The 245,844-nt window shown below is 47.1% G+C and overlaps 3 protein-coding genes, 2 non-coding genes and 2 pseudogenes across 5 annotated transcripts; 4 read left to right on the top strand and 3 right to left on the bottom strand.

The window, feature by feature from the left end:
* Nucleotides 1–16,380: 16,380 nt before the first annotated feature.
* On the bottom strand, nucleotides 16,381–16,454 carry TRNAG-CCC (transfer RNA glycine (anticodon CCC)). The gene has a single exon. It is a non-coding gene; the product is annotated as a tRNA-Gly (tRNA).
* A 13,232-nt stretch (nucleotides 16,455–29,686) lies between these two features.
* Nucleotides 29,687–103,116, top strand: LIMD1 (LIM domain containing 1). The gene is made up of 8 exons (XM_065933879.1): nucleotides 29,687–31,808; nucleotides 62,346–62,447; nucleotides 87,332–87,399; nucleotides 90,155–90,217; nucleotides 95,404–95,534; nucleotides 96,096–96,147; nucleotides 97,116–97,184; nucleotides 98,791–103,116. The coding sequence occupies exons 1-8, from the start codon at nucleotides 30,407–30,409 to the stop codon at nucleotides 98,926–98,928; spliced, it is 2,025 nt and encodes a 674-aa protein (XP_065789951.1). The 5' UTR covers nucleotides 29,687–30,406; the 3' UTR covers nucleotides 98,929–103,116.
* LOC136168094 (small nucleolar RNA SNORA70) lies at nucleotides 59,116–59,237 on the top strand (annotated as a pseudogene).
* A 3,021-nt stretch (nucleotides 103,117–106,137) lies between the features above and the next one.
* On the bottom strand, nucleotides 106,138–106,210 carry TRNAR-ACG (transfer RNA arginine (anticodon ACG)). The gene has a single exon. It is a non-coding gene; the product is annotated as a tRNA-Arg (tRNA).
* A 295-nt stretch (nucleotides 106,211–106,505) lies between these two features.
* Nucleotides 106,506–174,709, top strand: SACM1L (SAC1 like phosphatidylinositide phosphatase). Its single transcript, XM_065933878.1, has 19 exons — nucleotides 106,506–106,663; nucleotides 136,875–136,972; nucleotides 139,702–139,776; nucleotides 146,123–146,272; nucleotides 147,341–147,400; nucleotides 148,197–148,230; nucleotides 152,823–152,924; nucleotides 154,979–155,064; nucleotides 155,852–155,938; nucleotides 156,432–156,500; nucleotides 159,199–159,278; nucleotides 162,144–162,242; nucleotides 165,405–165,543; nucleotides 167,515–167,584; nucleotides 167,696–167,768; nucleotides 168,495–168,588; nucleotides 168,694–168,786; nucleotides 170,180–170,237; nucleotides 172,863–174,709. The coding sequence occupies exons 2-19, from the start codon at nucleotides 136,898–136,900 to the stop codon at nucleotides 172,997–172,999; spliced, it is 1,581 nt and encodes a 526-aa protein (XP_065789950.1). The 5' UTR covers nucleotides 106,506–106,663; nucleotides 136,875–136,897; the 3' UTR covers nucleotides 173,000–174,709.
* Nucleotides 174,710–178,922: 4,213 nt separating this feature from the next.
* On the bottom strand, nucleotides 178,923–229,091 carry SLC6A20 (solute carrier family 6 member 20). Its single transcript, XM_065933877.1, has 11 exons — nucleotides 228,869–229,091; nucleotides 217,071–217,211; nucleotides 215,388–215,479; nucleotides 211,454–211,681; nucleotides 207,024–207,134; nucleotides 205,890–206,131; nucleotides 204,528–204,690; nucleotides 187,488–187,692; nucleotides 185,479–185,638; nucleotides 184,768–184,933; nucleotides 178,923–182,444 (listed from the first exon to the last, which is right to left on the bottom strand). The coding sequence occupies exons 1-11, from the start codon at nucleotides 228,987–228,989 to the stop codon at nucleotides 182,295–182,297; spliced, it is 1,779 nt and encodes a 592-aa protein (XP_065789949.1). The 5' UTR covers nucleotides 228,990–229,091; the 3' UTR covers nucleotides 178,923–182,294.
* Nucleotides 229,092–239,272: 10,181 nt separating this feature from the next.
* Nucleotides 239,273–242,194, top strand: LOC136167491 (signal peptide peptidase-like 2A pseudogene; annotated as a pseudogene).
* Nucleotides 242,195–245,844: the final 3,650 nt, after the last annotated feature.

Here is a 245,844-nt window from a genome sequence, read left to right as displayed (position 1 = left end):
TTGCTTTCTCCAACCTGCCTTCCGGGAGGGAAGAAATGGGGTGTCTTGGGAGTAAATACAGCTTGTTCTTTTTGTCCCAGGAATTCTAAACTGGAGCTCTGGCGTGTGTATGTGGCCCCGAGGAATGCAGCCCAACACTCCTGACTCAACCTCACCGCAGATGCTCCTTGAGGAAGCGGGCTGGGCTTTTGTACCCCAGATCCATCCATCACTGGCTGTGGGCCAGCCCAGGGTGGAGGGAGGTAGTTAATAATTTTCTGGGCATCTTGGGATGGAGGGACTCCCATTGGCTCAGGGTAGGTTTCTGGAGAGGAGCACAGCCGAGCCGTCAGCAACCAGCATGTGTGGGAACTGGGGCCAGGCGCCCCTGCCTGTGAGGGGGACCTAGGGGAGCCCCCAAGGTGACCACCACTAGGAGAGAGGGTGCGAATCCAAGCTTGGGAAGCAGCCAACCTGGAGGGCAAGGAAAGAAGCAGCCAGCCTGGGGGGCAAGGAAAGGCTCCAGACGGACGCCGAGTCACAGGAGACGCGGAGAACACAGGATGGGGCGAGGATGAGCTGAGCTACCTCGGGGCTGCCCTGATACCCTGGGCTGGGGTGGGGGGTGGGGAGTGTCTCCAGGCAGTGCCACTGCCTTAGAGACAGTGATGAGGCCAAACCGGAAGCCGTCATCCCCCTTCTGCAGATGACAAGACCATGACTCACCCAGGCTGAGACTTGCTCGGGGCCCTACAGTGAGTTACGGGAGTATTTCCAATCCCATTCTGTGCTCATTCACTCAGGGGTACCCCTAGAAAAGCCCAGTGGTACCACCAGACAGAATTTAGCTCTGGAAGTAAATGCTTTTAACTGTGGATAACATCGGGGTAGACCAAATGAGAAGAGTCTGCACCCCCCGCCCCCCTGCCATTTCTTCCTCTGCGACGAACAAGCAGAAAACATCTGTTTCGTGGGCTGATCCCTGTCTGACTTTCAGAGGGTGGGTGGCCAAAGACTCTCATCCAAGCTGATGAGTCTGGAGATCGGAATCCGGGGTGGCCAACCACGAGCAAGAGGGAATCCCCAGAGTGGGTGGGTGAGTGGTGCTGGCAGGGAGGGGGTGGCCGGGAACAGCTGGGGAAAGACCCGTCCTGTGGGCAGAGGCCTTGGATCCAAGGGTGGGGCCAGCAATCGTCCAGAATGGGTGACCTCACTCCAGGTCTCCATCATGTCTGCCCACGTGACAGAGGGGAGGCAGGGGTAATAAGGCCCTGGGGGGGAGGCGGCAGCCAGGCCTGCCTGAGTCAGGCGCCTGGAATCTGACACTCATGATTCACCTCCGTGTGCCTCCAGCTCTGCACTTGAATTCCAGGTCTTGTCTGACCTCTGAAAGAGCCGGCCTGTGTGGAACACTGGGTGTGCCTGAGATGCCCTCGTATCAGCAGCAGTAAGAAGCATTTGCCACTTTCTGAGGGCTAGCTGTGTGCTCGGCCCTGTTCTGGGAGCCTTACCACAGAAGGGGCTGAGCTCAGAACCACATGAGAGGCTGGCAGAGCCTCAATTCCGACCCTGCTCCACCGCACCACTTCCCACAGGCCTTGCAGACCAGCCCTGAACCTCCTGGGTTTGCCAGTACAGCCTTGATTTCTGACTCTCTCTCCAGTTGTCAAGAACCTGCCAAGCCCACACTCGCTGGTCCGAGGACAGCTGGGTGAGCACCTCCCTGGTGCCCGGGGACAGATCTGGGCTTTCTCTGAGCCCGGGCCTGAGCTCTCCCAGGGACCCATCACCTTTAATAGTTATGGATTTATTTGGCCGTGCCAGGTCTTAGCTGTGGTACGCAGGATCTTCATTGTGATGCTCGGGCTCAGTTGCCCTGCAGCATGTGGGGTCTTAGTTCCCTGACCAGGGATCAAACCCACATCCCCTGCATTGAAAGGCAGATTCTTAACCACTGGACCACCAGGGAAGTCCTAAGCCATCACCTTTGAACCTCATCATTGGAACCTCGAAGTCAGGGGGTCAGCTTGACTCCACTCTGAATACCAGGAGGAAAATCCCATGGACAAGAGTGGGGGAGACCTGGCCTGGGCCCGTGGGCACGGTGAGAGCTGCCTGGCCTCACAGCATCCCAGAACATCCTTCCCCAGACCATCCCTCCCACCACAGAAAGCCTCCTCTGGGATCACTTAGGACTGGTTGGCCCTGGCCCCACCCAGAGGTGGACCTGCCTGCCACACCTGCTGCAGCTGCACTCTCACGGGCTCCCCTCAGGACCAGGAGGAGAACTGGGCCTGGGCAGGAATCCTCTTTGTGAGACCCGGTGAGGTGAGGGGTCAGTGTTGAGTGGATAGAGTGGATGCTCTGGGGTCAACCAGGGAGGCAGGGCCACCCCAAAGGTGACACCATTCCCTGAGCCTGGAATGTCATTTATCAGGGAAAAGGCATGTCATTCCCTTCTTGAGAAACAGGGCCAGGCTGGGCCGGTGGGGCTTTGCGAGAGGAACCCCCCCTGGGGGTTCCCCAGGGGGCTCTCTGCCTTAGGGCAGGACACAGAGCAGCCACCACGTGGAAGCAGGCTGAAAAGCCAGACGTCGTCGAGGGTCTCTATTCTTAGTTATCACTGTTAGTTGTCAGATAACACATAAGTTGTCAGATAACACATAAGCTTGCTAGTAATAGAAACTTAGTTTTGATTAATAATTAACTTCAATGGATTTTTATTATGGCCTGGATGTTTGTGTCCCCCTGAAATGCATATGTTGAGACCGTACTTCCAAAGATAACGGTACCTAGCAGGTGGGGCTTTGGAGGTGACTGGGTGAGGTCATGAGGGTACGGCCCTTGTGGGTGGGATTAGTGTCCTCATGAGAGTCACAGAAGAGCTTGCTTCCTCCCTGCATCCTGCCATGTGAAGATATAAGTCAGCAGTCTTCAACCCGAAGAGGGTTCTTGACAGAACTCCAGCAAGCTGGCACCCTGAATTCAGACTTCAGTCTCCAGAACCGTGAGGAATAAGTTTCTGCTGTTTATCAGTTTCTGCTGTCTATGGTACTTTGTTATAGCAGCAAGAATTGAAATAATTACTAACATCTTTTCATGTTTTTCATATGTTCTCAGTTGCGTCCAACACATTGCAACCCCGTGGACTGTAGTCTGCCAGGCTTTTCTGTCCATGGGATGTCCCAGGCAAGAATCCTGGAACGTGTTGCCATTTCCTCCTCCAGGGAATCTTCCCAACCCAGGGGGTGGAAACCCAGTCTCCTGCATTGGCGGGCAGATTCTTTACCACTGAGCCACCTGTTGCTTTAAAATTTTCCTAAAGCATACATGTCATATTATTTTCAGAACACCTTATCTAGTTTTTAACTAGGTCTGAGAGACTTTTGAAGTATAGCACTGTGATTTCACTGATGAGCACTTGAGACTGCCAAGATAAAACACAGGGATCCTGCCCTTAGAAACCGTATGGACCAGGAGAGCGATGGGTCTGCTGCTGCTGCTAAGTCGCTTCAGTCGTGTCCGACTCTGTGTGACCCCCTAGACGGCAGCCCACCAGGCTCCGCCATCCCTGGGATTCTCCAGGCAAGAACACTGGAGTGGGTTGCCATTTCCTTCTCCAATGCATGAAAGTGAAAAGTGAAAGTGAAGTTGCTCAGTCCACTAGTATCTTTTAAAAAATATATTTTATTTATTTGGCCGAGCCGGGTCTCAGCTGCAGCATTCAGGAACTAGTTCCCTGACCAGGGATGGAACCCAAGCCCCCTGCATTGGGAACTTGGAGCCCCAGCGACAGATTGGTGGAGTCCCAATCTGCTAGTATCTTGTCTACCAGTCATCTTTAGCAATAATTTTTTAAAAAGTATTAGCTAATTGTTGATGTAAGTATAACAGCAGCATTAGTCCCTCAGTTGTGTCCGACTCTTGCCATCCTGTGGACTGTAGCCCACCAGGCTCCTCTGCATGGGATTCTCCAGGCAAGAATACTGGAGTGGGTTGCCATTCCCTTCTCCAGGGGATCTCCCCAACCCAGGGATCGAACCCACATCTCCTGCATTGCAGACAGATTCTTTACCGTCTGAGCCACCAGGGAAACTATAGCAGATAAACCCCTAAACCATGGTGGGCTCACCCCGCAGACTTTATTTCTCATCCCTATAAGTCTAACCCTCTGGAGAAGGCAGCAGGGGAGGGACTCTGTTCCTTTCCAGCTTGATGGGGTTGCGGGGGGGAGGGGAGGGCAGGCTGAAGGAGACTCCTCTGTCTTCACTCTTGGCTCTCAGGGTCGTGCTGAACATTGATACCCAGCCCTCAGATACGGGCAGAGAGAGCTGGAGTTTTCATAAGGAGGTTTCTAGGGGCCGAATCTAAAGTGGCATGCTTCTCTTCTGCCCACTGGGAAACGTGGGCAGCCACCCCCCCAGCAACAGGTCTGCATGAGGGAAAGGAACCCACATCTTCGGTGGGCAGCCACCTGCCTGCACCACCTGAACCTTCCTTTTTGTTTTTAGACTCTTGGTTGTCAGCGTCTGTCTGTTATCTTCTAAATCTCTCAGTTGTCTGCTGACACAGGGATTTATAGGCAGGCCCCCCTCCCCCGCCCCTGCCCGGAGGAAGGACTGTGTACCTTCTGAAACTGTGAAAGCTGCAGACTGTGGCTCTGAAATAACTCATTCATCACCTCCCATCCTGGCGGTGCCGCCCTGCCCTCTGTCCTGGACTCCAGGCCTCGCTCCAGAAATGAATGAAATCACAGATCTGCTTTGTGCCACTTTATAAACGACCGATTTGTACTCCAGAGTTCTGCTCATTGGCCTCCAGTCCTCCCCAGTCTCCTGCCTCCGTGACATTCACACGTTGATTAATGGAGACAGTTTGGAGCATTTTGATCTTTTGGAGGAGGTGGGGCATTTTAATTAAAAGGTAGAAGAAAGCAGGTTTCCCCTTGCCCTGCCGGAAACCTGGGAAATTCTTCAGATTCCTGTTTCTGAAGGGTCAGGGCTGTTTATTCAGGGTAGAAATGTGACACAGCCCTAAACGCTTCACCTTGTGCTTTGGTCCTGGACACTTGTACCCCCACCCCACCTCACACACACCCCACATGCACACACACACCCCACCTCACACACACACCCCACGTGCACACACACACCACCTCACACACACACACCAGCTCACACACACACCCCACGTGCACACACACACCACCTTACACACACCCCACGTGCACACACACACACCACCTCACACACACCTCACGTGCACACACACCACCTCACACACACACACCCCACCTCACACACACACACCCCACCTCACACACACACACCCCACCTCACACACACCCCACGTGCACACACACACCACCTCACACACACACCACCTCACACACACCCCACGTGCACACACACACCACCTCACACACACACCACCTCACACACACCCCACGTGCACACACACACCACCTCACACACACACCACCTCACACACACCCCACGTACACACACACCACCTCACACACACCCCACGTGCACACACACCACCTCACACACACCCCACGTACACACACACCACCTCACACACACCCCACGTGCACACACACCACCTCACACACACACACCCCACCTCACACACACTACACGTGCACACACACACCACCTCACACACATACCACCTCACACACACCCCGCGTGCACACACACACCACCTCACACACACACACCCCACCTCACACACACCCCACCTCACACACACCCCACCTCACACACACACCCCACGTGCACACACACACCACCTCACACACACACACCCCACCTCACACACACCCCACCTCACACACACACACACACACCACCTCAAACACACCCCACCTCACACACACCCCACCTCACACACACACCCCACGTGCACACACACACCACCTCACACACACACACCCCACCTCACACACACCCCACCTCACACACACCCCACCTCACACACACACCCCACATGCACACACACACCACCTCACACACACACACACACCCCACCTCACACACACCCCACCTCACACACACACCCCACATGCACACACACACCACCTCACACACACACACACACACCCCCACCTCACACACACCCCACGTGCACACACACACCACCTCACACACACACCACGTGCACACACACCCCACCCCCCACACACACCCTACGTGCACACACACCACCTCACACACACACACCCCACCTCACACACACACACCCCACCTCACACACACCCCACATGCACACACACACCCCACATGCACACACACACCACCTCACATACACACACACACCCCACTTCACACACACCCCACGTGCACACACACACACCACCTCACACACACACACCACCTCACACACACACACCCCACCTCACACACACCCCACGTGCACACACACACCACACCTCACACACACACCACATACACACACCACCTCAACACACACACACCCCACCTCACACAAACCTCACGTACACACACACATACACCACCTCACACACACCCCACATGCACACACCCACCACCTCACACACACACACCCCACCTCACACACACACCACCTCACACACACACACCCCACCTCACACACACCCCACGTACACACACACCACCTCAACACACACACACACCCCACCTCACACACACCCCACATACACACACACACCACCTCACACACACCCCACGTACACACACATACCTCACGTACACACACACCCCACCTCACACACACCCCACCTCACACACACCCCACGTACACACACACCACCTCACACACACCACATGCACACACACCCCACCTCACACACACCCCACGTGCACACACACACCACCTCACACACACACCCCACACACATACTCTGCACACACATCACATACACCACCTCAATATGCACACACCACCTCACACACACCCCACCTCAACACACACACACCCCACCTCACACACACACCCCACACACATACTCTGCACACACACCACATACACACACCACCTCAATATACACACACCACCTCACACACACCCCACCTCAACACACACACACCCCACCTCACACACACACCCCACACACATACTCTGCACACACACCACATACACACACCACCTCAATATACACACACCACCTCACACACACCCCACCTCAACACACACACACCCCACCTCACACACACACCCCACACACATACTCTGCACACACACCACATACACACACTACCTCAATATACACACACCACCTCAACGTACACACACCACACACATACTCTGTACACACACCACATACACACATCACCTCAATATACACACACCACTTCACACACATACCCTGCACACATACTCTTCACACACACCACCTCAACATACACACACACACCCCACCTCACACACACCCCGCACAATACTCCTCACACACACCACATACACACACCACCTCAATATACACACACCACCTCAACGTACACACACCACACACATACTCTGTACACACACCACATACACACATCACCTCAATATACACACACCACTTCACACACATACCCTGCACACATACTCTTCACACACACCACCTCAACATACACACACACACCCCACCTCACACACACCCCGCACAATACTCCTCACACACACCACATACACACACCACCTCAATATACACACACACCCCACACACACACCCCACCCCCCACACACACACCACACAATGCTTGTCACACACACCACATACACACACCACCTCAACATACACACACACCCCACACAATACTCGTCACACACACCACATACACACCCCACACCCCACACACACACCACACAATGCTCGTCACACACACCACATACACACACCACCTCAACATACACACACACCCCACACAATACTCCTCACACCACCTCACACACACCCCACGTACACACACACACCTCAAGTACACACACACACCACCTCACACACACCACATGCACACACACCCCACCTCACACACACCCCACGTGCACACACACACCACCTCACACACACACCACCTCACACACACACACACCACCTCACACACACACACACCACCTCAATATACACACACCACCTCAACACACACACACCCCACCTCACACACACCCCACGTACACACACACACCATCTCACACACACACACCACCTCACACACACACCACACACATACTCTGCACACACACCACATACACCACCTCAATATACACACACCACCTCACACAACCCCACGTACACACACACACCACCTCAACACACACACACCCCACGTACACACACACACCACCTCAACGCACACACACCCCACCTCACACACACACCCCACACACATACTCTGCACACACACCACATACACACACACCTCAACACACAGACACACACACACATTGCAAATATACCACATATATATCACACACACATTATATCACATACTACACACACACACCCCACACCATACATACCAGGATGCAACACACACACATACCCAAGCCAAAAGCCTGTTTTGGGGAGTAGTAACTGGTAATTTATTTTTGCCAAACAGAGGACAAGCCCCTTAGGTGACTGGGGGCATTGTGGGGAGGTCAGTTTTGTCTTGAGGATTAATCTAAGTCATTGCTGCCAGGCATGGAAGGGCAGAGACTGGGGCCAGGGTGGACAGTTACACAGAGAGGCCCCCATCCTCACCTGCGCTCAGGTGACCCCATCACCAGAGGTGTCCAACTGCAGGGACCCCCTCCTCTGGCAGCATCCTCCTGTGGTGGGAATCATCTGTATTGTTGATGGAAGCACAGTAGTAAGTTGGGCTCTCCTGTGTATTGAGCACTGGCTTTGTGTAGAGATTGAACTTGACAGGTGGCGAGTGAGATGGAGGACCCTAGAACTCAGCATGGCTGGCGTCCCTGCTCTCAGAGCCTGGCCCTGAGCGCTCCGTGGTCACAGGTGGGGCAGGCAAGCTGAGGCACAGCCGTGGACCAGGGCAGGGGTCAGAGGTGTGGGCTGGAGCCTGTCTGGGATGTTGATAAATGTGAGCCTCCCAGAGGATGACCTTGGGGGTCAGGGAGAAGCAGAGGCAAGGGTGGGGGTTGGGGAGGTCTCCACTTCCAGATCCCATCTTGTTTTTATCTGCATGCTGGTCTTTCAGCGCAAGAGCCAGGAATGTGAGTCAGAGGCTGCTCCCCGCAGGAAGGAACTCAGGGACAGACTCCAGGTGGGGATGGAGAACCAGGTCCCCCGCACGGCCCAGCTCTCCCACATCCGCTACTGCAGCCCCACTGGCTGCCGTCAGCCTCTGGTGAGTTGAGCCGTGCCCCGCGCTGTGCTCAGCAAAGTGAACCTGGAGCGAACAGGACACGACCTCCGCAGGATGGGTCCACACACTCCACACTCCGACCCACACCTCTCCACACTGCCCCCAGCTCACTCAGCTCTAGAAACCCTGGCTTCTTTGTTGCTCCCCAGCCACACCGGGCACACGCCTGCCTCCCAAGCTCAGGTTTGGAGTCCCTCTGCCGAAAAGGCTCCTCTCCAGATCGCTGGTTCTGTCACCCACTTTGGTCCCCAGTCTGTGAGGTCTTCCCAGATCATTCTATACGAAACACCACTCCATCCCCCAGCATCCCCTGCTCCTTAGCTAATAACCACACAGTTTGCATATTTATCTTACCAAGTGTCTCTCCCTCCAGAAAGTCAGCTTTGTGAGGGCAGGTACTCTTGCAGCCTTATTTTGTTTACTTGCAGTTGTTTTCCTCTCTGTTGTATCTCAGGCACACAGTAGGTGCTCAGTAAATATTTGCATGAATGATTCTGGTCCTAAGTGGGCTCAGTGACCTTGAGCACCTTGTTAACCCAGCAGAGGTTTTAATTTCCTTAATCACAAAGTTGACACAGTGATGCCAGCTAGTGGGTGGGGTGGGCGTCCTGGAAGGGAAATCTGAAAATAGTCTGTGAATATTTTGTAAACTGGAAACTGCTGAGCAGCCCGAAATGACAGTCCTGGGATTTCTCTGCCAGGGGAACGAAATGACAGCAGTTGCATGGTTTCCTGCTCCGCCTTTCAGTTATGACTTGTTGCCTGGGCTGCCACGGAATCATTAAAGGTAAGTCACGCGGTTTTATTGGAGCACGTGAGCTTCTTGCAGATACAGTGTGTGTGTGTTTGAAAGCCTTGATTGTCAACAGCTGGGCTGACCCCAAGGACTGGAGGCCCTCAGGAGAGGGAGCTTCAAGCAAAGGCCACGAGGAGACAGTGAGAAGGCAGTGAGCTGCTGCAGGAGGGAGCACTGTGGCTTTATTTTAAGGTTGCCAAGCGTGAGGGAGCAAAAGGTGACGCAGTAAGCCTTTCATTGGCTCTTTCCCTGAGGCAGGAGTGAGAAGGAACTAAGGTTTCTGTTTGTCTTAAGGCGGGCTGGGGCCGTGGGAGCCAGGCAGGGGAGACGGGTGGACAGCCATAGATCAAAAAGACCCTGTTGCTATGCTGGTGGCCCTGGGCTCTGACTGTGGGTCACAGTGATCCTCTCTAGGCCAGAGCCAAAAAAAGAAAAAAGACAAAAACCGCTGGACAGTAACACAAGGCAAGACTGAGAAACAGTGACCCGTGGGCCTCCACCTGCTTTTATAAATAAAACACTGCCATTTATGAATTTTCTGTGGTTGTTTTTGCAGAGTTCAGTAGTTGTGACAGAGACTCTATGGCCCACAAAGCCTAAAATATTCATAGTCTGGTCCCGCACTGAGAAAGCTTGTTGAACCTCAGAATGATGAGGGGGGACATTGGGTTTGAAGGGTCTGAAAACTTGGGTTGAGTTCTGGTGCATCTGTTTTCAATCTGGTGCCTGCAGCCAAAGCCTTCGCCTCTCCACGCTTCAGTTTCTTCACCTGTGAAATTGTGTGGTAATGCCCATTCCGCCTAGTTGTCATGAGTATTTAATAGATAATGTATTTATTATATCTCCTTCTTTTATTTTTTGTGGATATCTTAAATTGCAACGTGCAAGCTTAACCAATAATCATCTTCCTTAAGTTTATGTTATATCATTTTACAGTGGACAGACTGAACCCTTACAGAACTATCCTCTCCTGTCCTTCTGTCAAATTATTGTCAAATTATTTTGTTATAAATCCCACACAAATTGGTTACTATTTTTGCTTTAAAAAGATAAAAAATTGTCTTTTTTATTTCCCCAAATACCTACCATTTTGTGTATTCTTGATTCTTCCTGCAGATCTGGCTTTCGATCTGAGATAATTTCCCTTTGGCCTAAAGAATTTTCTTTGGTGTTTCTTATAGTGCTTCTGCTGGCAATAAATTCTGTCAAGTTTGTCAGCCTTTGTTTGTGTGGGGGAAAAAAAAATGTCCTCCCTCTACTTTCACTGGATATAGATATCTTGGTGACAAATTTCTTTCAACATTTTAGATGTCATTCTGTTGATTTCTGGCTTTCATTGTTTCTGATGAACTTTAGCCATCATTCTTTTAGTTGTTCCCCTGAAGATCTGTTATTTCCTTTGGCTACTTGTGAGGTTTTCTCCTTTACTCTGTATTTCAGTGGTTTGACTAGGGTATTTCCCCTGAGGATATCCACTCCCTGGATATGGTTTTCTTTGTTTTTACCCTGCTTGGGTTCATGAGATTCATGCATCTGTGAAATAGCATTCAACAATTTTAGCAGACCCTCTACTGTTAAATCTTTAGTTCTGCTGCCCCATTTTTTTCTCCCCTCCCTTTCTGATATATCACCTACATTTATGTTAGATCATTGATGTTATCTCACAGTCTTCTGGTACTCTGTTCTGTTCTTTTTTCTTTTCTTTCTTAAAAAAAAAAAAATCAAATTGCATGCATTGGTAAGAAATAATACAAACAGATTTTGTACCATTCCCCCAGTGATAACATCTTGCAGAACGAGAGTACAATATCACAATCAGGATAATGATATTAATAGAATCCACAATCTTATTCAGATTTCCTCAGTTTTACTTGTGCTGATCTGGTGTATGTGTGTGCATGTGTTTAGCCGAGTGCAATTTGATCACAATGGTAGGTTCATGTGTCCCCCACTGTGGTCAAGATACAGAACAGTGAGTATAAGGATCCCTCAGTTGCCTTTTTATAACCACCCTACCCCCTACCACATCACCCTATCCCTAGCCCCTGACAATAACTAACCTGTTCTCTGTCTCTATAATTTTGTCATTTCAAGAATGTTACATAAATGGAATCATATGGTATTTAACTTCTAGGACTGGCTTTTTTTTTTTTTTTTATCTCAGCACAATTCCCTTGAAGTTCATCCAAGTTTTTGCATTTATCAGTAGTCTGTTCCTTTTTATTAGTGAGATGCATTCCATGGTATGTACATACTATCTTTAGGACATCTAAGTTGTTTCCAGTTTTTAGCTATTACCAATAAAGCTATGTATGTATAGGCTTTTGTGTGAACATAAGCATTTATTTCTCTGGGGTAAATGATCAAGACTGTAATTTCTGGGTCGTATGAATTATATATTTACTTGCATGTCTTTGAGTTCACCGATTCTTTCTTACCCTGTGCCTAGTCTGCTGTTAAACTTATATAAGGAATTCTTCATTTCTGATACCATATACTTTAATTCAAAGTTTTCCATTTGCTTTTTTAAAATAGGTTTTCATTTTTCTATTGCATTACTCATTTTTTCCTATATTTGTCTATCTTTTTACGTAACTTCTTAAACATATTTAAAGTTATTTTAAATGCCTCATCTTTAAAATGTTCCAACACCTGAGTGTCTGTGTGTGTTTCTGTCATGTTTCTTTTATCTTGATGGATCACATTTTCCTGCTTCTTCGTGTGTCATAACTTTTTTTCTTTTTTTACCGTATGCCAGGTTTAGTTATAAAAGCACACTAGAGGATGAGGTGGGTAGTAGTCCTCCCAGAAAGGACTTGCTAAACTCTTCAGGGACTCAGTCATAGCTTTGGTAGTTTCAGTTCACTTAGTTTCAAGTCTTGAGTGGGTATCAGGCCCCTGCCTCCAGCAGAGATGGTCTCTGAACAGGTGGCTAAGGAGATCTGGCAACCCTGAACTTTATCCCCAGGTACTCTGCCAGATTTATAAATGACTTTCTTCTTTCTCAGGCCAACCTCTCTTCACCTCTGAGGCTTCCCTCCAGGAAACCTTCCTGGAACCTTTTGGCTGCATTAGAGTTCTTCCCCTACCACCGCCACACACACCTTCCTCCATGCTTTTGCCCCATTGCTTTGGAATGACCTGGATTTCTACTCTCTCCTGCCCACACTCCATTCCCTCAACACATAGACTCCTTAAAAACAAGGATCGTGTCTCATCCTTCACTATTTCTGCTCAATAGATAGTGGTTGTGAATTGGGTCAAAAACGAACACTTCCTAAATTATTTTTGAATGAACAGACAGATGTCTGGATGAGTGTGTTACAGAGGGGTGTAGGGTCGACATGGCATTTAGAACAGGGTTTTGCACTGGGTCTTCAGTCAGGCCCAGAGCAAAGAGGTTCTTGATCGTACATCCAGCCCTTCTGAAAGACACAGCCCTGTCAGGTGGTTAGGAAGAGGAGCAACAAAGTGATCAAAGGCAGGGACGTCAGCACTGACCTTGCTGGGCAGGTTTTGTGGATGGCTGTCCTGGGAGGAGAAGTGTATTGGAGCATTCTGTGCCTGTCTAGATGGAACTAGGGAATTCCCTGGAGGAAGGAAAGATGTAGCCATTGACTTCCTATGGAGGAGGACTGGATGAGAGTGGGGGTGAGCAGCAGGTGACCCAGAGACGGCCTTCCTGACGTCCTCGCTGACCAAAGGCACTTTGGCACCTGCCCGGTTTCACTCTGTAAGCTTGTTTCCAAGAACGTTTCCATCAGTATACAAGCCAGAGTCACACGATGAAAATGAGGCTGGACGGGCCACCCATTCTGGTGGGAATCAGTGGTCCTCAGGTCTTAGTGGTGGGTTCCCAAGAGTGGTGGTGGATCCCCTGACACTCAAGACAGAAGCAGTAGCAGCCTGATGATGTCCAAGTGAGATGGCAATGTTCTGTGGGGGGGGGATGATGGGGACAGGGAGAGCTCTAGCTTCTGAGAGGGAGTGGGAGATGGTAAACCCTGGGAGGCAGGGTGGTCCCAGCAGAGGGGACAGCCTGTGCAAATGCTCGGTAACAAGAAAGTGCTCAGCATCATTGAGGAACTGCAAGGCATGCGTGACCAGAACAGAGTGAGTGAGGGCAGGGGACCCTGAAGAGGCGGGTGGGAGCCTGTTTTTGGCCATGTTAAAGATCCTGGTTTTGTTTGAGGGTGATGTTGCTTGCAGTTCAAGAATATTGACTGCAATGGATATTGCTTGAAAAAATGAGTGAGTGGGTAAATGAACACATACTGTCAAGTAAAGAGATGAGAGGCACACAGACACAAAACTGGAGACCTACGCGGGACAGTGAGACTTCCATTGAAGCCAGAGGTGCTGAGAATTTCTCTCCCCCAGGGTCCTGGCCTGCTGCTCCTGCCGAGCCACAGGAGAGGGGAGGGAAGCCCTGCTGAGTGCCACCGTCTGTGACCCTCCACGGGAGACCCACTTCTCGACCTTCCCAGCTTTTCCTGCCAGGTTCCTCCTTTCTGTGCAGGGAGAAGACTCCCACGTGCAGGAGCAGCAGGGCCTCTGAGCTCCAGGGCAGCACTGAGAGAGCTGAGACCCAGAGACGTTTCTTCTCTAAACACTGCCCCTGCATAAGACACCCACACTTGCAGAGGCACCACCCAGCCTCAGAGGACAGTCAGGGTGCTTTACTGTAAAAGGCAGAAGGGCGGTCCCTCCACCCTCCGCTTTCCTGCCTGCTCCTCTCAATTTGGAGGCCACGTGTAGGCCCGTTTCTCCATATAGACTCTGTCTGAGGTCTGCACACACTTGAAGAAGGAGTGTAGGGTGCGTTTTCCACCAAGGTGACCCACTGCTGCCCAGGAGATGACAACACTTTATCATGACTTTTCATCTGGGCCTCCACCCTCTTCTCCGTGTTTTAAAATTCATTCCTGAGCATCACCACCTGGGGTGAGGGTTTAGCTGGGAGTGTTCTCACTGATTTTTTTTTAATTAATTGACTAATTTTGGGTGTGCTGGGTCTTTGTTTCCAAGGGCAGGCTTTCTCTTTGCAGTGAGCAGGGGCTACTCTTCGATGTGGTGCCATTGTGATGGCTTCTCTTGTTGGGGGGCCCGGGCTGTAGGCACATGGGTTTCAGTAGTTGCAGCCTCTGGGTTCAATAGTTGTGGCACACGGACTTAGTTGGTCTGTGGCATGTGAATCTTCCCAGAGCAGGGATTGAACTCATGTCCACTGCATTGGTAAGTAGGTTCCTATCCACTGTACCACCAGGGAAATCCGTGTTCTCACTGATTTTGAATCCAGAAGCCCTAGGAAGTTGCCTCCCTCTCCCAGCCGCACCCCACCCAGCTCATGAGCTCAGCCACACCCTCTTTCAGTTCCTGAAGGGTGAGCGCTGCCCCGCCACCCGCTAGGTCCAGATGCCCAGCCACCCTTCTTCTGGTTCTTCCGCTTGGCCTCCAACACAGTCCTGGTTGAAGCGTCAGCTCCTGGCAGAGTCCTCCCTGACTACTCCACTCCTCAGCTCCCTCATGCCCGATCGCTTTCATAGGAACGTGTTCTTTGCCTTCCCCAGCACTTCTTACAACGTGTGATTCTCCATCCATTGTGTGACTGTCCCAGGCTCATCTGTCTCCTGTTAGCTGGGGGCTCCCCCGGGTCAGGGGCACATCTACTTCATTCCCGAAACTTCCTGGGTGCTGAGAACAGGGCGACACTGACTAGGTGCAAGTAAATAGTGAATGAATGAATGAGCTGTTATTACAACGCTTTCACCAGCGTGCCTCACCGTGGGCCTCTGCAGTATCATTTTCCAGGGCTGCCATAACAAAGGACCACAAACTCTGTGCTTTAAGCTGCAAATATCTTTTCTCTTATGGTTCTGGAGGCCTGAAGCCCAAAGTCAGGGTTGGCAGCCGGGCCATGCCCCTTCTGAAGGCGCTATGGGAGAATCTTTGCCTCGTCCTAGTTTCCGGTGGTTGCCAGCAATCTCCTCATTCCTCACTCGCCCTCGGATTGCTCCAGCCTCTGCCTCTGTCTTCACATGGCCTCTCCTCCTGGCTTCTGTGTCTCTCCTCTTCTTGTAGGGACACCAGTCAATGTTGGATTTACAGCCCACCCTACTCTGGTTTGATGTCGCCTTTTTAAAAATATGAATTTTCTTGGCTGGGCTGGGTCTCAGTTGCAGCTCGAGGGGTCTTTGATCTTCGTTGTGGCATGCACGCTCTTTAGTTGTGGCACTCGAACTCTTAGATGTGGCATGCGGGATCTTGTTCCCTGACCAGGTATCGAATCCTGGGCCCCCTGCATTGGGAGTGCAGAGTCTTAGCCACTGGACCACCAGGGAAATCCGCAGTTTGACATCCCTTTGACTGAAGACATCTGCAGCTCCTCTATTTCTAAATACTGTCGCATTCTGAGGTTCCAGGAAGGACGTGAATTCGGGGGGGCGGGGTTGATCAGCCCAGTGCAGGTCTTCAGCTACTCCTTCCTGTCTGGTTTCTCTAACCTCCTGCCCACGTTCCACACGCCGCCGCTCCCACACCTCCCCATAGTGGTAAAATAACCGGGTTACCCCACCCTCCCCCCCATCCCTCTTCTCTAATCTCCTGGCACCCACAATCCCCAGTTAAAGTCACGCTCCCCGACAAGCAGGAGGAGGGACTGCCGACTGTGCGCCAATGCCCTTTGCGTTCCTCAGTGTGAGGTCACACTGGAACGTGGGGATCACCAGCTTTCCCAGGTGCCCGTCGTGGGGACGCACAGCGACTTGGGTGGATGGATTAAGACAGGTTGGGGCTCAGCGTCAGCGTGCTGCAGCCAGCACCAAGAGTCATGGGGATGCCGCGTGCAACCCTTGTAAGGGAGTCTGTGTCTCCTCAGAAGGGGACAGAGGGATGACCCCCAGTTAGAGGCAGGCTTTGACATAAGACTGTGCGTAAGACTGACCTTGAGAAGGGAGGTTCAAGACGGAGGGCACATAGGTATACCTGAGGCTGATTCATGCTATATGTATGGGAGAAACCAACCCAGTATTGTAAAGCAATTATCCTCCAATAAAAAAGAGAGAGAGAGAGACACCCTGCCCTCTAGGAACAGTGTGCACGGCACTCCTATCCATTTCTGGGAGTTCCAGGTGTGTTAACTTGGGTCCACGTGTGTGTGCGTGCTCAGTCGTGTCTGACTCTTTGAGAACCCCTGAACTGTAGCCCACCAGGCTCTTCTGTCCATGAGATTCTCCAGGCAAGAACACTGGAGTGGGGTGCCCTTTCTTTCTCCAGGGCATCTTCCCACCTCAGGGATCGAACCTGCGTCTCCTGCATTGCCAGACAAACTCTTTACCACTGGGAAGCCCAGCTTGGGTCCTCTGAGGCACAAATACCAAGATGAAATTCCAAGTGTGAGAGAGTCTTGGAGAAAATGCCTGCATAGGAGGAGGGGGAGGGAGATGCAGGAGGCTGGGAGAACCTGCAGATAGAGATGCGGGTTAACTCCGGGGAAGGAGAGAAGGAAGGGCAAAGGAAGGTCTTCCCCAGGTTAGAGTTGCCTGCAGAGGAGCCCCGCATCTCCCAGGAAGAGGCCTGTCTTAGCATCTGTCCCTGCCAAGCTCAGCCAGGGGCTGGGTGCAGCCTGTGGGAGGTGTGGCCTCATGCCCACGCCCCTGGGCTCAGAGCCTGGCATCGGGGCGTCAGGCAGTCCTGCTCCCCCACAGTAGGAGACTGGAGGGCCTGCCCATGGTCACCAGGGCCAGCCGTTCTCTCCCAGCCCAGCAGTAAGCTTGGGCCCTATCAGGGGAAGAAGCCTGGGGTCTGGGGAATCCCAGTAGGTCAGCCATCCAGTGGGTGGGGGTTGCAGGACGGGGGCCCAGGCCTCCCTGCTCGCCTAGAATGAAGGTCACCTAGGAGAGCCAGACCGCTGCAGCAGGAGTTTCCATGAAACATGTTCATGTCGATGAGAGCTGGATGTCCTCGAAGGAAATGAAACCATGAAGATATTTTCAACCCCAAAGTCCCAGTTATTTTGACAGGAAAAAGAAACAGTGGCTCCAGCCAGCCCTCAGAGGTGCTGGGTGCCCGGCGGACGCCTGCTGCAGGTCGCCGTGCTCGGAGGGTGTGGGGTACATCTTTTCCATCTTCGGGGGTTTGTGTTTTTATAGGTCTAGAGGATCGTGAACCTTTTTACCTCTCAGTATTTCACATCTTCAGTTCCCCGGTAGGCTGCTTGTGCCAAACTGACCAAGCGTAACACACAGCTTTGGCCTCAGGGCTCCATTTTTAGCTCCTAAACCACTGAGGCTTCAAGAAGGGCAGGGGGGGTGGGTGTGAAGACGTCAGCAGATGTGAAATCAGGCCGACAGAAATAAACAGGGCGCTCCTCCTTCCTGTCTGTAGGGCTCAGGTTCTCCACGTGGCCGGGCCCTTCTCCTCCTGGGGGGGTGGGGCGGGGGCGGGGAGTGTGGCGACAGGGAGCGGCTTCACATTCCGGTCCCCAGTTCACAGTTTCTCAGGCTGCCCTCCCAGCTCACACCCCAACCATGCCAGCCGATGTAAATGTCACAGGCACTGTTTTCCTTTTTCACGTTGCTCTGCAAACTTAGCACAGAGGTCCCCAAACCCGCTGCCCTGGCGTCACCCACTTCCTTATTGCCCAAATGAGATAGAGCCAGCCCCTGTCCCCATGACACCAGGGGAAGCCATGGGCCTTCCCAGAAACTGCCCCGCCAGTGACCGCCATGGTGCAAACCCACGACAGGGATAGACCCTCCTGTTAATGTCACATACTCTTTCCCCTCTTCTCCTGGAGGCTCCCTGGCCTCTCTGCCTCAGTCTCCGCCTCTGGCCCTCACCTCGGTCTGAGCACTTCAAGACCTGGTCCTGGGCAGTGTTCCTCTGGCTACACGCCACCCTCTACCCTCGGTCGAGGTGAGCTCCCTCAGGCCCACGACTTCCGACACCAGTGACTCCAGACCTAACATCCAGCCAGACCTCCCTTCTGGCCGCTCAGCTGGCTTCTTCGCCTCTTCTCTTGATTTCTCCCTCCAACCAGTTCAATTGCTCGGCCGTGTCCAACTCTTTGCAAGTCTCTTCAAAACCATTAATTCCTCTGTGCTCAGCTTTCTTTATAGTCCAACTCTCACATCCATACATGACCACTGGAAAAACCATAGCCTTGACTAGACAGACCTTTGTTGGCAAAGTAATGTCTCTGCTTTTTAATATGCTGTCTAGGTTGGTCATAACTTTCCTTCCAAGAAGTAAGCATCTTTTAATTTCATGGCTGCAATCACCATCTGCAGTGATTTTGGAGCCCACAAAAATAAAGTCAGCCACTGTTTCCACTGTTTCCCCATCTATTTGCCATGAAGTGATGGGGACCAGATGCCATGATCTTAGTTTTCTGAATGTTGAACTTTAAGCCAACTTTTTTACTCTCCTCTTTCACTTTCATCTAGAGGCTCTTTAGTTCTTCTTCACTTTCTGCCATAAGGGTGGTGTCAACTGCATATCTGAGGTTCTTGATATTTCTCCCGGCAATCTTGATTCCAGCTTGTGTTTCCTCCAGCCCGGCGTTTCTCATGATGTACCCTGTTACCCTCCAGTAAATGAGCATCACCCATCACCCAACCATCCAATTGCTCAAATGGGAAACTTAGAAATTCCCCTTGGTTCTCTCCTTTTCCTTGCCTCCCGCACCTCCATCCACAATCTCCCGAGTTATCTCAAGCCGGTTCACTGTTTTTAGTTCAGGTGACTACTTGCTTTAACTACGTGCAGGCATGCTAAGTCATTTCAGTCATATCCAACTCTTCGTGACCCTATGGACGGTAGCCCGCCAGGCTCCTCTGTCCATGGGATTCTCCAGGGGGATCTTCCCGACCCAAGGATCGAATCCGCATCTCTTATGTCTCCTGCATTGGCAGGTGGCTTCTTTACCATTTCTGCCGCCCAGGAAGCCCTGCTTTAACAACACTCAACGCCAAATTCAGCTATGAAAGCACTCCTCTGCCCCAGCCCTGCCAGGCTCAGAACAGTGCTGAGCTCCCAGTGCTCCCAGGGCTCCAGCCACCCTGACTGGCCTTGCTGCCCCAGGGCTGGGCGCCGCCTTCCCTCTGCACGAATGTTCGCCTGGTGTCTGAGGGCTTGGCTTTTTCTCAGCCTTCAGATCGCCCCTTAAATATTACCTTACCTCCATAACACACTCCCTGAAAACGCCTGTGCCTCTGTTGTGCAGAGGACTCTAATGTCCCCCTTTACTCGACTGGGAGCCGCATGTGTGTGTTAGCAGTGGGGGTGTGGTGGGGAGGCGAATAACCGAAAACCTAGTGGATTGTTTCCATCGGCTCCAGGGCCTCACTGTTAGCACCACAGCGAATTGGCTGAGAAGTAAACGACGCCTGTTCCTGTTCGCTTGCAGCTTCAAGTATCTCCTACCACACTCGCATGTGGAGCCCAGGGTCAAGGACAGGTGCTCCTCACCCCCAAAGTCTCTCCATGAGCTGAAGAGGGGGCACGGAAAATTCTAGTCCCTCCCTTCCAGAGCAGACTGGAAGGGTCGTGACATTTCCCCTCCCTGTTTGCGGTGTCTACTTAGTTCACAGAGCCCTTGTTAATACAGGGCCACGGCCACCCCTTGACAACAGTGAGTGAGCTGGGGAATCAGCTGACCTAACCTCGGGCCAATCAGAGTTTCTTCCCGAGAATTAGAGTTTGAGACGGAGACAGTGGAGTAGTCTTCCCCTGGTGGCCTGGACTCCAGCAGGCGGGACCTGGGGTCAGTGGTGATCACCACGTGGCCTGAGGAGTCAATGGAACGTCTGTGATGAGCAGAGAGGAGAGGGTTGAGGAGGCCCCCTGACTGAGCACCATCCTTCACACCCCAGGCATCTTTTACACAAGAGACAAATACATATCTTATCTATATATTCAAATATGCTCTGCAAATGGAAAGCCCTTGATCACGAAATTCATTTGTTTAACAAAAATTGGGCGTCTCATTTACCTACAACTGGATCTCCAGTCTCACAAAGAAGCAATGGAAATTTCTGGAGCCCACAGAACAGTGGGCCAGCCCTGGGTGGGCTGGATGCACCCTCCCTCTCTGTTCCCACTGGAACCCCGTGCCATGTCCTAAATCCTTCATCAGCCTGTTCCAGATTCCGATCCTCTCTTTGGGGACGGAGCTGAACAACAGAGACACACGCTCTTTTTTTAACTTCTTTTTTCCCAGATCCCCAGCGGATGGCGCCTCGTAAGGTCAGGAGAGGTCCTGGCTGCTTTGATTTGCTGAGGCTACCAGTATGTTTGAAAACAAATAGCATCAGAATAGAGTTCAAAGTTTGTGGCATATTTTAAATATTTACATGTAATGAAATAGAATGTTAGTATGTTTAACATACTTAAACTCGCACAAAACTCCACACTCATAACATGGCCACAGGACTAATTTTTAAAATTTTTATTTGATATTGGAATGTAGTTGATTTACAATGTTGTGTTTTAGGTGTACAGCAGCCTGACTCAGTTAGACATAGACATAGATTTATTCTTTTTTGGATTCTTTTCCCATATAGGTTATTACAGAGTGTTGAGGAGAGTTCCCTGGGCTGTGCAGCAGGTTGCGTTGACTATCTGTTTTATATACAGAAGACCATATGTTTTAATCCCTGATGACTCAATGAGTAAAGGATCTGCCTGCCAATGCAGGAGACATAGGAGGCGAGGGTTTGATCCCTGGGTCAGGAAGATCTCCCAGAAGAGGAAATGGCAACTCACTCCAGTATTCTTGCTGAAGAACCCCATGGACAGAGGAGCCTGGTAGGTTACAGTCCTGGAGTCACAAAGAGTCAGACACAACTGAATGACTAAGCACACATCTTAATCCCAACCTCCTAATTTATCCCTCCCCCCAGGATTTTTTTTTTTTTAATTTTTTGGCCTTGCCACATGGCACATGGAATCTAGTTCTCTGACCAGGGATCGAACCCGCGTCCCCTGCATTGGAGGTGCCGAGCCTTCACCACTGGACTGCCAGAGAAGTCCCAGGTTTTGTTTATTTTTTAAATGAGTTCCTTGTACCCTGTACGGGCAACTTGGCTGGTAAAGGGACAAAGGCATGCAGCTGTGTGATACACATCTTGTTTCATTCTTGTTGGTGCTTCTCTGTTCGTCTTCACCTGAAGACCGTAATTAAAGTGTTAGCCTGGGGCCCTGTGCAGAGAGCTGGCAGCTCCTCGGGAGGCCCTGGGGTAGACATACCTCCTTCTGCTTTGGCTCGTCCCTGGTTTTTTTCAGGTGGACCACAGACTCAGTTGCTTCATTTTTAGCTGTCTTTTTTTTTTTTTGTCTTTAAACTTTATTAGCTTTTCCTCCCTGCTGGATACCAACTGTAACCTATTTACTCTAAAGCATGAAAAGACATGGGGGGAACTTCAATGAGACTTACTCAGTGAAAGAGCCAATCTGAAATGATTAAAACTATGACATTCTAGGAAATGCAGGACTACAGAGACAGAAAAAGATCAGTGGTTTTCAGGGCTTAGAGGAGAGAGAAATGAGCTGGCAGAGGACTTTTAGAGCAGTGAGACTGCTCCGTATGATACTATAATGGGGGATACACATCATTTTACATTTGTCCAAATCCATAGACTATATGACACCAAGAACAAACTCTCAGGTAAACTACGGACTTGGGGTGACAGTGATGTGTTAACATAAATCCATTGATTGTAATAGTTATACCACTCTGGTCAGGATGTTGATGGTGGAGGAGGCTATGTGTGTAGGGTCAGGAAGCATGTGGGAAATCTCTGTATTTTCCACTCAGTATTTCTATGAAACTGAAAATTTACTTGGAGTACACAAAAGTGTACTTTCTACTCTTAAAACTGCTCTAAAAATTAAGTTTATTTAATTTTTTTTTTTTTAAAAGGACATGTGACTCTTATCTTCAGGCTGCATTCAGTGGAGGTCAATTCCTAAGTGGGAAATTCGTGGACTCACAAACTTCGGTGCAGACAAGACCTCAGAAATCTCCGGTAGAGAGCAGACATCCAGGGATAAAATCCCAACTCATCTGTTAATACCAGCTGTGTGTCCTTGGGCAACTTACTCAACCTCTGTGAGCCTCTGTTTTTCCATCTGTAAAATGGAAGTAATGATGGACTTTATCTCAGAGAGCCATTGTGAGGGTTAAATGAGATAATTTATGGCAAACTCTTAGCTGGTACTCCATAAATATCAGCTATTACTAGCATTCAAAAAAAAAATTTTTTTGGCCACACCATATAGCATGCAGGATCTTAGTTCCCCAGGATCAAACCCACACCCCCTGCAGATGGAAACATGGAATCTTAACCGCTGGGCCACCAGGGCAGTCCCCCTTGTATGTGTGTGTGTGTGTGTGCTCAAGTGCTCACTTGTACCTGACTCTTGCTGATGCTGAAGCTGAAGCTCCAGTATTTTGGTCACCTGATGCAAACAGACAATTCATTGGAAAAGCCCCTGATGCTGGGAAAGATTGAGGGGAGAAGGAGAAGAGGGCACCAGAGGATGCAGTGGCTGGATGGCATGAACATGAACTTGGGCAAACTCTGGGAGATTGTGAGGAACGGGAAGCCTGGGGTGCTGTAGTCCACGGGGTCACAGAGAGTCAGACACGACTGGGTGACTGAACAACAGCAGCGACAACAACCTCACTCTCTGCGACCCCCTCGACTGTAGCCCGCCCGGCTCCTCTGTCCATGGGATTTTCCAGGAAGAATACTACAGTGGGCTGCCATGTCCTCCTCCAGTGCATCTCCCCCACCCAGGGATCGAGTCTGCGTCTCCTGAGTCTTCTGCATTGGCAGGAGGATTCCCTCCCATTGGGCCACCTGGGGAGCCCGGGGAAGTCCCCTAGCAGTATTATTATCCAGGATAATATTCATTCAGTCATTCAACAGTAACTAGGTGAGCAGCATGTAAGATACCAGGGTGAACAAGGCAGAGCTGGTCCCTGCCCTCTCAGAGTGCACAAGCTGGTCCATCCTTCTTCTGGGTACACAGTGATATTGAAAATAGAAGATACACTTCCCATTTGGGCTTTGCAGGCAAGCACCCACTGATACACACAGCCTGGAAGCAGCGTTAGTGGCCAAGTGATTACTTAGCAGATTTTGGCAGGAGAGGTGATGTGTCGCAGAGCTGGGCCGCCTGTGTTCCAATCCCAGAGGCCTCCTAGCTGTGGAATTTCAAGCACATTCCTTCCTTCCTCTGTGCCTCCGTTTCCTTGCTTGTATGAAGGAGGGCATAATATGAATGTTCTGTGGCAGCCTGGACAGGAGGGGAGTTTGGGGGAGAATGGACACATGTCTATGTATGGCTGAGTTGCTTTGCAGTCCTCCTGAAGGTATCACAACATTGCTAATCAGGCCTTGTGGTTGTTCAGTTGCTCAGCTGTGTCCAGCTCTTTGTGATCCCACGGATTGCAGCATGCCAGCCTTCCCTGTCCTTCACTGTCTCCTGGAGTTTGCTCAAACTCATGTCCATCGAGTCGGCAGTGCCATCCAACCATCTCATCCTCTGCCGCCCTCTTCTCTTTTTGCCTTCTATCTTTAATCAGTGATACTCCAATATAAAATAGTTTTTTTTTTTTTTTTTTTTTAAAAAGGAGGGCATGAATAGATTCTATCTCATGAGCTATTATGAGGAATCAACACTGTAACATGTACTGAGTGTAGAGAATGGTTCTGGGCAACGCGTAGGTGCTACGATGCTTTTCATAATCGTTGTTCCTGTTATGACTCATCAACGGTTCTAACTCTGACTCCATTGAGACAGTAACCAGCAGAGAGCAAGGCGGAGCTTCTTGGTGACGATGAAGAAATCCAGGCAGTATGGTGGAGTTCTCAAGAGTATGCCTGCCTCGTGGGTGTTTATCCCAGGGCCCTGCTTGCAGAGGTGTGATACGGTTTATAAGTCAGTCGTGGCCACAGAATATGTAATAGCTAAAGCTTGGAAGCGGCCTAAATGTCTGTGAACAGGAGACTGGTTAAGAAACCCGTGACTCACCCAAAGAAAGAAATGTTAGCCCTCTAAGAGAATGAGCCAGCTGCATGTGAAATGGTGTGAAAAGGTTTCCAAGAGTATTGTTAAATGCAAAAAGCAAAGGGCAGTGCACTTTTACTTTCTGTGTTAAAAAAAAAAAGAAAGAAAGAAAGGTACATGCCTGCCTACTTTGGTGATAGGGTGTGTCTGGAGGGGCACCAGAGAGTCCTTTCACCACGTGTGCTCATGTGCACCTTTTGGCCTTGAAGCCGTACACTTGTATTACTTATTTAACAACCACACAAAAAAAGGAGTAAGCAGAAAATTCGTGCTGATTCAAAAATCAGCACTCCAGTTCACTGTGTTCTGCTAAACATATTTCGCTGCACTCTGAGCAGATGGCCCGGGAGGGGCTGGGCCAGGGCCAAGGGGCAGCCTCCCTCCCCCGTGGGCGTGTGGGGATCCTTGCGGGGGCCCACGTGGGGCCCTGTGGCCAGGCACATGCCTGCAGCTGGGTCTTCCTGTGCAGCGGAAGGCCCGGGGTGTGGGGCTGAGACCGGTCAAGAGCGGGCGCCGGCAGCACACGCAGGGCAAGGTCGTGGTCCTCATAGCTGGGTCTGGCCTGGGCAGCTTTCCAGGGCAGACAGTCATGAGACACAGGCTCGTTAGAAGTGCCAGGAAAGGGCCTTCATCGAAGCTGCTTCTCTCCATTCATGGGACAGTTCCACAGTGAAACTTGGGGCCAGAGAGAAAGCCTAAGGTTTAGGAAACACTTTGGAAGGGCCAGGCTTTCCTGGCCTGCTTGAGGCATCCGTGGGATGGAAAGAGCCCAGAGGAACCTGGGTTCTTAGTTCTTCATCCATCCGCCTGGCTGAAATACAAAGATTCTTTTCAGCGCTCTCCCTGAAGTAGCCCTCCAGCTTTAGGACACTTACCGCTTTGTGTGCTGGGACATTCCCTGTAGCCCAGCAAAAGGGACAGAAAGGCCCTTTCAGTTAGCTGCAAAACAAGCAGGGCTTCGTCCAAGGATGGGGGCCCTTTGCCTCCTGGGCCCCCCGGTAATTCATTGGCTGTCTGAGCACCGTTTACTGCCTCCAGTCCATTGGACGAGGGTTTTTCAAATGCTGTTTAGTCAATGATCCTTTATACGCATTTATATAAAAAACATATATGTATGCATGCAAACAGCTATTCTTCAGTCCAATACATTCCTGAATATGTTCAGACACACACACGTACAATTCTATGTAGTCATACTCTTGCCTGGCAAGATGTACGATCTCCGAGGCAGATCAAATATTTGGTACAAGGTGATCAAACAAGATCTGCAGAAGGTTTATAGTGACACACAGAATTATAAGAGGAAGAATACAGTCTCCTCTGTATTCTTCTCTGAATTGCTCCTCTGAATCTGGGTCACTGTTAAGTCCAATGTATTATTTTGTTGTTGTTATTGACTTAATTAATATGGACATGTCTTTATAGCTTATTTATTAATTTATTTTAATAGTTTTATTGATTTATTTTTGGCTGTACTGGATCTCCGTTGCTGCACGCGGGCTTTACTCTAGTTGCGGTGAGCGGGGGCTACTCTCTAGTTGCGGGGCACGAGCTTCTCACTGCAGTCGCTTCCCTTGTTGTGGAGCAGAGGCTGCAGGCGTGCGGGCTTCAGTGGTTGTGGCGCACGGACTTAGTTGTCCCGTGGTATATGGGGTCTTCCTGGACCGGGGATCAAACCCACGTCCCCTGCATTGGCAGGCGGATTCTTAACCACTGGACCACCAGGGAGTTCCGAAGTCCAATTAATTCTTTTTCTCTGTGGATGGTAACACATGTACTTCCTCTTCTGATGCGACTCATGCATTCATTTATCAAGCATTTGGGGGCCCTACCACACACCAGGCACTGTCTTGGTTTCCTGGGCTATTGTGATGAACAAAATGGGCAGAGATCTGGGGCCTCATGATGTTTGCATTCTGGTGAGGAGACAGCTGGTCACTGTGGGGGCAGGTGGGGTTGGGGATGGAGAGGGGGCATGCAGACTTCCCAGGGAAGTGACCGTTGAGTGGAGACCTGAGGGCTATAAAGGAGGGAGACAGAGGCATATCTGTGGAGCAGTTCTGGGCAGAAGAGACAGTGACTCTCTTCTCCCTCTGGTTACATTGCACTCACTTGGCAAGAGGCAGCCCTGGTTAGACCCAACTCCACACCCACATCTGTGCAGTGGAACCTCAGCTGGAGGTCTCTAGTGCCCTGTGCTGGCTGGTCTCCTTGCAGTTCAGGGCCAGGATCTCGGGTGGGAGTGGAGGTGACAGTGGGGAGTGCAAGGGGAGGCTTCATGCTTCCATCATGAATTCTTCCTCAGCCCATTCACGCTTTCACTGCCCTACTCAGCCAGTTCCCGGCAGCTGCATCCCTGGGCCACTCTCAGCTAATTCTCTGTACCTCCAATCAGTTCAGTTCAGTCGCTCAGTCGTGTCCAACTCTTTGCGACCCCATGGACTGCAACACGCCAGGCTTCCCTGTCCACCACCATCTCCCGGAGTCTGCTCAAATTCATGTCCATTGAGTCAATGATGCCATCCAACCATCTCATCCTCTGTCGCCCCCTTCTCCTCCTGTCCGCAATCTTTCCCAGCATCTTGTCCAACGAGTTGGCGCTTTGCATCAGGTGGCCAAAACATTAGAGCTTCAGCTTCAGCATCAATCCTTCCAGTGAATATCCAGGGCTGATTTCCTTCAGGATTGACTGGTTTGATCTTCTTGCTGTCCAAGGGACTCTGAGGAGTCTTCTCCAACATCACAATTCAAAGGCATCAATTCTTTGGCGCTTAGCCTTCTTTGTGGTCCAACTCTCACACCTGTCCATGACTATTGGAAAATCCATCCCTTCGACTATATGAACCTTTGTCATCAAAGTGATGTCTCTGCTTTGTAATACCCTGTCTACGTTTGTCATAGCTTTTCTTCCAAGGAGCAGGCATCTTTTAATTTCAAGGTTGCTGTCACCATCTGCAGTGATTTTGGAGCCCAAGAAAATAAAATCTCCCACTGTTTCCATTGTTTTCCCATCTATTTGCCATGAAGTAATGGGACTGGATGCCATGATCTTCATTTTTTGAATGTTGAATTTTAAGCTAGCTTTTTCACTCTCCTCTTTCACCTTTATTAAGAGGCTCTTTAGTTCCTCTCCCATTTCTGCCCTTAGCATGGTGTCATCTGCATGTCTGAGGTTGTCTACCTGCCACAAAATGAACCACATTTTGGATTTACAGAGTACAAAGCACTCTCATGTGTATTGCATTATTTGCTTCCTTGTCACAACGCTGGCAAATAGATTCACTAATTCACTTATTCAACCATTAAGTACTGTGACATATAGATACTGGGCATACAGATATGGTCTAATGGGGTGGAAAACCAACCAACCACCAAAAAAACCACATGTAAACAGATAAATATAAATAGTGATCAGAACTGATGAGGAAATAAAGAGGGTGCTGAAAAAGAAGGGTTCTAGAGAGTGTTATTTTGGCAGAGATGGTAAGGATGAGCCACCCAGAAGTTCAGAGGCCAGCTCTGGCAGACACCAGGAAGCCCTTTGCAACTAGTGGCAGGGAAGACTCCCCAGTCAAACCTGCCCCGGGGAGGCAGACCGGGGCAGGAAGGCCGATGTGGGGTCGGTTTCAATCCAAGTCCCTGGTAAGCACTGAGGGTTTAACCAGGGAAGTGACCGGTCTGGTATCGGCTTTAGGATCACGACGTCTGCTCTCTGGGCAATGAAACCTCTCCAGGGTCACCTCGGAGGTGGTGCAGGGAGTGGTGGGCCTTGCTAGGGTGCCCCGGAGTCAGGCCTGGCTCCTTGCGCGGATCTTCTTTCGGGGGTCAGAAATCCTCCCTTGAATAATGAGTGAGCAGGGCACGAGATTTTATGGCCAAACTTGGGACGCTCGCTCTGGGCAACAACGTGCCTTTTAACCCCCTTTCAGAGGACCTGGGCACCCATCCACGCTTTGCTAGTCATGATGGCATCTTGGACACTTCTCCCTCGGTGCCTCAGTCTCCCTACCTGTCCAAGAGGACTTGGGCCAGCCCCCAGGTGACTCCGTGAGTCTCCAAACCCCCCCTCCGTGACTCCTTGTGTGGAGCGAGGGCACGGCCGGGGCCAAGCCAGCACGAGGGGCTGACTTTCCACTCGGCAAACTGAGGCACAGTGGGGTGAGGAGCGCGCGACCTTGGGACTCCCGCAAAGTTCAAGCTGCACGTCTCCGGTCCACGCAAGCCGTCCAGGTAGCCTGCCAGCGATGCCCGCGGAGTGTCTTCCGCCCCGCTCTGCCCAAGGGCCGGAGCCCGGTCGCACTTCTCCGGGGGCGGCCCGGCGCTCGAGAGCTGGACGAGGCGCGCGAGACACACCTCCAGGTTCCCCAGCCGCGTCGGGCTCGGGCCTGCCCCTGGGCGCCCGCAGCCGCGCGCGCCGACCCCGCCCTCTCCCGCGCCCCCGCCCCTCGGCCGCCGCCTCCGCCTCCGCCTCCTCGCAGGCCCGCGACGTGCCCGGCCGGCGACCGAGCGGCGGGGACGGCGTCCGGCGCGCTCACTTCCGCGTCCCGCCGCCCTCCGGCTCGCGCGCGCCCAGCCACCGCCGCCATCGGACAATAGACCGCCCGCCCGGCTGCCGTGAACTTCCCGCCGGGGCCCGGCCGGCCCGTGTGCCCCGGATCCCGATCCCCGATCCGTCCCCGCGCCGGCCACGATCGCAGCTCCGCGCCACCAGGGGAAGCCGCGGAGGACCGAGCGCCCGGTACGTGCTCGCGCCTCCCGCCGCCGCGCCTTCGCTCCGGCCCGGCCGGTCCGGGGCCCTCTGCGCTCGGCTCTCTGAGCAACTTTCCCTCCTGTCCGGCGGCTGCTGCCTTCTTGTGGGTGTCTTGAGTTTGGTTGCTTAAGGAGGATGTGATTTTTTTTTTTTTTTCTTCCGTATTTCTTTTCCGTTTTATGATTTGAAACGGAGAAAAGAACTCACAGCCAGCTCGGGCAGCCAAGAGCCGCCAGCCGCCCCCACGCGGACACCTCCGAGGGGAAGGGGAATTGGAAGCAGATTGGGCCCAAGTGACTTTGAGGCCTCAGCATCCTCTGGGCTCTAAGGCCCGGGGTCATGACTCTCATGGTGGGCAGGTGGAAGGCTGTACCTGTCCTGGGCTGGACTTGAGTGTCCGCCCTCCGCCAGGAACCCCGCCGCCCCACCTCCACGCACTCAACTAGGCAAGGCCGGGTCAGCAACATGGATAAGTACGACGACCTGGGCCTGGAGGCCAGTAAGTTCATTGAGGACCTGAACATGTACGAGGCCTCCAAAGATGGACTCTTCCGAGTGGACAAGGGTGCAGGCAACAACCCGGAGTTTGAGGAAACCCGCAGGGTGTTTGCTACCAAGATGGCCAAAATCCACCTCCAGCAGCAGCAGCAGCAGCAGCTCCTGCAGGAGGAGACCCTGTCCAGGGGGAGCCGGGGCCCCGTTAACGGCGGGGGACGCCTGGGCCCACCCGCTCACCGGGAAGCTGGTGGGGGCAGCAGGCTGGCCGCGGACGGTGCTGCCAAGCCCCCTCTCGCTGCCCCGACCGTGGCCCCTGGGACGGCCACCACCGCGGCGCCTGGGCAGCCCTCGTACCCACCCCAGGAGCAGAGGGCCAAGCTGTACGTCCGGGGTTCGAGGCAAGACAGCCAAGACTGTGGGTCCAAGGAGAGCATGACGAGTTCTGAGATGTCTGCTTTCCATCGGCCGGGCCCCTGTGAGGATCCCTCCTGCCTCACCCACGGAGACTATTACGACAACCTGTCCTTGGCAGGCCCCAAGTGGGCCGACGACCCGGGAGTGTCCCCTGGCATCAGGCTGGGTGTAGGAAGTGGGTGGTCTGGGACCCCAGGGAGCGACCCACTGCTGTCTAAGCCCTCCAGGGAGCCTCACCTGTACCACCAGCAGCTCTCCCCGGGCTCCGGCAGGTCTTTGAAGAGTGGCCAGGATGGTGGGCTTGGAGGAGGCAACAGCGAGAAGCCAGCGGGCGTCTGGACCACCGCCTCCTCCCAGCGAGTGAGCCCTGGCCTCACTTCCCCGGGCCCAGAGAATGGGGTCCTCCCGAGGTCTGCTCAGCCCAGGACCCCTTCTTTCTCAGCGCCCCTGGCCCTGAACCGGCCCAGTCAAGGGTCTCTTCCCAGAACAAACTCGGGGGTAGGGAGTGAGGTTTCAGGCACGATGCCCAAACCCACTGCGGACCCTCAACCCTGGTTCCAAGATGGGCCCAAATCTTACCTTTCTAGCTCTGCCCCTTCATCCTCGCCAGCCAGCATGGACCATATGCAGGCGGGTGCTGTCCCTGGGCTGGGTCCCAAGCCTGGCTGTACAGATTCTGGCGTTGGCCCCAAGCTCAGCCCCAACAGCCTTGTCCATCCAGTGATGTCCACCCTGCCTGACTTATCTTGTAAAGAAGGTGCCTCCGGCTGGGCCTCTGATGGCAGCCTGGGGCCTGTGCTCCCAGAGACGCCGAGTTCTCCCAGAGTGAGGCTACCCTGCCAGACGCTCATCCCGGGCCCTGAGCTTGGACCCACGGCCGCCGAATTAAAGTTAGAAGCCCTCACCCAGCGTCTGGAGCGGGAGATGGATGCTCACCCCAAGGCCGATTACTTTGGTGAGTGTTGAGAGGCTGGCATGGTGGCCCACAGTGGGTGATGGGGTCCCTGCATTTGGGCATTAGGGGGAAGCATCCCCCCTCCCCTGTCCCCCACCAGGGATGCTGTCACTCTCCTTGAGTGGGCTGTCTTTTTTTTTTTTTAATTTCCTCTTTCAGCTGCTGCTTCTGAAACTTGAAAAGAGACTTGAGATCATCACTAGGCAGAAAGCGGATCTTGCTGCCGGTGGTTACCCATGTGCAAAGGGCGGGATTGCTCGTGACTGCTCCCCCTAGAAAGGGAAATCTGTGACTTTGGATTTCAAGGGCTTCAGGAGTGACTTAGAACCTGTCGCAGTGACTGGCTCAGGCGGGACCTGAATGGGCTTCTTAGAAGTCCCTGGACCCCTGAGGGTTTGTTCCATCAGTTGTTGGCTGTGCCGGGGAGTCTGGCTATTAGAGGACTAGTGGTTGGACCCGGCTCTCTGCGGCTCCCTGTGTGCACGTGTGTCTGCCTGCACGTCCTGCGTTCAGCGGAGGGAGGTGAAATTCTGACCTGGAAGGCTTTGTTCTAGAGCAGTTGTTCTCAAAGTGTAGTCTGAACCTGCAGCATCCTTTTGCCTGGGAACTAGTTAAAAATGCAAATTATTAGGCCCCACCCCAGACCTACTGCATCAGAAACTCTGGCGTGGGGCCCAGCAATTGGCATTTTTCACAAAGCCAGCCCTGGACCTGACATTCTGGGAAACTGGAGACCCGTGCATTAGGTGCCTTCCAACTCAGCACCCCCACCCTGACTCCTAGCTGGCAGCTAGGTTACACCCACAGTCATGGCTCCTAAGAGAACAGAAGATGCTCCTTGATGGTTGTACTCCCTCTTGTAGGTTTTGTTTTATTCTCTTTTTAAAGCCACAAACTCTTGGAGATTGCTGGCTTCAGCTTTTTTTTTTTTCCTCCGCGCGGAGTTTGGAGGCAGCAGAAAAGCAGAGATACCACCCTGTTGAGTAATGATGTAGCCGTCTCACAGAAGAGCTAACTAGAAAGACAGCCTGTTGTTAGAAGAGCCTGAATTTTATTTATTTTTTTAAATTACTTTTGATTGGAGTATAGGTGCTTTACAATGTTCTGTTAGTTTCTGCCGTTCAGCAAAGAGAATCAGCTATAAATATACCTCTTGCTTGGATTGCCTTCCCATTTAGACTGCCACGCAGCATGGAGTAGAGTTCTCTGAGCTGTACAACAGTCTCATTTTATTTGATGCATGGTATCAATATTTTATTTTAGTTTTTCATTTTTGAACTGTGCGTAATTGAGGTCACTGTTTCCGCGTGCGAAGGCTGTTGGTGAGGGGCAGGGAAGGCCCTGCATAGGCAGGGTGACTGGCTTGCTGCTGTCCGTCTACCCCATCCTGCGTGAATGAGTGACTCTGTCCCGAGGTGCTTGGAGGGACGGGTCCGAGGCCGGGCACTGTGTTCTTGCTTCTCATGAGAGCCTCGCAGGAACAGCGCTCACACCACCCCAGGCAGTCAGAGGTCAGGGTGGCTGTTTACTCGATGTTTACGTTTTAGAGCATGTAGCACCATCTCACTGTGAACACCCTTTGACTGTGAACCATCTCTTCTCCTTTGCAAATCTCCCTCCTTGGGAATAATACTTTTCTCTGGAAATACTGTGGGTTTTGTTTTTGTTTTTTAGTTTAAACTGTTATATTTTTCTCCCAGTTTTATTGAGATAATTGGCACATGATATTGTATAAAATGCACAGCATAATAGTTTTTCTAAAAGATGTCTAGGTTTTTGTTTTTTAAAAGGTTTTTAATTTTTAAGCAAATTTGTTTATTTATTTTTAGCAGTGCTGGGTCTTCGTTGCTGCTTTTGGGCTTTCTCTCTAGTTGCCGGTGAGCTAGGGCGACCCTTGTTGAGGCGCACAGGCTCTAGAGCGTGGGCTCAGCAGTTGTGATGCACAGGCTCACTTGTCCCGTGGCATGTAGGATCTTCCCAGACCAGAGATCGAACCCTACTTCCATGTGTTGGAAGGAGGATTCTTTACCACTGAGCCCCCAGGAGAGCCTCAGCATAATGATTTGATTTATGTAATGATTTGATTTATAGGCAGCATAAAGTGATGATGACAGTAAAGTTTGTGAACATCCATCATCTCATCTCATTTCAAAAATTTACTTTTTCCTTGTGATGAGAACTCTGGATTTCCTCTGTTAACTTTCATATGCAACATATAGCAATGTTAATTTTATTTGTCATGTTGTACATTATATCCTTAGGAAGTTTATGCCTTTTACTGCTTTCGTGTCCCATTCCCCCTCTCCCATTCCACCTACCACTGAAGTGAAGTGAAAGTCGCTCAGTCATGTCTGACTGTTTGCGACCCCATGGACCGTAGCCTGCCAGGCTTCTCTTGTCCATGGAGTCCTCCAGGCCGGAATTCTGGAGTGGGTAGCTGTTCCCTCATCCAGGGGATCTTCCCAACCCAGGGATTGAACCCAGGGATCAAACCCAGGTCTTCTGCGTTGCAGGTAGATTCTTGCATTCATTCATTCATTCACCGTCTGAACCCCACCAGGGAAGCCCAAAGAAGCACACACCTTCCCTGATGGTAGCCACAAATCTGATCTCTTTTTCTATGAGTTTGTTTTTGAAGCATAATTGACCTAAACCAGTATGTTAGTTCCTATTATGCAATGTAATGATTCAGTATTTCTGTACATTTCTAACTGTCACAAGTTAGTCTAGTTATAGTATGCCACTATTTGAAGATATTACATTGTTATTGACTATATTCCCCACACTGTACATTTCATATCCATGACTGGTTTATTTTGCAACTGAAACTTTGTACCTGTTACCCTCCTTCAGCTATTTCTTTTCTCCCCTACCTCCCTTCCCCTCAGGCAACCACCTGTTTGTTCTCTGTGTCTATACCTCTGTTTATGTTTTTTGTGTCTGTTTGTGTGTGTTGGTTTTTTTTAGATTTCACATATATGTGAAATACAGTATTTGTTTTGAATTTTTAATTTCAAGCTCATTGAACAACAAACAGCAGTTTTATTTTTGGAGGGAGGCAAGTTTACACAGCAGATCATAGCAGATCTGTTAGCTAATGCTATCCATTCATTCATCCTGTATTTATTGAGCGCCTGCCTTGAGATACATAATGAACGTGGCAGATAGAAACCCCGACTTCTCCAGAGCAGGTGGTGCAGGAGAGGGAGGCAGGAGATGAACAAAATAAATACGCAGGTATGAGGGAGAGAAACAGGAAGTGAAGAGGATGGAGCCTCAGGGCAGGGCGTCGAGCCAGGAAGGTTTCTGGTTTTCAAGCCGGTGATCAGGGGAAATCCCATCGAGAAGGTGGCTTTGGAGCTAGGCTTGAAGGAGGCAAGGGGTGGCCCTCGCGTCTGCCCTGGGAAAGGGCATGCTCAGCAGGGCAGACAGCAGGAGTGGAGGCCCTTGGGGCCTATTTACTTGATTCATGTGACCTTAGGAAGCCCATTTCACCAGCCTGGAAACTGAGGCTCAGAGAGGTCAGATGACTGATCCTAGGTCTCACAGGGCCTGCTGGGTACAGCTGAGGTCTGAGCCCCACCGTTGGGCCTCCCTGCCTATTCCTCTTTATTATTATTATTATTTTTAATATGTGCTATTCTCACATACTTTTTAAAAAAGGAATTTGTTTTCTTTCTTCTTTTAAATATTTTTTATTTATTTATTTGGCTGCGTCAGGCCTCAGTTACAGCGTGAGGAATCTTTGTTGCGTCTTGCGGGGTCTTTTGTGGCCATGCGTGGACTCTCTAGTTGTGGCTTGCGGACCACAGAGTGCACAGGCTCTAGTAGTGCCAGGGCTTAGTTGTTCTGTGGCATATGGGATCTTAGTTCCCCCACCAGGGATCGAACCTGCATGCCCTGCGTTACAAGACGAATTCTTAACCACTGGACCGCTAGAGAAGCCCCCCTGCCCACTCTTCTAACCAGCATTGCCCAGCTGCCTCCCAAGCACAGATGGGTGAAAGCCTGTTTTATTTACTTACTATTATTTACTATTTATTTACTTTTTTCTTTAATCAAGAAGAACTTCCTATAACATAAAATTGAGCTCTTTAATTAATTTAAAAAGCAGTCAGTGGCATTTAGCACTTTCACCATGTTGCGCAAACACCACCCCTGTCTAGTTCCAAAACATTTATTCATCACCCGCAGAGGAAACCCACACCCACAGCTCAGTTGCTTCTGAACCCCTCGTCTCTCCCAGCTCCTGGCAGTGACCAACCTGTGTTCTATCCCTCTGACCTTACCTATTCTACCTTTATGTGAAATATAGAGGGAATCATATCTCATTTATTTCTTCACTAAGCATTACAGTCGCATGTAGAAAACTCCAAAGACGGAAGAACAGGTGGAGTGAAACGTCAGTCTGCTTCCCACCCCTCTTTGTAGCCGAGCATCCTGGTGTGTGAGCACGTGCGCGTCTCTGTCCGTGGGTCGCAGCCCGGCCCGCCGCCCGCCTGCCCTCTGCCTTTCCCTCCGAACGGCGCGTCTTGGCAGCTGCCCCGCACCAGCGCGTGTTGAGTGGACTCAGTGTCAGCCTCTGTGCATGTGCTCTGGTCACGTAAGCAGCCTCATTTGGACTTCAGGCCAACTGCAAGTTGCAAGCCTAGCCTGGGGTAAACTCCCAGGGGTGGTGGACTCCATTTGCGCCCTTAAAGTGTTGTCTCGTCGCCCTCCGCTGGGCTCATGGGGGGACCCCCCTGCCCATCATACAGGAGAGCTTCGGTAGCTGAGCTTCAGCTGCTCCCATGGAACCGGCCACGTGGCCGAGGAGGACATGTCCCCTGCCCGCACCTGACCGCCAGGGTGTGGCCCAGCCCCTCTGTGGGACCTTGAACACACCCTGGTCCCTTCCAGGCCTCTCCCCTTCTCCGCAGCACGAGGAGCTTGGCCTGTGGAGGGGCTCACATCAGCAGATGCCTTTCCCTTCTCTGCATCTGGTGTCATCTGAAAGATTTCTGTCTGTCCAACACACTAAATAACGATGAAATTTTACTTCTAAATAACGTGAGTTAGAGCAAACTCTGGGAGATAGTGAAGGACAGGGCACCTAGTGTGCCGCAGTCCGTGGGGTCGCTAGGAGTCAGACACAACCTAGCGACTGAACAACGGGAAGATTATCTGTTGATACAGGGCTCTTACCAGAGAGAATCAGGGAAATGCGGTGGTCCCCGTTAGAGTCAATGTAATTCTAGCCAGAAGCAAAGTGGAGCTGATGTTTGGGTTGGTTACCTGGACCCCTTCCTGGGCATGACGTTGTGGGAAGACTTGGTGAATCCCCAAGACCACCTTTGGGGACCCTTGGGTCTGAAGACACCTCAGTGTCCGGTTATTGATCAGCTCATCACTGCGGACCTTTCTGGCACTTTCCATGGCCTGGTCTTGTGGGTTTGGCACACTTTGGTCCCAGGAAGGCATTGCTTCCCCCGGTCCTTCTGCTGTGTTCCTCTGTGGCCACTTTGTGTGTTTCTTCCTCGGGGAAAGAGTTGATGCTGCTGAAAGGACGCCGTCGGGTTCCTCCTCCCGGGCCTCGCGCTTGGAAGGTGCCGCTGTGTGGCTGTTTCACACACGTGGGTTCACTGCAGAGAACGTGGAGAGGCCCTCGCGGTTTTTGTTTAACCTCGCTCACCGTTTCGTCCCCAGTGGCCATCTGTCCTTCGCACACCGGGCGTCTCCTCCCCTTCTAAGGAAAAAGACACAGATAAACCATCCGTCCCCGGCGGGGTGGCCGGGGAAGCTGACTCCGAGGCAGGGTCTAGTGTGCAGGGGGCGGCCTAGGGGACGCTGCTGGGACCGTGTGTGTGGAGGGCGGGGGGGACGCAGGAGTGGGCCAGAGAGAAGCCCCGGCTGCACTGAGGGCCTGACCAGCCTGGGCCGACCCCAGGGGCTCCGGGGCTGGAAAAACCCTTCAGAGCTGCCCTGAATTGGGGTGAGATGGCCTGGCCCCCACCTTGGTCCCCTCCGGCTGGGGATCACTGGCAAGACGCCTCCGTGTAGCTGGGGCCATGCCCGAGGGGGCTGACAGCTGAGGGCCGCCCCCCTGCACCCCCAGCCCTGGGCCAGGCTCCTTCAGTGAAGGGCGATCTGGGCACCCCACCACATCCCCTGTCCAGGGCAGATAAGGCCCCACTCTGGGTGACCTTGGCTGTGATTTTAATCATTGTGATGTCTGTTGAGCGCCTGTATTTAACCTTTACAGCCAGACTCCATTATCCTCTGTTTTCAGTTGAGGAACCCAGGCCGTGAAGTGTTCAGGACCACAGCGCGGTCGGTGGTGGTGCTACCACACCAGCTGGGGCCCCGACTCCCCGAATGGAGAACTGGGCGGCGTTTCCGGGCTGAGGGGGATGTTTCCTGTGGGTTCATCCAGATTCAGTCTCGGCTCAGCTGCTGCGGGGGCATCCGTGGGTTCCCCGCCCTTTCCAGGCTCAGGACTCTGGACCTGCGGCGCCCCCTGGGGTCCCCCCCCGGCCCCCTTCTGTGGGGCCCCAGGACTGCTGGGGCCACCCATGAGAGCCACACTCTGTTAGGAGCCGGCGAGCGGGGCGGTGGGGCGAGAGGAAGCTGGTTCCAGGGTCTCTGTCACCCCGCAGGCGGACGGATGGACACTTGCCCACCTGCACACCTGGCTGCGTCTTCAGTTTTGCTGTCTTGGGTGGACGTTCCTGCAGCAGTATGTGAGCTCGGAAAACTGTTAACAGCAGACCCGCCTTAGCCTGGGAGCCTGAGGAGAGGTGTGGCTCCTCCCGGGGATAGCCCAGCCCTGCCAGGGGCCAGGGAGCCTGTCACACCTGATTTTGTTTTACTAGCAGCACAGGAGGTGAAGCAAGCAGTCCAGACAAGGAACCCATACGTGTCCTCTCTGCTCCCTCCCATCTGACCGTCTCTTCAACGTTGAGCTGCAAGTTGTCTTAATGACCCTTTAAGTCTCATCTGACTTCCAGCTTCCCTGGTGGCTCAGTTGGTAAAGAACCTGCCTGCCAATGCAGGAGACGTGGGTTCTCTCTCTGGATTGGGAAGATCCCCTGGATAAGGAAACGGCAGCCCACTCTAGTGTTCTTGACTGGAGAATTCCATAGACAGAGGAGCCTGGTGGGCTATTCAGTCCATGGGGTCGAAAAGAGTCGGACATGACTTGAGCTTATTTATCTGACTTTATTAGCAACCGATGCTTGAAATAAGGAGTTTGAGTCCAGCCTTAAATGAACAATTGAGAGTGACTTTTCAGAGCTTTTGTCATAAAAAAGAAAACAACATGGGCCAGTCCTGTGGAAGGGGGGCCCCTCCAGGTTTCAGGACAGTGGCCTGTGTGCACCCCAAGAGGCCCCACTCACCTCCCCCTCCTCCAGACATCAGGCATTGCAGTAAACTCAAACCAAACGCTGAAGTAGCAGAAGGGGGCAGAAGATCATTAAACATCTGGGCCTGTCTGAGTAGCTGGCGTGACCAAGTGTGGAAACTTCTGCCCACATTCCTTTAGGAAATATGGTATGGTAATTTGAACCTACTAGATCCAGGCTTCCATAGCTATGGAAGTAAATTTTTGATCCTTTTGTAAATGACACTCAAGAGTCTAATTCTGCCTGTCGAGCCCAGCAGGTGCACACCCTAAGACGTGGGGACTCCTAGCCTTTTAAAAATTGCATAGCTTACATAGATTTTGTTTTTTTTTGTAGGCCAGGTAATCTTCCCCTCAAGACCAGGAATATATGTATTTTACACTTTTGAAAAAAAAAAATTGATGTATAGTATACACATATTGGCTTCCCAGGTGGCTCAGTGAGAATTCGCCTGCCAATGCAGGAGATGCAGGAGATGTGGGTTCAGTCCCTGGGTTAGAAAGATTCCCTGGAGGAGGGGGAGGGAATGGCAACCCACTCCAGTATTCTTACCTGAATAACCCCATGGACAGAGAGGAGCCTGGCAGACTACAATCCATGGGGTTGCAAAGAGTCAGACACGACTAAGGAACTAAACAACAGCAACAACAAGAATAAAACACACACATATATATATGCTCACTGGGTGAACACGCCTAGAACTCAGATCAAAGCACAAAACGGGACCAGGACCCAAGAAGCCCCCTGCCATGTGCCCCCCACCGTGGTCACCACTCTCCAAGCATAATTGTGGCTTCTGACTGCAAATATGAGGTTCTGAGCAATCGTGTGTTTTAAAGTAACTTCTAAAACCTGTGCATGCGTGCCAAGTCGCTTCACTCCTGTCCAACTCTTTGCAACCCTATGGACTGCAGCCCACCAGGCTCCTCCGTCCATGAGATTCTCCAGACAGGAATACTGGAGTGGGTTGCTGTGTCCTCCTCCAGGGGATCTTCCAAACCCAGGGATCGAACTTGAGTCTCTTACATCTCCTGCATTGGCAGGTGGGTTCTTTACCACTAGTGCCACCTAGGAAACTCGCTACAACCTTGAGATGATTTAAAAAACCTATCACGGCAGGTTTTGGATGGAAGGAGAGCTCAGGGCTGATCAGGGTGCAGCCAAGGCTCAGACAGCAAGGAATGAGTGCCGTCAGCAGGACTGTCCAGCTCGCTCCGTAACAGCGGCAGCTCCCTTGTGGTCAGCGGTCAGGGCTCCGATACTGTTTGGGTCCTCTGTGTTGTGGTCCAGATGGATAGACGGTTCATCATATGCTTTAGCCCTGTTCCTACCCCTACCTCTCTCTGTAGGATTTCTCTTCTGAGATTTTGGGGTGGAGGGATTCTGAACAAGCCCCAGAGTTCATGCAGAGTGAGTCATCTGTTCACTGGGTTCACTTGTCAGCAAGGTATACATGTCCGATCCCTGCTATGCTCTTAGCACTGGGCTTGGAAGGACGCTCAAGGGTCAGACTCAAGTCCTCGCACTTGGAGTGACAGCCACTGTCCTGTCACCCCAGCCTCAGGTCCAAACTCGGGGTGTCCCCCGCAGCCCCACCATGATGACCAGCTCCTGTCACACTGACTTCATGGCTGGTCCTGAACTTACAGCGTTCCTTCTCACCCCAGGACTTCTGCTCTTGCTGTTGCCCAGCCCACGTCCCCCGGCCAGCCTGGCGCTGCCCCCAGCGATCCCCCTCGGGGACGCGGGGGGGAGCGGGTCTCCAGCTGCAGCCCTGGTGGGTCCTGACAACGGTTTCCCACCGCAGCTGCCTCCTCCCATCAGGCTGTCTTTCTGAGGTCCTCCCCCACTCTGTGAAACGTTTCTGCTCTGTTCCTTTGTGACCAGGAATGCATGTCTTGTTTTTTCCATCTTATCCTCCTGCTCTTTTGATTCATAACCCAGAACATCGAATTGACCCGATGTGGCTATTCCTGCCAGAGGTTTTTTAATGTTCCTTTGCATCTCTTGATTTATGGCTCCCACTGGGGAGGAGGAACTGTGGAAGAAAGGCATGCATCTGGGAGTGAGGCAGCCAGGTGTTCTGGGCCCCAGGCTACCAGCAGCCCCAGGTGTGACGTGGGGCCACCTGTTCTTCTCGTACTGAGCCCCGGGTCACCTCTGAGGGCCCTTCCTGACCCAAAGTCCTGTAGCTGTGGGTCCAGTTAGACGCCTGGATCTTAGCTGGTCAAGTAGCAAGGGCCTGGGCCTCAGCATTATCCACAGTGACAAGAGCCTGGAAAGGCAGAGGGCTGACCCGCCAAGCCTCTCATCCCCCTCTCAGGCCTCTACAGAATTAAAATACAACTTGTTTAGTTAGAGTTGCATTTTCAGTTGTAAGCAGTAATCATTTTTTACTTCAGGCATGCCAGAAAATACATTCAACTAAAACAAGAACCACAGATCAGTGACTTGCCCTCTGTCCTTAGAATAACCAGTGTTCAGATTTTCTGCAGACAGTTTCTCATTCCCAGTAGTGGCCAGAGCTCATGGGACGCAGGATGGAGCATGGTTCTTGGCCCTTTAACCAGATGTGGAAGCCTTTACTGAGCTAGAAGCCAGTTTGCTCCGCAGGGCGTGTCCGATGAAAGGGAGTTTAGGAAGGACTTGAAGATGTCCTTTAGGAAACAGCCACACGTGGGGAGACAGTGGTGTTACAGGGGTCACCCACCCCAGAAGCCTTTTGAGGCTCTCAATCTAATTCTAATTTTATTTATTTTTGGCCCTGCTGGCTCTTCATTGCCGCGTGGGTTTTTCTCTAGTTGCAGCCAGCGGGGGCCACTCTCTAGTTTTGGAGCATGGCCTCCTCTTTGCCCTGGCTTCTCCTGTCACAGAGCATGGGCTGTAGGGCGCACGGTCTTCAGTTGTTGCAGCGAGTGGGTCCGGTAGTTGAGGCTCCCGGCCTCTAGAGCAGAGGCTCAGAAGTTGGGGTGCACGGGCTTGTGGGATCTTCCTGGATCAGGGGTTGAACCCATGTCTCCTGCATTGGCAGGAGGATTCTTTACCACTTAGACACCAGGGAAGCCCTCTCATTCTAATTAAACTTGGGGTCCCTAGTGTGGGTGACAGCAGGGGGACTCGCCATGGGGCTCACTGAACTTGCTTTTGCTGGCATATCCCAGGACGCCTCCAAGGGCTCTTGTTTCTAGGTCTCAGGCTTAGCACGGGACAGGGGATAGTGGCCTCAGGGCCTGGCCCTTCAGGGCCCTTCAGGCCCCTCGTCGGGGCTGGGGGGATGTCTGTTGAAGGAACAGAAGGGCTTCACTTAGAGTGTGGAGGGGAAAGAAGAAAGGATGTTCACCTGGGTTATGGCTCTGAGATAGTTTTGCTAAAATTTATTGAGCAAGTTCCTCTGTGTTAGGCACTTTGCTAATCATCTCACACACATTAAGGTGGTTAATCCTCCTAACAACCCTATCTTATGATCCACATTTTATGGACGGGGAGGCTGAGGTTCACAGAAGTGAATTAACCTGCCTGAGGTATTTATTAAGGAGCTTTGCTAAGCCCGGGGTCCTGACCTGCGTGCTGCACTGGCCCTCGGCTCCTGGGAGCACAGTGGCTTTCTGACGAAGGGACCTCAGGGGGCATCGTGGCCACGAGGAGGTCAGGCCTGAGCTCTCCCCCATTTCAGGTGGAGTGATGAGGAAGGCAGGCCATGGCGGGGGGAATGCCTGAGGTGGCTCGAGGGGCGTATCCCCCTCTTGCAGCCTGGTGTGGTTCGCCTTTAGGCCAGGGGCCAGGGACTCATGCCAGCCCCTCCCTGCTGGGTGGTGACGGAACCATGGAGGCTCAGGGGTGTTAATACACACGTGGGCTGCTCAGGAGTCTTGACTGCCCACAGCCCGTCAGGTCCTGGACTTCTCCTGTTCCCCTGGAGGGTGTGGGTTAGGGCGAGTGGGCCATGCCATGGGTAGTGCCCTGTGACACCCCCAAGTGTTGTGTGCAAGGACGGGGGTGTGCCAGCCCACAGTTTCCTTGGGGGCAGCCAGAGTGTCTTGGTCTCAAGGTCAGTATCAACCCCAGGCCGTGTGTCTAGATGTTTAAACCCAAATGTCGGACGAAGCTACGCTGAGTCCATCTGGCAAACCGAACAGAAACCTTACCCTAAATCAAAACAGGCCTCCAAAATTTCCAAGGCGTGTCAACTGCAGGGTTGTACTTGCCAGCAAATATTTATATCTGTGTCAGGTTTTGTTTTTCATCTGTCCCCTCCCAGGGAAACCAGCTGGACGCAGAACCTCAGGGTCATGTTGGAAGGCCGGAGACTCTCTGCCTGAGTGTTTCTGAGGGAATACTTTAGGGCCAGGTTATTTTTACATTTTGAGAGCCACGAGTTTAGACTTGGCCAAGCTCTCCCCTCATCTGTTTTGTTCTGTGATTCTTCTCCATGTGTCCCGGGGGAGCGTGGTCTGGTTACTCCCGGTCACTGGAAGTTAGGAGTCCTTCCACCCATACATGTCTTTGTAACATATAGAAGGTTCTGGAAGCCTTCCGCGATGCTGTCATTCAAGAGGAGGGGACTTGAGTTCTGTAGTCGGTCCTGGGAGGTCTAGTGACTCAGGTCTTTCAGGGCCTCGTAAACAGGGTCCCCATCTTATAATGCAGCCCTGAGTCAGGGGCACCCATCACGGCAGCCCTGGGCCTGACTGCATGTAACAGTCACCTCAGCTTCAGAAGACAGTAACAGATTGGCCTTTTGCTGCCTGGGAGCCTGACAGCGGCTTCCCTGTTCGGCCGAACCTTCCCGTGAGCCGAGTTTATGGTTTCCTTTCAGCAGAGTGGAGCCAAGTCGTGGCCGTGTTTGCTCACAGGACGGGCAGGGCTGGCCCCGGGGAGGAGGTCAGGTTTCCCATCTGCCGAAGCATCTCCTGTTCTGTCCCCCTCTCCCCCTCCTTGATTCGCGTTGCTTCCTGCTGGTGCAGTCAGGTAGTGAATTTAGAGAGGCGGATTTCAGGGCTGGGCCCCAGCACATTTGCTGATGGCTACGGTCACGTGGGGCATGCTGGCAGCGAGATGCCGGCCTTCCTAGCGGCGCTGGAGGGCTGTGCCGGCCCAGACACTCTGCTCCGCTTTGCTGCCCTGGTTTCCTCACCTGACGGGTCCTGGAGGGCCTGGGCTCCTTCTAATTCTGACTCCTCTCCTGTGCCCCGAGCCTCCGGAGCTGGTTTTGGGTTCGGGGCTGTTGGCTGGGAGGAAACCCCTGGCTCTAGGTGTGACGGTGTTTTGGAGGCAGGACCCAGACACTGGATGGGGGGGCGTATGGGCATCAGTTGGATGGAAGCGGGTCCCTCGCTGGCCTGCAGAGAGCCCAGCCCCAGAGCACAGAAGCTGGAGTGGGGAGGGTGTGATAAACAACAGACGCGCCCCGGGCAGCAGGCCAGTGGGTGGTGATGACAGGCGCTTCTCCTGGTTGACCCGCCACGTCCCTCCGTGAGATCACGTCCCAGCAGAGGTGACAGCGAAATGCCCTTGTTCCACTAACAGTGCTTGGTCATCATCAGCCTTGCTCATGATCTCAGAACTGCTTTCTTTCGGGAAACAAAATCGAAGTTCTACGATAAGCCAGCTCTTAAGAAATAAGGAAAAGACTTCCCAGGTGGTCCGGTGGTTAAGAGTCCGTCTCCCCTGGTCTGGAAGCTGAGATCCTACATGCCTCGAGGCAACAGAGCCCTCATTCCAGAAGGAAAGATCCGAAGTGCTGCAACTAAGACTCAAGGCAGCCAAATAAATAAATATATAATTTTAGAAAAGAAATAAGGACAGTGAGGAAATCAAACCAAACATCGATTTAGTGACAAGATTCAAAATACAAAATCCTGGGCCTGGTCTGTAGAAGTTACTCATAAAGTGTTTATTGAATGAATGAATCATGGTGTGTATTTATCATGTTATGCAATCAGATTAAAAGATGGAAATGTTTTGGTTACGATGCCAGCAGGCTGACACGCAGCGGATGCTGCAGACACAGTTTCTCTGTCACTTGTGCCCGATGGTAACTGTGACGCTGTCTGATGTCTGTCAGACCCTGGCCACCCATCTGAGCAGAAGGATGAGCTTGTTGAGCAAGGACTTGGGTGACGTGTGGTGGCGGGTGGGCTAGTCTGTAAGCCTGGAGAGTTCCTGTTCCCCAGGGCAAACCTGAGACATGACCACATCTTGCTGAGAAGGGAGTTTCAGTGTGACGGCATGGAACTTGCATGCGTCTCTGGATGGTTTCCTGTCTTGCTTGGCCAGAGCTCCAGAACTTGGGTAGAGCTCTGGAGTCCTGCAGCAGAGTAGTGGGTATGAACCCCGAATAGAACACTGACTTTCTTGTGCCCAGAGGCTCACAGGAACCTAACCTTGCGTTTCCTCTGAGAGCAGTGACCTGCTGTTCACAATATCAGCTTCTCTGGTGGCTCAGTGGCTCAGAGAATCTGCCTGCCAATGCAGGTGACGTGAGTTCAGTCCCTGGCTCGGGAAGATCTCCTGGAGAAGGACATGGCAACCCCAAAAAAAGAATACCCAAGTTTTCTTGCCTGGGAAATCCCATGGACAGAGGGGCCTGGTGGGCTATGGTCCGTGGAGTCTCAAAGAGTCAGACACAGCTTAGCAACTGCACAGCAACAGAACAATTTGGTGTTTGTGGTGACTTTATGGAGCATAACTGCCTCGAATCATGAGAATCTACTGTAGTATTCTTTTGTCTGCCTTACTTCACCTAGACAGTGTCTGAAATTAATTCCTGTGGTTGCCTGTATCAGTGGTTGGTCCTCTTATTCTGCCTAGTAATACCCCGTGGTATGAATACACGTTTTTGTATCTCCCTTTGAAGGAACTATGGGTTCTCTCGGTGTAGGGCCGTGATGAATGTCTGCTGTGATCAGTGGTGTGGACATACGTGCTCATTTCCCTGGGGTACATATCTAGGAGTGGAAATGCTGGATCATATGGTAGGAGTATGTTTAACTTTTCCAGCAACTGCCAGAAGGCTTCCCAGCGTGGCTGTGAACTGTAACATTCCTACCAGCAGTGTGAGAGCCCTCCTGTGGGGTGTGTGTATGTATGCAAATATCTTTAATTGAAGTATAGTCGATTTACAAGATTATGTTGGTTTTAGGAATACATCATAATGATTCAATTTTTGTAGATTATACTCTGTTATAAATTATTACCAGGTGATGGCTATAGTTCCCTCTTTTCTGCAATACACCCTCGTGGCTTATCTGGGTTTTTTTTTGCGTAGTGGTTGATATCTGTTAATCCCACACCCCTTATCTGTCCCTCTTCCTTCCTCTCTTCCCTTTGGTAACCATACATTTGTTTTCTCTATCTGTGAGACTGTTTCTGTTTTGCATATGCATTCATTTGTCTTGTACTATTGTATAAATGATATCACACAGTATTTGTCTTTCTCTGTTGGACTTATTTCACTAAGTAGCATATTCTCTAGGTCCATCCATCTTGCTGCAAATGGCAGAATTTCCTTCTTTTTTATGGCAGAGTAGTATTCCACTGTGTGTGTGTGGGGGGGTACACCTTCTTAAAATCCATTCATCTGTTGATGGCTGCTTAATTTGCTTCCATGTCTTGGCTGTTGTAAACAGTGCTGCTGTGAGAACTGGGATGTGCGTATCTTATTAAATTGTTTGTTGTTCAGTCGCTCAGTTGTGTCTGACTCTTTGTGACCCCATCGACTGCAGCATGCTGGGTTTCCCTGTCCTTCACTGTCTCCCAGACTTTGCTCAAACTCAGTGTCCGTTGAGTCCATGACACCACCCAGCCGTCTCTGTCGCTCCCTTCTCCTCCTGCCCTCTGTCTTTTCCAGCATCAGGGTCTTTTCCAGTGAGTCAATTTTTCATATCAGGTGGCCAGAGTGCTGGAACAATATTCAGGGCTGATTTCCTTTAGGATTGACTGGTTTGATCTCCTTGCAATCCAAGGGACTCCCAAGAGTCTTCTTGAACTAGTGTTTTCATTTTCTTCAGATATATACCCAGAATTGGAATTGTTGTTGGATGGTATGGTAGTTCTGTTTTTAGTTTTTGGTGGAACCTCTATGGTGTTTTCCGTAGTGGCTGCACCAGTTCTATGGTTGTTGACTTGACTTGTCTCCGGAATTTCTTTGGGCTCTGTTCTGCTTGTCGCTTTCTAAACCACCTGCTCTGCAAGCTGGTGTCACTTGGCTGATACCCTTCCAATTTCTTCTGTTGCAATATCTTTGCAAGAGATTTCCATCCCTTTTTTGGTAGTTACTATGCTGTCTTAAGGGTTTGATTTTTTTTTTTCCAGCAGCTTTCCTCTGGTTTTTGCCATTTTAAAACTGTTTAAACAAACACAACTAACTGTAGAAAAGTCAGAACATAAGAGACAAAAATAATAATATTGGAGTTGACCAAAAAGTTTATTTGGGTTTTTCTGTAACATCTTATGGAAAAACCTAAACGAACTTTTTGGTCAAGCCAATTAAAGGCATCCATCATTCTACATAGGGATAATCATGCTTAAAACAGACTATTTTATTACTATTATTATTTTAAACCTGTTATTTTAAGTATTTATTTATTAGTTTAGCTGCACTGGGATCTTCGTTACCACGTGCAGGATCTTTAGTTGTGGCACGTGGGATCCAGTTTCCTGACCGGGGATTGAACCTGGGTCCCCTGCATTTGAAGCAAAGAGTCTTAACCACTGGGTCATCCAGGGAAGTCCCAAGACAGACAGTTTTTTTTTTTTTTTCCAAGACAGACTGTTTTAAACACATAGATATTTAGATTTTGGCTAGAATCATAGTGGTTGGGGTCCTCTCAGGATGTCACAAAGCCAAAGTTCAGAGGCACTTTCTAGTTCTGTTGCTTGTTGAAAGTGGTACTTCTGTTTGGTTTCTGGGACTTCTGGGGAACTCTGTGTCATTCCAGCTTCTGGCTTGATAATCCTGCAGGGTCAGCAGCTAGTCTAATTTCATGCAAGTTATTAAAGAATCAGAATTGAGAGCCTGGAGCCTCTCCCCCTTTGCCCCCCCCCCCCCCGCCCCCGCCGGCTCCATGCAGCAGAAAACCGCTCTTCTCTCCTGTGTATCACCGGCAGTCCAGGGAGCTCAGCCTGAGTCGGCCAGTTCTGATTGTTAGGAAGTCTTCTGTTTGGGTTCCCGTCTTCCTAGATCTGACCCAACTGTCCTGTTAAAACGACCAGGTCCTGTCACTGCTGGGCTCAGAAAAAACTCCCCCTTCCTCTCTTCCCCATTGCTCACTCTCAGAATTGGAGCCGTCGTCCAACCAACCTTCTCTCCTCCACTTCCTCCCCTCTCCCGGCCCATGCATGCTGGACATCACCATTCCAGGCTCCTCTCTCTGACTGGCTGAGTTGTTCAGGCCCCTGCCTGAAAGATGTCTTGGTTCCCGGTTGCCCAGGAAACTCATGTCTGTGGCGTGCCTCACAGGTAGCTCATCCATTCTGCAGATTCTAAATGGGATAGTCTTTAAAAGCATTTATTTTGTCTTTTCTCAAAAAGGGGAACGTGTTACATGCTCAGTCGAGCCCAGAAGTGACGTTAAAACCTCCGTTTTGAAGCCACCGTTCCCACGCGCAGTTCAGGACTGTTCAGGAAGGAGTGACGTGCGGAGGTTTCAGCCGTGCTGCCTCTCAGGCTCCCCGCAGCCCTGCAGCGCGCCCAGGACCACGCCCCCGTTTTGAAGATGGCAAAACTGAGCCATGAAGTAACTGGTCCAAGATGGCTCATTGGCTCAGCCACAGAACCCATCAGAGCCAGCTTCCAGACTTCCTCTTTGTTCTAAGGGGAAATCTTTTGCTGGTGTTTCTCTCCCACCAGCCCTGAAGCTGGAGACTCAATCCAGCCCAGCTCTCTGCTCCTGACTTCCCAGGGGAGGGAGAGGGAGGATGGGGTTGGGAGGACTCTGGGAACTGCAGAGACAGACGTGTCCCCTCAGCGTCACAGTTCCACCGGCGTCTTTCATTTTGTCTTGTTCTTCTCCATCACACCCTTTTCTCATCTTGGGTGAATGTGGATCTTTACTGTCTCTAAAATCAGCTTTGTTATTTCTAAGGAAAGTTCAAGACTTGATTTCTTCCTTGGAAAAAAGGATTTTTATTCGTGTTCCTTTCTGGTTGCACATGGTTAGCCGTGCCTCTGGCATCAGACCTTCGTATGAGGCTTCTCATGGCTGTGTGTGTGTGTTGGTCGTTCAGTCGTGTCTGACTCTTTGTGACCCCGTAGACTGTAGCCCACCAGACTCCTCTGTCCATGGGATTCTCCAGACCAGAATACTGGAGTGGGTAGCCATTCCCTTCCCCAGGGGATCTTCCCAACCCAGGGATCGAACCCAGGTCTCCCTCATTGCTGGCAGATTCTTTCCTGTCTAAGTCTACCTGGGGTCATTCATCTCAGAGCCTCTCTGTGTCATGGTGGTCCCCTCAAATGCATGGAGCCCTGTGAGCAGGAGAGGAGCCAGGGGCGGGGAGTGTGACTTTGTCCGTTCATTCATTCATTTATTCATGCAACCAGCAAATGTCCATTGAGCATGTCCGGGGCAGAAGCAGTTGCCCCCCCAGTGTGGTTAGAACACAGTGGGGAAATGGAGGGAGCTCAGATCTGCCCCTCCTCCCCAGAAGGACTCAGGAGTTTTGTGAGGAGTTTGGAGTGTGGGTGACTGTCAGGAGAGTGGTTGATATGTTTTCATTCTCAGTTTCAGGCCTGATAGGAAACCAGGAAGGAAAAACAACTTTCCTGGAAAGGGAGGGAAGGAAATGAACTACTCCTGGCACCTCCCATGTGCCGGGAGCAGTTTTAGGCACTTACATGATCTCAGGTGATGCTCAGAGTTACCCCATGAAATGTGTATGCTATTAAAATTCATTTGGCACCTGAGGAAATCACGCCTGGGCCCAAGGTGAGATATGAACCCAGGGTTTATGCCTGAACTCATACTTTCCAGATCCACCACGGGGCAGGGGGTGGGGAGGGGTGCCGGACCATCCTCAGGCTCAGCAGCAGCGGATCCTGATTCTGAAGCTCTCCACTTCCTGATCTGAATGGTGTTTACACAGGAGTGCTTATTTTGTGAAAAATCAAGCTGTAAACTTAACGTTCTATGGGGTTTTCTTCACGCATGTTATACTTAAGTGCGTGCATGCTAAGTCACTTCAGTCGTGTCTGATTCTGCGACCCCATGGACTGTAGCCCACCAGGCTCCTCTCTCCGTGGGATTCTCCAGGCAAGAATCCTGAAGTGGGTTACCATGCCCTCTTGCAGGGGATCTTCCCGACCCAGGGATCGAACCCCCATCTCTTCTCCTGCATTGGCAGGCAGGTTCTTTACCACTAGCGCCACTTGCGAAGCCCGACCTACTTATACTACACAGTTATTCACTTACCTAAAAATCCAATTTGCATGTGATACGCTTACACTAACAAATTACTCACTGTTTATTTAAAATTCACAGTTAACTGGCCAACCAGTAGTTTATCTGATAAGCCTCATTTGAGCTGAGACATGAAGGAGGTGAAAGAAACTGAGCCTCATGTGAGAAATCAAAGGATTCTGAGGCCAAAGGCAAGAAAATGATCCAGGAGAAAAGCAGATGGGGGCAGGATGGGGATTCTGAGATGCTGGTTGGAAATTGAACCATGTCAAGGAGAGCTCTGTGTGAAATAATCAGATAGGAAGGGGGCAGTGATGTAAATACTGTACCACTCGGCCTTCAAAATGGGTTCTGCTGGAGGTTGACATTTGTTCTAGTAATTTATGTTTGTGCAAAGAACCTGGGAAACAGGCACAATTTTGAGCCTTCTCACAAAGAAGAACGATGTTAAAAGTGAACTACCTTGAGGATCTGTCTTCAGAACAAATAATAGAAATGGATTATCACCCAGTTGTTGCTGTTGTTTCGTCGCTAAGTGGTATCCGACTCTTTTGCGACCCCACAGACAGTAGCCCTTCAGGCTCCTCTGTCCATGGGATTTCCCAGGCAAGGATACTGGAATAGGGTGCAATTTCCTACCCAAGGGGATCTTCCCGACCCAGGGACCAAACCCATGTCTCTTGCATCTCCTGCAATGACAGGCGGATTCTTTACCTACTAGCACCACCTGGGAAGCCCATACTTGGTTAGGTGTACTGGCTGCATTTCAAGGGCTCAACAATCTCACGTGCTGTCATCATAGACAGTGTAGAATAGAACATTTTCTTATCACAGGAAAAGCCCTATTGGACGGCATTGCTGTAGAATATGATTTTTTTAAAGTTGTGTAGTATTTATTTAACTTTTCCCTTTTCATTTGGATACTTAAATTGTTTTCATTTATTCATACTGAAGTGTTTTAATAATAGTTTTGATGACCATTTTTGTTTTTTTTATGACAGCTTTACTGAGATATAATTCACATGCCATAAGTCTGATCCTTTGGTTGTGTACAATTCAGCAACCTTTAATATATTCACCAAGTTGTACAATCATCACCATATCTAATTTAGAACACCTTCTTCCCTCCCCAAAAGAAAGCCCGCTCCTTAGCAGATTCTCCCTGACCCCCGTCCCCAGGTTATCTACTTACTGTCTCTGCACATTCATTTTGGGCAGCATCTTTTTTTCTTTTATTAACTTTGTTAAATTCTTGGTCCGGTGGCATGAGGTTATTCAGGCTTTTATTTAATACATGGTGCCCCAAGGCCCTCCAGAAAGGCCATCCACATTTATGCTTCCGCTAACGGTGAACAAGGATACCCTTTTCTCTGCACCCTCCGTGACACTCTTATTATTGTTTTTACCATTGTTTTTCATCTCTGCTCCCGAGACAGTGAGGAGTGACATCCACCTTTGCATTTGGCTCCTGACAAGATGGATGGCATCACCAACTCAATGAACACGAACTTGGCAAACTCCAGGAGATACTGAAGGACAGGGAGGCTTGGTGTGCTGCAGGCCACGGGGTCACAGAGTCGGACACGACTTAGCGACTGAGCAGCAGTAACAGCAAGGTGGAACACTTTTTCCTACGCTGACTGGCTGTTTCTGTTTCCGATTAGAGTTGAGAAAGATACCCGGGCTCTGGAATGGGGAGGATGTTGGTGGGCAAGCCCAGAAGCCATGGCTCAGGGTGCCCTGGGGGCTCTGGGGGAGTCAGGTGCGGGGTTTGCTTGGGGATACCCTGAAGCTTTTTTCCTCCAGAGAGCGGAGGGCGGGGAACGATTCAGGCCAGGGGATGGGCGTGCCCCGGGGCAGAAGCACGCCTGCTGGTACTCTGGCCAAGCGAGCTCAAGCTTAGGGTGGTGGTTGGGAAACCGCGAGACACTCCCTTTCCCACTGCAGTGAGGTGAAGCCATCGTTGCTTCTGAGTCGCTTGGAGAGTGAAGAAAGTAGCTGGCGCAATGACCCCGTAGCCCCGAATGGCCTTAAATACTTCCTTTGCAGTGTGGTGAGAAGCCCCTTGACTTCTTGTTCCCCTTGGGAACTGCAGGGTGTGTGGGAGAGCGGGCAGGCAGGGGAGGCCCAGGGGCCAGGGAGGGTGGGGTTGGTTGTGTCCTCCGCATCCGGGCTTCTCCGCCTTGGCCACACCTTAGAGTCAGCTGAGGACCTGCGGTCCCGTCCCCAGACTGGAACCTGAGTCTCTGGAGGTGGAGGCGTGGCCATCCACTCTGATACCCGCAGGCAGACTCGAGAAGCGGCCGTCTGCCTGGGAGGCAGGAGCTCGGCTCCCACTGCCTTGGGGGATTTCTCGTGAGCTTATATGGTGACTGGTAGAAGTCTGTTGCTGGGGCCTTTGGTCTGGTTCTGCCCCAAATGCTTGGCACCTCTTCCAGAACCTATTGACCTCCAGGTCCATAGGCTGCAACCTTCTGCTGAGAAAAAGCCTTGCTCAACTTGTGTGCAGACTAATTTATTCAGATCTGCTCACCCAACCACCCCTAACTGGACTGCGTACCCTGCGCCTGGCTTCATCCCCCCTTTAGTGCAATATGTGGTCCGTGGCTGTGTGGTGTCGTCTGATGTCCAGCATCTGGGTGGAGCTAAAAAGGATGCCCCCGCCTCCCAGAGGCCTCCCGTCCTCACTGGGAGAGGAGCGGTCAGTCACCTGGACAAGGCCAGGAGTGAGCCGAAGGGAATGGTTGCCAGGTCAGTCCCATCGACTGGCCTGACGGCGTCTTTTTATTTCAGACCCCGTGCTGACAACAAAAGGGCCGACTCTGTCGTCACCCAGGTTGGCTGTGTGTCAGCTGAAGGATGGCTGCAGGGTCCTCAGCCCAGCTGTCCGGCAGTCTGCAGGAAGGAAGCAGGAATTCTTCTGGAGCCAAAACCTCACACTCAGGCTGCTTTGCCGGCCTCCTGGTTTGTAAATCCTGCCTTTGCAAGCCAGGGGGGAACGTGCCATGGCCCTAAACCCAATTTGTTTTTTGGCTTTGGGTGCGAAGGAGATCAATTTAACGTCAATTCAAGATCACTTACTTCACGTGGAACGCTGCCCAGGCTAGGCTGGGTGGTGTCTGCATTCGATCAGTTATGCTACATGACTGCTTCTCAAATAATCTTCCTGGAACTGTCTCAGGGGCCCGAGATGTTCCAGGAGGCTCTGTCCCACCTCAGCCATCATGGTTTCCCTTTTGTCTGTTATATATACTTGCGGTTCCACTGATACTTTTTTTGGGAAAAGTTTCTCCGCCTCTAAGCTGTTGGAAAGCTGCTATTGTATACCATGAGAGTTAGACCAGCTTGATTTAGTATATAAACCAATGGTTTTCAAGATATTGGATATCAGGCAAGGATGGACAACAATCCTTGAGGGACAAAAAGAAAATGGGGCAAGCCTGGAAGACTCCTTGAGTTAAAGCTGCGAGGATTTCCCTGGGGGTACAGCAGATGAGGGTCTGCCTGGCAATGCAGGGGACATGGGTTCAATCCCTGGTCTGGGAAGATCCCCTATGCCATAGAGCAGCTAAGCCTGTGCGCCATACCTACTGAGACTTCCCAGGGCAACTAGTGAAGCCCATGTGCCTAGAACCTGGGCTCTGCAACGAGAGGAGCCACCACCAAGAGAAGTCTTCATTGCTGGGCGGGCTTTTCTCCGGTTCTAGGGAGCGGGGACTGCTCTCCAGTTGTGGTGCTCCGGCCTCTCACGGCGGTGGCTTGCCTTGTTGAGGAGCACGGGCTCTCTCTAGGACACAGGCTCAATAGTTGTTGGGTACGGGCTTAGTTGCTCCATAGCCTTTGGGATCTTTCTGGATCAGGGATTGAACCCACGTCTCCTGCATTACCGGGAGGATTCTTGACCACTGCGCCAACAGTGGCTTGGTGACTCAACCCCTCATTGAGTCTTGTTTCAGGAGAAAAAAAAAACCTCACTTCTGTTTTCCCTCTATACTACTTGTGCTCACGCTTCTGACACCAGATATATGGTTTTTCCCACACAGTTCAGTTCCCTACAGTTCAGTTCAATCGGATGCCAGGCGGGGTTAGCACAGCCCCCACTGGGTAAGGACTCAGCCCTAACAAGCCGGCCGCCTCCCACTTTGTCATCTGTGCTTCTGTCTGGCCGGCTACAAATCAGGGTTCCCACCACCCCCTCCTTGGCTTTGATAATTTGCTTTAATGGCTCTCAGAACTCAGGGAAACACTTTTGCCAGTTTATTATAAAGGGTTTGATAAGAGATATAGTCGAACAGTTGGATGAAGAGATACATAGGGAAAGGGCCCGAGTACGGGAGCTTCTGCCCCGGGGAGTCGGGGTGTGTTACTCTCCTGGTATGTACATGTATTCCCCAACCTCAAAGCACTCTGAACCCTGCCCGTTGAGGAGGCTTCATCACATAGGCATGATCGATGAACTCATTTTCCAGCCCCTATCCCCTCCCTGGAAGGTGGAGGGTTAGAGTTGAAAATTCCAAACTTGAAAGCCTGGCTTGGTCTTTCTGGTGACCAGCGCCCAACCAGGTGCCCACCCAGAACCTCCTCAGTAGAACCAAGGATGCTCATTTTGCCCGGGACGTTCCAAGAGATTTAGGAGCTCTGTGTCTGGAACTGGGATCAAACTGGGGAGCTGGAGGCAGAAACCGTGCTGTATGTATTGTTATTTCACAAACGCGAGCCTCTGCTCAGCGCTGGCCCCTTCGTGAGCTCACAGCACAAGACTTCGGGTGACGTCGGTCAGCTCACCCATCAGCCTGGGCAGATTCTGGTTTCCCAGCTCCCTGGATGACTACCCCGCGAGGGCAGGGCCAGAGCGCGGTCAGCTTGCTCACCATCCTGCTGCCAGCATCTGCAGAGAGCCTGGCTCCAAATGAATGCTGGAGAAGCACTGGTGGGTGAATCCTTCAGCTGCAGTGTCCCCGGCAGGAGGGCAGGAGGGACAGAGGGGCTCTGCACCGGGGAGGTGGGGGGCCTTGGGATGGAGGTTCTGGGCAGAAAGATGGCCTTGGGTGTATAGGATGGGCCAGAACGGGAGTTGGGCCAGATGACCAGTAGGAGATCTGGGGCGGAGCTTCCATTGAGTCTGAATCCCTGAACAGGTTGTGTGTTGGGCAGTGGGGGGATGGTGATGAAGGAGCCCCCTTTGGGCAGGGGGACTCCACGTGTGTGGCAGGAATAGCCGCATGACTGCTAACCAGATGGGACTAACAGGACCTTTGAGTTAGAATTTGGGCTCAGATTCCATCTTTCAAACCTGCCAGCAGCATGACCTTTATCACAGCACCTTTATGGAACTGGGGTTTGAGAAAGGGGCACACACCCTAGGTTCACTGAACGAACAAGCCCAGCCTGGGCTCTGGTAGGAACATTATTTCCTAGAATATGAAATTTACTTCAGTATTTTTTTTCCCCTGCCAAAGGAAGACTGAGTCTATTTCCTGCCCCCGAAGTGCTTTGCTATCCATTCAACGCAGGCCACAGGGATGAAGTGTTTTCCTACCTCCTTGGCTTCTTGGGGACCGCCTCTGTCCGTGACTGAGCGTTTCGAACAGAAGTGGCTTCCTTCCTTGCTTTGTATCTGCATGCAGTACTCCGCGTGGGGAGAAAGGATGTCGGCAGCCCCATGGAGAGAGAGAGTGAGGGGGAGGCTGCAGTCAGCAGGTCCCAGCCCGCGGACCAAGAGGAAGCCGGAGAGTCTCCCCACTGGCTGCAGGGGCAGAGGAAGGCCTGATGTGGAGAGATAACGGAGCAGGAAGCCCAGGGGGGCCTGGGCAGTTGTCAGTGTCCACTGGAAGACGCTGCCATCCAGCCACTCGCTTTATGAGCAGGAGCGAGAGGTGGTCTGACTTTATTCCCCAGGCCCGGAGCAGCTGCATTCACGGCATCCGGAGTCAGCTCCATCCCTCTGACTCAGGAGGTGTACCCCACCTCTCCTCGTGGGCGAGGCGTCTTCCCGGGCCCTGCGCTCACCACGTGGCTGCTGGAAATCTGACATGCTGTTGAGTCTAGCGCTCCTCTGCGCTTTGCAGCTGGCATCTCTGTGGGGCTTAAGCACAGAGGCTGCGGTGATGAAGAGGGAAGAAGTGATGTGGAGCGTGGGGAGGTTCTGTGTCCGTGAACAGAACCACACTCACGTTGTTTTTATGTTCCTTCCAGGCTGCTTTGAGCCGGCTTTGGTTGCTGCCAGACAAACCAGCCTATGTTGCTCTTTGTGTAAAGATTTAGAGTCTAGTGCCAGGGCGCTTGGGACAGATGATCTGAAAATCTACCCCAGAATCACCAAACAATATTATTGATACCCCTCTGTGGTCCAATAACTGCCATTCAAGAGAAAGTTCACCCCCTCCATCACTGTGTTTGTATTATACTGTGGGTCTGGAAGTGATCAGCAGAGGTCCAGCCATCCATTTCTATTTTTATGTATGTTTGTTGAGGGCACACAAGTGCCACCTTGTCGGGGACTGCAGGTGTTCGGAGATGGTAAGACTCTGAATCTCTGTAAAAGGCACTCAAGGGGACGTGTGTATCCCAGGAACAACGGGTGAGGGCCAGGGCAGAGGGGAGGTGGCCCGGAAATTAATTCAACTCAGCGATTCTTCATTGAACACTTCTGGGCCCACAGCTGAGACATGGCCCCATCTTTTTTTTTGTTGTTGGAGGTTTTGTTTTATTTTACTTTTTAAACATTTTAATTTATTTTTTACTGAATTATCATTCATTTATAACACTGTGTTAGTTTCAGATGTGCAGCAAAGCAATTTGGATTTTATATGTATGTATCATATAGTGAAAGTCACTCAGTCGTGTCCGACTCTTTGCCACCCCAGGGACTATACACAGTCCATGGAATTCTCCAGGCTAGAGTACTGGAGTGGGTAAGTAAGATCTCCAGGGGATCTTCCCAACCCAGGATTGAACCCAGGTCTCCCGCATTGCAGGCGGCTTCTTTAGCAGCTGAATGACTGTATATGTTGTTTTTCAGATTATTTTCCACTGTAGGCTACTATAAGATACTGAATGTGCTTCCCTGTGCTGCGCAGTAAATCCTGGCTGCCTGTTTTATATACAGCAGTGTGTACCTGTTAATCTCATCCTCCGAATTTATCCCTCTGCCCTCTGTCTCCTTTGGTTATCATAAGTTTGTCTTCTATCTCTGTGAATCTGCTTCTTTTTTGTAAACAAGTTCTTTTGTATTACTCTGTAGATTCCACATATAAGTGATCGCGTATAAAATTTGTCTTTGACTTACTTCACTTGATTTGGTAATCTCTAGGTCCATCCATGTTGCTGCCAGTCTCATTATTTCATCCCTTTTTACGGCTGAGTAATATTCCACTATGTATGTGTATACACACACACCCCCCACTTCTTCTTTATCCATTCATCTGTTGATGGGCACTTGGATTGCTTCCATGTCCTGGCTACTGTAAATTGAACATTGGAGTGTATGTATCTTTTCAAATTAGAGTTTTTGTCTTTTCATGCCCAGGAGTGGGATTGTTGGATCATATGGTAATTCTATTTTTAGTTTTTTTAAAGAACCACCAGACTGTTTTCCATAGTGGCTGCACCAGCTCACAGTCGATGTGGACCCCATCTTGAAGGCGCTCCCAGTTCACTAGGATAGATGGGCCAGTGCCCAGGTAACCAGGAACCTGCCACAGCACAGGAGGTGTATCCAGTGCCAGGCACACCTGCCCCATTGCTTCCACGACTGCACACGCTCCTGGCCTACCTGCTTCAGTGGCCGGTCCTCTGGCTCCCAGTGGCAGCCACCAGCACTGCTGATTTCCAGAGGGATGAGCCCCAGAGAGGAGTGGTGCTGGCAGAATCCTGCCCTCGTCACTCTTCCTTGCTCGTTGGAGGTAGCTCTGAATGTGCCAGCAAAGGAATGCAGTTTGCCCAGGACAGATGTACTTCTTTTATTTACTTGGCTGTGTTGGGTCTTGGTTGCGCATGTGGGCTCTTTAATTGCAGCATGTGGGATCTAGTTCCCTGACCGAGGATTGAACCCAGGCCCCTTGCATTGGGAGTGTGGAGTCTTAGCCCCTGGGCCACCAAGGAAATTCCAGAATAGATGTATTTCTTGACTTAAGAACAGCCTATGGGCGGGGGGGGGGGGGGGGGGGAAGAACAGACTATGTTGTATATGAAATAATCAGACAAAAAGACATGCTGATGCTTCTGAATTCCTTGGAGTTTTCAATTTTATCATGCTGTTGGCTAGGTAAAGAAATACCAGCTATCCAATAGTTTCATCCTGCATGTGTGTGTGTATGCACACACACACACATATACAAGCAATTTCATAACCAGTAAGAGAAGATGGAAGGGAAGCGCCTTGGGGAACTTGCTGGGGTGTTGGAAATGTTGTATATATTACTTGGGGTTTACATTACATCGGTTACTTGTCAAAACTCATTGGGTGATAGACTTACAGATTGTGCATTTCACTATTTGAGTTTTATCTTGAAAAAGATAACTGTATTGCAGCCAATTAAGCCGACTGTGCTCTTTTCCCCATGGGGGCCCAGTGTGCAATGGCTGCAAACAGCAGCCTCCTTGGTAGTGTATGCAACCTGTTGCCCTAAGGGACATTGGAGACAACTCTTCCTAGTGGGCATTCATGACTGGCCTGCTGTTTCTCAATCTAGACTCCAGACAGGTATGCGCGGTGCCTTTGGAAAGCCTCAGGGCACAGTGGCCAGGGTCCACATTGGCCAGGTCATAATGTCCGTCCGCACCAAGCTGCAGAACAAGGAGCATGTGATTGAAGCCCTCCGCTGGGCCAAGTTCAAGTTCCCTGGCCGTCAGAAGACCCACATCTCCAAGAAGTGGGAATTTACCAAGTTTAATGCGGATGAATTTGAGAACATGGTGGCAGAAAAGCGACTCATCCCGGACGGCTGTGGGGTCAAATACATCCCTAATCGTGGTCCCCTGGACAAATGGCGGGCCCTGTACTCATGAGCATCAGCTCTGTTCCCTCCTTAATCACGCTCACCAATAAATGCTATTTCCTGTTAAAAAAAAAAAAGAAAAAGATAACTGTAAGCAAATAATGACCTCTTATTATATCTTATTAATGATATTCAGACTGAAGTGTTTGGGATGAAGCGGACTGCTGTCTTCATCTTACTGCGAAATGCATCACGAATCGGTTGGTTGGATTGATTGAGGGACAGGCAGCAAAGTCCTAGCAATTAATTGTAGAATTGGGGTTGTGCGCACATGGGATTCTTTTCCATTTTTCTTTTCATGCTTGAACGTTTTCATAATACAGCATTGAAACAGAAGAGCTACAAATAACCACCGCTTGTGATCCCTAGAGCTGTGCACAGCGAATTCTCTCGGGAGCCGGTTTTCTCAGCTGACCCAGGCCCGTTCTTACGGACGGCCGCACCTGCTTCCTAAGGGAGTGTTGGTGAAGCGGCGTGCGGGTCCTGGGCTTATGCATTCTCTGTGGACCTGGTGGGGTTGGAGCAGGTGCATTTCATTTCATGAAGGCTGTGTCAGCTTGGACTTCCTTTGAAGGTGATGTAGTTTATCAGCTCGGAATGATAAGAACTCTGAAACAAGGACTTTTGGCCCCGTAAGCAGAATGTGGCTGTGAATTTGCAATCTGAGAACAGCCTGAAAGATCGGACAGAACCAGAAAGGCTGGCTGAGCCCCTGGTTACCCTGCTGAGTGCTGGGGGAGCTTTTGTGTTTGTTTTTTGGCCATGCTAGGTCTGCGTCGCTGAGCAGTCTTCTGACTGTGGTAGGGCCTCTTGTTGAGGAGTGCAGGCTCTAGGGCACACAGGCTTCGTGAGCTGTGGCTACCCGGGCTCTACAGCACAGGCTCAGTAGTTGTGACTGATTTAGGTGCCCCCCTGGCAGGTGGGATCTCCTTGGACCACAGATCAAACCCATGTCTCCTGTTTTGGCAGGCAGATTCTTTACCGCTGAGCCACAAGGGAAGCCTAGAGGTCCTTTTTATATGTATTTAAATTTTGGAAAAATTACATGTGTTTATTTTGTTTGTATTTTATATACAAATTGTATATAAGTATATAATCCGTTTCTCAAAAATTTTAACACTTATCCAATACATTTAAACAGATCCAGGGGCGTTCCCTGGCAGTCCAGTGGTTAGGACTTGGTACTTTTAGTGCCATGGTCTGGGTTCAATCCCTGGTCAAGGAACTAAGGTCCCACAAGCCGCTCAGCATGACCACAAACAAAAACCAGACACAAAATACTTTTTGAGACTAGACATTTTTCAGCTATAAAGCACTGTAAGATTTTTTTTTTTCTAATACAGAAGATGCATGCAAAGCAGTGAACTCAGCCATAATTTTACTGCTTTGGTGTATTTCTTTTCCAAATCTTTTTTTTTTTTTTTTAATTCATGCATTATTTACATAATTGTATTTTTTTTTTCATTTGCCTATAATGAGGGAGTTCTTTGGGAGGGAGACCCCCACACCCCACTTTATGTGGCTTGGCTCCTGTAAGGGACCACATAAAGGGACCAGAGGGTGGGTGTGGGGCGCAGGCGGGGGAGCCCGGGGCGCAGGCGGAGGAGCCCGGAGCGCAGGCCGGGAGCTGAGATCCAGTGGCCAGGGTGGGGGCAGGAAGGTGCACTGGCCGTGCAGTCGGACGGACCTGGGGCTCGGGGGCCTGATCGCTCTTTGTGAAAAGTGAGGTTAGTAAGTTCCTGTTGGTGTTTCCCATTGAAACTTGAAGAAAATAATTTGAAGTTGCCCAGCTTGCATATTGGGCTTGCCTCATATTTCAGTTGGTAAAGGATCCGCCTGCAATGTAGGAGACCCCAGTTCAATTCCTGGGTCAGGAATATCAGCTGGATAAAGGATAGGCTACCCACTCCAGTATTCTTGGGCTTCCCTTGTGGCTCAGCTGGTAAAGAATCTGCCTGCAACACGGGAGACCTCTGTTCGATCCTGGGTTGGGAAGAGCCCCTGGAGAAGGGAAAGGCTACCCACTCCAGTATTCTTGGGCTTTCCTTGTGGCTCAGCTGGTAGAGAATCTGCCTGCAATGTGGGAGACCTGGGTTCGATCCTGGGTTGGGAAGATCCCCTGGAGAAGGGAAAGGCTACCCACTCCAGTATTCTTGCCTGGAGAATTCCATGGACAGAGGAGCCTGGCGGGCTACAGTCCATGGGGTCGCAAAGAGTTGGACACGACTGAGCGACTTTCACTTAGCCTGCATATTTGGCCTATTTTAATCACGGTACAGTGTTTGGACGTTATAATGGTTGGAGCCTTTTAAAATTTAATATTTACTTATTTATTTGGCTGCACTAGGTCTTAGTTGCTGCAGGTGGGATCTAGTTCCCTGACCAGGGACTGAACCCGGGTTCCCCTGCATTGGGAGTGAGAAATCTTAGCCACTGGGCCACCAGGGAAGTCACCAGAAAGCTTTGGGCAAGGAAGAAGATGCAAGAAGTGGAGGTTTTCTGACCTTTAACATGCTGGTGTGGAGGGAGCCTGAACATGAGCCCGGGGCTGTTTCCTGCAGCAGAAAGGACTGACAGTTGAGAGACGGATGGAGGGAAAGAGCGAGAGAGAGAGACATTCTAGAGGAGTGATCCTCGGGATTCGGGGATGGGCTGGTTATGGGGCGGGCTGGGTATCTTGCTGTTGGCCATTGACTTTTTATGACTCACATTACAGTACTTCTCTTCCCACTCACTGCTGTGTTCTTTCCCTTGCAGGAGCCTGTGTGAAATGCAGCAAGGGGGTGTTTGGGGCCGGCCAGGCCTGCCAGGCCATGGGGAACCTCTACCACGACGCGTGCTTCACCTGTGCGGCCTGCAGTAAGTGTGTGTGTGTGTGTGTGTGTGTGTGTGTATGTGTGTGTGTGGTAGGGGAGCCCAGGGTGAGGAACAGGAGGACCGAGGAAGGGAGGAGATGGAAGAGCATCCTTCCGGGAGACACTTGGCCCATGTCCCTACGTGGTCCTACGGGAAGGCAGGACAGTGTCCTCTAGAAGAGAGGTTTGTACTATTAGCTCAAGGCCCATCAGAGTACCAGGCAGTGCCTGGCACCCACTCTGGTGTAGTTGAGTGATCCCTAATAACATCAGAGGTCTTAGAAGAGTTGGGAGGAGAGCGCTGGGATTCACCATCCTCTGCCCTCTTGTCATTTATCTCCCCCACTGTGGGAGACCAGCCAACCAAAAGGTGACTCATCAGTTACCCCAGTGTGAAGCGGGGCCCCTTCCTAGCTCTTTGGCCCCGGTATTGCATTTGGAGGCTGCTTTCTGAGTGAAAGGTGTGAGCATGTGTGTGAATGCCTGTGTGAATGCACGCCATACACGTGTGGGTGCCTCTTACCAACACCTGTGGGTATCTTTGTACTGCTTTGCGGACGTTATGCCTAAAACATCTTAATCAGGAGACCAGGCCTGTGTTCAGCTCAGCAGACTGCTTGTTGAATGAATGGCAAACATGGTGGAAGATTCTAACACATTTGGGCTGTTTGTCAGGTCTGACCAAGTCATGAATTATGCTTGTTTCATGGTATCTACCAAAGATTAATTTTGAGGAGCATTTTTGTAAAATGTCCCACTGACATTCTCCAGTTTTGCACCGAGGCTGACAGCCGTCATTTAAAAGAAAACATTACAAGAAAGCCCAAAGAGTGTCTAGGACAAAGGGGTCTTATCGTCTGGCCTAGTGGTCCTTAGTCCTGACTTTTCATTAGACTCACTGGGGTGGTGTTGGGGAGGTGGAGAGATTTTAAAAGCCAGTGATGCTGTGGCCTCACCCTGACCAGCATGATCAGAAGCTCTAGGTCTGGGGTTTCCAGAGTGGGGCATGAGAGATTTATAAGCTCCTCAGGTGACTCCCAGGCATGGCCAGACTGAGCACCTGGGATTCATGCCAGGCTCCTCATTTTAGGAGCCTCCAGAAATGGGAGGGTCTTTGTCACCTGGTTTGTGGCACAGCCCTTGAGCGCCTCGGGGCTCCCAGTCTGACATTCCCTGGGTCGGCATGGGCCTGCCATGTCTTGACGACACAAGCGTATGCCTGGTTCCCAACCTCAGACTTCATCCTCACCTAGGTTTTCCATAAAACACATGCTAAGAGTTTCCACCTTGATCAGTATTCACCTTTGTAGGGAAAATTGTGAAAGACTTTGAGATGGATTGGGCTTCCCTGGCGGCTCAGCTGGTAAAGAATCTGGCTGCAGTGCAGGAGACCTGGGTGTGATCCCTGGGTCAGGAAGGTGCCCTGGAGAAGGGAAAGGCTATCCACTCCAGTGTTCTTGTCTGGAGAATTCCATGGACTGTATAGTCCGCGGGGTCAGAAAGAGTCAGACACGACTGAGCGACTTTCACTTCACTTCACTTGAGATGGATTACACAGTCTCCTAGCATCCGCATGGGAATGTAGGACTTTCTTGGTTATCAGATTCCCTGGGCCTCTGGGCCTTTCCTTGCCTTTGAGCCGTAAGTTGTAGAATCTTGACGGCAAAGTCTATGGTTCTTGTCCACAGCACTGCAAACTGTGTTTGGTGGGGACTGACCAGTTTGGGCATCTATTAAGAAATTTACTCCAGCATTTCTGATGGCCTGCATCTAGATGGTTCTTCGCTGTCTCCCAGGTGTAACATCTTATTGTGTGTGTGTGTGCTCAGAGTCACGTCCGACTCTTCGCGACCCCGTGGACTATAGCCCATATAGCCCACCAGGCTCCTCTGTCCGTGGAATTTTCCAGGCAAGAATGCTAGAGTGGGTTGCCATTTCCTTCCCCAGGGAATCTTCCCAACCCAGGGATTGTACCCACATCTCTTACATCTCCTGCATTGGCAGGCAAATTCTTTACCACTGAGCCACCTGGGAAGCCAATCACATCTTATTGGTCTCTCATTAATTGATGAACTAAATAAAATATTTGACCTGTGCTGTTGTCTTATTTGTAGAGAGTTGTGATCATGCCTTCTTTTAAAAATTATCTCAGACTCTTGGCTCCTGCAACTGTTTCTTGATATTTGCTCTATCTTCCAGGAAAAGAGAAAATAAATATTGAGCAGAGGCTGTTTTTATACCTCAAGCAATTACCATTTGGACTAGCAAGTCCTTGGGGGCAAAGGGCTATTGTGGAATCCATTGGTTCCGCCAGTGGCTGCTTGGCTAGCTGGCAGTTCCTTAATCGGTTGAGTTTATTTTGAAATTATGGCAGATACACACACTTAAGACGACAGCTGCTTTGGGATTGTGCTTGCTCTAGCATTTAAGGCCCTTGTGGTCTGGTCTCTGTTTTATTGCTTCCTACTTTCTTATTACAGTCTGACTGAATTTCTCTCTTCCACATTGGCTCCCTGGAAACCCCTCTCCCCACTCACTGCATGCATTTAAATTCAGTCCTGCCTTTAGCACCCGCTCCAGTGCCTCCTCCCCCAGGAAGCCTTCCTTGTTCCCTGAGCAGGAAGGAACCTTTTCTCCTGAGCTAGGCACACCCTGCCTTCTCACATAAACCGTGAACCACTCTCTCTGCAGTTCCAGTGCCAGCAAACCAGGCCTCAGGGCAGAGTGTGATGGCACTCCTGTTGCGGGTAAACACGTGGCTTCCTCCCCACTTGCAGGGGCGGTTGGAGACCCAGGCACGTGTCTGAGCAGCTTCTCGTGGACCCCAGCAGTGATCTGCCTTTGTTCAGTTAACTCACTGCTGCCTGTGAGTGCTTTCAGCAGAAGGTGGTGCCAGGGTGCCCCGCATCCTGGCTCTGCACGTCTTCGAGTGTGTTTCCATGAGCCTTGGTGTGTGGGCACGGCACAGCCGGGGCCAGGCTCATCCGCTCCGTCCCTGACTCTGTTGGTGGAAGAGAAAATGTGGTCAGAGAGGGGAAGGGCCTCTCTCGAGGCTGAGAACCGAGCGTTTGAGCTGAATCCACGGCTTCTAAATCTAGGTTAGGTTAGCCTCGAACATCTGTTTGCTTGGTTAAAGTGTATGTGATGAGTGTGTTTTTTTTCCCATATTGGTGTATGTGTTTTTCTGTTTCCTCATTTCATTTATGAAAATAACCTGGCTTGAAACACCATCGCGATGTGTTTCTGTAGGAGCACACACATGTGCACACACTCCTGCACTGTCACACACTCGCTTCTTGGATCCTGTTGATACTTTATCAAAACATAACGCTGGCATCTTGATGAGCTCTCATGCACTTACAAGGCAAGGCCAAGGCCTGATGGATTTGACCATTAAAGATGAAACGAGCTATTTCTAGTTCAGACAATTTATCCCCTTCGTGAGCAACAAAAAGGGCCTGGCGGAGGTGCCTTTGTCCCTCTTGCATGACAGTAGACAGAGGGGCCGCTGGCTGCCGTGTACGTCATGGGGTGCTCATCAGCCAGTCTGCACAAGCTGAGTGGGCGTGTGGTCCGTTGCCCCCTTCCTGTCGCAAGCTATCTACACGCCCAGACAGACCCCTGCCTCTGGATGGTGGAAGTTCCCCATCTGCCAATAGACAACAATGTCCGGTTCATTTTTAGTTGTGGGAGCCACATGACAGCCACAAAGAGTTTTAAAGACAGAAACCTGTCTTGTTATCATTCTAGAACAGGTATTTTCACTAATATTTTCCCTTCTAGATTTTGTCCGCATTTATACACATTTCTTAGAGTTGTCCTCTTGTACACCGATATTGTATCCTTTTTGATTTATTGTTGTGTCATACATTCACCCACCTCTCTGTCATCTTTGTAATAACAGTGATAATTTTGTCAGTTACATGGTTACATTTGGTTACATTAGTGGTCATTTTACCAGTTTTAAAATAGATAGTTTCATTTTTAATGCTTTTAATAGTTACATGGTTGTCAGCTGAGCCGTTGGACGGTTTGATGGCACACAGCGCGTCTGGGGTTTCTTGTTTTAATTTTTAATGGAGTATCGTTGCTTTACCGTATTATGCTAGTTTCTGCTGCATAGCAGAGTGAGTCAGCCACACATACACACATTACACATGGCTCCAGCAGACGTCTTTGTGCCTATCTGTTTTTCTCCCTCTGCTGAGTTGTTTGCTTGGAGTTGGTTCCCAGAAGCAAGCATTCAGGGCACGATGCGTGGGCGTTTATGTGGTTTGCTGAAGTTCTTTCTCAATGGGGCTCCTCCAGCGGTGGGTGTGTTTGGTTGCCATGGAGATGTGTGCAGTGGGTCTCCCTCTTCCGGAACGGGCTCTGCCCACCCAAGGCGGCCATGCCCCGAACTGGAGGCTCTCAGGAGCTGTGGGCACAGCCGGGTGGGGGGAGGGCACGGCCTTGGCCAGCAGCCACATGCCGCGTGTCTGCACACCTTGTGTCAAGTGGCCGGTCCAAGGAGAAGCTGGCGCCTGTCTGGGGCTCGAGAGAGGCTGAACAAGAAGGGAGAAAAAGTTTGCTGGGCTTGTGGAGTCAAGTGAAGTCTCCTTGGCACCTTCCAGAAGAAACTATGAGGCAGAGAGAAGGCTGGGCTCTGTGTCCTCACCCCAGGCCGTTTTAGGTCCAGAAAGTAAGCTTTTGTTCATCTTGTAAAGACTAAATAAATTCCACCCTGGAATCATGGGGTGAAACCAATTTCCTGATTCATAGCCCCTACTATTTTTCAGCTGCGTGGATTAGAAAATAATGGACTAGATAAGAGATGCTTCTTTCCAGAAGCTCATGGACCATGAGGGTGCCCTGGTCTTGGGGGCAGGCAGTGCCAAGGCCAATGAGGAATATGCCCAGCATGGGCCTGAGCTCAGAGAAGGGCCGGATGGGGTCCCCTCCTGGGACAGGGCTGAGGTGTGCAGGTCACGGCCGGAGCAGGTGACTCTGAGTGTTGTGACCTAGTGCTTGGGTTCCTTGGAGGTAGGCATGCACTGTGATCTGCCAACCATATCGTAGAGAAGATACACAGCAAAACTAAGAATATATGCCACTGCCCATCCCACCTTCCAAAACCCAAACATCCATGCCCGTTAAAGGTAGTGAAGGGGTTGTTTGGTGAGATCTCACACCTTTATTTAGGCCCTTCATGGGAAAGGTGCGTCCCAGGTGGCTCAGTGGTAAAGAACCCGCCTGCCAATGCAGGAGACCAGGGTTTGACCCTGGGTTGGGTAGATCCCCTGGAGAAGGGCATGGCAACCCACTCCAGTATGCTTGCCTGGAGAATCCCCATGGACAGAGGAGCCTGGCGGGCTACAGTCCGTAGGGTTGTAAAGAGTCAGACTTGACGTGTCGGCTAAACAACATCTGGGGACCTCTATCTATAGAGTTAATGAGAGTCTGCAGTGAGAATACTAGAAAGTGCCATTTCATTCCTTTGAGTAAATAAAACAACTAGAAATAAGCCCAGATTTGTGGGACAGAGGTTCTTAGTGAATAAATCAGTGACTGATGATTCATCCACCAGGAAGGTCACAGCTAAAGTACCAGAGGGTGGTTGGAGGGTGTTTCGTTTCTGTTACCAAATAAGTCTAAGCATCACCTCTAAAATCATGGTTGTTGTTCAGTTGTTCAGTCATGTCCGACTCTTTGCAACCCCATGGACTGTAGCATGCCAGGCTTCCCTGTCCTTCACCATCTCCCAGAGTTTGCTTAAACTCCTGTCTGTTGAGTCAGTGATGCTATCTAACCATCTCAGCCTCTGTAGTCCCCTTCTCCTACTGCCCTTAATGTTTCCCAGTATCAGGGTCTTTTCTAATGAGTCAGCTCTTTTAATCAGATGGCCAAAGTATTGGAGTTTCAGCTTCAGCGTCAGTCCTTCCAATGAATATTCAGGGTTGATTTCCTTTAGAATTGACTGGTTTGATCTCCTTGCTGTCCAAGGGACTCTCAAGAGTTTTCTTTGCACCACAGTTCAAAGGTATCAATTCTTTGGCTCTAAGCCTTCTTTATGGTCCAACTCTCACATCTGTACATGACTCCTGGAAAAACCATAGCTTTGACTATAGGGACCTTTGTTGGCAAAGTGATGTTTCGTATATGCTGCCTCAGCAACCCAGCTTTCAGAGATGTCCAGATTCTGAAATAGTCGAGCCTGAGTTAAGGAGGTCTCCCTTTAGTTCGTGGCAGGCCTGCTTCCTTAAGAGTCATCTCAGTATTTATAAGTAGTTCACAGGTAAGTTTTCTAGCTTATTGTCGGCCTGTCTCTGCCCCGAGCGCTCTACCCGCAGTGGCTCATTGAATCGGCGTATCAACCCGAGTGAGTTCAGCATTGTTATTATTCTCATTTCACAGATGAGCAGAGGCTTGGAAAGTTGAGTTTCCTTCTGGTTGCTTATATCTATGTTGAATAGCCTGGTTGACACTGGAAGCCAGGACCGTGTGGACCCACAGCCCTTGCTCGCAGCCACTGTATCTAACGAGCTTTGCTTAGAGGCACGGGATCTTCCCGTGGCATCTCAGGTTCAGTTCTGCCTGGGTGCTGTATGACAGCAAAGATTGGGTCCTGGGATATTTTTGCTGTGTGAATGCAGAAGAGTGGCCTGGTACTTGGAATAGGGGAGTCAGAATTCGGTAGTGGGTGTGATGCACCCATAGGAGAGAAATGGATTAAGGGCTTTCATTAGAGGTCTGTTCCTCCTTAAGCCCTTTGATCCCTGAGTTTTCTGAGCTGTTGAGTCATTCCCGATATTTCTCACCACATTCAGCATTGGCGTGTGAGCTGAATGAGTCAGCTGGATCTCGGGGAAAAGCTGAAGATCAAGAATGTGAGAAAGGGAGAGTGGGCAGATGACAAAGGGAACCAGTGGGCGAGGGCAGAATCAGGAAACCACCAAAATAGACGGAGCTGGGCAGAGGGCTGTGCGGCTCAGGGGAGAGGCTTTCACTTGGCGTGTCGTCATCACAGGGTCGCGTGTCCCTCTCCAGTGAATCCCCTTCTGCTGCACGCAGCAGGATTGGGAGCGGACTTGGTTTCCCAGAGCAGACTCTTGCTGCCATCCGAGGCCATGACGTCCCTGACAGCAGGAAAGCGTCAACTTCTTTGTGCGTGGGACACGAAAGGAGTCTTGGACTTTTAAGCCATGTTGTGAGGGTGACTCCATTGTGACCTGTGTCATTAATTGCCACATCCGCATTCCATCTGATACTTGCATACGCATGGTTAGGGTGGGAATCTGTACCCGTTCCCTCAGTAAAACCCGACCAAACGTGAGCCCTGGTGGAACCCAGGGTCTCCTTAACTCTAAAAGCAGAGTGGAGGGTGCTCTGACACGGAGGGGCTCACTGCACCCTGATTAACTCATGATGTTGCAGTGAGTGTCAGAGTCCTGGATTTAGGGAGTGAGAACTTTTACAGAAAACTGAGCTTTATGCTTCCATTACAGTCACTGCTTGGGTCTCCTTGGTGATCTCATCCTGCTAAGAGCATCTCCTCTCTCTCAAATATTCCATCTCTCAAATGTTCTTTTACATTTCTGTCCCCCACTCTGGCCCTGTGATGGTTAATTTTATGTGTCAACTTGACTGGGCCACTGGGCGCCCAAATTTTGGCTTAACGTTAGCCCCGTGATGACAAACCTGGCAAAAATGACACCCACGTGAGTATGCATGCGTGCTAAGTCGCTTCAGTCGTGTCTGACTCTCTGTGACCCTATGGACCATAGTCTGCCAGGCTGCTCTGTCTGTAGGATTCTCCAGAACTGACGTTATTTGTTTTGTTTTGGGGGTTATGGGTGATTTTCTTCTCCCACGGGACACGGGACACGGGATCTTGCCGTGGCATCTCAGGTTTTTTGGTTTTTTTTTTTTTACAATGTGGCTAAATACTGCCTTTGTGATGTATAAAGTGCTAAAAACAATAAACTTACTGATTGTTTCTTACTGATAAGTGAACTATGGTTTAGGAAGTAGAGACTTGCAGTGTCCAATATGGTAGGCAGTAGCTGCGTGTGGCTATTTAAGTTACTGCTGCTGCTGCTAAGTCGCTTCAGTCGTGTCCAACTCTGTGCGACCCCATAGACGGCAGCCCACCAGGCTCCCCCATCCCTGGGATTCTCCAGACAAGAACACTGGAGTGGGTTGCCCTTTCCTCCTCCAGTGCATGAAGTTGAAAAGTGAAAGTGAAGTCTCTCAGTCATGTCTGACTCCTAGCGACCCCATGGACTGCAGCCCACCAGTCTCCTCCGTCCATGGGGTTTTCCAGGCGAGAGTACTGGAGTGGGGTGCCAGTGCCTTCTCCATATTTAAATTGAAACTGCGTTAATTAAAATGAAATAAAAATTTAATTCATTGGTCACACTGTCCACATGCTCAGAAGTCATCACGGTGCTTGCTTATATGTTCTTCTGTTTCTCCCATTTAGAAACAGGTCTCATGCCCCTTCCTCGTCGCCCTGTGGTCTTCTGAAGCATCTGCCGCATACGATTCTGTTGACTTGATGTTTCAAAGCCAGTGTGACTTTCCTGCCAGTGAAGGTTTAAAGGGGAAGAGAACCCTCATCACAGGGGCCAGGCCCATAGGCACCGCTGGGGCACCAGCCAGCCTGGGAGTCTGGCAGACCCAACGCCTGGGCAGAGAGTTCCAGCCGCAGTGGCCACCACTGGGGGTCTGGTTGTCTGGGTGCCCCACGGGGGGAGACCCTCTCTGTTCCTCCAACCGCCTCAGGTCCTGTCGGCTGCCCTGCCCAGCTCCATCCATACAGCTGGCCTCTGAGCACAGCTGCGAGGGGACCACTCCCCAACTCCGAGACCTCAGCCACTTTTTCTCATAACCTCATAGTCTGATTCCTTTACTTGACGCTGAGCGCGTTCCTCCAGGTGGTTCCAGCCCCTCTCTCGTCCGCTCTCTTGCCGCCGTCTCCTCTACCCCGTGTCCCTGGGAGCCTGCGGCCACACTGAACGTCACCCACCCGCCTTTCCTACCCCTCTGCCTCCCGCTTCATCCCAGCAGGTGCTCATCGGTCTCTGAGTGGTGTCCTCCCCTGCAGCCTCTGTTGTGGCCCCTTGGGTACAGGTCTCGTTTCCATCTCAGGATCACCATACCTGTCTTGGGGTGTGTGGAATTATGATTAGATTGAAACAGTTGGCAGGGTCTGCGCCTCCCACTCTGAGGTTGGTTTTGGGAGAATGGGGACAGTGTTTAACTGATCTTGATTTTTCCCTTGATCTGCCACCTTTACTATAAGCAGAGCACACAGTTAGCACTGAGGAAATATCGGGGGGCATAAAGGTGGCACTGATCATCCCTCTTTTTCTAGCCCTAACCAACCTCTCCTCTATAGATTTGCCTATTCTGGATGTTCCATATCAATAGATTCATAGGCATGTGGTCTTTTGTAACTAGCATCTTTTATTAATACTTAGCATCATGTTAGCCAGAGTCAGCTATGCTGTGTGTATCAGAACTTCATCACTCTTTATGGCTGAATACTGATCCATTGTACAGATAGACTGCATTTTATTCATTCATCAGTCAGTGGACCCTTTCCACTTTTTGGCTGTTTGCTGCTCTGAGGACCCCTGTGCATGTTTTTTGTGTGGACATTTTTTTTTTTTTTTTCAGTTCTCTAGGATAGATACCTAGCAGTGGAGTTGGTGGGTCATATGGTAACTCCATGTTTAGCTTTTTTGAGGAACTGTTTTGCAAAGTGGCGAGACCATTTCACATTCCCACCAGCAGCGTATGAATGTTCCAATGTCTCCACATTTCCTGCCAGCACCTGTGATTTTCTGACTGATTCTGACCATCCTAGTGAGTGTGAAGTTGAATCTCAGTGTGGTTTTCATTTGCATTTCCCTGATGACCTGTAATGGGGAGCTTTTTTTTCATGGGCTTGTTTATATGTCTTATTTGGAAAAAGTCTATTCGGACCCTTTACCCTTTTTTAGTTGGGTTATTTGTCTTTTTATTGTAATAATAAATGTAATAAAAAATGTAATAACATTTTAATAGTTCTTTATATGTTCTCCATATAAATCTATCAGATATATAACTTGCCAATATTTTCTTTTATTCTGTGTACCGTTGTTTCATTTTCTTGATATTATTATTTGCAGCACAAAAGTTTTTAATTTTGATGTAGTCTAATTTATCTATTTTTTCTTTTGTTTCTTGTGGTTTTGGTGCTTTATCTAAATAAACATAGCCCTATCAAAGGTTCATGCCCATATTTTCTTAAGAATTTTGTAGTTTAGTTGTTAGGTTGAACTCTTTGATCCATTTTGAGTTCATTTTTGTATGTGGTGTGAGGCAGAAGTTCAAATCCATTCTTCAGCATGTGGACAGCCGGTTTTCCCAGCACCATCTCTTGAAAAGACCAGTCTTTATCAGTTGGATTGTCTTGGGGTATTCATCAACAATTAATTGATGATAAATGTTAGGGTTTACTTATGGTCTTTCAATTTTATTCCGTTGCGCTAATCAAGTGGCCACAGGAGTGGAAAAGGTCAGTTTTCATTCCAATCCCAAAGAAAGGCAATGCCAAAGAATGCTTGAACTACCGCACAATTGCACTCATCTCAAATGCTAGTAAAGTAATGCTTAAAATTCTCCAAGCAAGGCTTCAGCAATACATGAACTGTGAACTTGCAGATGTTCTAGCTTGTTTTAGAAAAGGCAGAGGAACCAGAGATCAAATTGCCAACATCTGCTGGATCATCGAAAAAGCAAGAGAGTTCCAGAAAAACATCTATTTCTGCTTTATTGACTATGCCAAAACCTTTGACTGTGTGGATCACAATAAACTGTGGAAAATTCTTCAAGAGATGGGAATACCAGACCAGCTGATCTGCCTCTTGAGAAACCTGTATGAAGGTCAGGAAGCAACAGTTAGAACTGGACATGGAACAACAGACTGGTTTCAAATAGGAAAAGGAGTACGTCAAGGCTGTATATTGTCACCCTGCTTATGTAACTTATATGCAGAGTACATCATGAGAAACGCTGGGCTGGGGGAAGCACAAGCTGGAATCAAGATTGCTGGGAGAAATATCAATAACCTCAGATATGCAGATGACACCACACTTATGGCAGAAAGTGAAGAAGAACTAAAGAGCCTCTTGATGAAAGTCAAATAGGAGAGTGAAAAAGTTGGCCTAAAGCTCAACATTCAGAAAACTAAGATCATGGCATCCGGTCCCATCACTTCATGGCAAATAGATGGGGAAATAGTGGAAACAGTGGCTGACCTTATTTTTTGAGGCTCCAAAATCACTGCAGATGGTGACTGCAGCCATGAAATTAAAAGACACTTACTCCTTGGAAGGAAAGTTATGACCAACCTAGATAGCATATTAAGAAGCAGAAACATTACTTTGCCAACAAAGGTCCTTCTAGTCAAAGCTATGGTTTTTCCAGTAGTCACGTATGGATGTGAGAGTTGGACTATAAAGAAAGCTGAGCACCGAAGAATCGATGCTTTTGAACTGTGGTGTTGGAGAAGACTCTTGAGAGTCCCTTGGACTGCAAGGAGATCCAACCAGTCCATCCTAAAGGAGATCAGTCCTGGGTGTTCATTGGAAGTCCTGATGTTGAAGTTGAAACTCCAATACTTTGGCCACCTGATGCGAAGAGCTGACTCACTGGAAAAGACCCTGATGCTGGGAAAGATTGAGGGCAAGAGAAGAGGGGTACAACAGAGGATGAGATGGTTGGATGGCATCACCGACTGAATGGACATGGGTTTGGGTGGACTCTGGGAGTTGGTGATGGACAGGGAAGCCTGGCGTGCTGCGGTTCATGGGGTTTGCAAAGAGTCAGAGACGACTGAGTGACTGAACTGAACTGAATTAATTATCTTTTAAAGAGATTTAACTAATAACAATAACAACAAAAATAGTTACTGTTTCTGGTCCTTTTCATTTCTTTGTTTACATCCAGGTTTTCATCTGGTTCCATTTTCTTTCTCCTTGAAAGACTTAAGTTTTTTTTTTTTGGTAGTGCAGATCTGCCTGTGAAGAATTCTTTCAGCTTTTGAATGTCTGAATTCATTCTTACTTCACTTTGGTTTTAAAATACACACACACACACACACACACACACACACACATATATAAATTATCCTAAAATATATATGTAGAAATATCTAGGTTGATAGCTTTTTATTTCATTTCTAAAGATGTTGTTTCACTGTCTTCTTGCTTGTCTTGTTTTCAACCAGAACTCCAATGCGATCTTTGTCTTTTTGTATGTAACGTCTTTTTCCTCTGATTAAGGTTTTCTCTTTGTCATTGATTTTGAGAAACTTGATCATGATGTACCTGGTATACTTTTCAGTATACCTGTATACTTCAGTATACCTTTTCAGTATGCCTGGTATACCTGTGCTTGAGATTTGCTGAACTTTTTGGATCTGTGACTTTATAGTCTTCATCAAATTTGGAGTATTTTTGGCCATCATTTCTTCAAATTTTCTGCCATTCTCCCCTCAAGCCTCCACTTCAGGGACCCAGTGGTCCCTTGGTTTGGCATATATGTGTGTGTGTGTATATAGTCCCCCCCCACACACTGTAACTTGCAGGATCTTAATCCCACACCAGGGGTTGAAACAACACCCTCGGCAGTGAAAGCACCCCGTCCTAATTGCTAGACTGCCAAGGAATTCCCATTTTGGCACCTTGAAGTCCCATGGCTCACTTCACGGCCTTTCCATTTCTCAAATTCTTTTCCTCTCTGTTGCATTTCAGACAATTTCTATTGCTGTGCTTTTAATGTCATAGATTTTATCTCTTGCAATGTGTAATCTGCATTTAATCCCATTCAGTGTCTCTTTCATCTCTGAAATACTTTTCATCTCTAGCAGTTCAGTCTGGGCCTCTTAATATCTTCTGGGTCGCTGTTTAACTTTAGGGGCAAAGTTGTTTACCGTTACATGGAATAGAACAACAGTAACTTGTCCTTCTTTACTAATTCTAATGTCTGTGTCAGACCTGGGTTGATTTCCACAGATGGACTATTTTCTTCATTATGGGATGTGTTTTCTTGCTTCTTTGCCTACCGGATCATCTTTGACTGAAAGCCATGCATTGTGAACCATACCTTATTGAGTCCTGGGTATTTTTACATTCTATTAAATCATCTTGAGCAGCTAAATCTTCTGGGGTGCAGATAAGTTACTTGGAAACAGTGATCCTTTCCAGGGTGTTTTTTTATGATTTGCTAAGTGAGTTTACAGCAGAGTTCAGTTCAGTCGCTCAGTCCTGTCCAACTCTTTGCAACCCCATGGACTGCAGCACGCCAGGCCTCCCTGTCCATCACCACCTCCCGGAGTCCACCTAAACCCATGTCCATTCAGTCGGTGATGCCATCCAACCATCTCATCCTCTGTCGTCCTGTTCTCCTCCTGCCCTCAATCTTTCCCAGCATCAGGGTCTTTTGCAGTGAGTCAGTTCTTCACATCAGGTGGCCAAAGTATTGGAGTTTCAGCTTCAGCATCAGTCCTTCCAATGAGTATTCAGGACTGATCTCCTTTAGGATGGGTGGTTGGATCTCCTTGCAGTCCAAGGGACTCTCAAGAGTCTTCTCCAACACCACAGTTCAAAAGCATCAATTCTTCGGCACTCAGCTTTCTTTATACAGCAGAATCAGTCTAGGGGTTAACTATTCCCTTCAACACAGGGCACAACTTTACTCAGCATCGCCTGGATTATCATGCGTCCTCCAGTCTGTCTGCTGGGAATAGACCGTTTCCGGCCCTTGTGAACATCAGGCACTGTTCTCTCTCATCCTTCTGGATGTCTTTCGGCCCCAGCTGTGGTTATTTTCTTCACATGCCTGTGCTGATCTGTGCTATGCTAAATCCTCCAAGGAGACCCTCTGCAAAGCTCTGGATTTTTTTTTTTTCTTTCTGTGCAGCGTTCTCTTTCCTGACCCAGATGACGGTGGTCTGGAAGAATGGACGTGGAAAACAAGAAGAGAATGGATTTGTAAAACTGTAAGGATAAAAAAAAAGGGGGGACTCTGGAGCGGCGATTTAGAAGAGGATTGGAGTGTGGAGTGGACTGCTCAAGAGTGTGGTCCTTGACCAGTGAGGACAGAAGCACAGACATGGAGGCTTTTCCCAACACTTTCAACAGACATTGAACACTTTCATAACAACTTGACAAAGCAAATTGAGGCTTGGATTTCATATGTTTTCATTTCCCCACGTTATTGTATTTTATGAGAAAATAAGTCTGGCAGATGGAAATTAAAAACAAAACCCCCAAGACTTGGCCCTTGACCACAGAAAAACTGAGAAAGCAGTAGTGATCTGGAGGTTTTGGACCAAGAGGGAAACGGAGGTGGAGGTGATGTTTTTGCTTCAGAAACTGAAGGTTTTCGATGGGATCCTGGCAGCAGTGACTTATGGCACATGCTTGGTGTGAGCTGGTGCTGCGCTGGGCACACTGTCATCCCTAATCTTGTCCTCTCCTCTGAAGGGACCCAGGGGTGTAGGTGACCAGCCAGCCTCTCACTGCTGGGAAGTCGAAGCCAAGGACCCCAGCCTGAGTGCTTTTCCGCTCTCCTCTTTCTGCTTTGTTCCTCGTCCCACTGTGCCGGCGTGAACCTATGTGGGCTCCGGCGTGAGTCCCGGTGGACTGTTCATTGGAACCCAACCAGTTTGCTTGGTTTCTTTCTGTTGCTTTGTTGCTGGCAATGCCTTCTAACAGTTAACCTGTTCTGGAAAAAGCTGTTTGCAGAAGTAGATCAGGTAGACCTCTGTGGTTGACACAGGTGTTCTAGAGCTTCCCTGGTCACTAGTGGCCTTCGGGGACTTGAAAGGTACTTGTTCAAATACTTGAACTGATTTTTTTTTTAACAAAAGTTTATTCTTAAATGTACAGGAGATTCCAAGACAACATTTAATTCTAGCTATAGGTGGCAACAGCTGTTATGGCAGCGAATCCAGATGTTTACACAGGAATGGAACTAAGGATCATCGTTGCCTTGGCACAAGGAATAGCTTCCCTTTTGCCGATTTCTTAATTCCACATGTGGCCAGGGGGCTTTTCCCCAAGGCCTTTGCCCTTTCCTTTTAGCTCCTCGAGTTTCTTCTGCTTCTCCTCCTGTTTGTGCTTGAATGTCTTATCTTCCTCGTCCACCCTCAAAGCCTGACGTGATGCCTGACGCTCCTTCCCCAGACCCTGCTTGAGGAAGCTTGAACTCATTTTTTTTTTTGAGCAGACATTTTAATTGTATTATACATTGAAATGCTGTTCTCGTTTGGGCGCCAAGTCGTGTCTGACTCTTTCACGACCCCATGGACTGTAGCCCACCAGGCTCCTCTGTCCGTGGAATTTCCCAGGCAAGAATACTAGAGTGGGTTGCCGTTTCCTTCTCCTGAACTGAATTTAAAAAAAAAAAAAATTCATTTATTTCACTGTGCTGGGTCTTCACTGTTGCACAGGCTTTTCTCTAGTTGCGTCAAGTGGGGGCTGCTCTCTCGTGTGCGTGGGTTTTTCATTGCAGCGGCATCTCTTATGGAGCATGGGCTCCAGGGTGCACAGGCGTCAGTCGTGGTGGCACACGGGCTTAGTTGCTCTGCGGCACGTGGATCTTCCCGCATCAGGGATCGAACCCACGTCCCCAGCATTGGCAGGAGGATTCTTTACTGTTGAGTCGCTAGGGAAGCCCTTGAACCGAATTTTTAATGTTATTTTGATTAATACAGAATTACATATCAATGGCCACGTATGGGCTGGTAGCCAGTGTGGATGGCACAGATAAAGTTACCAGTTGGAACAGTACAATAAAAACACATCTGAAGGGTTCCTGGTTTTTACTTCTCTCAGCAAGTATCCTCATTGTCGGGAAAACTGCATTGTTACTTTTCAGGGAGATATTTTGGAAACAAATTTGCGGTAAAGTCTTACCGCTAAGGGCCAATTACTTTTCCAGAATAGATGAGCTGTTTCTATTTCTAGAAATCAGCAAGAATGGGGAGTATTGCAAACTTAGTTTTATTTGTCACACTAAGTGGCCGACCTCTTATGTCGTCCTCAGCTGCTCTTTCCTTGACTAAACTACACTGACTTTATCCACATTTTTCATCTGAAGGTGCCCCTGTAGACGTATATAAAATATTCATTCACTGCATCTATGGGAAGTGGCTTTTTGGAGTGGATTCTTGATGAGTCTGTACATTTATTAGTCAATATTTTATGAGCTATTGTTGTGATCAGAAAATAAGAGCGACTTTGACTACTATATTCCATAGCTCTGGAAAAACTCTTCATCTGGAATATTTTTCGTGTGCATGTCACCAGCTGTTTCCCGTTTGAGGGACTTCCTCTGCTTGAAGCAGGATGATTCTGAAACTAGAGTTGCAAAGATGTAACCCGACACACCTTCTTCCTTCTCAACAGCTTTCTATTTGATGCTGATTGTTATAGGAATGGTCTGGGTGTTCACTTTTTGCTGCACTGGGCCTTACCTGCAGCTCACAGGCCCTTTGTTGCTGCTTGGACCTCCCCTAGTTGCGATACTAGGTGGCTACTCTCTAGTTGTAGCGTGTGGGCTTCTTGTTCCAGTGGCTTCTCTTGTTGCGGAGCACAGGCTGTAAGGAACGCGGGCTAAGTAGTTTTGGCACACGGGTTTAGTTGCACCATGACGTGTGAGATCTTAGTTCCCAGACCAGAGATGAAGCTCACATGCCCTGCATTGGCAGGTGGATTGTTAACCCCTGGACTACTACCAGGGAAGTCCTGGTCCAGGGCTTAGCACTTCTGTTTGACCAAGATGAATCTCTTCTAGTGGAGGTGCTGGTTCAGAGACAGACCTGAGGCACAGCCCAACTCAATGGTTCTCCAGGTGTGGTCCCTGGACCAACATGGTCAGCATCACCTGAGAAGTCATTCGACAGGCAGATCCTCAGGCCCTTCCCAGACCTAAGTCAGAATCTCTGAGGAGGGGCTGTAGAAATCTTGTGTGCTCTGAAGCGTGCCAAAGTCGGAGAACTGCTGGCCTGTTTTCTCGTGTTCACGCCTTGGCCATTCTGCTCTATCTTCTGGTCTGTATGAGCTCTGGCACGGCTCCGCTGGCTCCAAATAGGTGCCAGCGTAGGAAGTGTGAGGACTGTGACTTGTCACCACCACTCAGGGGAGTCGCATGGGGAAGAAGTATGATTGGGAAGGTCAAGAAATCCACCTTCTTCCCCTCCCACCATCTGTTCCAGGGCAAAGGGATGGTATGGTGTGATGGGGAGAGTGTTGACTTAGCACTAGTGAGTGTTTGTTGTTCAGTTGCTCAGTCGTGTCCGACTCTTTGCGACCCCATGGACTGTAGCCCACCAGGCTCCCCTGTCCATGGGATTTCTCAGGCAAGAATACTGGAGAGGGTTTCTTGTGAGGCCTGGGTTCAAACCCCAGCTCTTGTACTTGACTTTGGCCACACAGCCAAATTTGCTTGACCTCTTTAGCTTTTGTTTCCTCATCTGCAACGTGACGACTTAGTGAAACTGCATATAATGCAGTCAGTGGAGGTAAACTGCTTACAGTCTGGGGTCACATTATTGCCGGGTTTAATGAGATGACCCCAGCCAGCCTCAGCACCCACCAGCCAGCCTGGAGGTCTCAGCCCTGCTGTGTGGGGCCTGCCTGTCCCGCCTTGGCTGTGGTCTGGCGCCACCTGGCGGTGCTTATTTGTCAGTGAGGACGGTTCGGGGTCCCCCGCTTGCCTGGAACTTTCAGGACAGCGGCTGTGATTCCAGGAATTTCCCAGTTCATCGGTGTCTGTTTCATTGGCTAGATCTAGAGTGAGTCAGCCTGAAGAATACCTTCTTTCTGCCTCCCTGCTTTTCAAGATGAGTTTGCTTGCTGTATTCTGCATGGCCTTACCTTCCTTCAGCGTGCCTAGGGTAGAAGATGGGGGTCATCACCAGCAAGTTATACCTCACATGGGTGCCGTCGCAAGGGATTTTTACAGAATTGTCGAGACAGTTAAAGGGATACGGGGTAGCTAAAGTGCCCAGTACATAGAAAGCACTTTAAAAAATGAAAACGCCCCTCTCCATTCCCTGGGAGGGAGAGAGAGACTGGATTCCACATGGCGGTGTGCACTCAGCAAATGGTAAACTGCACAGGCGGGCTCATGGTGCAGTGGAACAAGCACACACGTCAGCGTCAGGTAGCCTGGCTTCCAACCTGCCCACTTACTACCTGGGCGAGCCTCGCTGAGCCTTCCTAATGTAGGAAATGGAGATGATATTGTTTGACCTGTAAGTACCCTGGTGGCTCAGATGGTAAAGAATCTGCCTGCAGTGCGGGAGACCTGGGTTCAGCCCCTGGGTCGGGAAGATCCCCTGGAGACGGAAGTGGCAACCCACTCCAGTATTCTTTCCTGGGAAATCCCACGGACAGAGGAGCCTGGTGGGCTACAGTCCATGGGGTCTCAAAGAGTCAGACACGACTTAACGAGTAAACAGCAACACATGGTGTCTTTATGAAAGAGAAGAGGAAACCCAGACTGCTGGCCACAGATCACTGGCTGTCATGTCCAGTGATCCCCAGTTCCCGCATCCCCACACTGCTCCGTGCTGTTGACATGTGATGGGTCCAATTTCTGCCCAATTCTTTGGTGAATTCTTTCCCCACTGAATGCATCCTAGAGTAGGAGACAGGGAGTGGTTTGTGAAATGTCTCTGTGAGAGGAACGTGGAAGGTGGGAACAGAAAGGGGACTAGTGATGTAGTAACATGTGTGGCAGTGTATTCAGATACTTTAAAAACTATTTTTTAGAGTACGAAACTTCTAAATACAGTACTGGAAACAACAGGAGGCCATCAACAGATGTTAGTTTCTTTCTCTCACTTTGACAAAATGCAAACTAGTTATGGGTGTGGAAGTCAGTTTCTAAACTGGGGGGGGGGGGGGTGTGGATCTTTTAAAACTTTTGTGAAAACTGGAGTTTGAGTCCTTCAGAGCAGAGGAAGGTCCCACCTTCTTGGGTCTGTGGGGGAAATCCTTGTTTATTTATTTATTTTTTTGGTAATACAGGAAATACAGATGCAACCTCTGTCTGCTGCCCTCGCCCCTCGCCTCTGGGGTCTGGATATGGGACTCCTCAGCTCTGGGACCTGGCAGGGAGAGGATTTGTCTAGCCGGTTGGGCACTTTTCAGAATGATCATCAAACTGACACCTGCTCATTATTAAGTTTGGGGAAGTTGAGGAGAGTATAAAGAAGCAAACAACTAGCCAATTCCCCCCTCATCCCCCAGCCATTCAGACACCATGTATGTCTACCCAGAGGCACTGTCATTCTTTGACAGATTTCCTTTCCCGTCTTTTTTCTTTAAATTACTTCATTACTTAGTTGAATTTTACTTTTTTCTTTTTTTTTTACTTTTCACATTATTACATCAGTTTTCTTTGAAAATTAAGAAGAAAGTATTGTTTCTCAGATTGTGAATATATGATTCTAGGAAATTTTAATCTAAAATGTGTGAATCAGAAGGTAAAATTTCTCTTATACCATCTTCTGCTGTATTAAAATAATAGAAAAAAATTGTAAATATTGAAAGGTATAAAGTGGTAAGTGAATTTCCCTTGAATAAGTTTGTCTATAACAATAGATAAGTTTTTGAAAGAAAAATACAAAATAGAAAGTGAAATTTTCCTGTAATACTATTGACCAGTGCTAAAAACTAGAGGAAAACAATAGAATGGGAAAGACTAGAGATCTCTTCAAGAAAATTAGAGTTACCAAGGGAACATTTCATGCAGCGATGGGCTCAATAAAGGACATAGGCCTTTAATAATAAATGGCATGGACCTAACAGAAGTAGAAGATATTAAGAAGAGGTGGCAAGAATAAACAGAAGAACTGTATAAAAAAGATCTTCATGACCCAGATAATCACGATGGTGTGATTACTCACACTCACCTAGAGCCAGACATCCTGGAATGTGAAGTCAAGTGGGCCTTAGGAAGCATCACTACGAACAAAGCTAGTGGAGGTGATGGAATTTGAGTTGAGCTGTTTCAAATCCTGAAAGATGATGCTGCGAAAGTGCTGCACTCAATATGTCAGCAAATTTGGAAAACTCAGCAGTGGCCACAGGACTGGAAGAGGTCAGTTTTCATTCCAATCCCAAAGAAAGGCAATGCCAAAGAATGCTCAAACTACCACACAATTGCACTCATCTCAAATGCTAGTAAAGTAATGCTTAAAATTCTCCAAGCCAAGCTTCAGCAATATGTGAACCATGAACTTGCAGATGTCCAAGATGGTTTTAGAAAAGGCAGAGGAACCAGAGATCAAATCGCCAACATCTGCTGGATCATCGAAAAAGCAAGAGAGTTCCAGAAAAACATCTATTTCTGCTTTATTGACTATGCCAAAACTTTTGACTGTGTGGATCACAATAAACTGTGGAAAATTCTTCAAGAGATGGGAATACCAGACCACCTGACCTGCCTCTTAAGAAACCTGTATGCAGGTCAGGAAGCAACAGTTAGAACTGGACATGAAACAACACATTGGTTTCAAATAGGAAAAGGAGTACGTCAAGGCTGTATATTGTCACCCTGCTTATGTAACTTATATGCAGAGTACATCATGAGAAACGCTGGGCTGGAGGAAGCACAAGCTGGAATCAAGATTGCTGGGAGAAATATCAATAACCTCAGATATGCAGATGACACCACACTTATGGCAGAAAGTGAAGAAGAACTAAAGAGCCTCTTGATGAAAGTCAAATAGGAGAGTGAAAAAGTTGGCTTAAAGCTCAACATTCAGAAAACTAAGATCATGGCATCCGGTCCCATCACTTCATGGCAAATAGATGGGGAAACAGTGGCTGACTTTATTTTTTTTGGCTCCAAAATCACTGCAGATGGTGACTGCAGCCATGAAATTAAAAGACACTTACTCCTTGGAAGGAAAGTTATGACCAACCTAGATAGCATATTAAGAAGCAGAGACATTACTTTGCCAACAAAGCTCTGTCTAGTCAAGGCTGTGGTTTTTCCAGTAGTCATGTATGGATGTGAGAGTTGAACTATAAAGAAAGCTGAGCACCGAAGAATCAATGCTTTTGAACTGTGGTGTTGGAGAAGACTCTTGAGAGTCCCTTGGACTGCAAGGAGATCCAACCAGTCCATCCTAAAGGAGATCAAACTCTATGGCTGATTCACATCAATGTATGACAAAACCCACTGAAAAATAAAAAAAAAATAAAAAATAAAAAAAAAATAAAGGAGATCAGTCCTGGGTGTTCACTGGAAGGACTGATGTTGAAGCTGAAACTCCAATACTTTGGCTACCTGATGCGAAGAGCTGACTCACTGGAAAAGACCCTGATGCTGGGAAAGACTGACAGCAGGAGGACGACAGAGGATGAGATGGTTGGATGGCATCACTGACTGAATGGACATGGGTTTGGATGGACTCCGGGAGTTGGTGATGAACAGGGAGGCCTGGCGTGCTGTGCTTCATGGGGTCGCAAAGAGTCGGACACGACTGAGCAACTGAACTGAACTGAACTTAGTATGCTATATTCCTTTTTTTTTCAGCATCAGTGGTGTGTGTGTGGGTATAGGTTACAAAAATGAAATTGTGCTGTAAATGGAGTTGCAGGTATCTAGCTTGCATTTTCCCCTTACTCACGTAATTTGAGTATCCTCCTATAGTAAAGCATTTTCTCATCCACTGAAACACTTACTTGAAGGGTATTTTAAACGGCTACAGGTTACATTTAAATATACTCTGCTTTATGTGATCACTTCCTCTAAGGCTGCCAATTTGGACCCAAGTGAACATTTATTCATATTTCTGATTCATTCCCTAAGCTAAGTCCCAGACAGCCCCACTGAGTCAGAGATAAATAATTTAAGAGTTTCCTCGCCAGGGTGAGCTTATCATTTTACAGTCTTCTCTGTAGCTTACAGAAATATGCACTGACGTCCATCACAAACAGATGTGATTGTTTAAAAAAACCTTTGTTATCATATGTGAAACAGCTCTTGTTTATGTTTCTTAGAATGCTACAGAGTTTGAGTTTGGTGTGTGTGATCCTTTTCCTCTGTGAATTTTGGAAGAGAGGTGATCTACCCTCTATTAAATAAAAAAGCTAATTCCTGCCGAGATTCCTTAGAACGTCCCGGATCCCATTCCAAGAGAAGAGCTGGGTGTTCTCCACACCTTGGCTCAGAAGCTCTCTCTCTGGGAAGTCCTGCGCGTTTCCAGGCAGCCTGCTTGCCCCCTCTAGTGACCTCCTTCGCAGCTGCAGCCTCGCTTCCTCGGTCTTAAGAGCACGGCTTCATCCTGGTTGGGACACCCCAGGTGGGAGCAGCAGAGCTAGGGCGTGCCTCAGACTTGCAGCCAGACCGTGTGTGTGGCGGGGGAGACTGTTTCTCTGCACGTCTGGGCAGCTCCTTTTAACGGTGGTCTCTTCGTGTCCTTGCTGCCTTGGCTGTGGGGAAGCAGCACATTGATTCTCACCCTGAGCCTGGTCAGGGCCCAAGGTGGAGAAGACACTCTTGTTAGTTCTCACTTTCCTTTCTGAAACTCTGAGTCCTCTGGAATCATTTTATGGAGGGGGAGAAGTGTAAGTCAGTAGCATTATTAAATCAAACTTCTATGGATGTCAGAGGATTCTGTTAGGGACCCCGAAATGATTGAGCTGTAGGTACTCATTCTTTTTACTCTAGTTTAGCTGGGAAGTGCTTGTGAAGGTTCTATAATGAGAACCTCCTAGAACAACTCTGAGGGGAGGACAGAAGGAAAGTTTGGAGAGCTAAAGACTTCTAACATACGCTCCATTGCCCTTCACACTCTCACTCCATTAAAGTTTGTTGTTCAGGCAATAAACGTAATATACGTAGTGACTGCAGGGGGAAAAAAAAACTAATAAAAATCACCATTTCCTTTACTCAGAGGAGACTACTGACATTTGGTTTACATGTATGTATGAGCATACACTTATTTTTGCAGTCATGTAAGTCTGCATGTTTATCCCTGTCTAGGTATACAAACACACACACAGTTGTCTTTTCCTCAGGATTATTGATGTTCTTTATGCGTTTTAGATACTAATGCTATGTTGTAGCCATTTTCTCATCCCTGACTTGCTTTCCTTCTATTCAATTTATTGCCCTCAGTTAGACGATTACCAAGCCCTCTTAGCCCCAGGCTGAGTTAAAATTACAGTTAGATCCTCAGGGAATGTAGCACATGCTCAGAGCATTAAACCATTCTAGAGGAACCAGTCAGAGGGTTGGGGCGACAGTGAGATAACAGTGAATCTGGCAGCAGCTAACACCACACAAAGGGTCTGATGAGGCCAGGAGAGGATCAGGGCCTTCCTGATGAGCTTACTATGAAAGTGAAAGTCGCTCAGTCGTGTCCGTCTCTCTGCGACCCCATGGGCTATACAGTCCATGGGATTCTCCAGGCCAGAATACTGGAGTGGAGTAGCTGTTCCCTTCTCCAGGGGATCTTCCCAACCCAGGGATCAAACCCAGGTCTCCCACATCACAGGCGGATTCTTGACCAGCTGAGCCACCAGAGAAGCCCAAGAATACTGCAGTGAGTAGCCTATCCCTTCTCCAGCGGATCTTCCCGAGCCAGGAATCGAACTGGGGTCTCCTGCATTGCAGGCAGATTCTTTACCAACTGAGCTACTAGGGAAGCCCATTACTCGTGGAAGGTCAGTGGATGGAAATCCTTACCTCGCCAAAGTCAAAGACAGTCACCTGTATTTTCTAACACAATGGCTTTTGTGTTTCACAGAAAGTCTGAGGTCTTTAGTCTGTCTGAAGGTTTGCTTTTGTAGTTGGGTTTATTTCCCTTTGTGCGGTGTTTCCCCTACGTTGATGCTTTCAGAGTCCTCTCTGAGGTCTGACGAGTCCTCATCAGCACCCTCCCCCCAGTTTCCTTGTGCTGTTTGCCTGCTCTGGGGTATCACAAGCAAGGACACCCATCGTGTATGCGGGGATTTCTGTGTGTCTCGAGCACCATTAGTGTTTTTGACATTGGTGATTTTGGCTTCAGGTGGACTTTAGGCCTAAGGGTCTTGATCCCATTAGTGTTTAGAATTCATTCAGCTTCTGAAAGTTCCACAGAGTCTGTTGGGTATATCTTGTGTGTGTCCCTGGAAATATTCTTGATTTGGGGTTGCTGCTGAATACAGACCTAGAGTCTCCCACAGAGATGCTCCCACTTACCTTGAACAGGTGTTTTTTCAAAAGAGGTCCAAAGAATTGATAAAAGAATGCTCTTCTTGTCACCATCCTAGCTCTCTGGAAACTAAAGTTACATCTGAGCAGTCAGGATGTTTTGAATTTTTCCCACTCCCGCCCACCCCACCGAGATCAAGAGAAAATAGGAAACTTCGTCACCTTTTCAACAGCGTGTGTTTTCTGTCGTTCAGATGAGAAAAGACGTGAAAGTAAGGAAAGTAAGAGCTGACCAGTTTGTAGGACTCTCCTGACAGGTTGTCTCCAGCATTCCCTGGGGAACACGTCAGGGGTGAGGGTCACAATCCTGTGGGAAACGGCAGCTTCACAGGAGACTGTCGCCTGGTCCCCCGCCATGTCCCCTGACATCTTTCTCAGAGAGGAGGTGCGGGAAGAAGGTATCGGATGGTTCCCAAGTCGGCCTGCCAGGCCGCACCCATCAGGGAACCCGTCTTCTGGCCTGAGTCTGCCCGTTACCAAGGGCCCGTCACCTTCCAGAAACCAGACACTGTTACTGACCGTTGGCATTGCTTTTGGCATGCTTGTTTCTGCTTTACAAGATTTTGCCCTTCTTGTCTCCTTTTCCACCGCCTATGAACATTTTCTTCTTACCCTGCCTTCGTGCTTTCTCCTTAGGCCGGAAGCTGAGAGGAAAAGCCTTTTACTTCGTCAACGGCAAAGTGTTCTGCGAGGAAGACTTTCTGGTGAGTCTGTCACCCAAGCAGGCCTGGCAGAAGAAGGTGGTTTAACTCCGCGCGCCCCCAGCGCCCCCCGGAGGCCGCACCGCTGGCGGGGCCTGAGCCTCTGAGATCAGGGCCCCCGCGTCCTCCCGCACCCGCCTCCCTCCTCTCCCCGCCAGAGCGCGGCCAGGCACCGGTGCCACCGCGCCGCCCCTGGCCCTGTGGCTCCGCCGCCGGTGCCCGCTGCACGGCCTCGGCGCCTGCGCGGAAGCTCCCTGCCCCTGGGCAGCCTGCCTCGCACCCTGCGTCTCGCTCACTCCGGGGCTTGGGCTTCTCTGCACGCCCACGTCCCACCCCGTGTGCCGGAGCCTGTGCTGCGTCCGCTGCCTGGAATGCCTTCCCTCTTTCTTTGCCCAGATCCCCCTCAGGCTGCCTGTTCCCCCGGACCTCAGAGTGGGTCCCCCCTCCTCTGTGCTGCCGCCCTTGGCCTTTTCTGGCCAGCGGTTAGCGCGCTGCCTGTCCGTTTACAAGTCTTCCCCTGACCTGACCGAAAGTTCCTAGGGAGGGAGGAACAGGCTGGTTCACCTTTACATCTTCAGACCCTAACAGCGCCAGGCAAGGAGCCGTGCCCGGTCACTAGGATGACCAGTGTGAGACCCAGAGATGGCTCGGGACCAGCTTCTTCATGGAGTGTGGGTTGACTCAGGATGACTCATGTTTGCCAGTAACAGACAAGCAAACCCAAGGAAACCAATCCTGCATGCCCCCAGGGGGTCGTCTCCTCCCATGTGCTCAACTTTAGTCACTGGCACTGTGATGTGATAGTCAGATGGTGGTGCCATACCAGAGTTGACTGTCTCCCAGCCTCAGATCTGATGGGCTGAGTGCCTGTCCTGCTCCTAGAGTCCCGTGGGCTCTGGGTGAGTCATCTGCTCACCCCTGGGCAAAGTCTTGGGTGCTGGAGGCATGCAAGGCTCTGAATGACCAGGTCCTTGCCTCGGAACCTAGCATGGGGGACTAGCCCCTCAGAAATCATGGGACCACAGGGTGGCAGAGCAAGGCTGGATCTCAAGCAGAAATAAAGAGCTTCTCTGGTCCGGGAGGATCCCACATAGCACAGGGCAGATAAGCCCGTGCACCACAACCAAGCCTTTGCCCTAGGGCCCGGGAACTACAACTGCTAAGCCCGTGCACCTCAACTGCTGACACCTACATGCCTCGAGCCCATGCTTCACAGTAAGAAGTCACCGCAGTGAGAAGCCCGGGCACCGCAACTAGAGAAAGGCCACACGCAGAAAGGAAGACCCAACACAGCCAAAAATAAAAATAAGTACAATTAAAAAATGAAGAACTGTTACCCGAGAATCAGGAGGAAGTACCGGGCAGCAAACCCCGGTACTATGTGGTGTAAGGCTCCAGAAAATGTCCCTTTTCTTTTCCACCTTCCTTTCTGTTCAGTTCAGTTCAGTTCAGTCGCTCAGTCGTGTCCAACTCTTTGTGACGCCATGAATCGCAGCACGCCAGGCCTCCCTTCCATCACCAACTCCCGGAGTTTACTCAAACTCATGTCCATCAAATCAGTGATACCATCCAGCCATCTCATCCTCTGTCGTCCCCTTCTCCTCCTGCTCCCAATCCCTGCCAGCATCAGAGTCTTTTCTAATGAGTCAACCTTTCTATTACATTTCCCTTATTAAGTTGTATTCATAATATCTAAGCTTCTAGTATCTTCCAGTGTGTAGTGTTTAGTCTGTTTTCTGAGGTGATTGCCTCATTTCTTTCCAGATTCCAGCTCTCTGTGTGCATGTGTATGTATGTGTGTTTTGGTAAGATAAGGTAAATAATATTTATCCAGTTTCTTTGAAGCTGATTGTAAAAGGCATTGGGTTTTTAAAAAATTATTTATTTTTAATTGATGGATAATTGCTTTACAATACTGGATTGATTTCTGCCATACATCAACATGAATTGGTTATAGGTGTACACAGGTCCCCTCTCTCTTGAACCTCCCTACCCCCTCCCACCCTTTCCCACCCCTCTAAGTTGTTACAGAACCCCAGTTTGAGTTCCTTGACATACAGCAAATTTCCATTGAGTATCTATTTTGCCTATGGTGATATATATGCTTCCATCAAGGCACTGGCTTTTTAACCAGACCCAGACTTGAATTTGAATCCCATCCTTACCCCAGATAGGCTCTGTGACCATGAGAAAGCAGCTTAACCTCTCTGAGCTTCCCTTGTTTCTGTTTGAGAAACAGTGTAGTACATACCTTGCAGAATTGTTTTGAAAATGTAGAGCAGCGGTCTCAAACTTGAGCATGCATCAGAATTCCCTGGAGGGCTTGCAGAAACCCAGATTGCCGCTACCCCTTCATCCCCTGCCCCTAGTTTCCAATTTTCCAATTCCGTAGGTCAGGGATGGAGCCTAAGAATTTGCACTCTGACAAGTTCTCAGGTGATGCCAGGAAACGTGTCTTGGGAACCACTGGATTAGAGGCTGATGCCTCTCTCTTCACAGCCTCTTATGCAGAGCCTGGCCTGTCATGGATGCCTGGGTGCAACTGTTGAGAGATGAGCGGTATTAGCATTTGTAATGGCTCTTGTGGCAGAGGGTATTCTGTAATTCACCACACTGTTGTCCACAGAGACACGACAGATTCCTGAATAGAGGGACACGTCTCTCTAAGACATTCTTTGTGATCCTCGCGGCTGGCAGGGAAGTAGCTAGACTACTCTGCCCCGCCTGGGCTGAACTTTCTTTTCTCTTTTCTCTGCAGTACTCTGGTTTCCAGCAGTCCGCGGACAGGTGTTTCCTCTGTGGACATCTGATCATGGACATGGTGAGTAGGGTCAGGCGAACAAGGTAATATTGATAACATGGTGTATGGGGGGGAGGCATTGACAGAAAAAATAAGTTAATAATTGAAAACAATGTTTCCTACCTTGATTTGTGATCATGGCTGGTTTTATTTTTATTTATTTATGGCTCTGCTGGGTCTCCGTCTCTGTGTGGGCTTCTCTCTAGTTGCGGCAAGTGGGGCCTTCTGTCTAGTTGTGATTCGTGGGCTTCTCACTGAAGAGGCTTCTCCTGTTTCGGAACACAGGCCTAGGTACATGGGCTTCAGCAGTTGCGGCTCCTAAGCTTGGTTGCCTCGCAACATGTGGAGTCTCCCCAGACCAGGGATCGAACCCGTGTCCCCTGCACTGGGAGGCGATTTTTAACCGCTGGACCACCAGGGAAGTCCCTATGGCTGGTTCTATTTGAAAACCCCATGCAGCTTGCTTGCTGTAGTAGCCCCACATTTGGCTTTTATTGGAATTTATGTCCTTCACCATGCAGTCCATACAGGGTCATTTCTGAGGGTGTGCTCCTCCTCTGGGCTGTTCATGTCATGCTGGCCTCTCTCTGATTTTCTCTGATCTTTGTGGCATCCCAGGTGAGATGTCAAACATTGTGTTTTCATGGAGAAATCTTAGCTGCTTTGGAATCATATACACACAGTTGCTTTTCCCCTATGTTCTTCCCGGTTTAATCATTTCCTAAGATGAGGGTGGGGCCCCATCATTAGTTCTGAGAAAGCAGAACAGGGAGCGGGTTTTATCCGCTCCATTCCCCACTCAGCCGTGACTCTCTGAGTTTATCCTGAGTGGGGACAGGTCTTCCTTCCTGGCCTCCTCAGGTTGTGAGGTTTATGAATACAGGGTTCTTATTCTGTGTCAGGAATCAAATTGTCCACCACTGGACATCAGCCCTGTCGAATTTCTTTCATATATTGGTCAGAGAGAATCATTATATCCCATTCTTTTCATTGCAAGAATTAAATCTAACCTCTCTAAGCTGAGCCATTAATTTTATTCTGGTGAAGGGAATTAAACTAGCTGTATTTTTTTTTTCTTTTACCATTTTTTATTGAGAAACAACTCAGAGGGTGCATGTCTTACGTGCACAGCTGAATGAATGTTTATGCATCTGTGCTTTGTCGCTCGTTTGTGTCTTTGCGACTCCATGGACTGTAGCCCACCAGGCTCCTCTGTTCATGGGCTTTCCCAGGCAAGGATACTGGAATTGGGTGCCATTTCCGTCTCCAGGGGATCTTCCCCACCCAGGGATCTAACTCCTGTCTCCTGCATCTCGTGCATTGGCAGGCGGGTTCTTTACCACTATACCTATGTGTCAACACCACACAGATCAGGATCTGGAACATTCCCCATATCCAGAAAGACTCTCTCCCATGAAGACACCCACTGTTCGGACCTCTGTGGCCCCAGACTTGTTTCACTGATCCTGGAACTCCATACTGTAGAATCATACAGTATAGACTGCTTTGATCTACCTTCTCTCACTTAGAAACTGTTTTGAAGATTCATCCATGTTGTTCTGTGTGTTGTAAGTTCATTTCTTCTCATCGCTAAGTAGAATTTCACTGTGTGGATATAGCACCGTTTATTTATCCATTCTCCTGCAGATGGGGATTTGGGTGTTTTCCAGTTTTGGGCCATTTACAACTGAGCTGCCATGAACACTCGTAGGCATGTCTTTGATGGACGTAAGCTGGTTTTATGCTGACAGGTGGAAAACAGAGAACCGGAGCGGAGGAGACCCTGCTGTGCTCCGGGCTCTGACGCAGCGCAGCACAGCGTGGCCCCGTGAGCGGCATCCTCATAAGCGGCTGAGGCCTCCCTCGGAACACGGGCCTCCAGCCATCCCCCTGGAGGAGGCAGGTGGAGCCTGCCTCACTCCCACCTTCCCTAGGTCCCTGCCCAACTCCACAGGGCTCCTTTTCTCTAGCAGATTTTGCCCTTGATTTTAGAGCCCTTCCAACAAACCTACCATATATGAGGCCAACAGTGTCCAAATTTATGAACGCGACTCTACCCTGTTCTTATTTCTCAGTATACTAAGCCTTCTCTGGGTCTCAGGGTGTTTCATTAATCTATTGTTGTGTGTGCTCAGTTGCTCAGTTGTGTTCGACTCTTTGCCACCCCGTGGACTGTAGGCCGCCGGGTTCTTCTGTCCGTGGGATTTTCCAGGCTAGAATGCTGGAGTGGGTTGCCATTTCCGACTCCAGGGGATCTTCCCACCCAGGGGATTGAACCCACGTCCCCTACATTGGCAGGTGGATTCTTTACCACTGAGCCACCTGGGAAGCCCTTATTATCTATTGCTACATGAATTTTATTGATCATAATTCCATGGGTGAGGAATTAGGTCAAGGCTCGACAGAGCCGTTCTTCTGCTCCATGTGGCAATGGCTGGGGTCACTTCCTCAGCTGTGTTCAGCTGGTACACAAGGTGACCTCTCACCCTCCAGGTTTCTCTTCCCGTGGCCACTAATCTTACTCAATAGTCTAGCCTGGACTTCCTTTCAACAAGAGAGAGGAAGTGGAAGCTACCAATTTTCTTTCATCATTGACTTAAAAAAATCTCAGAACATCATTTCTTTCTCACTCTCTCTCTTTTTTTTTTTTTTTTGGCTATGCTGACAGACATATGGGATCTTAGTTCCTTGACCAGGGATCAAACTCGTGCCCCCGGAATTGATAGCTTGGAGTCTTAACCACCGAACTGCCAGGGAAGTCCCCCTTCCTCATTCTGTTGATCAAAGAAAGTTACAAAGCTGCTCCTAGTTGAAAGGCATAAGGATCGGCCTGTGCATACAGGAAGGAAAGGAACTGAGTTTGGAGACCTTCTCTACCCTGTGGGATAAAGCCAAGTCACCCCTGGATTCTTATAGGTCTGCTCTCAGACTTGAAAACTTTCAGCCAATGTCTGTCTGATAGTACACTTAGTTTTAACAATAGAACTCATGATTGCCACTAAGAATCATAACAATATAGAGAAAGATTCTTTCAGTTACCATTCCTTCAGTTACAATTCGGTTGTCCAGCTCGTGATGTAAACTTGTCTGTCTCTGCTCCATCTTTGTTCATTGAGGGAAATACTCTGGGCTTGGAGGTTGGAACTGGGCATTTCCCACCTGAAAAAAAGTTATTATAGCTAGTCAGAATGCAGCAAAATGGCATCATTACCCTCTGGCACAGTGTGGGTTAAATTAAGGGTCTGTTTCTGCCACGACAGCATTAGACTGGGACAAAATGCATTCCAAGGTCCAGATTGCCAAGGAGTCTTTGAAGCCCAGCCACTTGTTCTTCCTACTTTGGCAGCTTGAGGAGGCTGGGAGGTTAATGAAATCCCAGAGGGAATGAGGAAGCTTGAAAGCTGAGCTTTCTGAGCAGAGCTGGACTAGCACCATGTCCTCCTGGTGCCCCCTGGACTGCAAGCTGTGAGGTGTGGTGTTGGCCTCTGCAGGCAGCGTCGGGCGCCAGGACAGCACAGCTTTCCCACGGAACTCACAACCCTCTGCCGAAAAGTTCTGTTTAGTTCCAACTCCCCTTCTGCCTGGTGGGAGGCTTTCTGTGTGGTCCTGCTTGGGGATGCTCATGACTGCTTTGTACGTTCCTCACCAACAGGCATTTTGGTGCAGGCTCGCTGGCGTTGATTCCACGGTTGTAATGTTTGTGCTGAGTGTCATGGTGCAGGTAATCCCAGAAACGAATCTGCTGCTGAATTATTGGAGGTACTTTGAGCAGCAAATCACAGAAACTCAGCTCAAGTTTGAGAAGGTGGTGGTTCCCAAACTTCCGCCTGTGTCAGAATCACTATACTAAAACACCCGTTGCTGGGCAGGGCCCAAGAACGTGCATTTTAATTAAGTTCCCAAAGGGTGCTGATGTCGCAGGTCCAGAGGCAAAACTTTGAGAACCACTGAACTTAACAGCAAAAGTGTTCTATCTCACCTAGGAGGCTGGGGGGTAGGCAGTTCGGTGGAGAGTTAATTGGGTGACTCATCTCCATCACCGAGGATGTTCATTTCTCTCCCACCTTCTGAGTCTAGGCTCTGTCCTGGTTTCAGGATGGCCTCTAACAGTCCCAGGTATCAACCACATCCAGGTCAAATGACGCTTAGAGGAAGAAGGTGCCTGGGGCTTTCTCTTGGCTGTGTTTACAAGCAGCAATAACAAAGAGGCTTTACTTACACTTGGATTTGAGATAAGAGTCCCGGCTTCTGGATTATAACCAGAGACAAAGCTGCTTAGGAGGGGCACCCAGGAGGGAGAAGTTAAGAGGTTTTTCTTCTGAGCTCTGCTGTTTCCTTATGGAGTTAACTTTTGTCTTTCCTTGTACTAGCCGCTTCCCAAATCTGGGTGGGTCTTTTCATGGCCTTGCTTTGCATCATTTCATACAGAGAATCATGGGTTTTGATAGAGAACCCTCCCTGCTGGAGATTTATAAGTGCTAGAGAAGGATCCCGTTGGGTTTCTTCCTGTTTATGCCTGTAACTTGGTTAGCCTTTCCTGTCTCATCATCTCTTTTTTTTTTTTTTTAAGAATTGTTTTGATGTGGACCATTTTTAAGTCTTTATGAAATTTGTTACAATGTGGCTTCGGTTTTATGTTTTGTGTTTTGGTTTTCTGGCCTGAAGGCATGTGGGATCCTAGCTCCCCAGCCAGGGATCGAACCCACACCCCTTGCATTGGAAAGTGAAGTCTTAACCACTGGACCACCAGGGGAGTCTGTCATCATCTTTTGACTTGGTCCACGTGAAACTGGGATAAGTGTTGTTCAGTTGCTGAGTCCTATCCTACTCTTTTCAACCCCATGGACTTCAGCACACCAGCCTCTTCTGTCCGCCGCCATCTCCCGGTGTTTACTTAAATTTATGGCCTTTGAATCGGTGATGCTGTCTAACCGTCTCATCCTTTGCCACCACCTTCTCCTTTTGCCTTCAGTCTTTCCCAGCATCAGGGTCTTTTCCACTGAGTCAGCTCTTCCCATCAGGTGGCCAAAGTGTTGGAGCTTCAGCTTCAGCATCAGTCCTTCTAATGTGTATTCAGGGTTGTTTTCCTTTAGGATGGACTGGTTTGAAGGTGACACTTTCCCATGTGGTCCCTTGGTCTGATGTGTCTCTCCCTTCCTTCCCTATAATCCCTGCTGAGTCCTGGCCTCTTCCTTTTGCGCCCCCAGATCCTGCAGGCCCTGGGGAAGTCCTACCACCCCGGCTGCTTCCGCTGCGTCATCTGTAATGAGTGTTTGGACGGGGTGCCCTTCACCGTGGACTCAGAGAACAAGATCTACTGTGTCCGGGATTACCACAAGTAAGGAGGGACGGGGTGGGAAGAGCCGTTCATACCAGCCACGCTGGCTGCAGCCCTGCAGAGTGGAGGGCAGGGGACCCGCTGAGGTGTGTCTGCAGGCTGTTTGCACCGCGGTGCAGCCAGTGTGCAGTGGTTTGGAGGGGTGCAGCCCAGGCCTCAGGGTCAGTGGATGCCGATGCGGACAGGAACTGGTTAAAGAATTATGTTTACTGGGAAAACAGGACCAAAGAAACCTATAATCGGATGCCTGGCTAGACCTCTAGAGGAATCTGCCAAGTCCTGTGGCTCCAGCCTTACCAGACTTCAACAGGCGCCGATTCAGGGCTGGCCTCCACACCCCCAGTTTGCATGAGGCTTCACCAGACACCGTGAGTGGGGGTAAACAGGCCAGTCTCCACCCACAGTGGACTGAGGGGGCCACGTGCGCTTGTTGCCGCTGGGGAACAAGCCCAGAGCAGTAGTCTCAAGAGTGTGCCAGGCCCGTCTTCATAAAGGGGTTCGTGTGACGTGGGATGGGCGGGAGGCGGGACTAGCCCGACTGCTCTCTGCTTCTCCCCACAGAGTGTTGGCCCCCAAGTGTGCAGCCTGTGGCCTTCCCATCCTTCCTCCTGAGGTAAGATGCTTTCTTAGCTCCGCTCCTGGGGTCTTCCAAGACATACCTCCTTGGGTCATTTACAAGATCTGTGTCCTGTTCTCGAGCGGTGCTATGCTAAGTCGCTCAGTCATGTCCAGCTCTTTGCAACCCCGTGGACTGTAGCCCGCCAGGCTCCTCTGCCCATGGGGATTCTCCAGGCCAGAATACTGGAGTGGGTTGCCATGCGCTTCCCCAGGGGGTCTTTCCAACCCAGGGACAGAACCCAGGTGTCCTGCATTGCAGGCAGATTCTTTACCATCTGAGCCACCTGGGAAGCCTAAGAAGACTGGAGTGGGTAGCCTACCCCTTCTCCAAGGGAACTTCCCGACCCAGGAATTGAACCGGGGTCTCCTGCATTCTAAGTGGTTTCTCTATCAACTGGGCTACCCAGGAAGCCCTGTTCTTATACCTGTTTAGAAATTCTAAAATCTCAGCTCTGAGACGGTGGTGTCCGCACCAAGAAGCCTCTCTCTTATTAGCTGCCTTCCTGAGCCTGGTGCCCTTCTTACACCCTATCTGTCCCTGTAATTCGGTCAGTTTCTTTAAAAAAAACTTTTTAATTCTTTTTTTGGCTGTACCACACAGCATGCGAGATCTTCGCTCCCCAGCCAGGGATCGAACCCGTGCCCGCTGCAGTGTGGGGGAAGTCTCTGCAAAGTAGTGTCTGACTCGATACTAACTCCCAGATTAGACAAGAGATGAACAAGACCCCATAGGTGGTCTTTTCACTGTTGACTCCAGCATTCCAGATGGTAGACCTACATCCCTCTCACTTCCCCTCATCCCCTAATTGTGTCCTTTTTCCTGCCGCTGTTAGTGTCCACGGCTGATTTCTGCTCTTCTCCTAAGGCCTCTGTCTTGCTACCCCGGAGCCCTTTCCCACCCCGTGGCCGCAGAGCCCGATGGCCCCCCAGCTAGCCTCGGGTTCTTGCTCTCTTTCGGTCTAGGGTTCAGACGAGACCATCCGCGTCGTTTCCATGGACAGAGACTATCACGTGGAGTGTTACCACTGCGAGGTAGGCGGGCCCCTCCCTGCCCTAGAAGGCCTTCAGAATGCATCGTAAAAGTCCAAGAAGGAAGCATCATGGGTTGATGGGGGCAAGATGCGGGCCAGGGGCTGTGCCCCAGAGCTGATGGAAGAAGTGGGGTGAAGGCTGATTTGGTGGTGGGGGGTGGAGGTTGCAAAAGATGCAGATGATTGGGTATAACAGTCTTTTTACTATTTTCTCCACCTTTGTAAACACCGAGCCCTGAACTGGTCACGGCTGCTCTCCCTGAAGCTGCAGAGTTGAGGGAGCGGGTGGCGGAAAGCATGGGTTTCAGATCCTTTTGGGGGGCTAGATTGCCAGGCAGGTGTGTCATTTGGGGGAATAGACTCCCTCCCCTTCAGCTTGTAGGCTGTTCTGTCTGCCAGGAGCCCCTTTCTTCAGCTGAGCCCTGAAAATCATGAAGATACCCTCCCCACCCCCGCCCCCGCCATGCCCCACTTGGAAATAGGCATGTCACTGGTAGGTGTGAAGGCGGGTGGACCCCGTCGGTCCCATCTCTGCTGTCACACCCCAGGCTGAAGGAGTCACCGGTGCCCCATCACTGTTAGGAGGGCTGGGGGTTGTGAAGGACACAAATGATCTAAGTGCCTGTGGAGTTTCAGCCAGAATTAAGTGGACTCACCCACAGAAGGAGTGATTTATTTTGTGAGCTGTGGGCAGGGAGAACAGCAAGCGTGGGGGACATACAGCTTGACCCCACTGCCAGCACTGAAGAAATAGGTGGGAGTCACTGTCAGTGGTACCCCAGGTGCTGGAGAAAAACGTTGAGGCACTTGCTGGACTGTGCATTTATTCACGTCGAAAAGAGTTGGACACGACTGAGCGACTGAACTGAACTGATATATCCAATATGTGATTGATTCAACGCACAGTCTAGATAAAGGATTCTTCCGGAGCGATTCCATATCCTTTTTCCGTCCTAAGTTGGCCCTGCCGTGACATCTCATTTCCGAGCAGCACCATCGCAGCTGCTGAGAGCTCCCTGGGGCCAGTGGTTCAGGCGTCGAAGAGCACAGTCCAGACCCTCCCTGGGCAGCTGGAGCTGCGTCTCGGTGCTGGCATTTTCTGCCCAGACAGAGTCAGACAGCACCCTCTGCTGGATTCTGGGTCTGTGTTTTGCCTTCATGTCACTCCCATAATCTGTTTATTTTAATTATGAAAGTATGACAAGACATTTACAGGAGACTTGGAAAATGTAGATCAAAGTTACACATAGTTCCACTATATATTACAACTTTTAAGTAGATAAATTAAAAATTTTTAGTTGGAATTTCAGTATCAAACTCTCAAAAATTAACAGAATAGACAGAAAAGTAGAAAAATAGAGTAGACCTGAAAAGCACTGTGAACCAATTCAGCATAGGATTTATACAATTTTCACGCAACAGCAGGGATACAAATTCTATTCAAGCTCCCACAGACTATAAACCAGGAGACACTGGAGCACATCCAGGGATGTAAGACAAGGTGCAAAAATCTCATGGTCTAAAGGTATTGAAATCAGAAGGCATAGAGGATCTCTTGCAGTCTGTTTGTTGTTTCGCCACCACTGCGTGTTTTTGCCTCACTCCAGGACTGCGGCCTGGAGCTCAATGATGAAGACGGTCACCGGTGCTACCCGCTGGAGGACCACTTGTTCTGCCACTCCTGCCATGTAAAGAGGCTGGAGAAGGGCCCCTCGCCCGCAGCCCTTCGCCAGCATCACTTCTAGCCAGAGCCTCCCGCAGATCTCACGGCCAGACAAGGAGCCAGGGCTGCACCCTGAGAAGTCCACCAGTTCATTCCAGTCACCCCTGGGGTGGGATTGGGGCCGGGGGAGCCGGGGGAGGCAGGTGATTTCCTGCGTGTGTGCAGGGGGTGCCTTTCCTTGAACCAGGGAGGGGATCCCTGCCGGTCTGGGACTGTGTATTTTCCAAGTGCCTTTCTCCGCTGCCACACCCTCATCAGACGACTCAGGAAGACACCCTGGCAAGCGCGTGGCATGTGACGGATCTCAGTAACGCGACCGAGTGAACCCTCCTGTCCTTCCGGGAGGGGTTCATTCTTCAGAGGGAGAGACTTGCACTCAGCGCATGCTCTGAAGAGAGAGTTCAGCTGCCAGCGTGTTCAATCCTTTCCCTCCGCTTTGGGAAATACCTGCACCCAAACATCCCCTCCCAACCACACACACACAGACATACACACACACCCTCCCAGACACACACAGACACACACACACCCTCCCAGACACACATACACCCTCCCAAACACACACACACACCCTCCCAAACACACACACCCCCTCCCCGCCCCCACAAACACCCCTTCCCAACCGCATACACACACACCATAATTTAAGACTTCCTTCCACTCCAGAGCTTCACTTCTGTAGAATGGCTGCAAATTTTAATTGCATCCTTGCAAAAGGGAAGTTCTAATGTGTGCTCTGCATCTTAGGAGGAATTCACTTGGTTAAAGCAGAACCAAGATTTGAAATGAGATGGAATTTCCTCCTCGTACCCGGATAGCATTCTGGTGCCCCTGCAGATCCTCATGCCTTTAAAGGCAGCTGGGGGGTCTGGTGGAGGTCAATCCTGTTCTATCCGAGTGGGCTTTGGGATGAGAACTTGGTGCGGGCGCCAGGCCTCTTTTGCCCGCCTGTTTGCCCTTTTCCCTCTGGAGCTCTCGAGAGTCTGGAACTTCAGAGTTGCTCCTGCAAAGGCAGGACTCAGGATCTTCTGTGGGAATCCTCTTGTGTTTCGCTTATTTAACATGGGCTTTGGGAAAGGGTGCCCGCATGTACTGAGACCTAGCCCCTTATAAACGAGGAGACTGTGTGTGTGTGTGAGATCTCAAAGCCAGCCTGGGAGAGAGAATCAGCATAAGTTATTATATCCATTTCACAGGTTTCTCTCTCGCCTAGTTCTTGGCCCAGGCATTACATCTGAAGAAACCAGTTTAAGGTACACTGCTTTTGTCTGTTTTTTTTTTTCCTTCTTTTTAAAAAAGTTGTTTCCCTCTACTTTCAGTCTCCCACACACACAAAAAATACCTCAGAGAAAAGAGCTTCAGATTAAGGAGGGACTCAGCCATCACGCTGGACGCAGCCAGTGTATGTCAGGAATCTCTGGCTTCGCCCAGGTCAGCCCAGTGGGTCAGAACACTGAAATCATAGCTAAGGGTCAGCTGGGGACAGATCTGATTGACACTGGGTACTCTTGCCTTATTCGCTGCATCATCCTGGTTCCCCCAGGGTGGCCGGGCCTAAGGGCCACACCCTGGCAGGATTTCAAGGCCAAAGTCTGTCACACGCCCGAGGCCAGAGGTCAGTACCCTTTGGTATTTCAATGAGAAGAAAGTGGAGGGAAAAGGTTGGCTGGCACTCACCCTCTCAGCCCATGGGGAGGAGCCCTGGGCCTTGCTGCAAGAAGGCAGGGGCCGTCTCACTGCTGCCAGCCCGGCCGGGAACACAGCGGCCGGCGGCTGCTCTCTGCCTCCTGGCCTCACACCCAGAGTCAGGGATTGGGTGGCTGGGACCTCGGAGGGTGTCTGTGGAACCCAAAGGCACAAGGGACTCACAGGCTGTTCACTGGCCCTGCTCTACTTCTAGGCCATGTTTTGGCTCATTTGGTGGCAGCTGCCTGGAAGCAGCACGGAACTGGCCGTGGCTTGGCTTTTCCATTTCGGTTAATTTCATTCTGCTGGGATACTTTGGCCAGATGTCTCTTCAGGCTGTGGTGTTTGCTTCCATTGGTTCCTTTTCATAGGCTGAGCCTCTTAAAAACCCGTGAGTGTAGGGGGGCTGGGGAAGCGAACCCTGGGGTCACCCCTCCCTTCCCAGTACATCATCCAGCTCAGCCTCGGTGAGGCTGGTGGACAGATGGAGCCAGTCAGTATGTCTTAACCTGCCTCAGCCAACCTAGGTTGATTTCTGGCCTTGATGACAGGCCTTTGCTCCACTTTCAAGTCAAGCAGAGCAAAGAAAACTGCCTTGGAGTCACGTCAGAAGTAGAGGATTTGTTTGCAAATTGGGTAACAGTTGACCTTTGAACAACACAGGTTTGAATTGCCTGTGTCCACTCATACGTGGCTATTTTTCAGCAGTTAAATGCGGCGGGCAGTCGGTACTACACAATCTGTGGTTGGTTGAATCCACAATGCAGGGTGACCATGGTTACAGATGGCTGACAGTAAGTTATATGAGGATTAACCCTAGGGTTGTTCGAAGAGCAGCTGTTGTTTAAAAACCAGTGATTGATTTTTGAAATGAAAATTTTAAAGTGGACTTGACTGAGGCAATTTCGGCATCTCAGCAAATACTTCATACCATTGAAGAAGAACAGTAACAGAATTTCTAGACATTCTAGAAATCTGAGCAGCAGCTTCTCTTATTATCAGGTTCCCCTGAAGAGGGTACTGGGTAGGAATCTTGTGCCAGTTCTGTCTCCTCCTCAGGCCCTTGCACAAAAGCCATGAATAGATGCACACTTACCAGGTATTTTAAACTTTCTATAATTTATTAACCAAATCAAGCTGTAACGGGTAGTTATTTATAGGTGTGTAGAAAGAACATGGGCTTTCCAGGTGGCACTAGTGGTAAAGAATCCACCTACCAAATAAATGCAGGAGATATAATAGACCGGGTCCAATCCCTGGGTCAGGAAGATCCCCTATAGGAGGAAATGGCAACTTACTCCAGAGTTCTTATCTGGAGAATCCCATGAACAGAGGAGCCTGGCGGCTGCAGTCCGTAGTGTTGCAATGAGTTGGACACAACTGAAGCAACTTACAGGCACACACAGAATACACAAGCGCTTCCTAGACCAGGATGAGTAAGTTTGTTTCAAAAGGTAGAGCAGATAGCCCTATTTTGAGTTTCGACTTTAGATAAAACAAGCATTATGGCTGATTCCAGACCCCAGAGCCAGCCTCCAGCCTTCCCCCTTGCTTCACTTTGCCCCTTAGTTTTTTTTTCTTGTCATTTTTTCCACCCCAGCTAGGGTCCTTCAAAGACTGTCTGGGTGCCCTGAGCAAAGCCAGTTGGGCCTATAGTATCAGGATTCTGTCTGCTGTTATCCTCCCATCCATGGCTGAGTAGAAAGTGATTTGTTCATTTCTTATAAGGAAGGGCATTGAGTCCTGTTGGGTCATTGTCTGCATGTGGCGGCAGGACTCTGCTTCTCCGTTCTTATAGCGCCTGAGTGAAAACCACTTTCAGCCAAGTCCACTGGGGTTGTTCTCCTGAGTCCTGGGCAGCCAGTGATGTAATCAAAGAGTTCCAATCGCTTTCAGGTCCTGCCATTGGCTTGTTTCCCTGGGCTCGAGTCACCCACGATGCAAAAGAATAATGTTAGAATTTGAGAGAATGATCTGGAATTCACACTTCTTTGCAGGCCATGTTTATGTGCTGTTTCCTACAAGTGTGAAAGTTTAGGAGGGCTATGATGGCTGCTGGTGCTCTTGCAAAGAACGTGACCCCAAACTGTCGCTGTCTGATGCACTTAATCAAACTATGGGCCAGGAAACCACATGCTTTGTCTTCTCCTTTGTGCCAGGAATGAGTCCTGATTTCCCAGTTACTATCTGAAGTATTAACAACTTTTAAAAGCTATAGGAAAAAGATGAGGAAGATGTGTTAGCTATCATTTGTTCTGAGCCAGAACTGGACAGATGTGGGAAATTTCCATAGAGTGGATGAAAAGTTCACTTGGCAGAGAAATCATTGTCCCCTCCCTGTGTCTCTTCTTTTACTTTGATTCAAAATATTGTTACTATAAAATTATTCAGAATATTGTTACTATAAAATTATTCAAAAGATTGTTATGATAAAATTATTCAAAATTTTTTACTGTTACTGTAAAACTATTCAAAATCTCATGACAATAAAACTGCCTTAATTTGTAGACTATTAAAGTGATCTCCACCATAATGATGTTTCCTGGATCTTCTTTTCTGTGTGTGGAGTAATAAGTAGATGGTGCTTTTTGCTAACGGGATTTGGTCTTTTAGAGCTCTGGGGTTTTTTTTTCCTTGCCATTATGGTTTATCACAGGATATTGAATCCCAGAGGTGAGTGGCCCACTAGATTTAAGGCAGACATGTGCAGGAAGGCAGGTCTTGCAAGGGAAAGGGGCAAGGAACAAAAGTGGCTATTCCGACTTTACAGACGTAGGCTGCTGTTTTTCTACAACTGACGCTACAGGGCTTGAAGATGTAGTTGGGGAAAACGTCTGGGTTGGGGTGTGCCCAGGTCGAGAGATGAGGTCTCCTGGTTGCTCTCACATGGAAGAAGGGGTGAGGAGCATAAGTGATTGCCACCCATGAGCAGAGGGGGAATGACCCTGAGTCTACTCATGTGGTCCGCCCTCTGGTGCAGAGGAAGCCTTGGGATCAAAAGCCCGGATTCGAGATCTAACTCAGGCTCTACCACCTAATTGCTCAATGAATGTAAGCAAATTGTGTTCCCTCATCTGTGAAAATGGCTATAACAACCGAACTTAACTTATGGGACTATTGTGGAATTGACTGAATTAGTCCAAGTAAAGGTTTCCCCACTGGCTCAGTGGTAAAGAATCGGCCTGCCACTGCAGGAGACTCAAGAGATGCAGGTTCGATCCCTGGGTCAGGAAGATCCCCCAGAGGAGGAAATGGCAACCCACTGCAGTATTCTTGCCTGGAATATTCCATGGACAGAGGAGCCTGGCGGGCTACATTCCAGGGGGTCACAAAGAGTCAAACAGGACTGAGCATAGCACACATACGTACACAGTTCAAGGAGCAAGCAGAGCTCTTGAAAGAAAGTGAAAGTAGCCTTCCGGGCTCCTCTGCGGAATTCTCCAGGCAAGAATATTGGAGTGGGTAGCTGTTTCCTTCTCCAGCGGATCTTCCCAACTGAGGGACTGAACCCAGATCTCTTGAATTGCAGGCAAATTCTTCACCATCTGAGCTTCCAGGGAAGCCACTGCTCAAGTTACAGGTTTGAAGACTTGTTGATCTTTCCATGGGGACGATCAACAAAATAAATTACAAATGGATCAAAGTACATGGAAAAAAGCAATACAAACAAAATAATTTGAAAAGAAAAAATCATAAGGTAATTATTGAGTATATAAAAGTGAAAATTACTGGAGTTTCAAAAATAAAAGGAAAAGGAAAATGTAAATAAACTAAAAATGTTGCAGTGTGTTTGACAGCTAAAGAATTAAAATCCTTAATATATTTAAAAGTTCAATAAATCTATTAATAAGAAAATTAGTACATATATCAAGATAAAATATATACACCAAGTAATAAATATAAGCAAAAGGAAGTTCCATTTTTCAATTATGAAAATTGCAAAAAATAATGAAATTTATAATACTCATTAGCATTCAAGGAAACTGATGCTACTGATGGAAATGTGTATCTAGTTTTTTGGCAGGCAATGTGAAAGTATGTGCCAGTCTTAAAAACATCCATGAAATGGACCTTAAAAATGTCTGTCTGATCATTCAACATCGAAAAAATTTTAAGACATATCAGAAATAATTCAACAGCATTATTTTTTTTTAAGTATTAAACTGACAACCCAAATTCCCAACAAAGAGGTTAATATTTAAAATATCTAGCTTTTTCATGGGCTATCTTCAAGGAATGTTTAATGACCATAAATCTCAGATGAAAGCTAAGGGAACAAAATGAGAACACAAAGTCATTTGTTAATCTCAAATTTGGAAAAAATCCTTGAGGTTTGACAGAAAACAACAAAAATCTGTAAAGCAATTATCCTTCAATTAAAAGGATTTGGAAAAAATATGTGTATAGTTTTATTTATATTAAAAATATGGAAAAAGAAGTCCACAAGAAAAAATTATGACACCGATTGTAATGAGAGATTATGACGTTAATATGATCTCGTGATGGGAATTTGGATTTTCTTTTTTAATTCCCAGTACTTTTCTGTATTTTACAAATGTCCTGTAATTTCTTCAGGAGGAAAAAACGTATTGGAGAATTACTACTGATCGATTGAATGATTAGTGAAAGGACAGTGTCAGATGTTACGTTTCAGGTTTCACTCTCCTTTCCAACACAGACCTTCCGTCCTTCTCAGGTCTTCCACTCAGGCATCAATAAAAGGAGCTGTAATAAATTAGATTCCCTGGGGTCTTCGTACTGTAAAAACACCCTCTGAAAGGGCAGGGCTGCAGACCCCGAGCACTTCGCGGACCCCCAGCCAACGCGCGCAGTCGCACTGCAGCGTTCCCGCCTCCGCTGCAGCTTAGAGCTCGCCGGATCCCGGGAAAAGGACTGCGCGGCTCTTCGCGTCGCCGCGGAGGTTTCTGCTCCACTGGAAATAGGGCCAGAACCCCTGCCTTAAATGAGCAGTTGTGGCATCCTCTAGCTAACCTCCAGCCACAGCACACCCCCTACCCACCACCATCCTAGCTGTGTTTTCCTAAATGTACCCCGTTTACAGAGTCTCCTCGTGTGTATCATTAATTAGGGCACTTTGCAATTTACAAACCACCTGAGACAACTCCGGGTTCCAACCCAGCTCAACAGATGACATTTCGGACAGAGCTGGCTTAAGGAAATCAACTCCGAATATCCACTGGAAGGACTGATACTGAAGTTGCGATACTCTGGCCACCTGATGCGAATAGCCGCCTCACTGGAAAAGACTCTGATGCTGGGAAAGACTGAAGGCAAAAGGACAAGAGGCAGGAGAGGATGAGATAGCATCACTGACTGGATGGACATAAATTTGAACAAACTCCGGGAGACAGCGGAGGACATAGGAGACCAGCCTGCTACAGTCCATAGGGTCGCCAAGAGTCGGACACGATTTAGCGAATGAACAGCAACACAAGCCTTAAGATTCGAGACATTCACCCTTCTCACCAGTCCTAGAAAGGACACCCTGTTAACATCAAGCCCAGACATGACAAAAAGTACACCCCGAGCCAGCCAGGAGTCGAACCTAGAATCTTCTGATCCGTAGTCAGACGCGTTATCCATTGCGCCACTGGCCCTGTGCAAGATAGGCTTGCACTGGAGCGCAGATCACGCCTTACGCACCTAACGACAGGGTCCACGACACTAGCGATGCATTTCCGCCGCTGGGCCGGGCGCTGCGTGGTTCGGGTCTACAAGCTCCCAAGGCTCCGCCTCTCCCCAACCAACGCGCTCAGCCAATCCTCAGCCGCTACGTCACCGCGCTCGTCCTCGCCCTCTCACGGCGTCGCGTCGGAATGTGCGCCTGTGGCGCTCTGTGCGCGCGCACTAAGTTTGTCCACCGCCGCGTCCCGTTTTCTCCCTCAGCCTGGCGGGGCGGGGCGGTGGGAAGAGGCTGGGACCTGCGGCCGCTGTAGGAGAGTGACCGGTAGCGCCGGAGCCGAGGTGGCGGCGCGGGGCGGCGCGGTCGGAAACCGAGGAAGGAGGCTGTGGTGCAGGATGGCGGCCACGACCTACGAGCAGCTGAAGCTGTGAGTTCCGCGGGCCAGGGGCCGTTGTCCGAGGGGGCCTGCAGGGCAGCTAGGTGCGGTGGGGGGCAGGTGTCGGCCGCCGGCCGCGGGGAGGCTTCCTGAGTCCCCGCCCGAGGCGGCGGGCCGGGTGTGAGAGTCCCGCGCGCTCCCCGCCTTTCTGGCCAGGCGCGGCCACCCCTGGGTCCCTGCCGGAGTCGCCACAGGCCCGGGAGCGACAGTCCCGCCAGCCTCTGTCCGCTGGACTCCGCCTCAGCGCCTGCGGCGGGGGCGCAAAGCTGCTCTCTCGGCTTTAGCAGGCAGCCCTCTGGGCGCCCTCCTTCCCATTTTATTTTCTTTGCAGAGGTGGCGTCTGAATGTATCCTTATTGCTGAAAGAAAAAGTTTTTTTTTTCCTTGTTTCAGGGGCCCATGGTAGCATTTTAAAGGCGCACACACGAGTGGATAAACCTGGTCTAGCTGGCCACTGAAGTCTTCCCGACCAGTCTTTAGACTGCAGGAAAAATTTAAAAGTTCAAGTCAGTACTCTTAAGGTCCTAAAAATGTCTACTTGGCTCTAAATGTTATCCCGCCCAAGCATAAAGCAGATTCCTAAGTCCGTGTTGACAGCCAGGGGCTACTATCGAGAATTTTTGGCTCTGCAGATCGAGTTTTCGGTAAAGCCAAGCTCTCGAGGCTTTGAGAAAATAGGCTCTGGTTGTTAAGAGTTATGAATTAGGTGTTTTTAGGTTTTGAGGTTTGTCCTGGATTAAAAAGCAGTAACGTGTATTTCACTTAGCGTTACCATCATCCCCTGCACTTTGCTTGTCTGTGAATAACTTTGTTCTACTCACTTTGTGTTTTAATATTTTATCTCTAGACTGAAAATCCAGTGATTAGTACCTCAGAATGTCTTGGGCAGCAGAAGCAAATGTAATTTTCCAGAAGCTTATCTATCCTTAAATAAGTTAAAATATCTTGGGACTTAGGCAGAGATATCACATTTCCTCTACAGGGAAAGGAGGACAGAAAGATGTGGTTTGGACACTTCCTATGCTCACAGAATCTCAGGCCCACTTAACTTTCTGGAAGGTTCAGATAAAGGTTAAGCCTGCAGAATTGGAAGTGAGGTCATGTCCACTTCAGATGTTTTGAGTAAAAGATGATTACTTCTTCCTCAGCTGCTCCCCGGCCCCCACCTTGCCACAGTCTCTCGACTCTAATTCCCTTGGAAAATCCCAGCTGCACACATTCTCTCCTGGTTCTCCTTTGCAAGGTGATCGTTGTTGGTTAATTGAGTCTAGCGAGCTGCCTTTGACTGTGGTGCTGGCCAGACTGGTGTCACGTGGGCCGTCCTGGCTAATTAGGTTATTGTTGTCTACCTGATCGTCGCTGAAGGGTTTACTGTGACCCTACACCAGGTGTCAATTGTGTTGAAGCAGTTTGGAGCCTTGGCTTTATTGCAGCTCAGTATTAGGTTATGAAATGCGGTTGAATTTTCCTGTGGCCAAGATTGAATGGGATGGAGAACTTGAGAGTTAGAGCGATAACTGTCTAGGAGCACTGAATGCATCAGTCCCCAGACCTTAAAAAAAATGCCGGGGTCGGGGGTGGGGCTCTATATCCATAAAAGAGAAAGGAAATTTGGCACTTACATGTTGAGGCTGATGCTTTTGTATTGATTTTTGTGAGAAATGGAAAGTATAAATGTTTGGTGAAAAAGCAAATCTGGGGTTATATGAAAGTCATGCTCCAATTTGTCACTACTTAACTTTCTCTGCCTGCAAAAATAGTTCTAAGTGCTTCTGTAAATGAAGATACAACTTTTTTTTTTTTTTTTTTGAAAGATACAACTTTGTTTTTCTTTGTCAAGGAGTGTGTGTTTTGGAGTCTGCTCTTATTTCTTCTGTTTGGCCCTTACTGCTCTGAAGCGTGATTTTAAAATGTGGCCTCTGACCTGAGGTGGTTTTTTTTTTTTTTTTTGATGCATTGGAGGTGGAAGTGGTTTCTGTCCCACAAAAGAATTAGTGGGACACAATGGTCATTTTCTAAAGTGCCTAGAGATGTGTTTTAAGAGATCTGTACAAGAGATAGTATGATTATTTTATAATGAAAATATTATTACCGGGTTTATTTAAATATTGAAGTGCTTGGGATTTTTAAAATTTGCTTTTTGTTATGCTGTACATTTTTTTTCCAGCCCATCTCTGTCATATGATGTTCACCTTCCTAATGCCTGCATTTCATCCTCTGCTCTCCTGCTTACAGTCTCCAGTTCCATTTTATTGACCTATAGGATTAAGTCCACATTTCTTAGCCACCTGTATTCTTGCCTCTTCACAGTCTGTCCCCTAACTTTATTTCCCATAACTGCTCAATGCCTTTTGTTTGTTTCTCATTTCACCAGACTTGGCCACCCTCTTTTTACTTCCAGGTTGGTCTTATTTTGATCTTCGTATCCAGAAGGTCTTTCTCTCTCCCGTCTGTACATGCTGATCACATCTGTGGTAGAGCTGAGGGAGTGCAAGCTTTTTAGTCGCAGCAGACTTATATTCCCTTGCTGCTTTGTGTCCTGACCCTGTTACTTACTCTCCCTGAAATGGGATTTAATCTGTAAAACGGGAAGGTTTCTACTTCACATTATTATCATTATTATGTATCATTATTATCAGGAGTGACAGAGTATAGACACACTCAACGTACTTAACAGATAACTCCTGTTCTCTGTGAGACTTTCCCCCCATGTCTGTCTCTTCACTGAGCTCCTATAACTGTCGGCTCTCACAGGGACTAGACCCCAGATGTCCATATGGGTTTGCACGTCCTGTCTCTTAGGATTCATTAACAGTGCACTTAGGATCTAATGGACAGGAGGACTGAAAGTTAGAACGATTGATCCATAGCCTTGTTTGAAGCACCCACTTTGGCGCCTAGAAATGATGCAATCATTACGTATACTTTGTTTCTCCAACCGAGTTACAAGTATGTAGAGCATATTAGAAGCATCTTAATGTTGATTTCTTCTGCAGTCCTCCTCAGTACCTAGCATAAAGCCTGGTGCGTGGCAGGTCCTCAGTGGAGCACCTGAGTAAATGAAAAGAACTTCCTCGTACTAGCACTTTAAAAAGATCAGTCTGGGGGTGATCTGGAGTATATGATGTAGCAGCAGCAACTGAAGTAATTTCTTGTATGGTGTTACCTTTCCAGTGCCTCTGTGAAGTCTAGGTTGATGTGTATTCTCTGTCATCGTGGAAGACAGGGAGGTCATTCCCCTTGGCCCCACAGTTAGGTCACAGAGCCAGACAGAACTGGCCATGCGACGCAGCAGGCCCAGAGTCCACGGATCTTTCCATTACACTGTGTTGTTCCTTGTACATTACCTTTTCTTCTCTTATCTCAGTTCGCTCTCATGTTAGTCCTGGTTGATGTGGAAATGAGTTACTTACGATTGAAAATAATGGACATGTTCAATTTTAATTTGAACATGTAGAAAACAATAGTGATTTGTTGGGAATTTATACAACTTTAACATCCAGGCAGTTCTGAGGATCCTATTTCATTTAAATCATTTATGTAAGCTTGATGTCAGACAATGACAAATTTGAAATTACAAGACAGTTAACAACAGAAATCCATTATTGGAAACATTGCAAGGTGTTTTTTCCTTTTAAAATGTCAGGTGAAAAATGTGTAAGGCAGGAAATCTAGAAAGTGAATCAGGCTGCAGCTTATATCTAAAGAAACACTGTTTCCTCAGTTAAGAAGTGGCTTTTCTTTTTAAAAAAATTTGTCATAGCTATGAGGTCAACCAGGGCAGAGGCACTAGAACCCTGGGAACAGATGTGGACTGGGCTAGTCTGTGATGAAGGCGTATGTAGTCTATCCAGTACAGTGAGCATTCAGATTTTTCACACATCTCTTTTCCTGACTACTTTCATCCATTTTTACCTCCCCCTGCCTGGCCTCCGATAACCACAAATCTGATCTCTTTTTTATGAGTTTGAAGTATAATTGACCTACAACACTATGTTAGTTTCTGGTACACAACATAATGATTTGGTATTTCTATGCTTTTCATAGTGTTTAAGTCTGCTTATGCTATTTTATCATACAAAGATATTAATCACTATTGACTGTATTTCCCACATGGTACACTTCGTACCCTTGACTCATTTATTTTCTTACTAGAAGTTTGTTCCTGTTCATCTCCCTCACGTAGTCCTTTCCTCCCCCTAATTCCCTCTACTCTTCCAACACCCCCCACCCACCCCCACCTCCCGTTCTCTGTATCTGGTTCTGCTTCTGTTCCATTAAGGTTTGTTCATTTGCTTTGTCTTTAAGATTCTACATACAGTTGAAGTCATAGAGATTTTGCCTTTCTCTTTCTGACTCATTTCACTTACCATAATACCCTTTTAGTTCATTGGTTGGTAAAATGGCAAGATTTCATTCTTTTGTTATGGCTGAGTAATATTCCATTGTATATATATAAAACACATCATCTTTATCTGTTTCTCTATTGATGAGTACTTGGATTGTTTCCATATCTTGGCTTTTATAAATAATGTTTCATTGAACATAGGAGTGCATTTATCTTTTCTAACTACCATTTTTGTTTTCTTCAGTTAAATACCCAGGGACAGAATTGCTGGATCATATGGTAGTTCTGTTTTTAATTTTTTGAGGAGCCTGCTTTCTCTCTTTCGTAGTGATGGCACTAGTTTATCACCAGCGCACAGGGTTCCGTTTCCTCCACATTCTCGCCAGTACTTGTTCTTTGTTGTCTTTTTGATAATAGCCATCTGACAAATGAGAGACAGTATCTCATTGTGGTTTTGATTGGCATTTCCTTCATGATTAGCGATGTTGAGCACCTCTCCATGTGCATATTGGCCATCTGAATATCTTCTTGGAAAGATGTCTATTTGGATCCTCTGCCCGTTTTTTAATCAGGTTGTTTGTTTCTTTTCTCTTGAGTTGTTAGAATTCTTTATATCATATGTATCATTTGCATATAACTTCTCCCATTCAGTAGGCTACCTCTTCTTCATAGTTTCCTTCATGTGCAAAAGCTTTTTAGTTTGATGTAGTTACATTTGTTTATTTTTTATTTTGTTTCCTTTGCCTGAGGAGACATAGCAAAAAAATATATATATTACTGAGATGGATGTCAGAAAGCATTCTGCGTGTGTTTTCTTCTAGAAATTTATTATCTTCAGATCTTACATTTAAATCTTTTAATCCGCTTTGAATTCACTTTTGTGCATGGTGTGAGAGAACAGTTTAGCTCTTTTACATGTAGCTTTCCACAGTTTTCCCAACACACTATCCTGGAGAATGTTCCTTGTGCACTTGGAAGAAGTCATGTGTGTGTCTGTGTGCGTGCGTGTGTATCTGTTATAGATTTTTGGTTTGTGGTTACTGCGAGGTTTACGTGTAGAAGTCTCTGTCTGTCATTATTTTAAGCTGCTGATCTCTTAAATGAAAAGCATTTTAACCACCCTGCACTTTTACTCCTCTCCTCCCCACCCCCAGCCCAGCGTGTTTACTCATTTGACACCATCCTTTACACCTTTTTGTTCTGCATATCCCTTCACTACTCACCGTGGATGTAGGTGATTTTGCTGGCTGTATCCACTGGCTGCAGAGCCGGTGTTGCCCCGCTGGTGGGCAGAGCTCCGACTCAGAATGTGCGGCTGGGTTCTGGTATGGCAGGCTGTAGGGCTGCAGTGGTCCGGGGCTGTTGTCTGCCCACTGGACTGTGGAGCTGGAACCTGGGGGCCCCAGGGTTGGTGCCGGCCCACTCGTGGGTGGGGCTGGGTCCCGGGCCGCCGGCTGCAGGGTCCTGGGGATGCTGGGGCTAGTCCCGGGACCCTGGTGTCTAGGGTGATCCCGGGCCCTTCGGTGCACAGGGCTGCGTCGTGGGGCAGCTGTGGACTTGGGTGTTAAATAAGACAGCGTGTCTGCTGGTGGGTAGGTGGGCTGTCTCTGCCTGGCCAGTTGCTTGGCCTGAGGTGCCCAGTGCTGACGCTTGTGGGGTCAGGCCAGGCTGGACAGCTAGTGGGGCGAGGTCCTTGTGCTCATGAGCTAAGAGGATGCCAGGGTGCACTTGCCAGTGACCTTGTGATAGAGTGGAAGATGTCTGCCACCATCCTGCTCCCTAGGGTGAGCCCCTCTGGGGTCAGCAGGTGAGTCTGGCCCAGGCTCCTTTCAAATGATTGCTTCTGTCCTGGGTCCTGGAGCATGTGAGTCTGTGTGCGCCCTTTAAAAGTGGAATCTGTTTCTCACAGCCCTCTGGCCTTCAAAGTGAAACGGTGCTCCGAGTGAGCTTCCCAGGGGAGGAGCACCCAGCTGGAGCGCCCACTCCAGGTGGGCTGGAGCCCTCGTGCCTCGGGGGCCTCTGCAGTGGAGTTTCCCTCCCTCTGGTGGGTCACCTGCCCGGTGGTGTGGGTCTTGGCTGCGCTGCGTCTCCTCCCCTCCTGCCGGTCTTGGGTTCCTCTGTGTGTCTAGGTGAGAGGATCTCTTCTGCTGGTCTTGCCGTCTGTCCCATCGGTAGTTGCTCCGTAAATGTGATGTTGCTGTGCCTGTGGGAGGAGGCGAGCTCACAGTCTTCCTGCCTTTGCCATTTTGGCCACGCATCTCCATGGGCCCAACAGCCCTTTATTTTTAAAACCTAATGGGCTTTGAAGTCCATGGTCTCTGGGATCAAGAAGAGAGAGTGCAAGCTTCTGCCTGTTTTGGTGTGTCTTCCAAAAAATAAGTGTCATCTTAACAGAAGCCGGAACTCTGGGCTGATGTCAAATCCCCTGTCTTGAAAGACACCAGGTAGTATTCCTGTTGAGTTAAAGAGAATTGTTGATACCTACTGGATTCTTATGACCTCACCAATGTATTTTAGTATGCGATATTACTTTGAACTTTGGAGATTTGATTATCAACAGTATAGTTAATGATCAAATATTCTTCTCACAGGGAGTTTCTTTAACTTCTAAAATCTACCTTGTCAGATAAGTAATTTGAGAGAGTTTTGCTGAAGTGAAAAGTATCAAATCAGTTGAGGGCCATTTTTTTTCCTTTTGCAACAGGAAGAAAATTTTGCCTACACATACACATATATATTTGCAAACCAGAGAATCAGTCTTTATTTTTATCTTAGGGTTTTTTTTTTTTTTTTTTTTTTTGGCCACAGAGAGGGGCATGTAGGATCTTAAGTTCCTCAAACCAGGGCTGGAATCCATGCCCTTTGCATTGGGAACAGGGAGTCTTAACCACTAGACCACAGGGGGAAGTCCCTTGCCTACATATTTGTTCATCACTGAGTCTTCTTAGTTTCTGTGCACTTAATCCATTGAGAACCTGGTGTAGCCTGTTGACTGGTTAATTTTGGGAAAACTCCAGGCAGAGCTTGGCTTTAGTGATACTTTGTAGAACTTCTAATCAGAGAAAACCCAATTCCTCTTTCTCCTCTTATTGGTTACAGTGTAACTGCAGATCCCAGGTAGCACCAGGGGTAAAGAACCCGCCTGCCAGGTGCAGGAGACATAAGAAAAGTGGGTTCGATCCCTGGGTGGGGAAGAACCCCTGGAGGAGGAAATGGCAACCCACTCCAGTATTCTTACCTGGGAAATCCCATGGACGGAGGAGCCTGGCGGGTTATAGTCCATGGGATCGCAGAGTCTGACAGGACCTAGGGACTAAACAAGATAGGAGTTGGAATGATATCTGCTGTCATGATTAGTTGGCTTCTGAGCTGTTACTTGTAATTACTCTTCTTAGAAATGTTGATTAGGTAGCAGTCACTGTTCATATCTTCATTTTTCCAATTTGTAAACGGTTTTCAATAGCATTGATCAGAGCAGCCTGCTGGCGGCACTGGTAGTAACTTAGATTCAGCAAAGGCCCCAGAGCCCTTGGGCTAGATGGAACTCTTTTTCACCTTGATCAACTGTTACTCTTATTTTTGTTTTTGTTCTTTTAACACCTTTTCAAACTTAATTTTCATTGTAATCTAATACAAGTGTACGGTTTAAAATGAAACAGTACGCGAAGCTTATTATGAAAGCAGTCTTCCGCACTCCCAAGTCCCACTGTCCCAGAGGTCTGCTTTTATGTTTTATGCAGTCTCCTCTGATTTTTTCCTCTGCCCTCGTAAACTACATGCTTATAGTGCTAGTTCCTGATTTTTTTCAGTTTCAGTCATATGACGACTTTCTGCTTCAGAAAATAGGAATTTAGTTTTTGTACCTCTCTTTCTCTCCTCTCAGTGTAGTAAGTTTAAGAGATTCAGTGTTCACATTGTTACGGTTGCATAGGATTGACTCAAAGGACATCAACAGTATATTGTAATATTACATTTCCTTATAAAAACGCTTTGTTTTTCCTTGAATTAAAAAGTGTCTTTTTGATGGGCATGTACACACTGCTGTATTTAAAATGGATAGCTAACAAAGACGCACTGCATGGCAGGTGGAAGTCTGCTCAGTGTTGTGTGGCATCCTGGAAGGGAGAGGGGCTCGGGGAGAATGTATCCACGTATGTGTACGGCTGCTCACCTGAAACCACCGCAGCGTTGTTGGTCAGTGGGCCTGACCCCAGTACAGAACAAGCTTTTTTAAAGAAAGTGCCTGTATTTTATTTGCTTGGCTTTTCTTTGTGTCCTTATTGCTAATAAATCTTCAGTCTCTGGGACAGCAATAAAACTATCTTCTCAGAGAAGTCAGAGCTGTCGATTCGTTTCCTTCTCAGTCTCGCCTCCGGGAGCCGTGTCCTCTCTGCTTTAATCTGACTGGCTGTTCCTAAGGCCTGTTGTATAAGCTGTCGTCCTGGACCCTCCCTTTACCGTCATCACGACAATTTCTTTTACCTCTCTCCTGCTTTGGATTGTGACTATGTTGATTTACTCCATTTTGATGAAAGAACTTTTCCTTCTTTCTCAGAAAGAGTGAAAGAGAAGTATCTTTCAGATATTGCACATCTGCAAATGTTTTCATTCTGTCCTCAGGTACATTTGTATGATACTGTGGCTAAGTATAGAATTCTCAGCTAGGGTTTTATTATCCTTCAGAATTAAAGAACTTGCTGTGGAATAGTCCAGTGTGTTGCTGTTGAGTAATCCAGTAGTTTGACTGTTGAATATTTCAGTACTTCTTTCTCTTACTTTTTTGGCTTTTTTTTTTCCCTAGAAACTTGAGGATTGTATCTGTGTGGTGTTTTGAAGTTTTACCCTTAATGTGCCTCTGTGTGTGTGTGCGTGCGCGCTTTCCATGTTTATTTGGTGGGCCTTTTACATCTGGAAACTTGTCCTTTGGTCTGAGGTTTCTTTGCATTATTTCTTTGATAGATTTCTTTTTTTCTTGTCTGCTGTCCTGAAATTCCTGCTCAGTGGATGTTGAGCGTCCTGGATTGTACCCCACTCTTCCTCTCCCCATTCTTCCTTTCTATGCTCTCCTATTCTGCAGCTCTTTTTTTTTTCTTAATATATATATTTTGTTGAAATATCGTTTACTTAAAATGTTTCCAGTGTGCAGCAAGGTGATTCAGTTATACATATTCACATATATTATTTTTGAAATTATTTTCCATTATAGATTGTAACAAAATATCAACTATAGTTCCTTGTGCTATATGTAAACTTTCATTGCTTGTTATGTATCTATTTTTTCTTAGAAATCTAGCATTCTAGTCATACTATGTCAAACAAATGTTATCAAAAGGTTATAAATTTTTTAATTAGGCAAAAATTCATAAGTTTTCTAAATACATACTGTTTATATGTGTACAGAAGTTTTTCTACTGTGCTTGTTAAAGGCTTGAGAAAGAACTTGAAAAAAAAAGAGATGGAGAAATTAGAGAATAAAATAAATGAAATGGGAGTACTGAATATGGAATAGAAAAAGTGAAACAAACTAGATCATTTAAAAGTAAACTAGATCTTTAAACATAAAAGATTACCATATAGTCCAGTTGTTTTTAAACATGACTGCTCATTAGAAACATATCTGGATCTCTGGAGAAAAAGAACAATACCTGGGCATTTGTATTTTTCAAAAAATTTCAAGAGAATTCTGATATGCACCTGGATTTTGAAAAGTGACTGCAGTTTTTTCTGTTGTAGTTTTGGTGATACAGAGTTCTGTTATTTTTCTGTTGACCAAACCTGAGGCAGTGGTATTCAGTAATAGTTACATAATCACAATAGTGAAAGATGTTTGTCAGTTTTTACAGTCAATAGCCAGACAAAAAACAAAAGTTAATTACAGTGGCAAGCCATAATGGTAACATAATTAAACAGTATAAAATAATTATGTACAATTTGGAGGGTCAAGCAGAGTAGTGTGGTAAGTGACATACTTGCACGTTTTCATCCACCCAGTCAATGTCTTTTGGTTGGTGCATTTAATACATTTACATTTAAGGTAATTATCGATGTGTAAGATCTTATTACCATTTCCTAATTGTTGTGGGTTTATTTTCTGTAGGCCTTTTCCTTCTCTTGTATTTCCTGCCTAGAGAAGTTCCTATAGCATTTGTTGTAAAGCTGGATTGGTGGTGCTGAATTCTCTTAACTTCGGCTTGTCTGGAAAGCTTTAGATTTCTCCGTCCACTCTGAAGGAGAGTCTTGCTGGGTAGAGTATTCTTGGTTGTAGATTCCTCCCTTTCATCACTTTAAGCATATGGTGCCAGTCCCTTCTGGCTTCTAGCGTTTCTGTTGAGAAATCAGCGGAAAGCCTGATGGGAGTTCCTTATATGTTATTTTTCCCTTGATGCTTTTAATATTTTATCTCTGTCTTTAACTTTTGTCAGTTTCATTACTATGTGTCTTAGTGTGTTCCTCCTTGGGTTTATCCTGCCTGGGACTCTGTGCTCAGGTCCTTCCTCTCTCTCTCTTCCTTCTGGGACCCCTGTAATGTTACTGTTGATGTGTTTAATGTTGTTCTAGAGGTCTCTTAGGCTGTCTTCATTTCTTTTTCATTCTTTTCTCTATATTCTTTTCTGTGGCAGTGATTTCCACCGTTCTGTTCTCCAGGCCATTATCTGTTCTTCTGCCTCAAATATTCTGCTACTGATTCCTTCTAGTGTATTTATTATTCATCTCTGTTTATTTGTTTTGTTTTTGGAACTTCCCTGGTGGCTAAGACAGTAAAGCGTTTACCCACAATGCGGGAGACCTGGGTTCAATCCCTGGGTCAGTAAGATCCCCTGGAGAAGGAAATGGCAACCCACTCCAGTACTCTTGCCTGGAAAATCCCATGGATGGAGGAGTCGGGTAGGCTACAGTCCATGGGGTCACCAAGAGTCAGACATGACTGAGCGACTTCACTCACTTTAGTTCTTGTATGTCTTTGGTAAACATTTCTTGAATCTTCTTCATTGTTTTTCCTAGATCCTGGATCATCTTCACTATCATTACTCTGACTTCATTTTCTGAAAGGTTTCCTATCTCTACTTCGTTTAGTTGTTTTTCTGGGGTTTTATATTGTCCCTTCCTCTGGGACATAACTTTGCTTTTCATTCTGATTAACCTTCTGTAATATGGTTTTTCTTTCAACCACTGTGGGATCATGGCTCTTCTTGCTTCTTCTGTCTGCCCCCTGATGGAGGAAGCTAACAGGCTTGTGTAAGATTCCAGATGGGAGGGACTGATGGTGGGAAAAACTGGCTCTTGCTCTGGAGGGCAGGGCCTTGCTCAGTAAAGCTTTAATCCAATTATCTGCTGATGGGGGGGATTGCATGCCTCCCTGTTAGTTGTTTGGCCTGAGGTGACCCAGCCCTGGGGCCTGCGGAATCTCTGGTAGGCTTTATGGTGACCTCCAGGAGGGTCTACACTGAGGGGGACCTTCCCGGCCTGCTGCGGTGCCCCCGTCCCTGTGGCGAGCCCCTGCTGACCCAGGCCTCCACAGGAGGCCCTCCAACACTAGCAGGTGGCTTTGGTTCAGTCTCCTGTGGGGTCACTGCTCCTTTCCTCGGGGGTTGATGTGCCCAGGATTTTGTTTGTTCTCTCCAAGACTGGAGTCTCTTTCCCCCAGTCCTGTGGAAGTCCTATAATCCAATCCTGCTCACCTTCATGGCCAGATTCCCTGGGGATTCCTAGTCCCTTTGTCAAATCTCCAGACTGGGAAGCCCAGCGGATTCCAAAACTTCACAGCAGGGGGAGAACTTCTTTGGTCTTCTTCTCCAGTTTGTGGGTCACCCATGTGATGGGTATGGGATTTGATTTGATTGTGATTATGCCCCTCCTACCGTCTTTGCCGCAGCTTCTTTGTCTTTGGACACGGGATCTGTTTTTTTGGTGGGTTCCAGCGTCCTGTAGATGGCTGTTCAATGTCTAGTTGCTGCTTTGGTGTTCTCGCAGGGGGAGATGAGCACAGGTCCTTTTCCTCCGCCATCTCGAACCAGAAGTCCAGAGCCTGTACCCGGCTCTTATCTTTTATTTCTGTTCTCAAGGAGAGGTTTTCAGTTTTGTTTTTTATTCTTTTTAACATTACATCTTCATGAGATACTTGCTTTATAACTGGAAGTTTGTACCCTTTGACCCCCTTCCTCCATGTTGCTCACCCTCCTCTCCCAGCTTTTGTAAACCACCAGGCTGTTCTCTACGTCTGTGAGCTCAGGGTTTTTTTTCCCCTCCTGATTCTTCATTTGAGTGAGATCATATGGTATTTATCTTTTGTAAAAAACAAATGTGTGTATCTCTTCTTTTTTAAGTTCCTCTCCCCTCTAGGTTGTTACATAACATTGAGCAAAGATCCCTGTGCTATACAGTAGGTCGTCCATTTTTTTTTAAATAATTTTTATTGTGTTCGGTTGCTTTTCAGTGTTGTGTTAGTTTCTCCTGTGCAGTTTAGTACATGGCCACATCAGTGGCTATTCCGACCAATAGTGCAAGAGGGTTCCCTCTCTCCAGCATTTATTCTTTGTAGATTCTTTTTGATAATGGCCGTTCTGAGTGGGGTGAGGTAATATCTCACTTTTTGCCATTTCTCTAATAATTAATGATGTTAAGCATCTTTTCATGTGTGTGTTAGTCATCTCTGTGTTCTTTGGAGAAGTGTTTGTTTAGATCTTCTGCCCACTTTTCAATAGGGCTGGCTGTTTGTTTTTGATGCTGAGCTCCATGAGCTGTTTATATATTTTGGAGATTAATTCCTTGTCCATTGCTTCATTTGCAGATATTCTCTCCCATTCCAAGTGTTGTCCTTTTGTCTGTTAATGGTGTCCTTTGCTGTGCAGAAACATTTAAGTTTACTTAGGTGCCATTTGTTTATTTTTGGTTTTATGTTTATTGCTCTGGGAGGTAGGTCAGAAAAGATCTTCCTGTGATTTCTGTCAGAGAATTTTTCTCTAGCTTTTTTATGGCTAAGTAGTAGTCCATTGTGGGCTTGCCTTGTGGCTCAGCTGGGAAAGAATCCGCCTGCAATGCGAGAGACCTGGGTTCGATCCCTGGGTTGGAAAGATTCCCTGGAGAAGGGAAAGGCAACCCACTCCAGTGTTCTGGCCTGGAGAATTCCGTGGACTGTATAGTCCATGCGGTTGCAGGGTGTCGGAGACGACTGGGCGACTTTCATTTTCACTTTCAATACTCCGCTGTATGTATGTCCCGTATCTTCTTTATCCACTCATCAGTTGTTGGACATTCAGGTTGCTTCATGTCCTCACAGTTGTAAACAGTGCTGCCGTGAACATTGGGGTATACGTGTGTCTTTTTGCATTATGCTTTTTTGAAGGTATATGCCCAATAGTGGGTTTGCTGGGTCATGCGGTGGTTCCGTGGCTTCCCTGGTGGCTCAGATGGTAAAGAATCTGCCTGCGGTGGGGGAGACCCAGTTCAGTCCTTGGATAGGGTAGTCCTGGAGCAGGGAATGGCTACCCACTCCATTATCCTTTCCTGGAGAATTCTATGGACAGAGGAGCCAGGCAAGTTACAGTCCATGGATTCTCAAAGAGTCGGACACACTGAACAGCTAACACTTCATTTTCACTTCACTTTCTTCCTGGTAGTTCTATTTTTAGGTTTTCTAAAAATAATTATTTATTCTATTTTTTACTTCCCTGGGACTTTGTTTCTGTGTGTGGACTTTTTCTAGTTGCACTGAGTGGAGACTGTTCTCTAGTTGTGGTGTACTGGCTTCTCACCACAGTGGCCTCTAGACTCACAGGCTTCAGTAGTTGCAACTTGCTGGCTCTAGGGTGTGCAGGCTTCAGTGGTTGTGCCACGGGCTCATTAGTTGTGACTTGTGAGCCCTAGAGTGTGCAGGCTCCAGTAGTGGTGACTCTCAGACCTAGTGCACAGGCTCAGTTGCCCATGGCATGTGGAATCCTCCCGGACCAGGGATTGGACCAGTGTCCCCTGCTTTGGTAGATGGATTCTTAACCGCCGGACCACCAGGAAGGTCATGTTTTTAGTTTTTTAATGAACCTCCATGGTGGCTGTTCATCCACATTTTTGCAAATGACCCAGTTTCATTCCATTTTATGGCTGAGTAATATTCCTTTGTATATATGTACCTCATTCTCTTTATCCATTCATCTGTTTTTGGACATTCAGGTTGCTTCTGAGTCCTGGATACTGTAAATAGTGTTGCTGTGAACATTGGGATAAATGTGTCCTTTTGAATTGTCATTTTCTCAGGGTATATGCCCAGTAGGGGGATTTCTAGGTCATATAGAAGTTTTTAGTGTTTTAAGAAACATCCATACAGTTCTCCACAATGGCTATATCAATTTACATTTCCAGCAGATGCAGACCAACGTTTACTGTTTGTAGGTTTTTTTGATGGTGATCATTCGGGCTGGTGAAAGGTGATCCTTCACTGATCTGCGTTGCTTTGGTCGGTAATGTTGTTCATGTGCATTTTGTTGTTGTTGTCTAGTCACTCAGTTGTGTTGCTTTTTTGGGACCCCGTGACTGCAGCCCCCCAGACTTCTCTGATGGGATTTCCCCAGCAAGGATATCTGAGTGGGTTTCCATTTCCTACTTCAGGGGATCTTCCTGACTCAGGAATCACACCCATTTCTCCTGTAAGTCTCCTGCATTGCAAGTGGGTTCTTTACCACTGAGCCACTGGCAGTCCTGTTAAGGTCATCTGTCCATTTTTTGATTGGGTAGTCTGCTTTAGGTCTTCTGTCCACCTTTTGATTGGGTTGTTTTTATTTTGAGATTTGTTAGAAGTTAATTTATTGTTGGTTGTGTTGGGTCTTCACTGCTGCAGCCAGGCTGCCTCTGGCTCCAGCAGGCGGGGAGTGCTCTCTAGTCCAGCACACTGGCTTCTCCCTTTGGTGGCCCCTCCTGTTGCAGAGCATGGCCCTCGGGCACGCAGGCTGCAGTGGTTGCGGCCTGTGGACTCTGGAGCACAGGCTACGTGGTTTGGGTGCACAGCTTAGTTGCCCTGTAGCTTGTGGAATCTTCCCCGATCCGGGATCAAACCTATGATTTAGTAGGTGAATTCTTAACCACTGGGCCACCAGGAGCTCCAGTTGTGAAGTTCCAATATTTTGGCCACCTGACGTGAAGAACTGACTCATTGGAAAAGACCCTGAGGTTGGGAAAGATTGAAGGCAGGAGGAGAAGGGGACAGCAGAGGGTGAGATAGTTGGATGGCATCACCAACTCAGTGGACATGAGTTTGAGCAAGTTCTGGGAATTGGTGATGGCCAGGGAAGCCTGGCGTGCTGCAGTCCATTGGGTCACAAAGAGTGGGACACGACTGAACTGAATTGAGACCAGGAAGGTGCTGTTGTTTTGATAGTGAGCTCCATGTGCTGTTTGTGTATTTTGGAGGTTAATCCCTTGTCCATTGCTTCATTTGCAGATATTTTCTCCCATTCTGAGGGTTGTCTTTTTGTCATCTTTATGGTTTCCTTTGCTATGCAGAAGCTTTTGAGTTTTACTAGGTCCTGTTTGTTTGTTTTTGTTTCTATTTTCATCACTATAGGAGGTGGGTCCAAAAAGATCTCGCTGCGGTTTATGTCAGAGTGTTTTTCCTGTTTTTCTCTAAGAGTTTCATAGTGTCCAGTTTTATGTTTAGGTCTTTTATCCATTTTGAGTGTGTGTTTGTGTGGAGTGTCAGGGAGTGTTCTAACTTCATTTTTTTACATGTAGCTGTCCAGTTTTCCCAGCATCACTTTTTGAAGAGACTGTCTTTTCTCCATTGTATGTTGCCTCCTTTGTCATAGGTTAGGTGACAGTAGATGTCTGGGTTTATCTCTGGGTTTTCTGTCCTGCACCATTGTTCTGTATTTCTGTTTTTGTGCCAGTACCATATTGTCTTCATTAGTGTAGCTTTGTGGTATAGCTTGTAATTGGGGGGGTTCTGATTCCTTCACCTACCTCTTTCTTAAGATTACTTTGACTTTTCGAGGTCTTTTGTTTTTCCATACAAATTGTAAAAGTTTTTGTTCTGATTCTGTGGGAAATGCCATTGGTAATTCCATAGGGATTGCACTGACTCTGTAGATTGCTTAGGATAGTATAGTTATTTCTCACAGTGTTGATTTTTTCTGATTTTGGAACACAGTAAATTTCTCTGTTTATATCATCTTTGATTTCTTTGATCAGCGTTCATGGTTTTCTGGGTGAAGGTCTTTTTCCTGTTTAGGTAGGTTTATTTCTTGGTGTTTTGTTTTTGTTGTGATGGAAAATGGCATTGTTTACTTAATTTTTCTATCAGATCTTTCATTACTAGTGTGTAGTAATGCAAAAGGTTTCTGTGCATTCATTTTGTATTCTGCAGCTTTACCAGATTCGTTGATTGGCTCAGTAGTTTTCTGATGGCATCTTTAGGATTTTCTGTGTAGTAGCATACCATCTACAAACAGTGACAATTTTTTTCCTTTTGTTTCATTTTCTTCTCTGATTCTCATGGCTGGTACTTTCAAAGCTGTGTTGAATAAGAGTGGTGACAGTGGACATCCTTGTCTTGTTCCTGATCTTAGAGGAAATGCCTTTGGTTTTTCACTAAATGAGAATGGTTTTCTGAGTGTAGGTCTTTTGAGAATGATGAGAATGTTGAGAAAGATGTTCTCTCTGTGTTTGTCATACCTGGCCTAGGTGATGTTGAGGGAGTTTCCCTCTGCCCACTTTCTGGAGTTTCTTTTTTTTTTAAAATCATAAATGGATGTTGACTTGTGTAAAAATCTTTTTCTGCATCTGTTAAGATGATCATATGGTTTTTATTTTTTAATTTGTTAATATGGTATGTCACATTGATTGGTATGTTGAAGAATTCTTGCATCTCTAGGATAAATACCAGTTGATCATGGTGCATGATTCTTTTAACATGTTATTGGATTCTCTTTCCTAGTGTTTTGTTGAGGATTTTTGCATCTATGGTCAACAATGATATTGGTGTGTAATTTTCTTTTTTCTGATATGTTTTGTCTTGTTTTGGTATTAGGGTAGTGGTAGTCTTGTAGAATGAATTTGGAAGTGCTCCTCCCTCCGCAGTTTTTAGAAAGTCTGAGACGGAAAGCTGTTAGCTCTTCTCTAAGTATTTGGTAGAACTTGCCTGTGAAGCCATCTAGTCCTGGGCACTTTTTTGTTGGAGGATTGTTATTTATAGTTTCAGTTTCATTACTTGGCGGTTGATCTGTTTATGTTTTCTGCTTCTTCCTGGTTCATGGAAAGTTGTGCCTCCCCAAGAGCTTGCCCATTTGGAGGGCATAGTTGCTTGTCGGGCTTCCCAGGTGTCACTAGTGGGAAAAAACCTGCCTGCCGATGCAGGAGACATACGACGCAGGTTTGATCCCTGGGTCGGGAAGATCACTTGGAGGAGGGCATGGCAGCCCACTCCAGTATCCTTGCCTGGAGAATCCCATGGACAGAGGAGCCTGGTGGGCTGCAGTCCACGGGGTCGCAGAGTCAGACACGACTGAGCGCCTTAGCACCGCACGTGGTTGCTGTAGTAGTCTCCCGCAACCCTTTATGTTTCGGAGGTGTCACTTGTCATTTCTCCTTTTTCATTGCTAGTTTTACTGATTTGAATTCTCTTTTTCTTGATGAGTCTGACTAAAAGGTTTATCAATTTTGTTTATCTTCTCAAAAGACCCAACTTTTAGTTTTATTGACCTTTGCTTTTGTTTTATTTCTATTTCATTTATTTCTGCCTGATTGTTATGATTTTTTTCCTGCTGACTTTGTTGTTGCTGCTGTTGTTATTCCTCTAGTTGCTTTAGGTGTAAGGTTAGATTGTTTATGTAAGATTTTTCTTTTTTAAGCGCGGTTGAAGTGCTGTAAATGTCCCTCTTAGAACTGCTTTCGCTGGGTCTCACAGGTTTTGGACCATTGTGTTTGCATTGTCATTTGCCTTATGTATTTTTTGTTTTCTGCTTTCATTCCTTCAGTGATCTCTTGGTTATTTAGTAGTGTATTGTCTAGCCTCTGTGTGTTTGTGGTTTTTATAGTATTTTTTTCTGTAATTGATTTCTACTCTTACAGTGTTGTGGTCTGAAAGGATGGTTGATATAATTTCAATTTTCTTAAACTTACCAAGGCTTGATTTGTGACCCAAGATGTGATCTATTCTAGAATGTTCCATATGCACTTGAGAAGAAAGTGTATTTTGCTGCTTTCAGGTGGAATGTCCTATCAATTAAGTCTCTTTGGCCTATGGTGTCATTTAAAACTTGTGTTTCCTTATTTTCTGTCTGGATGATCTGTCCACCAGTGTAAGGGCTTGTTAAAGTCCCACACTATTACTGTGTTGCCGTTGATTTCTCCTTTTATGGTTGTTAGCATTTGCCTTATGTATTGAGGTGCTCCTTTGTTGGGTTCATGTTTATTTATTTATTTGGCTGCTTTGGGTCTTAGTTGCATTATGTGGGATGTTTCCTTGTGACTCTCAGGCTCAGTAGTTGTGGCTTGCGGGTTGAGTTTCTCTGTCACATGTGGGCTCTTAGTTGCCTGACCAGGCACCAAACCTGCGTCCCACGAGTTACAAGTTCAGTTCAGTTGCTCAGTCGTGTCCGACTCTTTGCGACACCATGGACCACAGCACGTCAGGCCTTGCTGTCAATCACCCAACTCCCGGAGTTTACCCAAACTCATGTCCACTGAGTCAGTGTTGCCATCCAGCCATCTCATCCTCTGTCATCCCCTGCTCCTCCTGCCTTCAATCCTTCCCAGCATCAGGTGGTGGTTTAGTCACTAAGTCATGTCCAACTGTTGCAACCCCATGGACGGTAGCCAGCCAGAGTCCTCTTTCCGTGGGATTCTCCAGGCAAGAATACTGGAGTGAGTTGCCATTTCCTTCTCCAGGGGATCTTCCCCACCCAGGAATCGAACCCGGGTCTTCTGCATTGCAGGCAGATTCTTTACCAACTGAGCTTGTCCCAGCATCAGGGTCTTTTCCAATGAGTCGGTTCTTTGCATCAGGTGGCCAAAGTGTTGGAGCTTCAGCTTCAGTATCAGTCCTTCCAATGAATATTCAGCACTGATTTCCTTTGACTGATTTGATCTCCTTGCAGTCCAAGGGACTTTCAGGAGTCTTCTCTAACACCACAGTTCAAAAACCATTGAGCACCATCAGTTCTTTGGTGCTCAGCTTTCTTTATGATCCAGCTCTCACATCCATACATGACTACTGGTAAAAACCATAGCTTTGACTAGACAGACCTTTGTTGACAAAGTAATGTTTCTGCTTTTTAATATGCTGTCTAGTTTGGTCATAGGCTTTCTTCCAAGGAGCAAGTGTCTTAATTTAATGACTACAGTCACCATCTGCAGTAATTTTGAAGCCCAAGGAAATAAAGTCCGTCACTGTTTCTATTGTTTACTGTCTGTTTGCCATGAAGTGATGGGACCAGATGTCATGATCTTAGTTTTCTGAATGTTGAGCTTTAAGCCAACTTTTTCACTCTCCTCTTTTCACTTTCATCAAGAGGCTCTTTAGTTCTTCTTCACTTTCTGCCATAAGGGTGGTGCCATCTGCATATCTGAGGTTATTGATATTTCTCCCAGCAATCTTGATTCCAGCTTGTGCTTCCTCCAGCCCAGCGTTTCTCATGATGTACTCTGCATATAAGTTAAATAAGCAGGGTGATAATATACAGCCTTGACGTACTCCTTTTCCTATCTGGAACCAGTCTGTTGTTCCATGTCCAGTTCTAACTTGTTGCTTCCTGAGCTGCATACAGATTGCTCAAGACGCAGGTCAGGTGGTTTGGTATTCCCATCTCTTGAAGAATTTTCCACAGTTTATTGTGATCCACACAGTCAAAGTCTTTGGCATAGTCAATAAAGCAGAAATAGATATTTTTCTGGAACTCTTTTGCTTTTTTGATGATCCAGAGGATGTTGGCAATTTGATCTCTGGCTCCTCTGCCGTTAAGCTTGAACATCTGGAAGTTCACGGTTCACATATTGCTGAAGCCTGGCTTGGAGAAGCCTGTGTTGCAAGATGGATTCTTAACCACTGGACCATCAGGGAAGTCCCAAATATTTCTTGTGTTTTCTCAGTCCGTGCTTCCATTCTAAGGTTTCGTATCATCTTTGCTATTATTACTCTGAATTCTTTTTTAGGTAGGTTGCCTGTTTCCTATTCATTTATTTGATTTTGTAGGGTTTTTTTACCTGTACTTTCACCTGTAAAAGTTTTTTTTGCCACCTGTTCCTTTTGTTTTGTTTTTCTTTTTGGTGGGTGGGATTGTGTTCCTGTCTTCTGGGTCAGGAAGATCTGTAGAAGGGCATGGCAGCCCACTCCAGTATTCTTGCCTGGAGGAGCCCATGGACAGAGAAGCCTGGTGGGCTACAGTCCATGGGATCTCAAAGAATCAAACACGACTGAAGCAACTTAGTATACACATATTCCTGTCTCACTGGTTGTTTGGTCTTAGACTTCCAGCACTGCTGTCTGCAGGCAGTTGGGCAGAGCTGGGCCTTGGTGCCAAGGTCAGGACCTCAGAGATACCTCTTTCCAATGTTCCTAGGGGTCTGAGGTTCTCTGCTAATCTAGCAGCTCAGACTCAGTGCTCCCACCACAGGAGCTCAGGCCCAACCTTAAGCACTTGAACCAAGATTATGCAAATCACGCGGTGCCGCAAGAAAATAAAAAGGAGCAGAACAATAGCAGAGAATATAAAGTAAAATTAGAAAACTAAGAGATAGTTTAGAAAAAAATAAAAATATAAGTGAGACAGTGACCAGAAGGTAAAATAGAATCACAGTAGCAATAGGGAAGAAAGGCCCCTATGGCCTTGCCTGTGGAGGGTGGAGCTTAGGTGTAGGGGCGGCTCCAGGCCAAGACCTCGTGGCAGGAAGAGATCTGGGGATGAGGGCAGGGCTTAGACACCGTGCAATTGCAGGGGCTTCTCCGAGAGCAGAGGACCAGGCCCGGGGCCTCGCCAGGCTCCCTGGGGCCCGAGTGGGCAGGGGCCCACCTAGCTCTGCCCCATCCTCTGAGCCCTGAGGTCCCTCCCTGTCCACCTCTCCCCAGAGACTTTAAGACAGCAGAAGATACTAAACCCAGCGCTCAGTGGTCCAAGGCCATTGAGTGGGGGGAAGAAATAATGCCACTGTTTTGTGGGCTCTCTTCTTAGTTTCAGGCATGTCACATGTATTCTCTGATTTACCCTCACCCATTGCTTATCAGTTTTTAATGAAGAAAGCTGAACTGGGAAGTTCAGTGGTTTGTTCAGGGACTTATGACAGTAAGCATGGAGTTGAAATTCCAATCAGGTTTGTTAAGAGTTTAAAACTTACAATTTTTTCACTGTACTGCGTCACTAGAATTTAAAGACATCATCTTTTGGTAGGATAGCCTAGAAATCAGTGTGTTCAGAGATCCTTGTGAGTCAAGGAAACATTGTTACTTATACCTAGATTAAGACATAAGGGGGAAAAACTTGGTTTAATAAAATATAAGGACATTACATTAAAAATAGTTTTTAAAAAGTTTTATCACTTAGAAACTCAGACACCAGGTGTCAGATTCAATTGAGGGAAACATCTCTTTGCTTTCTGCCAGGAAGATGAAGTGTGTGTTTTGGCCAGAGGTTAGTGTGGAGGTTATTTCACTCTAGGAGGGGTTTGATCACTGTATTAGTTTTGTCTTGCTGCTGTACCAAATTACTATAAATTTAGAAACTTTAAACTATACAAGTATATCATCTCTTGGAAGTCCAATGCAAGTCTCAGTGGGCTAAAATCAAGTGTTTCATAGTGGAGGGAGACTGGGGAGGAATTCATTTAGAAGCTCATTCAGGGTGTTGACTGAATCTACTTTCTTGTAGTTGTTGGACTGAGATTTGTTTTTTCTTGCTGACTGTCAGCCTGAGACCACCTTTAGCTTTTAGAGGCCACTCTCCTGTCCCTGCATGACCTCAGCATCTCAGGAATCATCTACAGTTTGTCAAATCTTTCTCATGGTTGGAATCTCTCCTCCTCGCTTCTGCCACTTCTCTCTGACAGACTCTTCCCTTGCCTTTTGCTTTTGTCTTCTGCCCATCCCAGCAATCCAAGATAATCCCCCCCCCTTTTTTTTTTGCCACAGGGCACAGCATGTGTATCTTCTTTGACCAGGGATCGAAGCCGCACCCCCTGTAGTAGAAGTGTGGAATCTTAACCACTGGACACACACCAGGGAAGTCCGATAATCTCCCTTTTTAAAGTCCAGTTGACTAGTAACCTTGATTCTGTCTGCAGGGCAGTACCTAGATTGAATAATTAGGAGTGGAAATCTTAGGCAGTGATCTTTAGAATTCTGCCTACCACAATCATTTCTGCAGTAAAACTCTTGAATTTTCAGCACATTCTGTCTGCAGCTGAACTGTTCAGATTTTTTAAATAGTTATGCAAAGTAAGGAGAAGGCAATGGCAACCCACTCCAGTACTCTTGCCTGGAAAATCCCACAGACGGAGGAGCCTGGTAGGCTGCGGTCCTTGGGGTTTCGAAGAGTCAGACTCAATTGAGCGACTTCACTTTCACTTTTCACTTTCATGCGTTGGAGAAAGAAATGGCAACCCACTCCGGTGTCTTGCCTGGAGAATCCCGGGGACGGGGGAGCCTGGTGGGCTGCCGTCTATGGGGTTGCACAGAGTCGGACATGACTGAAGCGACTTAGCAGCAGCAGCAGCGTGCAAAGTAAAAGTGGCTCCTAAAATAAGTAGCAGGGTTGTAACCAGCATCTTATGCTGTCTTTCAAAAGCTGACTGAAAAAACTATACTAAAAGCTTTTTTCTTATTATAGACTCATAATCTTTACAAATAAATGGAGAAAGACATTCAGTTATAATTCTTAGTTTTTTTTTTTTTTTTTTTTTTAAATTTCCGAACCTATGTCTTTGATAAATCAGACTTCTCTATTATGTAGTGTTGATGTTTTGGGTGAGGATTTACCCCTGATATGCTACTCTGGTTTCTTACTTTGGAATGTAACTTTTTCTCGGGTTGGTTTTTGTCATATTCTAATTTGAAGAATGCATTTCTTCTAAACAGATTTACATTGGAGTGAATTCCATCCAGATATATTAGAAAATAATTACTTTGGGTGTTTAAAAAGATTGGAATTACGAGAAAGGCAGATTTGTCACTGTAATTCTGGGGCAAAAAAAAATAGGTATTCTTACTTTTTAGAATACTGTTACTGGAATAATTTTATCTAATTAGAAATATGTGGTAAAATTAGTAGCTTAATACAGTTGGGAAAGGATATGAGTTAAACTATAGCTAGGACTTTCCTGGTGGCTCAGTGGTAAAGAAGACGTGAGTTTGATCCCTGAGTTGGGAAGATTCCTGGAGAAGGAAATGGCAGCCCACTCCAGTATTCTTGCCTGGGAAATCCATGGACAGAGGAGCCTGCCTGGTGGTCTGAAGCTCATGGGGTCTCAAAAGAGTCAGAGATGACTTAGTGACTAAACAGCAAAAGCAACAATATAGATAACATGTTGCTGTTCATGTATTCCAGTTATATATGTTCAAATAAAATATATTTAAATTGAGGGGCTCCTCTGGTGGTCCAGTGAGCTTCCAAAGCAGGGAGCACAGATTCAGTCTCTGGGCAGGGATCTAAGATCTCACATGGTCTATGCCCCCCTCCCCCCAAAAAAGAATGTTTTAAAATTGAGATATAAATTGATTTCAGTATCTTCCTAACAAAAGTAAATTGCTTAGAGATTGTCCATTGGCAAAGGTATCAATGCCTTCTTTTGTATTTCTTAAAATACGGATTGATTACCCTTTAGGGTCCTGTGTTTAGGCCCCTATAATGAAAACTTGCAACTTTTCTCTCTTATTCTCCTTTAAAGAATGTTTCTTTTAATGACAGAAAGTTATTATACCTGAGTTAGCCCTGTTATGCTTAGCCAAAGTACTTAATAGATGCTTATTTAATGCTCACTATTCTGCGAATGAGTTCAGTTGCATCATTGTTTTAGATTCCACATATAACCAATATCGTACTATATTTGTATTTCTCTAGGTCCATGCACGTTGCTGCAAATGACATTATTTCATTGCTTTTCATGGCTGAGTAATATTCTGTTGTATTTCTGTACCACATTTTCCTTGCCCATTCTTCTGTCTGTGGACATTTCGGTTGTTTCCCTGGCTCAGTTGTTGTGAATACTGCTGCTATAAACATAGGGGTGCGTTAACAAAGTGTATCATAGTGCGCGCTCTTTTTAAATTTAGTTTTTTAAATCGGAATCTGATTGCTTTATACTGTTGTGCTAGTTTCCGCTGTAGAAAAGCATCAGTCAGCTCTGTGCATACAGGTATCACCCCCCCCACCCCCGTAATCAACCCTGTGCATACATGTATCACCCCCCTCCTCCGCCCCCGTCTCACCCCGGAGGTCAGCGGTGAGCACCAGGCTGAGCTCCGCGTCTGCACAGCCGCTTCCCTCTCGTTACCTGTTTCACACGGTGGTGAGCATGTGTCAGTGCTGCTCCCGCAGTTCCTGCACGTGCTGCTTCCCTCCCGTGTCCACTCCATTCTCTGTGTCTGCATCTCTATTCCTGCCCTGCAAATAGGTTCATCAGTACCGTTTTTCTACATCCTGTATATACATGTTAATATACGGTATTTGTTTTTCTCTTTCTGAGTCACATCACTTTGTATGCTAGAGTCTGGGTTCATCCACATCACTGTAAGTGACCCGATTTTCTTTTAACAGCTAAGTAATATTCTATTGTATACGCGTACCACATCCTCTTTATCCATTCATCTGCCAGTGGACATTCAGGTTGCTTCCATTTTCTGGCTGTTGTAAATTGTGCTGCAGTGAACATTGGGAGTACATGTGTCTTCTTGCATTATGGTTTTCTCAGGGTATATGCCCAGTAGTTCTATTTTTAGTTTTACAAGGAGCCTCCATACTGTTCTCCATAGTGGTTATATCAATATACATTCCCACCAACAGTGCAAGAAAAGTGAAAGTGAAGTTGCTCAGTCGTGTCCAACTCTTTGCGACCCCATGGACTCTAGCCTACCGGGCTCCTCCATCCATGGGATTCTCCAGGCAAGAGTACTGGAGTGGGTTGCCATTTCCTTCTCCAGGAGATCTTCCCAACCCAGGGATTGAACCCAGGTCTCCCACATTGCAGGCAGATGCTTTACTGTCTGAGCCACCAGGGAAGTGCCAACGGTGCAAGAGGGTTCCTTATTCTCCACCCTCGCTTCAGGATTTATTATTTCTAGATTTTTTTGGTGATGACCATTCTGACTGGTGTGAAGTGGTACCTCGTAGTTTTTGATTTGCATTTCTTTAATAATTGTGGTGTTGAGCATCTTTTCATGTGTGTCTCCTTTGAAGAAATGTCTGTTTAGGTCTTCAACCTATTTTTTGATTGGATTGTTTGTTTTTGTTAAGCATCATGTAAATTTTATTTTATTTTATTTTTTTTGAGTGGGACAAATGTGCCATTTATTTTAACAAGCTTAGTTTTTTCTTAGTATTTTTAGCAAGCTTCTTTAAACTAGTAATGTTGAAAATTCTGCTCCATGAATGACCATTCTGAACAGTAATGAAGTACAAGTACTTATAATAAGTACTTGTAATAAAAAGTAATGTAAGCATTCATACTGACTTTTGAATTTCAAGTGTTTTACAAATTTTGCAGTTCTAATAAGATAGCATCCTCAGTAGCAACAATCATTTTAACTATTTACTATATACTATATATCTTTTTGATAGCTTTTATAGAGTCTTGGATGTGCAACAGAAGCAATTTAAGATCAATAATGTTGTTGTTCCACCTTTCTGCAAATATATAGCGAACATTCTTTAAACACCTTAAATTTATTTCACTTCATGTACTCTAAACTTTAACTAATAATACACAGACAAATACACAGGGAGAACTCTGAAGAAAGTTCACAGAAGTTTTTCTAATTGTGAAGAATACAAAAAACAAGAAAAAGAATTGGTCAAATCATTTGAACATTTTCATGTATACATATACTAAAATGGAACTATTTATTCATTTCACTAAAAAGAAACAATCTAAGGACATGGAAAATATGTAAGAACAATTTTCAAAGATTGGAATAAATAAAAATATTCATGAAATGATGATGTCTTATACATATACCCTAGGTTTCTGCCTGAACACACAGATGCACACACAAAGACATTTAAGGGAAAAGCAATCTTCCATAAGTAACAGATCTTTTGGAAGAAACATTTTTAATCTACCATTTTTTAAAACTCATGTGTATTTTTGCATTTATGGTAAAAAAAAATTATAAATCGTGCATGATTGTGTGCTAAGTCACATCATGTCCAACTCTTTTTGACCCCATGGGCTGTAGCCATGTAGACTTCTCTGTCCATGGGATTTCCCAGGCAAGAATACTGGAGTGGATTGCCATTTCCTTCTCCATGTTTGTAAATTTTAGAGACTAATTCCTTGACAGTCAAATGATTTGAAAATACTTTCTCCCAATCTGTGGGTTGTCTTTTCATTTGGTTTGTTTCCTTTGCTGTTCAAAAGCTTTTGAATTTAAGTGAATCCCATTAATTTATTTTTGTTTTTAATTTCCATTATTCTGGAAGTTGCATCAAAAAAGATACTGCTGTGATTTCTGTCGGAGAGTGTTCTGCCTATGTTTTCCTCTAGGCTTCCCAGGTGGTGCTAGTGTAAAGAACCCGACTGCCAATGCAGGAGACACGGATTCGATCCCTCGGTGAGAAAGATGCCCTGGAGGAGGAAATGACACCCCACTCCGGTATTCTTGCCTGGGACATCCCATGTACAGAGTAGCCTGGCGGGCGATGGTTCACAGGGTCACACAGAGTTGGGCACAATTGAAGCAGCTTAGCACGCAGGCGTTTTATAGTGTCCGGTCTCATATTTAGACCTTTAGGCCATTTTGAGCTTTTTTGTGTGTGTATGGTGTTAAGGAATGCTCTAATTTCTTTTCTTCTTTTTTCACATGTAGCTGTCCAGTTTTCCCAGTACCATTTGTTGAAGAGACTTGATTGGTTTTTTTTTTTTTTTTTTAATATTGAGCTGTTTGTGTATTTTAAGAATTTGTCCCCTGTCGGTTACATCGTTTGCACATATTTTCTCCCAGTTCTTAGCTTGTCTTTTCATTTTGTTTATGGTTCCCCTTGCTGTGCAAAAGTTTTTAAGTTTATTTCATCCCATTTGTTTATTTTTGTTTTAATCCCCTTGCCCTTAACCCCCAGTCTCCCTACCCTACCTTTAGTCTAAAAAATTTATTTATTTTAAAGAAAGATGAATATTTTTGATCATAATAGGTGCAGTTCACAGAGAAGATAAACCTCATAAACCATTAGACACTTAACAAGAAAGAAACAGATACATAAAGCAAAAATCAGAAGAAATATAAGGGGAAAAAATATATATAATCAGAGTGAGACATACTGACATTTCTCTGAGGATATTTTATCAAATACAGAAAAAATAAGAATAGGAACATCTTGAATGATACGATTAATAATTTAAATATAGATTTATATTTAATTTATATTAATCATATCTTGCGCAAATATATTTAAAATTTTGTATCTCATACATTGTTAGTAGATATCCATAAGACATTTAGAAAAACTGGCAAAAAGATAAACATTACTAAGTTTCAAAAAGTAGAATTCTTTTTATGTATATGATTCAGTTAATGTACATGTTATTTTTCAAATTATTTTCCATTATACATTATTGCAAGATGCTGACTGTAGTTCCCTGTGCTGTACAGTAAACCTTTGTTGCTTGTTGCATATCTATTTCTCTAAATTAGAAATCTAACATTCTATTCATCCTAAATCAAACAAGTGGAATCAGTTCAGTCGCTCAGTCGTGTCCGACTCTTTGCGACCCCGTGAATTGCAGCACGCCAGGCCTCCCTGTTCATCACCAACTCCCAGAGTTTACTCAAACTCATGTCCATCGAGTCGGTGATGCCATCCAGCCATCTCATCCTCTGTCGTCCCTTCTCCTCCTGCCCTCAGTCTTTCCCAGCATCAGGGTCTCTTCAAATGCGTCAGCTCTTCACATGAGGTGGCCGAAGTACTGGAGTTTCAGCTTCAGCTCCAGTCCTTCCAGTGAACACCCAGGACTGATCTCCTTTAGGATGGACTGGTTAGATCTCCCTCCTTGAGAGTCCAAGGGACTCTCAAGAGTCTTCTCCAACATCACAGTTCAAAAACATCAATTTTTCGGCAACTCAGCTTTCTTCACAGTCGAAATCTCATACCCATACATGACCACTGGAAAAACCATAGCCTTGACTAGACGGACCTTTGTTGCCAAAGTATTGTCTCTGCTATTTAATATGCTGTCTAGGTTGGTCACAATTTTCCTTCCAAGGAGTAAGTGTCATTTAATTTCAGGCTGCAATCACCCTCTGCAGTGATTCTGGAGCCCAGAAAAATAAAGTCAGCCACTCTTTCCACTGTTTCCCCATTTATTTGCCATGAAGTGATGGGACCAAATGCCATGATCTTAGTTTTCTGAATGTTGAGTTTTAAACCAGCTTTTTCACTCTCCTCTTCCACTTTCATCAAGAGGCTCTTTAGTTCTTCTTCACTTTCTGCCATAAGGGTGGTGTCATCTGCATATCTGAGGTTATTGATATTTCTCCCAGCAATCTTGATTCCAGCTTGTGCTTCCTCCAGCCCAGTGTTTCTCATGATGTACTCTGCATATAAGTTAAATAAGCAGGGTGACAATATATACCTGATGTGCTCCTTTCCCTATTTGGAACCAGTCTCTTGTTCCATGTCCAGTTCTAACTGTTGCTTCCTAACCTGCATACAGGTTTGTCAAGAGGCAGGTCAGGTGGTCTGGTATTTCCATCTCTTGAAGAATTTTCCACAGTTTATTGTGATCCACACAGTCAAAGTCTTTGGCATAGTCAATAAAGCAGAAGAAATAGATGTTTTTCTGGAACTCCCTTGCTTTTTCGATGATCCAGTGGATATTGGCAATTCGATCTCTGGTTCCTCTGCCTTTTCTAAAACCTTTGTTTTAGTGCATGCAAATCTATATTTTCACTGTGTTGTTTTGTTGATGGTTATTTCCTGAGGCAGTTATTTCCTGAACCATGCTCAGTTGCTTGCTGAAGTTATCCAGTTTCTCTCTTGCAGATCCAGCTGTTCATTTTTGTTGAACTCAGGTTACAAAGTTGCATACATTTTGAGTACTCTTCCCCAACTCTGATTTTACCTTCTTTATTTTTTATTTTGCAGAGGGTCTTTCTTCCCCCCAAGAACATATAGATGGCATTCTAACAAAATACCAAAATGTTAAAGTTTATTTTAAGCAATTTCCTGGAAATGTGTTTCTTAGCCTTTTTGGCTAATAGTTATGTCTTGGTTACTGTGTTTTAAGTGTTCTAAGAATTTGTCAGTGGTTAGCTCTTTGCATTCTCACAGCAGTGCTCTGTCATGAGTCTGGTGGTATCCTTATTTTGTGGATAAGGGAACTGAAGAACAGAGGGGAAGGAACGTGCCCAAGTTCACACTGCACAGCTGGTCTGGTTCCAGGGACTCTGCTCCTGACTGCTGTGCTGCATCCCCTCTGCGCTGTGTTGACTCTAAATTAGATTCTAGTATGATTGTCTTATGTAAGTCAAAGTGGTGATGTTTTAGCAGATTAAAACCTTACCAGCATTGAATTAAGTAAGAAGAGTTGCAGTGAACACAGAAGGACAGCATAACAGCTTTATCTGTCCAAAGCTGGGCAGTGATGTCAGATTTAACTACCTTGTTGCAGTAGGTTTGTGAGAAGTGTCCGCATTATTTCCTTTAGTTATTTATGGTTTTGAACTTCTTCTTAGGCACATCACCCCTGAAAAATTTTATGTGGAAGCTTGCGATGATGGAGCAGATGATGTACTTATCATCGACCGTGTGTCCACAGAAGTTACACTCTCAGGTATTTCATGGCCAGGGTTATAAGTGTCCTGAAAGATTTTACACCTAAGTTGCAGTAATGGTTAAATTGACGAGATCTGTGTCGGTGTGTGGATCTCTGAGTGCCTTCTTAGAAAAAATTTAATTCTTACTACCTCATTTGATTTTTGTGCCTTGATTTTATGCTTTTTCTTGAAATTTTTAGCATTTTACTGTTCATAAGGATTAAAAAACTTAAGTTATTTCTTCATTTGTTCTCTTAATGGCACTATAACAGGATTGAATTTGTTGATATGTTAATGTTCCTCTCTAACTATAAAATTTAAAGTATTAGAGTGTGAGAAAGTTGTTTTAGCATAAAGTGTGCTGAATTTTAACAACTGCTTTGTTTTTTAAAATATTCATGACTATGAGGATAATTTTTTTTTTTTTTTTTTTTTTTTTTTTTTTCTTTTTCGGGACAGAAGGGGATGGGTATGAGGATAATTTAATAAATGAAAAATTATATATACATCACTAAAATTTGTGTTTTAGGCAGAATGGTTTTCCTAAGCTTTATCTAATCTATCTATATTTTGGTTTTGCTTCTCTGGGGTGTGAAAAACAACTTGTTCAATTGTGTGGAACACTGATTTCTGACTAGATTAATGTGAAATAATTTTGATGACAAATCAATGTACCATGTGAGAATCACATTTAGAAAGTCATATTTCACTTATTTAAAAACTCACCTCTAGACAGAATTCTTTATTATTTTTTTCTGAAGCACAGTATTTGGCTGAGCATAGAGTAGGCATTCAGTAAATAGTGACTATCCTTCGAATGGATAAAGTGAAACATGCAGATGTTTTGCATAGGATACTAAAGTGTAAGAAAGGCAGGACTGTAGGTCTGTTTCCTTGGTTATCTGTGCGTTCTCGTTAAGTCCTGTGTGTAACTTTTCGTTTGACCTGATGGAGCGACAGCTGTTTAGTCTGGTAATGTGGCGTTCCCTATGACTTGCTTACTGGCTGCTCTCTCAGAACGGCTGACTGGTTTTATCCACTGTTAGTTTCCTTCTAAACTTTAGTCCCCATACTTCTTTATACCTCGTTGATACAACCTAGTGTCTTATAAAAGCTTTAGTGTAGATGTATTTTCAATTACTCTCTTGACCTGTCAGTGACATTTTATTTGTAAGTAGAGATTGCCGACCCATTTGAGTGGACAAAGCTAAAGGTCTTGAGTAGTGTGGATGTAAAAATGATAGTAGTCATCGGTAGACACATGAAGAGATGCTTTGACCTTAAGCCAGTGATGATGAGAGCCTGTCGATCCCAGTTTCTCTGCCAGTTACGTTTTACCACTGGGAATGCAGACCATTGCCATAGAAAGAGGAGATTTTTTTTTTTTTCTCCCATGAAAAATTATCATAGTCCTAGGAATTATCACCCCCGGTGGCTCAGATGCTAAAGCATCCGCCTGCCATGCAGGAGACCTAGGTTCAATCCTTAGGTCAGGAAGATTCCCCTGTAGAAGGGAATGACTGCCCACTCTAGTGCTCTTGCATGGAGAATTCCAGGAACAGAGGAGCGTGGGCTATAGTCCATGGGGTCGCAGAGAGTCAGACATGACTGAGTGACTGACACTTTCACTTCCATTGCTGTTACACTCTAGTTATTGTAACTCACAGCTCTGTCAGTAGTACATTTAAGTTTATCAGTTATCTCAATATGTTCAGAGTTTTCTCTGAGCTTTTTATTGCACTGGTATTCCCATTTTTCATGGCAGTTATTTTTGGCATAGCATTACTAAGTAAATTGAATTATTGAGAGAAAAGTAAATTTTAGAATTACAGGACTGCCGTTAAGAAACAAGAGAGCAGTGTTTCAAAATGGATGATAATTAAAATGTGACTGAAAGAAGCAATTTATAGCCATGTAAATTTGGAAAACTTTGAATTAAACCTTGGAATAGCTTTCTTTTACTGTAGGCCTTCTTAGAGCCTTTAATCTCCCACTGTACATTGTGACTCAGAGCAAGCAGAGTTAGCAAAATACTCTGGGAGTATTGCCTGGGAGACCCTACTTTCCCTCCTTTTTGCCATTATTCCCTAAAGTAGAATTCTACAAAATATGTTTTGTGTAGCACATTGGCTTAAAGTTTAACAGTTGTGAAATGAACCTTGTTATCTAAAGTACTCTTCATTAATGAGGGCATTACTGATAAATCACAGCCAATGATACTGCCTCCCTGGATGCTTATATCAGCTCTTAGGCACCAAGAGGAGGCTTGTCCTGCCTCCTTCCCCTCTTGGATCTTTGCCTCCACTTCCCACATTCTTATACAGGAATACTGGAATTTTACATTCCATTTGTTGCATGTTGAAATTAACATCTCATCTCAACCTCCATTTACTTTCTGATTCTCTTAAAGGAATAGATTTGGTTTCTGACAAGAGGCTGAATAAATTTGGTTGAAAGTTGCCGAGGAAATAATCCTTAATTTACGTAGTGAAGTTGCTGAGGCATGTTACTTTTGGCACCATATTCTAGACCAGGCAGAGACCTTTGTGTTGTAACATGGACATCTTTATTTTATATTCTGCCAAAATGGGAGGTCTAGCACTAATGAAGGACTGTAGCTTTCTTAGAACAAAGCGTGCATATTGATTTAGTTGAAGTAACCGTTGAAATGAAACTAAATTTCTCTTTCTGTTGCTGAGCTTTCTCTCAATGAGTTTTCTTTTTTCCTTTATTTTTTTCTTTAAAGTCAAGAAAGATATTCCTCCTTCAGCAGTCACAAGACCAATATTTGGTATACTGGGCACAATCCATCTGGTGGCAGGTAAGAAAATGAGCTAAAGTGGGGGAAAAGGTAATGAAATTGACCCTACGAGAGTATAAAGATGACGGCACACTTTATATCTTTCTTGAAGCTTTGAATCTGTAGTTTAGGTATTTGTCCTTAATTTCTAAAAGTAATATTCCCCTAGCAGCAAGTTGTTAAATTTATAAGCCTGAGGTTCCCTTTTTTTTTTAAGTTTTGATTTTGGTTTTATTCAACTAGAGTTGAAATCTCTAGTCTGCTAGGGATTTTTCATAAATTCTGAGTGTTTACACAAAAATTTTAATGCATTGATGAACCAGAATATGCTATACCTCTAGCTGCTTACTGGGGTTGATTATGACATAGAGCATGTTAGAGAATGTTACCTGGTTCTAGGCATTAGAAGAGTGATTTTTCCAGTTTAAATTTTATTTCCTACTTTTACAAAGTTCCTGTTGTTTCAGGCATACAGTTGTATGCCGAATATACCTGAATGCTGTTATATTTATAAAATGCTGAATGCTGTTATATTTATAAAAGAGGGAGGTCCCTTTTGTCCTGCAGTTTACAGTCAAGTGAGAGAGGCGTTAAACGGTAAGTTACCACAGTACAGTGTGACAAGTTCTGGGAGAGAGGTGTACCTAGGAAAGCTTCCAGAGAGGGCCCTGTGGTTAGAGCCCCAAACGGATCTGAGGAACAAATCTAGTGGTAAAGGCTTTCCCTGGCTTATTTGGGGAGGAAGCGGAGGTGGCCAAGATCAGGGTTGGTGTGGTATACACATGGTGCTGTGATGGCTGCTTCCTCCTGACCACTCATCTTTGGAGTGTCACAGTAACCAGTTAGTTACACTGCCCAGCCAGCTCTCTACCGTTTAGAATAACCGGACGACATGGGGCGTGTAGACGGGACACTGTCCTGCACTGGCCAAATCTCATGACCTGTGGTGCTTTAAGCTACACATTGGGAAACGCGTAAGCAGAGGCATGGATGCTTCGGGCATAATGTGTGGGGGGTGGGCAGGGAGAGAGAAGTGTTTTCTGTCTCTTATTTTCCATCTGCTAGGGTCACTACTCTGGTTACCAAAAGCTTTTGCTTTTAACTTTTTGAGAAAAAATTTGACCTTTCAAAAAAATATTTTTAAATAATATGCTCATCTCTCTATTCATAAATTATAAGATTGCCTTAAAAATGTACTCGTCCTTTATTTAACACAACTCCTGCCTCTAGAGTTCAAAGGACTGCTACTTTTGGCTTTCTCGTTGTCTTGTTTCTATTTACCTAAGTTTGGATTTGCTTTTTGCAGGTAATTATCTAATTGTCATTACCAAAAAGAAAAAAATAGGTGAATTTTTCAATCATGTAATCTGGAAAGCAACAGATTTTGATGTCCTTTCTTATAAGAAGACGATGTTGCACTTAACTGATATTCAGGTAAGAACTGGAGACACTTACTAATTGCAGAACCTGAAGAAGTCCCGTGGCGTGGGTGGGGAAAGGAGGTGGAACACAGACAGTTCGGTGAAGTTTAAAAAAAATGTGTTTATCTGGCTGCACCCTATCTTAGTTGCAGCATGAGGGATCTTTAGTTGTGACTTGCAGACTCCTAGTTGTGGCATGTGGGATCTAGTTCCCTGACCAGAGAGATATATCTCCCTTCATATATTTTATTGCTCTTGGGTGGTTCTTTATTTTTAACTGACTCAATTCTTAAAATACGAAATTTCATAAAAGAGAAAAGGACAAACTGAAAATGCCCATGTACTCAACACATAGATTTAAGTTCATATTTAAGAGTTAGAAACTGGTTCAGGCTTAGGTGTGTGATGGTCCACCAGGGTGCAGAAAAGATGGCATCATAAGTCACATGGTAGGAGCAGCACAGGCACCGTTCAGGCTACTCCTGATACAGTTTTGCCAAGAAATAAAATATTTTAAATACTCGATGTTTTAAATTATAGTATACTAAATAATATTAATTTTACTATGTTTTCATTGTTCCGTTTATAACTTACAGTAGGAGAGTATTTTAATGTTTTGATTTTTTAAAAATCTGTTATGCAACAGTTATAATTTTTCCTATTGATTATTAATATAGCTTAAGATTATTGAGAAGGATAGCTCGGTCATTTGCATGGTCCAACCCTATTGTGCAAAGACAAGACCGCCTGTATTCGTATTCAAACAAAGCTATTTTTGCTTGAAGTATTTTTAAAAACTTAGTTGAATGGCATTAACGCTTCTATTTTTTGAAAATTACCTTAAATCAACATTATGTTTGAGATTTATATCTATTGAGTATTTGTTTTTTAAATGTACTTTATGGTATTTGCTTTGTAAAATTTTTACATTGTATTTTTATTCCCAGAATTACAAGAAGTTTGTTTTTTAAAAGAAAGCTATTTTGAAACATGTATCTTACCTATAATAAACATGAAAAAAAGTTAGCCCTAACGCTGTTGTCTTATTGACTAAGTAAAGCTGTGGAATGGGCTTCTCTGTTGGCTCAGTGGTAAAGAATCCGCCTACCAACGCGGGAGATGGGGGTTCAATCCCTCGGTCAGGAAGACCCCGTGGAGAAGGAAGTGGCGGCCCACTCCAGTATACTTGCCTGGGAAATCCCACGGACAGAGGAGCCTGGCGGGCTACAGTCCATGGGGTTGCAAAAGAGTCGAACACAACAGCAACTTAAAACAGCAATAACAAAGCTGTAGAATATGGCTTTTATACTTTAAACTTAAAATTTCTTTTTTCTATTATTTGTATATCAGTCAATATATTAATATATTCATCCTCTGAGACATAATAATTTAAGGCAATAAAAATGTTTATATTTAATGGCCCAGTAATATTGAACATTTCTTCTTGATTGCTCTAGTTTGTTGTCAGACTGTGTAACTAATTGCTTATTTGTATCTTTCACTTTTCAAAACAGTGTTGAGGCCAAAATAAAAATTTTGTAGTATGTAGATCTGTAATATGTAGATTAAATGTTAATCATTTGTTAAACATTAAATATTACAGACATTAAAAATTAATTTTTAAAACAAGAATAACTAATGTCAGTCCTAGCACTCATTGTGAAAGCCAGCTAAAATGATTATCAGAAAATAAGTAGAAATATTACTTTTACTGAATCTTCCTTTCTTTCCTATTGAAGTATAATTGATTTACAATATTAGTTTCAAGTGTACAACATGGTAATTCAGTATTTTTATGCATTATAAAATGATCACCACAATAAATCTCCTTACCATCTGTCACCATACAAGGTTACTACAGTATCATCGACTGTCCTCTCTAAACTGAACATTTTATCCCCGTGACTTATAACTGGAAGTTTGTATCCCTTAGTCTCCCTTACCTACTTCCCTCATCCTTCTTACTTACCCTCCTCACTGGTAACCATCAGTTTGTTCTCTGTGAGTCGGTGTCATTTTTAATTTCTTTCATCATTATCTTATAGTTTTCCAGTGACAGGTCTTCTTCCCACCTTGGTTAGATTTTTTTTCCTGGATATTTTATTCTTTTCATACAGATGTACATGGAATTTTCTCCTTAATTTCTCTTCCCAGTTAGTTCATTGTTACTGTATTGAAATGCAACAGACTTCAATATATTAATTTTATATCCCAACATTTTACTAGTTTTTTTGGTGGCATCTTTACTTTAGGATTTTCTGTGCATGGTATCATTTCATTTGCAAGCAGTAACAATTTTACTTCTTCCTTTTCAGTTTAAATTCCTTTGATTTCTTTCATCTAATTGCTATAGCTCAGTTCAGTTCAGTCTCTCAGTCGTGTCCAACTCTTTGCAACCCCATGGGCTGCAGCACGTCAGGCTACCATGAACATCACCAACTCCTGGAGCTTACTCAAACTTATGTCTACCAAGTTGGCTAGGACATCTAATGTGTTGAGTAAACGTGGTAAGAATAGGCATCCTTGTCTTGTTCCTTATCTTAGAAGAAATGCTTTCAGATTTTCCCTGTTAAACTTGATACTGGCTATAGGTTTATCATATATGGTCTTTATTAATAAGGTATGCTCCCTTTATGGGCTTCCCTGGCAGTTCAGCTGGTACAGAATCTTCCTACAATGCCGGAGACCCTGATTTGGTTCCTGGGTTGGGAAGATCCTCTGGAGAAGGGGTAGGCTACCCACTCCAGTATTCATGGGCTTCCTTGGTGGCTCAGATGGTAAAGAATCCGCCTGCAGTGCAGGACACCTGAGTTTTATCTCTGGGTTGGGAAGATTCCCTGGAGGAGGGCATGGCAACCCACTCCAGTATTCTTGCCTGGAGAATCCCATAGAGAGAGGAGCCTGGCGGGCTACAGTCCACGGGGTCGCAAAGAGTCAGACACGACTGAGCAACTAAGCACAGCACACATGCTTTGTTGAGAGGTTTTATCATAAATGGATAATAGATTTTGTAAGATGCTTTTTCTGCATCTGTTGATCATATGATTTTTATTCTTCAGTTAATGTAGTGTATTGTTTGATTGGTGGATATTGAACTGTCTTCCCATCCCTGGGCTCAGTACCACTTGATCATGGCATATGATCTTTTTAATGTATTGTTGAATTTGGCTTGCTAATATTTTGTTGAGGATTTTGCGTTTGTTTTCATCAGTGATACTGGCCTATGATTGTGTGTGTGTGAGATAACTTTATCTGATGTGGGTATCAGGGCGATACAGGCCTTATGGGATGAGTTTGGAAGCATTCCTTCCTCTCAGTTTTTTGAAATAGTTTAGGAGAGGCATTAACTCTTTGGTATAATTCACTGGTGAAGTTGTCTGATCCTGGATTTTGGTAGTTTTTAAATTACTGATTCAGTTTCATTACTGGTAATAAATCTGTTCATATTTTCTATCTCTCCCTGATTCAGTCTTGGGAGGTTGTTTCTAGAAATGTATCCATCTCCTCCGATGTGTTTTGCTGGCATATAGTTGTTTGTAACAATCTCTTCTGTCCTTTGTGTTTCTGTGGAGTCTGTTGCAATTTGTCCTCTTTCATTTCATTTTCTGATTTTATTTAGTTAGGTCCTCTTTTTTCCCCTGATTTATCAGTTTTGTTTACCTTCTCAAAGAACCAGGCCTTCGCTTCATTGTCCTTTTCTGTCGTCTGCCCTGGGGTGTCCCGGCACTGTTGCCAGCCAGCTGTGGGCACATAAGCCCCCACACTAACAGGCGTTGAGGAGGATTCCAGAATGGCCCTGCTGGCACCACTGTCCTTCTGGCAGAACGAACTCCCTAAAGTGGCTGCTGCCAGCCTCTCCATCCACAGTGCAGTCCCAGCTGCCTTCTGCCTCTCCAGGAGACTTGCCAAGATCACTCAGTGGGTCTGACCCTGGCTCCTTTCAGATGCCTCCAAGCTAGGACTTGGAGCGTGTGAGATCTTTATGGGCCTTTTAGGAGAAGAGTCTCTGTTTCCCGCAGTTGTCCTGCTCTGTACACAAACCCTGCTGGCCCTCTGGCCTTCAGATCCAAACATTTCTGGGAGCTTGTCTTGCTGGTATAAGATCGTTGACCTTAGGAGCTGACCTAGGGCTCAGACCCCTCGCTCACTGGGAAAAACCTCGGCAGCTGTGATAATCCTCCCATTTGTGAATCACCTACCTGAGGGTGTGAGTCTTGACAATACCAGGTCTTCACCCCTCTTACCCATCTCATGGTTTCTTCTTTATATCTTTAGCTGTGAAATATGCCCTACCAGTCTTCAGGTTGCTTTCAAAGACAGTTGCCCTGTGAATAGTTGTAATTTTGGTGCCTGTGGGAGGAGGTGAGCTCAAGGTCTTCCTTCGTTACCGCCTTGACCACTGCTTTCTCTCCTGGACTTTTCCATTTTTGCTTTTTTTTTTTTTTTTTAAAGAATTCCGTTTGACTTCCCAACTAGCGCAAACCAGTAAAGTTTCTTAGGAATGAGGATGGACTTATTCTCTTGTCATTGACCCTTTGTGTTACTGGGCCCCACATGGATTATTTTCTTCTGTCAAATGAGGATAATTGTGCTAACCTAGCAAGGAGTTTCTGGGAACATGACAGAGAATCTGTAAAGTATCTGAGACTCAGTAGGTCATAACTTAAGGTGGTAGTGTTTTATTAAACTACCTCTTCAGCCCTTTAGAGTAAAAATTGTGAAGGATGCTAATGAGAAGGAGGTCTGCCTACCAGTTACTGTAATGCCCTGTGCCCTTGAAAATTGTCCATGTGTCAGGAACTGTCCCAGGTCCTAGGGAAGTGGCGAGCATCCCCCTTGTGCAGTCATTTAACAGGGCTTGACTTAGAGGTTTTTACTTTGACTCTCTGATCACGCTGATGCCTTTTCAAGGATAAGATAGACTGTGTTCTCTCCTTTGTTTGCAGTTACAGGATAATAAAACTTTCCTTGCAATGATGAACCATGTCTTGAGTATGGATGGGTTTTACTTTTCAACGACATATGATTTGACCCATACTTTGCAGCGGCTCTCCAACACTAGTCCAGAATTCCAGGAAATGAGTCTCTTGGAAAGGGTAAGCTTAATCTTCTATTTTAAAAAAATTTTTAATCTATTTTTTAATTTTTAGGCGCATGCCTCTATTTCATCCATAAAATATATATTGATTTTTCTCAGTCCTGGCTGTATCAGGATCATGTATGGAGCTTTGAAAACATACCATGTTTCAAGTAGACATCACACTTCCAAATTCAAGATCCCAAACACAGTATGTTTAATGACAGGATCAAGAACTGCATTTGTGCGTTTTCAGAAATCTAGCTTGAACACGCATGTTGGTCATTTCCTAGCTCTCAGTGGTCTGTGGTATAACAGAATATTAGCAACACCATTGTGCTTGTAAAAGTAATGTTCTAAGAGGTGAACTTCTTTCTGTAGCTTTTACAAGAAGAAAATAACAACTTATTAACTTGGAAAATATGCTTTTGTTTAGTGTGGGTTTTTTTGTGTGTGATTCCCCCTCCCCCGCCTTTTTTAAAAAATTAAACATATCTTTAAAACTACTTTTTTATTAGTTGGAGGCTAATTACTTCACAACATTTCAGTGGATTTTGTCATACATTGACACGAATCAGCCATAGAGTCACACGTATTCCCCATCCCGATCCCAGATGATCTTAACATGAAATTTCTGCTGTTCAGGAACCTAGATAATTGCTGCCTTGATATTTTCTTGTTAACAAAAATAGATATGTTTAGTGGGCAGATAGCATTTATAAAGTTGCGTCAGTTATCTCTTAGCTTGGACCATATGAAATTGCCACTAAGTGACCATTTTTGATCCATAAAAGTGATAATTTTATATAGTTCAGCCTAAATCAATATTTTAGTTGACTGACTTACTGAAGCCTATAATAGTCTACTCGTAAAATTATATGTAGGCTTAGATGTAAGGAGAAGGAGGCAACAAAGGATGAGATGGTTAGATAGCATCACTGACTCAATAGACGTAAATTTGAGCAAATTCCAGGAGATAGTGGAGGACAGAGGAGTCTGCAGGAGGACAGAGACATGCTGCAGTCCATGAGGTTGCAAAGAATTGGACACGACTGAGTCCACATTAATTTTAAAACTTCTCTCTTAGGCAGATCAACGGTTTGTATGGAATGGTCATCTTCTCCGAGAACTTTCTGCTCAGCCAGAGGTAATGTACACTAAATAAAACCAGCTTATTTGTCACTGTCCAAGTTGTAATTGAATATATGTTACATAATGGCTAGTTAGTCACCAAAGATTTTGGTAAAGAAACTTAATTTAACTGTTTAGAAACTTGTGGACTTCAATTAGATCCACCCTCTCACATCATTCTAGGTTGAAGAAGCCTAGTTATTTTACTCTGATCTTCTATGGAAGCCTTAAATACAGGAAAAAATACCTGAGTAAAAATAACATTGCTTTCTGTAAGGAAGAGAGAGAGGATAGGTCTTGGAAAATGAATAATGTAGAAATTGGGCTATAGCTAATTCCCCAGGCAAGTGGAAAGCTCTGCATTTGTGTCTGTAAGGGACCCTGACTCCCTTCAGTCACCCAGGGTAGACGTGCATAGATGTCACCTTCCTCTCTACCAGTCTATACAAATGAGGTAGAAACACAGAGACCCACTTCAGAAGACTAATGCATGGAATCTAGGTAAATAGATTTTCCTGATGGCTGCATTTCTTGACATTTGCTTTGCTTTTTTGGGGAAAGTAGATTGAACTGCGTGGAGGAGTGCAGTTGTTGTAGGCTAAAACTAACAGAGATAAACATTCTGACCCTTCATGTGGTCTTGTTAGTGTTCCAGAATCTATGAATGTTCAAACTCAAATGATTCCAGCAAATACTTAAATTTTTTAAATTGAAAAGGCAATGTTACATTAGAAAATATATATTTTTTTATATAGTGCTTCTTTTTATTATTATCAAATTATATTTATTCCTAAACATTATCTTCATTGCAGGTCCATCGGTTTGCCCTTCCGGTATTACATGGCTGTATCCTTACATATTACTCTTTAGTTTTCTGGCAGTCTTTATTTAAATATTATTATAAGGCAGATTTAAAGACAGTCTCAACTATTACTTGAGGAGGGTATTTTAGAATTAGTAGATATTGCTTTTGATAATAAAATCAAACCTATTAACATAAAATCTGAGAATACTGGTTGTAAATTGGTTGTAAATGACCTCTTTTTTTTTTTAAATAGAATGACCTCTTTTGACTGAATTATGTTCTCTCTCTCCCAGAATTCTGGGGCTCCTGGGTTAAAAGAAGAAATATATCCACTGTGTTTTGACTTTTTAGACTTTGTATCAATAAGCAAGAGTAATTTTAGCCTGACTAGTGAACATTTTCTTAGTAATAAAGAAAGTTAGACTCGGGAACTAGGGTGACCAGCAACTTGGAGAGGAGAATTACAATTGAAAATTATATTTGTCATTTGAAATAGCCCCAGAAAAAATGAAACATAGATGTTATTACGAAGAGTGATGCTTGTGGGGCAGGTACGGTACTAGTGCAGAATGAGTAATGGTTATCTAATTGTAAGTTCATTTTAAAAACGTCTTCATCAGAGACATCATCATGTTAATAAAAATAAGGGAGCAGACTGAGCTGGCTGTTACAGGGTCCACACAGTGTGCTGGTGAGCGCCCGAGATCGGGACTCTGCCTGCAGAAACTGAGGGGATCTCTCTCTCTCAAGCACCCCCAAAGAAGCTTGGGAGCTGACACAGCAGTCTGTGATTTATTTGTTCATTATGTTAATATGATTTCCTTAAATTATCATGCTTATTATACGTAAAAGCAGAAAATAGTAATGCAGGAAAGATTTTCTACAGTTGTGAGGGAATAGAAAGCAGAAAATGTCAGGATAAAAGCTCTCGTTTTTTCTGGTTTTGTTTTGCTTTTTCCCTGAAGCTTTCCTAAGTTCTCCTAAGGGTAAAATAATAGCGAATGTTCTATTTAGGTAGCACTTTAAGGATTTGGGCCACTTGCTTGTGTGTGTGTTTTTTAATTCCAAAATGAGATTGTGAATGGGCAAATAATGGTAAATGAGACTACAGAAACGGATTATCCATTTAGCCTTAAATCTGAAGCTCAACGTTGGCTTTTAAACAGTGTTTAAATGCAGCCGTTTTTGGCTGTGGCGGTCTTCATTGCTGTGTGCAGGCCTTTCTGTAGTTGCAGCACGTGGGGCTGCCCTTGGCTGCAGTGCGCGGGCCCCTCATTGCAGCGGCCTCTTGCTGAGCACAGGCCGGGGTGCGCGGGCCTCGATAGCCGCGGCTCTGGAGCACGGGCCTAGTTACTGCGCTGCTTGGGGGATCCTGCCAGACCAGGGATCAGACCTGTGTCTCCCGCGTTGGCAGGGCGTTTCTTCACCACTGAGCCACCAGGGAAGCCCTGCATTGTTCTCTGTCTAGTGTTGCCTTTTGACTAGAGCTGTCGTCAGATGTTCCGTGTACTTAGAGACCAACAAGAACAGAGGGCCCACGGCGGGAGCATTCCTGGGGCAGAGAGGACGGGGCAGGTGGGAGCTGGGCTCAGAGTCGCAGCTGGGCCCGCGCCCTGCCGGCCCTCAGCAGCTGGGTCCTGAACTGTCAGGGGGAACGCTCAGGGTCTGCGGAGAGAATCCGCATGGTCGGACAGGGGCACTCAGACCCTGGGGGAGCGAATAAGCCAAAGGGGAGCGGGGCGGGGATCCAAGGGGGTTTAGGAGCTGTTGTCGTAATCTGGATGGAAGGTGATGGTGATCAACAGTGGTCGCGCTCCAGATGTGTTTTGAAGGTAGAACTAAAAGGAGTTTCTGACAAATTGTGGTACACAGGGAAGGACAGAGGGTTTAGTATGCATCTTAAGGATTTCAGCCAGAGTAAATGGAAGGAAGCCATGCACTGAGGTGGGGAAGAGCTGATTTGGGAGGGAGGCTGCAGTATCCGGGCCTTTATTTGGACATGTTAAGCTTGAAATGCCCCTGAATATCGAAGTAGAGATGGCAGGAAAACATGGATTAATGAAAGTGGAGTTTAGGAGGGAAGTATACATTGGAAACATATATTTGTGAGTCCTCAGGGTACAGATGGCATTCAAAGCTATGGGATGAGAGCATCAAAGGGAGAACAGTACGTAGAGAAGAAAAAGGTGTGGAGGAGGAGAGGAGACAGCCTGCAGGGGATTCTAGATCGTCAGTGCTAGAGCCGTGGATTCTTGGCCCCAGTGAGGACAGAGGGCCTTTGAAGCGGGGCGTCAGAGTGAGTGAGGCAAAGGACGAGTCACACAGAGTGGCTCTAAGATTCAAAGTTGGGAAGACCAACCAGCAAAGGCCGCTGAGTGGGAGGAGAATCAGCCAAGTGAGAGCTGTGTCCCAAAGCAGAGGGTCCATCAGCTGATGTGCTGCTGGTCGGTTAAAGAGGACCATTACAGAGGGAGGTTATGCTCCTGCTCCCCTCACTTCCCTCCCCACGTGGAGGTTCTCACCACATCCCAGGAAGACAGGTTTTGGAGACGGTGGGAGCACAGTCCCGTGCTGGCGCAGTGTCCTTGAGTGTGAGGGGGTGCACAGGTCCCAGGCCCGGCAAGGACAGCTCCCCCGCTGGACTGTCCAGCTCAGCCGCCGTGGTAGAAAGGGCGCAGCCGTGCGGGCGTGAGGCCGGTGGGTACGCAGGTGTGGCGGGAGCATGTGGGTGGCCGTTACTTTCTCACTGAAATTGGAAGCAGTGCCATTAGCTGTGAGCAGTAGTCAGAAGTTGAGGACAGCATGTGAAATGTGTATCCCATGTGGGAGTGCATGGCCCTGGGAGTCACTAATTGATACAAGATTAGAAGTGAACACATTGGCATTTTAAAATTTGTGTTATGATGATGGACTTCTGCATGACTTTATTTTTCTCTTGTTCTTCCATGCTTTCTGGAAGTATAGTCATCTTGTAATCAGAAGAAAATGATTCATAAAACAGACATATTCCATGCTTTACTCAGTTCTCTCAGGGCAGGCTCCTGTCTGACTCATCTTTGTGCCCTGCTCCAAAGAGATAACTTGAGCCAATGAATGCATAAATAACTGCTTTGAAGTCTTCTCTAGCACTGTGCTTTTAAAGAATTGTGAACTGGGAGCTCAAGATGAGTCATTAAGTCTGATGATACCAGGTGATGGAGAAGGATGAATCATTAGAAATTCATATTGCTAAAAAAAAATTCATATTTCTAGTGCCATTCGGTACCACTGTTTTGAAAATTATTTAGCATTTCCTTGTGAATTTACTAGGCCTTCCCCTTGGTATACCAGAATATCCACAGCACCACTGTTAGAGCTGACTCTGAATGCTGCAAGTTGCATCAGCAGAATTAGGCTTTTGTGATACAGTCCTTCCAGATTTCATAGGACACCAAAGAGGACCAAACTGCTGGCTTCAAGCAGTAATGATGACTGTTAGGTACTTACTAGGGGCATAAACAAGGACTTGGAGTTATATTAAGAGTGTTGTGCCCTTCTTATAACACAGGCTGTGTGTTTTTAAGTCATGGTTGCCTATGAAAAAGGGAAAGTCAGTTAATTGTGTCCAACTCTTTGGAACCCCATGGAATTCTCCAGGCCAGAATACTGGAGTGGGTAGCCTTTCCCTTCTCCAGGGGATCTTCCCAACCCAGGGATCAAACCCAGGTCTCCCACATTGCAGGTGGATTCTTTACCAGCTGAGCCACAAGGGAAGCCCAAGAATACTGGAGTGGGTAGCCTATTCCTACTCTAGTGATCTTCCTGACCCAGGGATCGAACTGGGGTCTCCTGCATTGCAGACTGATTCTTTACCAACTGAGCTATCAGGGATTACACTAAAAAGGCGGGAGACTGGTCTCCACAAGCCTTGTGGGCCAGTAGACAGTTGGATGGGATCAAGGAGCAGATGGTTAGATTCAGGGTTTTGATACTGTTTGGAAGTTGAAAGTAGGTTTATAGATATTTTATTATGATACTATGCTTATAATGGATGAATCAAACTATATTAAGAAAAATGTTATATATATAAAAAACCTTGGCCAAACACATGAGGAAGGGGGAGATAATTTTTAATTATCTGCTTCTGAATAATCTTTAATTTACAGTTTGACCTATAAATCTTCATATGCTCACCAACTGTTATTTGTAATTATGTATGTAATATATCTAACATAAACTTCAGTTGCCTAGTCTTTTTTCCGTTTCTTATTTGAAGGTTAATCTATTTTTAAGTGTGTATGTTTTTCACTCAAAGATGATTTTTTTGTGATGTGGTTAGTATGTAATTCTTTACTTTCACAGGGTGGTTGAGACTGTCAGGGAAAGGAGATCATATTGCATAAATAGAGACACTCTAATGAGCCCCTTAAACACACTGAATATGTCATTATAGGGTCATTGGCTTGATAGAACTTCACAATCAGAAGTAAAGGCTTGTGAATACTCATGAAGAAGCAAAAAGACCTGCATATTCTCTGTACTTTTTTCCTTTTAGAGACAGAGTCTTTCTAACTAGGGTAGAGAGATTCAAATTTCATCTGAAAATAATACATATGATTTCTCCACGTGTTGTATTTTTCTTAATGTAGTTGAGTTATTACCATGCACTCATGTTCTATTAATGGAAAATACTTTGATTGGATTCTCATCTCGAGGAGGAGTTGTTTCAGAGCTGGTGTGCGCTATTATGTGAGAGGTGAGATGAATTTTGTCAGCGCGATTTGGTACTGGGTTATATCTGTCTCTAATTAGTGTTTGTCTCCTGGTGACATGAATGTAACCTTGTGTATTTTATTTGTTTTCATTATCATTTGATAGCCTTGCTAAATGTTTATCTCCTGCTTCCTTATAATAATTAGGTAGGTCTTCTGTGCTTTACTATAGCTGCTGTAGTGACATTCATTGCCTTGTTCATGAGACACTATAGACTGCCGCTTAAGACTTTAAGAGGGACCGATCATGTTATTTGCTGAATGTCTGAAAGCATAGCTGAAATCACTATAGTGTAACCTAAACCCATATCAGAAAGTATTTTCTTTTATTGCTCTTGGTTTCTTTGCATGTATAAAGCTAGACATTTGACTTTGTGCCTTCAGCTTTTAAGATTTACATTCGAGCATTTATTCTTTAGACTTTGTACTAGCAACATGCTAATTTGCTTAAACCAGGGTATTAAAATCTGTATTAAAAGTTACTGTCATTATGAAGAGAAGTTTCCCTGAATCTATTTTTTTAAGCTAAAGTATATCAGAGTAAAATTCTATGGATTTACTCTATGGTAAATCATGAAAGTTTTGGGTCAGGAGATCGTAAAAGTCATTTCATTAATCTTTAGCATAGCAGAGGAAGAAAGACGTTTAGTGAGTTACCTGGCCAAGGTTATAGAACCAGGATTAAAGTTAGCAATGCCTTTATATCTGGATTGTCTTGGATGGAGTCATATTTTTTAATTAAAAACTTTAAATTTGCAATGCAGTCAGAAATATAAAAAAATATGCAATTAAAAAATATTTCTCCTTTCTGACTGTATCTGCTGCATCTTACCCCTGACCAGCTGATCTGTTGTTAGTTTGTTATCTTTCAGATAATTTTATGTTACTGCAAGTGTGTTCTCCTTTTGTAGACAGTGGTTGTATACTGTGTAATTTTCTTGTACCTTGGGTTTTTTTAAACTAAATATATATTGAAAATCCCTTCTTAAAGATCCTCTCTTTCACACATAAGCACTCTCTTAACTCTTATTCTCAATCTCAGTTTTTAAAATAACTACATATTATCCTTAATGAAAATTCTGGGCAGAACCAAGTATAGCCCATGCTTCAACAAGTGGTTTTAGAAGGTATTGAAAAGGCATTTTATTGCTGATTTGACTCATAATTTTTTTCCCCTTCTGGTAAATATGTTAACAAAAACAGTGATATTATATGTTACACCTCAGTGTTATGTGTTTTAGAAATATGTCAGGTAGAAAGGATGTTAAGTATTTGAGGTTGTTAAAAATCTACTTTTTATTTTTTTTCCTGATAATTTGAGTCAGGCACTAATTGCCTTTGCTTATTGCCTTTGCCTATTTTTAGCAAACTTTTCTTAGTTAAAATAGATAATGTAAACAAGATAGGAAGGTAATGCTTCAAACGTTTGAAAGAACTAACTAAATCAAGGCTAAATAAGAGCAGTACTTTTCAAATTAGTTTTTTGGAGTGTATATATGGAGTTCTAGAAATTGTAGGATTATATACAATTTTTTTGTGCTTTCATTTTGATAGTTAAAGTTGTCAGCATCTGCTGGGCTACTTGCATCATTATAACAAAAACTATTAACAAAATGGCCCACATTCGCATTTAATACTATATTTAACGGTTCCAAAATAGTGTTTTTCAAACTGGGAACTATGTCATAATATATTCTCAGAGATTTTTGAAAACTTGTTTTTTCTTTAAAAGATGTATGTACAAAGTTTGAGAAACACTTTTAGGGGAATTGTGTATATATAAATAGTTGATATAGTAAATAGCAGTCAACATCATTTGTTTATTAGTAGGTCCTTAATACTGCCTTTAAGCCCATGTAAATGAGCAAGCGTCTGTTAGCTTTCTGATGGAGTACTCTGCATTTGTTTGAAATTTAGTTTTGAAAGTACTTTTCCACTAATTTGAACTGACTTAATTCTCTTCAAGTTAAGAGTGAATTAGCGAGTTTCTTATGTTTTTGTTATGTAATAAATTAATTTTTTTTTTTTTCCAATTCAGGAATTGATTCCGAAGGCCATGCAGCCAACTTTGTAGAAACGGAACAAATTGTGCACTACAGTGGGAGCAGGGCGTCGTTTGTACAGGCAAGTTACCCGTCTGTGAGGCAGCCAGCCAGTTGGTCTTCTCAGCTGGGCCTGTGATTTCCTGTTATGTTGTTGAAGTTTATCTCCTTTTCTCTCTTTTTAAAAGTAATATTGCAGTCTATGATGTGGACAGAGTTCACCCAGAATAAGGATATTGCGTTAAGCTGGCTGGCGCTCAGCTTCCTCTGTTTCCGGCCCTTGAATTAAATCCCTACAGAAGAGATAGGGTAGGCGGTGCAGGGGTTGTGGAAATGGCGCATGTGTATGCTTAACCCGTCAGGCTTCTTCAGGGCAGGGAGGACAGGACAGGCAGCTGGCTTATGCCTGACGTGACCTGCCGTGCACCTCATTGTGACATAGTACCTGAGCAGTGGATCACTTGTTGGTCGAGAGCATTAATGGCTGAAAATATTTTTAAGTTCATAAAGATAATCTTTTGAGAATGAATAAAGCAATTTTCTTGTTTTATTATAATGCCAAATTATATAGCAGACATAACTTGGTAATTTTTACTTGTAGATAAATTGATTTATTTTAGAATTTAGGAGAAGCCCAACTGTTCACAAGTACATGTATGTAAAAATCAGAAAAAGTCCTTTCTAAATGTTTCCCCACAAAATACAACTTTAGGAGCAGGTAAACATGAATTTATTTCATACTTAGTAGGTTATATGTTTATTTTTCTATTTTTTAGTCATTGATACTTACACACCCCTGACAGAAAGCTGAGAAAAACAAGTGTGTGTGTATATGTTTCTTTTTACATATCTTCTCTTTTTTTTTGTAGACTCGAGGATCAATACCGCTTTACTGGTCTCAAAGACCAAACCTCAAGTACAAACCATTGCCACTGATCAACAAAGTAGCAAATCATGTGTGTATCTTCCATGCTATTTTCACTGACTATGAATAGAAGCTTATTGGAATTATAATTTGCATATAGAGCATGTATTCCTCATAAGTCAGGCTTCAGTGTCTTTAAGGCCTTTCTCCTTGGTTCTGGCACAGAGTGAACCTCTAAACCAAGAGACTGTATAGATGGCATATTAAAATGTGGAAAAACAAATTGAACATCACAGTAAATTTTGATTTTAGAGATCTCAGTGAGATTTGCAACTTTATGCTGTTCAAAATATTTAGTGTATTCTATTTGAGATTAAGCTCTGAAATAAAATAGTAATATTGTAGCTCAGAGTAGAATGGCTTATAATTACTACTTACTACATGGTATTAAGAATATCTAGAGGACAGCTTAATGTCATTCTCTTGAATATAGAGATAGGACATTTAAGGAGATCCTTTTAAACATCTTGTAAGTATTCTTGTAATCTGGTAAAGTATGTAACTTTTTTCCCCCCTCTTTATAGATGGACGGTTTCCAAAGGCATTTTGATTCACAAATAATTATTTATGGAAAACAAGTCATAATCAATCTGGTATGTGTCTTTCTTATATTTCTTGGGGAATAAAACCTTAGCCTCTTTTTTTTTTTTAACATAACAAAATTTACCATTGTAACCATTTTTAAGTGTGCAGTTCAGTGGCCTTAAGTTATTTTATAGTGTTCTACAACCATCACCACTCTCCATTTCCAGAAGTTTTCATCATACCAGACAAAAACTCAGTATCCCTTAAATAGTAACCTTCTATTATCCCTCTCACTTCAACTCCAGGTAACTATTCTGCTTCTGTCTCTGTAGATTTGCCTGTTCTAAGTGCCTCATCTACATTATATTGCATAATGTTTATTCCTTGTGTCTTGCTTATCTTAAGCAGACTGTTTCTCTTTTGTGGCTCTGAGTTACTTTGTAGCGCCTTTTCATTTTAAACTGAGGACTCTCTAGTGTTTCTGGTAGGGCAGGTCTGCTGTGCTTAGTTGATCAGTCATGTCCAGCTCTTTGTGACCCCATGGACTGTAGCCCGCCAGGCTCCTCTGTCCACGGGGATTCCCCAGGCAAGATTACGAGAGTGGCTTGCCATGCCTTCCTCCAGGGGATCTTCCCAACCCAGGGATCGAACCCAGATATCCCACATTGCAAATGGATTCTTTACTGTCTGAGCCACCAAGGAAGCCCAAGAATACTGGAGTGGATAGCCTATCCTTTCTCCAGGTGATCTTCCTGACTCAGGAATCAAACCAGGGTTTCCTTCATTGCAGGCAGATTCTTTACCAGCTGAGTGACCAGTTCCCTCAGCTTTTTTAAAATTAAGAATATCTTAATTTCTCATTTTTGAATTACAGTTTTGCCAGATATAGAATTCTTGGTTGACAGTCCTTGTTTTTCCTTTCAGTACATAAATATACCATCTTGTGGCCGTCTGGCCTCTAAGGTTTCTGAAGAGAAATTGGCATATAATTCTACTCAGAATCACTTGTATGTGATGAGTTCTTTCTCTCTCACTACTTTCAAGATCTCTCTTTGTCTTTAAGTAGTTTGATTATAATGTCTGAGGTGAATTTCTTTGGATTTGTCATATCTGGTGATTGGATACCTCTTGGATTTGAAGATCTCTATATGTCATCATATTCGGGAGGTTGTTTTGCCATTTTCTCTCTTTATAACCTCTCTGCCCCTTTCTCTTCTTTTTCTAGGCCTCCTATAATGAATATATTGTATGCTCGGTGGTGTCCCAAGTCCCCTAGACTGTTCAGTTTTCTGATTCTTTTTTCTTTCTGCTCCTTCAACTTGATTGTTTCATTTGTTCTGTCTTCAAGTTTGCTGATTCTTTTTTCTTCCTGCTCAAATGTGCTGTTGAACTCCTTTAGTGAATTTTTAGTTTCCCTTTTGTACTTCTCAACTCCAGGCTTACTGTGTGGTCCTTAGAATAATTTCTGTTTCTTTGATATTCTCATTTTTTTTATATATACTGTTTTCCTGATTTCCTTTACTTCTTTGTCTGTGTTTTCATTTAGCTCTGAGCATATTTAGGACAGTTATTTTGAAAGTTCTTTATAAATAAGGTTTCTATAGAGACTATTTCTATCAATTTATCCTTTTTCATTAACTAAGCCTTGTCTTCCTTTTTTTTTTTTTTTTTTGGTATACCATATGATTTTGTTGTTATTGAAAACAGGGCATTGGATGTACATATACAGTAACTCAGAAAGTCAGATTCTTCTTTCCTAGGGGTTTCCTGTTGTTTTGTTTTGTTTTTATTTTTGTTTTTATTTTTGAATGCTATAGTAATTCATTTGTTTTGAGACTTTTCCAAACTATTTTTGCAAAGACTGTTCCTTTATGCTCACTGAAGTCTCTATTCTTTTAACTTGTGTTCAGCTAACAGTGGTAAAAATTTCCTTGAGTATCAGGACCTGAAGTAGACAAAGGAAAAACCAAAAAAGAGAACAAACCCGTCTTCCAATTTCTGCTGACTGGTTCTGTGGTGGAGCAGTCCTTCATGTATTTAGTTAGGTTTGCTGTGAACCTAGGGATTAGCTTGAGGTGAAGCCTTAAGGTCTTTTTAGGATTTTTCAGAGCGTGCATCTTGCTTGGGTATGCACATGACTTTCTAAAACCCTCCATGAATGTGGCTGTTTTTTAATATCCTATTTTCCCAAAGAGTTATCATTAATACCCCAGCTGCTTCTGCAGGCTTTAGATGGTCTTTTTTATGTCACCACCTGAAATATCTTGCCCTAGGCATCTGTTGGTTTGTAGTCCTCTTGCAGCTTACATGAGCAGTGTTTACCACTTTCCCTGCCTGTGTTCACGTTTATACAGGACAGAGATCGCCGAGTCACTCCTTCAGATCAGAACAAAACATACACAACAGTTTGCAAATAAGTTCTTGTCTTCTCCCTCCAATTAGAGGAGAGGGACTGAGAACTGTTGCTGCTGCTTAAGCTAAAGTTGTCACTGCACTGGAGAAAGGGTAAGGTAAGGGCAGGAAAAATGCTGCAAAATTGTCCTCCAATTTTGAAGATGACTTTATCTTGATTGGACATCTGCTTGGTTGCTAAAAACCTTCGATTATTTTCCAAAGTTCCTACAAATTTGGTTTAGACAGCATCTCTTTTCTCCGATGTTTTTGTGAGGGTATAAGAGCTTAAAGCTTCATAGTCTGCCATTTTGCTGATGTCACTGTCTCCTTTTAATTAAACTTAAAACTATGGTGGTTTTAATTTTTTTACAGGTAAATCAGAAGGGCTCAGAGAAGCCACTTGAACAGGCATTTGCCACAATGGTGTCTTCCTTGGGGAACGGAATGATCAGGTACCTCACTAGAAATCTGTTGTCGGACTTTTCAGGTTAGATGTGCACTTCATGTAGATGCAAGTACATAGATCTCTCTCTAGACATATTTCAGTTGGTTGTTTTCAAAGCGTGATTTTGTTTGCTTTAAATTTTCTCTGATATAAAAAATTCATGTTGCAGGGTAACTTCTTTTTTAATTTTTCCTGGGAGTATAGTTGATTTACAATGTTGTGTTAGTTTCAGGTATGTAGCAGGGTGAATCAATTATACATATATCCACTCTTTTTTTTTAAGATTCTTTCCCCATATAGGCCATTACAGAGTCCTGAGCAGAGTTCCTTGGTCCCCTGTGCTACACCGCAGGTTCTTACTGGCTTTATCTCTCTGTATTGTAGTGTGTGTATCAGTCCCAATCTGCCAATTTACCCCCCGCTACCCCATAGCCCCTGGTAGCCGTAAGGTTTTCTACATAAATAAGCTCATTTGTACAGAATAATTTAACAGTTGAGTTTTTAATTTGAATTGTGGTTAAAATCCTCACCTGAGGCTTTTTGTTGCCACAGCCTTTGGGTCTTTAAGTTACTCACGTCTGCCTGGTCCTGACCCCACACAAGCTGGAGCAGTTTACTCTTGTGTGGTGGCCTTGTCTGGAGCGGCAGCTTGTCTCTCCTGTAAGTCACCAGACAATAGTTAGAAATTCTCTGTAGCTCTGTCAGAAAAGAGAGGGACCCTAAAACATTAGTAGTTGCCCTGTGGACGTGTGCAGGGTGATGAGTCAGCCCATTTGGAGCGTCCTGCATCCAGAAACTGGGTTGGAGGTAGGGGTGTACTCAGGTAGGAAGTGGTCACAGGCAGTGGGGAAGGCTTTCAAAGAAATGGTACTGGGTTATTTGGGAACAATTTTTTTTAAGCTATAGAAAATTTTAAAACATAAACAAAAATAGGACATAATGAACCTTTGGGGAAGAAATTAAGTTTGTTTTGTCCAACTCAAAACCTCTAGCAAATTTTTCAGACCCCTGCTCCATGCACATTTCTGCCTTCTCACAGTGGAACCTGCCCAAACACACTTTGCATGAATCAGAGAAGTGATTCCTATCCAAGATGTGCCTTAAAATCTTCAGAGGAATTACTCAATATATCTAAGACCTGAAAAATCAGAATCTGTGGGTTTAAAGCCCAGCATGTATCATATATTCTAGCAAAAGTTAATGTCCCGGTTGCTGGGTACACCCCTGGTTAAGACCTTTTCTGTGCTTCGGAGGGTTTCCCGTAGGCAATCTTGCCTTCAGGGTTTGCAGTAGAAGCTGACTTTGAGAACTGGAGGCATATGTCAGTGTCAAGTTGTGCTTTTGGTGTTCCAGTGCATTCGGAAGGCTCCTTCTGCTAAGAAGTGAAACCCTAAAGCTATTGTTAGCAAAATACAATGATGTAAGACATACTCTGAGAAGACACAAACATAATTTTAGAAGGATGTAAGTTGAAGAATCCAAATGCATTTAGGTGCTAATGAGCCACTTAAATTCTTCAGACAAGTCTATAGCCATGATCAGAGCTCTCCAAAAATAAATATGATGCCACCAGTTTTAGTGGAGCTGCCTTTGAAAGTGCTTCCCCCACTCTCAGTGTGCCCAAAGTCTAGCTCACAGTTGGCTAACGTCCATTTTTATGCTAACGTGTAAGGCCCCTCTGTAGAAGGAAACGGTAACCCGCTCCAGTTTGGAGAACCCCATGGGCAGAGGAGCCTGGCGGGCTACCGTCCCTGGGGTCGCAGGAGTCGGAGGTGACTCAACAACAGCAAGGCCCCATGGTTGGCTCACCTCTGTTTTTATGCTGGTGTCTAAGGCCCCTCTTCTGCCCTGAGATAACCGCTGAGGTGATAGAACCGCTCTCTGGACCTGCTGGAAGCCTACCCTGTATTGTCCTACCCTGTCCCTTCAGCCATTGGAGCCAGGAGGTCACATGAGAGCAGGCGCCTAATCTGAATTTTGCTGTGTAGATGAGAGTGTAGTGTCCTTCTAGTCCTCCTCCTCCATGACTTGACTTGATGCTTGAGTAGGAAGTTGGGTGAAAGTGGCTTGTGTGAGAATCTTCAGGTACCTTGGTGCCCAGGTTCTTTGCTTTCTTCTTCCTCTTTTGACTTTCGGGAGTTGATTAATGATTTTCTCCTCCCCTCAAGGGGCAGCATTTTCAAGTTCCTAGGAGGACACCTTCACTGTTAGATGTGTTCCAGCTTTGAGATTTATGCCTCTTGAATATCAGATAACTGAAAACAACCCATTACAGATTGACAGACTAGAAAGTTCTCTCTACCACATGTGTGTGTGATGTGTGGTAAAGTGAATATTTTGGCAGGATAAACAAGTCACAACCGGAGTAGGGGCCATCCTGTTTCTGTTCTTCTCACAGCCTCTAGTACCCAACACAGTACAGCCCTCCTTGGCCTGAACCAAGTTTGACCATTTGGAATATCTTAATTGATTGGAAAATCAGAAAGGGACCCTATTCTTGGCATCTAGGGGTAGAGAATAAATACACAGTGGATAACTCAGTTGGACAAGGCTACTTTATATTAACATGCCTCATTGCTGTGCCTGAGTGCACATCTCTAGCCTTTTGCTGGGCTTGTTGACTCCTATCTTAGGGCCTCTAGAAAAACATGTAAAGATACAAGTGTGTATTTTTTTCCTTCAGTAGATATGAGCATGAGAAGGTCAGCATATCTGTGCATGCCTCTGTGTGTGTATATATAGTGGTAAACCCAGAGTGAATGTATGTTCCTAGGTGAAATATATTTAGAGAGGAGGATCAGCTTATGAAGGTATTATTAAAGAAAAAATGATTAATTTTCAGTCACTTTCTGAATGTCTTTTGTTTTGTTAGGTACATTGCCTTTGACTTCCATAAGGAATGTAAAAATATGAGGTGGGATCGGCTAAGTATTTTATTGGATCAGGTAGCAGAAACGCAAGATGAATTAAGGTAAGCTCTGCTAGTTCTCTGTGGAAATTGAGGGATGAGATAGGTGCATAAATTAATCATATGTTATGCATTATCTAGCAGACCTACACATATAGTTCACTAGGTTCATAGCACTGGTCTGTTCTCATTTTTAGTTTTTTTTTCTGAAAGATTAGGCTTGGTGATTTTTTTAAGTATTTTAAAATTCTTAAAAATGACCCAAGTCTAGGTATTTTCATATTTTTATGTATTCTACACATTTACAGATTTTTACACAATTAAAGATAGTTTGCTACTATTTTATGTTCAATTCTTTTCACTAAATATGTTATCACTTTTTGTCATTAACCTACCAAGACTCTGTAATGTTAGCATTTAGTGACTTTGCTGTATTCCATTGTGTCATAACACAGTTAGCTAAGTGCTCTTCTTCACATTGGGCATCTGGTTCATTTCCTTTTCTCTTCCTTCCCTGAAAGACTGTGCTTCAGTGAATTACTGGGTATAAATATATTTTTACTTCTGTTCAGTTGCTAAATTCTTCAGGGTAGGATAATGGACCGAAGGGTCTAAATATCTTTATGGTACTTATGTGTGTCAAGGTATTGATTACTATCTATGCATATTAGTCTTTTCCTGTTTTAGAGCCAGAAGTAGGAATCTGGAAACTAGTCTCATTTTGTTTTTGCCTTTGTAGTTCTAATCCTGGCAAGCCAAATGTACTGTGTTAATTTTAGTTTCATGGTAACATAGTAAAGCTTCTCCTATAGTCTTTTGCTCAGCTTTAAGAAAAATATATTTTTATGCATATTAAGTAATACCTGCTGCTGCTGCTAATCACTCAGTCATGTCCAACTCTGTGCAGCCCCATGGACTGTGGCCCACCAGGCTCCTCTGTCCATTGGATTCTCCAGGCAAGAATAGTGGAGTGGGTTGCCATTCCCTTCTCCAAGAATTGCCTCTGCCTACTCTTTAATTACACCTTTTGTTTCATGGTATTTTAAAATCTCTGAGAGTCTCTATATTGGTAATGAAAGGAAAGTGAAGTTGCTCAGTTGTGTCTCCCTCTTTGTGACCCCATGGACTGCAGTATGCCAGGCTGCTCCATCCATGGGGTTTTCCAGGCAGGAGTCCTGGAGTGGGGGTGGGTTGGCCCGCACTGCAGTGGGTTGCCGTTTCCTTCTCCCGTAATCCCAGCCACAGTTAGTTTAATCTGCTTTTCCCCCACCTCCACCCCTTCCCCATGAAGTTTGTTTTGAGCATAGCTAGTGTAGAGGGGTTGACCTATATCATTATCGGGGTGAAGAGAAACCTTGTCGGGGGGATATTTCCTTGAGTTCACCTGTTAATCACAGCCCCACAAGAGTTAAGTAAGAAGGAGAGTTTGACGCCACAGTCTGCGTCCGTTGCAGTCACCATGTTCCACAGGGACAGTAGACCCCTTTCATGAAACTGTGATGTTCAGACCTCTCTGCATATTTGTTCTCAGGGATTTAGGGGAAAGTGGAAAGAATCTGGGCTTTGGGGCCCTACCCAGAGGGTTGGAAATCTCAGTTTGCCTCTTATTAGCTGTGTGAACAGGGGCAAGCCTTGATTTCTCCATCTGGAAAGTGGAGATAATAATACTTATCTCTTAGACCTGTTCCGTAGTTTAAGAAGTAATATTTATAAAATATGTAGTATTTATTTTATAAGTACTAATGGGGTGCCAACACTCACATGCACTCTGTATATACATACTCTAATTGAACCTCACTGGTTTGGAATGAACCTCTTGTATATCTTTAGTCTAAACACATTCTTTTAAGCCAGTTTTTGGTTTTGTTTTTGTTTTTTGGCATCCTGACATATGGTATCTTAGTTCCCTGACCAGGGACCTGACCTGCGTCCCCTGCATTGGAAACATGAAATCTTAACCACTGGACTGCCAGGGAAATCCCTTAAGCCCTTGTTTTTAAGGTCATGATTTTTAGCCTGTGGTGAATCTGTTGTATTTCCCCTTCACTCTTTGATTTTAGGGGATAATTGTGGTTAATTTAATACTGTTTAGTATTTGTTGTATTCTCTGTCCCACGCACTCTGCCGAGCACTCTATGTGCGTTATACATGATCTCGTTTAACTGTAGGGCAGTCTGTTGGTGGTGCTGCTGTCTCCAGCTTGTGGGTGGGAAAATGTAGGCTCTGAGAAATTAGGTTATTTACTTAAAATTACACAGCTAGTAACTTGCCTAGGAACTAAGGCTAGCAAACTTTGCTGGCAGAGTCTGTGCTCTTCACCACCACACTATATGTTGTCAAATACGGGGTTCATAGAATTATTTGAACAGATTGTTAAAAATGACAGAACCACAGGAACTGGTACTGTGTTTGGCTCCAGTGCAGACATCTGGGTAGTTCAGGAGAGAAAGTAAAACAGATTTTTCAAATAATACCCTATTATACTCTATACACTGTGCACTATTTGCATATGTTAGCCATTTTAAGAAGGGATTTTAAAATGTTTTTAACGCACAATATCCAATCCTTTCTTCAGAGATCTTATTCAGTTTATTTCTGAATTGTTTGTTAAAAGTGAAGGTCAAGCATGTTCATTTTTAATGAACAACTCAGGGAGTTCTGATACAGCGCAGGGGACTGAGGAAGGGGCCAGAGATGCACTCTGTCAAAGGAAGCCCTCTTCTGGCCCTGGGGAGACATGGTGTTGCCCATCGCATCTGTTACAGTACTCCCAACTCCTCCTTCACATCTGTTGGGTGAAGTGACCTTGATGCTACAGTTGTTTTGAGATAGAGTCTGTCTTGTCTGTTCTGTTCAAACTTCCTCTTGGTCTTTGGTCATCAAATATACCTGAACTGTACCTTTCCAGTCTGTCCTTTAATTTACCGGCTTTAATAATGTTTCTGACATAGACCTGTGTTATAAGAGGGCTGTCCTTAGTGGGAGGGCTTCTCTGATAGCTCAGAGAAGAATCCACCTGCAATGGAACAGACCCTGGTTCAATTCCTGGGTGGGGAAGATCCCCTGGAGAAGGGATAGGCTACCCACCCCAGTATTCTTGGGCTTCCTTTGTGGCTCAGCTGGTAAAGAATCTGCCTGCAATGCAGAGACCTGGGATCGATTCCTGGGTTGGGAAGACCGCTTGGCTGGCTTTGGTATGAGAGTGTTTATACAAATATGTGTTAGTTATTTTCTAGTGGACCCAGCCGGCTTGGTGCTGAGTAACCAGGAGGGCGTATTCCGCAGCAACTGCATGGACTGTCTGGACAGAACCAACGTGATCCAGAGTCTGCTGGCTCGCCGTTCACTTCAGGCCCAGCTTCAGGTGCTGCACATGCTTTTTTTCTTCTATTAAGTAAAGAATTTTTCAAAACCAATAATAAAACACATTCATATGCCCCCGCCCTAACCCAGCTCTTTGTGGCTTTGTGTCTTGGCATCCATGGGTGTAGTTTGTGCATGACCATGGTCAGTGTGTGTATACAGTTTTAAAGTTTGCTATTTTGCTTTAGCATTATAGTTTTTTAAGAGTTGTATTGTTGTGCTGTAATTCAGTATGCCATTTAGGTTCCTACATTTTTGGCTTATAAATAAGATTGTAGAGAATACACCTGTGTGTAATATTATTAGCTTGAATTATTTCCTTTGCGTTAACTCCTACTGGGTTAAAGAGAATTTATGCTTTCCAAGGGGCTTCCCAGGTGGCTCTGTTTGCCAGTGCAGGAGACATGAGAGATGTGGGTTTGATCCCTGGGTTTGGAAGATCCCCTGGAGGAGGGCATGGCAACCCTCTCCAGTATTCTTGCCTGGAGAAGCCCATGGACAGAGGAGCCTGGTGGACTGCAGTTCATAGGGTTGCAAAGAGTTTGACATGCCTGAAGCGACTTTGCACGCATGCATACTTTCCAAGAGGGTTACACCAGTTTACCCCTAATACTAGCCAGCAATAATAAAAGAATCTTGCTAGCATTAAGTATTTTTATTTGGAAAGGTTTTCTTTTCTGACAGTACAGAGTAGTACCTCTAGGTTGTTTTTGTTTGCATCCCTTTTATTGTTGGCAAGGGATGCTAACACCCGGGTAAATACTTCGTGACACAGCTTAGCTGCACCAGTGTGACTGTGTTGTTGAGGAAGAATAGGTATAAATAGTTTCTTTTGTTTATATATGGAGGTAAAAATACATACAGCCTAGATTTCCAGACCTCGGTGGTGGTGGTTGTAGGGAGCAAACAAAATGCATCCCAAATGATTTCCTGCCTGAATTATTTGTAAGCATTCATCTTTGTTTATGGCAATTCTGTGGGACTCTGGGAAGAATTGTGGAGTAAAACACCTCCCAAATCCTCAGTGGTCTTGCCGAAGGCGTGGCCACCGCCTTTGAGTACTCCAGCTTGTGTGATGCTGTGTCCTTGTCAGTCTGACGGCTTTACTTCAGAGGATAGTTTTCAGTAGAAATCATATTGGGACTGGTTGTTTCCAAGGCTGGTTAACAGAAATCTGTTGGACTAGGTTCTGTAATCTGCATTTAACTAATTTACATGCTAAAACAGTCCTATAAAAGCTCAGCAACGTGCAGAGAGCCTTCGGGCAGGAGCCTGTCCAGCCTCAGGGCCTGCTGACGGGGGGCCTCCAGCTGTGCCTGTCCCCTCCCAGAGAGGGCCGGTCACTGGGGGCGTGAGGGAAGGGTCATCGGAGGCGAGCAGTGAAGATAAGTGGTTCTCAGAGGGTTGCGGGTCCAAAACAAGACCGAGGCGGGAGTCCCTAATCTGTGGTCAGTGAACTCCAGAGGGGAGTCCATAGAGAGGCTCGGGCTGCCCGGAGTCCCGTGAGATGATAGGCAAAGGGCTGTGCTTCGGTGCAGTTTGTGGTGAGGGAGGAAGGTAGCGTTCATCCAGTTCTCAAAGGGCCCTGGGTTAGGGGTAAGTGTGGAGTCAGCAGTCTGGGGTGGTGAGTTGTGAAGCGGGTAGAGGGTCCAGGTGATGGGAGGTTGGGGGGGCGGCAGGGAAGGAGGGAGCGCTGACTGCATACTCCCCGCCTCTCCCTCTGCTCCATCTCTGGGTTTACACAGTCCTGCCGCTGGGGCTCAGGGGAGAGAGGGGCTGTGGCAGATGGGAGCCCGGAGAGAGGGTTTGCAGCCGGGCCGAGCAGGAGAGGGCGGTGGTCCCCAGCTACAAGGAGAGCGCCTCCCGCCCGAAGCCAGCAGCCACGTGAGACTCTGGAGACTCTGCTTTTTGTTCCTAAATCACGTGTGCTGAAATCTGTAACATGTAAACATGGGTCTGATTCTTATTCCAGAGACTAGGAGTTCTGCATGTGGGACAAAAGCTTGAAGAACAAGATGAATTTGAGAAGATTTACAAAAATGGTAGGTCATTTCTTGAACAGAGGCAAGGTTATTCAAATTTTGAAATATTTTGGATTTAGAGCATTGATTGTCAATGATTATTAACTGATTTTTCCTTTTTCTCCCCCACAGCCTGGGCTGACAATGCCAATGCTTGTGCCAAGCAGTATGCCGGCACTGGTGCCTTGAAGACTGACTTTACCAGGTGAGCCGTGCGCCGACGCCGCATTCCGGCCCAGGGGTGCGCTGTCCCGGCGCATGGTAGACCGCTCGGGCGGCTTTCCCACAAGAGCTCCCACTGGTGCCTGGGCCTCGTCCCAGGCCAGGAAGCTGGGACTCGGGGGAGATGAGGCCCAGGCACCGGTGGCCTCTTAGCGTCCCTGGGTGATTCTGTGCCCAGTGGGGTTGGGCACCTCAGCTCCTCTCAACCGCCTACTGAGCACCTGACTCACCCCAGGCCCATTCAGCAGGCCTGGGGAGGACCCTGAGACTGTGTGCCCACATGATGCTGGGGCTGGTTTCAAGGACCATACTGGGTAGTGAGAGGTTGGGATGTGTTGAATTTGTTACAAATGTGGTTGGGTCTTTTTCTGCTGTATGGATTCTCTGGGAGCAAGATGAGATTTCTACTCTGTTTACTTTATACCACTTAACCTGGGCTATGCGTTTCTCTTCTTTTTTGTCTTTACGAATGGAACTGAGCACGTTTCCTCTTTGTGTCTCCTGTGGTAATGCTCTAGAAAGAGGATGCACAGTTCTTGGACTCAGTACTGGTTTCTTTTGTGAGGTGTCTCCTTTATATATTCAGGAATTTTAAAGAAGAAATCTTTATAATTTATTTATCTCCATACCACATACTTACTGGCTGTAAACAGTGTGAGAATTTAATATGCAAATCTGTAACTCAAAACTTAACCTCTTATTTAACCAGAACTGGAAAGAGAACTCAGTTGGGACTTATAATGGATGGCTGGAACTCATTAATACGGTATTACAAGAACAACTTTTCTGATGGCTTTAGACAAGTAAGTTTGTTTTCTGATGCTAATTTGTGGTTATTTGGTGGCTGTCTTTGTACTGTTCCCCATACCTAATTTGGGAGTTACTATTTTGCTTTTTTTCTCTTATAGGATTCCATAGACTTATTCCTTGGGAACTATTCAGTGGATGAATTAGAATCTCATAGTCCTTTAAGTGTTCCAAGAGATCTGAAATTCCTGGCTGTAAGAAACCTTTATGTTTTTTAAGTTGTTAACAGCATTGTGCCTGAAGGTACAAATGGTCCAGCTCCCCTTGACATAAAACATTATGTTGTTCTAAATGGAATATGAACACTTAAGTTGCCGCAAGGAGCAGATGAGGGAGAAGAGTGAGGTCACTGTGGAATGTCGCCCTCTCTCACACCTGACTGTCCTTTGCGGATCCTTTGTTTGATTTCGTTCCTTTTTGCAGCATTGTCCTGGCTTCTGCAGTACAGTGGCGTGAATCAGCCGTAATTACACACACAGCCCCTCTCTGTGGAGCCCCCTCCCTCCCCGCATCCGGCCCCTCGGGGTCATCAGAGGGCCAGGCCCTGTGCCACACGGCAGCTCATCACCAGCTCTGCATTTTACACATGACTATGTGCTGCTTTCTCCACTCGTCCCGCTGTCCCTCCCCAGCTGCATCCACGTGTCCATCCTCTCCATCTTTATTTCCCGCCCTTCAGATAGGATCATCAGTACGATTTTTCTAGATTCCACATATGTGGGTTAATACACAGTGTTTGTTTTTCTCTTTCTGATTTCACTCTGTAAAACAGGCTCTGAGTTCATCCACCTCACTAGAACTGACCCAGATTTGTTCTTTTTTTATGGCCGAGTAATACTCCATTGTATATATGTACCACATTAAAAAAAATCTATAAACAATAAATGCTTGAGAGGATGTGGAGGAAAGGGAACCCTCCTTCACTGTTGGTAGGAATGTTAACTGCATAGCCACTATGGAGAAAAGTATGGTGTCCTTACAAAAACTAGGAATACATCTACCATGTGACCCAGCAACCCCACTGTTGGGCATATACCCTGAGAAAACCACAGTTCTAAAAGACACGCGCCCCAGTGTTCATCACAGCACTGTGTATGATGGCCAAGACGTGAAAGCACCTAGATGTCCGTTGCAGATGCTGTTTAAGTGAGAACACAGACATGGAGCAGGAGTGAGGGCCTCTCCTTTCGGGGAGACACTGCTTCCCCCGAGCTTCAGGATCTGCTGGAGGCAAACCTGTGACATGGAAGTCATTGTATGTTTTCGTCACGTCTCTCGTTCTTGACTCGGTCACCAGACTTTGCAGGAGCCTCTCTGGGGTTTCATGCCCTCGGGCAGGGTGTCCTGGAGTGGGGGGCCTAGAGTCTGAGTACACATCTGGGTGACCTCCCTCCACTTTATTCAGATCTTTTAACCTGTTTGAAGATTTGGGCAGTTATGATCAAAACTCTAATGATGTTTTGCTGAAAGAAAGGTATTTTGTATATCAGATACAGAAGTGTTCTGTTGTCTTTCAGGGAAAGCAGACAGCTGATTTTACAACCTTTGATTAGCATCTTACGTGGTGGTTTCTGTTTCCTTTTCCAGTTGCCTATTATCATGGTTGTTGCCTTTTCCATGTGCATTATCTGTTTGCTGATGGCTGGTAAGTCTGCACTCATTTCACATTCATCTTTTAGATTGTTGAACTTTTTTGTACAGCATCTTAAGTTTGCGCCTGCTCAGTACATGGTGTGTCCCGTTAAACCGAGTGAGTAAGGGAGCAGGTGACGCGAGTCCTTAGATGTGACAGGAGGGAAAACAAATACTCAGTAGCTTGATGGCGTGTTTTTTTCCACTTAAACTTTTTAAATTTTTTTTTTCTCGTTACGAAAGTAATACATAGTAATTACAGAAAATACAGTTAGAAAAGAAAATGTTATCACCTTGCCTTTCAGAGATAAGCTAATCATTCTTTAACGTTTTGATGTTTTAGTCTTTGTAGTTGTGTATGATTTTTTTTTCAAAAGGCAGATCCTATAAACTTTTTTGTACTGTCTTTTTCACTGAGCAGTATAAATATTTATCCATGTCTTTTACTTTGAATGACTGCAAAGTATTCCCTTGATGGATGTATAGTTTATGTGACCAACCACCTATTGTTGGGCGAGTCAGTGTTATTATAGATTAATACATAGTAAATTTAAATAGAAACATTGCCTAGGAACCTGAGCTAACAAACGGGTCTTACTGGTGTTCTTTTTCCTCTCAGTATTTTCCTGTGTCACTAAGTTAATGGGGTTAAGTTACTTAGCTGCTTATTTAGTAACATTCCGTGCTCTGAGAATGAGTCTGTGATGCCCATGTTTTGCCTGGAGGTGCAGCCTCAGGCACTTGAAGGGGCGCCTCTGCGCGCAGCCTCCGTCCTCCCACCGAGGGTCCCTTTGTTCTCCCTGCACAGACCTCAGCTCCCCCTTTCTGGGTTCCGCAGTACGGTGTGTCCCTCCCTCGAGAGCACTGCCCTCTCCTGACAGCGTGAGCACTGCGGGGTCTCATGCTCAGAGGCGCCCTGCTCCGTGGCGTCCGGCACCCAGTGGGTAGTCATGCTTTGCATACTTGCTCATCTTTCTGAGTGCATCAGCAGCTTTTTGAAGGCAGAGACCTGTCTTACTATTTTACCTCCTGCGCCTAGGATTCAGGGCGCGCGTACCAAATTGCCTCAGCCATGTCCGACTCTTTGTGACTCCATGGGCTGTAGTCCACCTGACTCCTCTGTCCGTGGGATTTCCCAGGCAAGAATACTGGATACAGGAAGCCCTCAGCAAACGTTTCCTGAGTTAAGGCCTGCTGTTCACCCCCCACACTGATTCTGCCAGCTTCCCCAGGGGCGGCTCGGAGCCTGCTCGTCTGTAATCCCCGCATGTTCAGCAGTGAAGGTGGTCACGACACAGGAAGGAGCTGCCCTCCTGTTACTCTAGGGCAGAGGTTAGCACATGTTTTATGAAAAGAGCCAGACAATAAGTATTTTAGATTCTGCAAGCTACATATGGTCTCTCTTGCACACTGTTTTTGCAGCTGTTTGAATATGTAAAAGCTCTCACAGTCCAAAAACAGGCCGGGGGCTCTCAAGTGCCGCATCGCTGTGCTGTCATGGGGGCCTGTGTCACGTTCGGGGCAGGAAGGAAAAGGAGGGGCCAGCAGACTGTGCTGCTCACGGTTCAGCCCACACCCTCGATCCACTGACTTCTTTCTTTAACACACTGCCCAATGGATGCCTTTTCTGGGAGCCACGCCGCTGTTGAGTTAGCTTTGTTATCTTGGTCTTTTTATATACACACATTTCCCTGTAGAATGTCTGCAAAGGCAGGGACATCAGGACCATGACTCAGCCGGAACCAGTGGACCACCCCTTTGGGGAGTGACAAGGGTGGACTTGTGAGGAGCCGCCTTTCTCTTTATCCAGAAAGAGCTTTAAAACCCAGAGCTGTCAGAATTAGCAACTGTATAAATATGCATGTTGTACAAGTGAAGATGGACTGGACGCTGTGGATGGTAATCCCTGATGTCAGTTAGTTGTAACATAATGATGTTTGTGGTGTTTATATATGACAGTGCTTGATTTCTAGCCCCTACTTTGGTTTTTAGTGAAAGTCACTCAGTTGTGTCCGACTCTTTGCAACCCCATGGACTATACAGTGCATGGAATTCTCCAGCCCAGAATACTGAAGTGGGTAGCCTTTCCTGTCTCCAGAGGATCTTCCCGACCCTGGAATCGAACCTAGGTCTCCCACATTGCAGGCAGATTCTTTACCAGCTGAGCCACAAGGGAAGCCCAGGAATACTGGAGTGGGTTGCCATTCTCCGGGGGATCCTCCTGACCCAGGGATCGAACCCGGCTCTCCTGCATTGCAGGCGGATTCTTTCATGTCTGAGTCACCAGGGAAGTATAGGCAAGTGGTTCTCAAATGTGGTCTCTCGACCGGCAGCATCAGCATAATCTGGGAACTTGTGAGAAATGCAGCTTCTGGGGCCCTGCTCCAGGCCTGCCAAAGCACACGGGCTGGGGATGAGCCCAGCAGCTGACACTGTTTCCAGCCCTGAAGAAGATTCTCGAGCCAGCCAGAGCAGAGAACCACTGGTTCAAACCTTAACTGAGAGGTTCTTATGTTTTTCCTTTGGATGTGTTTGTAAACTTTAATGCTGTCAAGATGTGCTAAACAGCTGAAAGCTAGAACTAGTGTCAATAAAATGACTTGTTATTTATCAGTTCTTTGTTTTTTAAAATCAACAGGTGACACGTGGACAGAAACCCTGGCCTATGTGCTCTTCTGGGGAGTCGCAAGCATTGGAACATTTTTTATTATTCTTTACAATGGCAAAGACTTTGTTGATGCTCCCAGATTGGTCCAAAAAGAAAAGATAGACTGAATTTGTGTCTGTGGAAAGCGGCTTGGCCTGGAAGATTCCATCATGCAGAACTGGAGTCTTTACTGACCCGCTTTCCACGGCAGCCGAGATCTTTGTAATCGTTTATCCAGGAGCACATCTTGTGCTTGGTGTGGGGGTGATGACTTAGAGTTGATCTGGTGTTACTGCCTTGATGATCTCTCCACTATATTGGGATAGTTATATTTATAATTTGAAGCTAGTCTGTAATTAAAATGTAACCTGAATTCAACTCACAGGATGGAAGGAACCTATACATCATCAGTTTAATCAGCCATTGAAGAATGAGTAATATATTTAAAAAATCCAGCTTCTTCCCTCATTTGAAACAGTGAAATTATTTTTCTAGCTCAGTTTATTGTCACTGTAGAAGCAGTTGCTATTAGCAGGCTTACTTTTCCATATACCTTTGAACTTTTCTTAACAGTTTAACAGTAAGCTAACTCTAGTCTGTTCATAACGTGTAAATCTCCTACATAGAGATAGTTGGACAAAATTGTCCATGACTACACAGTAGGAAAGAGGAGACCAGGGTCTGGTGTTCCTCTTGAGTTCTAGTTGGGCTGCCTTATGAGTTCAGTCAGCTTGAACTGTGCAGTTTAAGTGTGATGAAAAAAGTTCAGATATACTCTATCTTTTTTAAAAGGTGTAAATGAAATCAGCGAATGTAAAGTCTATTCCTCATGCTAGAGGTCCAAAGCCGCCTCGGTCTTCGGGATCGCCCCAGTGTGGGAAACACCCTCGCTTGGTCAGCGCCTCCCTCCTGGCCCTCGTTCTTTCCTCGGGTCTTTCTTCGAGACACGCGGGTCCCTGAGCGCGTCTCATGCCGAATTCCATGTTGCACTTGGAGGCAGCAGCTGCTTTTCCACGCACAGTAGTGTTGACACTTTTCACTCTGTAATTATTTTTGTTAGCTCTCAGTGTGTCTGAAATTTAGTGCTTCCAGGTAATTATTGTTCTCCAAATCAAGGACCAACTTACAGCTTTAATTTATGTGCAGAAATAAACCTGAAGAATATGCTTTAGAAGCTGTGCATAGCTCTAATTAATAAGTCGGAAACTGTATATTGAAATTGTAATTATGAGGTTTACAAACTAGAAAGTATCTAAGCTAGTGTAATTGCCACTATTTTACAATAGTTCGATTAAATACTGCTGCAATATTTGTGTTGTGCTTGAAAATATGTACAGGTGTTTTTTTTCAATGGTAATACCTTTTGTTGTCCTTAAATATCTCTAAAAAGCGCCTTGATTTTAACATCACCTTTTTTCCAACATTATCATTGATAAACATTAATAAGAGTTGTTGCTTTTAGAAACTAAAGGAAATAATAGCTGGAAAACCCTCTGTAGCTTAAAGTCAGTCGTTAACACTCACAATAGGGTAAGTAATTAGAACTGCCTACTCTTAACTTGTAAATAAGCATCATTTGTTCCAAAGAGGAAATTTCAAAACTCGGTTCATGTCTACTATGACGTACTGGGCATTTCACGTTAAGAACTTATTTCAACAACCATGACAAAGACCAAATCTGAACTGCTGATGTGGCTGTTTTGCAGTGAATGGGCTAATGTTGGTGTGTTAGACCTTGAGGTGTCAATATTTCAGAAACCTACAGTGATTTTGTTCCTAAATTCATGTACTGTCTCATCTGTAAGTGAAAATAAAATGACATATTCTTTTCTAACTAATGTTGGTGTCATTCCCGTGCCTTGTCTTCAAAGGGATATTCTTTTTTATTTCAGAATTTTAAGAATCATGCAAAGCAATGCATGGTCATCATTATCTTTAAAATACTATGTTCTTTGCCACATAGGCCTCTCCGTTTTGGCAGTTTGGTTCATCAAAGCCAGTAAGTCAAGATTCTTCTTTAACCTCGTCTCCGAAGTGTCCTCTCATCTCTCACGTGAGCCATATTCTCTGCACTATAAACAAGTCACTGGGTCGGCGCACTCGGGGAGGGGACCACGCATGGTGCGGATACAGGGCGGGGGGCTCTCTGCAAGTCTGGTCGTAGCCTGGAAGGAGGGAGCGATCCAAAGTCGTGATTCAGAGCTGGTGAGAATCAGGTGTTTGCTGTGCAGTGCCTTTGGGTCTTCTGCCCATTTCTGTTAGATTGCCTGTCCTTAAAGATTTGTTGGAATCCTTGTCTGTAGAGGAATTCTCTGTGGGTTATGTGTGCTGTGTTTCTTCCAGTCTGTGACTTCTCTCTTCATTTTCTTATGACTTTTGGTGGAAGAAGTGTGTGACTTCAGTGGTGTTGAATTTACCAAAAATTCCCTCCCACCGCTTGTGCCTGAGTAAGGCCACATGGCTCAACTCCAAGGGGTTCCTTGTGAGATAATTTTGTCTTTTCACCTTTTAGGTCTTTTTGCCTCCCCGTAAAGTAAGGAAGGGGCCTGTGTCCATCCAGGTAGATCAGATTATGCTGAGGTAACAAATGAGCCACAGATCTCAAGGGCAAAAAAAAAAACACGAAGGCTTATTTCTCACTGCTTCTGTGCATCCTTGAAGGGTCTGCTGCGGCTCTGCGACGTGCCGTCTGCTTTCTGGGGCCCGGTGACGGGACAGCTTCACACGGGAACATGACCAGTTGTCCTGGCAGGAAGGAAAGGGAGACATTTCCACCTGAAGGTGACAGCCCCTTCTGCTCACGTTTCATTGGTCAGAGCAGGTCGCGTGGCCAAACCTGAAGTGTGGGATGGAGGAGCACAGCCCGGGAGGGACGCTGTGCTGTGATCCGACACGCGGTCCAGTTTTCTTGTCCCGCGTGGTTCCCGGGAGAGGTAGCGCACTGCCTCTGTAGGACTGCAGGCTCCCTCCACTGCCGGGGCGTCGGGCTTCTGCACTGCCAAGAACGCATCCTCACTCCGACGCCTCTTGCCGGGTGGTCTGACTGCCCTGAGCTCGGGGCCCCGGCTCCTCAGTCTGGGGGCCAGAGGATTCTCCGGAGGGTGTTTTGTAGTAACCTGAGTCCTGCTCATAGCTTTTTTTTTCTTTTTTCTTTTGACAATAGGAATCTGAGATGAGAGCCATTTGCAGACATCAGATTAAAGTCACAGCTGTCTCAGCTCTTGGGCTTTTCAGAGGTTTGAAAAGTGACTCCTAGAGAGGGATGTGTGTGTAACACAGCAGCACCAGAATTTTTTGTCAGGGATTTTTTTTTTATTTACAGAGCATCCTGTGAAACTGAATTTGGATAAGGCGCGCATGAGAGCAAGCACTTGGCCTTGGAGTTGAAGAACGTGGGCTCTGGTTTGTATTTGGACCTCACTTGAGGGTTGAACTTGGTCTCTTCAGTCTTTGATTCTCATCCACACGGCAGTTCCCTACGATCGCCATGCACACACACACCTGCCGAGAAGCCCAGGTAAGTCTACAGGCGGAAGGTCTTCCTCGAGGTCCAGCTCCCGTCCTCCGTGTTGGGCATCATGCAGAGGCGCCGTGAATGGGGTTTCACTGCGGGGAGCAGAACAGTCAATGAGTTGTTGTGACATGTGTAACTGTCACCACGAATGCCCTGGTCCTGGCTGAGCTGGTTAGATGGCCTGTTTGTTCTTAGCACTTCCTTTCACTGATTATTCTGAGCATGACTTTGTCTTTCCTTTTTGTTTTAGCCCAAGGCCCAGGTGTTTGTCTTTCTTCATTCACCGTTTTCAGTGATGCATATACCTCTTGTGTATTTAGTTTTCTAGCTGTACAGAGCTACTGTGCCATCCATTAAAATATCGTCCTAAATTGATCTGTTACAGTTGGGTTTAAGCGTAGACTCTGAGGTGAGAAGCAGAAAGTACAGGTTGTCAGTCGTGTCTAGGAGACCTGGAGATGTCCTTCTGTCTGAGCCTTTGGGAGCACACCTCCTCCTGGGTTCTTTACTCCGCACTCTCGCCCGCTCATGTCTCCTCCCAGCTTTATCCCTGTCCTGGCTTCCTGTTGCTGGAAGGCAGTCTCAGTGTTGTGAGTCAGGAGTTGTAGCCGGGTGTGAGCTCAGCTGGGTGACTCCTGTGATCCAGGGGGCACTGACGGGGGTCTCTCAGCTGACAGAGGGGCTGGTCTCCCTGGCCTAGGTTGGTCTGGCGTGACACGAGGCAGGCCGGAAGGTGGGTGCCCCTGGTTCTGTGAGCTCAGCGCCTCCGCGTGACCCTGCCGTCTTGGGGCGGCCCGAGTGAGGGGTCCGGTAATCCAGGTGGAGGCCTCTGTGGTCGAGCCTCTGACGTCAGGTTTCCTGGTCGGAGCATTCAGAAGCCCATTCAGAGGCCCAGGGAGGCACACAGACCCCCTCTGTGAGAAGGACGGAAAGGAAGCCATGGCTGTGTCTGCAACACTGGGGTTTTTGCAGCTTTCCACCCTAGACCCTCTTCTCCACGGACACACTTGCCCCGGTGATGCTGTTTAGACCCCTGGTTTTGAATAGCATTTTTATACTGTGATTCCCAAAAATATACCTCTAGGTTGGATCTTTCCCAAAGCTTAGATTCTAATGTTCAACTGCCTACCCCATATTCCCTCCTGATTCACAGTCGCCTCAAACTAAATGCAGTCTAGCAGAGGTTTTTTTTTTTTCTTTTTTCCTTTTTCCAGGACTCTTGATTTATATACTCTGTAGACTGGTTGGTTCCATGCCCACCTTTCTCCATCTCAGAAAATGCCACCAACATCCACCCAGTAAGTGTAACATTATATCCCTCTCCTTCTTTCAACTATGCATCCTGTCCATAAGCAAGTCTTGGCAACTCTTCCCTCCAAAATACACCTCAGATCCACCAGTTCCTCACGTCAGCGTCCACACCAGCCACCGTCTCGCCCATGGACTCACTCACGCCATGTATAGCCCCTGTGGTCCCTTCTTCACAGCCATGAGGGATCTTGTAATGTCAGCTGGTTGACACAGGGTCCCATGTTAAGACCCTCGCGTGAGATTTTGCTGCTCTTTTAAGAAAATGAAACCTCACTGTCATGGCTGCCAGGACTCATCTGACCTCTGTAGGGGACCAAAAGGTCCCCTTCTGCTCCCTAAGCCCCCCCACCTTCTCTCTCCTCCCCAGTCTGGCCGCAGGCCTCCTTTCTGCTGCTTCTCCCTGCGGGCCTTTGCACTGCTATTGCCTCTGCCTAGATGGACCTTCCAGCAATTCCAGTAACTACAGTTCATTCTTCAAAATTCAGGCCTGCTGCTCCTCCTCAGCCACTTGACATTAGCATTGTTCCTCTCACACCGTCACTGGGCTTGTTTATTTCCTCCTTAGAAAAGATTGCAGTCTGTAACCATATCATTTATTATCTATCACTGTTTCTGTTCCCTTCTAGAATCTAAGAGCTATCAAGTCCAGGGACCAGAAGTGTCCCTAGAACCTCCCCAGGGCTGGTTTTAACAGACTCCATGAAGGTGGATCCTGTGCAGGTGGGCAGTAGCCAAAGGACCCGAGATTCCCCTGAAGAGACCGGTCAGAAAGCTTTGGTTGAGAATTTCATAATTGTAGATGTACTTTTTGCCTTAAAAGGAATTTTAAAACTGGTCACTCTTTTTCTTTCTTTCCCTGAATGTTCAGTAGAAAATGTTGGGTGAGTTCTTTTCCCCAGCTTTTCTGTCTATAAAGTGCAATAGCCATAATTTTTTATGTACAATAACTTATTAAAAAAAATCTAACACAGTAGGTAACACAGCCTTTCCACCCCAGGACAGTTCTGAGGTCACACCCAGGCCTACTGAGTGGGTTCTCGTGGCCTCCGCCAACAAGGGATCCTGAGGTGGGCAGACTACCCAGGACCTCTCTCTCAGAAGGGTTGGAAAGATTCTGCAGCAATTCAGAAGAGCTCACATGCTGCTTAAATCCAGCAAATTGGAATTTTTCCCCTGATTTTTCTTTGGGATGCTGGCCTTCCTGTTACCATGTGACTCTGTTCTCAGGTGATGGCCTTCACACACTACTGCACTGGTGTGGTCAGTGCATGTGAGGAAGCAAACATAAAAAGAGAGCAGACAGATTTTCTGTTCCTTTATTTTCCTTTTTTTCCAAAATTAGGTAGTATGTTTACATAATGAGGGGAAAAATTTGTGTTTAGAGATTTCAAAACTACATCCCATAAATGACCAAAAAGATCGAGAGAGATACTTGTTTAGGGTTTTATTATGACAGTGGCTAAAAACACAAATATTTCCCTACCTGATTTTTTAGCACTAGGAGTTGGCGTGCTCTTAGTGTGAGTAGAAAGCTCTCTGGAGTTCCTGTCTGGTCCTGATGTCATGGTACTGCTAAGGGTGTGGGGATGGAATGTGCCTTTCTTTCTCCAGCTTCTTGAAGAAGGGTGGGCGGATGACAAGATGACTACTTTGGTGCAGTCCCTAGAAAACAGCCAGGAAAGGCTTTTTTGAAACAGGACTTAGTGGTTCAAGAGGATGACTGTGAAATGTTCTGCTCTTCATGCAGTTCTTAGAATCCAGGATAAAACTGAACTGAAACTGAAGACACTTTCATCTGGAGCACATTAGTCTATAATAATGGTTCTTCATGTGTTTGACTTTTGTGAACAGAAATTATTTTGGAGAAGTGACTTTTCCATACAAGTGCTCAAAAGTGCCCTCAGGACTTTTAAAGGTCACTTTTGATGTAAATGTGCCTGAACGTTTGACCCGTCCCCATCTCCCTTAGGAGGGCACCGGTTCTCAGGCTGGCAGGGTCCAGGGGGTGGCCTGCGCACCGGGGTGTTAAGTGCACCCGGGGGGCTGGCAGGGACACCGTGGTGGAGGGCCACCGAGGTCCAACTGCTGGGAGTGCGGTGCTGCTTGAGGACAGAATTTGTGTCTGCACTCCTAAGGGCCCTGGCGTTCGGGGCTGAGACGCCTAGGCGAGGAACATCCCCAAGAGGGGCGGCCTCTGTCCTAAGGGGTTGTGACTGAGGGCTGAGGTGGGGACCGAGCTGTAAGGCTGTAGGAAGAGACTGTTATTTACTGTCGAGTGTGCCCACTCTTCAGGCCTTGATAGCTGAGGGGTCTGGACACTGAAGAACCTCTGATGAGAAATCACAGGACTGACTAGATGTGGCACATAAATGCGTACATTTTAAAGCCAAGTGCTTTTTTTTTTCCTATTACAGGATGTAGGATACAGTTCTGTGCCCTTCAGTAGGACCATGCTGTTTGTCCATCCTGTATATAGAAGGCCCAAACTCCCAGGCCATCCTTCAGCCACCATCCCTCCGCCTTGGCGACCTCAAGTCTGTTCTCTGTGAGTCCGTTTGCATTGTGTTTTAGCTTCCACTTACGAGTGATATCATGATATTTGTCTTTCTCTTTCTGACTTAGAGTATGATAATGTCTAGGTCCATCCCTGTTGCCCTAAATGGCATTATTTTGTTCTTTATGGCTCAGTGATCTTCCATTGCATATATGTATCACATCTTTCTCCATTCATCTGCTGATGGACATTTAGGTTCTTACCATGTCTTGGCTATTGTGAATAGTGCCGCCAAGAACATAAGGGTGCATGTATCTTTTTGAATCCTAGTTTTGTCTGGACATATGCCCAGGAGTGGGATTGCTAGATGATACGGCAACTCTAGTTTTGTGAGGAACCTCCATATTGTCTTCCAGAGCAGTTGTACCAGTCTACATTCCCACCAAGAGTGTAGGAGGGTTCCCTTTTTTCTACACTCTCTCCAGCATTTGTTATTTGTAGACTTTTCAGTGATGGTCACTCTCACCAGTGTGATGTTTTAATTTGTAGTTTTTGATTTGCATTTCTCTAATAATTACTGATGTTGAGCATCTTTTCTTGTGCATATTGGCCATCTGTACATTGTCTTCGGAGAAATGTCTGTTTAGGTCTTTTGCCCATTTTTGGATTAGGTTGCTTTATTATTGTTGAGTTGTATGAGCTATCTGTAAATTTTGGAAATTAAGCCCTTGTTAGGTTGTCTTTTTGTTTTATGGTTTCCTTTTGCTGTGTAACAGCTTATATGTTTGATTAGGTCCTATTTGTTTGTTTTTGCTTTTATCTCTATTGCCTTGGGAAACTAACGTAAGAAAATATTGGTATGGTTTTTCTCAAGAGAATGTTTTGCCTATGTTCTCTTCTGCAAGTCTTATATTTAATTAAGTCTTTAAGTCATTTGGGGTTTATTTTTGTATATGGGGTGAGGGTCTGTCCTAACTTCATTGATTTACATGTGACTCTCCAGGTTAGTCCACACCATCAAGCGGTCTTAAGTTGTAAGAGAGAAGCCATCTCTAGCTGATGTCCCAGGTGAATGTTTAAGTGTCTTTAAAGATGTCTGTACAATCTACCCAAAGAACCTTCCTGTGCTTCACTGAGATCATGGGATTCAGGAATGTTAGAACAGGAAGGGACCCTCTCAAGTCAGGATGACCTTGACCTACTTACTGTTGCAGGTAAAAAGATAGCAGATGTTTGCACAGTGGACTAATGCCATGTCCTAAATACGGTTTCTTCACTTAAAAAAGGCTCTGTTTGAGACTAGTCTTTCTATATGTTTTAGAAAAACTTAAGTAAGGGTAAGTAATTTAACATTGACTATAAGCTGTGATCATGGTCTTTCCTATAGAGAGCTGGTCATTATGTCCAGATATTACCTTAGGCCTATGGGAACGTTGGCTTCACTTTCATCCTTGCAGTGGCTCTGGCAGCTCATGAAGGCTCTGAGACACTGGGGTTTGGGGTTGTTCGTGGAGAGGATTGGCCTTGGCCCCACTGAGAGGCCACAGGTGAAGGAATCATGACCTCCTGTGTGAGCCCTGGGCAAAGCATCTCTTTCGTTATGGCCAGCCCATCCTCTCAGGGAAAGAGAACACAGTTGATGGCAGGTTCACCGTGACTGAAAATAGAACTTATTTTGCACTGATGACATTCAGATTTGTCATCTTAGGCACTGAAAACTCCTTTTACCAACTTCTCTACAAACGAATGCCCTCTAACGTTTTGAGATTTCTTCAGGGAAAAAAAAACCTGCTAAAATTTTATTTCATAAAAATTAAAGTCAGATTTCAGTTCACAGTGCGCCCTGCTTGTTGGACTTTGCTGCCATCAAGCAGCCACCTTCCAGACTCGCCGTGGGAATCCTGCCTCTCTGGTGGCGGGGAGGCGACGGGGACACAGGGCCGCCTGCTGGGCGGGACGGGGCTCCTCCTCAGGGAGTCACCTCCTCACCTTCCTGATCGGCGAGAAGACAGCGGACCGAGTGCGTCCGGAGTCAGGATTTCCGGTAGCAGCTGATGCGCCCCCCTTTGGGTGAGCGGCTGGTGTCAGTCCCGGGGTGCCTGGCTCAGGCCACGGGGGCTGTGTCTCCCCGCCTGAGGCAGCGTGTGATGAGCGTGCCCAGGGCCCCAAGTGGGATGCACATGGTGGAGGAGGCCACGAGCAGCCCGATGACGGCCAGGGCGTGGGGCGGGTAGTCCTTGGTCACCAGCTGACCCTGAGGAGAGAACCCGAGTGTCAGGAGACGCCCCCGCTCCGCGGGGCAGACGCAGCCCCTGTGCCCTGAACACAAGCAGCGTGCTTGCTGTTGGGAAGGCCCATGGGAATAAAAAAGGCTGGTGCTCAAGGCAGCAACAGCGGCAGCGAAAGGTAGGGGCTCCCCCTGCCCAGGGCTGTCCCGCAGGGTTACCCCCACCGGCCCCGGAGTGTGGCCAGTGATGCGAGAGGGCTGGACTTTGAATTTTATTTAATGACTTCAAACCACCGCCATGTGCATTGTTAGCTACTAAGTCCAGTAACACAGCTCTCCTCTCAAGAGAAGGGTTGATGGACTTAAGTTGGCAGAATTTGTGATGTTTCCTTAAATGCGAAATGGATGACAAACCAGTTGAGGCCCCAAAGCCAACAAATGCTGCCTTCTCGCCAAGGAAGCCTGCTGTCAACCAAAGTACATACGATGTGTAAACCAAAACGCCACGCCGAGTGTGGCTCTGGGAAGCAGCCCACGGACCTCTGTTGCTCTTTGTGTTTTACGTGATGCTCAGATACAGAAAAGGCTTTGACACACACACTAAAAACGCTCCAGAAAGTAGTCAGAGAACCTTCCCCAACATAATAAAGGCTATAAACAACAAACCCATAGCAAACATTCTTGGTGAAAACCTGAAAGAATTTCCGCTAAGATCAAGAACAGGACCATTCTTAATCAACACAGTTACCCCCACTACCTGTTTTGGGGGCTTTATGTGAAGTGTGGTTTTGTAGGCCTGCTTTGTATTTGTAGGTGAAGATACTAGTGTTCTCTTTTCCATGTAAACTGAATAAATTGCCCTCTCAAATTACTATTTCTATGACTTTATAACAGCCTCTTTCTCTCATAATCAGAGCAAAAGGGTATATTGTATATGTTCAGTCTGTTCTGAAATCGTTGAGAACACCCCCTTAATGATTTTGTTCCCTCTCTTTTTATTTACTCAGGAATTAGAAATTTTAAAAATGTCTGAGACTGGTAATAAAGAAGCTTGCAGAGTTTTAGCCAAACAGCTTGTACATCTAAGGAAACAGAAAGCAAGCACTTCGGCTCTGAGTTCACAAATCACTCCCATGTCCACACAAAAGGGATGAATTCCCAGATGACCATAGCAGGAACAGCATCTACTATAAGAGTAAGTGGGAACCTTTATATCCATCACTTTATGACTTTTTCTGGGATGCTCACTTTTAACTTTCTGTATTGGCGAATAGCTGGTTAACAATGTTGCGATAGTTTCAGATGGACAGCAGAGGAACTCAGCCCTACAAAGCATGTGTGTCCATTCTCGCCAGACTCCCTCCCATCCAGGCTGCCACAGAACACGGAGCAGAGTTCCCTGTGCTATGCAGTAGTGGGTTTATTCAGTATCATTTTGGAAGTCCTAGCCACAGTGATCAGAGAGGAAAAAGAAAAGGAATACAAACTGGAAAAGAAGGTAAAATATCACTTTCTGTGTATAGTATGTCATCTGCAAATCCTAAAGAGGCCACCAGAAAACTACGGGTGCTAATCAGTGAATTTGTTTAAAGTTGCAGGATACAAAATTAATGCACAGAAATCTCTTGCATTCCTATACACTAACAAAAGATTGGAAAGAGAAACTAAGAATTCCATTTACCATCACAACAAAAAGAATAAAATACCTAGGAATAAATCTACCTAAGGAGGCAAAAGACTTGAACTCAGAAAACTATAAAACACTGATGAAAGAAATCAAAGATGACACAAAGAGTAAAGAGGTCTACCGTGTTCTTGGACGGAAAGACTCTATACTGTGAAAATGACTATACTACCCAAAGCAAGCCACAGATTCAGTGCAACCCCCATCAAACTACCAAGGACATTTTCACAGCGTTAGAACAAAACATTCCACACTCTATATGGAAACACAAAAGACTCGGGTTTCACAAATTATTAGAGAAATGAGGTCTCCAATGAGGTATCAGCGGGAGAGGGGGATGGAATGAATTGGGAGATTGGAATTGACATATGTAAAATGGTGTATAGATAGATAACTAGTGAGAACCTGCTCTGTAGCACAGGGAACTCTGCTCAGAGCTCTGTGGTGACCTAAATGAGAAGAAAGTGCAAAAAAAATGGATGTAAGTCTGACTGATTCACTCTGTCACGCAGCAGGAGTGAACGCAACATAGTCAAGCAACCATACTCCAATAAAAGCTGAAGAAAGCAAGGAGCTGGATGATGGTTCCCCACTGTGACAAGCCACTGCCCCCATTCTGGAGAGGCACTTGGTTTCAGAAAGTGAGACCCCCGAGATGGCAGATACCTGGGCGGCGTCCCAGGCCTGGTACCGCAGGGTCCCTGTGATGATGTAGTCGCTCAGGTAGAAGATGAAGAGGCTGATGATAAGCAGCGGGCTCACGCCGCCCCACATGGCCTTCCAGTACCAGTTCAGGGCGCGTCCGGTCATGGCCTTGAGTTCGCTTTCAAATCTGATTGGAGAGAAAGTCTGGGTTACCCTGCTCTTGGAGGCAGGCGGTCCAGGCCCCGGAGCCCTCGGTGCCTAGGAAGCTTCTGTGCTGGGCACCACGGGGCCCTCTTCCTGGGGGAGGCTCAAGGGCACAGGCCGCCACCAGCAGGGCAAAGCAGCTGCCCACAGGTGAGTGCCATCAGGACACACCCCTGGGGCCGGCCTCCAGGTGGAGGCGGCTGCTGCAGACCGGAGGGCAGCGCCCAGCGCCGGCGGGCACAGAGGGCCTGGGGAGGCGCCCGGGGGCCGCGAGGGCAGCCCTGCCGCCTGTCAGCAGCTGTACTGCCTGCAGCCCACCACTGTGATCTCCGTCCTGTCTGCGAGCGCGCGCTTTGTCTCTTACAACTTGACTCTTTTACCTGAGTTTATAAATAGCACGATAGCATCTGTCTTACAGTAGACTGGAGAGACTTCTCCAGGATTCTGGAAACTACACTGGAGAAAGTGCTGGGAGTCGTGGCCTTCGTGGGTGCATTTCCCGTGTCGTTGTCAGGCAGCGCCTCCTACCTGCTCAGCCCGTACAGGTAGCACATGGCGACCGTCTCCACCAGGACGATGAGCAGCAGGGACAGCGTGGCAGCATAGTCGTTGAAGATGTCGAACCAGTAGCTGCCGGCCTCCATGGTGAACACCATGCCGATGGCGCAGTTGGTGAGGCACACCAGACCTGGGACCACAAGACCCCTGCTCGCCCGCCTGCGACCGCACCTGTTCACCCAGCTTCCCGTGGGGCCAGGGCGGTAGGAGGTGTGTCAGCAGGACTTCCTGACGCTCATTCACGGAGGGGTCTAGCAGAGGACACCCAACTCGGTGTAAAAGGTAAAACTGGGGGCATTGCCGTCTGAGTGATCTCGCCCGGGCTGTGGGTCTGCTTATGTTGTTTATCCCAACAACTCGAGCTTGTGCGAGGTGAATTGGGGGGAGGAGAGTTGAGCTGCAGGACCCCCAGTGGAGGACTGACATCTGACCGGAAGAGAGAGGGGTAGGGAGGGAGAGAGGAAACAAATGCTGACCCAGATCCCACGGCGCCTTTGGCATTTGTCCCCCGTCGGCTCCTGAAGGCTGGAATCAGGTAGCAGGAGCCGAGTCCCCTTTTACAGGGTGGGGGGAGCCACGGCTCAGCGATGTCGGGTAACTTTCCCAACATCACACAGCACGACAAGAAGCAGTGATGGAATTCGGACACCCCCCCAAAAAAAGTATGAGACCCTAACGCTCCCCCCTTCGCTGTCCACTGCCACCCGCCATGAGCCCCACCGCTGTCCTGAGGGGAGAGCAGGCTGTGAGCCGTCGGGGAGCTGCAGGCACACAGGGCTGGCTCCTGAGAGGAGAGACGCTGGCGGGCGCTGACGGGAGCAGGGTCGGATTGGGGGTCCCAGGGTCCTCCAGACACTGTGGGTTGGAGCGGAGCAGGTGGGTGGTGGAGTGAAGTGGAGAGGCATGCTTGTCCACCAAGAGCAGAATAGGCAGATATGTTGTGGGTGGGCTATCAGTAGATTTTTTCACAGACAGAAGAGAGACAGATGATTGCCACTTGCCACCAGAGTGTATGGATGTGAGAGCTGGACTACAAGGAAAGCTGAGCACCGAAGAATTGATGCTTCTGAACTGTGGTGTTGGAGAAGACTCTTGAGAGTCCCTTGGACTGCAAGGAGATCCAACCAGTCCATCCTAAAGGAGATCAGTCCTAGGTGTTCATTGGAAGGACTGATGTTGAAGCTGAAACTCCAATACTTTGGCCACCTGATGTGAAGAGCTGACTCATTGGAAACGACCCTGATGCTGGGAAAGATTGAGGGCAGGAGGAGAAGGGGACGACAGAGGATCAGATGGTTGGATGGCATCACCGACTCAATGGAGATGAGTTTGAGAAAACTCCAGGAGTTGGTGATGGACAGGGAAGCCAGGCGTGCTGCAGTCCAGTGGGGTCACAAAGAGTCGACTGAACTGAACTGACTGAACTGAACTGAACCAGAGTGGATTTCACAGACTGAGTTTGAATGACGGCCACAGACAGACAGGGTAAGTACAGTGCAGCTTAACTGATGTGCAGTTTGCGAGCAGGAACAACCTCAGATGGTAGCGCTCAGAGCAGAGGTGGCGGCGGGGGCGGGGGCGTGCTGACTGGACGGCAGCGGGAGGGGGCTCCTGGGTGAGAGGGAGGCTCTGTACCCTGACTCGGTGGTGGTTCACTGAGAGTGTGTCTAAGAAATGTACAAGTTGTCACGGTTATTCTTAGGTCAGCACAGACAAAAAAGCAGGCTCTCCCAATGCCTGGAGAGCTTGGAGGGCCATGTTGGGGAGTCTGGCCTTTGCTGAAGGTTGGGGTGACCACCTGACTTCCCCATGATGTGGAGGACCAGATGTGGGGTGAATTACATACCCAGAGTGCCTGAGAGCGCCATGGCAGGACTCCCAAGAGGATGCGGCAGTGACTCTGGGAGTAGGTGAGTCCTGAGGACAGAGCCTCTGCTCGGCTCCCCACGCCTCACCGCCTTGGTGCCTGGCCCACTCACCGGAGATGGCCTCCTTGGGCAGGTAGCTGGAGATGACCTTGCTGTCCATCAGAGGGGTGAGGATGGCGGCCGTGTTGCCCAGCATGCTCCCAATGCCCAGCAGCAGCAGCATGAAGAAGTACAGCACGGACCACAGCTGGGACACCTCCATGTTCTTAATGGCCTCCGTGTAGACGATGAAAGCCAGGCCGGTGCCTTGAACAGCCTGTGTGAGGCAGGAACACACAGTTACACACCCAGGAAGTTAGGACTCCCTCAACACAGCCGCTGCTAAGGTCCTTGGGCACCTTTAAATCAGCGAGGAGATCCCACATTCTGAGGCTGACCTGGGCCAGAGAGAAATGTCACTTGGCAAGACCTCATACCTGACTCTTAACTACTTCAAACACTGAGTGCACTTTTTCTGCCCGAACTTACATCATTCTCTACTAATAAAGTATTAACAGCTTGGAATAATTGTTGCTTCCTAATCAGGACTGAGGAGGTGACCTGGGAGTTGAGATGGTGAAGGCACAGCTAAGAAGACACAAAAGCATACAGAAGCAGGTGAAGAAAAATCAATGCAGGCGTTATGTGAAGATGAATCTAGTTCCTATCTAACTAATCCAGTTCCCAACTCAAACATGACACTAGTAAACTACGATACTTCAAGAGATTAAGAACGCATCCTTTTTGAAATCAGGCTTAACTGATTAAGCCTAGGGTATATCCTGGCACCTAAGGTGCCTGGGATTCCTCGATGGAAAGTCATGAGTCCCCGTGAGGAAGGCAGAAGTGACAGCTTTCCAAGAAGGCCACTGTGGACCTGTAGTTCCTAGTATCCCCTAGATGGGAACCCAGTCTCTATTTAAATGAGCCTTCCTGCAGGTACACCAGACCTCCCACAGCTAAAGGATGGTGTATCCTGGGCAGAGCAAGTTACAAAGTCACCCAGTCTTCATGGCTCCTGGAGCAGAGCCTCCTCCTTAGAATTCGTGAACTACGTAACACTGGTGCAGGGCTTGGAATTGGTCTAGAACTTCATGGGGAGAGGAAAATGAGGCCCACCTTGGGTGTCTATTCGGGCACTCTCGAAGTATCGGACATCCCAGGGACAAGGCTTTCTCCCAGACTCCAGCTGCCCTGGGAGCAGAGTGGGGGTGAAGAAGTGCTGCCTCCTTGTGGGCGTTTCCTTGAACAGCATCCTGGTACGCTATCCTGGGTACCTAACGTGCACAAGGCTTGAGGGGCTGTGAGGGATGAAAACGTCAGCTAGGGCCAACTGGGGACAAGCCTGCGCCAAAGCGTGAAGAAGGGTGAACGTGTGTTTTTCTTTTTAAAGCCCCTGGAAAGATGCCCAGTATCTCCAGTGCTTAGAGAAAGGCAGGTGAAATCTATAACGAAGTATTCCTGGCACCTGTCATCAAAGAGACGACACAGATGGGGAGGGTGTGGAGAAAAGTGACTCAAGGAGGGTACCTGTGGAAAGCGGAGTGGCTCACAGCCAGAATGCAGAGAAGTGACGAGGTCCTTAGGAAAGGAAAGGTGCTGCTCCCTAAAGCTCCGGCCGTCCCAGCCCTGCTTGCGTGTGGGGAGAGGAAACCATCGTTCGAAAACACACACGTACACACTCCATTGGCCTTTGCCCAACCACCTGCAACAGGCAAGGCACGGAAACTGAAAATGCCCGGCGACAGAAGAAAGGGTAAAGACGACGGGCCTCATATAAACAACGGACAGCAGGAAAGCGAATGACAGCACAGACCTGACACCAGTGTGGAGGGACCCGGACAGGATCTTACTACCTAAAGTAGGTCAGACAAAGAGCCCAAGCACATACGGTACCACTTTCAGGTGGACACTGAAAGAACGGAACTAACACACCGAGGAAATGGACACAGCCAGCTTCAGGGAAGAAACTCTATTTCTAACACGGCTAATGTGGAGGGTGGAGAGGGGAATTAGGAGGTGGGATTCACTGGTATCCAGTGAGATGTGTGTATATATGTTATGTATATATCTGTATCTTAAATAGACAGTAAACGATGGCCTACTGTAGTGCAGGGATAACTACTCACTCAGAAATGACTGTTGCCCCAAATCCAAAGATAATACGGTCCTTGTATATGTGATACTGAGTCCAGTTATTAATGATCTCAACACGGCACTATTAGTTAATCATACTCTAGAAATACCTCCTCTTTTCCATTCAGGAATACACAATTCGAGATGGGGTCATATCCTGGAACCCGAAGTGACTATGACTCCTCAAAAAGAAGTCACGATTCCCCTAAGTGGGGAGAAAGTTGACAGCTTTCCATGGAGGCCATGGCAGACCTTAAGTGCCTGGTGAGCCCTGGATGGGACCTAACCAGATGAGCCTTCCTGCAGGTACACCAAACTTCCTATGGCTAAAAAATGGTGTATCCCAGGGCAGAGTGAGTTAAAAAGTCACCCAGTCTTCTGAAGCAGAGGTACTTTGGCCTCTTTCTTAGAGTTCTGCATGCCACTGGTGCAGGCCTTGGAATCGGTCTAGAACTTCCAAGGGGCAAGGAGAAATGAGACCCACCTTGGGTGTCTTTTCTGGCACTCTTGACCTGATTGACATCCCAGGAGCAAGGCTTTCTCCCAGACTCCGGTTGCCTGGGAGACCAGAGTGGGGATGAAGCAGTGCGGCCGCCTGTATGAACGGCAGCCTCCAGCGCTATGCTTCTGGTTCCTTTACATACACAAGGCTCCAGGGGCTGAGTGGCCACAGCTCCCAAGAAATCTACTGCAGGAGGTGAGCCCATGAAAAGTCAATTGGGACAAACTGGCGATAAGCCAGCATCAAAGGGTGAAGTAGAGTGAACTTGCGTGTTTTGTTTTTTTTTCTTTTTTAGGTCCCTGAAAAGATGCCCAGTATCTCCAGTGCTTAAGAGAGAGGCAGGTGAAATCTCAAATGAAGTATCTTCTGGCACCTGTCCTCAAAGAGACGACACAGAATATCTGATGGGGAGGGTGTGGAGAAAAGTGACTCCGAGGAAGGTATTTGTGGAAAGCTGAGTGGCTCACAGCCAGTATGCAGAGAAGTGAGGAGGTCCTTAGGAAAAGAAAGGTGCTGCTCCCTAAAGTTCCGGCAGTCCCACTCCTGCTTGCGTGTGGGGAGAGAAAACCATTGTTTGAAACACATGTACGCGCTCGTTTGGCCTTTGCCCATCTACCTGCAACAGGCAAGGCACAAACTATGAAAATGCCTGGCGACAGAAGAAAGGGTAAAGAAGATGGGCCTCATATAAACAACGGACTGCTACTCAGAAAAAAGCCAAGCACACATGGTGTCACATATACATGGACACCCAGATAGCACTGAACTCACACACCAAAAAAATGTCAAACTGTTTTCAAAGGGGCAAGATGGGGAGGGTGGAGAGGGAAACTATGAGCTCGGAGTTCACAGCTACACACTGATATGCATGTATTTGTATATATATTTAAGATAGATGATTTAGGAAACCCTGCAGTGGAACACAGACAACTCTTCACTCTGCAAATAACTGCGTCCCAAAGAATCCAAGCAACCGTCATTCCATGTACATCTGAACCTGAGTCCAGTTCCCATTCAACTCATACACGATTCTGTATATTAATCATAATCCAGGAGAAAATAAAACTTGACTTCACTTTAGAGATGCCTCCTCTTTTCCGTTCAGGCCTGGCTGGGCTGGGCTGGGGTCATATCTTGGAGCCGAGGTAGCTTGGATCCCAAGTTTGACAGTGGTTGTTTCTAGGATCAACCACCTTAAAACCTACGTTGAAAGTGAAAGTGAAGTCACTCAGTCGTGTCCGACTCTTTGCAACCCTGTGGACTGTAAAACCTATGTTTCTGGGTGCTTAATAAGCAAAAGGCTTGAAGGGTGTGAAAGACCACAGCTCTCATGAAGTTCTGTAGGAGGTCACGGAAGAAAAATTCATAGAAGAGTCTGCTTGCCACATGCCAATTTCAAAAGGAGAAAGTTCACTCAACCTGTGTTTTCTTTTTAAAGCAGCTGAGAAGATGCTCAGCATCTCCACTGCTTAGAGAAATGCAAATGAAATCTACAACAAGGTATCTCTGACACAAATCATCAAAAGTCCTACAAACAATACATGATGGAGAGGGCCTGGAGAAAAGGTACCCTGAGCAAGGTATTTGTGGAAAGGTAAATTGCTCAGAGCCAGTATAGAGAGAAGTAGAGAAGCTATTTAAGAAAGGAGAACTACAGCTCTGTACATTTGGCCATGTGCTCCTACTTTTATGTCCAAAGAGATCAGCAGTGAAAATCACACACTCCCTCCCTTGGCCGTTTCCCGTCTACGTGCAATGGGCAAGGCATGCAAACTATTGTCCAGTGACAGTAGAATGGACAACGTATGTATACATCTTATACAAAAAAGACACCGTGTGTACAACAGACTATACTCAGAAAACCAAACTGCAACACACCATTGACAACAGTATGCATGGACCCGGAGAAGACCTCACTAACTTAAGCAGGTCAGACAGAGGAAGACCAAGCTGATGATACTACTTCTAGGTGGAAACTAGAACTGAACTAATTGACAGGGAAATGTAAACACTCACCCTCAGACCAAAAAATTCACAGTTTCTGGTGGAGCTTGATGGCGAGGTTGGAGAGAAAAATCATGAGGTTAGCCTGAACTGGTACACGCTAATATACATACAAATGTAAATAGACAATTAATGAGGCCCTACTGCATAGCACAGACAGCTCTACTCACGCTACAAACACTCACAAAAGAATCAAAAATCAGTCCTTGTTTATGTGAACTTGAATCCAGGTCCTATTGAACTCAAGGACGATACTGTAAATTGAGCATACTCCAGGAGAAAATAAAAATACAATGTAAGAACGCCTCCTCTGTTTCACTCAGGCCTAACTGATTCTGTCTGGGCTCATCTCGTGGAATGCGGAGGTGGCTTGGATCCCTATTTTGAGTCATGAGCCCCGGTGACCAGGGGGAGAATGGGACAGCCAGCACAGAAGCCACCTTGGACCTGTAGCGCCTGCTCTCCTCTGGATGGGACCCTGATCTCTAAATACAGTCGAGCCATTCTTCAGGTAAACCAAGTCTCATACAGCTAAAGGGTGGTGGACTCCCTGGGCAAGGAGAGCAAGCCCCACAGTCTTCATGGCTTCTGGTGAATAGGTACCTCTAGCCTCCTTCCTTACAGTCCCTCAGCTGCATACCACCGGCACAGGTGTTGGGATCTGCCTAGAAGTTCATGGAGCCAGGAGAAATGAGACGCAAGCCCTTGGGTGTCTGTTAGGGCGCTTTCCACCTGCTTGACAAGCAAGAAACAGGAAGTTCTCCAGACTGGTTATCTAGGTTACCGGAGCGCTGACGCAGAAGTGGCGCCGCCTTGTGGCCGTCCCTGGAGCAGCAGCCTTAAGGCCTTGTGCTTCTGGGTCCTTAAATGTGCAAGAAGGCTTCAGGGGCTGTGCAAGACCACATAGCCCTCAGGAAATTTTCTGCATGAGGTAATCGAAGACAAATTCAAAAACGGGCCAGCCTGTGACAAACCAAGGGGGAAGTTCACTCAACCTGTGTTTTCCTTTTTAAACCCCCTGGGGGAGGCGGGGGGTCCTCTCTACTGCTTAGGGAAATGCAAATGAAATCTGCAAGGAGGTATCTCCTGGCACCAGTCGTTAAAGAGACTACACAGAATATATGATGGAGAGGGCCTGGAGAGAAGGGACCCTGTGCAGTGTATACGTGGAAAGGGAAACTTCTCACAGCCACTATGGAGAGAAGTAGAGAAGGTCCTTAGGAAAGGAAAGGTGCAGCTCCCCAAAGATCTGGCAGTGCCACTCCTGCCTGTCTGTCCAAAGAGAAAACCATCGACAACAATCGCACATGGAGTCGCTGGCCTTTTCCCATCTGCCTGCAACAAGCATGTGAGCTCCCCATCTGTCCACCGACAGAATAAACGTAAGACGTGCACCATCCATACGATGGACTATTACTCAGCTCAAAGAATGAAATCTCTATTTACAGCAACATGGATGGAACCGGAGATGATCATACTAGTCAAGTTTGCCAGATAGATAATAAGCATTACATGACACCATTTATAGATGTCACTTTAAAAGGGATACCGGGGGGGGGGAGGGGGGGGCGGTCCTAAGATGGTGAAGGAATAGGACGGGGAGACCACTTTCTCCCCCACAAATTCATCAAAAGAACATTTGAACGCTGAGCAAATTCCACAAAGCAACTTCTGAACGCTGGCAGAGGACATCAGGCACCCAGAACGGCAGCCCACTGTCTTCAAAAGGAGGTAGGACAAAACACAAAAGATGAAAAGACAAAAGAGGCAGGGATGGAGATCCGTCCCAGGAAGGGAGTCTTAAACAAGAGAGAGGTTTCCAAACACCAGGAAACAGTCTCACTGGCGGGTCTGTGGGGAATCTTGGAATCTCAGAGAGCAACATAACCGGGAGGCAAAATAAATAAATAAACAAACCCACAGATTACGTGCCTAACGGCAGCTCCCAGTGCTCACAGCCGCCACCAGGAAGCAGGGGCTGAACAGGGGGGCGCGGGCGGCATTGCTTAGGGTAAGGACCGGGCCAGAATGCCCTGAGAGCAGTCTGAGAGAACTAATGTGAGACAGCAACCCAAACTGTGGGATAGCCAGAGAGGGGGAAAAAAACAGAGAGGACTATCCCATGAACAGCCCCAACCTGAGGCACTGCCAAGCCCACTCACAGAACAAAGGACTGAGCGAATACCAGAGGAGAGCTACACTGCTGTGAACCGGCCCTTCCCCGCTGGGACAAGCAGGCGGGGTGCAGCCAGAGCCCGAAAGGGGCAAATTGCAACCCAAGAGAGGCATCCTCTACCAAACTGCAGGCAGGCTCCGTTGCTAACCAAGAGTTCTCGGGATCCTGGACTGTTGACATCCTCCGGGAGGGTCGCAGCCAGAGATCAGCCCCGCAGAAGAGACTCACAGCACACCTGAGAAGGCGTGCCCGTCGTACACCCAGAAAACCGAGCGGCTGGGACAGGGGAGGCGATCAGACGCACCCCCCCGCCTGGGGGTGACTGCGCTCCCCAAGCACCTGGTCTCCTGAGCTGCTCCGACCTGAGAAGGGCCCAAAACACAGGCCCAACCGAGTCTGCGCCTTTGTGGAGTACCCGAGAACCTGAGCGGCTTAGACCTGCAAAGTGCACGCAACCAGGGCCTGCCTTAGACAGTTCCCGGCAGAGCAACTAGAGTCTGAGAAGAGCAGACCGAGAAAGCACACCCGTGAGCGGGGCAAACCCAGTGCGGCGGAGACGCCGCGCGCGCTCCCCACACACGCCGGGGATACTTGTTAGCAGCGCTCCCCCCGCCCCACAGCACGGCTGAACTAGTGACCACCTTCGCCCCCTTGAGTCAGGGCGGAAATCAGACACTGAAGAGACCAGCAAACCGAAGAAGCTAAAATAAACAGGGAACCGCTTTGGAAGTGACAGGTGCAACAGATTAAAACCCTGCAGTTAGCACCGAGTACACGGGACAGGGCCTATAGATCTCGAGAAGCATAAGCCGGATCAAGGGACTATCTGAAACTGAACTGACCCCACACTGCCCACAACAGCTCCAGAGAAATTCCTAGATATATTTTTACTGTTATCATTTTTAATTTTTTTTTCTAAGTCCTCTATTACTCCTTTTTCATTTTTATAATCTACTATTACTTTGCCAAAAAAGACCCTATTTTTAAAGCAAACTTCATATATATATTTTATAATTTTTGTGACTGTTTTTTTAATATTGTATTTTTGAGAGTCTAACCTCTACTCTACTTTTAATCTTTGCTTTTTGTTATCAGTTTTATACCTTTAAGAACCCAATCTTCAGTACGCACTTTTACTTGGGAGCGAGATTACTGGCCTGATTGCTCTCTCCCCCATCTGACTCTCCTTTTTCTCCCCCAGGTCATCTCTATCTCCTCCCTCCGCCTTCTCTTCTCTACCCAACTCTGTGAATCTGTGCATGTTCCGGGCTGTGGAGAACACTTAGGGAACTGATTACTGGCTGGATCTGTCCCTCTACTTTTGATTCCCTCTTTTCTCCTCCTGGTCACCTCTGTCTCCTTCCTCCCCCTTCTCTTCTCTTTGTAACTCCGTAAACATCTCTGAGGGGTCCAGATTGTGGAGAGCACATAGGGAAGTGATTACTGGCTAGCTTGCTCTCTCCCCCTTTGATTCCCCCTCTTCTCCTCCTGCTCACCTCTATCTCCCTCCTCCCTCTTCTCGTCTCCATGTAAGTCTGTGAACCTCTCCGGGTGTCCCTCAGTGTGGAGAAACTTTTCATCATTAACCTAGATGTCTTATCATTGGTGCTGTATGGATGGAGAAGTCTTGAGGCTACTGTAAGAATAAGACTGAAAATCAGAGGCAGGAGGCTTAGCCCAAAACTTGAGAACACCAGAGAACTCCTGACTTCAGGGAACATTAATTGATAAGAGATGATCCAAAAGCCTCCATACCTACACTGAAACCAAGCACCACCCAAGGGCCAACAAACTCCAGAGCAAGACACACCACACAGATTCTCCAGCAACGCAGGAACAGAGCCCTGAGCTTCAATATACAGGCTGCCCAAAGTCATACCAAACCCACTGACATCTCAAAGCTCAATACTGGACGCTTCACTGCATTCCAGAGAGAAGAAATCCAGCTCCACCCACCAGAACACCGACGCAAGCTTCCCTAACCAGGAAATCTTGACAAGCCACTCGTCCAACCCCACCCACAGGGAGGAACCTCCACAATAAAGCGGAACCACAAACTGCCAGAATACAGAAAGGCCACCCCAAACACAGCAGTCTAAACAAGATGAAAAGGCAGAGAAATACTCAGCAGGTCAAGGAACAGGGTAAATGCCCACCAAACCAAACAAAAGAGGAGGAGATGGGGAGTCTACCTGATAAAGAATTCCAAATAATGATAGTGAAAATGATCCAAAATCTTGAAAACAAAATGGAGTTACAGATAAATAGCCTGGAGACAAGGATTGAGAAGATGCAAGAAATGTTTAACAAGGACCTAGAAGAAATAAAAAAGTCAATATATAATGAATAATGCAATAAATGAGATAAAAAACACTCCGTTATTCAGTAGAATAACGGAGGCAGAAGATAGGATAAGTGAGGTAGAAGATAGAATGGTAGAGATAAATGAAGCAGAGAGGAAAAAAGAAAAAAGAATTAAAAGAAATGAGGACAACCTCAGAGACCTCTGGGACAATGTTAAATGCCCCAACATTTGAATCATAGGAGTTCCAGAAAAAGAAGACGAAAAGCCATGAGAAAATACTCGAGGAGATAATAGTTTAAAACTTCCCTAAAATGGGGAAGGAAATAGTCACCCAAGTCCAAGAAACCCAGAGAGTGCCAAACAGGATAAAACCAAGGTGAAACACCCCAAGACACATATTAATCAAATTAATGAAGATCAAACATTAAAACAGCAAGGGAAAAACAACAAATAACACACAAGGGGATTCCCATAAGGGTAACAGCTGATCTTTCAATAGAAACTCTTCAGCCCAGAAGGGAATGGCAGGACATACTTAAAGTGATGAAAGAGAAAAACCTACAACCCAGATTACTATACCCAGCAAGGATCTCATTCAGATATGAAGGAGAATTCAAAAATTTTACAGACAAGCAAAAGCTGAGAGAATTCAGCACCACCAAACCAGCTCTCCAACAAATGCTAAAGGATCTTCTCTAGACAGGAAACACAGAAAGGGTATATAAACTCGAACCCAAAACAACAAAGTAAATGGCAAAGGGATCATCAGTTCAGTTCAGTTCAGTCGCTCAGTCGTGTCCGACTCTTTGCGACCCCATGAATCGCAGCATGCCAGGCCTCCCTGTCCATCACCAACTCCTGGCGTCTACTCAAACTCATGTCCATTGAGTCGGTGATGCCATCCAACCATCTCATCCTCTGTCGTCCCCTTCTCCTCCTGCCCCCAATCCCTCCCAGCATCACGGTCTTCTCCAATGAGCCAACTCTTTGCATGAGGTGGCCAAAGTATTGGAGTTTCAGCTTCAGCATCAGTCCTTCCAAGGAACACCCAGGACTGATCTCCTTTAGGATGGACTGGTTGGATCTCCTTGCAGTCCAAGGGACTCTCAAGAGTCTTCTCCAACACCACAGCTCAAAAGCATCAATTCTTCGGTGCTCAGCTTGCTTTCTTCACAGTCCAACTCTCACATCCATACATGACCAATGGAGAAACCATAGCCTTGACTAGACGGACCTTTGCTGGCAAGGTAATGTCTCTGCTTTTTAATATGCTATCTAGGTTGGTCATAATTATCAATAATTACCTTAAATGTAAATGGGTTGAATGCCCCAACCAAAAGACAAAGACTGGCTGAATGGATTAAAAAAACAAGTCCCTATATATGCTGTCTACAAGAAACTGACCTCAAAACAAGGGACACATACAGACTGAAAGTGAAGGGCTGGAAAAAGATATTCCACGCAAATAGAGACCAAAAGAAAGCAGGAGTAGCAATACTCTTATCAGATAAAATAGACTTTAAAATAAAGGCTGTGAAAAGAGACAAAGGAGGACACTATATAATGATCAAAGGATCGATCCAAGAAGAAGATATAACAATTGTAAATATATATGCACCCAACATAGGAGCACCACAATATGTAAGGCAAATGTTAGCAAGTATGAAAAATTAATAATTCTTTTATTAATAATATTAATAAAAATTAATAATAACACAATAATAGTGGGAGACTTTAATACCTCACTAACACCTATGGATAGATCAACTAAACAGAAAATTAACAACGAAACACGCCGGGAGCCAGCTCACGAGATCCCACCCATGACAAGGTCGTGAGGAGAAGACCTGACAAGCAAGGCAGATCAGGTCTTCAGGGATTTCACAAAGCTGACTCGGCGCTCACCTTAAAGATGATCTCTGTCTTTCGGATGCTTGCTATATTAGACTACTCCCTAATTTTTCTGACACAGGTAGAAGGCCTTCCCCGATCTCCTTCCAAACAGAATCAACTTAGAACTTTAATCAATATGTCCCCCGGATGGTGGTATCCTATAAGATTATCCAGGATGAAACGAGTGTTTCAATTTAAACTCCTTTGCTGGCATTCGGGCCTGCTTGGCAAAAGCGTACTAATGCACACAACTGCTCACAACACCTTAATCATAAACAGCATAAAGAACCTGATCACACAAAGGCCCTAATAGGCACAGAGCCCTTCGGGAGGTGAGGAAACCCTATTAGAGAACACAAAAATATTATTTTAAAAGTGGTTATAGTTAAAGATTTAGAAAAATAAGAGTTTAGAATTGTTAATTTTAACCAGGAATGCTAAACAGGGGCTGCCTCACCGGAGCTGCAGAGTCTTTGTGTGGTAAACCTTTTAGATAAATTTAACTGATAACTTCTGCAAAAGGACTGACCTTTGTGTTCATTAAAGAATAGATTACAGAAAACAGCTTTGCATTCACCTAGGTCATAAAATGTCAATAGGCCCCATGGCCAGAAGATAATGTACAAGACTCTCACAAAGAAGTATGCAGAAAACACCCTGGTTTTGTGAAGGATAAGCTGATGTAATATTAAACCATCTTCCCCTTAAAAATGTACTAACTTAAAATATAAAAGCTACAGTAAAAAATAAAGATTTGCCAGACTTTGCTGCACACTCCCAGTCTGGTCTCTCTCTCTCTCTCTCTCTCTCTCTCTCTCTCTCTCTCTCTCTCTCTCTCTCTCTCTCTCGCTGACGCCATTCATCCTGAGGGTACCCCTGGATCCTGCTGAGGCTGGACCCCAGCAGAAACACAAACTTTAAATGACACAATGGACCGGCTAGACCTAATTGATATCTATAGGACATTTCATCCCAAAACAATGAATTTCGCCTTTTTCTCAAGTGTGCACATGGAACCTTTTCCAGGACAGATCACATCCTGGGCCATAAATCTAGCCTTGGTAAAGTCAAAAAAACTGAAATCATTCCAAGCATCTTTTCTGACCACAATGCAGTAAGATTAGATGTCAATTACAGGAGAAAAACTATTAAAAATTTCAACATATGGAGGCTGAACACCACACTGCTGAATAACCAACAAGTCACAGAAGAAATTTTAAAAAATCAAAATATGCATAGAAATGAATGAAAATGAAAACACAACAACCCAAAACCTATGGGACACTGTAAAAGCAGTGCTAAGGGGAAGGTTCATAGCAATACAGGCTTACCTCAAGAAACAAGAAAAAAGTCAAATAAATAACCTAACTCTGCAACTAAAGCAACTAGAAAAGGAAGAAATGAAGAACCCCAGGGTTAGTAGAAGGAAAAAAAATCTTAAAAATTAGGGCAGAAATAAATGCAAAAGAAACAAAACAGACCATAGCAAAAATCAACAAAGCTAAAAGCTGATTCTTTGAGAAGATAAATAAAAGTGACAAACCTTTAGCCAGACTCATCAAGAAACAAAGGGAGAAGAATCATATCAGCAAAATTAGAGATGAAAACGGAGAAATCACAAGAGACAACGCAGAAATACAAAGGATCATAAGAGACTACTACCAGCAGCTCTACGCCAATAAAATGGACAACTTGGAAGAAATGGGCAAATTCTTAGAAAAGTACAACTTTCCAAAACTGAACTAGGAAGAAATAGAAAATCTTAACAGACCCATCACAAGCACGGAAATTGAAACTGTAATCAGAAATCTTCCAGCAAACAAAAGCCCAGGACAAGATGGCTTCACAGCTGAATTCTACCAAAAATTTAGAGAAGAGCTAACACCTATCCTACTCAAACTCTTCCAGAAAATTGCAGAAAGGTAGACTTCCAAACTCATTCAATGAGGCCACCATCATCCTAATGCCAAAACCAGACAAAGATGCCACAAAAAAAGAAAACTACAGGCCACTATCACTGATGAACATAGATGCAAAAATCCTTAACAAAATTATAGCAAACAGAATCCAACAACATATTAAGAAGATCATACATCAAGCTTTATCCCAGGGATGCAAGGATTATTCAATATCTGCAAATCAATCAATGTAATACACATTAACAAATTGAAAGATAAAAACCATATGATTATCTCAATAGATGCAGTGAAAGCCTTTGACAAAATTCAACATCCATTTATGATAAAAACCCTCCAGAAAGCAGGAATAGAAGGAACATACCTCAACATAATAAAAGCTATATATGACAAACCCACAGCAAACATCCTCAATGGTGAAAAATTGAAAGCATTTCCCCTAAAGTCAGGAACAAGACAAGGGTGCCCACTCTCACTCACCACTCCTGTTCAACATAGTTTTGGAAGTTTTGACCACAGAAATCAGAGCAGAAAAAGAAATAAAAGGAATCCAGATTGGAAAAGAGAGGTAAAACTCTCACTGTTTGCAGATGACATGATCCTCTACATAGAAAACCCTAAAGACTCCACCAGAAAATTTCTAGAGCTAATCAATGAATATAGTAAAGTTACAAGATGTAAAATTAACACACAGAAATCCCTTGCATCCCTATACACTAACAATGAGAAAACAGAGAGATTAAGGAAACAATTCCATTCGCCATTGCAATGAAAAGAATAAAATACTTAGGAATACATCTACCTAAAGAAACAAAAGACCTATACATAGAAAACTATAAAACACTGATGAAAGAAATCAAAGAGGACACAAACAGATGGAGAAACATACCGTGTTCATGGATTAGAAGAATCAATATTGTCAAAATGGTTATTCTACCCAAAGCAATCTATAGATTCAATGCAATCCCTATCAAGCTACCAACGGTATTTTTCACAGAACTAGAACAAATAATTTCACAATTTGTATGGAAATACAAAAAAATTCGAATAGCCAAAGCAATCTTGAGAAAGAAGAATGGAACTGGAGGAATCAACCTGCCGGACTTCAGCCTATACTACAAAGCTACAGTCATCAAGACAGTATGGTACTGGCACAAAGACAGAAATATAGATCAGTGGAACAGAATAGAAAGCCCAAAGATAAATCCACGAACCTACAGACACCTTATCTTCGACAAAGGAGGCAAAGATATACAATGGAAAAAAGACAACCTCTTTAACAAGTGGTGCTGGGAAAACTGGTCAACCACTTGTAAAATGAAACCAGAACACTTTCTAACACCATACACGAAAATAAATTCAAAATGCACTGAAGATCTAAATGTAAGACCAGAAATTATAAAACTCCTAGAGGAAAACATAGGCAAAACACTCTCCAATATAAATCACAGTAGGATCCTCTATGACCCACCTCCCAGAGTAATGGAGATAAAAGCAAAAACAAACAAATGGGACCTTATTAAATTTAAAAGCTTTTGCACAACAAAGGAAACTATAAGTAAGGTGAAAAGACAACCTTCAGAATGGAAGAAAATAACAGCAAACAAAGCAACTGACAAAGAATTAATCTCAGAAATATACAAGGAACCCCTGCAGCTCAATTCCAGGAAAATAAACGACCCAATCAAAAAATGGGCCAAAGAACTAAACAGACAGTTCTCCAAAGAAGACATACAGATGACTAACAAACACATGAAAAGATGCTCAACATCACTTATTATCAGAGAAATGCAAACAAAGCCACAATGAGGTACCATTTCAGACCAGTCAGAATGGCTGCTGTCCAAAAGTCTACAAACAATAAATGCTGGAGAAAGTGTGGAGAAAAGGAAACCCTCTTACACTGTTGGTGGGAATGCAAACTAGTACAGCCACTATGGAGAACAGTGTGGAGATTCCTTAAAAAACTGGAAATAGAACTGCCATACGATCCAGCAATCCCACTGCGGGGCATACACACTGAGGAAACCAGAATTGAAAGAGACACGTGCACCCCAATGTTCATTGCAGCACTGTTTATAATAGCCAGGACGTGGAAGCAATCTAGATGCCCATCAGCAGATGAACGGACAAAAAGCTATGGTACATATACACCATGGAATATTACTCAGCCGGTAAAAAGAATACATTTGAATCAGTTCTAATGAGGTGGATGAAACTGGAGCCTATTATACAGAGTGAAGTAAGCCAGAAAGAAAAACATCAATACAGTATACTAACACATATATATGGAATTTAGAAAGATAGTAACAATAACGCTATATGCAAAACAGCAAAAGAGACACAGATGTATAGAACAGACTTTTGGACTCTGTGGGAGAGGGCGAGGGCGGGATGATTTGGGAGAATGGTATTGAAACATGCATATTATCATATATGAAACAGATCGCCAGTCCAGGTTCGATGCATGAGACGGGGTGCTCGGGGCTGGTGCACTGGGATGACCCAGAGGGATGGGATGGGGAGGGAGGTGGGAGGAGGGTTCAGGATGGGGAACACATGTACACCTGTGGCTGATTCATGTCAATATATGGCAAAACCACTACAATATTGTAAAGTAATTAGCCTCCAATTAAATTAAATAAATTAAAAAAATAAATAAATAAAATGGATACCAATGTAGTTGTTTACAAAATAGCAACTGACTCATAGATTTAGAAAAGAAACTTATGGTTACCCCAGGGGAACACTCAGGTCAGGGAAGTATAAATTTTGAAGTTGGAATTAATACACACACACACTAATATATATATAAAAGAGGTATCAAATATACCTACTCTATAACACAGGAAATTGTACTCTACGGTCTTTAATAACCTATATGGGAAAAGAATCTGCAGAATAATAGATATACTTTTATGTATAACTGTTTGAAGTTGATGAATACCCAAAACAAACACAAGAGCATAAATCAACTCATTATAAAATAAAATTATATTAATAATAATTTACAAAATAATATGACTAAAAGGAGCTTTTCTATGAAAGAAGAAAGCCACATACATTGAGAATATTCTTGTGATTGCCTGGGGGAGCTGAGGAAGGTTGAATTGGGAGTTAGAACCTGGAGATGAAAACTTTTATACACACACACACACACACACATATCTATTGATATATTGGATAAACAAGGTAATATTTATAGCACAAGGAACTATATTCAATAATCTATAATAACCCTTAATGCAAAAGAATATCAAAAAAATTTATATGTAACTGAATCATTGTGACGTTTATAAGAAAATAACAGATTTTATATCAAGCAGAGTTCAATTTTTTTTTTTTACATTTTTAAAAATAGAGGTCCCAGCATAGCAATTTAATTCTGTAAAATGTATAAAGAGCGATTTTTGGAGAATTTTTTTTGAAAAACCCAAATATTTATCAGTAAGGAAGTTCATAGAGAATTCTCTGGGGTCCAGTTGGAGACTCCAGGCTTCCCGTGCTGGTGGCTCAGGTTCAATCAAATGTGGGATATTTAGGATAGAACAAAATGTCACTCTTAGAGTGAATGAATGGAAGTCCATATGTATCCCCATAGAGCAATCTCAAATAAAATGCTAAATGAGAAAGATCTCCCTGAGGACCACTTATTTCCACTTAAAAACAGCCAAGGAAAACGACAACATTACCCATGATATATATATGGGTAATAAAGTCATCAAAATGAAGTTTCTGGGCTCTGGGAGTAGGACAGATTTTTCAGGAGAGTAACAGAGAATTCTACCTTTGTCCCTAAAATGTTCTTTCCTTTTACATAAAAAAATCTGAGGCCCAAATTGACAAAATGTTTAGATTTTTCACTCTAGAGGTGGACAGGTGGGTGTTTAATTACTCTTCATCCTTTCCTCTATTTTTACATTTTGAAAAGAGCCAAGTTAAAGAAACAAGGGACACAGGGGCCCCAAAGGAACTGTGTAGGGACTGGGATCCCCATGCAGCACCCAGGAGCGTGGTGGGCAGGGCGCTCGTCCTCTAAGAGGCGCAGGGAAGAAAATTCAGTTTTCCCTGATTTTCACGGGGTGTGTGTACCCCTCAAGTTGCCCTTTCTCATGGGCAGGGTCAAAGGCCCCTGTGAAGCGTGTGGGTGAAGCAAGTCAAGATTTTGCCGGCAGCTCACCGTCTCCAGCTCCGATTCCAAGCTGCAGTTTCTAATCTGTGGGAACACCTCGCTGTACTTGCTGGGGTAGGCAGACGCCAGGTAATCTTTCACTTGCTCCAGGTTGTTGGCTGTCAAAAAGCCATCTTCGAGGTCGAAAGAATTGGTCAGCAGCAGAATCACCCTGCAGAGCGGAGCAGCTGATTACAAAGGTCGCTGTCGCCAAACCCTCTCCCACCTAGGGAATGTGTTGACTGGTGAGCTTTTAAAGGACAGGGTGATTGTAAATGACTCTGAAGGAGCCTCAGACAGAAACAGTGATGACCAAAGGAACCAAACCCACACAGCTGGGTGGGCTGTTTTAATCTCTGGACCAGCGTTGTCTGAGAGAACCTCCAGCGATGATGGGCACGTTCTACGTCAGGGCTCTCCAACCTCGTACCCACTAACCACGCGTGGCCAGTGAGCACCCGAATGAGGCCAGTGCCACCGAGAGGCTGATCTCAACTGCCTTACGCTGAGACAGGAACCAGTCTTATATCAAGAACGGATGCTTTTGAACTGTGGTGCTGGAGAAGGTTCTTAGAGTGCCTTGGACAGCAAAAGATTAAACCAGTCAATCCTAAAAGGACACCGACCCCAAATATTCATCGGAAGGACTGATGCTGAAGCTCCAACACTCTGGCCACCTGATGCGAAGAGCCGACTCACTGGAAAAGACCCTGATGCTGGGCAAGACTGAAGGCAGGAGAAGGGGGTGACAGAGGATGAGATGTTTGGATGGCATCACTGACTCGATGGACATGAGTCTGAGCAAACTCTGGGAGACAGTGAAGGGCAGGGAAGCCTGGTGTGCTGAAGCTCATGGGGTGGCAAGTCAGACACGACTTAGCCACTGAACAACAACAACAAAACAAAATTTTAGCTAATGTTAAATCAATTTACATTTACATTTGTAAAGAGCCCCTCGTGGCTAGGGATTGCTGTACTGGACACATACCTTCTGGATGATGTTTCTTATGTTTTGGGTAAGGGGGCACCAAGATTCTGCAAGCTGCATGGCTCAGCGGGGGAGCTCTTGGTTACTTCTGAGGTGGGGGAGATGGGGCAGAAGAAACTGGTTTCTTGCATGTTGAATGCTCTATTGGTGCTATAAGTGCTCTGAATACACAATACTACCCTCATCCCCTTAGGCAGACGCTGCTGGGTCTGATTTAAATCCTGGATCGAGGGCAGCAAAGACAGTGTCCTTTGCCCCAAGGGGTATCAGAATACCCCCTTGATTTCTGGGATCTGCCTCTTCTCAGAGGCCCTTCAGCTCAGGCCTTTGCAGGCTCACTGCCTGCCTTCAGGGCTGGAGCCCACCGGCTGACTCAGGCTTACTTGTTCAAGCAGCTCTCGTAGTTGAAGGTGGCCTTAAAGCCATAGATGGAGAAGGTGACGATGCTGGCAAAGATGGACGTGGAGCTGTTGATGATGGACACGATGATGGCGTGCTTCTGGCAGTTGTTGGAGGGCTCGTTGTAGCTGGCGAAGGCGATGAGGCTCCCGAACCCCAGGCCGAGTGAGAAGAAAATCTGGGTGGCTGCGTTGATCCAGGCCTTGGGGTTGGCCAACTGCTCCATCTGTGGGGAGAAGCCAGTGGGGACAGGGTGGGTGAACCCCAGGTGGGAACCGCAGGCTCTCAGACCAGCAGGGGGAGGGGGCCCAGAGAGGGGAAGGAAGGGGCCTGTGGCACACAGCCAGCTGGGGCAGGCCTGAGGCTCGAACCCAGTCCTCCTGGCCCCGCCTGTGCCCCGCCAGGTTCTCAGCAGATAAAAGACATCCTCATGTCACACCCCTCACTGCCTCTTACCCAGAGGAGACGGTGTCGGATACAAGTTTTCAAAGGAATTGAGCCCCTGATCCATGACCCAGACGCTGCATGGGTCTCGGCCTCCAGAAATGGAGGTGCTGGTGCCCAAGGCTGAGTTGTACCCAGCACTGACATTAGGGGCAATGCTGCTACAGTCATACTGTTTCCAGGGACCAGACTTGCTAAATGACCCTGTCCCCAAGGTGACAGTGGCCCTCTTGATGAGCATCAGCTATGGGGCAGGATCACGGGGGCCCTGCCGTGTGTGGATTCACCCCCATAGGGAAAGGGGTGCCTGGAAGTGTGAGCAGGAGGGTGAGCTGACTGCAGGGATGCTTCCCGTGAACAACTTGGTCTGCAGCTGGAGAGGAGGGTTGGGGTGAGACTGGGGCAAAGGCCAGATGTGGGACTGGGGCAGCAGAGGTTGGGGGCAGTGAGGACAAGCATGTAGGTGTACCACAGAGTCAGGTCCCAGAATTCACAGGAGTGGGGGCTCCCTGGCTGAGGACATAGAAGCCACGACCCTCACTGCCTGGTGGGCTTACATCCCCTTCCCTGAGTTCATGACTGCTCCACCCGCCTTGGTCTCCCCCTTCCACCCATCTTGGAGGGTGGGGGGATGAATGGGGGTACCCTTGGGGCCCCTCCCTTCCAGCCCATACCTTGGGAGTGAACATGTACGCCAGGCCGTTGGTGGCTCCGTGGAGCGTGAGGCCCCTGACCAGGTAGATGATGAGCACACAGTAGGGCAGCAACGCCGTGAAGTATACCACCTATGGGCACCAGAGCACAGAGTCGGCTCCCTGGAGGAGCGGGCACTACGGGCAGGCAGACCCGCCATCCCCACGGAACGCCGCGGCACCATCTCGGCTGTCTGGGCGACTGGCAGCTGGGAAGGTATTGTGGTTCTCGGTCAGACACGGGTTCTGGGTTTGGGAAACTGGGTGGTGGACATGGATGCCCACGCGTGTGACCCTCAGGAAATCTCTTTTTCAGTGGAGAAGAGGGAACAGGTCCTGGAATCCTCTGTCCTCCAGTCTCCCTTCAACTCAACCTTATTCCAGAAAGGACTCGAGGCCACCCACGGCAATACATCATGAGATATCCATGTAAAAAGAAAATGTGGGCAGCCCAGGAAGATGAGCCCCAAGGAAAAGACGGCTCACGGAATAGGTGAGGTGCTACCCAGTTTCTGGGCAGACTGATGTCTGAGCTTCCTCGTGGCCCAAGCAGAGCAGGAAGCAGTCCCTTACAGGATTTATATCATCTCTGAAAGGGAAAAGAAAAAAAAAAAAAATCCAGGAGCTTGGAGGAAGGTCAGGTACCCCCAGGACTGGGGCCTGAGACAAGCCTGGCCATGAGTGTACAAAGGAAAAGCAGTGTCATTGGTATTCCTGTGAAAAATACAATAGAAATTCAAAGGTAATTTTATGAAAGGCCTCACTTCCACGGGCTTTTTTTTTTTAACGGTAAGAAGTGGATTTATTCAGAGGGAAGCACACCCCACATACAGAGTGTGGGCCAGCTCAGAAGGCGAGAGAGCCCTTCCACGGGCTTTAAAGGCGTGTATCAGTGGAATTGTCAACCAGTTCTTTCCCTGATGATGTATGTTATGGGTTCACTGATGTTTGATCTTTGATTTTCATGGTAGCTTTGGAAGTAGCCTCTCAATGCTGGGCAGTTTTTTTCACAAAGTCTTACAATAGAGACCTTCAAGTGCACGGATGCCCACACAGGGCTGGAATTTGTTTTTCTGAAGATCAACTCGTATGTGCACCAAAGCCCCTTTTCAAGCACTTTGCAAATTTGTTTGTTTGCTTGGTTATTTTGTTTGGCGGGGGGTAGGGGGTATTATTGTTTTGGGGTTTTTTTTTCTTTCTTCTTCTTTTTTTTTTTTTTTTAGTAAAAGCAGTTCCCTTCATGTTTGGGTCCCTCTGTGAGAAACAGCTGGTGACTCAAGTCCAGCTGCACCCAGCCCTCCACGCCCACCGAGGTGCGGCACCATCACCCCATGGATTTCCAAGGATGCCTGCATGGTGCTCTGCCCTCTGACCCCGGGGATGGCAGGCAGACGCCAGGCGTGTCTTCTATGATTGCTTCCTAAGTGAGGATATTGTAACTTGAGATGAGTAACACAGCCACATGAGATTACACGAAGATAAACCAGGTTCAAGATGGGAATGGGCAAGTGGAAAGAGAGGGCATCTGGCCAGTGAGCTGAAGGAAAGCAAGAGACAGCAGGGGAGGGTGACCGTGGTCTGTGACCAGTGGGCGCTTAGAGGACACAGAGTCAGGCCTTGGTAGCCGCCCCCCTTCACCTCAGGTGATCAAGTTTCCTGGAAATCTCTCTTCAGTCGAGACCAGGCTGGCTCACTTCTCCCCAATCAGGGAAGCTAGAAGGACTGCGGGATATGTGATCCAGCCTAAAGAACTTGGAAAAACCATTTCTCAATAGTCTGAAAACAAACCTTGGAGGGGAAGAAAGCAGAGTCCAGCAAAGAAGGCCAATATACAGCACAGAGGCTTTAACAAAATTCACCCCCATTAATAGAGCTATTGGAGCTCCTATGACTCAGTAACAACTATAGCAAAACAAAAACACAGCCCAATCCAAAGATGGGCAGAACCCTAAACAGACATGCTCCCAAAGACATACAGATGGACAAGAGGCACATGAAAAGATGTTCAACATCACTAGTCATTAGACAAATCAAGACTGCAATGAGGCATCACCTCACACCGGTCAGAAAGGCCATCGTTAAAAAGTCTACAAATAACACGTGCTGGAGAGGGTGTGGAGAAAAGGGAACCGTCCTACACTATTGATGGGAATGTAAGATGGTACAGCCACTAGGGGAAACAACATGGAGGCGCCTCAGAAAACTAAAAACAGAGTTGCCACAGGACCCAGCAGTCCCACTCCTGGGCATATATTCAGACAAAACTAACATTAAAAAAGATACATGCAGCCTTATGTTCACTGCAGCACTGTTTACAACAGAGAAGACATGGGAACAACCTGAATGTCCATCAACAGATGAATAAAGAAGATGTGATATATGTAAACAATGGACTATTGTTCAGCCATAAAGAGAATGAAATCATGCCATTTGCAGCCATGTGGATGGACCCAGAAGTTATACTAACTGAAGTCAGAAAGATAATGACATATACCACATGATATCACTTATGTGTGGAATCTAAAATATGACACAAATGAACCTGTCTACAAAACAGAAACTGACCCACAGATTTGTGGTTGCTAAGGAGAAAGGAGGGCGGGAGAAGTTTGGACTGGGAGTCTGGGATTAGCTGATGCAAACTACAAAATACATACATATATATATATAATGGATAAACAACAACGTCCTATCGTCTAGCACAGAATGCACTAAATATCCTGTAATAAACCACAAAGGAAAAGAATATTCATAACTGAATCACTTTGCTGTATACCATAAATTAACAGCTGTTGGGGCACTTTAGTCATGGAGAGGGGCGTGGCTTTAAGCCGAGGAAATAAGACAAGAAGAAGTAAGTTTTCATGTCGTGACATGTCATTTGGCAAGTTTCTCAGTGATCTGGAAAAGGGATGGCCTCGCTGAATCTCCATGTTTGCAGATACTGCCCTCGGATCTTCGGGATCATGGAGGCCAGTTGTGAAACCTTTTTTCTGAGCATAAAATATCCTCCAAACTTCAAGATGGGACAGAGTGAGTTGCTGTAGAATCTCAGGTTTTTGATGGTGAGATGGGGGTTATTGGGATTAAGATGATGGCCATCATGGGGCCCTGAAAACCGAAAGAAGATATCCTACTAGGCATGGTACTGGGGTGTCACCGGACACCTAAAATACTGGGGGTAGTTCTGGCCTTGATGCCTCAAGAAACACACAGTCGGGGGATTACCCTGGTGGTCCAGTGGTCACGAATCTGCCTTCTGGTGCAGGGGACGGGGGTTTGATCCCTGGTTGAAGAACTAGGATCCCACATGCTGCGGAGCAACTAAACTGTCACACCACGACTCCCGAGACCACATGTCACAGCTGGAGAGAGGCGCGCACACCACATGGAAAGACGCCACACGCTACAGTGAGGACTGCATGCCACGACCAAGACTAGCACAGCCATTAATAAACAAACCAGAGTTAGAGGCACAAGGTGGGGCTGGAGAAGGCAACCGGGCTGGTCGGGAGGAGGAGGACAGGTGGGCTCTTACGACCTTCAGAAGGGAAAAGCCGGGACTGATTAAGTCATGAAAAGTGTGGACCAACAGGAGGTGCTCACTCGAAAATGACGGGGAGTTTCTGGGGCAAAGCAGGGTCTGACTGGCTCTGCCCTCGGGCAGGACTTCACCTCTGAAAGCCTCAGGTGAGTGGACAGTGAGGTCTCCTGTGAAGGCCTGGAGACTGAAACAACCTGCCTGTCCCACCCACGATGGATGCACTGTGAGGCGTGACTGGGCACGAGGCGGGCACACGCGTGCCAGGAGCATCTGCTGCGCTGGAGAGACAGGAGGTGAGGGGCACCCTCCAGGAAGGCGTTCCACCCGGAGCGGGTCAGAGAAACGTCTCCGCTCTGGCAGGACCATAAACTTAGGGACACGCCGAAGAGAAAAGGTTTCTAATCAGGCCCGACAGCTCTCTAGGTCATCGAAAGCAGCCTGGACCAAAGGTTCTGCGACTCAGCTGCTCACTAGGGTCACCTGGAGAACCTTTAAAGTCCCAGTGCTCAGAGGTACGCCTCATGGACCATCTCGGAAGCTCTGAGGGTCGGACGGACATCCGAGTTCTAAGAGCTCTGAGTGCAGCGTGTGTCGGGGATGCGTGTCGACATGACAAGTTTTCACAGAGAGGAAAACTAGGTCGCGCTGCATGCACCCTTTGGGTGGTACGGGCAGGGCAATGGGACAGACACGCTCATCTTTGCGGGGACGGGGGAGGTCCGCATGTCGAGATTCAGGGCTGCGACCTGCAGACCGCTGGCCGTCTCGGGCGGCTAGACTCGTCCCAGCATCACCGTCCGCCCCTCCTCCCCAGCGCCGAGCGCGGAGGGGCCTCGCCGCTGCCCGGGCGCTAAGCCCCAAGTCCTACCTTGCCGGTGGACGCGGTGCCCCGCAAGATGCACAGGTACACCACCAGCCAGGCCAGGACGAGGCACAGCGCCGGCTCCCACTGCACCGCCCCGCTCTCCTGGATGGACGGCGAGATGTTGAGCGTCTTCCGGTACCAGAAGTACTGCGTGGAGGAGGCCTTCTCGCACTCCTCCACGTAGCCCGTGCGGTTGCCGTTCAGCGGGCACACGGACCACGGCAGCGGGTCCTGCGGGGTCAAAAGCACCGTTACACTCAGAGGTGCGGGCGGAGGCTGAAGGTCGGGGTGGGAGGACGGGAGGCCGCCCGAGGGGAGGCTCTAGGAAGAGGTCGCTGGTCCCCGAAGGGCAGGAGCTCCTGAAGGCACAGGGGAGCCAAAGGCTCTCCCCCACCCTGGGCACAGGCGGGGCTTGGGCAGAGGGCCAGGCGGGCAGGGGCCCCACACTCCCAGCGACCCCGTGGGTGTCTGCTGAAAACGTCTCAGCTCCATGGTGGGTGGGAGAGACCGAAGCAAAGGGACAATGGCCAGACCGCCTGTGACAAATGGACTCTGACCCACAACCTCTGTAGCCTCCAGCCCAGGAACCCTGCACAGAGCCTGCAGTCAGCTCGGAGCGGTCAGGACTTGGTCGGTGACTGCAGCTTTCTGAACCTGTGTTTCCTCCAACTCAGAGCCAAGAGGAAAAAGCCAGAGACCCTCCCTAACCAGTCACACACCCAACACAATTCCCCAGTCCTCTGCTGCCCTGGAGTCTCTGTCAAATGCAAGTCATGGGACTCCCTCGTTAGAACAAGCTATGGATAAACAGCCTCTGCTTGCTCTCATCTGGGTGGTCTTTATTTCCACCAGCCCCTAGCAAATCCCAGCAGGAATAAGACTCGGGTCCTGCCCTCGCTACCGAGGTGGAGACAGGCATTTCCTAACAGTCACTGTGTCTGGAAGTTCGAGGGGGCTGCGGTTCGTCTCCACCACAGCCTTCTTCTGTATCTAAGACAGAAGGTACTGATGGCTCCCGTTGAGCCTGAGTCAAGCTACACCTGAAGCGGTTCCACTCCTGGACTTTGCAGGTAGAGCCAGTAAGGGCTGCTTCTGCTTCAGCTAGTTCCAGCTGGGTTCTCTCTCCCTTAGCAGCCAGAGCGCCTAAATGGTGCAGGGGTGATGAACATGACGCAAGGCCAAGAGCTAAAGAGAAGTGCGGAGCTGAGTGGGGGAGGGGAGGGGGGTTAGGGTCCCACCTCTGCTCTGCCACAACCAGCCCCTCGCGGATCAGATTTCATGAGACAAACACTCCCCGCTGACAGAAGCAAGTCTAACCCCAATGGGTTCAACCCCTATATTTCACAGGAAACAGAAATGAGCCCAAGAGCATTACCTGATGGGCAAGGGCCACTCTGCTGGTAAGGAGCTGGAGCCCACATCTGTCACCTGCAAAGTGCATAGGCCCTGTGCTGCTGGGACCCCTGGCAGAAACCCACCCTTCCGAGCCGGTTTCTAGCTTTGACCTAAAATGCTCCCAAATGTGACCACCAGCAGCCCCCCTTGAGAGGCGGCACCCTCCGACCCTGCCCGCGACCTGGGCTGACCTGTGACTTGCTCTGACCCACAGGAGGCACTGAAGTGAAGCCGCGTGACCTCCTGGCCTCACAGCTTTTACTTTCACCCTCGTGGACCAGCGCCCTGCAGACCCTCGGGCTGGACTCATGGAGAGAATGGCCGCGTGGAGTAAACCGAGGTGTAGTGACAGCCGGGACTGCGCCCCCATCAGGTGGGGGTTCCCTGAGGATCTGAAACCCAGACCACTGCCCCCGGGGTCTGCCTGGCCTGGGGGCGCTGACTGCGTCCATTCACTGCATCGCTGCTGTTGTTCAGTACAGGCTGGTCGCCAACCGTGGCTACACGTACATGACTTAAATCGCTCAGAGGAAGGGAGGCTTTAAAAACTCTGATGCCCAGGCTGCATCGGCAGTGACTCAGATTTCACTGGTCTGGGTGGGGCCTGGGTCTCAGACTTTTAAAAGCTCCCCCGGGTGATCCCAGCATGCAGCCAGCATGGAGAAGCTTTAAGTATGGAAGGACTTAGACTGACCACTTCATGGCACCGAGCCTCTCCCCCCCTGAATCACTAGGTGAGGAAGCTGAGATCCCTGCATTCACATGCTTATTAGCCAGGAGCTCCCACGGGGAAAAGCTGGGAAGCCTGACTTGGTTGGACCAGAGCACAGACCCCGTGGCCAGGCGGCTGCGTCCAGCCTTCCAGCTTTGAAGGCCCCTCTGGAACCTGGGGCATCAGCGCCACAGGGTGTTGTTGTGATTACACAAGGGGATAGTTCTAACGTGCTGGTGGCGCTAGCTGGCCCGGAGCAAGCGTGAGTGAGTGTCTGCAGCTGGAGGTACTGTCATTCCTTTGGGGCCATGGAGGAGGCCTCATGGCAGAGGGGTAGGGGAGAGGCGCATGGACCTGTGAAGGCTGCAATGAACGGTCAAGTGATTTCCAGGAATTCCTGACTTTTACACTTCTGAGGGTTAGAAAATGGTACCCCCTTACTTTATTTATATATTTTGCCTTTGGAAAATGGTCAAATCATCTTGATTTGTTACAAGAACATACAATGCTTCCACTTTCGGAAAATGGCCTTAAGGATGCCTACATATATATATACAATGCCTGCAGCATGTATGCCAACCCCGTAGTTGGAATGGCATTGTGCAGTGCACAACCTGCTCAACCATACACGACAGCCCAGCACAGAGGAAGGAAATGGTCACTGGAGACCATTACTCTCCAATAGGCTGGAGAGTAGAGGAGCTGCCCTGCTTCTACCCAGAAGGTGGAGGAGAGGCAAGGTTGTGACTAGTCTTCATGGAACTCTAGGTTGAGCCAGGGAGAGGAAGAGGAGGCATAGCTAAGCTCAGGGTACAGTCCTTCCTGTCCGGGCATTCTCCAACGAGATGACCTGGGTGTGGCAGAGTGGAAAGCTACAGCTGGATGTGGATATAGTACCTTCTGAGAATAGATGCCAGCTCCTGACTACTGAGGTCATTCACCCAAGCATTCCTTGGGGCCCCAAAGACCCAAGGGTGTACTCAAATGTTCCAGAGACTGGCCTCACAAGCTGGGGTCAGTTCAGAGTCCATGACCAGGCCCATATAGCTTCTGACCTTGGAGACAGGGTCTGGCTCGTGAAGGCCTGGCTCAGGGGCGAAGAGGGAGACATCCCCGCAGCGGGCTCCCATCTGCTCCCCGTCTTCCCCCGTCTGGGAAGAGGCTGAGGTGCAGGAGGCCGCACGAGGAGGGGCCCTGGGAGCGGACGGGCAGACTCTGAGGAAAAGACGTGAACACAGGCCTTGGAGGGGAAGCTTCAGACACGAAGACCCCCCTCTCGGTGTGGAATTAGGGTCCTCTCTTCTCCACAAGTCCCAGTCCCTTCCACATTTTCTACAATGAGCAATCAACTAGGGCTATCATCAGAAATGTATTTTTCAACTGTGTACCTTTGGGAAGAGCAGCTATTGTGTTATAGGGTGACCGTGTTCCTTCTAAGAGAACTTTTGCAAAGACAAGGAGGGGCCCAGCTAGCGTCAGAAACCTGGAGGACACATGATGAGAGGCAGTAAGTGGAAAGAGGAGGGAGGCCACCCGGTCATGCTCAGTGGGGGGGCCCTTCCCCATCAGCTCTCTCCCCATGGTTTCCCCCTGGCCCAGTAGGCAGCAGTTCTTAATATTTTGAAGGGGTGGTCACATCCTTCAGAGCGCACCCGATGAAATATGTGGGCCCGCTCCCCAAAAATGTACGCACACATCGCACAAACAGCAGGGGTCCACAGATCCCGGGCTCGGAAGCCCTCTGCTCCGTCAGGGGTGCCTGGCCGCCCCCTGACTTGGTTCCCTTGAGGCCGCCCCCGCCCGTTCCTGCCCCAGCCCACGTCCGCTCACCTGGAAGGAGTGGAAGAGGTACCAGAAGGCCCAGGCGTTGATGACGTTGTAGTATGTGCAGAGGAAGAAGGACACCAGCACGCTGGCCACGCCTGCAGAGACGGTACACGGGGCCTGAGGAGCGCCCCGAGCCCCGCTAGCGCTTCCTAAGGCTCGTCTCGCCCTCTGCCGCCCTCTCCCCGGCGACGCTGCCCTGGGTGCTCTTCTAGGGGCCTGACAACTGTCGTGCAGAGCGACCTCAGGCCCACCTTGCAGAGGGGGATGCCCACACACAGCCCTTGCCCGAGGCCACGCTGCCCCCAAGTGGTGAAGCTGGGATTTGCACCTCGTGTGAGAAGCGCTTTGTCACTGATGCCGGACGTCACGGCTGCGCCCTCCTCGGCCTGCCTACAGCGGGGTCACTGGTGCCAAACCCTCCCCGGTGGCGGTGGGGAGCAGGCTGTGAGGCGTGTCAGGCCTGGAGGGGACGGGGGCTGCCCCTGAGCTGGCCAGGCCTGCGGGTGGGGTGCCAGGGGACCAGAGCAGAGTGTGGGGGTCTGGAGAGCCACTGCGTGCCTCCAGGCCCGGCCCCCGCCCCGGGACCTCTCCTCGGGCCTTCCCCTACCCCCACTCCGCCTCGCAGAGCTGGCTGGTAATCATTCACCAGCATCCCCGGCTGGCACCCACATCTGGTGTTTTTCCTACCAGGCCACAAACGCTGCCTCGGAGAAGCCCTCTGTGATTGACGGCTCGGGCCGATCGTAAAACCACAGACCTCTGTGTTAAAAATTAACAGCCATTCAAGACAAGCGGGCAGTTCCACTTGGATGTGTGAGGCCTCTGGACACACTTCTGCACCCGAGATGAAGTTCAGGTGAACTTCCCGTTCAGGGAACGTGCCAGTTCACAGGCGCCCTGTTCCTGAAACTTTCCTGTGTTTTCCTGTTTCCCTTTCTGCCTGGGTGTGTGTGGGGGGGTGTGGGTGTGTGTGAGGTGAGCAGAACAGACCGTGGCCACTGCTGGCCAAAGTTCGTCCCGCTCCCAGGGGAGCCTGGCACACCAGGGCCACGCTGGGAGAAGATCCCACGAGGGCGCCGCAGACACCGGCTCCAAGTAACTCAGGAGGCGGGAGGGGAGGCAGCGCCCCTCTTGCTGCTCACCGGGCCCCTGCTTCCATGCACCAGAGATGTTGACAGCACCCCACAAGCCCTCTGGCGTGATGACGATTAGTGAGCTCACACTCACACGGGCCAGCACCTAGCGCGGAGCAGGCGCTCACTGATGGGGAGGCGTCAGAAATTAGCAGGAGCCATTGTCTGGTTCCCACGATGGCTGATGGAATGGCCCAGACACTGGTTACAGTTCTTGTCTTGGGCGGTTCCTTTCTTGTGTGTGTGAGTGTGTGCGGTCGTTCAGTCATGTCTGACTCTTTGAGACCCTCTGGACTGTAGCCAGCCAGGCTCCTCTGTCCGTGGGACTTTTCAGGCGAGAATACTGACAAGCCAGCAGTAGCGTGAGTTAATCGCTCAGTGGCGTCCGCGTCTTGGTGAATACCGGAGTGGGTTGCCGTTTTCTCCTCCAGCGGGTACTTTCGACCCAGGAATGGAACCCGCATCTCCTGAGTTGGCAGGCAGATCCCGTACTGTGGAGTCACTAGGGAAGCCTACTTCCCCGTTCCCGGGGGGACTGGGGGCGCCCACTTACCCACGCCGCTGAGGTAGGGGCTGACGGTCCTCCAGGCCCCGATGCTGCCCTGGCGCATCCGCTGCCCCACCGCCAGCTCCAGGTACAGCAGCGGCATGCCCTCCACCACCAGCATGACGACGTAGGGCACCAGGAAGCTCCCTGCGGCGGCCAGAGACGAAGCCGAAGCCGGCGTCACCCGGGGCTACCCCGGGGACTCCCCCACACACGCCCTCCCTCCCCTCCCCCGCACACCCTCCCCACTCCCCCGTCCTACTCGCGGCTTCCTTTAAAACACAGTTTTAAAATGTATCCTATTGATTTTGGGCTGTGCTGGGCCTTTGTTGCTGCATGCGGGCTTTCTCTGGTTGCAGCGAGCGGGGGCCACTCCACCTGCGGTGAGCGGGCTTCAGCAGCTGTGGCCCCCCCGGGGCTCTAGAGCTCAGGTTCAGTAGTTGCAGCGAAGGGGCTCAGTTGCTCTGTGGCATGTGGGGTCTTCCCAGACCAGGGATGGAACCCGTGTCTCTTGCATTGGATTCTTTACCAGAGAACCACCAGGGAAGTCCCACCCATCCATTACTGTATTTTACCTTTTCCCCAGAATCCATCCTCCTACCTGTCTACTCAGCCTCCATCCTTCCACCTACCCACTCTTTTGTCCATCCACCCATCCTTCTAGCCTTTTATCTTTCGACTCATCGTTCCATCCACGGATCTCATGCAGCCACATCAGTCCTTAACATTTCTAAATACTTCCATCCTGCGTGGTAAATTGCCGCTGTCCCAAGACCCCTGAGCGCCTTCAGTGCCTCAGCGGCGCCCCCACCTCAGCCAGAAACCCCCGTTCCACTTCTCCTAAAGCGGTCAGAGCCCGGACCACTGAGTGGTTAACTGTTCTGAACGTCGCCCCTCGATCCGGCCAGATGGCCACCCACCTCCACATACTTCCTTTAGGCTTTTCACGGGGCCCGTCTGGTGCCCCATAGAGGGTGCTACCCAAAACAGGTGTCTCTGGCCAGGCCCCGAGCTGAGTGTGGGGAGGATGGGAGAATGGCACCCCTGCTTCCTGCCCACGAGGGGTCCCCCAGGCAGAAGAATTTCAGTGGCTTCATGATTGTTGAGAGCCACAGTACTCCGCAGGGCCTATGTCTTCAGAGATGAGGTCGGGGCTTGACAGGTCTGTGTGAAGACAAGGGCCCCCAACAGACAGAACCCAGGCCACCGCCTCCCGTGAAAGAGCACTTCTGTTGTACCTATGTCTGTTTTATACAGTGGCCCTCAGCCTAAATTTTCATTTTAATAACAGGTTACCAAGTGGCTCAGTGGTAAAGAATCGTCTGCAATGCAGGAGATGCAGGTTCTATCCCTGGGTCGGGGTGATGGAGAAGGAAATGGCAACCCAGGCCAGTATTGCCTGGGAAATCCCATGGACCGAGGAGCCTGGTGGGCTACAGTCCATGGGGTCGCAGAGTCGGACATGACTGAGCAACTGCACGCCACCACCATTATGACTAGTACAGACTTTAAACCACTGGTTCCCGAGGAGCCACCAGCAGACAAGCACCCTTGGTGACAGTGGGGACCAGGGTGAGTGAACAGAGCTAAGACAGGGCTCCCACCCCTAGACACAGGGAAAGAGGCTGGCAGCCTGCCGGGGGGGCGTCCCCCAGCCCACCTGCCCCACTGTTTCTGCTGCTGGTCCCGTCTCCTCCTCCCCCACACACCCTTGGACATCTGTGCCCCAGCTCCTGGCTCCTTGGCAGTGGACCTGAGAAAAGCTTCACTGGGAGAGGAGGGCAGGACTTCTGATTAAAAGAAAACCCTGACCCTACAGCTGCAGGGATTAAGGGCTGCGTACAGAAGGAACTGGCTCTGGGAGTATTACGGTATACACAGTACATATGCTCATAGACACATCTAATATTCACAAAAATGCTCCCTTGGGGACTGGTCTGCTGGTTCAGTGGTTAAGAACCCGCCTTCCAATGCGGGGTCCTCGGGTTCACTCCCTGGTCAGGGAACTAGGATCCCGCATGCCGCGGGGCAACTAAGCCCGTGGGCCGCAAGAAAGACTCTGCGTCCCGCAGCACTAGATGCCACGTGCAGCAAGGAAGACCCAGCACGGCCAAATAGATTTTTTTTTTAAAAAGCCTCCAGTGTACACACGTGCTGTCCTGTAGCCCATGTTTCTGCCCTGACAGGGTCTCATGACCACTCTCTGGACCACCCGTGTACCTTCCACTAGGAGAACGTGCCCACAATTCCTCACCAGTCCCTGGACACTCAGGCTGTTGCCAGTCTTCTGCCATCGTAAACGAAGCCTGGTCTGTGCGTTTATCTCCTCGGGATAGAAATCCCAGAAGGAGAGGGCTGATGCCAGGGCCACGCACAGCCCCGCCCGACCGTCTCACCCCGGAGAGAAAGGCGCGAGCGTGTGCGCACCACAGCAGGCCCCCACATCACTAGTGGGAATGTAAGATGCTTCAGACCAGCAGGGCTCTGCACACCCAGCTCACACCAGGCCACGGCGAATCCTGCCCCTCATCTCTGGACTCTGCCAGGCCCTCGCCCGGCGGCAGCATCTCACCCGGCTCCTCTCAACAGCAAGGAGTCCCAGAGGCGGCGGGGGGGCTCCCGCCCAACAGACACCATCAATACAGGCTGTGCTGATGCGGCCTGCCTGGAGCAGCCTTCAGTGGTTGTAAGGAAAGCCTGGTTTCACCCAAGATGTTAAACAGTAACCGCGGGAGGCCTGGCAAGGCCCACAGAACGTTTCTCTCTCACAGAGCCTGCCTGATGGTCCGCCGCCCGTGGGGAGGTTGGAAGTTCAGCCCTGCCCACCACCCAACCAGCACACAATCCCGGTGGAACTGGTCTACAATCACATTCTCAACAAATAAGAACAACTGAACATCCATATGCAGAAAAAAATGAACCTCAACCCCCATCTCACATTTTATACACCGCTCACCGCACCCCCCACCCAAAAAAGGCCCTTGAAATGGATCACTGACCAAAGGGACAACTATAAAACTTCTGGAAGAAAACACAAGAGAAAGTCTTTCTGACCTCGGGTTAGGCCTAGATTTCTTAGATACAACATCAGGGGAGCTTTTTGTGAAAGAAAATATTGATAAATGTTGATAAGATATTGGGCTTCATTTTAAACCTGTGCTTCATGAAAGCAGTCTGGAAAACAAATAGACAAGCTAGGAACTGGGAGATAGCATCAGGGAAACACATCTGACAAAGACATCCGTGTTTCTTTATATCCAGAATAGATATTAATAAAAACTCAGAAATGAGGAAAACAACACGTTCAAAAAGGTACAAAAATGAACAGACATTTCACTGAAGAACATACATAAACGGTGTTCATTAGGAGACTGCATTATTTGCACCTCCATGAGATGACAGCATACACCTAACGGAATGCCTACAACAGGAAAGGCTGACGATACCAAGTGCTGGTGAGGATTTGTGAATTCCCATACGTCACAGATGGGAATGTAAGACGGTTCAGCCACTCTAGAAGGCAACTTGGCAGTTGCATCTGAAGTTAAGCACACATTTACTGTCTGGCCCAGAAATCCCACTCCTGGGTATTGACTCCAGAGAAATGAAAACTTGCATTCACACAAAAACCTACACACTGATGTTTACAGTGTCTGTATTCACAGCTGTCATAAACTAGAAACGATCTAATTGTCCTTCAGTGAGTGCATGGATAAATAAACCCTGGTACATCTATATAATGAAATGGTACTTGGCCAATTAAAAAAAAATAGACAAGCTCTCCCAAGCAGCAACATGGGAGAATCTCAAAAGCATTATGCTAAGTGAAAGATACCAGATTCAAAAGATGCAACACACTGTGTGATCCCATTCATACAACATTCTGAGAAAGGCAAAACTATCGGGAAAAAGAGCTGTGGCTTCGGGGGTTGGCTGGAGTGAGGAGGGGCTGACTACCCGGGGCACGACTACGGTGCCGATAACACAGCTGCCTGCACTGGTCAAAATTCATGTAACTGTACACCAAAAAATGTGAATTTTTCTGCATGCAAAAAAAATCTCAATAAAAGAATTTTGTTTTGTGACCAGTTTGAGAACAAGTCCACTCACCAAACCCTCTTCCAACTGGACTGTTCCTCAAACTTGTTTTATACAAGAATTCTGACCCAGGCTCTGTATGAGGCGGGCCTGGCATCAGAGAGAAGCTGACAGAGGCCTGAGCCTGGTGAGCCTGGTGAGCCTGCTCCCCTGCATGTCAGTGGGGCACAAGTGGGAGACTAAACCCCGCCACACACGCGCGCTCTCAGCGGCTCCTGCAGAGACGTGGGGTCCATTTCCGCCCGGGGGTCTGGGCGGGCCCTGGGACTGGTTTTGTCCACTAGAATGTGGGGAAGGGGGCACCATGATGGCTGCAGAGCCCAGACCTCAAGATGCCTTCCAGCTCCAGCCTCGTCCTTTTGGGGCACAGCCCTGAGGCCACCACGCACAGGCCACCTGGGGGTGAGGGGCCACACGGACAGCCAAGGGGTCCAGCCGAGGTGACACCAACTGCCGAGACGTGGGGGGCCTTCCAGCCCAGCAGACCCACCAGCAAATGCAGCCGTGTGAGCCAGGCCTGATGAGACCGGGAGAGAAGTGCCCAGCCACCGACAGAAGCGTGAGGAGAATTGTGTTAGCTGTGACTTCTTACTTGGACAAAATTAAACAAACAGGCTGACACGTCTCCAGTTACAATGAAATGACCATTTACTTCATTGGACAGGCAGACCTGTTGGAGACAAACTCGTGGAGAGGTTAGTAAAGTGCCCAGGGTTTTAAACTCTCTCTGGGTTACTCACCTTTGACGGAATCCAGTGCCACTTCCAAAAAGGTGGCATTTCATTTTGCCTTTTCTTTCTTCTGTTGTTGTTTCCTGTTGAACACTTTTAGGAAGCCACATCTACCAGCTGAGACGGGTTCATTCCAAATGCACTAATTTTTGCAACTTTCTCCTGCTGTAAGATATTCCCTAACCCCCAGCAATAAAAGGTCAAGTTTACTGTTCTTATATTTTCAGGGGGCCTCAGGATCTGTACTAGTATAATGTCTGGAGGCCTGATGAATCTTTTCCAAAAATTTACAAGGATCTTCATATGGTTTTTGCTGAATTGCTTGAATTTTGTTCAGACTCTCTTGCTTTGGGGTCCGCTTTTCAAAGCCCAGCCAGGACGCGCTGATAAGCAAAGTTCTAAAAAGAGGGGGCCTCCCTCATGGAGACGCAATTTGGTTCAGCTGTGATATGCCAAGTGGGTTCAGGTGTAGGAGCGCCTCCTTGTAAGGGGGTCACGATCTTTGCAAATAAACACGTCCGAGAAACCTCGGCAGTGGATGCTTGGCATTGAGGCCCCCACGAGACGACGGGGTTAGGTAAGTCGCTCTGTCCCGGGAGTGGCTTCTGGCCCCAACTGGTACCCTGCTGGGTCTTAGATGGTGATACCAGACCGGGTCCCGGCGCCCCAGAACTAACACGGGGTTTTCTGGTTGATCCCTGGAAGGAGGGGCCATCCTGGGCTCAGCTGGAGGAGTTAAGGTTTGGAGCAACCTGTCCTCACTCACTTTACCTTCTTTTTCTTATTTTCTCTGACGTAATAGCACAAACGCTTGCATGTAGAGAATTCCATCAGTTTCCCCCAATTCTTCACAGAACAGCCCACCCTAAGACCATAAATAGCAATGGATTACCTCTAACTACAAAAGGGTGCCTTTGCCTTGGTATCAAACAACCAGGCTGAATTCCAGGCTGGGGTGTTTGGTGATTTTAGGAACCAAGCGGAACCTTTCTTTTATCCCTGGGATAAGAGAAGGTTTTCGTTTTTTTTCTTTTCTATTACCCTCCTCCATGTGACATCATTAAGTGTTTTAAATATCATCAAATTGATTTGGCTGTAAATGGAGGAACAGGACCAAACAAAATGAAACAAAAAACCCCAGAGACAATCAGAAAATCCTAAATAAACCCTCCAGTTTGGTCTCGGGGTTTTACATATGCCAACAACACAGGAGACCGCAAGCGATGCCATTAACACAGCAAGCGGGCAGTACCTGATGCACAGGGTCCCAAGGTAACCCCGCCTGAAGCCCTTGAGGAGGGGATCCTAACAGGTACTGTGGCCACTCAGGGCTACCGTAAAACAGCATCACCTTCCGCTCACAGCTCACAGCTGTAACCAGATCACTCATCCAAAACATGCCTCAGAGGGCTTTTTTTAGGGATAGTTGAAAATTTTCCCGTTTTTAAAGACCAAAATTCAAGACAAAATATAGACGGCCCATACAAATGCTAACATCCGAGGAAACAGGTGGTCCCGGGGTTAAGAGCCCGCCTGCCAACGCAGGGGACACGGGTTCCACCCCTAGTCCAGGAAGACCCACATGCCCTAGAGCCCGCGCTGGCACCGAGCGCCGAGCACAGCAAGGAAGATGCAGAGCAGCCAAAAATAAATCTGTACGCGTGTTTTAAAAACAGAACAGAAAACAAAGAAGCAAACGAACCAGGTCAAAGTCCAACAACTCCTTCCTCTCTCCAACAGGTGAGCCCACGCAAAGACATAACAGCTTGCCTTATTTTGAAGGAAAAGCTCCACACCCAAAGGAAACAGAGTTTCCGGTTGTCCACACCAGAGCGATTCACCTCACTACACGGAGCCCAGCGGACCCCAGATGTCAATTCCCAGCTGCGAACGCCGGGCACTGCGGAAGCCGGTGCGGTTTGGGGAATTTTGAAGGCTAGGTGCGTGGGCCAGGCGGTCCTGAGGCCTCCAGGGCCTTACTCACACACTCCCCAAGGCAAGATCTACTACCGACTCCAGCGTGCACTGCCGACTGCACGGCGGGCCACGGAATGCAAACATGGGGTGCGTGGGCCAGGAGGAGCAACGCTGGCTGGAAAGCTGGCGGACTCAGAGCCCGGAGTAGGAATTCAGGCTCCTTTATAGGAAGGGGGAGGGAGTAACGCCAAGCACTTCCTGCTTCCGGTCAGCCTGGTGTGGGGAAGAGCAAGGCAGCCATTCACTCGTGGGCCTGATCAGGATGTGTCTGAGCTGAGCGCTCAGTAGCTACGTCGTGTCCGACTCTTTGCGACTCCAAGGATCATAGCCCGCCAGGCTCCTCTGTCCGGAGGATGCTCCAGGCAGGACTACTGGGGTGGGTTGCCATTTCCTCCTCCAGGGGATCTTCCTGACCCAGGGATCGAACCCACGTCTCCTGGGTCTCTTGCATCGGCAGGTGAACTTTTTTTTTTAACCACTGAGCCACCCAGGCAGTCCTTCCTGTGAGCTAAACAAAGCTATTTTAGCTTGATGCTTCTTATCCCTGGAGCCAGGGTTGCCAGAGATGGCTCATTATGTATAATTCAAGCTTAAGGCAACATCCCTTTAGTGATTAACTTGTGCTAGAATACAAAGGTTCTTCCCTATTTGGGGCCCAGCCTAACCCCAAACTAACTCTGCTGGCATCTCTGTGCAGTCCCCTGTGTCCGCCCTCCAGGTGCCCAGCACGTCTTAGGAGCCCAAGAGCTTGGCTGTTAGCAGGACTGAGCCCAGAAACCCCAGGACGAGCCACAGACATGTTCTCTCAAGGGACCACCCAGCCGCATTTCCTGACGCCTGGGACCCAGCATCTCAAGCTTACTTGCCAAACTGTGCTTGACACTTTACAGCCTCTGAAACTCAGGATTCTGTTCCATCCAGGAGCGCTGCAGAAACACCAAGGGCCAGAGACTGAGCGTGCGCGCGCGCACACACACACACACGCACACGCACACACACGCACGCACACACACGCACACACACAGTACAAGAGAGCAGTGGGTGTGCTGTCCGCCTGTCCATCCGTGGACTGACCCGGTGTGGCTCAGTCCCAGCCTGGGTGCCGGCCGGAGGGCTACTGCTCCAGGCGTGCCGGGTCCGCTCACACCAGCTGTCGAGACTGCACGTCTCCTCAAACCCCACACCACCCTGGACACCACACTTGCCGTCCGAACGTGACCATCTTGTGAGTATTTACATCACACACCAGCAAACACCATAAATTAAGTCCTGCTTCTCCTTCCAAAGCCAGCACTACATCAACGGAGCCCCATGGCCTGGCTCCCAGCAGCTAGTGGCCTGGTGGGGTGGGATTCTTCTAAAGTGTGGTCCACGGGCCAGCAGCACCCATTGGTATTACCTAGGAGCTTGTCAGAAATGCAGTTTGCCCTCCCCCCAGATCTCCATATCAGAATCTCTAGGGGTGGGGTCAGTAGTTTATCAAGAAGCTTCGGTGGGCAAATCTGAGATGCACAGATCTAAGTTCCAGGGAGGAGCAGGAGAGGCTTTGAGGAAAAGTGACATCACCCTATTGCCAAGTCAGATGCCCCCTAACTGCCCCACTTTAAGGGTTAAATATCATATAGAGAAAATTTAGGGGAAAAAAATAAGCCACCTTTCCATTAACCACATAACTTGCTATTCCTCCATGTTTTCTCCATGATTTGAGCATGTGCCCAGTCGTGTCCGACTCTTTGTGACCCCATGGATTGTAGCTCGCCAGGCTCCTCTGTCCATGGGATTCTCCAGGCAAGAATACTGCAGTGGACGGCCATGCCCTCCTCCAGGGGATCTTCCGACCCAGGGATCGAACCCGTGTATCCTGTGTCTCCTGGACTGCAGGCAGATTCTTTACCCATTGGGCCATCAATGAAGAGAAAATTTATATAAAAGTCAACTGTGGGTGCACTCATTTTCCACATGTTAGGATGCAACACGTTTGTACCCTGATTTCTTCCTAAACACCATGGCCTCAGATTTTGGCATGGCCACCAAGGCCCGCTGACCTGCCGAGCAGGGACTTCGAGCAGTTCCTTCGCTGCCTTTCCTTTGTTCTAGTGCCGGGGCGCTGTAAGCACCTGGCATGTAATCTTCAGAATTAACATTCCTCGTGCCGCCCGGCCCGCAGACCAGTGGGGGAACCAGCCTCCCTGGTCACGGGCAGAGCCTGACGGAGAGGAGCGGGACCCTAATCCTTTTTATTCGGGGGAGTGTTTTGGCGTGTCCTGGCTCTGCGGTTTATAAACAAGCTCTTTGTTGGCTGGAGGTGGGGGGTAGGGGTGGTGGAAGCCAGGGCTCTGTGTGGAGGGAAGTTAGATACCCGACTAGAGCTTTTCATGATGTGGTGGTTACCGGTCAGGTACAGAATGGGAGTGTAAACACATCACTTATTGTAGGTGACATCACGGCATCGAAAGGCTTGGGGAAACCCCCAGCTCCCCTACCTCCCAAACGCTGCAGCTTTTCCCAAAAGACCTGCCTTCTTCATTCAACAGACATTCAGTGGGTGCCTCCTTTGACCCCACCACTTCACAGAGACGGGGTAGTGGGCGACAGAAACTCGAGAACAAAGTGTAGTCCTTCAGACCAGGTGCTGGGAGTGGCCCAGGCTAACGTCCAGGTGGACAAGTAGCTTGAGCAAAGTGTCCAGGCAGAGTGAGTGTTCAGTAAACAAAGAGTTGTTCAGGATAATTGGAGGGGGTGCTGGAAGATGAAGTGGGAACAGGGGTAGGTGTTGGGTGGGCAAATGCTCAGTGAGACAGGATAAACTCTTTGATCCTTGATCTGCAGACACATGACTGAGAGGATGCCACCCACCTAAGCTACATCTGTCCACCCTAGATCCATCCATTCATCCATCCACTCTCCCCACCCTCCCAATCCATCCTCTGTCCAGTATCCATTCTCTGGTCAAGCATCATCCATCCATCTACCTTTCCACCTATCAGCTTAAGTGGACTCTGTACCAGGTACAAGATTTCTTCCTTCTTTTCGTGGGTCTTGAAGGTCTTACCATCTCCCCAGCAACTTATATATACCATTGACCCTTAAACAACCCTGATTTAAAGGCATGAACCCACTTATACGCACGCTTTTTTCAATAGTAAATCCAATAATACTATATAATCCCCATTTGGCTGAACTGTGGCTCTACAGGAAATATGGATACGAAGAGCCAGCTCTAAGCTATATGGGGATTTTCCACAGCATGGAGGATGGGTGCTCTTCACCCCCATGTCATTCCAGGGTCAATTATATTCAACCTCAGAACTACCCCTCCCTACTGGTGTCTAACTGCAGACTGTTCAGGTGATGGTGTTGTTAGAAACAAGGGATTAAATAGCCATGTGACAGTTCGGCTCACCTGGCCTGATGTTTGGGAAACGCGTAGCCAGGATAAAGGCATGGTGGGTAGGTGTGCTGAACACAGAGTGATGTGGACATCTCATCCTGACCGTTCTTTCAGAAGTCAATTATCAAGCTGTTATAGCATATGACAACACATGCACTTCACATAATTATGATGCATATTATATATGCCTTTCAAATTTAAAAAGGATTCAGAGGATTAAGAGTGCACTATTTTTAAAAACCTGTACAACCTTTTGTCATGTTTGTTTTCTTTTTTTTGAGCTGGGAGTTGGGGGTGAGAGTGACGGAGCCTTTAGTCTTCTTAAATGGCTTAGATTTGGTAAATACTTTGACCTAACATCTTCCATTGTCCTTTATTGTGAAAAAAACAGCTCACGCTGATTATAGAAGACACCACACACGCACATGGTACAAGGTCAGCAAAAACCACCCAGAGATATCTATTGTTTTATTCTCTTGGGTATGTTTTTGCTCATTCCCTTGTCTTTGCATAGCTTCAAACATAATTAAGAACATAATTCACTATCCCATTTTATACAGATTTGAATCTGACTTCCCTCCCTCTGTTTAATGTATGACGTGAAAAATACTCAAATACTTTTCTTGAAAACATCATCTTAGCGGCTTCCAAGAGCACCATGCATTGCGTGCATGTTCCATAATTCATGGAAGCAATCCCCTTTAATTGAGGGCTTAGGAAGTTTCCAGTGTCTTGTTCTTATTTAAAGACGGAGGCCATCCTTCTGGTGTCTGCCTTCTCTCAGAACTATTTTACTTAGGTAAAATTCTAGAAATGGAATAATTCAAAAACTTTTTTAATGCTGAGACTTCAATCCCTATTGCCACCTTGCCTCCCCCAAATGCACTTGGCTGCCTCCGAGGCTCGTTGGCAGGTCCTAGAAGGTGCTTCCAGCCCCCGGCAACGTAGGGGTGCTGTGTGGGTGTGCAGCTGACTAGTGAAAGCACCGGGATGCCCTGCCATGTGAGGGAAATGCTGCAAAAAACGAACTAAAGTGAAATACAGTGATTAGCCTTCCTACCTACTGTGGTTCCAAACCCAAACCAATGTTGTGATTAAAAAGTTAAAAAAAAAAAAAAAAAACTAGCTCAAGATCATTTTATCTTGAGTTTCAAGTCATGCTGCCAGGAATGCGCTTCAGATATGAAAGTTGTATAACGAGTTTCTGTTAAACACTATTTCCTGCTCACTTTTTACACTTAAACGTAAGGTTTACACACTAGCAGTCGGATCATCGGCACTTCTCCTCCGGAGGGAGGAAAAGAGTGCTCCTGACGACTCCTACTGCTCGTAGCGCGGCAGCCTGACCGACCGGGGTGACGGGGGCTGGGGGGCGCTTGGCCGCCCCAGAGGGCTCGGGAGGGCGCTCTGGTAAAGGGCTCCCGCTATGGACCGAGATGTCCTAGGTCCAATTCCGGGCTCCGTGATTCTGGGCAAATCGCTGCGCTCTCTGAGCCTCAGATTCCGGGCATGCAATACGGGACCAAGCCGAGCGCGGCCCGGGCCGCCCGGCTGGGAAGGGGCGCGCGCCGGTGTGGCGGGGTGGCCGTAGCCCTGTGGGCACTCACCTCCGCCGTACATCTGGCACAGGTACGGGAAGCGCCACACGTTGCCCAGGCCCACGGCGTACGAGATGCAGGCGAACACGAACTGCAGCGGGGTGGCCCACAGCGGCCGCGTTTTCTCCATGGCCCCGGGGCTCCGCGCGCCGTGCGGTGGGTGCGCGGCCGCCAGGAGCGCCGTCCCGCCCGGCTCGGCCAGGGGATGGCCCCACGCCTCTGCCGCGGCCGCTCGCCCGCTTTTTAATTGCTAATCTCATTAACGGCGCGCCCGTTGGAGGGGCGAGGCTAGTAAATGGGTGACGGCGAGCCCCACCCCGCCGCCGGGCCGCCGCGGCCGGGAAGGCGCCCGAGATTGCGCCGTCCAGGGAGGCGCCCCGGCCCCTGCGGCTCCACGTGGGGGCTGGGGTGTCGGCTGCGCGCTCGGGGAGGCGTCATTCGCAGCGTGGCCACCTGCGTGCCACACTTTGGGGATGGGGCTGTGAACGACACAGATGTCCCCCAGCCCTCCGGGAGCTGACGCTCTGGTAAAGGCTTCAGTGGACTGGACGAAAGAGCCCATTTTCAACCAGTTTTTACCCCCAGAAAGGATAACTCCATATGGTTTATCTTACCCCATATTAAGACAGACACACAAGGAGGGCAACGAAGGCAAAGCAAAGGGGTCAGCAGTTACGGGGCGGGCGCGGGGTGTGGGGTGGTGGTGTTAGGCTGGGGTGGTCAAGGAGGGCTTCCCAGAGGAGGGGGCTTACATTTGTTCAGAGACCGGGAAAAAGTGAGGGGCTCCCCCACCTCCCCAGCGGAGCGGGAGTGACCCACGCAGCCACCTGCTTCCATCTACAGATAAGTTGTGTGTGCCTACTGTGTGCAGGGCCAGCAGTATGGCTCGGTAGGGAGAGATGGGGCCGGACCAGGTTTCCAACAACCGCGGTGGGATATTCTACTCCTGGGGCCAGAGATTCCAATTCATTAACCTCAGTTTGAGACCTAAGAAGCCTCCTGTTTCTATCAGTATCTCAAGGTGATTGGGTTTAAGGAGGTCCCTAGCAGCGACTAAATCGGGTGCTTTGGAATAATACACGATCTGGCTTTGAATCTCAGTTCTGATTCAAAGCCACTGACTTGGCTGTGACCTTGAACAAGGCATTTAACTTCTCTGAGCCTGTTTCCTTATCTATAGTGCGAACAGATATATTCCCCTTTCCATGGGTTGATGTGAGAATTAACAATTTAGCTTACTATCTGGCACATACTAAGTGCTCAATAAAGAAGCCATTATTATAGGCTGAATAAATGAATGGGTAACACACTAATAATTACATACTTTGAACAGTCCACTTGGTATATAGTAACAGTTAAGAAAATACTTGATAAATGAGTAAAATTAAAGAGATGAAAAGCAGAGTTGCCAGTGGAAATCTTATGTGATGCCAAAAGGAAATCACCAATGTGCCTCAGTCTCTGGTTAGACTTGCCCCTGGATGGTGGCAGAAGATGAAAGTGGGGTGTGGTGAGGAAGGTAGGGGCTCCTTAGACATATTACCTGCTGTCAACCTTCCTACCTCCAAAAAGCAAAGCAGAACAAATTCTCAGTGCAACCGGGAGACGATTTTGACTTATAGATTTCATAGTCTAGAGGTTTTTTTTTTTAACCCCTCACCCTCCTTACCCAAGGAACCCACCCCCTTGGTTTCTATCCCATGGGTCAGTTTCAGCTGCTTTGACCTCTACAAAATGGAACTTTTGCAATATATACTCTGTGCTGCCTGGCTTCCTCACGGGGACTTACTCACATTCTAGTGTGCAGTGGACAATGTCCTTTATCCCTGCTGCCTAGTCTTCCGAGGTGTGAGTGAACCTCCATCATGGCTGACGTTTGTGTTGTTTCCAGTTTGTGGCTGTGATGAATAAAGCGTTAATGCCATCTAGTACGAGTCCTTGGGTGCATGAATCCACTCACGGCTGGGAACTCGGGGCCATAAGGTAGGCGCACGTGCACCTTTAGCAGATGCTGCCAGACTGTCTGCAGAGAGGCCGCACCAGCTTACATAGTGGCTGTGCCTGACACTCGTTGCTCTGTTCTCAAAGGTCTACCCAGCCTCGTGGGTGTGCAGCGACCCTTCACTGTGGCTTTAAGCTCAGCAGTGCATACCCTGCCATGGGCTGATGGGGTTATCTGCATACCCTTTCCTGGAGGGCCTCAGTCTTCTGCCAGCTTTTAAATGGCTGTGGGTATGGTTCTTTATGTGCCCTGGATATGAGCCCTTGGTCAGTTTTGTGAATCACAGATTTCTCCTCTCGGTCCGTGAGTGGCCTTTTTATTCTGCCGGTGTCTGCATCTACCAATGAATAGACACTTAACTTTAATAAAGTCCTAATTTACCAATGGTTAATTTCAGTGTTCCCCTTTGGTTTCTTTTCTTCTTTTTTTTAAATAAGTCTTTCAACTCCAGGGTCATGATGAGATAATTAAAATCTGTGGCAAAATAAGCCTCAGTGACACGCAGACTGGGTGGCCTTTAAATGCTGTTGAATGGTAAAGAGGGCATGTTGCTGCCTCCAGCCATCGACTTGGCTCTTTCTTATTCTCATAAATGAGTTTTCCCAGAGGGAAGCCGGCTATATGGTGGCTCAGGAACAGGACACCTTAGGGAGACGCCCAGCCTATGACCTGAAACAGGAGGCTGCTTGGCATTTGTTGGTTTGACATAGGCCAGGCCCTCTTCAATTCCCTACGCCGGGGATCAAGCCAGGACCTCCGTCCGGTCACACCACCAGACATCGTGGGAGCCTGTTTCCGGTGTGAGGCCCTGGGTGGGGCTGTGGGCAGCACACGGAGGCACCCCCATCACAGGACTAAGTAAGTCCTCAGGAGTCCTGCTAAGGCCCCCACACCTTCCTGAACCCCATCTGACAAGACCCACTGCGCTGCTGTGGTCGCAAGGAGGGGACAGAACAGGCCTGGGAAGGGGGTGTGCGTCCATGGGGGCCAGCAAAGCAGCGGTGGGCATTAGCGGCAGCGGGCTGGCAGATGTTTAACCACTGGCTCTCTGCGGGAGGAGTGCTGATACATCGGTTAACCAATGGTGTAGATGTCTCCACTATGGCCGATTCCAAGCTACCAACGTGGTGTCACCGAAAGAGGAGCTTGGAGAGAAGTGCAGTAGCTCACCATTAAACTGAATGTCCACCGTACAAGTGCAATGACAAAGAAATCTCAGTAAGAACACAGCTAATCGTGTAGAAAATAATTTAGGAAGCAGTGGGCTTTGAGGATTTACTACTTCTGATTTAAATTGTTAAGATGGTCCATTCTGTCCTTTTTAAGAAACCCCAGCAGCTCTACCCGCCGCTAAAATCTATTCCTCCCTCTCCCCCACCCTCAAGACTGGGTGCATATCTTGTTTCTAACACTCACTTTTTAATAATGACTGTGTTTAGCAATCAGCTCCCACACACAATTCCTGAATATGTACCTGGTGGGGCTCACCAGCCCGTAGGCACTGGCCCAGCGCTCTATAGGGACCTGGGGCTGGGGAAGCAACTTCTGTGTGCCAGGGGTGAGGGGGGCAATTCAGCTGTCAGGGGCCAGGGCCCACGGGCAGCAGGGTTTTCAGCTCAGCTAAGCCCCACCCCGAGTGCTCCTGGGGGCCTGCGACAGGCAGTGAGGAAGGAACCTTCGCGTGGACCGGCATGTCTGGTCTCACTGGGCCCCGTCACGCAGGACACACTCCCCGAAGGATAAGCCAGCCTATGCGCCTTATCTGATTTCTGGACGAGGGTGGAGCCGGGGGGGATGGCCCTGACTCAGCTGTGTGGGTGTGGGTCACAGCCCTGTGCCAGGATTCCAGATTCTTACTCCACAAGTTACAGCCACGCAGCTTTCAGTAATGTGCTCACCCTAGTGATCCCGCTGTTACTTAATCTCATCAGTGGCTCTCAGTTCCCCACAAGATAAAAGTCCAAACTCCTCAGCCTGGTCTGTGAGGCTCTGGGAATTTTTTTCTCTTTAATTGGGCCCTGAGGAATTTGACCCTTGCTCACCTAGGTTCTAGGACAGGCTAGACGTTTCACCTCCTGGGAACAGCTGTGCAGTTTTATACTTCAGGACAGTTCCCTCAACCAGGAACAGGCTCTCCTTTCTTGACCTGGGAAAAGCCAGTCCACTGTTCTCGACCCAGATGGAATATTACCCTTTTCCAGAAGCGCCAGCAGCTCTGCCCCCAGGCAGAATCTATTCCTGCTTCTCCCCCGCCCTCAGGACTGGGTGCATATCTGGTTTCTGACACTTTCTGTGCTGTGTTGGCAGGAAAACAGCAAGATACATACGTGTCCCCTCCGGGCTGTGGCTGGAATCATGTCTCACAGTCATCCTTCTTTCCCCAGTGCCAGGCACACGGCTGAGTCTCAAGGAGGCTGTGGGTACATGAGAAGCCTGCCGCAAGATCTGAGCACTTCAGTATAAATTCTATCCAAGACCCTGAGTCCCATGTTGCAGAAGATTTCTTCAGACATTCACGTCTTTCTTGCCGACCTGCTACTGTGCGCCTTGAGCTGGCTTGGGGACTTGAGGTAAAGCCTCTGCACGACTGGTGGTCCTCCCTCCCCTGCTGTCTGAGGCGCCTGCTTATTCTCCTGTGGGACACACGCACACACACACACACACACACACACACACACACGGTGCACACAAGGCATCTGGCAGCCATCAGGAGGTTCTGCAGAAGAAATGCTAAAGCTACTGGGGTCACTGGTCCAGCCCAGCTCATGAAGAGGAGGGTCTTCCAAAGAGTCTGGGGAAGCCCCTGCCCCGGGGCTGAGTGTGTGCACACATGCATGTGCGTGTATTTGTGCGTGTCTGCATGTGTGCACGTGTGGATGCACACACACATTCTTGTGTATGTTTATGTGTGCAACTGTGCATGTATTTGTGTGTGCCTGTGTGCCTGCATACATGCTTGTGAGCGCATGCACACATGTATATAAATGTGTATCTGTGTGTGCATCGATGTGTGCACAGGCCTCTGTTACATGTGTGATGCGGAGGAGACAGTGAAATTGAACAGGGTCCTGCGAGGCCCCCCTGGGTACAGAAGTTTCTCCATGTCCCCTGCTTCTTGTCTGCAGAAAAAGGCTTTAGGCTCCTAGGCCTTCCCTGAATTCCAAAGAGCAGACTCAAGCCTGTTACTAATTAGGGAAGTGAGGGAACACAGAAAGAAGGAAAAGCAAATGGTTCGGCAGGAAAACCAATTAATTCCGTGATAAAACACAGTCCTAGCTCCCCTTAGGGGACATATGTAACTATCTGATGCATATCTCTGAGTTTTTAGGCAGAAACTAAGATACCCTCACACGTGGAGGATGATGACTATCTGCTGACTCCAAGTACACAGACTTCAGACTGGAATCAGAAGGCGGATAATTAAGATTCCTGAAACACCAACCAGTTACCTCACCCCACCACAACAACACAAAGGAAGTCTTCCACCTTGCAGCCCTCACCCCAAATGCTGCCTTTAGAAACCCCTTCTTGAAAGATGCAAAGAGTTAGGGTCTTTCGAGCCTGAGCTCCCTGTTTTCCTTGCTTGATGCTCTGCAAATAAATGTTGTACTTTTCTTCCCTACAACCTGCTATTGTGCAGCAGGTGAGCAGAACTCAAGTTCAGTTAAAATACTGGCAACCGCGAAAGGACAGCTGTCCCCAGTGGGCATCTTGCCCATGGCACGCTGACCCCTGGCTGGTGGCGGCAGGTGGGTCCTGTCCCGTAGCTGCCTGAGTGCCCCTGTCTCAGGGACAAACCCCCAAACTCGCTGCTAACCCGGGTGCTCTTGACTCACAGTGACGGAAACAAGGCTTTGAGCCTGACTTCTCTGGCAAGTGGCAGAACCTCTGTGTGAGGACACCAGGCTATTCTCCTCTATTGGGTTGCTCTGATTAGAACTTCTCTCTTTGGGGAAGGGAAGGCATGGGACTCAGTCATCTGGTTTTGAGTGGAGCACTTTTACTGGATTTTCCATTCTGGGTTGAGGAATCCTTCGGCCATCAGGTATTGCCTGAGTGGTAAGTGGGAAAGTCCCTGTTAGACCAAGGCTTGTCTGCAGCCCCATCTGGGAAATTTTCCATTTCTCTGCTAGGGAACCATGACTCTGAGAGGCATCAGATACTGATCTGCCTGTTTCTACTAGTACCAGCCGTGTGAAAGAATAATGGGAAACCATAACTCTATTCCATTTTGGAGTTTCCTAGGGTGTATTCTGCAAAACTGGGAGATCTTCAGTTATGTTCCCATAAAAGACATAAATGGTATTTTATTGCAATATTGCTTAGCCTCAGTACTCCTTGGGATCTGGAGGACAACCACCCCTCAATGGCTCTTTAGGCTGTAACACCATCTTTACATTAGAACTGCTTTGTAAAAGGGAAGGAAACTGGAATGACATCACTTATGTGTAGACTTTCATCCTATTGCATCAACATTTAAGTCTTTTGGAATTGGTTTGGCTTTCATCTTGTGTGTGTGTGCATGAGTGTCTTGACACACACGTTCAAATCTTCTATCCCTGGTTTTGATCAGTTAGAGTCCTTGGTAACTTGAAAATGTGGTCGAGACACTCTTAGAAACCGATAGTTTAAATGTGGTCTCGAGCCTGATTCAGAACAGGTAAGTTTGTCTGAAGCATGAAGGTGGGTGAATGACATGTATTACTAAATATTACTGTCTATTACTGTGATTTGTTTAAACTGAACTGGCTATTTGAGAACTGAAGTATATCACCATGAAAATGGCCAAGATGGGGCTCTTCTGATATTCCAAAACAGGCTTTTGCATTTGCAGTTAGAAGGAGCTGGTCTTCTAAGAGGAACCTGTTTCTTTGTTCCCTGTGACTTTGAGATGTAAGTGTTCTACCAGGACTCTCAGCTGATCTTTTCTGACCCTCTCAATTCCTGAGACAAAAAAAATGAGGTGGTGGGAGTCCTTTTAAATTCAAGCAGGAAGGACTTCCCTCGTGGTCCAGTGGCTAAGACTCTGTGGTTCCCAATGCAGAGGATCCAGGGTTCGATCCCCGGTCAGGGAACAAAATTCTACATGCTGCAATTAAGAGTACACGTGCCACTAGACCCTTCACGTGTGACCTAAATCACACCCCTTACGACTATACAGTGGAAGTGAGAAATAGATTTACGGGACTAGATCTGATAGACAGAGTGCCTGATGGACTATGGACGGATGTTCATGACATTGTACAGGAGACAGGGAGCAAGACCATCCCCAAGAAAAAGAAATGCAAAAAGGCAAAACGGCTGTCTGCGGAGGCCTTACAAAGAGCTGTGAAAAGAAGGGAAGTGAAAAGCAAAGGAGAAAAGGAAAGATATACTCATTTGAACGCAGAGTTCCAAAGAATAGCAAGGAGAGATAAGAAAGCCTTCCTCAGTGATCAATGCAAAGAAATAGAGGAAAATAATAGAATGGGAAAGACTAGAGATCTCTTCAAGAAAATTAGAGATACCAAAGGAAGATTTCATGCAAAGATGGGCTCAATAAAGGACAGAAATGGTAGGAACCAAACAGAAGCAGATGATATTAAGAAGAGGTGGCAAGAATACATAGAAAAACTATACAAAAAAGATCTTTACGACCCAGATAATCACGATGATGTGATCACTCACCTAGAGCCAGACATCCTGGAATGTGAAGTCAAGTGGGCCTTAGGAAGCATCTCTACAAACAAAGCTAGTGGAGGTGATGGAATTCCAGTTGAGTTATTTAAAATCCTAAAAGATGACACTGTCAAAGCGCTGCACAAAATATGTCAGCAAATTTGGAAAACTCAGCAGTGGCCACAGGACTGGAAAAGGTCAGTTTTCATTCCAATCCCAAAGAAAGGCAATGCCAAAGAATGCTCAAACTACCGCACAATTGCACTCATCTCACACGCTAGTAAAGTAATGCTTAAAACTCTCCAAGCCAGGCTTCAGCAATACGTGAACTGTGAACTTCCAGAGGCTCAAGCTGGTTTTAGAAAAGGCAGAGGAACCAGAGATCAAATTGCCAACATCCGCTGGATCATCAAAAAAGCAAGAGAGATCCATAAAAACATCTATTTCTGCTTTACTGACTACCCCAAAGCCTTTGACTGTGTGGATGACTACAAACTGTGGAAAATTCCTCAAGAGGTGGGAATACCAGACCACCTGACCTGCCTCTTGAGAAACCTGTGTGCAGGTCAGGAAGCAACAGTTAGAACTGGATATGGAACAGACTGGTTCCAAATAAGAAAAGGAGTATGTCAAGGCTGTATATTGTCACCCTGCTTATTTAACTAATATGCAGAGTACATCATGAGAAATGCTGGGCTGGAGGAGGCACAAGCTGGAATCAAGATTGCTGGGAGAAATATCAATAACCTCAGATAGGCAGATGACACCACCCTTATGGCAGAAAGTGAAGAAGAACTAAAGAGCCTCTTGATGAAAGTGAAAGAGGAGACTGAAATAGTTGGCTTAAAGCTCAACATTCAGAAAACTAAGATCATGGCATCTGGTCTCATCACTTCATGGCAAGTAGATGGGGAAACAGTGGAAACAGTGGCTGGCTTTATTTTTTTGTGCTCCAAAATCACTGCAGATGGTGACTGCAGCCATGAAATTAACAGTTGCTTACTCCTTGGAAGAAAAGTTATGACCAATGTAGACAGCATATTAAAAAGCAGAGACATTACTTTGCCAACAAAGGTCTGTCTAGTCAAGGCTATGGTTTTTCCAGTGGTCATGTATGGATGTGAGAGTTGGAATATAAAGAAACCTGAACACCGAAGAATTGATGCTTTTGAACTGTGGTATTGGAGAAGACTCTTGAGAGTCCCTTGGACTGCAAGGAGATCCAACCAGCCCATCCTAAAGGAGATCAGTTCTGGGTGTTCATTGGAGGGACTGATGTTGAAGCTGAAACTCCAATACTTTGGCCACCTGATGCGAAGAGCTGACTCATTTGATGCTGGGAAAGATTGAGGGCAGGAGGAGAAGGGGACGACAGAGGATGAGATGGTTGGATGGTATCACCGACTCGATGGACATGGGTTTGGGTGAACTCTGGGAGTTGGTGATGGACAGGGAGGCCTGGCGTGCTGCGATTCATCAGGTCGCAAAGAGTCGGACACGACTGAGTGACTGAACTGAACTGAACTGAATGCTGCAACGAAAACAGTGCTTACATAAATTCTTGGAAAGTCAAAAGAAACGGATCAGAATGAATTGGAAATGCTAAGGAAATGGATCAGAATGAATTTCAGATTCACATGATCTGGGAAATATTCAATACTAAATTACTATCTGATATTACAATTACTGTAGGCTTGTTGGATTAATTGGTGGGGACATGTCTTTGATGTTATCAGTAATGTGTATGGTGACAGAGACTTATAAGACCAGAACTTAAAAATTCACACATACATTTACATGCCATATACAAGAGAAAAATCAAATAGAAGATCACAGATTTACAGTAAAATGATAAAAAGAAAATAGCAGGGAAACATTATCTAAAAGAAAGCTAAGGAGAGCTATATTACATCAGACAAAATAGACTTTAAAGAGTATTATTAATGATAGAAATAACATCTATCACCAGAAAGATATAGCTTCAAAAGCTGGGAAGCAAAGGAAATCAACCTTGAATATTCATGGGAAGGACTGATGCTGAAGCTGAAGCTGCAATACTTTGGCCACCTGATGAGAAGAGCCGACTCATTGGAAAAGACCCTGATGCTGGGAAAGATTGAAGGCAGGAGGAGAAGGGGATGACAGAGGATGAGATGGTTGGATGTCATTACTGACTCAATGGACATGAGTTTGAGCAAGCTCCGGGAAAGAGTGAAGGACAGGGAAGCCTGGTGCTGCAGTCCATGGGGTCGCAAAGAGTCAGACATGACTGAGTGACTGAACAACAAGCAGAAGTGGACATATCATGATGGAGATTTCCATACTCCTCTCTCCATTACTGATAAAGCAGAAAATAAAAAGTAAAGAACAAGGAATGAAAAATGACAACAGATTATTAAAATAAGAACCAAATGGAATTTTTAGAAATGAAAAATAGCTGAAATCAGAAACCCAGTGAATGGGTTTAAAAGTGGATTAGACACAGCTGAAGAGAAATGTGATGAACTCAAAGATATGTCAGAAATTTTCTGGAAGATTGCTCAGAAACAGGTAAAAAATACATGAGAAGAAGATACCCAGATAAAATACACAGGGCAATAAAATAGTGTACGCTTATTCTAGATTGAGAAAAGAAACTGAGACAGACCCATACTTTAAAAAAGTACTAGGAGCTCAGTATTTTCCACTACGGATTCATTTAGTCCAGTCAATCTTATTGAGGATTAAAAAAAACGAATGAAATATATATCAGGATGGCTCATGATGAAGCTCCAGAGCATCATGGTGAGCCCTTAATCCATGACAAAGGTCTTGCTGCAGAGGACTGTTCAATTTGGGGGATTTTGAAAAACTAGAAAATAGAACTTAGGTCTGAAAAAGTAGAATAGCATGTAATTTAGAAGAGTGGGCACAGTGGTAAAGAATCTGCCTGCCAATGCAGGAGACCCAGAAGACACCCAGAAGATCCCCTGGAGAAGGAAATGCCAACCCACTGCAGTATTCTTGCCTGGAGAATCCCATGGAGGGAGGAGCCTGGAAGGCTACAGCCCACAGGGTCGCAGAGTCGGACACAACTGAGTGGCTGAGCACCGCACAGGAGTTCAAATGTTCTACAGAAGTGAGTAACTTTAGACTCTCTGATGGTATGCAAAGTGAACATTGCAGGGAGATCGTACCAAATGATTTTCATAGTGCTCCAGGATCTAATTAGGGTCACAGATTGCATGCAGTTGGTAAGAACAGAGTTGATTTTAGGACAGTTTTCCCAACTTTTAAATTTCATGACATTGACTTTCTGAAGAGACAAAACTGACTGTTTAAATTGCAGAATGTTTTACATTCAGGATTTGCCTGACTCTTTCATTGGGGATTATTTAACACCTTTTTCTCCCTATAACTTGCAGAGAATGTGTTTAATTTAGTTTTTATATGGCATGTATAATATATATTATAGCACTGTAAAGACACTTAGGCATTTAATTATATTTGCTATTGACAGACTTCGGAAAAAAATGAGTGTATAACCTGCGTTTACATTTTACATTTGTAAAATGGGAGACAGTACCAGATGTTGATTCATGGTGGATCTAGAAAAGGCAGAGAAACCACAAATAAAATTGCCAACATCCACTGGATCATAGAAAAAGCAAGAGAATTCGAGAAAAACAACTACTTCTCCTTTATTGACTACGTCAAAGCCTTTGACTATATGAATCACAATAAACTGTGGAAACGTCTTCAAAAGATGGGAATACCAGACCACCTTACCTGACTCCTGAGAAATCTGTACGTCAAGGCTGTCTATTGTCACCCTGCTTATTTAACTTACATGCAGAGTACATCATGCAAAATGCTGGGCTGGATGAAGCACAGCAGGAATCAAGATTGCTGGGAGAAATATCAGTAACCTCAGGTATGCAGATGACACCACGCTTAAGGCAGAAAGTGAAGAGGAACTAAAGAGCTTCTTGATTAAAGTGAAAAGAGGAGAGTGAAAAAAACTGAATTAAAACTCAACATTCGGGCGCCGCAGCAGTGGCTTCATCAGACGCGGCGGCCCCAGTCAAGCTCCGCGGTCCGACCCTGTCCCGCCGCGGCCGCCTGTTCTGGGGCTTCCTGCTCCCTCTGACAGCTGCTCACGAAGCAATCCTCCATGCCTCTGAAAATGGCACGCCTTCACCATCTAAGGACTACTGCGCGCTACATAACCATCACTGGACATCTCTTCCAAGTACCCTAGAAAATGCAACTTCCACTAGGTTTGATGAATCGGACTACCACACCACTCTGCAACATTTCTGATATTCCTCCTGATGGAATAAAGAACAAAGCAGTTGTGGTACAGTGGGGATACCTGCCATTTTCTGGAAAAAGCCAAAATTGCACAAACAGGAGGTGCTGAATTTTTGTTGGTTGCCAATAACAGTGTCCTATTTCCTCCCTCAGGGAACAAATCTGAATATCTTGATGTGAAAATATTGATTGCATTTATAAACCACAAAGACTTTAAAGATATGAAGCAGACTCTCGGAGCTAACATCATTGTGAAAACGTATTCTCCATCATGGCCAAACCCTGACTATGCTGTGGTGGTTATTGTTGTAATTGCTGTATTCACTGTGGCATTAGGAGGATACTGGAGCGGGCTGACTGAATTGGAAAACATGAAGGCAATGACAAACACTGAAGATAGAGAAGTGAGGAAAAAGAAGGAAGAATATTTTACTTTTAGTCCTCTAACAGTTATATTTGTGGTCATCTGCTGTATTATGATGGTCTTACTTTATTTCTTCTACAAATGGTTGGTTTATGTTATGATAGCAATTTTCTGCATAGCATCAGCAATGAGTCTGTACAACTGTCTTGCTGCACTAGTTCGTAAGATACACTGGGGACGATGCACGATTACCTGTTGTGGCAAGAGCTTTGAAGTGAGACTTAATTTTCTCTCTGGACTGTGCATAGCAGTAGCTGTTGTCTGGGCTGTATTTCGAAATGAAGATAGCTGGGCTTGGATTTTACAGGATATCTTGGGGATTGCTTTCTGTCTGAATTTAATTAAAACACTGAAGTTACCCAACTTCAAGTCATGTGTGATACTTTTGGGCCTTCTTCTCCTCTATGATGTATTTTTTGTTTTCATAACACCATTCATCACAAAGAATGGTGAGAGTATCATGGTTGAACTTGCAGTTGGACCTTTTGGAAATAATGAAAAGTTACCAGTAGTCATCAGGGTACCAAAACTGGCCTATTTCTCAGTAATGAGTGTGTGTCTCATGCCAGTTTCAATGTTGGGTTTTGGAGACATCACTGTACCAGGCCTGTTGATTGCATACTGTAGAAGACTTGATGTTGAGATTGGTTCTATATATACTATGTTTCCTCCACAATTGCCTATGCCATTGGCATGATTCTTACATTTGTTGCTCTGGTTCTGATGAAAAAGGGGCAGCCTGCTCTCCTATATTTAGTACCTTGCACACTTATTACTGCCTCACTTGTTGCCTGGAGACGAAAGGAAATGAAAAAGTTCTGGAAAGGTAGCAGCTATCAGATGATGGACCATCTGGACTCTGCAACAAATGAAGAAAACCCTGGGACTGTTGGTGAACAGATTGTCCAACAATAATATTATGTGGAAGTGCAATAATGTGTCGATTGATTTTCTACAAATAGAGTATGACTTTTTAAATTGACTTTTGAATTGATAATCTGAAAGAAACTTCAATGATATGCTTGCAAATATATATCTGTAAGAGCTGGTACTGACAATTACATGATAAATAGTTAAAATACAATTGCTTTTAAAACAACAACAACAACAAAAAAAAAAACCTCAACATTCAAGCAACTAAGATTATGGCATCTGGTCCCATCACCTCATGGCAAATAAATGGGGAAACAATGGCAGTAGTGACAGACTTTATTTTCCTGGGCTTCAAAAATCACTGTAGATGGTGACTGCAGCCATGAAATTAAAAGACACTTGCCCCTTGGAAGAAAAGCTATTACCAACCTAGACAGTATATTATAAAGCAGAAACATTACTCTGCCGACAAAGGTCCATCTAGTCAAAGCTATGGTTTTTCCAGTAGTTAGGAATGGATGTGAGAGTTGGACTATAAAGAACGCTGAGAACTGAAGAATTGATGCTTTTGAACTGTGGTGTTACAGAAGACTCCCGAAAGTCCCTTGGACTTCAAGGAGATCCAACCAGTCAATCCTAAAGGAAATCAGTCCTGAATATTCATTGGAAGGACTGATGCTGAACCTCCAATACTTTGTGATGTATCTCCACCTGATGTGAAGAACTGACATTGGAAAAAACCCTGATGCTGGGAAAGACTGATGGCAGGAGGAGAAACGGGCAACAGAGGATGAGATGGTTGGACAGCATCACTGACTCAGTGGACATGAGTATGAGCAAGCTCCAGTAGCTGGCGATGGAGTCAGAAGCCTGGTGTGTTGCAGTCCCCAGAGTCGCAGAGTCGGACACGACTGAGCAACTAACTGAACTGAACTGAAGTTCTCCACTAAACTGAGACTATCTGGCACATGTCGGTGAAGCAGAGAGTCCCTAGGATGTTGAAGAACTGCTGGTGAGAACTGAAGTCCAGTGACCGCACAGAGCTGGGCCTGGGGTGGCAGCTGCAGGCTGTGGCTGTATTTCCAGTGCCGTTTCTGCTGTGAGATAGGACAAAACTAACGGGACACAGATGAGTTCGATGGCAGTTTAAGATAAAAGAGAATGATAAGTCTAAGGCTTGAATGCAAAGACTTAATCTAAAATGATAGGGAAGTAATTATATAAATGTCTGAATTTGTATAATTTACTTTTGGAATACTAAAGACTCTGATGCTGGGAAAGGCTGAAGGCAGGAGGGCAAGGGGATGACAGAGGATGAGATGGTTGGATGGCATCACCGACTCGATGGACATGAGTCTGAGCAAGTTCCAGGGGACAGTAAAGGACAGGAAAGCCTGGCGTGCTGCAGTCCATGGGGGGGCACAGAGTCGGACAAAATGGAGCAACTGAACAACAACTTGACTATTAATTACTGGCCAAAACTCAGGGCTTTGTGAGGCTCAAAGTAAGGTTAAAGAAAACAGCACATGCAATAGGCTGTGTCCTTTGCTCGGCAGGCTCACTTCCAAAGGACAACTGTTTCAACTGAATAATCTGAAAGGCTTTTCTGTACACTGATCCTTCTGCTGTCTGAAGGAACTCATGTGTATAAAGAGCACCAAGTGGGCATTGTTTAGAAAGGCCTGGATGGAACAAAGAGGTTTTCTTCAGGTCAGAGGGAACAGATGAAGAAACAAGCTTATCTGGAAAACACTGCAGTTCCTCCCCACGACCACTCAGCTGATCACCTGCCTTAGGAAGATCCAGCCAAGCACTGTGAAAACACCGGCCTGAGAGCTGCGAAGAACCCTTCGGTGCTTTGTGTTGGTGTTGGCTAAATTTATTTCTTTACCTCAAATATTTTTTGCCAGGAACAAGCAATCAGGACCCACTAGAAGGCATAATCTGGGGGAGAAAAACAGACAGAGCCCTGTGAAAACATTCTCCAGGGTCGGAGTACGCCGACAGGCTCAATCAGTGACCCCCTAAGGGGTCTCACTGTGGCCTGCTGGGCTGTTTCGTGCCTGTTCTCTCATTTCATAACAGGACAAGCCCTGTGAATCTCACTCTGCCAGAAAACACACATGCTTCGTTTCACAAGCTCAACATTTCCAGTTATACTGGACTTCTCGTGCCTGTCCGTATTCCAAATGTGATCACTGGCCCAGAAGGGGCAACACCAGGGAGCCTGTGAGGAATGCAGACTCCCGGGCCCCGCTCCAGGCCTCCTGAGTCACAGCCTGCCTTTCAGCAAGACCCCCAGCTGTAGGGATGTCAAGGTTTCAGGGGCACTGCTGGGCTCTTCAACATGGTTTCACGGCAGCATCCTCTATGCAGCTTTAAGGCACAGATGCAGGATCCCAGTGAATGTTCCCTTTAGAAGTCACATGGGAGCTGGCTGCGGCTACCTTTTCCAGAAGAAGGAGCCTGACCACCACCACTCCACACTCATTTTATTCATGGCTGCAAATCTCCTCCCCTCAAAAATTCCACTCCATTGTCCACTTCCCATGTCCCTAGGGTTCCTTGTAAATGATCCCCCTTCTAACTGCTTTTTCCCACCTTTCCAATTTCTTCTCTAAAGTACACTTGAGTCAACAAAAAAAGATCAGCAAGACAATTTTTTTGTATATTCACCAAAAATGTCTCCTCCTGAACTTGAGGAGCTCAAAATATTTTCCCTGCTTACTTAGCCAAGGTGCATCCTGCCTGGAGAGAGCCAGGCTCTCTTACTTCCTCAGTTCAGTTCAGTTCAGTCGCACAGTCGTGTCTGACTCTTTGTGACCCCACGGACTGCAGCAGACCAGGCCTCCCTGCCCATCGCCAACTCCAGGAGTTTACCCAAACTCATGTCCATTGAGTCAGTGATGCCATCCAACCATCTCATCCTCTGTCATCCCCTTCTCCTCCTGCCTTCAGTTTTCCCAGCATTAGGACCTTTTCAAATGGGTCAGTTCTTTGCATCAGGTGGCCAAAGTATTGGCGTTTCAGCTCCAGCATCAGTCCTTCCAATGAATATTCAGGACTGATCTCCTTTAGGATGGACTAGTTGGATCTCCTTGCAGTCCAAGGGACTCTCAAGAGTCTTCTCCAACACTACAGTTCCAAAGCATCAGTTCTTCCGCCCTCAGCTTTCTTTATAGTCCAACTCTCACATACATATATGACTACTGGAAAAACCATAGCCTTGACTAGACAGACCTTTGTTGGTGAAGTAATGCCTCTGCTTTTTAATATGCTATCTAGGTTGGTCATAACTTTCCTTCCAAGGAGTAAGCGTCTTTTAATTTCATGCCTGCAATCACCATCTGCAGTGATTTTGAAGCACAAAAAAATAAAGTCTGACACTGCTTCCCCATCTATTTGCCATGAAGTGATGGGACCAGATGTCATGATCTTAGTTTTCTGAATGTTGAGCTTTAAGTCAACTTTTTCACTCTCTTCTTTCACTTTCATCAAGAGGCTCTTTAGTTCCTCTTCACTTTCTGCCATAAGGGTAGTGTCATCTGCCTATCTGAGGTTATTGATATTTCTTCCGGCAATCTTGATTCCAACTTGTGCTTCATCCAGCCCAGCCTTTCTCATGATGTACTCTGCATATAAGTTAAATAAGCAGGGTGACAATATATACCCGACATGCTCCTTTCCCTATTTGGAACCAGTCTGTTGTTCCATGTCCAATTCTAACTGGTGCTT

Source organism: Muntiacus reevesi, chromosome 4 (assembly GCF_963930625.1).
Source record: "Muntiacus reevesi chromosome 4, mMunRee1.1, whole genome shotgun sequence".
NCBI classification, from domain to species: domain Eukaryota; kingdom Metazoa; phylum Chordata; class Mammalia; order Artiodactyla; family Cervidae; genus Muntiacus; species Muntiacus reevesi.
This window is presented reverse-complemented; position numbering and strand designations above follow the sequence as displayed.

What these genes read in the sequence shown, in the direction of transcription:
- LIMD1 (XM_065933879.1), top strand. Translation starts at nt 30,407, where the DNA reads ATGGATAAGTACGACGACCTGGGCCTGGAGGCCAGTAAGTTCATTGAG. An exon ending in CCCCAAGGCCGATTACTTTG is followed by an intron (nt 31,809 to 62,345) that starts GTGAGTGTTGAG and finishes TTTCCCTTGCAG; the next exon opens with GAGCCTGTGTGAAATGCAGC. An exon ending in TCTGCGAGGAAGACTTTCTG is followed by an intron (nt 87,400 to 90,154) that starts GTGAGTCTGTCA and finishes TTTTCTCTGCAG; the next exon opens with TACTCTGGTTTCCAGCAGTC.
- SACM1L (XM_065933878.1), top strand. Translation starts at nt 136,898, where the DNA reads ATGTGGAAGCTTGCGATGATGGAGCAGATGATGTACTTATCATCGACC. An exon ending in CACAATCCATCTGGTGGCAG is followed by an intron (nt 139,777 to 146,122) that starts GTAAGAAAATGA and finishes CTTTGTTTGCAG; the next exon opens with TTACAGGATAATAAAACTTT. An exon ending in GAGATCTGAAATTCCTGGCT is followed by an intron (nt 168,787 to 170,179) that starts GTAAGAAACCTT and finishes TTCCTTTTCCAG; the next exon opens with TTGCCTATTATCATGGTTGT.
- SLC6A20 (XM_065933877.1), bottom strand. Translation starts at nt 228,989, where the DNA reads ATGGAGAAAACGCGGCCGCTGTGGGCCACCCCGCTGCAGTTCGTGTTC. An exon ending in ACCTCTTCCACTCCTTCCAG is followed by an intron (nt 211,682 to 215,387) that starts GTGAGCGGACGT and finishes TTGACCCCGCAG; the next exon opens with GACCCGCTGCCGTGGTCCGT. An exon ending in GCACCGCGTCCACCGGCAAG is followed by an intron (nt 207,135 to 211,453) that starts GTAGGACTTGGG and finishes TGGTGCCCATAG; the next exon opens with GTGGTATACTTCACGGCGTT.